Below are 209105 nucleotides of genomic sequence, written 5' to 3' on the forward strand. Positions count from 1 at the left end.
CTTGAGTGGAACGGTATAGTTGAGCAGGAAACTTGCAAAAAAACACACAAAACCCAGATGCGTTTATAGTGTAAACGTTATACAGCACTTAATAAACCTTATTTCAATTATATCTCTTGGCACGGCACACTAGGGGTATAATTGCTTTTTAAAACTCAGGTCAGACTTCACAGAAGTTCGAATTCTTTGTGAGATCAGAGAAAGAATATAATAATCTTTGCATTTGATGGCACCTCTAACATCTCAAAATGCATAGGTAATCCCAAGTTTAGGCAAACCCAGCAGTCAATTTGATACAGCAAAATCTCACAAACTGACCAATTTATCTGGAGAATTGTTGGCAAGGACACTGGGGAAAACTCCATTCTCTTTTCCAAAGTTGTCATAATATCCTTTTTTAATGTCCACCAGAAGAACCTTGGATCAACGTCTCATCTGGATCAACGTCTCAAGGTTGACACCTTGACAATGCAGCATTACCCCAGTGCTACGTGGAAATGTCATCTTAGACTAATCTAAAATACCAATTTGGAGGTTGATGAACCCACAACCTTCTGAACCAGACTGTGAGAATGCTTTCAAATGAGCCTGACTGACACAAAGCTTGACCCTTCTGCATTTTTGCATTGGTGACTTTCAGATATTATTGCAGAATTATATTGTACTTTTTAAAAAGATGTAATTGCTGATTATGCTTAAAATCCTCAACCTAACCTTCATATCCCTCTATGATTTTGACATTGCCTACCTGTAATCTCTGTTCTCCTGCCTGTATATTCCACTCTTCTAATTCCGGTTTACTGCCCCCTCCCTTACTCTCTCCATCCCACAATCAATTGTCAAGCCTTCAGTCACCATAACTGCTGCCCTCTGCAATTCCTTCAAAACTTCTTTCATTCCTCTCCCTGCTTTCAAAAACACACTTAAAACATATCTTTTCTGACTGAGTGTTTGATCGACATCCTTACCCTTTTTTTTTCCTCTCTTGGAAACACAGAGCTTGGTGTAGCTGAGGGGACTCTATTATATCTGTCCACAATTTAAGGAAAGACTTGGATCACAGTATATTGAGTTCACAAATTGATGCTTTGATGTTCAACAGTAGAAATCTGTGTATCTGCATGTTGACAATCCATGTGTCCACTTATCCTCATTGGGCTCCTTAATTGGGGCTGTAATCTTGCAAAAAAAATGTAGTCCTATCAAAGAAAGGTTGCTAGGTGTGCAATTCCTTGCTTTTCACCCAAACAATGCACAGTAAATATACTTTACAGTATATCCTGTGAAGTGCTTTGTGATGTCTCGACAACATGGTAAGCCCCTATATCAAATGATTATTATTATTATTTATCCGACCAGCAGCTTGGAAATAGGTGTTTATTTTGCACTCTCGTGCAAATCCGTATAGGGTTAAAGATGGAGAAAAGAGTCACGGAAAGAGAGAGAGAGAGAAAAAGTCAGAGGTAAAAAAACGTCACAGAAGAGGAGACTGGGGTGGGGATGGGAGGTGGGATAAAAAAAGGGCAAGAGCTGTAACCAATTTGTATTTTGTGCGATGAGCAATTATCTGCACTGTTTTCTTATTCACAATTGGTGGTCCCAATTAGTGCATTAACTGCATCTCTGTTGTATATTTTCTGTTGTACATTTTCGTACATTTTCCAGACACATTTTCACAAAGATTTCTTTTGAATAAAGTTTTTTTTTAACTGAAGCAATTCAATTCATTGCAAAAAAATAAAAATACTTCTGTCCTTCTTAGGAATCTGATAGTCTATCTGGCTGTCCGTCCGTCGTCCATCCACCCAGCCATCTGTTATGCATCACTCTGCAGTGTTGATCTGAAGGAATCAGCGTAGGAATGAATTCCAGGTTAGCCGGATTTGTTCTTCCAATGCTCTTGACAGTCGGAGTAATGTACTGGAACGTCGGAAGCTCCGGCTCCACTTTCTTGGAATCTTAAACCAAGTCTGAGGAACTGGGAATAGTTGGGAGGCTGTGCTTAAAGAAAACTTTGTGTAGTTTAGGATTTCATGTTTAGCCAGGGTTCTGGCCCATTAGCAGTGCAGATGGGAAGCGTGTGTGTTTACAAGGAATTAGAGGCAATATTCCCAGACAACCAGGCAGAGAGGTTTGCAGACTGTTGTGTGCTTTTGTGGGATATATTTTACATTTATTAGTGTCATTCTGTGCATTTCTTTATTGTCCATGACTGTGATTGTATATAAAACTGAAGGTAAGCGAGTATTTTCTTTAGCCAATTTTCATGCTCTCTCATCTAAAGGTGCTGATTCTTTTTTGGCCTGTACCTTGTGTCCATTTGCCCAAATGAAGCATTTTTCAATGTGTGAAGACCTTGAGTGTTGAGCATCGTGTGAGAGCCCCGAGCTACATTCCTTCCTCTGGAGGTCTCTGGATAGAATAATAATAATATTTCTTGCATTTAATATAGTGCCTTATCACGTCATTGAAATGTCTCAAAGTGCTTCTCAGAATATATTGTAAGGTGAATTGACTGTATATTTTGTGGGCGAAATGCGGCAGCCAATTGCACACAGCAGTTGTGGATTGTGTGACAAATTATTATTAATTCTTATGAAGGGATTATTACCCCCAGAAAGTGATCCGCCAATCGACTAACGGGGTGCTATATAAATGTAAGCTGTTGTTCCTACTTAATTCTAGGTAAACATAGACTGGATAGAAACCAGGAATCCTGATTTAGCTTTCATCTTCCCCTTCCTAGTCTGGGGAGGGTGGGGCAAAGAGAAATGTGGCTAATGGTAGTTCCTCAGCAAAAGCAGTTCATACTGAAAAGCTAACCTTGGACCTTCTGGGTTGTGTGGCTTAGTCCTGCTGTGCTTTTGTCATTTTGGGTGGCATTTGAGTAACATCCCCACCCTGTACTTTGACAAGTGGGGCCACTGCATTTTTTTTGCATGAAATGATGGAAAAAGAGCTGGTACAATATATTACATTACAAGCATCTGTCATTGTTCTGTAAAATACCAAATGCTTTGCTTTGAAGTAGATTGAAAGAGTATTCCACGATGGTCCACTAATCCTGGGATGGATGGATTTCACTCAACACAACAAACACGCAGTCAATCCATTTTACAGCATATCCTGTGAGGTGTATTGTGAAAACCTTTTGACTTGAAAGGCGCTAATTGAAATGCAAGTATTATTATCTGCAGCACCAGTGCTTCCTCAAATGGCAATGTAATGAGTGACCAATTAATCTGAATTTGGATGACATTCAGGGGAACTTTCTGGCCTTCGAACATACGAATCATCAGAACATGTAACTTCTGGATTTGGTCAATATATAATCTCAAGAAAAGTATTTTTTTGGGGGGAGTTTGCATTGTACAAATAATAATAATCCTCGTGTTTGATACAGTGCTTTATCACGTCGTTGAGACGTCTCATAGCACTCCAGAGGATATACTGTAAAGTAGAGTGACTGGGTATTTTGTGGGGGGGGAATCACGTTGGCCAGTTGTGCACAGCATTATCCCATGAACAGCCATGGAGTGAGGTGACCAATTTTATTTGGGGGATTGCTGGCCAGGACACCGGGAGAAAGAAACCCCTTTCTCTTTTTGAATTGTGCCTTGGGATCTTTAACGTCCACCGAAGGACGGCACCTCCGACAGTGCAACGCCCACCCCCAGCACTGCATTGGAGTGGCAGCTCAGACAACGTGATTCCAAATCTCGATGTGGAACTTGCACCCACAACCTTTTGACTCGGAGGCGAGAGTGCTACCACTGCGTCTAGCCGACACACACAATCCTATTTATTAAATGTCTACTTCCTGCTGTATTCTGTACAAGTCAGATTTACCAGAAATCAGATTAGTTCGCAGGAAAGGTGGAAATGGAGATTATCTTCCTGCCAGGTATTCTCTGCTTTGATTTGCTGGGCTGTCCACCAATTCAATCCACCTGCTGTTGCTGCAGTGTGCTCTCCCAGCCCTGCGCTAAGGCACAAGGTGGCGTACTTCCTGCGGTGGGGAAAGGTAAATAGAAGACAGGTTCGGTTCATGATTGGCTCCATATGGCCTATGGCAGTTATTTGGGCTCCACAGAGCTGTGGCCGACCGCACAGAACCCAGAACAGGGAAATCTCTACATTTTCTTCTGGCTTTGTCCCCGCTGTGGACAAGGCAGGCAGGCAGTCTGCTTCAGAATCTGCAGACTGTCAGTTGCACTGTTGTTAACTAACTGCCCTTGTTATGCCACTTTACTTTAACCATTGCTGGTGCCAGCCTTGGTTCTTGATGGCTGGTGATTGAGAGGTCGTGTGTGTGTGTGTGATATAGAGACTTGCACTGTTTCTGGACTTGCACTTTTACAACAACAACTTGCATTTATATAGCACCCCTCACTCAGGGTAGCGTCCCAGAGCGCTTGACACTGGTGGAGCATTATGCCGAGTGGGGGGAGGTGACTGTATGTGTGGTCGAAAAGGAAGGGCTTCAGGCATAACTTGAAGATGGGGAAGGAGGGGAGCAAGGCGGAGGGATGAAGGACGAGAGTTCCAGTGTTTTGGGGCTTAGTGCCTAAAAGCATGGCCACCAATTGTGAAATGGAGGGCGCGAGGGACAAGCAGGAGGCCAGAGCCAGTTGAGCGGAGGTAGTCGGTTGCGGACTAAGCAGGTTGGTGAGGTAGGGAGATGCCAGGGCATGAAGGAATTTGAAGACGAGTGTGAGGATCATAAAATCGATCTGTTCAGCGATTGGGAGCAAGTGGAGCCTGGGAGTACGGAGTTTAGTGCAGATAAGTATTACTTGTTACATGTGTACATAGACAGAAAAGAGTGTAAAAAGACCCAAAGGCCCCAAAACTCCACCACTGGGAAAATCCTGCACACAATATTCACCTAAATGTCTCTCCTGGAGCTAGCCTTCAAAGTGAGGTAGAAAACAACAAAAAATCCCAAATTCCTTCCTCCACTTCCAAGGGCAGTGAGGCGAACTCAAGGAGGATCGAGCCAACACCAATACGAGAGCATCACACAGTATCCCCTTTGCACGATTACACAACTGGTGACATCACTTAAAAATAATAATCAGCCTTACATTTGATATAGCTCACTTTCATGTCAGGATGATGTCTCCAAGCGCTTCCCAGCACATACTGTAAAGTGCAGTGACTGTATATTTTGTGGAGTCCTGTAGTGTAGTGGTGAGCATGCTCTCCTCGTAAGTGAGAGGACCCAGGTTTGATTTCAGGCGGGGGGGAAAACTTAGGCAAGTTTCCTTACGTCTCTGTTTACTGAGCAGCAAGGAGGAAGCCGGTTATTAGTCGATTGGCGGATCCCTTTACAGAGATAATAATCCCTTCAAAAAAAAATAATAATTTGGTCAATCTACAACTGTTTGCGGGACGCTGCTGTGCGCAATTGGCTGCTGCATTTCGCCCGCAAAATATACAGTCAATTCCCTTTACAATATATTCTGCGAAATGCTTTGAGATGTCTCAACGACGTGATAAAACGCTATATCAAATGCAAGGATTATTATTATTATGCAGGGGAGAACAGCTTAATTGAATGCATGGGGAAATAATTTTATTTGGAGTAGAGACGACAGCAAGGAACAAATTCGAAATCCTGACTTGTTCCAGTGTCTGAGAGACTGACTTCAGTCATGCAAAAGCAGAGAGTTGCTAGTTAGGACTCCGATTAAGCTCTGGCTTCTTCACTTTCATTGCAGGGAGACTTGGAATCGAGCCAGTCTGGAATAGAGAATTTTTTTTACGTACTTTTTTTATAAGCAGTTTGGAATTGGTCCACATTCAGTGGGAGGCCATTTGCTTATCCATCTAATACTCGGTTTTCAAAGGGGAAGTCTTGGCAACCTTTCCAAAGGTGCCTACTGCTATGGTAACTTTATTACTGTGTCTTACTAGTAAAAAATGGACTTTTGTGAGCTTAACTTTAATAAAGTTTTGCAAGAACTGAATCTCCAGTGAGGAAATGGAAACACAACACTTGGATTTTAATACAAGTGTTTTAATTGATACTTCACAAAGCTGTCTCACACAGCACATTGAATGCATTCACAACATCCTCGGCTGATGACATGTCATGAAGTCTTTAAGACCTGGGTCACACTGCCATTTCTTGTCTACATCGGACCTTTATGACTGAGGTTTTTATCTGTTGGGCCAATTTTCTCCCTGAGAATATTTGACTGGCTGTGTGTGGTTCCCCAGGTGCTATACTTGATGGCCATTCTCATTGTGTGCAGTCCGGCGTGGAGGGCGCTATATAAATCCAAGTTGTTGTTGTTGTGTGAGCCGGCACTGAGTATCAGCAGGTGATTCAACTGAGGGTCATCAGTGTTGGCCCGGCTCAGATGGTAACACTTTTGTCTCTGAGTCACTTCATGGGATGTTGTTGTGTACAAATTGGGTGGTTTCAGCAGCGATGGAATCCTGTAGCATACAACAACAACAACTTGGATTATATAGCACCCTCCACGCCGGACAGAGTCTCAGAGCGCTTCACGGTAACGGATCCCGGGGCTGAGCCAGGGGGAGGCAACAGGCACTGTTTTGAGGAGAGAGGTCAGAGAAGTAGGGTGCAGAGGAGTGGAGAGATTTGAAGACAAGGGTGAGGATCTAGGATATTGGTCAGAGTGCTCACCTCACAAGTGAAAGGACTTGGGACTTGATTCCTGGGCAGGGCAAAATCTTAAGCAAGTTTCCATACTTCACACTCCTCTGTTTACTGAGCAGTAAGTAGGAACCTGGTTAATAGTCGATCGGCGGATTAATTTCCGGTGTTAATAATCCATTCGTGGGTGTGTGGCTAGATAGGTAGGTAGGTAGGTAGGTGACCTAATCCACACCAGTTTGTGGGACACTGCTGTGCATAATTGGCTGCCCCTTATCGCCAACAATCCACTTTACAGTATACCCTGTGAAATGCTTTGCAATGTCTCAACGACGTGATATATCAAAAGCAAGGATTATTATTATTATACTGTTGCAACACGCCGAATGTGGTTCCCCAAGCCTTGTCTCTTACCCATCTGCACCAAATACATTTTGGGATTAGGTAAGAAGGAAACTTGGCACTCCACTCCATTTCCAAAGTGAAATCTGCAGTGCATGTGCGGAACTCTTTGTGGTTTTGTTTGGATACTCTTAAGGCATGGTAATGGATTTCCACCTACAAGTACAGTCACAATACTGTAAAGTGCTTTGAGTCATTTTGGTGGTGTGATAAAGCAATATTGCAAATGCAAGGATTATTATTTTCATCTGTGAGCCTGGGCAATGAGTGACTGTAGGTGGCATCACAGCCAAGCCCTGTACTCTCCTCACCCAATGTCCACACTTGTCCACTTACCAATGTAGGGGAGATCTCTTTATACATAAGAACGTTATAAACTTAAACATTAGACATAGACATTAGAACAAAGAGGCCTGGCAGATTTTTCCCAACCCAGGAGTGTAGAGCTCCAATTGCTGCCTTAGCTGGCATCAGCTAACTCAGCACATAGTGGGATTTGAGTCTGTGACCTGTAGGTCCTTGGGACGCCATGGGACGTCCTCCCGACGTGAAAGGCGCTCTATGAATGTAATTGTGTTTTGTCCTAATGCTGCACCGAGCAATGCTTTTATCTCCTTGGCCATCATTTTGAAACTGAATTTTGATTAATTCTTGAATTCCCTGACTCCTGCAGTCGCCTCAGGCACAAGCAACCTGTCTCATCCCAGTGACCATTCTTCAAGGGGGAGTTCACAGTGTAAAGAAGGATTTGACAATGGAGGGCATCAGTTAAAATCAGGATCACGAACCTGACGTATATATATATATATAAAATAGGGACGAAACCTTAGGCAAGTTTCCTTACTTCACATGCCTCCGTTTACCTAGCAGTAAGGAAGAACCCACTCATTTGTTGATTGGCAGATTGCTTTCTGGGGTTAATAATCCCTCAAAAAAAATTGGTCACTCAATCCAAGACGGTTTGTGGGACACTGCTGTACATAATTGGCTGCCCTGTTTTCCTCACAAAATACAGTCGATCCACTTCATAATATATTCTGTGAAGCGCTTTGAGATGTCTCAACGATGTGACAGCTTTATCAAATGCAAGGATTAATTCTTCCGTGGAGTCCTGTAGCTCAGTGGTTAGAGCACTCGCTTTGCAAGTGAGAGACCTGAGTTCAATTCCAGGCAGGTCAGGGCAAAACCTTGGACAAGTTTCCTTACTCCACACAGAGCCTAATAATAATCCCTCCAAAAAAGCAAAAAACAATAATAAATTGGTCATTTTCAATCTACGACTGTTTGTGGGACATTGCTGTGCGCAATTGGCTGCCGCGTTCGCCCACAAATATGCAGTCAATTCACTTTACAGTGTGTTCTGTGAAGCGCTTTGGGACGTCCTCCCGACGTGAAAAGCGCTATATCAAATGCAAGGATTATTATTATTATTAAGGATTTTTATTATTATTATCTGTGAGCTTTGGTGCTGCAAACTCCCAATTGCAATTATGCAGTGAGACAAAGGCTTGAGTTGGCACATTCTTTAACCACTTTAGGCATCGTAATTGTAATATGCTGCTCTCCAATTAACCCAGCATTATTTTTATTTTTGGGGTTTGCCCTCATTTTACATCAAGTTCTATGGATGTAAAGTTTTGAAACAGTCACCGTGTTTCATTTCAAAAGTTGTGGGTTCAAGCTCCACTTTGTGACATAGTTTGAGCTGTTTGGGGGACGTTTTTGAAGGTTTTGAGACTTTGGCGTGATAAAACACTACATCAAATGTGTCAAAAGGCACCTCCTGCCTCACTCTTCTTCAGAATGGAACTAGGGATGGTTCTGAGCTTTGGTTCCAGTTTTAGTTGCCTCCTTTATTCCCTTCTTCCCCCCACCACCCCATCCCAACTCTCTCCCCCACCCATCCCAACTCTCTCCCCCACCCATCCCAACTCTCTCCCCCACCCATCCCAACTCTCTCCCCCACCCATCCCAACTCTCTTCTGCCCCCCCCACCAACTCTCTTCCCCCCACCAACTCTCTTCCCCCCACCAACTCTCTTCCCCCACCAACTCTCTTCCCCCCACCAACTCTCTTCCCCCCACCAACTCTCTTCCCCGCCCCCCACCAACTCTCTTCCCCCCCCACTACCAACTCTCTTCCCCGCCCCCCACCAACTCTCTTCCCCGCCCCCCACCAACTCTCTTCCCCCCTCCCCACCAACTCTCTCCCCCACTCCCCACCAACTCTCTCCCCCCCCCACCAACTCTCTCCCCCGCCCCCCACCAACTCTCTTCCCCGCCCCCACCAACTCTCTTCCCCGCCCCCCACCAACTCTCTCCCCCGCCCCCACCAACTCTCTCCCCCCTCCCCACCAACTCTCTCCCCCCTCCCCACCAACTCTCTTCCCCGCCCCCCACCAACTCTCTTCCCCGCCCCCCACCAACTCTCTTCCCCGCCCCCCACCAACTCTCTTCCCCACTCCCCCGTACCAACTACTGTTTCCTCTCCTCACTTTTGACCTCCATCAAAAGAACCGTTGCTCCACCAGGTGGTGGTGGGTGGAGCAGAGAACTTTGGAAAATCACCCAGTCAGGGCAGGGACAATGAAAGGCAGTCCATATTGAGGACAGAGGTTGCCATTGACCTTTCTGTTTGGGATAGTCTGAGACTCTTGTATTGGGAGAGTGCAGGTGGGGCAGAATTTAACAGCTTTAAATTTTTTTTAAGAAAACTGATATTTTGGGTATTAATAATAATACTTGCATTTGATATAGTTCCTTATCACATCGTTGATGCGCCTCGAAGCGCTTCACAGGATATACTGTAAAGTGTACTGGTTGTAAAACATAAGGAAAATGTACTGGTCTTGGGGGGAGAGAGGAGGAAAGGGGAGGATGGATCAATGCAAAAGAACACACACAACATGTGGCTTTCATTTCTGGCAGCTTTTGAATGACGGGTTGTCTCCAAAGAAAGGGGGGGGAAAAAAAAGAGAGGCTCCTGTCTTTTCCCCTTAAAGTCTAGCATTAAATGGGAGAGGTTTCCTCAATTAACCTGCAGCAAAGCTTCAGGCACTACACTGCTGCGAGGTGGCTGTTTTTTGGTCCCAGCCCTTGTGTTTCCAGCCAGTGTTGTGGATCAGTAACATTGCAACTGCTCGTTCAGGTCCAATGCTTCCCCCCTGACTCCCAGTCCTTGTCGTTTAGAACAGAGTTCAAAAAGAATTTGCAGCAAGCAAGCAACCACACACACACAGACACACACACTCTCTCTCACACACACACACACACACACAAAGCCAGCTCAGAGCCTGGGAGAAGAAAGAATGGGTGGCTTTTCCTTTCCTGCACTGCTGCTGTTGGTCTAACTTGTCAATCAGGGTTAATGGAGCGATCTGCTCCCATAGTTTGCATTCACAGGTTGTAAAGTCATTAATTACTCTCCATCCAGGTTTCATCAAGCTCACTCCTTGATGTGTTTCTCATGCAGCTCTGCTGGAGAATGGCTGCCATGGACTGGGAACTGAGCAGGTCTGCTGTCCTCTTCACCTATTCTGTGCTTTTCTTCCTGTGGACAGTGCAGAGGGCAGAAACTCTCAGCTATCTGGTAAGTTTAGCTCTCCTCGTGGCCCTGAGAGCTTCTCCTATCTTTTCTTTCTTAGTGCAGCAATCCCATTTCCCCCTGCAGCCAGCACACACACACACACACACACACACAAGACAGAAAATTAAGTCTCAAAAGAAAGAGACCAATAGAAGTTTGGAGTGAGACTGTGGTCTGGTGTGGTGAGCAAATATTTATTTTCTGAAGTTAGATTTTTTTTAAAAAAACTAAAAGTGTTTAAATCTCTGATGAAATGTCTTTCCCTTGCTCTTGTGGGTGGGAAGAAGCAAAACCCATTGATAAATTTTAAGGCATTGGCTTTATTTACGTTTGCCAGGACTTGGTTAACGTTTTGGAAGATGTGATCCATGAACTTTTAGTTTAATTTTTTTTTGAAACTTCAGACTGTGTATGTTGTCCACTTTTAACAGAGAGAGAGAGAGAGAGTGTAATGTGTAATGTGTCTGTGTGTGCTTTGGATTTTAACAGCAGCCCCTCACTGCTTTGGTTAAACGGAGGCACTGGCTCTAAATTACTTTCATACACTCAAGAAAGTGCATTTCCTCTTTTATTAACCCTGTTGCTTCGGCAAGAATGCACCAAGGCAGAAACATCAGTCAACATTGTGTGTGTCTAAATTATGTTAAAAACCTGCACTCAGTCAGTGCTTCACATCTTGAGAAACTGAGAAATCCACTTAAGTTGCGCTTGTACAGTAATTTCTGTGAGTTCCATGAGATATTGACACACTTTCAGTGTTTTGCACTTACTTTCTCTTTGAAATGTGTACCACAAGGGTATATGTTAAAGCCTGCACACACACACACACACACACACACGCACACACCAAGACCCAAACCCTTCACCATCAAATCCAGATTGGGATAAATCTCCCCCCCACACACACAACAACAACAAGATTCCATTTATAGAGCGCCTTTCACGTCGGGAGGACGTCCCAAGGTACTGGACAGCTGGGTCAGGACCCTAGCAGGGGGGAACTCTCTCTCTCTAAATAGAAATGGGCTCATGCTCTCAGTCTCTTTAATGCCGGCTACTCACACGTTGAGAGAGACGAACGTGTAGATGTGAGTGTTGGAAGTACTGTACTGTGCGACCTTCTGCTTGTCTAGACGTGGAGAGGCATGTTAATGTTGCCTTCAACACAAAGCCTTTCATCTGGCCCTCATTTGGGGGCTGTGCTCAAATGCTCGCACACGTCACGACCATTTGTTTGGTCTTTGCTTTTCTTTGTAGCTGTTAAGCCCCAGGGAGAGAATATAACAATTACTGTCGGAGGAAGGGAAGGGGGTGGTGGGGGAGCAGTGGCGTGATTGATAAACTTGATTGCAGTGGCTATGCAAATGTTCTTTAACATGGGCTGTTAAAGCTACAGGATCCTGCAAACGTTTGCTTGTTGCATCACCCATTAAAAGGCGCTATTAACTGAAATTGCTACCTAAATACTCTTTGGAAAGCATGCTTGAAAGACTTACTGCAATACATTTTGTTTGTTCTATCCCAGCCTTCTTGTTGGTCGATTGACGGATCGTTTTTCCGGAGGTAATAATCCCTCTAAAAAACACTCAATCCACGACGGTTTGTGGGAAACTGCTGTATGCAATTGGCTGCTGCGTTTCGCCCACAAAATACAGCCAATCCACTTTACAATATATTCTGAAGCACTTCGAGACATCTCAATGACTTGATACGGCGCTATATCACATGCAAAGATTATTCTTATTGTTGTTGTTATTACTCGAGACAGAGCAAGCGAACAGCGTTCCTGTGGTGCTGTTGTGTTGGGCAGAATGGTGTGCGAGCAGCAGTTTTTTTTAAAAATAAATTAAAATGCGATTTCTGTGAAATGAGTGAATTACGCACTGAACTCACTAAACAGTTCAGGCTGACATTCCAGTGTGGTGGTGGGGGAACGTTGCATTGTCAGGGGTGCTACCCTTTGGATGAAACTTCAAACTGAGATGCAAGTTTAGCAGTTCAGCTGGTTGTTTAAAATATGTGTCCTCACCCACCCCAGGAGTCCCCAAGCTTTTCAGAAATACAAATAGAAGGTAGGATCACTTTGCAGCTGTTATCTGGGGATAATGCCTTATCCCAAAGTATTGCCCTCTCTGCTCGATGTATGTAAGTCAACAGGTTCATTGCATGGTTTTGAATCCACCTTTCTGATTTCCTTCTTCCCTGAGCTTTGGGAAGATGTCTGGCAAAGGCAGATATTCCAAGGCACTGTTAATAGCTGAGCTATTTTCGTTGCCTCATCAGTGAGACTTGGCGCTATATCACTGCAATGATCTTAACACTGCAAACTGAAGTCCTCATGTCTGGGATGAGAGAGTGTGTCTGTGGGGGGGGAGGAGTTGGGTGTAATATTCCCACTTCTCATTCCCCTTGCCTCCCACTGACTCTTCTCCTCTATCATGTTTTTATTATCTCTTCCCCAGAGAACAAAAAAAGCCCTTTTTAACTTTGTCTTTGTTAGTGTAATGGACACGATCATCAAATTGCCATGTGTCTTGTGTTTATCTCATTCTAAACAGACACTGGGGGTTTATCGTATGCCAGTTGCCAAAGAGAGCAATTTAATTTTTGTTTGCCTCGACTTTACAATGGAAAATTTCACTGCAACTTGTGGTCTTTTTAATATGTCTTTGTAAATGGATTTCCCATTGTAAAGACAAACAAGAAGATTGTTTTTTAGTGATTGGCATATGATAAACTGCGCTTCAAGGAGATAGAACAGTTACATGGCATTTTTCTGATGAAGGGTTTTATCCAAAATGTTAATCTCTCTCTACCTGAAGACCAACCGTGCCTACGGTCACCTTCACCCTCCCCGCTGACATTGTGCTCCGCCACTGTCAAACTTTCTGGGAATTATATCCAGTGTGAGGGGTGCTATATAACGCAAGTTGTTGTCTCTCTCTTTCTCCCCTTTGGTCTTTCAAATGGCGATCAGCCGGCTGTTTGCTTCCAATGTTTTTATTACCAATTTCCAGCATCCTTTTGTCATTTTCACTGCGAGGGTATTATTCAAGTCGTCAGTGAGATTCTCCCTCCTGACAGTGGTGCGAGTCAAACACCAGGGGCGATCGGTTGGGGGGCGAGAAGGGAATTGCTGAACACTTTTCAGTAATGGCCATGTGCATCAACAGCTGGCCCGATCTCCCGTCATCCAATGTTTGTTCTCACCCCTCCCCCACCAGACAGTAAACCATACACATCCCAGGGATGAATAATAATAATGCTTGCATTTGATAGAGCGCTTTTCACGTCTTCTAGATGTCTCAAAGCCCTTCACAGAATATACTGTAAAGTGAATTGACTGTATAATTGTGGGCGAAACGCGGCAGCCAATTGCGCACAGCAGTGTCCCACAAACGGTCGTGGATTGAAAATGACAAACTTGTTTTTGTTTTGAAGGGATTATTATTAGGTGCGTGGAGTAAGGAAACTTGCCCAAGGTTTCGCCGTGCCTGGAATTGAACCCAGGTGTCTCGCTTGCAAGGCGAGTGCTCTAACCACTGAGCTACAGGACTCCACAAAAATTTATTGATGGGGATTAGGAACCGAACCTGGGTGTTTTTTTTCTGTTTTATTCCAGCACTCCTACCCCTCACCTGTAGCTCAGGGATATGGTCCAGTTATACCCTCTCTTCTTTCAAGGTACTTCTTGAGACAGACTGCAATTTGGTCACCTTTCCCCTCCCTAACTCTAGCCCCACCCTCCCCACCTCCCACACTCTGCTCAGATGCCCCACAAGACTATCAAGCGTCTTGGAATGTCCTCTTGACGTGAAAGGCGCTACAGTATAACTCACAAGTCTTATCAGTTGGGACCATAATATTCAATATGACTTGTGCAAAGTATGAATTATGGGAAACTTATGTAAGTCATATCATATACGACTTATGTAAAGTTATGTGTAAGTCAGATTTTATGACTAGGACATAATAAATACTGTATATAAATATAAATTTGTACTGTAACATCATTGCCCACATTAACGATAGCTAACTCAGCATTGACTGGAGATTAAACTTGGGACCCTCCAGGTATAACGTGTAGGTCAGTTACTTGCTGAGTCACTAGGGAAGTAATACATGGTATAATTATTAACTTTTCAAGTGGAATGCAAGTTTATCTGTCGAGTTCCAGGATCCTATGGACGTGCTCCATATGTTGCAGGCATGTATTAATGTTTGCATTAACGTTGACACAGGGCTGTGTAACTTCCACATATAAATGGATGACGCCCAAATCTATTTTTCCACTTCCACTCTTGATTCCAGGTCCACTGATGTTCTGTCTGCCTCTCAGACATCGAGGCCTGGGTGAGCCAAAAATTCCTGCAGATAAACATGGACAAGATTGAAGCCATCCTCCTCAACTTCTGCCAACAGCTTCTCACTTCTGGCTTTGACCTCCTCAATCTCCCTGGTCCCTCTCAAACTCACTGAACTAGTGCACGACCATAGCATCTGGTTTGATTCTCAGCTCTCCTTTCTCTTACTTTTGATGAAGACTGCTTTTCTTCACCTCTGCCACATCGCCCATCTCTGTTCCTACCTCACTCTAAATGATGCCTGTGTTACCTGCCGGGTTGACATTTCAAACTCGCTTCCCATAAACTTCAACTTATATAAAGCTCTGTCACCCGCATCCTCATTCACACCAAACTCTGCTTATCCATCACCCCAGTCCTTGCCAGCTCCACTGGCTCCATGTCTCTGAACAGGGATTTTAAGATCTTCACCCTCAGCTACAAATCCCTTCATGCCCAAGTATCTCTCTACCTCTTCAATCTTTGGTCCCACACCTCTGCCAGCATCTTCTGCTCAGCTAACTCAGGCTTGCTGCACATTTCTGTCTTATCTGTGCTGCCATTGGAAGCCAGGCTTTTAGATTCTGTATAAGTGCAAGTTGTTTTGTCTTGCAGAATCTATATAAGAAAATATGTCAATATGACTGGTCAACAACCCACTCAAAATAAAATTGGTCACTCACTACATGGCTGTTTGTGGGACATTGCTGTGCACAATTGACTGCTGTGTTTCGCCACAAAATATAGTCAGTCCACGTATATTCTGTGAAGCGCTTTGAAATGTCTCAATGATGTGATGAGGCACTATATCAAATGCAAGGATTTTATTATTGTTATAATTATTACTTGGAAAAAAGGTTTATTATTATTGGAATGCAGCTCTACTCTTCAGAGTTACCAGGGAGACAAATTGTCCACCTGGTGGATGATGGATGCAAATGGAATTTTTTTTGTTGTCTCTGTCAGGACAGTAATGAAGGCACAGAGAGTGACCAAAGCCGAGAGGAGGACGTGGCTCAATGGTGGGGTGAATGGAGCTCCTGGTCCACCTGCACACGAACCTGTGGAGGAGGGATCAAGACCCAGGAGCGTCACTGTTTACAGCAAAGGTAAGCACTTTCGAAGAATTATTTTACAGATCTTAATAAAGTGGAAGTCCTGTAGTGTAGTGGTTAGAGTGTTTGCTTCGGAAGTGAGAGGACCTGGGTTTGATTCCATTGGCAGATTTGGCTTCACCACACCAAGACCTACTGCTGCGCTCTTGCCTCCGCCAAATCCTCCTACTCCAAGGTTATCTTGGAGGCAAAGGACAACTCCTGGCTTCTCTTTTCCACCACTAACCGTCTCCTTCGTCCATCTTCCCACACCTCGCCCATCCTCTCCTCAAACTCCCAACTATGAGGAGATGCTGGACTTCCTCTAATCTAAAATCAAGGGGATATGTTCAGCCACCTCAGCCCCGTACACAGCCACCCCCAGATCACCTCTCCCTCATGACCCACCCCCCCACCCATTCCCCCATACTCCTTTGACCGTATCTCTCCCTCCTCCCTCACCACGACTGTCCGCAAACTCAAACCCACCACCCGCTCCCTCAATCCCATCCCTTGTCTCCCAGCTCCACCTTCTGGCCCCTCTCCTGTCCCATGTCATCAACCTCTCCTTGTCCACCGGTTCAGTTCCTACCCCACTAAAAATAGCCGTCATCACCCCCATCTTGAAAAAACCTTCCCTGGATCCATTCCTCCTCTCCAGCTACCGCTCCATTGCTAACCTCCCATTCCTCTCCAAGGTCCTGGAATGAGTCGTCACGTCCCAGCTCTGCTCCTCTCTCTGGCAGCATCAACCTCCATGGTTGCACACTACAACTCACCAAGCCAGTCAGGAACCTAGGTGTCTTGTTCGACCCTCAACTGTCTTTTCTCCCCCACATTCAAGCCATGACCCGCTCTGCCTTCCTTCACCTCCGTAACATTGCCCAACTCCGCCACTACCTCACCCTCAGGCCGCTGAAACTCTTATTCATACCTTCATCACTTCCAGGCTTGACTATGCAAACGCCCTGTTTGTCGGCCTTCCCAATTCCTCCCTTCACAGGCCTCAGATATTCCACAACTCTGCAGCCCGTGTCCTCTCCCGCTCCAAAGTCCGTGACCCCATCTCCCCCACTCTCGCCCGACTCTACTGGCTCCCTATCCTTCAGAGGATCCAGTTCACGATCCTGGTCTTCATATGCAAAGCCCTCCATGGCTTCGCCCCACCCTACCTCTGCGACCTCCTAACCCCCTACCAACCCGCCCGTTCCCTCTGCTCAGCTGGCTCTGGCCTTCTCCATGTCCCCCGACCCACCCGGCCCACCATTGGCGGGAGATCCTTCAGCCACTCTGCCCCCAACCTCTGGAATACCATCCCCCAATCACACCCCCTTGCCCCCTCCTTATCCTCCTTCAAGTCCCGCTTCAAGATCCTCCTTTTCAACCATGCCATCGGCCACCCCCCTTCCCCCCCCACCCCCGCGACCCCAGCTTGGGTCTAAAATGCTGTACTCTGTCCAGCGCCTTGGAACGTCCTCCCGACGTGAAAGGCGCTATACAAATGTAATCTTGTTGATGTTGTTTCCTTATTCCACGAGCCTCAGTTTACCTAGCAGTGAGTAGGAACCCAATTGCTAGTATATTGGCGGATTGCTTTCTGGGGTAGTAATTCCTTAAAAAATAATAATTACTAATATATCACTCAATCCATGACTGTTTGTGGGACTCTGCTGTGTGCAATTGGCTGCCGCGTTTCACGCACAAAATACACAGTCAATTCACTTTACAATATATTCAGTGAAGCGCTTCGAGACATTTCAACGATATGATAAGGCCTCATATCAAGTGCAAGTATTATTATGATAAAGTAGCAGATAATCATTGTGTCATCATGTTGAACCTTTTATCAGCCCTCAAGCATTCTGCTTTGCTCTATGATTAATTTATCGCACAAACCTGACTGTGAAACTCTGTAAGCCAAATTCAACATAAAGTGCTTTAAGTCTGACTTATATAGTGAGCTGTGTGTCAACCTGAATCAGGGGGTAGCACTCTCCCCTCTGACTCATGTGACTGTGGGTTCAGGCCCCATGTTGGGTTTGAATTTACATAATCTAGGCTAACACTTCAAAATCGTGGTGGGAATGTACTACATTGATAGAGGTTCCACCTTTTCGACGAGATGTTAAACCAAGTTTCTGCCTGACTTTTCAGGTGAATATTATTGGCCGGGGCACTGAGAGAAACTCATTTCTTGAATACTGTCATGGGATCATGAATAATAATAATAATCCTTGTATTTGATATAGCGCCTCATCACGTCTCGAGACGCCCAAAGCACTTCACAGAAAATGCTGTGAAGTAAATTGACTTATTTTGTGGGCGAAACGCGGCAGCCAATTGCATACAGCAGTGTCCCACAAACAGTCGTGGATTGAAGTGAGCAATTGTTTTAAAAAGGGGGTTATTACCTGTCTATATTCTAGAGAGGTTGCTTTTGGTGCAAGGGGTTTATGGGGACGAGGTGATGTTGTGTAGTGAATACTATTTCATCTCTGTGAAGTGGGTTCGGATCCAGGTCAGATGAAAGTCTGGCTTGAATTTGGGGCTGACTCACATCCAGTGCTTCATGGGCACGCACTCGCAGGACAGAACTTAACTCAGCATTGAATGGTAGGCGCTATGTCGGCAATCTCATTCAGAGAAAGCACAGGATGGCTGGAGTGGGAATGGAACAAATAATTTCTTGAACAGTTTCACGGGATCTTTAATGTCCACCTGAACAGGCAGACTGGATCCAGTTTCATATTTGTTCAGAAAGATGACGCCTCTGAAATACAGCGGTCCCCCTGCCCTGCACTAGAAGGTCAGCCTGTCTATGATCTCAAAGTCCCGATGTGGGGCTTGAACCCACAACCTTCCAAACAGAAGTAAGATTCCATGACAAGATTCAACAACCGAGGGAGACAGCCAGGGTTAGAGGTTATGGATCGTTTGGAAGCACTTTTGGTCGGTTGAGTAGGGGTGCTCCTCTGGGTTTGGGGCTCAGGAACATTCACTGGGACAGAGTAGAGGGAACTTTCAGAGCATGGCTCCAATGGAAGCAGGAACACATTTTTCCCAGCGTTAACATTCCTCACCTTGATGAGTACAAAATTCGCAGACAAAACAGAGATTTATAAGAACATAAAATGATCTCACAACAGGGTCTTTGGCTGACGCAGGATTTCCCTTTTGAGGCCCAGTAGGATTTATAACTGCCTCAAATGGCTGCATAGTCTAAATAACTACATCCAGCAGAACTAGTGTATGAATATAGAATTATACATTGTAGAAATATTATGTATAACAATTAAAGTCCTGTCAATCAAATGTGTCCATTTGCTTGTGATTCTTCAATGAACGCATTTTCAAAATGGGAGAAGGTGCCTCCATTCCTTATTGCAAACCATTCTTCAGATTCTTAAGCTGAGGCCGACACTTTGCTGCTCTTTCTGCACCATCTCTCAGGAGCATGTGTAAGCAATCAGAGGCAGCCATAACAAGCCGGTGATGTGGCTCTGCTCTGTTTCTCAATCACATTCTGTCATGCGGCAGGAGAGATAACATCCCCATTGCTCTGTTTTCCTTCTACCTGGAATGGACTAGCTTGGAGATATGTCTGGGCTAAGGGTTACTGGATGCATTCCACGTGACCTATTTTAACACTGGAGGGCTGCTCTCCTTTCGCTATATTTACAGATCTTTGGAAAGGAGATGATGATGTATTGGCTTTAAACTGCCCAACTCCCAGTGCTTCAATGCACCCCATGATCTTTACTCGCTGTGCCTGTTACTCTCCAGTCGTTTTGACTTCTTTGCCCATTCTGCATCACCTCACACCAATTTCCCTGCTTGTCCTCAATCACTGTTGTCCTCACTTCCAATTCCACATCTTGGTGCGGTTGGTAATTCTAATTCAAACCCCATGTAGGGACTCAAGTTTATAGACTGCAAGTAATTTCCTTCTTTGTCCCCGATCCTGCTCTGCTGGCCTCATCCTTCTCAGGCCTCGCTGCCATCCTTGTCCCATTCATCATCACAATCCTTGCATTTGATATTGGGCTCCATCACGTTGGTGAGACGTTTCGAAGTGCTTCGCAGAATACATTGTAAAGTGAATCAACTGTATATTTTAGCACACTGCTGCCCGCAATTGACTGCCTTTGTTTGCTCACAAAATACAGTCAATCCGCTTTTTATTATGTCTACATGAGCACTGTGTATTGGAGTTCACTTGTAAGTCTTTTCAGTAGTGCATCTTCGATCGATATATAGCTTCCACAAAGTACTGAGGGTCAACTTCTGTCCTGGATGAAATCAGCCACCTCAGCCTTCTTGTCCTTGTATGACCTAGTGCACATTGGGTGATGCTTTTGCCCACTGAGCCATTGGAAGAATTGTTTCTTTGCATTTCACACTGAGATGTATGCTCCCAGATGCGAGGGAATTGACAGCTTTTACCTGTTGTGGACTGTAAGGAAAAAGTGTGTGTGAGCGAGAGGGGTGGGGGAGAGAAGGGAGAAAGAAAACACAAAAGTACTTGCGTTTTTATTGTACCTTATGTCAAACGTCTAGGTGCTTTAAATCAATTACTGTCACGTGACTATTTTTGTAGGCAAATTTGTGGCTGAAAACGTGAACCTGATTTCCTGAGCCCACCTTTTGTTGTGTCTATTCGATCTATCCTTTTAATTTGAAATAAATCCGGTGGACAGCTTCAGTCAAAATGGGCTGCATTTAAATGCCGGGAATGTAGACTTTGCTAATCTGTTTAGCTGCAGGAATGCCTCTCTGTTTCTTCCTGTGTCTGTGGCAGTCGTGTAAAGGCTCTTTGGTGTGGTTGATAAGCGTATCTCTCTCCCTCATATTTTACTTCATACTGACCTGCAGATACTCTACTGCCCACCGCACAGTGACCTGAGCCTGCAACCCGATGCCTGAAAGTTACTGCTCAGGCCACTCATTACTTTGAAGAACAGCCTAGCGATTACTGTCTCCGTCAGGTCTGCTTTTAATTTACCAGTTTGACTTGTACAAAAGCTGGAATTCTTGCTGTTGCAATTCATCTCATTTTACACTTGAGCGCAGAGATGGTAGGACTCTTTGTACAGGATGTCCACCAAGTTCTTTTACCCGCCTGTAACAAAACAATGATGTGAGACTATGGAGAAGCTGAGACAAGCTATCAGAGATGCATTTTGCCTTGTCACTCCATCCATGTTACAGAATATATCACACCGAACATGGTGATGGATCATTATCTGCCTTGAAAATGATGGCACTCACAAATATCTCTCTCTCTCTCTGAGCCATTTCGCATCTGGTCTCCACTCCACATTTACATAGTCATTTCCAGCAAGGGTACCACTGAATAAGAGGACAGGGTTCCCTGATCCACTCTTCCCTTCCTTGCTCGGGACTTTACTTTTCGACTGCGTTTTTGGCCTCCTTCCCCTTCCCACTCCCTCTTCATCCCCCCAAGCTTACTCCCAGCTCGGGCCCCAATTCAATCTTTGTGAAAAGCTTTGAGACGTTCTCCCAATGTGAAAGGCACTACAGAAGTGTAAATCGTTGATTTGTTGAACCACATTCCCTTACTCTTAATATTGATGGATGGATTTTTTTTATCACAGTCCCTTACTTTCTTCCTTCTTAAAATTCCAACAATTTACAGACTGATCGGCTGGTCAGCAAGTCTCTTTTGCAGGGGGCATGTCAGATGTTTTGGAGAAAGTTGTTATGTCCAAGTTGGAGTTGAGCAAACATTCAATCATTTAAATCGCAACTTGAAATACGGCCAAACTTGTAATGCAGCCAATGTCATACAGTTTCCCCCGCTGTTCATTAAGAGGTTCAGCTGACCTGCCAAACACTGAGTACCGGCACTCTTGAGGACATCTGAGAGTGAGCACTGCAGGCAGATGTTAGCAGAAAACACCAGAGTCAATCCAGCTGTGATTCTGGTTTTTTATCCTTCACCTTTATCTAGGGCGAGCATCTGATGGTCACATGCTCAACATCTTGCTTTGTGACGTTGAGCTTAGTGGAATTTAACTTGTGAGACTGTCCAGGTGAGGGGATGCACTAATGTGTCATATCTTGACCTAGATAAATTGTTGTGGAGTGCTGTTGTCCGTGGCAGTTCAAATGAATGACCCAAAGCAGTTTTTTCTCACCACCTGGTGGCTTCAGAACCCAATGGTTGGAGACCTGGAAAAGGATCTCAGACCAACAATCCACCAGATAAAATTGATCATGATTGTTTGCGGAATATTACTGTGTGCAAATTGGCTGCTGTGTTCTACAGCCTACAATAGATACAGTCACTACGCCTTACAGTAAACACTGTAGCATTTTGAGACATCCACCTGATGTGAAATGCTTGGATTATTATTATGCTTTTCCTTTTTTTCTGTTCTGTAGGGTAGTGGTTGAATCGCTCGCCCTACAAGCGAGAGGATCTGGGTTCGATTCCTGGGCAGGGTGAAACCTTACGCAAGTTTCCTAACTTCACACACCTATCAATATAAAAGTATTAATAATTTGGTCACTCATTCCAGGACTATTTGTGGGACAGTGACATGTGCAATTGGCTGCCGCGTTTTGCCCACAAAATATACAGTCAATTACTTTACAGTATATTCTGTGAAGCACTTCGAGACTTCTCAAAGGCGTGATAAGGCGCTTTATCAAATGCAAGAATTATTATTATTAATATTATTACCAAACTGGTATGACCCTGAATTCACACCAGGTTTTCAAACTCAATCTAAGTCAGCCTGGTTACCCTGGGAACTGCCGCCTAACATTCTATCAGTGGAAACTTACAAACTTAGAGTCTCAGCCAGTGATCACATTATTCAGCTCATTAGGTAGTACAAGTTGCTTGATGCTACCCACAAAATAATTGCCTTCAAAGCCGAGCTACTGCTGACCCGACTTCCCTTCTGATCATATGGAATATTTAGCCCAGCTGTAATCTGGCTGCATCGGGTGATATGGTGAGGATTCGTTGTCTGGAATGTCTGGGGCCCCTGTATTATGAGCACGAACTCTTAACTAATAAGCCACGTGCATGAGTACTACAGGGAACAGATGCTTGTCTCACCAATGGACAAGATTGCTGGCCTGGGCTTTTGTTCTCAGCCATCTGTATCCTCAACCTCCTTGCCCATTCCTTCCCATATTTTCTGCATCAACAACAAATAGCTATAGCGTCTTTCACATTGGGAGGAAATCCCAAGGAGCCTGATAATGAAGGGTTTGCTACCGAGCTGCGGATTGGGATCAGGGAGGGGTGGAGGGCAGGGGATTGGCGGAGGGAAGATGAGTGAAGACATTGTTCACCTAACTATCCTCTTAAAGGAAGAGTAGAGTAAATCCACCACCTCAGTACACTGAAAGTACAGTACATTGCTGTACCTTCATTGCTGGTTAAAGAGAAGGTCCCGCCACCACTTTCTCATGAATGCCAGCATCGCCCACATCCCAAGATAAGATGAAAGACCAAAATAAGTCTTTGTTCAGGAGCTCAATACAAGTTAGCTGAATCAAAAATGTGCTACTTTTGATTACCGATGTGTAACTGGGGAATATTGCTATATACAACGCTAGTCTCTTGCCGCATGCTGCAGCAGCAACACAGTCCTTGATTTGGGTTGTCCACAATAATGTCTTCAATAGTCTGGGCATTGCAGGTATGAGTGGATCAAGGTATTTTAGACACCATTACCAAACTAGGAATCCACTTTAAATATGCCCATTAAAGAGTGTTTCTTTGAAAAATGTTCTAATTTCTCCAGTCCAGTAACTTGGAATGAGATACGCCAAAATAACAACATAAGAATTTGCTAGGTAAAAGAAGACCAAGGTCCATCCAATTTGCCTTCCACCATCCTGGCAGTTGCTTGACATGTCATGTCCCAAACTATATATTGTATCCCGAGATATTATTTTCCAAAAGAAATGTAACTAATTTGCTCTTGAAAGAATCAATACTTTCTGCTTCCAATAAATGCACAAAATTAGTGCTGCACTGGACTGCTCAGGAAGATAAGGACGAGATCAGCAAAGTGTCTCTCTTTGTCTTTGTGTTGTTCTCCTTATAAACAGCAACTAGTCTCTCTGTGCTGGACTGGGAAAGAACATTAAATGTACTTCCCATCACTTTGAGGCAATGTTGGAGATGGATCGGTGGTGGGGGGGGCACCAATAATACCAACTGATCCAATAAATTTTGTCAATCCCTCATCTTGTGTGTGAAATATATGTAGCCCATTTAACACTTATTTCTACCTCAGCTCCATGTGGACTTAATTTCTTCACAGTGCGGGCACACTGTAAAGGAAATGAACACAAGATGCTCCCTTTAAAGTGGTACAAAGCAGCAGTGGGAACCTTGGAGTTGCACAGGAACAAGACTCATTCTGTTTTATCAGGTGGATGGATGCAGCAGTGAAAGAAGACTTGGCTCCATTATGTTCCAATATAATCCTGGAATTGCAGGATTATAGTGAGCATTGTTCACTCCTTTAGCATCTCTGCACATGGCCACAATGTTTCTGTTTCCTGTTTTATTATTTTTCTTGTTTATTTTGATGCGGCTTTAACCCGATCCGTTAATAGGGGGTGTTGGAACAGTGTGGTTTGAGTTGTAATTTAGTTTGTTACATATGGGTTACTGGGATGGTAGTTGAGATTAGCAGGTTAATAATAACCCTTGCTTTGATATAGCACCTTATCATGTCATCGAGCTGTCTCATGCGCTTCATGGAATACACTGTAATCACATAAGGTATATTAAATGCAAGTATTATAATAGCTTAAGTTCAATAAGTGCAGTTCTCAATAAGTTCTCCTTGCCTCTGTCCTGAGTGGGTTTACCATGTTGGTGGGAAAACAAACATTTATTGTTGTAAAAATATTACAATAATACTATAAAATAAATGATGAGCCAGTGCAACCTGGTCTTTAGGTTTAGGTAATGTTTCCTGTCGCTTCGGAACCATGAGTTTGTATTGAAGCAAATTTTTCTGCTCTTATTCTACACTTTTATTTTTGTGCAGGCGCATCATTTCACAGAGTCCGAATGGCACCTTTTGTACTGGATCAGCACGGCGTTATCACTTGTGTGAAATTCGGGTAAGGTCATCTCGCTATCTGTGTTTATCAGACTGCGGTTTAACTCTTCTCCATCCATTTTCAAGCTCAGCTTCTCACCGGTGATTGTCCACAGCAGGAATCGCTAGGTCCAGGTTGTTCACAAAGTTCTGTTAACCCCGTTTTTGGAACATAGGAACAAAAGTAGGCCATTCAGCCCTTCGAACCTGTTCCACCATTCTGTGGTTGTCAACTTGACAGTCCTGATTGGCAGATGGTGGGTGACAAAAGGGGTGGGGAGAGGAAAGATGACCCAAAGCGCGGTCAAAGAGGAATGTATATTTCTATCTCCAAACCCGGTTCATAGATGCCATCACTGTCATTTATTGCATGTAATATTTTTGTTTTTAACACACAGCCCTGTCCAAGCAATGGAATCAGCTTCAAACAGCAGCAATGTTCTGCCTTCAATGCTAAAGCATTCAGTGGTCAGTACTACCACTGGGTTCCCTTGTATCCAGGTAAGATTGACAAAATGTTTTTATCAACTTGAATATGAAAATGGAAACGTGAATATGAGGTCCTATTGTGTCGGGAGGGTGTCTCAAAGTTCTGGCATGAGATGTGGGGTTTAAACCCAGAAACTTCCCAACTCAGAGGCGATAGTGCTATCATCTAAGCCAGCCATTAAATAGCACAGAGAGTTGAATGAGGGGTAACGACTCTTTCTGATTTGCTACACAGATGACTACATCAACATTTCTAATAAGCCATGCGACTTGCAATGCACGACTACGAACGGAGAGAGACAGTTAATAGTCCCCGCACAGGATGGAACATCGTGCCGGGACAGAACCTATCAGGGTGTCTGCATCAGCGGCAGGTGTGAGGTAAGAGCCAGCTGGTGATCAGCTGCGGAGGAGGCTCACAATGATGTGGGGGGGAAGAGGGTGAGGTTTGCAGATGGCAAGGGGGAGCTTGGTGATGGTGGGAGGGATGGGGGAGGTTGGCGATGGTGGTGGGGGTGGCAATGGGAAGGTTGGTGGGGGACACACGAGATGGGTCCTGTACAGTAAATAATGTGTTTTTGCAGCCTGTGGGGTGTGATGGGTTGCTGTTCTCCTCTCAACGATTGGATAAGTGCGGACTTTGCGGAGGTGACGGCAGCACCTGCTTCCGGATCTCAGGCACCTACCGAAGGGGAAACACACACTTAGGTAGAAGCTCGGCCATTTAGTATGTTTAATCTGTTTGTTAATTGACATGACTGACGGAGACAGTGATCGCTGGTATCAACAGAAAAAAGCATTGTTTTCTGGCCTCGACCACCCTTCTTGATTATCTGATAATATTAATAATAATAATCCTTGCATTTTGTATCACATCGGAAGGGTGTCCTAAAACGCTTCACAGAATTTACTGTGAAATGGATTGACTGTTGTTTATAAGCAAAGATGGCAGCACAATTGTGCAGAAGAATGCCCACAAACAGCCATCGAATGAGTGACTAATTTTATTTAGGGGATTTATTGGCTATGGGATCTTTAACTCCACTTGAACAGGCAGATGGAACCTTGATTTATCGTCTCTTTTGAAAGACAGCACCTCTGACAATGCACCCCTAGCACTGCATTGAAGTGTAAGCTTAGACTATGTGAGTTCAAGTCCCAACATAGGATTTGAACCCGTAACTTTCTGACTCGGAGGCGAGAGTGCTATCACTGAACCAAGCTGATCCCTGCTATTCATTACCCAGAACTGTACCAAGTATTAGCAGAAGAGATTAAACGATAAAGGCAGAACAGCTCAGGACTATTATTTACTCTCAGGGAACAGCAACACCATTTATGGCTGCCTCTTTTTCTTGCTGTCTTTCTCTTCTCCGTTTCTCTTGCTCTTTCTATCTCTTGTTCTTTCTCTCTCCCATCACTTGGCTCAAGCCTGAGTCAACCTTGAGAGTCAGAGTTGTATATTCAAGCCTCACGTTGAACCCTCACACAATGTCTATGATGACACTTCAGTGCTGGAGGTGCTCCCCATTGTTGGAGGGGCAGTCCTTAAACTGAGATGTTAAATCCAGGCCCTGAGTGCTTCAGTTGGACAACAAGATCCTGTGGTGCTATTTGAGAAAAGAAGGGAGTTCTCTCAGTGCACTGGCCAACAATCCTAGCTCTGCCAGTGTGGTGCACCATACAAGAACAAATTGCAGAGAGCACCATGTCTACTGAGAACAACACGTGGAGTCCCGTAGATTATTAGTTAGAGCATTTACCTCCCAAGCGACCGGACCTGAGTTCGATTCCCGAGGGTGCCAAAACTGTAGACAAATTTCCTTACTCCACACTCCTCTGTTCACTGAGCAGTAAGTAGAAACCTGGCTGTTTGTTGATTGGTGGATCGCTTTCTGGAGGTAATAATGCCTTCAGAAAAAATAATAATAATAATTTGGTCACTCAATCCACGACTGTTTGTGGGACACTGCTGTACACAATTCGCTGCGCATTTTGTCCACAAAATATACAGTCAGTTCACTTTAGTGTGTATTCTGTGAAGCGCTTTCAGACGTCTCAATGACATAAGGTGCTGTATCAACTGCAAGTATTATTATAATACATGAGCAGGATGTGTTCTGTAAATGACTTTCGGGCTTGTTATCCTGTCCTTTTTTGAGAATGCAGTGCTTGTCAACCCCACGATACCTGCGTGTATATGTGTGTGTGTGTGTGTGTGTGTGTGGCGTATGGTGTCTGGAGTGTGGGTGGGTGGGTGGGTATGTGGGGGTGGAGTGTGTATGTGGGGGGGGGTGTATGGGGGTGTGTGTGTAAGTGAAGCCACTTGGATTTGATGTGATCCTTTCTTTGCTCTTAGGCTACTTGTTTATAACAAACATTCCTGTTGGTTCGTCTGACATCCAAATCATTGAAAGGAGGAGAACAGAAAATATCTTGGGTAACTCTCATTACCTGTTAATTCTTCTGACCTTTCCCCTGGTTGTGTTGTGCAGTGTTCACTGATCTGTTTGTCTCCAAAGCTCTGGCAGATGAAAGTGGACACTTTTTCTTCAATGGAAACCCAGTGATGGATAACCCTCGGAATTTTCGGGTGGCCGGGACTGTGTTTAAGTACCGGAGACCGACAAACCTGCTCTCTGATGGGTTTGAGTACATCATCGCACAAGGACCCACAGACCAGGGGCTGAACGTGATGGTATGTACTACAGAGGACTATGTGAGCTAAAAAGCTGGACAGTACTTGCCTGCACCACAATGTCTCTAACCCTGTGTGGATTGAGGAATAGTTACACTTACCAACTAATCTTTGTTGCACAAGCCATGGTCCACAGCGTCCAGCAGTACATGCGAAGAGATGAATGATTGCAACCTCTTTGCCATTCCGTGAAGTCATTGTTCTTGAAGGTTATTCGTTCCCATGAAACAATCAAAAGTAATGGGAAAACTGCTGAAGAATTTGTAGATTTAAGATAAGTCTGGCTTTTGAACAATTTAGAATGGTAACAATGCTGAAACCAAACAATATGAACTGCAGGTTGCTATCGTCTACAGAGCCAGTCAGGGATTTGTCATATGGGGGGTGGTGGAGGGGAAGAGGAGGGTCTATCTTTCAATGTCTCTCGACAACATTAAATTTCACTACTCAGCAATAAATCCAAGCAAGAGGACCCAGGTTCATTTCCCTGGCGGGGAGAAATCTTAGGGAAGTTTCCTTACTCCACATACCTTTGTTGACCTAGCAGTAAGTAGGAGCCCAGTTGTTAGTCGATTGGCGGATCGCTTTCCAGGGGTAATAATCCCTCAAAAAAAATTGGTCACTCCATCCATGATTGTTTGCGGGAGATTGCTGTGTGCAATTGGCTGCTGCATTTCACCCACAAAGTATACATTCAATCCACTCTACAATATATTCTGTGAAGAGCTTTGAGACTACTCAAAGATATGATAAGGCGATAATAATCCCTCCAAAAAACAAAACAATAATAAATTGTTCTTTTTCAATCCACAATTGTTTTTGGGACACTGCTGTGCGCAATTGGCTGCCGTGTTACGCCCACAAATATATGGTCAATTCACTTTACAGCATATTCTGTGAAGCACTTTGAAACGTCTAGAAGACGCGAAAAGCGCTATATCAAATGCAAGGATTATTATTATATATAAGCACTCCGGAACGCTAGCCGCGTGAATGGCGCTATATAAACGTAATTTGTTGTATATCAACTGCAAGGATAATTATATAAATCAAAATAGTTTATTTAAATCAACATCAGGTAATGTTGACCTGCATTTTAAGCCTTAGATCAAGTTTGCTCGTGATCTTCTTTTCTCTAATCAAAAGCAGTTCAGTTCTGTATTCTTGTCACTAAGTGCTTGATGTCCCAGAATCATCTATGTCGATCTTTTGTGAAGCATCGCCAGTGAATAAATGATGCCCAAACCTACACACTAGACTCTAAATGTCAAGAAAATTGCTCACCAGCAATTTCCTTGATATAATGTTGAAGACATGATAAGGCGCAATATCAAATGCAAGGATTATTATTATTATCTGGCATTCTTTGCTCCATCTGCAATTTGGTCCAAATGTCCATCAACTCATCCAAAATTATATGTGATCCTGAGATTTATTGTTTCATGTAGAGTCATAGAAATTTACAACACGGAAGAAGGCCATCAAGTCTATACTGGTTCTCAGAGCAAGTTGTTCATTCAATCCCACAGCCCTCCCCTATCTCCATACCCCTTCCAGCCAACGTTCTTCATATACCTGTCTACTTCCCTCTCAAAACCTACAATGGAAGCTTCCTCTTACTTGGAAGGCCATTCCACATCCCAACAACATAGTTCAATGGAAATAAATACTTTCAGTACTGTAGTCATGCGAACCATTTCTTCAGAAGGAGGTGAGTTCTTTATGACACAGTAGGTTATTAGTTGCATTCATTTGAAATTTGTTCCACTGCTTGTGGATCAAAGAACAGACCATTCGTGCACAGAAATACATTGGAAACCATTTCACTGTAACAGGAATGTTGCCCCATTCATTCGCACGGTAAGTGAAATGCCACATTACAATCCATTATTGTGCTGTTATGAAACACAATGAGAGTTAAGCACTTGCCGGGCTTGCCTGTTGTTTCATAGTTGATTGTGGGTAAAACGGAACATTCAAAACTTTACATTCCCGTGATGAGTCTGGTGTGGAAACCCAACTGCAGTGCTCAGTTGGTTGGAAACTAACCTCCACTTTTAAAATCAACAACAACAAAATTACATTTGTATAGCACCTTTCACGTCGGGAGGACGTCCCAAGGCGCTGGATAATCAGTGTTTCAGACCCGAGCTGGGGGTCAAATCTAATGAACGCATCCTTCATTGAAATCAAAACATTTTAAGATCAGACTTTTGAATTTATGCCTTAAATGTTGCTGCCAAATTTGTACTGTTTCTCTCTTATCACCCCACCTCCCCCCTCCCCACCACCCATATTTAACTGTCAAAGGAATTGCTCCCCTGGGCTGTTGACCTGTGAGAAATTGAAGAGATTGTTGTGAGAAGCATGGATGGGTTGTGGCAGCTTGATTAGGAGAAATTCTCATGATACTTTGATGGGAGAAAGGCGTGTATCCTTACTCCTCGTGGCTCTGTTTACCTAGCAGTAAATAGGAGTCCAGTTGTTAGTCAATTGGCGGATTGCTTTTCCGGGAGTAATAATCCTTTAAAAATGTTTTTAAAAAGAGCAGTCTCTCAATCCACAACTGCTTGTGGGACACTGCTGTGTGCAATTGGCTGCCGAGTTTCACCCACAAAATGCCCAGTCAATTCACTTCACGGTATATTTTGTGAAGCGCTTTGAGACGTCCGGAAGACGTGATAAGACACTATACTATATGCAAGGATTATTATTATTGGGGTAGTCATCTGATTTTGGATAATCTGAATAGGTCGGAAAGCTTTTTGCTGTTTAATCAGGGAGAAGTAAGAGGATGAAGCACTTTGTATTGATAGATCACTTCCCCGTCCAGTGCTCTGTCCCTTTTAAGCACGTTGAAAGCAAGCTCCAGTGCTTTTGAACTGCAGCTTTGGAAAGTTTTGAATGTCGAGTTTTAGTGATCTTTACTACTGAAGAGCTAATGTGAATGTGACTCTCCAGGAATAACACTTGGCTTGTGCTTCTGATGACCATCTGTTCATCTTATGATGTTCTAGGTCAGCAGCCCAGAGGAGCAGTTCATTTGACAGCAGGGGAGCAACATCAATTTTGGCAATAAAATTTAAGGTATATATCGAGGCTTTTGAACATTATAAAAATTTCTTATGTCTAGGTGTAAATGAATCACACAATGGTCCTTGTTGGAGATTATAATTTGGCTTTTTTTAAAAAAAAATTTGCGGGGGGAAATAGTTTAAAAAAAACTTGAAAAAAAATCAATGTGTAAGCCAGGTTCCAATTGCAGCAGATAATTATTATATTTCTGCAAGTTGGTGCTTTGCTAATAGATTTTCTGGGATGTAGTTTTGCTCAGGCACATGTTTTCTGTTGTTTTCGGTAATATGGAGTCCCGTAGTGTAGTGGTTAAAGCACTCACCTCGCTTGCGAGAGGACCGGGTTCAATTCCCGGGCAGGGAATTGAAGGCAAGATTCCTTACTCCATATGCCTCTGTTTACTTAGCAGTAAGTAGGAACCTAGTTGTTAATCGATTGGCGGATCGCTTTCCAGGGATAATAATCCCTTAAGTAAAATAATAGTAATCTGGTCATACCGTTTGTGGGACACTGCTATGGGCAATAGTCTGCCAAGTTTTGCTCACAAAATACACAGTCAATCCACTTTACAATATTCTATGTGAAGCTCTTTGAAACATCTCAACGACATGATAAGGTGCTATGTCAAATGCAAGGATTATTATAATAATATATTTCTGCCAGGTGTCAAAGGTTATATCTATTCAACATAAAGACATGTATTCTTTTTGAATACACTGTGCTCGTTATTCACTGTTGCACAAACAAATATTGTTTTTCAAGTGATTGGAAGCTTTGAATTGGTTGTGGTGGGAGTGTGTGTTTTTTTTGAGAGACAGAATGCATGGCACCGTCAAGGACTTGGATATTGAAGTGTTTAACATTTCCCCCGTCATCTAATGTAGTGAATATTTATAGTTTTTGAAAAAAATGCATTGTATACTCTTGGGAACATTCCATTCCCTGACCTGATAGCAGACTTCAACGCAACCAGCTTTGTAGGCTATTCGGCACAAGAGGGAAACTGACTGACCCTTTGATCTTCCTTTGCCTGTGCATTCCTTTTATGGCCTATCTTTCTAATCCCTGGACGTTAAATTGAAGAAAAACACGCTCAAGGGGGAACTCAACCCTGTTTTTAAAAGGAGTCAGTAGCTGAATTCTCCACCCAGTGACAACCTGCACAGCTGTTTTGCAGTGAGATCCAGATGTCCCTTGATTCCTTTCTTCCAATACATGCTTTTTGGGGTACTGTGTTTTCACGCTCCTAAAAGTGAAGGAAGTTAACTGGTGGAAAATGAAACTCTTTAGACACACTGGTATCAGTATCTCAGTGTCAGCGCTTTGGGAAGTCCACCTGACACGAAAGGCGCTATACAAATATAATTTGTTGTTATAGTTGTTGTATCTCGCAGTCCCACTTTAGATTGAAATGTTCGAATGCTGCCTCGACAACCAGGCGAACCATTGTACTGTATGCCACGGGATAGCTCCCTCTACCTCTATCGCATAGAATGTCTGTGACCCACAGTTATCCTTGTAGCCTCTCCGAGTTGCATTCCAATCACTATCTCCTTTCTGCTTATCTATAACAATAATAATAATCCTTGTGTTTGATATAGCACCTTATCTCAAAGTGCAATATCTGCTCAATTTCTTGAGGACAAGGCTGCCCAGATGACGAGCACTGGATTGAGACCTTTTTTAAGATTTTGTCACCCTGGTCTCTGATTTTATCAATATTATTGATATTTATTAACATTCTGAATATTTTGAATATATTGAATTTTTAAACATATTTTGAATATTTAAAAAAATTATTTTTAATATGTTTAATATTTTAATGTAAGATCTTTAATATGGTTAATATTTGATATTAATAATAAATTCAAATGGTGAAATAATAAAGATTGACATGCTGGAAGCAGATAAATTTCTTTTGCAGGGGCTCGACTGTGCAGCTCTGCTATAATTGTCTTCTCTTTGTCTTCTACAGTATTATAACCTGAATGGGAAGATTCCTCATGTAACCTACGAGTACACAATCCCACGTCCTCCTGTCCTCAAGCCGGCGCCCCCTGTGGTAACACCGTTTTACTTCCGCATTCCGGAGGCAGATTATGGAGACGGCGACAACAAGCTGGGGCGGGTTCAATTCCACCGAGATCCCCAGCTGCTCCACAATGAGACGGCGCTCGGGATCGCTTACAGCGACAACGAAATCACCAAAATGGAAAGTCGCCAAAATATCAGCTTCACCTCTGACCTTGGCGTGAGCGGCGAGAATGTTTCTCGCGCAGACTCGGATGATCAAGACTGGGAGCTGTACCCGTCGAACAATCTATCTGACATCGCCGGCATCATGTTTTACAAGTCACGGAATGAGTTCCATAGGAACCGGGCAATGGAGCAGCCCCGAAGAGAGGAATCCAACTCAGGTGAGGCATGTTACAGCTAATGTTATCTGGGTGATTGCATGTTACAGAGGCAATCAAGTAGGTAAGAGTTTATCACAGCTAATTCATTCAGATGAATGCAAGTTGCAGCCAACTCATTTGAATGAGAATATGTTACAGCTATTTCATCCAGATGTTAACAGCGAAATTGTCTTTCACTAACACACTCCACTACATCTACTTACAATCATTCATTCTTAGTGCTCCTAACCTACTTAGGTGATGCCAGATAGTGTTGACATTGCAATTGCCCAGAGTTCCTGAAAACTGGAATGATGGGCATTGTCATGGCAGTGCAGAGTGAAGAAAGGCATTGAGCAATGGTTCTAGAGTAAGTACCAGCAAATGCCTTGTGAAATTACAGCATTATTAAAACTCCTCACCTGCACCAAACTCTGCCTATCCATCACCCAAGTCCTTGCCATGCTTTGCTGGTTCTTTGCTCAACGATTTCAAGGTCCTCACCCTTATGAACGTGGAACTTGAACCCACACCTTTCTGACTCAGAGGCGAGTGTGCTACCAACTGAGCCAGGTTGACACACCTGAGCATCCAAGTACGACATAGCTATAATACATTATAGTGAAAGCATTAAGTTGAATAGGTGGCTCTGAGTGTTGAAATAAGATCCACCTGTGACTCTCTGTGGTCTGAGCTGCTGGTCTCAGCTGCACCGTCACAGTAAGTAATTTAAACTCTGGTTGGATGCCAGTGAGTGAGGTTTGCTGGAGTCCCAACGGATTGGCGGCAGTTTTTCCACGCTCCCCTAGAACTACTCAGGTCTCCATCTCAGCTGCACAGAAGTAGAGGCCAGGTTATACTAATCACTAGTTGTCCTTGCGGGTTATTTCCTGAAGGAAAGGAAACTGGAAAGTAAGAGGCTTTGCGGTCTACTCATGCACTTCCTATCGGCTAGTTTGGTAATGGTGCTGGACTCCTTCAGTAGGGTCGTCTTGGAGCTAAACTGACTTCCAATTCCGGCAACGGAATATCGGAATCGAGCCAGCCCTCTGTGGTGGACTCTACTCCGGAGCCAGGTGGGTCTGCAGTATTCCAGGGTACTGCTGATGACGGCACAGCCCAGCCTGGCTCATTGGCAGGACCTGGAAGGTCAGACCAGTTACTGGGGGCAGGGAGTCATCCCTCTCAGCTCCTGTTAACCCTGTGCTGAACTGAGAACACATTTCTCTCTTGCTAGTGCTTGGAGAGTGAAGGGCTGGAGGGTTTCCAAAGGTATCTTTTGTTCATGTGGAACTGCAGGGTTTTTGTCATGGGAACTCTTGACTTTCTTGGATGACAATTCTAATCATGTCCTCCTTTCTAAGGTCTTCAGTCCAATATGATCAGTCTGAGCCCCACACCCTGGAACACAACGAGCACTTTGCACCACTCACTCTTTTATAGCAACTTTCGAAGCACCGCGAAGCAGAACAGTCTGCGAGCTTTGTGTAAGAACACTTCCCTGAACGCAGCCCTGCCTGTCCTGTGCCCAGATCTGCAGGCCAACCTGACGGCCAGGCTCAGCAATGAGAACTTCACCAGCTACTCAAAGACTGGTCCAAACAGTCAGCAAGTTGAAGACTTGGATGAGGCAACTGACAAACTTGATGCGGGTTTGGATCTTGAAACCAAGACCGGAACCGAGGACAAATTCAGCTACAGCTTGCTGACGGATGCCACTTACTCACTTTCCAATTCCACTTCGTTTCACCTCTTGAACTTTGTGAATAACCACAAGGCGGAACCAGTTCAGGCTCCGGACACTGAAAGGTAAGATCAGCTAATTCACTTATCATCTTCGGTTCATTTGGATAAGCAACTTCATGAGTACCTTTTGTAGTTTAACCCAGACATGGATGTCTCCATTGCAAAAAGCAGAACATGTTTCACATGGAAATCAGAATGGAAAGCCTGGGTAAAATACTGGCACAATGGATAGATGTCTTGATTGGGGGGAATCAAAAAACAACAACAAATTGTATTTATATGGCACCTTTCATGTCAGGAGGATGTGAAAAGCGGTCAGGGGTAAGATGCAGAGCTTTTCCAGAGCCTTTACTGTGGATAGGTGTACATTTGATGTCTTGTGCTTTATGTTCTTACGGAAACTAAAGGAGATAGAGTATTGGTGGCTTTACTGTGGATAGAGCTTGAGTGAATCTGCCCATGTTAGTACAGCTCTTGTACCTCAATCGGTCTGCTTTCTCCATGTTGAAGCTTTCTGTGTGAATTGAGACTCGGAAGTATTATAGAAATGAGAAATCTCAGTGCAGAAGGAGGCATGTCAGCTCATCAAACCTATGTTGGTGCTAGCTCCTCCACTGAAGCAGCATTCTATTATATCTGAACACCCAAATTCTTGGGATTAAGATCACTGTCTTGCAAACCTAAGACTGTGCAAACCTTAGCCCTTTTTCCTTTTGCTGGTGTCCAGTTCCACAGGTAATATTTCCCCTCTATATCATACCGAAATTAATAGTTTTGCCCACAACACATACAATCTATTCACTTTACAGTATATTCTGTGAAGCGCTTTGAGACATCTCGACGACATGAAAAGGAACTATATCAAATGCAAGGATTATTATTATTCATGCCTGAGCCTTTACAATGAGTATTGGTTAGCTATTTGTTTGGGGATGAGGTGGGGCATCGCAGTCTGAGTCCCATCATGTCCTTGACATTACCTGGACAAATAGTCATTAGGAATGGGAAGAAGACATTATCTTATCAGAAGGGATATCAATGCTAGTATCTGTTTAGCAAGTGAAAAGCTCTGGTAAGATGCTGGAACCCAGATTTGCTTTCCCTCTTCCTGACTGAAATGCTTGTCTTCCACTCAGCAACTCTCCGTAGTTCATCATGTGGGGGAAATGGTTGTGCACCTGATTTCAAGCACACTGTGGTGAGAAATGTTGGAGAACTCTTTATTTGGCTCTTGGTACAGCTTGGGGTTGTGACCCTTAACAGAACATTAGCAATAGTGATTCACAGCACAGATAGTCGTAAGCTGTGAGCCTCACTGATATGGCCTGTGGATGACCCTAGTGACTACCTCTCGCAGATGGTAATAATAATCCTTGCATTTGATGTAACTTGTAATCTCGTTGAGATGTCTCAAAGTGCTTCACAGTAGATTGTAAAGTAGATTGACATTGTATTTTGTTGGCGAAATGTTGCAGCCAATTTGAGTACAGCAGTGTCCCACAAACGGTCCTTTTTTTGAGGGATTATTACCCCTGGAAAGCGATCCACCAATCAACTAACAACTGGGTTTCTATTTACTGCTCGGTAAACAGAGGCGTGTGGAGTAAGGAAACTTGCTTAAGTTTCGTTCTGACCACCAATCACTACTCCACGGAACTTCACCCTAATCGTTTGAATGTAATTTTATTGGTATCTAGGGTTTTTGGTTGATAATAATAAAAATAATAATCCTTGCATTTGATATAGAGCTTTTCACGTCTTCTCGACGTCTCAAAGCGCTTCACAGAATAGACTGTAAAGTGAATTGACCGTATATTTGTGGGCGAATGGCATGGCTTCCTGGATTGGGTGGTTTGAAGTACATTCCTCTCGTGTGTGAGTTGACTGTAAATACAGGGATTGTTCCTGTAGCTAATGCATCACTGACCTTTCCTATTCCCCTCTTTGCAGCAATGAGTTTGAAGACGGAGAGATTGATCATGACATCAGCCTGGCCGACATGTACAGATGGAAGGTATCGGCGTACGCACCCTGCAGTTCCACATGTACCACAGGTGCCTTTGGAAACCCTCCAGCCCTTCACTTTTACAAGTACAGGGCCGTTCATCTTTCACCCAAAGGGGTGGGGGAGGGGAGAGCATGGGTTTCACATATGCGAGTATCGCTGTTGGCAAAGCCTTGTAGACTTAGCCACGTACCTTGTGAAAAGATCCCCTACCTTCCTTGAATTTCAGAATTATCCTTGGAATTTTCTGCTTTTTCCCCAAACTCTCATCTTCATTAGTTTGTGCCTCTCCTTATAATCAATATATCCCCATCCCAAGTAACATTGGTCACTCATTCCATGGCTGTTTGTGGGATATTGCTGTGCGCAAACTGGCTGCCGCATTTCGCCCACAAAATAACAATGATAATATTAATCCTTGCATTTGATACAGTGCCTTATCACGTCGTTGAGACGTCTCAAAGTGCTTCACCAAATATACTGTAAAGTGAATTGACTATATTTTGTGTGCAAAAATTTACAGTATATCCTGAAGTGCGCTATATAAATACAAGTTGTTGTTGTTGGGTCTCTAAGCTTCCCTACATAACGCTGCTCAGAGTCCTGGGTCCCAGAAACCTTCGCCGAACCTTTGCTAGCCACATTTCTCAATGTGCGATGCATTGTCCCCACTATTCCAAAGTGTCCTCACTCCAGCAATGACTGAAAATAGCACAGTTCTTGTGAAACCGAAGGCCTAAAGCATTAACTAATGAGATTAATTAGAAATGGAAATGAAGTGAATGTGGAGGCAAACGCAGAAGCTAATTTACGCCTGGAACGTCTCAAAAAACAGCAGAGACGAGTAAACAATTAATCAGAATTTTGGGGGTGAATTTGAATGAGGAAGGGATATAGGAGAACATAACTGGGAGAAATACTATCAACCCGTTCAGTGTATCTCAAGGCAGACAGGACTAAATGCCCAGTGATCAATGTAAAGCTGTGATGACTTTGGTTAATTTATTAAATCCTTCGGGGATGGGGGCGGGTTGGGGTGTAGAGTTGAGTGGATCAGCTTGGAGTTGAGCTGCCAAGATAATGTGACATGCTTTTTGACGTAAGGTCGGAGTTGAGTCAATTCTCAAGTCTCAGTAGTCTGTCCGATTCCGATTGGGTCCACAGCACTCCAGGGCCTGACCCATTGGCAGGACTCGGTGTGCAGGCCAGTCACTGTAAGCAGGGATTCTTCCCACTTGTATCCTTGAAAGCCATAGCCTTAGTGAGTCAGCCCACAGTCTTGGTATAGCTCACAAATATTAAAAAATCACAAGGAATCCCGCACAATGTGTAATGAACCATGTAATCTGCAGTGCTCTGTAGAACCAAAGCGCCATAATAATAACAATAATTATCCTTGCATTTGATGTAACGCCTTCTCACGTCGTTGAGACATCTCAAAGCGCTTCATAGAATATATGAATTAAATGTATATTTTGTGGGCAAAAGGCGGCCGCCAATTACACGCGAAATAAACCATAGAAATTTATTGTACTGAAGAAGGTCTTTTGGCTAATGATGTCTGTGCTGGCTTTTTTTAAAAGAATAATTCTTTCAGTCCTATGTACCTGCCCTTTTTCCCCCATACCCGTCACTCCGACTTTGTGCATTAACCTACATACACGTGCTCCACAGCCGAAGGAAATCCTGGGCAGCCTTTATCACTTTTTTAAATTTATGTCTTGAGCTGGGAAAAAAGTTAGTGCTATAACTTTAGAAGATTAATAGGATGATTTTAATGGAAGTAATTCTCAATCATCTGAGTTCACAGAGGGCTGTCTAGGGCCTGAATCGCTCATTTGTCCAAATTCGCTCCAGCTCTCATTTGGGTAACAAGATTGTTGTTTTGTGAGATTCCCTCACGGCTGTCAGTTGGCATGTTATGTGCGCGAGCGACACGCTCTAGGTGATTGATTGTATCTCTCCCGGGAACTGATCCGCTTTGCACATAATTGAAGTGCAGACAGGAGCTTTGGTGTGATTTATGAGAACGGCTGATAGTGACCCTGCAGTTGCACAGCGACTCCATGGAAACCCTGAGGAGATCGTAGCCAGCTCCAGTACTTTGGGAAGATTGCTTGTGTCCAGGGACGATTAATAATTCATCGACGACATCAAGAACACGGTTGTTAATTTAACTGCTGAAAGACTGATGGAGCAATGTCTAGTGAACCTCGATGCTCTCGCCCGCAGGGATTACCACTTCATATGCGATGTGTGTCCGATATGACGGGGTGGAGGTGGATGAATCGCACTGCGATGCAGTGACCAGACCTGAACCAACTCATGAATTTTGTTCAGGAAGAGAATGTCCTCCAAGGTGAGATATGAATTCCTTACACTGTGAGAATGTACAGAGCTCAGAACTAATCACTGCGGTCCCTTTTGTCAGTCCCGTCACCATTTTGTAGGATGGACGTATACTATACAACATGGGAGCTGTTTGCAATTCAGCTGAAGTCCTGTGTGGTTAGCACACTCGCTTCACAAGCGAGAGGACCTGAGTTCAATTCCTGGGCGGGGCAAACCTCAGGCAAGTTTTCTTACTCCGCACACCTCCTGTTTACCTAGCAGTAACTAGGAACCCAGTTGTTAGTTGATTGGTGGATCACTTTCCGGGGGTAATAATCCTTTAAAAAAAAAATTAAAATAATAATTTGGCCACTCAATCCACGACTGTTTTGTGGGACACTGCTGTGTGGAATTGGCTGCCGTGTTTCGCCCACAAAGTATACAGTCAATCCATTTTACAGTATACTCTGTGAAGAGCTCTGAGATGACTCAATGAGATGGTAAGGCGCTATATTAAATGCTAAGATTATTATTATTATTGCCTTCACTCCATCCATTGGGCTTGGCAGATCTGCTGCTCTATGGGATTCTGAGTCTCCGCCTCTGGCATCCCAAGTCTGGGGATTTTGCCAGAGCAGCAATTCGGCACAGTTCATTCCCTTCTCCTTGATCATTGTGGTGAGAGCAAAGCCATTCCATTAAGAGTCAGGATTACTTCACCGCCTTCAGCAAAGAACTCTTCAAATCAAAGCCCTGTTGCTTTAGTGCAACGATCAGTTCTGTAGCATTTCCTTCCTGTGGGTAAGTGTTGGCTGCTAATTGTATTTGGCAAATGCACACAATCTGCATCCTGTCACTTGTGTGGATTGTTGGAGTGTTCCCTCGAACAGCCTTCAAGCAAAACTGCCCAATTTTTGATTAATGCCTTGACAAAAGTTTAGTAAGTAACACAGGATTTTGAATATTGCTGGAGCCTGAATTACGTCTCTCTTTTAGCTGTTTTTCCGGGTCCTGGAATCAATAGAGAGAAAACACTGCAGTCACAGTCTGAGGAAGATCTTCAAGTAAATCCAAACTTATAAACATCCAAGTCTCTGAGCCACAACAAAAGAGTTCACGAAGAAACGACTGGTTATTCAAAAAAAACAATAATAAACAATATACCCACTGCACATCTCAAAGCGATTCACAGAATATATTGTAAAGTGGATTGACTGGGTATTTTGTGGGCAAAAGGCGGCAGCTAATTGCGCACAACCCTCAAACACCCATGGATTGAGTGATCACATTTTATTTTTTTCTTTGGAGTAATTATTACCCCCGGAAAGTGATCCATGAATCGACTTACTTCCTATTTATTGCTTGGTAAAAAGAGGCGTGTGGAGTAAGGAAACTTGACTTAAGATTTCACCCCGCCTGGGAATTGAACCCAGGTCCTAGAAAATAAATCTTATTTTGTGCTGTGTGCAATTGGCTGCCCACAAAATCTGCTTTACAATATATTCCGTGAAATACTTCGAGATGTCTCAACAACTACAATAATTTGCATTTATATAGCGCCCTTCACGCGGGGTTAACCTCCAGGACTACTTAAATACGACTTGATGAGTCGCTATATCAAATGGAAAGATTATTATTGGGCTTGACTGGTGCTACCATTGCTGACACTCGCTGTCTAGGCTCGTGAATGCAGAATGTTCTCTTGGATGAGGTACCGGAGGCAACAAGCACCAGTAAAACCATTGCATCAGTCAGCAGCTTTGGTTGGGGAGGGGAGATCGGAGAGAAGAATAATAAAAACTTTAATAATATATTACAGTTTTTTTTTTTACTTTGAGCCGCTGTGACAATGCAAGAGCAAATTCATTTGTATGTAATAAATATTTGATGTTGAAATTTCCCTGCACTTTGTCCAGTAAGTCCCTAGAGTTAAAAGAAAGCTTTCAAAGGTGTATCTGAACTCAGGGTTGGTTAAAATCATCGATTTGAACAATGAGGGAGAAATAGCTAAAATTTGGTGCAGCGATGCAGCGTGACCGGTCCATCACGTAATTCTGTCTTTCGGATGAGAAGTTAAGCCGAGGTCCTGTCTGCCTGTACAGGGGGACGTTAAAGATCCCATGGCGCTATTCGAAAAGAGAAGGGAATTTCTTTCTCCCAGTGTCCTGGCCAACAATCCCCCAAATAAAATCAGCCAATCACTCCATGGCTGTTTGTGGCACATTGCTATGTGCAACTGGCTACCGCGTTTCACCCACAAAATACACAGTCAATCCACTTTATACTTTAGATCCTGTGAAGTGCTTTGAGATGTCTTAACTGTGTGATAAGGCACTTTAACAGGCAGTCAGGATCTCGGTTTTATTTGGAGGACGCATCTCCAACAATGCAACCCGCCCCCGCATCACACTGAAGTCTCATCTTAGATTACGTGATTCCAAGTCCCAACGTGGGGCTTGAGCCCCACAACCTTCTGACTTGGAGGCCACTGGGCCAGGCTGACACACTGATACTGTAGAAATTAATTATGATCTGCTTTTCCCTCCAAATGCCACGTAGGTGGGAGACCAGCAGATGGAGTGAGTGTTCCCGGACGTGCGGGGAGGGCTACCAGTTCAGGACGGTGCGCTGCTGGAAGATGATCGCCCCCGGTTTCGACAGCTCCGTTTACGATGAGCTGTGCGACACCACTGAGCTGACCAAGCCTGTGGAGCGCAAACTCTGCCGAAACAAGAGCTGCGGGCCGCAGTGGGAGGTGTCGGAATGGTCTGAGGTAATGCCGGTTTAAACCGCTGTTTACAGCTTATTCTCACCGGAACGGAGCAGAATATGAGCTGGGATATCAATTACATAGCAGTGCATCTGGGGAGCGTGCTTTTAAAAATGCTAATTATTAGTAATTTAATAATACATTAATAATCGAACAGCCTGTTTGCTGTCTAGGCTCGTGTGCCATTTTGTACCAAAAGGGAATCTGGTTAATTTTTGGTCGATAACATGTGGAAACACATCACCATGCTTAAGAGTATCCAATCCAAACCGAGATTTCAAACGGTGAGCAGTGCTGGAAACTGTATAATATTTACTACATTGGTGAACACGTTCTGACGTGATAAGGTATTATGGTCCCATCAGACTCACTGTCATAATGGCTATATCACAAGGTTAGTTTCTATTCCTGCTTCAAGATGTCATTTCCCCGCATGCACACACAAACACACACACACCACCATTGACAGGCGAGCTCTCAGCCACTTTTCTGAGACTTCAAACCAAGGCCCCATCTGTCCCAGATGGATATTAAAGATCCTTTGACACTGTTAGAAAATAATGTTTCTCTCTCCCAGGTTGACAATCCCCCACATATATATATATATTTTTTTTTTGAGGGGGTTGGGGGGGGTCTGCAGGGTGTTTGACACATGTGGCAATCCATTGCCATGCTTAAGAGTATTCAAACCAAACCGAGATTTCTATGCATCCCACCGACACATGGAAATCCCAGAGATAGATTTTTGGAATGGAATGCACACTCCCTCCCTGGAGGGATGCATCCTGCTTATCCAATTCCGGAGAGTTTTAGTCGCAGGTTGGCTTGGGGACCCTGGAGTGTGCGTTGGGGTAACTGCTAGAGTCTAACTGGCTAAAACTGCATAGCTTTCCATTGATATCACTGTCTGACAAGCTTTCCTGCTGCTTGTTCACCTGGGACCACCCTACCGGTTAGGGCTTTCGCTTGCAGGGTTTACAGGAGCTGAGTGGGAGGATTCCCTGTCCCCAGTGACTGATGGATAATATTTCTGTCTGAAAGCTGATAGACCTGGCAATTACTTCCTTGGCTCATCCATAATCAGATGCTCTACGGAACGTACATTTTCTTTCAGGAAACCCACCGACCCCTGAACTGATCTGTGCTGCTCGTAACACTTCGATAAATCCACGTGGGTCAAAGCATGCTCGGTTCGATCTTAATATCCCACGTGTGATATTCACAATCTTCTCTTGCTCCTCACTTGCACCCCCATCACTGTCTTGGGGTTCGATATTATTGATGGTATCGGTGTTGATAGCATGACGATGGGTTTCTGCAAGTGTGAGACGCCCGGCTGACCAAAAAAATATATATTATGCAGATTCCCTGTGTTGGACTTCGATACTAGGCAACTGCAAACCTTCCGGTTCCTCTTCCCAAGGGCCATTCTAATGATTAAGCTGAGCTGAAGAGGGTTGATTGTGAACCTCGGCTCGTGCCGACTCCACCCTCATTGCCCCCACCCGTTCCACACACACATATACACGTGTTAAACCGGTTTTCCTCTGGTACCCTCAGCGGTAATGACTGTCTCAACGCTTTAGTGTTCTGCCAGGTGTGGGAGCAGAGGAGCCATGAGACGGGAGGTCCGCTGTTCTGTGGAGCCGCGTCTGTGCGATGAGTCAACTAAGCCAAGCAACAAGAAGGAATGCCTGGGGCCCCCCTGCGACCGGCGCTGGACGGCGTCCGACTGGGGACCGGTACGTGCTCCAGCGGCTTGGTGCAGCTGAACGTCGGTCAGATTCACCCGTGTACTGCAGCCAAGTTATCTGAAGCGCAAAACTACCCTAACAAATGTCAGCCTGGCTCAGTTGGTAAACGCTCTCACCTCTTGAGTTAGAAGGTTGTGGGTTCAAGCCCATGTTTGGAAGGTGGGATCACATAGTCCAGTGTTACATTGTCGGAGGTGCCGCCCTTCGGATGAGACATTAAACCGAGATCCCGTCTGCCTGTTCAGGTGGATGTTAAAGATCCCATGGTGCTGTTCGATGTTTCACTCGTAGTCAATCCACTTTACGGTATGTTGTGTGAAGTGCTTTGAGATGTCTCGACAACATGACAAGGTGCTACATCAAATGCAAGGTTTATTATTATTAGATTTATCATTATTATAATACCTGGAGCAACTGTTAAGTCCCAGACAGGTTGGGCCCATCCTATTGCTGCATTTCACTTCTAAGCTTCTGTTTGTTTCTCCTGTTTTAAGTGCTCGGGGGCGTGTGGAGAGGGACGGATGACGCGTTACGTGGTGTGCCGGAACAACGAGGGCAAGATCTTATCGGACTCCCAATGCGACCCTGTGGCGAAGCCCCTGGCGGTGCATCCCTGTGGAGATAAAAACTGCCGCGCTCACTGGGTCTCGCAGGAGTGGGAGCAGGTGCGTCTCCAGTGTGTGAGAGACTGTCCATTCCCAATCGTGCCAGGCATCCTCCTGCTTGTGGGATGCTGGTGTGCGGAACTGGCTGCCGCGTTTCGCCCACAACATACACGATCAATCCACTTTACAATATCTTCTGTGAAGCGCTTTTGAGACGTCTCAATGGCATGATAAGGCGCTACGACGAATGAAAGGATTATTATTATATTCTAAGCAACTGTCCATCCCAGTTGCACGTGACGTGATGCATTTACTCACTCAGCCGTTGATGTGTGCTTTTATTTTGGCTACTTCGAAGAAGCTGTGGCTTTGCGATAAATAACACGGTGTCTCTCAGGCATGGCTGTTTGTGGGACACTGCTGTGTGCAAACTCCCTGCAGCGTTTCGCCCACAAAATACACGATCACTACACTTCACAGTATATTCTGTGAAACGCTTTGAGACGTCTCAAAGACGTGATAAGTTGCTTTATTATTATTTATTACTATTGTTATTGTGCATGCATTTCCTCTATAGAGCACACAACTCAAAGTTTATCAAACATTGCTTAATTTACCCCATTATGTGTTGGTTTCCACCCCCACCAATTGAACTGCTCCGTGTGTACATGTTAATAACTGTGTGACTCGCTATGATAACTGGGTGGCCTTTCTCCTGTGTCAGTGCAATGCCACCTGTGGCCGGGGTAAGAAAACTCGAAGAATCCTGTGTGCTGGCTTAGAAAACGGGGTTTATAAAGAGTACGAGGAGCCAGGGTGTGATCTCTCCAAAAAGCCAGAAGAGGAGGCAGCATGTTTCGAGAGACCCTGCTCAAAGTGGTTTACAACATCCTGGTCACAGGTAAGCACACACCAGCACTCCACATCTCACCACAAGCCAACGAGGCCCACTTGCATCTGCAGTGATGGGCTTTGTCTCATCTGAGGTGCTCTGTAGCAGTTTTGTCCCATTGTAATGCCCCGAAGGTGGCTGGAGACTGTTCTTGCTGAAGCTGGTGTATGTCAGAGTGGAACTGCCTGATAAATCCACTGAATCCGTGACTGTTTGTGGGGACGCTGCTGTGCGCAATTGGCTGCCGCGTTTTGCCCATAAAATATACAGTCAATTGACTTTACAGTATATCCTGTGAAGCGCTTTGAGACGTCTCGAAGACGTGATAAGGCACTATATCAAATGCAAGGATTATTATTATTATAAATAACTGCAGCCTTTGTCCTTCGCAGTGCAGTAAAACCTGCGGGAACGGAGTCCAGGTTCGAGAGGTCAAATGCTACCAAGGAGACGAGCTCGGGCAAGGGTGTGATCCATCCACGAAACCTGAGGCGAAACAGACATGTGAAGTCCAGCTATGTCCCACTGAGGCCCCTGGTAAGAACAATACTGCTGCCCGGATTAGCAGCAAAGAGGAATGTCCATCTTGTCACGCTCTCATACATTTGCATCACTTTCTGATGTTGCACTTGAATTTAATGTAGCCATCGACGTACCTTCATATTCAGACCACATTGTGAACAGTCTGTGCCAAAGCAATGCATAACAGAAATGTGTAGTTATATAAGTTATACAAGTATATTGTTAAACTAAACCTCACGAGACAAAATTCTTCATTTGGTGCTGGCGTGAGTTGGAATGCTAGCTTTGTTTCCTCTTAAGACCTTAGTTGAAATCTAGATGAGAGTGGGTGAGTGAAATTCCATGTTGAGAATAGAAACTGGGGGTTAGCAGATGGAATGGAGCCTCAGAGACACAAAGAGAATGCAGTGTCTCATTGGAGGCAACAAAGAATCGTAAACTCCCTTGATTACATCACAAATTGCCATTTATACAGCGCTTTTGCATCGGGAGGATGTCCCAAGGTGCTTAACAATCCCGGTTTGCCACCTGAGCTGGGGGTGTGGGCCGAAGGGGCGGGGAAGGGAAAGATAACCAGGCGCCGTCATAGAAATAGGTTTTGAGATGGACCTTGAAAGAGGTAAGGGGGGGAGGGTGACAGAGGGACTCTGGGATGGAGTTCCAGAGAGCGGGGGCTGATAGGCTGAAAGTCCGGCCACTGATGGTGGGATGGGTAGGGCAGGGGACATGAAGTAGGCCGGTGCCCTCAGAGTAAAGGGAATGGATAAAGGCTCAGTTAATGATAAATTCACTGTCACATATGAAACTGAGTCCTGCAGCCCTGGAAGGTCCCAATGCCGGAAGGTAAAGTGGTCAGGAAGTTATCTTACCAGTTTGAGACCAGCATGAATAACTTCTGAATCCGTGTTAATGTTTTGCACAGCACTGAATGATTCCCTGATCTCAGGCAAACCAGTGTGAGAGCTGAATGTATTCCAAGAGCCAGTGTAAGGCAATCTGAGATTCAGAACAGATTGTTACCTCAACAGGAAGAGGAAATTAAGATGGGACCTCATTTTGATTAACCTACAGTGTAGGCTGAATAGGAGCCAAATGGGAATCTTGACTCAACATGCAAATCAATAATGGAGCTTTGAAAATCTTGTGCATCAATTTGTAACTGGTCATTAATACAGATAGAAAACATTTTCTTTAGGTGGGTAACCATTCAGTCCTCTAAAGTTTGTTGGTCTCTCACATCCACTTTCCGTTGTTGAAACTGATATATTGGATAAAGAGGTCTATATACTTCTTCGTTCTGTCTCTGTGGCTTTATTTTCTTCCTTGAAAGGTAAGGCTATCTGTACAGAAAGCAGATGAAGGGGGTTCATACAGGGAATGTTAGGAAGGGAAGGAGCGAAGCTTAGAAGCAACCACTTGTTCTGGAGAGAAAGAGGAGTTTGGAAATAGTACGGTAGTTAGAAAAGAGAGATAGTCAAGGGAAGGTTTCTTGAGAATGGTGGTGATGGTGGCAGTTTTTAATAGGGTGAGCACGGTACCAGTGGTCAAGCAAGGGGGGGTGGGGGGAAATGACCATAATCACAGTCAAAGAGGTAGGATGCCTACGAGATAAGGAAGAGGTAGGTATTTAGGCAGGATTTTAGATGGTTAAATAGGGGGCAAGAAAGAGGACATTCTAGAATTTAGGGGCGTAGAAACTCAAGGCTGGACCAAGCCTTGGCAAGTCCTCCCGACATGAAAGGCGTTTATATAGATACAAGTTGTTGTTGAAAGGTGACTCTTCCTCTGCCCGTGCCTCGTCCTGTGTGTACTCGGGTTGTGCTTTTGCAGGTGCTCCCTCTTGTGGCCACCAAAGGAAAGAGATTGATTTAAGAGCCTATGGAACAATGAATGACCATTTGGCCATTAAAGCTGTACCTTTCACATTGCTTTTCCAATTTACCACATTGGGCTGTTGACAATTCATTAAATTTCCTGACGAGTGCCGAGACAAAGGAATATCCCTTTGACCAAACTAATCTGAGAGGCTGTCCTTTGTGAAGGGCACTATATAAATGCAAGTTGTCATTATTATAATCTAGTTAAAACGTGTCCATTGTTGCAATTGACTTTATTTGAAATAAAGGTATTTGTAGTGAAAATTGTTTTTTAAAAGAAAACACAGAAGGTCCCTATTTGTTTGTTTATAGGACACTGCCTTGCGCAATTGGCTGTCGGATTTCGACCACAAAATACGCAATCACTACACTTTACAATATATCCTGTGAAGCACTTTGAGATGTCTCAATGACATGATAAGGTGCTATATCAAATGCAAGGATTATTATTATCTTGAGGACTTCATCAATGTTCACCAAAATTCTTATTTTCTTCAACTCCTTCTTAACCAGTTATTTATTTTCTTTATAAAAGGCATTATTCAACAACAACAAAGTTACATTTGTATAACACTTTTCACGTCGGGAGGACGTCCCAAGACACTGGACAGAGAGAATTACAAATTATTCAAATAATTTTGGGACATTTCTTCCAAGTATCTTTTACTCTATTGGGAAAAAGTTTCCTGTAAAATCAAGTCTGTCTTGAGGCTTGTTAATTTAACTCTCGGGTCCTGCTCTCCATTCTCAATCCAAATTAGATAACCTGATTTCATTTCATTATCTAAGACATTTTAAAGAGCTCTTTGTAATCTTTTCTCTGCTAAAAATTTTTTTTAGTTCAGAGAATTCCTCATAATAATTTATAGCTGCAATTCCTGAATAATTTAATTCTTGAATTCAAACGTGGGATCAAGTAACCTGAATCGTAGAATTCTAGCACAGGAGGCCATTCGGGCCATCGAACCTGTGCCGGCACTTTGAAAGAGCTATCCAACTAGTCCCACTCTTTCCCCATAGCTAATGCAATTTTTTTTCTTTGCAAGCATCTATCCATCACTTTCTGTCAGTCTCTGACCTCTGGACCCCACTCTTCTGCTCACCCCCCTTGAGAAGCCAAACTTGAAAGTGCTGCATGTTCCCTGCCCCCTCCGCACCACCATTGCTGATCGAGCCTTGGCTCACTACACCCGTAACCTCTGGAATATCCGCCTCCTCGCCCCCTCTGTCTTAAATTCTGCCTAAAAATCCACCTCTTCCTTTCCTCAGAGGCAACCTACCTCTCTGACGGTGTTTAGGGTCACTTTCCCCTCCTCTCCCCTTTCTCCATTGCTCTGCGTCCAACCCTCTCTTTGTAAAAACGCTCCGTTATCCAATGCCGGGATCTCCGACCGGTTGGTCGCCACTCAGTGAACGGCCTCGCGCACGACCAAAAAGACGAGAGGAAGGAGCGATAGAACTGTGTAGTCACAAAACCCAAAGTATTTCATGCATCTCAAAATAAAAATGTAAACCGTATTGTTTAAACTGGTAAATATCGCTTTAGTGTTTGGCACTAAACACTTGTGTTGTTCTCTCTGCAGATGACAATTGCCAGGATAAGGTGACGGCTAATTGTGCACTGGTGCTGAAGGTGAAGCTGTGCACGCACTGGTACTACAGGAAGGCTTGCTGCAGATCCTGCAGAAACAGAGCGTAGTAACCCCATCACCTCTTCATACTGCAGCAACAGAAAATACTCGGTCCTTTTATTTTGGTGCGGGGTGGTGGTGGGGGAGGAGGAGGCTTGTTACGTTCAGTCATGTTCAGTATGAACCTGCTTACAACTAAAAGAAAATGCATCCCTGCCCTCAACATGTATTCGATCCTATGGGAGACTGGAATGCACTCTGCTCACTCCAGTCTCCCACACCTTTTTAGTGCGGTGCGCGGAGGACGCACTTGGGACTTAATTCACCGGAAATGCTGTGATCTAGGTATTCCTTAATGATATTCCTTTAGAATAGAGTTAAGAATTCCCGTCAACCTGTGAGAATTTTGCTTGGAAGTAGAGTTCCATCAATGAAGCGACATACTTCAGCTGACTTGTGTATTCAAATTCTTTATAATGGGATCCCGTTAAGTAATGCCATAAATTAGTGCTGCCGGGACTCTCCTGGACTGATTCAAGTCCTCCACCCGGTGAGGGGGGCCTTTGTTTTTGAGGGTATCATTTTGCCCCTTTATCTCCCCCTCTTGAATTTTGTGCCCGCCTCTTAACTCTCTGTGATGCTGACCTGCCTGCTGTCAAGCGGCATGTGATGGTATTCTGAAGACTCGTCACCCATTTCCACTCCCCCTCACTATCAATCTGTCCCCTGCCCCTGTGGGAAGCACCTCGACTTGATGGAGCAATTAAGGTGGAGGAAGTGGTGATGGAGCTCTGCCCTCCAGTGATATTCTGTGCTAAGGACACAATGGAGATGAGTTCCATAAGCATGTTTCACACTTAGGCGAACACATACACAGTTGCACAAACCCTTCTTGTATGACTTTGCCTTCTTGGACGAGGTATTTTAAACAACAACAAGAACAACCCCCTTAACACTGAGCAAAGGCTCATGTTTTTCAAGAGGACACGGTCTGCATTGATGTTCCAAATGAAAGCCAAAATAAATGTGATTGTTTTGGGGGATGTATTTTCTGATTGTACTTTGCAGCTTTAACATCTGGCAACTAGACTGTAATACGAGTGCTCTCAAACATTACTTGTACAGTGACCTGTTAGAATTATTTTACAACAGATTATCTGTGTACTGTAGCTATATTATTAGAAACCTTTTGTACAGCAATAAATAAGAATGTGACTTTTCCCACAGACTTTCTTTCTTGATTGCGGAATGCTCTTATCTAACGCTGCAGTTTCCTTTCAGAATGTTCCTCCGAGGAATCTCCATGTCTCGAGCACAGGACTTTATGGAAAGGCCATTGAGGATATCTGGTTGCTTAGAGGATATTTTCCAATTTGGCCAAATCGAGAAGAGCCTCTGAGGGGCATCATGTCAGGACTTCTGATCATAAAGTAGTTGAGCAAAATAGTTTCAGAGAGATGCATAGAATTCTTCAAAATTAAGAGGTTTAAAAGAACAAATAGCAAGTGATTTGTCCTGTTGGTTAATAACAACAATATAATACTAATAATGGAGTCCTGTAGCTTAATGGTTAGAGCATTCGCCTTGCAAGCGAGACATCTGGGTTCAATTCCAGGCAGGGTGAAACCTTGGGCAAGTTTCCTTACTCCACACGCCTAATAGTAATTTTATAATAATAATTATAACCCTAACCTTACGTCTTCGAAACATCAAAGCGCTTCACAGAATATACCTTAAAGTGAATTGACTCTATATTTTGTAGGCGAAATGGGGCAGCCAATTGCGCAAGGAAATGTCCTGAAAACAGTCGTAAATTGAGTGACCAAATTATTATTTATTTTAGTTTTTTTTTAAAGAAAGGATTATGGAAAGCAATCCACCAACAACCGGGTTCCTACTTTATGCAAGGTAAACGGAGGCGCGCGGAGTAAGGAAACTTTCCTAAGGTTTCGCCCTGTCCGGGGAGTGAACCCAGGTCCTCTTGCTTGCAAGGCGAGTGCTCTAACCAATACACTACAGGATTGCATCCCAGGATAAAGCGCTTCACAGGAATATACTATCGTAAAGTGCAGAGCCTATGTTTATGGGCGAACGTGGCAGCCAATTTTGCACACAGGAATAGCCCACAAACAGACGTGAAGTCAATGACCAATTTAATCTGGGGGATTGTTGCCCAGGACACTGGAAGAATCTTCTTTCTCTTTTTGAATAGTGCCATAGGATCTTTTAACGTTTACCTGAACAGGGGCCTGGTTTAAGATCTTCTCCGAGGAATGGCACCTCCAAAAATGCAGTGCACAGGCAACTGTCATCTTAGACTATACAAGTCCAAAGTCCCAACACAAGCTTCTGATTCAGAGGAACCTTGGCTCTTGCCAACCTGCGCCAAATACTTTCCGTAATTTGGTAAGCAGGATGCGTCCCTCCAGTGAGAGAGTGCGCATTCCATTCCAACAATCTCTCTCTGGGATTTCCATGTGTAGGTGGGGTGCGTGGCATTCTCAGTTTGGTTTGGATACTCTTAAGCACGGTGATGGGTTTCCATAGGTGTCAGACAGCTGGCTGACCAAAACAAAGGATGAGAGTGCTACTCACTAAGCGGTGCTTACACATAATACCTCATTATCTCCATCAATCTTTAAGCATTAAGGGTGGGAGACCCTATGTGTTGGGTGGTCCTTAGTATGTGTGGATGGGTGTCATGGGGGAGGTTCCCTTGTGTTACAGATTGGAGGAGCAGAAAATGGCTGTTGCGCCTCATACTTTTTTTTCTGTGTAACCATTTAATTTGCTTGTTCTTGGCTTCCTTTATTCTTGAGTTCAATATGGGAAGGATCAATTAAGTTAAACTACACAGCACACCTGAAGGCACTTATGAAGTGACCAACTATAATCGACTTTATTAGGGTGTGGCCTCAATCTGTATTGAATTAACTGATTCCTGTTGAGGAAACCCGAGGGAGTATTACAGAGAGAGAGATGAAAAGCGTGGTTGCATCTGAGTTGAATCATTCATTCTGCTGAGCATTTCTAAGGTAAACTCAGGACATTCTTTTACTCTAGCGTTCATGTTATCTCAAGCAAAATTGGATGGATAATGCAGGATTATAACCATTTCCTTTATTGAGAAATTTAGGTGAAGGGTGGAGATCCACAGTGCAGGAAACTAATGTGTAAAAGAGAAGCAGAGAAGATTAGATAAATCATAAATCATCAAAAGTGTGTGCTGTTTCTTCTGAACCATGTTCTCTGACATCTCAAGGTTGCTAGTGCGAGGCTGATCAAGACTGTTAGCATTAGAACACAGTTACTGGGACCACAGGGATATAATGTGAATGCCTTATCACTGCTGTGCTCTCCAGCTTGGGCCTTTTTATTATTTAACAGTTGCATTGCAAAGAACATCAACGTATGAGAAATTGTACCAAGGTAGGAATTTAAAAGCCTGTAGATTTTAAAGGAGGAAGCAGGAGGAATTTTAATCTGGAGGTACCAATTTGGGAGTCATTGTAGAGGAGGAGTGCATTGGACCTTGATCTCAACATTGTGAAGATGTAGGGTAATAATAATAATCCTTGCATCTGATATAGTGGCTTATGTCTGAGACTTCTCAAAACACTTCACAGAATAGACTGTGAAATAAATTGACTGTAGCAGTCAATTGCACAGCAGTATCCCACAAACAGTCATGGATTGAGTGATCATTATTATTTTTAAGGGATTATTACTCCCCAGAAAAGCGATCTGCCAATCGACTAACAACCAGGTTCCTACTTATTGCTAGGTAAACAGAGGCGTGTGGAGTAAAAACACTTGCCTAACGTTTCTCCCCACCTGGGAATTGATCCCAGGTCCTCTCACTTGCTACTCTACAGGACTCCACAGGATGCAGGCCGAGAGTAGAGGGTTTAATATTTGATGCTTAGAAAGAAAAATATAGGAAATGTCAGAGACGGTAGGAGTAATAAATCTAGAAAGATGCAAAAGATTAAGGGAAGAGAGACCTTGGAGGATGAACAAAAAAAGATTAGCCATTAAGATAACATTGGTCCACAACAAACAATAAACCAATGCTTTTACATATTTTATTATAGATAAGGCAGGCAATGACATAACCCAGTACTTATTAGCTTAACATAATATATGGAGGTACTGATACATATCACATTGGTAGGCAACTAGGCGCAGCCTTAAGTAATAATAATGCCACAAAATGGGATAGATCTTCAGTAAAAATTGGTTAATTGTGCAGTACAATGCTGACAGTATAACTCCCTTTGGAAGTACAAATTAAATAAGTGTTGGCAGAGCTCTGTTTTGAGCTCCGAGTGGGGAGTGGTACAAATGTGAGACAATGCCACTGGAGTGTCAGACAGGTCACTATTTAAATGTCTCACCAAAAAAATGTCCTGGCTTGTGAGAATTTTTCCATTACTTACCGCAAGACTCTCAGCTGTATACTGTTACAAGCGGATAATCATTGCATTTGTTGTAGCGCCTTAACACGTCGTTGAGACGTCTCTAAGCGCTTCACAGAATATACTGTAAAGTGAGTTGACTGTATACTTTGTGGGCGAAACCCGGCAGCCAGTTGTGCACAGCAGTGTCCCACAAACCCACATGGATTGAATGACCAAATTATTACGCGTTTAATTTTGTTTCATTTAACCTGGAGGCAGTTTAATTGCTTTAAATGAAATTCATTTGCTTTATATGAAATGTTAATTTTGAAACTAGGCACCTACCAGGAAAAAAATCAATCTAATGAACTTACAGTAACTGCTTGCATCTAATACCTCAATGTGCTGCTTTCTCCCTTTTTCTCGATCTCTTCCCTTGTGTTATTGTGGTAACCTCACCCTGACTGAGTCAGTGCTCACTTTCTCAGTCACTTAGGCACAACAACACTGCCTCCATTTGAGTTGGGGCTGACCGCTCCCAGCATTTCACGGTTCATTCAGCCAAAATCTCTTAAATTTGGGAAAATATGTATTTGTTTCTTTTTTTTAAAAAAAGACCCTCTTCCTATATTTTTTGTTCCTCTCCTGAAAACATTGAGTCAGGTTTGGACAAGGTTCGAAAGATCAGGCTGGCTTCTGCAGCCTCATTGCTGGTCAATTTTTTTCAAAACCCTTACCTGCTATTACTGTTTGTAGTAAAGAGAGGGAGAATATAAAAATAAATCAAAGAAAAATATATTCTATTAGAATTCCACTTAAATCTCACTGCAACAAAAGGGAGCAGGGAACTGCAAAATCTTTGAAGATATTTTGAAATCGTAATAGTCCTTGCATTTGATATAGCGCCTTATTGCATTGTTGAGGTGCCTTAAAGCTCTTCACAGAATGAACTGTAAAGTGAATTGACTTTTTTTTGTGGGCAAAACACGGCAGCCAATTGTGCCCAGCAGTATCCCACAAACAGTCGTGGATTGAATGACCAAATTTTAAAATTTATTGGAGGGATTATTATCCCCGGAAACTGATGAGGGTTCCTACTTACTGTTAGGTAAACATAGGCGTGTGGAGTAAGGAAATTTGTTTTTGAGTAAGGAAGGTTTCGCCTCATCCAGGAATTGAACCAGGGTCCTCTTGTTTGCAAGACAAATGCTCTAACCACTACGCTATGGGACTCCATGTTTTGTCACTGAATCCTACTGTGGATATTTTCGGGTGAGGAGAGAGATGGAAGGCAGACACCACAGCATTTCAACCATCTATCTCATGCTTCATGTTTTCTGCATTAATGAAATCTAGTGAATTATAGAGACAAATTAAAAGATGTTCAGTTGTTACAAACTTCAGATTCTCCACGAATTGGGCTACTGTTCCACTTGTTATAAGATTATAAGTGTACAGGTTGCAATATAGCAAATTCAAAGCAGTGTCCAAGCAGTTATGCGCACTGAGGTTTGGGTGGGTAAAGGGATATGATATCTGTATAATGGACATAACCAATTTTGCTAAACTGCTGATACTGTGCCTTCGAGTTGATAGATATTCAGTAGTTCCAGAGAGCAGAGCTCGCTCCTTATTTTGCCCTTACCAGACTTTCCAACATCATTACAACAAAACATTATGGTGCAACATTATTGAGTTAGTGACTGGAATTGAAAAATGTTGTATGATTGATAATTGATTGAGCCACAGGAAGGGAAATGGCTTGTAATGTGATGTTAGTTTAGTACTGAGAAATGCAATATAGTGGCTTCAGCGTCTTAAGAAAAGGTCAGACTGGAGTTGGAAAGTGTGGGCTTTTTCTCCTGAGGCATGTTCTCTAACATCTCAAGGCTGATCAAGCCTGTTAGCATTAAAGCATAACACTGGGACCACAGGGATGTAAAGTGAATGCCTTATCACTGCATTACCTTCCAGGTTGTGCCTTTTATATTATTTAACAGTTGCATTGCAAAGCATGTTGAAAGGTGAATCAGTACACAGTGCTACGGGGCTAATGATATTTTCATGTTCGATGTTTAAAATTGAAGAACCTAGGTGAAAGTTAAAATTCAAAGATTAATATTGAAGGACAGTAATGCAGTTCAAAAGGGTAACAAAGAAGAAATCAATCAAGTAATGGTTAGGTGACCTAAAGAAGGGAAATAAATAGGAGGCTCTATTTAGAACTGAGGAAGAACGAGGGGAAATTTCAGATTAATACTGACTGTAAAAATGGTCTACAAAGTAATAATAATCCTTGTATTCGATATAGTGCCTTCTATGTCATTAAGATGTCTCAAAGTGCTTTAGAGAATATATATTGTAAAGTGGATTGACCGTATTTTGTGGGACATCAACGTGAAATGGGACCTTCTGAGCTCTGTGAGTAAGTGAGAGACAGCACTTTTTCTTCACAGGAAATAGAATGGATTTGTTACCCAATGAGATATTCTAATTGTTCTGCAGCAATACTGTCCAGGACCTTCAGACCGGGTGTTGATACATTCAGCAGATCTCGAGCAGGCTTGACTCGCAGCTTGCTGTCAATATATCAGCGGTGCTGACTGCCAGGAAGAGTGGGAGCATAAATAGCATTTACAAACCAATGAACAATGCTGTAATATATGGAATGTCACAAGCAGAAAGTTTAGCGATCGCAGATTATGTGTCTGTTGTCTTGGTAACCTGAGAGCAAGCTCTGCAATGGACAAACTCATTGTCGATTGCAGAGCCATTTCCTTTAGAGCACAGTCTATTCCCAGGTAAAGAGAGAGACTTTTTTTCTTGCTTTGGCCCTACTGTCCTCCTCATTTGTAAGGGGGGGGGCAAAAAGTCCTCTTACTCCCTGTTGCAAAGCAGCCATATGAGACGATGGAGGAGCTGAAACAAGCTGTCAGAGATGCATTTCTCCTCCTCACTCCGTCTAGCTTATGGAAAGGATGGCACTCACTCACATCGATCCTCTGGACGTCTAAGTACAGTTAAACACATGTACTGAATATAATTAAGTACTTCTAAATACAATTATCATCATTCTTCTGCATGTTCTTGTTGTTGGTCAATGCACTGTAGAGAAAAAACACATGCAGTAACAGGACTTTGTGGTTACCCTGTAGTTCTTTTATATCTGGATGAGAGCTACGATACCTGGGCTGACAACAGACAAAGGGCTTGTACTTGTAAGGGTCAAACAATCAGAGTGAGCAAAGGTAAACTGGCTCAGGAATGTGCAACTGGGAAAAATAGAAAGAGGTGGTTAAAGGGAGAGGTACCCCTGGCAGGGTCAACTTCTCAATGACAAAGGTGCCGTATTTACAGTAGCACTGAGGAGTCAGGGAGCACAAAGTCTAATTATTAACTGGTGTTTGGCACAAGAAGACTGGACAAGGCAAATAGAGGAAAATAACGTCACCCTCAACAAGTTAGTCAAGAGAAACTGAGCCTTTCCTCTGAAATTCAAATCAACAGCTCTTGAGACATCTTTCTTCAAGGACCTGACGTAGTGACGAGATGGACCAGGTTAAATTACCAGAGTGGCTGTGGAATCTGTTGATGTGAATGTCCAACAATTAATTACATCAATCTGTGCACAACAAAGGCAAGCAGCCAGACAACCAAATGTTAGTGCTAGCCAATTCCCTTCTGTGACTGACGCTGAGAGATATGTGAGAGAGTGCCTGATGCAAGGGGATGTAATGGATATATGTGAATTACTCTAAACAAAGGCAGTTGGTGTTTTCCTTCAAATAAACTGGAATCGTATCTGCTTGGGAGTAATATTGGTGGTTTGAGGCTTAGGTTGAAACTGAGGTGAGCTGCTTTAAAGCATAGTGACATTTACTATTAGTGGAAAACACGGGAGTTGATCTACACCAGCAACGTCCCACACACAGCAATGTATATCTGAATTTAACCTGTTGAATTAAGATTAGGAAAGAATATTGTCCGGGGCACTGTGAGAACTCCCCGTTCTTCCTTGAAAGAAGAAAGAACTTTCATGTTAGAGTGCTTTTTTCACAATAAAATCTCAAAGAGCTTCACAGGTAAATACTTTCAAATGTAGTGACACTTCTTTTGAAGACAAAACCTGTCAGACACTTGTGCCAATAAGGTCCCGCAAACAGCCAGTTTTCTGGAGGATTGTTGGGCAGGACACTGGGAGAAATTCTTTTCCAGCATCCTGAGATCTTTAATGGCTACTTGAACAGGCAGTTGGGACCTCAATTTAACATTTCATTAGAAGGATGGCACCTCTGCCAGTTCAATGCTCCCTTAAGTGTTTGACTGGATTTGGAGCTTGTCTCAACATGGAGCTTGAACCCACAACCCTCAGACCTGGAAGCAAGTGAGTTAAGTAATCAGACCAGTGCCATGTGATTCACCTAAACCACTAGAACACGTACACAGGATCTCGGTTTAATATTCCCTCCAAAGGATTGAAAATTTTAGATGAGAATAATAATAATCCTTGCATTTGATATAACGCCTTATCACATCGTTGAGACGTCTCAAAGCGCTTCACAGAATATATTGTAAAGTGAATTGACTGTATATTTTTATTAATGATCTGTGAAGGGAGCAGGTGAAACTGGTTATTCCAATGTTCCCAACCAACAATTGGGGAACACTCTTCATGTGAGTCTCTGCTGTGAATAGATATTCAAATCACAAAGGCTTCAGGATTAAGCTTCCATAATCCATATCATTGTATTCTCTGCATGTTCACAAAGATGCCTGAAAAGTTAAATATGAAATTCCCAAGGTCCTCGGTGACATGATACTGTATTTTTTCTTATTCTCATTTCTATTAAAAACTGAATATTCCTATCAAAGCACTAGCACATGCTCACAGCTTCATACACTATGTGTGTGTGTGTTTGGAGAGGGAGGGGAGTTGGTTGTAATTAGTATTTGTTTAACATAGTTTGATTTAACATAGTAAAATGTCTTGTTAATCCCCCATGCTTTTAAAAACTGCCCTGGACTTCAGGAAATAATTCTTCCATTTTGGAGAAATAGTGAGGTGAATAGGGGTAGAATTTAAGCATGTTCCAGTCAGGATAATGAGTAACTTGGATCATGGTTTATATATTGTGTGTGTACTTGTGTGTGCATGGGTGCAGGTCGTGATGTCTCTTGCAGCCTATGTATTCTACAAAACCAATCATCGCCAACATTCGAGTTCTGTAGCTGTTTTTAAACAGTTCATTTTACTCAAAGGTTGCAGAGAGAGTCAGGTAAAGCCAAGCGGGTAGCTGGTTAGGCTGAGTGTATGGAGAATTCCTGAGAATTCCTGGTAATTTAGGATACCAGGGCCATTTGGATTGCACTCCCCTGTCGACTTTGAATGGAGAGGGAAAATTTCCATTTCCTTAGAAAATACCCTCCCTTCCCATGACTGTTAAAATGAAGACTTAACACTGTTAGGACCTCAATATTAATGGACATAGGGCCAAAGTTGGACATGACTCTTAAATATCACACTTTACCCACATCATTCATGTTTGTGTGATGCATGAGCCCGGTGATTTTACACATCCATCTTTCACAATCTACCCAATGGAGAGATGGTGGAGCCAGAGTGTAGCCTACCTTTCTGGGTTCAGGGGGAAATTAATAATATTAATAATCCTTGCATTTGATATAGCATCATATCACATAATTGAGACGTCTCAAGCTTCACGGAATATACTGTAAAGTGAATTGACTGCATTTTGCGGGCGAAACGCAGCAGCCAATTGCGCACAGCGGTGTCCCGCAAGCAATCATGGATTGAGAGACCAAATTATTAATTTAGATTTTTTTAAAAAACAAAATCGAGAGATTATAACTGCTGTCAAGTTATCCAAATTGGGTTTGGTTCACTGGTCGGGCATAGTTAGCACATGACATGCAGTGACTGACTACAATTTAATGAGTTAACACTGATTGACGGTGAGAGGAACAAGCCCAAAAGTCCCACACAACACTGCACTGAACTCCACGATACACTAGGATGCAATGCAACACTCCAGTTGGTACTGACTTGATGTAGCAACCACTTTGTGTTTCTGTGTGTGTGTGTGTGTGTGTCTGTGTTTTTAAAAAATGCTTAAATTCTAGCCCTGTTTGCTAACTATTTTCCTGTTTGAAAACGAACAGCGTGACATTGTTCCAAAACACAATCTGCCTTTGTCGTTGTGTTAAGAGCCCTGTACAAAGGTCATAAAATACATCAACTTTCTGAAATAGTAAAATGCTTCCCATCTTGTTATTTCTTTTGTATTGTTCTAGGACTGTAACTCCAGCTGTGTCTGGAATAGAAAGACACCCCAACCCATTGCTTCAGTCACTTCCCAACACACACACATACCAGTCTGGCTGTCATTCATACTTCAGTACTTATAGCCCTAACGTTCGCAAAGGTGTCCTGGGCAAAGCTTTGCTGGTTCATTGGGAAACTTTGAAGCGTAGACATTTTGATGCCCATCCCTGGCTGTTTGTACCGGGTCGGCGTGTAGGTGACGCGCTCGCCTCCATTGCGCATGTCGTCAGTAGTCCGTATGTAAAAAGGCGAGTGCCGGGGCGAGCAGCCGGGGCAGTGCTTTCTCGTGGCTGTCTGGCTCGGCTCCAGCGGAGAAGTGAACTCGTTGGCTGACCCGTCCACAACATGCACCCCGCACGCATTACATGGGAAGTGCGGATAATTGGGAAAATCAGAGTCTTCCTCCTCATCGTCCGATTCATCTTTCTTGCAGCAATAATACTGAAAAAGAGATGGCCGTGGGTAAGTGGGGGTTGGGGGAATAGGACAGCCTCAATCAGGTTAGCAGATAACACATGAGGTTAGCAGATAACACATCTTAATAGTTCTATCACGTTGGCACCATGGAAGGCATAATAATAATAATAATCCATACATTTGGGATATTGCCATTCATGTCGGGAGGATGTCCCAAGGCACTGTACAATATATGTAAAGTGTAGTGACTGTGTGATTTGTGGGGGAACGTGGCAGCCAATTACACACAGCAGTGTTCAACAAACAACCATGAAGTGACTGACTGATTTATTTGGCGGATTGTTGGCCAGGACACCGGGAGAGAGAGAGGAATTCCCTTCTCTTTTCGAATAGTTCTACGGGATCTTTAACGTCCACCTGAACAGGCAGACAGGCCTCGCTTTAAAATCTCATCCACAGTAAAGAACAGGCAATGTAGAAAGGGTGGAATTTATGGGTTGCATGTGCAGGCACAGGGAAGTAGTCAAATGTAGAAATTTCAGGGAATATGGATGTTCGAGGTTGCCTATATTTCTCTATCTCACCTATGCTGGTGCTCACTGGGTCAGGCTTCTTCCCACTTTGTTCCTCTTAATCCTGCCAAAGCTCTAACAGGTAGAATGGTCCTAGCTGAGCTTGCAAGGCAGTGTTCTCAATAGCAAACTAAGCAGTTTTATCTGGTTAGACTCCAGCAGTATCCCATCGCACCCTCTGGGATCCCCAAGCCTTGCTTCTCACCAACCTGCAGTTGATACTCTCTGGAATTTAATAAGCAAGAGAGAGACGGTGTGAATTCCATTCCAGTCACAGGGAAATGTGTGGGTGGCATTGCATATGTGGATATCTTCCTCCAGTTTGGATGCTCTTAAGCTTTGTGAAGGGTTTCTGATGGGTGTCTGACCAAAAAAAAAACTCACTAAGAGTACTGACCGTATAGAGGGAATTTGCCGCCGAATGTGCCTGGCTTAAATTGAGCTTAATGGTCCATTGACAGATCTGGGTGGACCTTATCAAATCCTACCGCTCCGCCTTCACCCCCGCTAAATCGTCATTCTACTCCAAGACAATCTTGGAGGCCAAGGACAACCCAGGCTCCTCTTCTCCATCACCAACCGACTCCTCCACCCACCCCATTCTCACCTCAAAGGCCAACTGCAAGGCGACACTGGACTTCCTCGAATCCAAAGTTGAGGGGATCCGCTCAGCTGCCTCTGCCCTTCTGTCTACCACACCCTCTCTATCTCCCCCTCCCACCCCGGCCCCTCCCCATCCCTCCCTCCACACCTTCGAACCTGTCGCACACTCCCACTCAGCACCACTTTTACCCGCACAAAACCAACCACCTGCTCCCTCGACTCCATCCCTACCCCTCTCCTTACCTCCCAGCTCCACCTCCTTGCCCCTCTACTCACAGACATCATAAACCTCTCCCTATCCACTGGTACTGTTCCAACCCCATTAAAAATGCCCATCATCACTCCTATCTTTTAAAAAAAACTCTCCCTGCCCCCTTCTCTGCTCTCAAACTACCGCCCCATCTCCAACCTCCCTTTCCTCTGCAAGGTCCTGGAACAAGTTGTTTTTCCCAGCTTCGCTCCTTTCTCTTCTGCAATTCCCTTCACGAACCCCTCCAATCAGGTTTTTGTGTTGCCCGCAGCACAGAAACAGCCCTGGTCAAAGTGACATCTGCGACCAGGGCTCCCTCTGCCTCCTCGTCCTCCTTGACCTCTCTGCTGCCTTCGACACCATCGACCACTCTATCCTCATCCACCGCCTTTCCTCTCACCTCAACCTTCACGGCTCTGTCCTTGATTGGTTCAAATTGTACCTTTCATACTGCCTCCACTTCACCTCCACAAACGGTTTCTCCTCTAGCCCCTGCACCATCTTGTGTGGTGTTCCTCAGGGCTCTGTCCTTGGTCCCCTCTTTAACATCTATATGCTCCCTCTTGGTGACATAATTCGCAGACATGGGGCCAACTTCCACATATATGCGAATGACAGCCAACTGTACCTTTCTGCCTCCACCCTTGACTCCAGGACCACTGCTGTCCTGACAAAATGTCTGTCAAACATCAAGTCCTAGATGAGAGCTAATTTTCTTCAGTTGAACATCAACAAGACCGAGGCTCTCCTGATTGGCTCTCGTCAGCACCTCCACACCTCAGGCGCTGACAGCATCACCATCCACGGTTGCACACTCCACCTCACTAAGCCAGTCCGGAACATTGATCCTCAACTATCTTCTCTTTGACCGAGCCTTCAGCTCCCCTCTCGACTCTCTTCCCCCTTCTCGCTCCCTCCCATCCCTCCCCTCACCCTGACCATTTCCCCCCTCCTCGCTCCCTCCCCTCACCCTGACCATTTCTCCCCTGCTCGGGTCATGACCCAACTGTGCAGCGCCTTGGGACGTCCTCCTGACGTGAAAGGCGCTTTATAAATGGAATATTGTTGTTGTTGTTGTTGTTTCTACCCCACATCCGTGCCATGACCCGCTCTGCCTTCCCCCACCTCTCCATCATCGTCCGGCCCCGCCACTCTCTCACACCGCAAGCCGCCGAAACCCTCATACATGTCCAGGCTTGACTATGCAAACTCCCTGCTTGTCAACTCCCCAACTCCTCCCTCCATAGGCTGCAGATCATCCAGAACTCTGCAGCCCTTGTCCTCTCCCGCACCAGGCTCCGTGACCCTATCACCCCCATCCTCACCCGACCTCACTGGCTTCCCATCACACAGAGGTTATAGTTCAAGATCCTGATCCTCACCTTCAAAGCCCTCCCTGGTCTTGCTCCCCCCTACTTCCGCGACCTCCTAACCCCCTACCATCCTGCCCGCTCCCTCCGCTAATTGGCGGGCGGGCCTTCTGCCCCTCTGGAACTCCATGCCGCAGTCCATCTACCTCACCCCCTCCCTTGCCTTCTCCAAGACCCATCTCAATACCCTCCTCTTTGACCGTGCTTTCGATCACCCTGATTCCTCCCCCCTGCCCTCCACCCTCCCTGATCCCGAACCCCAGCTTGGGTCCGAAACACTGACCGTCTCTTGCCATGGGACGTCCTCCCGACATGAAAGGCGCTTTTCATATGTAATTTTGTTCTTGTTGTTTGTTCTATATCGAACGTGTGGATGGAGGCCATCAGACTTAGAAAGCTCCAGGCCTCACTCCTTGTCACTCTTGGGACATAAATATATTTTACCTCAAACCAAATATCTCTCTCCAAGTCCAGCTACATCTTGTTGCTACAATACCAAGGATGCCTCCCAGCGCCAGGGAACAAAAATGTGTTTTTCGTCCAGAGCTCTGAGTATATGAATCATTGGTTGCCATCAACGACACGATGCATAGAGTAACACTGGCGTTACAGAAATAATGACAAGGCATTGAGGTCAGAGCTGAATTTTATTATTAATATTTATTATTTATTTCCTTTTCTTTACGGCATGGCTCCGGCTAATATAAAATGTTCCCTGTATGTGAGGTGACAATAATTGTAGAGTCCTGTAGCTCAGTGGTTGGAGCACTCGCCTTGCAAGCGAGACACCTGGGTTCAATTCCAGGCACGGCGAAACCTTGGGCAAGTTTCGTTACTTCACAGGCCTGATAATAATCCCTCCAAAACAATAATAAATTGGTTATTTTCAATCCACGACTGTTTGTGGGACCCTGCTGTGCTCAATTGGCCGCGGTTCGCCCACAAATATACAGTCAATTCACTTTACAGCATATTCTGTGAAGCTCTTTGAGATATCGAGAAGACGTGAAAAGCGCTATATCAAATGCAAGGATTTTTATTATTATTATATAATGGTGAGAATGCTGGCATGTTATGCCATGCTCTGACAGAATTTGAAATGTGTGACCAGCCTGCCCGAACTCCTTCCCTCCTGGAGCGCTGACCTACTGATATTACCCATGATGGGCGAAAGACGAAAGTCGTGGGAGGTGGAATTCAAGACTCTGTTCTCCTGCCCTTGCCTGGTGCTCAAAAGCAATTAGTGTTATTCAGCAATGTCCCTGTGAGAGAATGTCTTGAAGCGTTTCATTACAAATTAGAATATTTGAAAAGAAGTGAATGTATTTAGATCAAGTAATTGAGTCCTCTATGCAACAATAAGATGAGTAGTCAATGAACTAGAATTTCATGAGGTTAATTTGCATGCGGGAGGGACACTGGGAAGAATTTTCCTATTCCTTGAAATACAACACAAATTTACATTTGTATAGCACCTTTCACGTCGAGAGGACATCCCACGGATTGGCTGGGGCCGGGAGCCGAAGGTAGCGAGGAAGGGAAAGATGATCGAAAGTGCGGTCAAAGATAATAAAATACAATTAGTGGCACAGAATCTTTAAATGTCAACCTGAAGGTGGAAGGGAGTTCGATTTAATGGAAAGAGCCCTGTGGAGCAAAGTCCAGTTCTACTGAATTCCAAAGTGAAGGCAGAGGGATCATTAGAGAGATCATTAAAAGGTGAAAAGCCTTAAAACTGAATCCAAGACAGCTAGAACTGATGTCAAAAAGCATCTTGTCACACACACAGTTGTGAACATGCGGGATGCTCATCTCCAAAAAGCTGTAGAGATGGAATCATTAGGGATAATACTATTAATAATAATCCTTCCATTTGATATAGTGATATAGCGCCTTATCACTTCTTTTAGACGTCTCAAAGCGTTTCACGGAATATATTGTAAAGTGGATTGACTATGTAATTTGTGGGCGAAATGCGGCAGTCAATTGAGCACAGCAGTGTCCCACAAATATTCGTTGATTGAGTGACCAACTTTTTTCTTGAGGGATTATTGCCCCCGGAAAGCGATCTGCCAATTGACTAACAACCGGGTTCCTACTTACTGCTAGGTAAACAGAGGCGTGTGGAGTAAGGAAACTTACCTAAGGTTTTGCCTCACTCTTGACCAAATATTGTTGTTTGTTTTAAAGAGTATAGTGACACGGTTGACATTAGGATTAAAAGATCCAACAAACTGATGGAACAGGCTCAGTTGGCTGAATTCTCTTACGTTGCTATGATTCTCCCAAGTTACAGAAGACATTATCACAGATAGACCACTATCTCAATGAGGCGGAGCTGAATGCAAACTTGTCAAAATTAGGAAAAGGTTACATTATTAAAAATAGCAAAAGCTTTTCCTACATGTCACTGAGGGAACAAAGAGCCATGACCAATCCATCTGGAGAACTGTTGGTCTTTCAGAGACATCATATTCCTGAATAATCTGTGCTATCAATGACTAAATTATTCATGTCTGTGCAGAACATTGAGGGAAATCTCATAATGTAACTAATTTAAACACTCACTGCAGATCCTGTGAGTTTAGTGAGCTGACAGATTCATTCAGAAAAGACAAAATGAACTGTGGAATGTCAGATGCTTCCTTGAGAGAGACTGTTTAGAAAGCAAGTCCTGTTTTTAGACTAAGTGGGAAAGATACACAAGACAGCAGAAACTATAAAAATTCAGATGCAATGAGGTGAAAACAGAACTGCTCACTCAGTGGTCAAAGGGATTAAGAATTCATCAGATGGGAAATAAGAAATACAATCAGTCAGACAAAGAGGCGGTAATGAGACAATTGAGTGGGCTGTATGGAAAACAGCAGAGACAAAAAGATTGCCTGGCTTTTACGAAAATAAGCAAAAGATATGACAAAAATCCATTGGAAGATAGAAATCTCCAAACAGCAAAATCAATTACATGCCCCTGTCAGCCTGGCTCATTGGTAAGCACTCTTCCCTCTGGTTCAGAAGGTTGTGGGTTCAAGCCCCACATCGGGACTTGGAATCACATAGTCTAAGTTGGCACTCCAATGCAGGGCTGGGGGTGTGCTCCATCGTTGGAGGTACTGCGTTGAACACGCAGCCCAGATCTCGGTTTATCATCGCATCCAATGCAGTTCTCCCCCCAGCACTGTACTGAAGTATAAGCCAAGACTGACTGCATTACCTCGGAACAAATTTACAAAAGATTATTGCATTGAGTAAAACTTGTAACGAGTCGGAGGCAAAACGATTAAATTATCTGAAGTAGGTGGACCAGGAAGAGGAAGCTGTGTTAATGTGATACAGAAGAAAACCAACTACAAATTGTCACTCGGAGGCTGTTTTTTTTTAAAAAAAATGTTTTTAAATTGGTCACTCAATTCAGGACTTCTTTTTTGACACTGCTGAGCACAATTGGTTGCTGCCTTTTGCTGACATAATGCCCGTTACAGTATATTCTGTAGACATCTTGAAAATGTGATAAGGCATTATATCCAATACCAAATTAATATTAGTAACCAAGGGTGAATTTAGCGTTTGAATTTAATTGCTGAATAAAACTGCAGAATACTGTATTATGAATTTGCTTTACCCCAGGACTTAAACAGTGCCGTCAAATGAATACTTCATATTTCTAGTTCCAGAGGAAATGATGGTAATTTGCTCATGTAACATAATGTTAGTAAGTTTGATGTATCATCTAGCAGCTGAAACTCCATGAAGCAAATTCCAAGCTGTGCATGTTTAATGGTACAAATTATTTCCTTTGGCATTGATTCTGCCATGGAACTGGATCATATCAGCCATCCTCACCAAACCACTATGTCAACACAAAGCCTACTTTGATAGCATATTCAACAATAGATTGTATAATAGCGAGGGGGGGCTCATCCACAGGGGATTAGCACTGAATAGTTTGAAAGGTGCTTGACTTTACTAGAAGTGCTAAATTGAAAGTTAACGAGAAAATTGTAATTGAAGCTACTCAACGAATATACATCACTTCAACAACTAAAAGATTCCATTTGCATAGCACCTTTCACATCGGGAGGATGTCCCAAGGCACTGGTGAAGGTAATGAATCTCAGCTCTATCTCCATATTACAGGAAAGTCATATGGAGACTCTTAAGCATGATTAACATATGGGTAAATTCATACCAAACCTTACGGCAGACGTGTTAATGTCTCGGGTGGCTGGTGAAGCACTACTGGAATCACAAACCCGAACAACAACTTCAATGGCATCTGATATCGTTCCTCACACAGGCTAGCGCCCAGATTGCTTGACAGTAGCGGAGCACAACACCGAGCTGGGGGGAAAAGCCAAGGTGACCATAGGCACGATCGAAGAGGAAGGTTTTCAGGAGTGACGTGAAGATGGGGAAGGAGGGAGCAAGGAGGAGCGTTAGAGGAAGAGTGTTCCAGAGGTTTGGGGCATAGTGGCTGAAGGCTCGGCCACCTATGGTGGAACAGAGGGCACGAGGGACAAGCAAGAGGCTGGAACCAGTCGAGCAGAGACAGCAGGTAGGGGAGTGAGCAGGTCAGACAGGGAGATAGCAGAACATGAAGGAATTGAAGGGAAGAAACATGGGAAAAAGTTAAAAAGCTGATTCTCAGGTTTGCTGCTCCTGGGAAGCTATTTGAAATATCAGCTGATGAATTACAACAGATTACACTCGTATAGCGCCCTTCAGGTTGGAAAGACATTCCAGGGTGCTGGACAATCAGAGCTTTTGGACTCGAGCTGGGAGTTGGGGGCAGAAGGGGGGGGAGGGGTGTGATGGGCGTGGGAGAGTGGCTGAAGGCACAGTCAAACAGGAAGGTCTTCAGACCGGACTTGAGGGAGGCAAGAGAGAGGGTGAGGCAGAGGGTTTGTGGTATAGACTTCCAGAGTGTGGGGGCCAAGATGCTGAATGTCCGACTGCCAATGGTACAGCAGAAAATGCGGGGGACCTGAAGCAGGCCGGTGTCCGCCTAGTAGAGGGAGCAGACAGGGTGATATGGGGTTATGAGGTCGGAGAGGTAATGGGAGCAAGACCGTGGAGGGTTTTGAAGATGCCCAGGATTATGTTAAGATAGGGAACGTAGCTGTTGCCAAGTATGATGATGGATGGCAAGTGTTCTCTGTACATCACCGACTGACTGAGTGAGACTAATGACTCACAGATGGGAGAACAAACTGAGCATTAATGTTACTGATGAGACAGCCAATTAGTTTGTTAATGGCTACACAATGAGTGTTGAAATGGACCACAACCCACTCATCAACTGCACAACCTTTGCAATGTTTTTCCTTTGCAGTGTTTTTCCTTTGCAAATTCAAAGGACAAGCACCAGAGATGTGACCTGAGAGTATCACCTACTGCACGTCAGATTGATAGATTTCTGCGCGTCGCCATGAGCAACGGTGAACAATTATGCAAAAGCCATCAAGGACAGTCAAGACTATACTCTTGTGGTTGTTGCTGTAATGCCATCATTTCAGATCTGGAAGCCTCAGAGAGAGATGATGACAGGATGGCCACAAGTAACAGCAGATTGTTTTTGACCCTTGATTTAAGTTTTCAACAACAGAAAGAATACAGTGCTCAAAAACCGTACAACTTCAGCAAGACTTGTCTAGATGAATAGCAAATAGACTTTGAAACTGGGGTTCTGTTCTGAGCTATTTGAAGCATTAGGGTATCTTAGCCTGACCTGCATTACCTGCCCTGTTCACTCACCATTTTACCCGTGTGAAACCTGACCCATTTGGACCTATGCAACTTACGCAACGTACCTGGAGTCTACAGTAACAGAGCACAGTTATGATAGACAGCAGTATCACTGTTGCTAGTATTCCACCGGTGATAACAACGGTTCCAGCTGTCATCCGACCAATTCTCCATCAAACCCTGGAAGAAATAAGAAGAGAAATGGATGAGATCAAATTTTCCTCCAGTAAGCACTTGAGCTTTACTTTGTGCTGATGTGTTTTATTGTTTGATTTTTGCTTAATGTAATGAAATGCCATTCTCCCCTCTTCAGATCTCTCTCCTCTCTTGTAGGTGCTGACTGTATTGGGCTATCATTCCATGATAGCTGGAATCCAGTCCCTCATCCAAGTAACTGTTCTTCATATGTGAACTCAGACATGACTGTCGGCAGAGAGGGAGTGAGAGAGAACTAGCATTCTTGTAGCAACTTACCACATCAAAATGCCTCGGAGCCTCTTTCAAAGAAGATTGTCTTTAACTCTGTTATTGTTAAGCGCTCCGAAATGCTACCCTGCGTAGATGCAAGTTATTGTTGCTGCTGCTGCTGTTTCCCCCTTTGTTTTGTGGGTGAATCTTTCTAACTGAATGATAGTCACAGCAAATACAGCCAAACTTTCTATGTCACGGACTGTTCAGGCCAGTCTGACCTCTTCCAATTTTTAATGTTTCTTGATGTTAAATACAGTATTTAGCTTTAATCATTTGTTCTTGCTTTGAATCTTTATTAGAGCAGATGCCTTTCTATTACAATTTGTCTTAATCAATGCTGTTATTATAATGAGTTTGGCTTTAGATTTTCTCTCATATGAAGCGAATCTACCAACAAACTGACAGTGGCTCTCAGCCAGGGCCCAAGGTGTGCAGAATGGTAATGCCATTCTGGTGGAATGGAAGCACTTCCCTCATGTTGAGATGAAGGTAATATTGGTGGACTTGTTTATTTGGTGGGCAAGTGGTACGTCTGGTGAAGAGGGATGTAAGAAATGGATTGAGATCCAGTGCTCCGGTGGAAGTGTTTTTGATGGGGTGTGGTCAGAGTGTGACCAGGAAAGTCTGTGAGGCTAATAAACCATCAGAGGAAGTGCTGAGAATTTCTACTTTTGAACGTTGGCGAATGAGGAATTTTCTGAAGGGCTATGTTGTTTGAACAAAGCCTTCCTACTTCAGGGGCGAAGCTTGCTCATTTGACTGCAGCGGAGAGCTTGCCCACTTGTGAAATGTTTATTTGAATGTCATTTGACAATCGGCATCACAACTTGTTGATTTGTTTCAAGTCAGTGCCTCCGTCATACAACATTCTCAGTCTGTTTTTGGACGGAGGAAAGCATTTTCTGACGGCCTTTACTTGACGACTGTGATATAGATCACACAGAATTGCTGCCTTTGAATTTTTGGGATTTGTCTCTGTACACAAAGATTAGAAAAGGTACATTACCAAAGGATTGCGATGTGAGAATATAATAAATCTCATTTGAGGGATATTATTTATCAATGAATTAAGATTTTTGTCTCTTACCGTAAGACCAAACCAAGATAACAATTGCCTTGTTACTTTGTTCATAATTGGATTTACAGACACTATAAGGCAGGGAGAGAGATGATACAATTCAAGATATTGAAGTTCTTTGAGTCGTATAACGTTGGTGAGCTATGAATGGATATCCAGAAAAGGACAAAGTGAAGAAGATTTGTGACGAATGACGCTTAATTCTGTGCTAATAAATTCTAGCTTTCTATTTACGCAGCAGATTGATTTCTCTGCCACAAATAGGTTCATATCATCAGGATCCACATGATAAAAGAAAATGTGAAAAGGATAAGAGAACATCAGAAGTGGCTGAACCTTCCAAGGATTGTCAGTCACACCCAACAGGGAGAACGGGCAACATGTAGACAAGTCCACTCTAGACACTCAATGGGAAAATAAACACCTGAGACAGAAGTACAAAAAATAAATTAATTTTATTTTAAGAGCATGATATAAATGTTACAAGCAAATTTTTTATTTGTGATATGAAACCAACATAGTTACAGCATAGTCTCAATGTAGTTACAATTTTATGTAGTATATTTAGGCCATATACTACGGTGCTCATTGTTGTTCCATCAAAATATGATATTATCTCCCTATAAAATGGTGTCACTTTGTTCTATTCCCAGATTTACAAAGTGCTGATGAAGCACTGCAAATGTCCTCCATATTGCTGTCCTCTCTGGATCAGGGACTACCTCAACCACAGGAGAGTAGGTTAATCAGATCAGAACCCTGTAGAGGACTGAGGCAATTCTGACTGGCGACCTTATAGTGTTTTATGGAGATGAGTTGATGGGTTTGTACCAGTCTGATGAGATCTTGTACAAAGCCAGCCTGCTCTGCCGACTGTGCCCATCCCAGTTAGTGTCTCCACATTAAAACGACTCAAAACTCTTCACAGGTAATTTCTATCAAGTCTAGTCACATTAATACTGCATTTGATATAGTGCCTCACCATGCCGTTGAGACGACTCAAAGCGCTTTACAGAATATACTGTAAATTGGATTGACTGTGTATTTTGTGGGCGAAGCATGGCTGCCAATTACACACAGCAGTGTCTCACAGACAGTCTTTAAAATTTATAATTCTTTGTAGCCAAATGTTGCAGCCAATTTGTACACAGCCAAGGTTTCAGCAAATAGTCATGAGGTTAACAACCACACTTAATACTAACAACTTGTATTTATAGAGCACGTAAACATAAGATGTCTCAAACGCTTTACAAAATACAGTATAATTGATTAGGAATTAAGTGAATGTTGCTTTATAGGCTAACAAGACAGTTAATCTTCCAAACAGAATCCCATAAACAACAATAAAAGGAATAACCAAATCTGGAGAATAGTTGGCCAGGATACTATGAGAAACTCTTCTCTGTCAAATAACACCGAGAGGTCTTTAACGTCCATATGAACAGGCAGATGGGACCTCATTTTATTTTCATCAAAGAATAGTGCTTCCCACCAATGCAGTCCTACCTCAGTACTGCCAGCATAGACTATGAAGACTATCAAGTTCCAGCATGAGATCAATTTCCACAAGGTTCTGACCCAGAGATGAGAGTGTTACACATTAAGGCAAGCTGACTCTATGTTGAGCAGCAAGGGTACCCATCTCCTATGGTCATGAGGTTTGGTGATGGGTGTGTCAAATGCCCAGCATTCATCTCGTGTGTTGCATGACATGAATTCAACACTCGAGTTGCTGTGTTGCAGGATATCATTCAGCTCATAGTGCACCAAATATTGCCTTCTGGTGGATTTGGCAACAGATGAAGTGTCCTCCCACTGCTTGGTCGCACAGTGTAGACTTGTTTCCTGGAAATGGCACATGTGTTGGCTTTACCAGAAGATTCATTGGTCTCTTTGAGTCTCATCACCATCCTCTTCTGAGATGAGTTTTAACTCAGGATTAAGTGAAGAGGACTTGTCTGTGGAGACCTGAAAAGCGTTTTGACTTAGAGTGTATTGAAAATGCAGAAAGACTGTTGCACATACTGGGAAGGCACACAGAAGGCAGTCTGGTCGAAAACAGCAGAGGAAGATGAACACAGAAATTCCCCACGATGCCATGACTGATTGAATGATTGCAAAACGATTGAATATTTTTAGGAACAGTTGCTTTCAGAGTATTTAATAATTGCTTAAAAGCATTACAGTACACTTACCAGACGGCTCAGACTTGGAAGTGCTGTTATCGCTCGTTGAATAGATTGAAAAGGTTTGCAGCAATCCTTATTTTTATTCAGTGAGTAATTAACAAAGCAGCAAACTAGAGCAGGTTGCCAGGAAAGCCAGAAAACTGGACTCAATTGAAAAGCTTGCTGCTGTGATGGGGAAGATGGCAGGGTGGCTGTTCTAGAAGGATGAGTTTGGTAGGCCAAAAGGCCTTCTTCATCCAAATCGGTGTTGTGATGAGCACACCATATTTAATTTTCTCAGAGATTCCTGCTTTGTTTCGGAGTGAGGCAACTGATTATTACTCTCGTTTTTACTTCAACGCTCTTTGAAACCAGTGATACATTGATGGTAATAAGTGGAATATCTGCACATTACGTGGTATAATAGTACAGACCTTCTTGTGCCTATATCTGGTGTGCGTTGTGCTTCTATTGCGAGGAGAGCAACATGGTGTGTCTATTGCTTTATTCAGTAGTATAAGAGCAATAGGATCTTCTCTCCGTTCTCCATTTAGTCATCCTTTACCAATGTTCCATTCAGTAACACAGATCCCACAAATTGTGTTATTAGACACTGGTGTACATAATGTGGACATTCTGGAGATGTTCACTGATATTGCAGTTTGGTTACGCTCTAGTATAGGTTGTCTTCTCCAATACAAAGATGACCGATTTCAGGTGGATCATTGTGCATTTGATAAGGCGCTATTTCAAATGCAAGGATTATTATGTTCTCATTTGACGCCTGAGCCCTATGCTCAGTAGATTTTTTTCCCACATGAGGTTTTCTGCCAAGTGGGTGGTTAACTTTGCTTTCATAGAATCGTTAAAGTTATAGCGTTGAAGGAAACCATTCCTTCAATGTGGAGACACTGTATCCACACTAGTCCCAGCTCCCCCAATTGCAGCTATCTACTACGATCCCAATTGTCTGCATTTTTCCAATATGATATTCTTTTGCTTCAAGCATACAAGTGATCAGAAACGGGAGCTGATTTTTTTTCATTTGAAGGCACTGAGGTTAACTTTTGTATCATCTTAGGGTTTTTGCTGCCCTTGTTTCTGCCCCAGCTCACGGATGCTTAAAACCTTTCTGTAATGGATTTCTGCACCCAAGTTGGCAGACACTTGCAAGAATACAGACCACTGACTTTGGAGAGCTATGAAGTGCCTTTGAATTGTTCTCTTTTTCCTGCCGAGGCAAGAGTGCTACCAGATGAGCCAGGCTGGTGCCTAAGTAGAAGATTTTCACTTGTTTGCTGGCAACATTTGCAGAGTTATCCTGAGGTTCCTGGGATTTGCAGTATTTATGGAATCAGCAGTATTTTGCTTGCTTGTGGAGCCCACAGTGTAATGGTTAGTGAGCTTGCCTTGCAAAAGAGAGGACCCGGGTTCGATTGCTGGGCGGGCCAAAACCTTAGGCAAGTTTCCTTGACTGTTTGTGGGATACTGCTGTGCGCAATTGGCTGCCGCATTTCGCCCACAAAATACACGTTCAATCCACTTTACAGTATATTCTGTGAAGCGCTTTGAGACATCTCAGCAATGTGATAAGGCGCTATATCAAATGCAAGGATTGTTATATTGGAAGAATCCTGCAGTAACACAGAGACCTTTTGGTGGTGCTGTTGGTAATGGATTGAAACACCACCAAGCCTCAGGCATCGCTGCAGTTGTCTGTAAATATTTTGATAGAAATAAATCTCCCCCTAAAAAGGGCATCTGTCATCAATACATTTCAGGTTATAAGACAGGAATTAATATCTGTGCAAACAAAGCTCCAGCTGGGCAACACTGTTTGTTCTGCATCAGAGATACTGCTGGGAAGACCAGAGAAACGGAAAAGACAAAAGATGAGAAATAAAACTCAACAATGACCTAAATAATAACGCACTGTCAGATCTGGTTGTGCCCTGGACTGATAGTGAGGGTTGGAGTGGATATGGAGGGTGTTTCAGGTAGTGGTATTTGTATTGTAAACCTGTGGCTCTATGGTATCATGCAATCAATGAATGTTTCAGCACAGAAACAGACTATTCATCAAGTATGTGCTAGTGTTTTCTCCACATGAGGCCACCCATTCTATCCCATTTCTCATGCTTGCTCCCCAAAGACTTTCATGTGGAGTAGCGTAGTGGTTAACGCGCTTGTTTTGCAAGAGAAACGACCTAGGTTTGATTCCCCGGCGGGGTGAAACATTAGGCGAGTTTCCTTACTCCACACATTTCTGTTGCAGTAAGTAGGAACCTGGTTCTTATTCGATTTGCAGATCACTTTCAGGGGCTAATCATAACTCAATCCAACACTGTTTGTGGGATACTGCTGTGCACAATTGGCTGCCTTGTTTCACCCATAAAACACATAGTCCATCCACTTCACAATATATTCTGTGAAGAGCTTTGAGACGTCTCAATGACGTGATCAGGCATTATATCAAATGCAAGGATTATTATTACTATCTATCCAATTCCCTTTTTAAACACAATTGTTGACTCTACCTCAACAATGCTTTGTGGCAGAAAATTCCACTCTCCTCACATCCTCTGTGCAGATGCTGTTTTTCTAACCTCTTTATATAAAGTCCTGTAGCTCAGTGGTTAGAGCACTCGCCTTGCAAGCGAGACACCTGGGTTCAATTCCAGGCAGGGCGAAACCTTGGGCAAGTTTCCTTACTCCACACGCCTAATACTAATCCCTCCAAAAAACAAAACAATAATAAATTGTTCATTTTCAATCCACGACTGTTTGTGGGACACTGCTGTGTGCAATTGGCTACTGTGTTTCGCCCACAAATACCAATTTACAGTCTGTTCTGTGAAGCGCTTTGAGACGTCGAGAAGACGTGAAAAGCGCTATATCAAAATGCAAGGATTATTATTATATTTCTTGTGAATATCTCAAATGTATGTTCTCTGTTTCCATATTGTCTGAGGAAATTGAACAAATGGGACTCCAGACATTACATTTCGTGTCTTTTCTCCTCCACTAAAATGCAACTCGCTTACAGGATCATCACAATTGAAGCAAGCACAGACATGAGACCTTATTTTAAGAAGCTTGTGCAAATCATGCAATATAATATGCTTATTAGGAAACGTGTAGTTGGGTACTTGGCAGCTCAATTCCTGAGCAACTCCAACGGTTACTGATTGTACCTCATTCCTTTTCCTCCGGGATAAGAGTCGTGTAGCTCAGTGGTTAGAGCACTCGCTTTGCAAGCGAGAGACCTGAGTTCAATTCCAGGCAGAGGGCGAAACCTTGGGCAAGTTTCCTTACTCCACACGCCTAATAATAATCCCTCCAAAACCCAAAACAATAATTAAATTGGTCATTTTCAATCTATGACTGTTTGTGGGACATTGCTGTGCGCAATTGGCTGCCGCGTTCGCCCACAAATATACAGTCAACTCACTTTACAGTATATTCTGTGAAGCGCTTTGGGACGTCCTCCCGACGTGAAAAGCGCTATATCAAATGCAAGGATTATTATTATTATTATATTATTAAGAGGGAAGGAAGAGGTAAAGTGGTGTCTCTTTGGAGTTTTGCTGGCTCCAAGGTGATGTGCTTGTTAACGGAATGTCAGAATTCTGGTTCCTGGGCCAGGCTGGTCCACACGCAGTACCCCAAGGTATACTATGCGCTCCCCCAAGCTTTGGCTTTTGCCGATATTTGCCTAACACTCTGTTGTTGTTGTTGGAATTAGGTAAGCAGGGTATGTTAGTCTAGGGAGTGAGAGCGCATTCCAGACATAAGGAACTCCGTGACTGGCCACGCTGTGGCTACTGTCTTGGGTTTGGCAGTGATTTTCCCATTGCCGGTGGCAAAATATTGCAGGAAAATCTGAAACGAAGAAGCCTCGAGCAATCTGGTCCCAAGCTGGAGACTGACATTATTTGAGGGAAACTGAATTAAACAGTGCCTCAAACATTCCCTTCAAACAGACTATTATATTTAATGCAGCGACAGAAAGGCAGGAGAAAAGGTTGCGTGCTGACTTGCTACACGCTTAACCTAAAAGTCTGTCAAACCATACACTGAATTTTTAAAATGATTTTTAAACAAAATACATACTTAATACTTATTTATCTTTGTTTCATATATAATGCATGTGCTGGTGCCAGTCTAATTGCTAACTGATCTCAGATGGATTTGTGGTGTGTGGGCATGTAATCTTTCCTGTTCATTAGCATGTAAGTTATCCCCCATCCCCCCACCGAGAAATCGAGATGTGGAATGAGATGTGGGGTTAGGATCGGGTCCAGGCTCTAGTTAATCGGTTTGGATAGTGTAAGCCTACAAAGCACTGGCTAGAGGTAAGCACCATATACCCCCATGTGTGTCAGTCAGCCTGGCTCAGTGGTGGCACTCTCGCCTCTGAGTCAGAAGGTTGTGTTCCCAAGCAGGCTGCTGCGTTTCGTCCACAAAATACACAGCCAAACCACTTTACAGTATGTCCTGTGAAACGCTTTGAGATGCCTCGACAACGTGAAAAGGCGCTATATCAAATACAAGGATTATTATTATTAAATGTTACACAATGTTGCTGTTCTCTTGTATTTCTAGATCAGGATATTGATGTATTGCATCCTGACCCTGATGGAAGATGCACATATCTTACCTGTCCTGTAATGACCCACCTTAAAAGTTAATGCAAACAGTTGAAAAGTTACTAATAGGAAACTACTTACTTTCTCTCTTGCATCCCTATAGGTTGGCCGTATTTCTTGCTTGTATCTGTACACAGACAAACCTTCCTGTCACCGTACATAGATTTCGGGGCATGTGTTGAGGAAACAAGCCAAACTATTTTACAAGACAATTTTTTTTGTCCTTTGTTTGAAAGTCAGGCGGCTGTGATTCTTTGATGGCACAAAATGGCTGCCGTGTTTGCTTACAAAAACTGTCTCTGCACTTGAAAAAAAATATTTTTGAAAAGCTTTAACCATTTCAGTTCGATAGGCACTATTATATTACAAAGGAGTCCTGAGGCATATTGGTTAGAGCACTGGCCTAGCAAGTGAGAGGACCAGGTTTCGATTCCCAGGCAGGGCAAAACCTCAGGCAAGTCTCCTCACTCCACACATCTGCTTACCTAGTATTAAGTAGGAACCCAGTTGTTAGTCAATTGACGGATTACTTTTTCGGGAGTAATAATCCCTTATAAAAAAAATGTGGTCACTCAATCCACGACTGTTTGTGGGCCACTGCTGTGTGCAATTGGCTGCCATGTTTCGCCCACAAAATACAGTCAATTCACTTGACATCTCAATGAAGAATTATTATCATTAGAAGTTCTTTCCTTTTTCTGCAGCAATGGGTTGCAGGCAACCACTGTTTTGAATCATTAGGTCTTATCTGTTAAAGAAGCCTTTTATAGGTTGAGAATTGCTGTGCAGATATGGTATTAAAGGTGAATAGTGGCATTGCTAGAGGGTTGGCTGAAGGACAGGAAGCTCTGAGAGTTGGGAGTAAATAGATGTTTCTCAAATTACCAAAATGTAGCTAGTGGCGTGCCCTAGGGGATCTCTCAAAGTCTTAGAATACGGAAATAATTGGGCATTGGGGAACATTTGCAGATGATACCATCAGAGAAATGCTGGAGTTACAGAAGCATGTACACAAGTTAGGGAGTGGGCAGACACGTGGCAAATTAAGTTAAATCTAGATTACAATTTAGGGGACAGGAGCATGGTATGGAAATGTACCCTGAGCAACCACAGTAAAAGTGGTATGGAAAGTGGGTTTTAAATACAGGGTCATCGGATATGATGAGGAGATGATTTGTTCGGAGTGTTGTGTGTCCTGTTATAGAAAGGTCAGAGTCACAGAGACAGTGAAGTGTAGATTCACTGGCATGATTCTAGAGTTGAGATATAATTATGGTGAAAAAGGGGCTGTAGTCACTGAAGCAGAGCAGGTTAACTGGGGAACTAATAGAAGTAATGGATGTTTCACCCCAAAATACACAGCCAATCCACTTTACAATATATTCTGTGAAGCGCTTTCAGACGCCTCAATGACGTGATAAGGCACTATATCAAATGCAAGGATTATCATTTGGTATTCAAAGTTATGAAAGGGTTTGAGGGATAACGTATGCATGTTTGACACAGTATAGATGCACGTAGGAAATAATGTCTCGGGATGCAATATATAGTTGGGACATGACATGTGACTGCCAGGATGGTGGAAGGCAAATTGGAAGGACCTTGGTTTACTTTTTCCCAGTAAACTCTGATATGTTTTTATGTGACTGGTATGAGTTTTTGGTGTGTGTCTGGGGTGGGGGGTGCAGAATATTTCCATGTACATTTATCCATATATATGTACAGTACATGGGACTGACTGTTGCTTGTATACCTGTGCATATGTGTGTGTTTCGAAGAATAACGTCTGTAGGAGTGAGTGGGAGCCTTGTATCAGACATATAGCTTATGTAAAGCAACTTGGTATTTGCAACCCACCCCTCAAAGCCCAGAGAAACACTTACATTAGAACAGTGGATGCTGTACGTCGTCCCTGTTACATGAGGCCCTTGAGTTGTGGATCCAGACTAACAGCAGAAGGTCTGTATCCTCTCTCTTCCAGTTTCTGAAAGGTAAAAGGTTCATGGTCAATCTCAGGAGACAGTTATAAAATTGCCATGTCACGTGAACACAAAAGGTAATGTGCAGCCTAAACACATTCACATGAAGGCAAACATTCTCCCAGGCTCTAAACCATTCCCGACTGGCTTCACAATGTCCGCTTGATTGAAACAATTGGCCACAGGAAAATGTTTTCCTCCGCGTGCACATGCTGTAGCTCAGCGGCTTCTGTCTGTGGAGGAATAAATAAGTTCCGTCGGCATTTATTTTTACAGATTTGAACATTTCCTTCTCTTCACTTATCAAAGAGCCACAAATAGTGCTGGAGTTCAGGAAAGAACCCAGCAAAGGTGCTGCTTGGAACTTCTTCTCCACTTTGCGCACTGCCTTAAACGCGTAGCTCAGCCTCAAATCCCAGAGGCGCCCCTTCATTCTCACAACCTAAGCACCACATACCAGTGTCTTACAGTAGCATGACAACTGAGCCAAGTCCTTCCCTCACTTGATGTCCACTCAGGCATTCTTTACAGTGGTTCATAAGAGGATAAAGTGGATTGTGATTAGAAGCAGAGAACTAGGCTGATTTTTTTTAATGACCCAGGCCAAAACAGTGGCCCTAGGCTACAGCTACTCTGGCAGAAATAAACTAACTCACCACAATCTGGAAATCAGATTCCAAGACCTTCTTGTCTGTACAGCTCAGTTTGGGACAATTGGCTTTTTGAGGTAATTCTGGTGTAGTACCCCAGAAAAAATGGATCACTCAATCCACAACTGTTTCTGGGACACCACTGTGCAATTTGGCTGCCGCGTTTCACCCACAAACACATAGTCAATCCACTTTACAATATGTTCTGTGAAGCCCTTTGAGATGTCTCAATGACGTGATAGGGCGCTCTATCAAAATGTGAGAATTATTATACTATAAGGCTTGGTCCTGTATGTTATTCCCGTTCCCAGCCTCCTCAAATTTCGATCACGCTGATGTGATCTGAACAATGTTCCTGTAATAATGAGGAGCTAGGATGTATGTGGGGCAATCACACATTTCATTGAAAGCCTATGGTGCCCCAGGCAGGTTTTACACATTATCGTGCCTATGCGGATGTATCAGGGTTACCAATCCATCAAGACAAATTTACAGACAAAAGGACTATTTAATAGCAACACATAAACAATTCAAAAGCAGAATCTAATCTTTCAAATGTTTTCTTTGCATCTTTTCTTCAATATTCCTTTCTTGTGCCTTGATGGGCTTTTGCTCTGATTTCTCTGCCTTGCCAATTTCCATTAACTAAACTTGACCTGCTGCCTCTTCTCCAACAACAATTGTGTCCCAGAGGGCTGAAATTTCACCTGGTTTTAGCCTTGTGATTGTCTTAAAATGTCATATCAGTCAGAATTTTGACAAATTCTTAGACGCAATTTGGGAGCTGGTTCTCCTTAGCTCTTGCAACAACAACAAATTACAATTGTATAGTGCCTTTCACATTGGAAGGACATCTCAAAGCTCCCTTCATAGGATACACTGTAAAGTGCAGTGTCTATATTGTAGGTGAAACGTGGCAGCCTATTTGTGCACAGCAATATCGCACAAACAGCTTGGAAATCCTCATTAAAAGCGCACAGCACTAGGGTTAACCCACCAGTGGAGAATCAGCCTCGTAACTCCAAATAAAACCGACATGAAGAGTGTTGCTTGTAACACAGCCCTGTGTTATAACCCTCTATGAAGGACAGTGACATTTGATGTACCAATCTCGCTCATATAGACATGCCCTATAAAACAGAATTTTTATAAAACACTATCCCACTCTGAGGTACTATGACTGCTGATATAATGTGCATTATTTATGACCATCTTTCAGCTAGAAGCACCTTTTCTCTTGCAGAAATTTCATAACAATGCGTCCTGACATACGAAGATCTCTGATATAACACCCATTATTTATGTCTTTCTCAAACACTTTCTCTTATGGGGAAAGATTGAGAGCCGCTTCCCTCTAACGTGACCCTTGCTGGAACACTAATTTACTGCAGTCTCTCATATAACATGCATTATTTATACAAAATAATGAATGTAAATTCATACAAGAACCATAGAAAGCTCCCTTGCTGAAAGGCAATCCCCACAAAAACACTCCGACAAAGCTTTGATTAAAAACAAGCACTACTAGAGAAACAATGTTTACATTCTCTTTAATGAACCCTCTTCCAAGAACATCCTTTCTGTATGGCTTCTGAATACAGTATTAGAGAGGACTTGCAATGCCGAAAACACTGCAAATTATAGTATGCTGTCTTTCTGAGTCTTCTGAGCTTCTGCATCCACTAACCAGGGAACCAGCCCAACCTCAGCTGAGGCATTTTCACCTTGTGAGTTTCTGGTGATGGTCTTCGCTGGGGTCACTCATCCCATACACATTTTCTGTCAATGAACGCTAAATTAGACTGTTTCAGCATCGACCATCCTTTCGGAGCTGCTGTCCTTCAGATGAGTTGTTAAACCAAGGGTCGGTCTGCTGGCTTTTCAAGTGGACATTAAAAATTCCATGACGCTATCGGCTAAGAAAAGGAAGTTTGTCTTTGTGCCCTGACTAATAATCCTTTAAATCAATTGGTTATTCACCTCCTGACTGTTTGTTGGACTTTGCTGTGAGCAAAATGGCTGCCACATTTTCCTACAAATACAGTTGCTATATACTTGACAGTAACTACTAAAAAGTGCTTTGGAGTTATTTTTACATTGGACGAGCTACAAAAATTCAAGTTCCTTTCATTATTTAATCACTCCAATATCCAATCGATCCAATTTCAGTTATACCTAGTTTCTACCTCTTCACATTCAAATGTTAAGTCAAGGTGAAAGAAATAATGGTTAAGATCTCTGTAGTCTGGAACTCAACTCTGGTCTTATTAAGGCTGAGATACCCTCAATATCTCCAGTAATTGGTACAACTATACTTTTTAGCCTCTTTTATGGTGTGTGTGGGGGGGGAGGGGGTTCTCTGAATGCAGACGGACTGATCTAAGTCAACAGGAACCTGTGTGCTTTCTTCACATCCTGCACGTATCATTTTACTGAAGATCTGCAACATTTTATTGGCAATATTTACTTGCGCAATGGATAAGGCTTGTACATCTGCTGTGCTCTGCACACTAAAAATAGACCAGTTGCCATCCAACCTTCTCAATGTGAAGCTAATATTAGAGCTTCTTTTTACTTGCAAATTAATTTTGTACAACAATCTCTCTCTGTCTCTCTCCTTGGTCCTATTTGACCTTTTCAAAAAGGCTTAAGCACAGTATTAACATAATGAAGATCACGAGTTGCAAACTATTAGATTTCATCAGTGCAAGCGAGCAGTGGTGTGTTTCCTGTATGCGATGATCCTGTTCTGTTTTGTGCTCTGTGCAAATCAGGGGGTCGTACATAATGGTTAGAAACACCTCTCTTCCTCAATCCAGCGCTTTGAGCATCTAAGTAAGAATATCAACAACAACAACAACAAATTACATTTGTACAGTGCCTTTCGCTTCAGAAGGACTCGTGCTCGAGCTGGTGGTTGGATCAGGAATAATAATAATAATCCTTGCATTTGATATAGCGCCTTATCGCACATGTCATTGAGACGTCTCAAAACGCTTTATGGAATACACTGTGAAGTGAACTGATTGGATATTTTATGGCCGAAACACAGCAGTGTCGCACAAACAGTGGTGGATTGAGTTTTTTTTTAAGGGTTTATTAACATCGGGAAATGATCCATGATATAATAATAATTATAACCATAATCTATCATGGGGAAAAAGCTCAAAATTGGATATTAAAAACAGGAAATTTAAAAACTCAGAGATAGGTCTCAGCCGAGCAAAGTTATTAGCACTCACGCCTCTTGGTCAGAATGTTGGGGGGTTCATGTCCCATATTAAGACTCAAGCTTATCACCATTCCTGACTGGCAGTCGAATGCAGGGCTAGGAAAGTGCTGCATTGTCAGAGGTGCCATCTTTTAGATGAGACCTTACGTTGAATGGTAAGGTGGGTGTTAAAGATCCCATGGCACTATTTAAGTTTTGAAGAAGTCAACTGACTCCTCAGGAACTGCTTTTGTTTTGAGGGGCATCTGCTTTGTAGGGAGAAGGGGGAATTAATTTAACCTCTAGCTGTTAATATTGAACGTATGCTTCTCAGTTTGCACTCAAACTGACCTTCAGCAGACTCTGCTGTAATAGGGAGTCGACTGAGATTTGACAAGCGCCTGTGACTAGCTTGATTTCTTTTGTGTCCACTGATTTCCTGCCCATCTATCCTCTTTGCTGAAGAAGGGAACACTGGCAGAGTGCTGAATAAGTCCTTGTTAATAATTTAATGACTGAATCTGCACAAAAACCTTTGCTGTGTTGTGCTCTCTATATAGATGTGCAGAGGCTCTCCTGCTCTTCTCCTTGTTCCTACTTCCGATCATCTCGGTGCCTCGAGAACTTCTCTGCTTTCAATCGCAGGATCAATATGGGAGATGTACTGTCTTTGTGGAGTCTTGTAATGTATTGGATAGAGCACTTGCCTCATAAGTGAGAGGATCTGGGTTCGATTCCTGGTCAGGGTGAAACCTTAGGACAGTTTCTTTACTCCACACACCTCTGTTTAGCTAGCAGTCAGTGAGAACCCGGTTGCTAATCCATTGGCAGATCACTTTTCTGGGGATAATAATCCCTTCAAAAATAAAATAATGGAAAAAAGTGGTCACTCAATCCACAACTGTATGTGGGACACTGCTGTGTGCAATTGGCTGCTGAGTTTCGCCCAGAAACATTACAGTCAGTTCAGTATTTTTCCAATATATTCTGTAAAGTGCTTTGAAACGTCTCGAAGACGTGATAAGATGCTAGATCAAATGCAAGGATTATTATGAATATTATTTGCTGTGTCAACTCAATGAGGAGTTAAAAAGCTGCACCATCGTAAGCGAAAAGGAGGAAAGTGACCATTAATCTTGCTTACGGTTGGACCAACAGCAAACCTGCCCCAAACCTGATTGACTGACAGGAAGGAGTTAGACATTTATGAAATTGTCAGTTCCATTGTATGAGCTGCGCATACAAATCAGTGCGGTCCCCAGCAAGCTCGAGTCAAGCCAATCTCTGCAGTTCAATCTTCCTTTCTTGTTACTTTATATTTTTCAAAAGGTTTCTGAACAGCGAGCAAACCAATATACTGTCAAGGCAATTACAATTTCCATGAGCCAAACATAGATGTGGATCTCTGCAGTTTCCCAAGAGTGAACGGTTGGCTTGCTTTGGCTTACCCGTAAACTGCCAGGACAGGGGAATTGGAGCTAGGGGAAGGAGATTCAGGAGTCACAAAAGGAGAAAGTGCAGATAATAATCCTTGCATTTGATAAAGCGCCTTTTCACGTCTTCAGGATGTCTGAAAGTGTTTCACAGGATATACTGTAAAGTGAATTGACTGCATATTTTGTGGGTGAAACGTGGCAGCCAATTGCGCACAGCAGTGTCCCAAACTGTCCTTTTATCTCAGCACCAATGGGCAGCACTGGGAGAGGGGGCCTTCTTTGGGCTGTCATTTCTGTGGCGAAAAGCAACACAATGTGTACTGCACCATTTGTGAACGTGCTCCTCTGGCAGTTACATGCCCTATTTCAATAATACTGTTGAGAAGTCACAGAAACAGTCGTGGGTTGAGTGACCAATTTTTTTTAAGGGATTATTACCCTCAGAAAAGCGACCCGCCACTTGAACGGATTTCTACTTACTGCTAGGTGAACAGAGGGAGGGAAGTAAGGAAACTTGCCTAAGGTTTTCCCCTACCCGGGAATCGAACCTGGGTCCTCTTGCTTGCGAGGCAAATGCTCTACCCACTACACGACAGGACTCCAAAATCACCTCTCCAGATTCCACTGATGTAGAGGTGGTTCCAGGGCTGAAAAACAAAGCCTTGCAATCTGCTGTGTGGTGCTGGGGTACCCTCTGTATTTGAGAGAGTCGGATCTTGAAGGTGTCAACAACCAGCAGGTTATCCATAAATTGACTGGTGTCTGGAGAATTGCCCCCTTAGGGAGTAGGTGATACAGTTTTTAGACAGAAAGCAATTTTGAATTAAAAGAGAAGCCAAAACCAAGCATGAATATCCCACAGGCAACTCCCAGTATTGGATACATTTCCCCCCAGCAAAATCTGGGCGGATTTTGTCAGTTTATGCCATCTGTTCCATATGCTCCCTGAGATGCTGAGCAGGCAGTTCTCCACTTAGAAACCTTTCTTTATCTCAGCACTAGTGGGCAGTACTGGGACAGCGGCCCTTCTCTGTGCCATCATTTCTGTGGCGAAAAGCAACACAATGTGTACTGCACCATTTGCGAATCTGCTCCCCAGGCAGTTACACCCTTATTTCAATAATACTGTCCAGATGCTTCAAAAGCTGAATACTACACGTTTTTCTGATTAATGCCATGGTCATAAGATCCATTTAATAATAATAATAATTTGTTGCCACATTGTGACGTCTCAAAGCGCTTCACGGAATGTACTGTAAAGTGGACTGACTGTATATTTTGTGGAATGAGAAATCCGGCAGCCAATTGCACATAGCAGTGATCCACAAACAGTCGCGGATTGAGTGACCAAATATTTTTATTTTTGGAGAGATTATTACAATGCTTCTGCCATTGTGGGCTATGGAATGCCCTGCCGGGAGTGATGGTTGTTGAGTCAGAATCCATATCAGCTTTCAGAAAGGAACTAGCCAAGTACCTAAAAAGGAGGAAGCTACAGGGATACGGGGAAAACAACAACAAATTACATTCGTTTAGAGTCTTTCACATCAGGAGGACATCCCAAGGCCCTTGAAAGAGCCGGTAAATGGCACTGAAAAGTTTGCTCTTGAGGGAGACGGCACAGACACTATGGGCCAAATAGGCTTCTTCTGTGTCGTAAATCTCTCTGGTTCTATGAAGTTGGAGTGGTACACCCAGTTACTTGGAGGTGTCTTTAAGCTCCCCCACTCCTCTCCCACCCCAAAAAAAATAGTGATTCAAAATCACTGCTGTTGAATCCCATTCAGGAACATTGCAATCTGGATCACATTTTCTGCAGTTTAAATTGCACAAGGGATGAGGGTAGCTGAAGTGTGATGTTCCTCACTCACTTAGCAGGTGGCAGAGCCCAGTTCCAGAGCCCCAGAAGACCCTGACATTCCTTATAACTGATGAGTGGAGAGGGACGTGAGTTACTGTTGAGTGCACTTTGTGCGTGCGTGTGTGTCTTTCTCTCTGCGTCAGTGTATTTACAATCAGTAGCGAATGGTTGGAGGATTCCCTGGCTGTACACCCCAGAGGAATGGACGCCCATCCTTTCACCCCACAAGGTTATTGCAGCTTTGACACAGCAGGATGTGATCTGTTGGAAGACAGGTCGCCGAGGGCAATTGGTGGATCAGGTGCTGCTCTATTGTTACGGGGCAGTGGCACCGACTACCCCTAGGTAGCGCCTGAGTGGAATTCACTTTGAAGGATAACAACAACAACAACAAGATTCCATTTATTGAGTGCCTTTCACGTCAGGAGGACGTCCCAAGGCGCTGTACAGTTAGTTCAGGACCCGAGCAAGGGGGAAATGGTCAGAGTGAGGGGAGGGAAGGGATGGAGCGAGGAGGGGGTAGAGAGTCGAGAGGGGAGCTGAAGGCACGGTCAAAGAGAAAGGTCTTGAGACCGGCCTTGAAGGAGGAAAGGGAGGAAGCGGCGAAGGCACTGGGGGATGGAGTTCCAGAGCCCTCGGGCTGAGAGGCTGAAGGCCCGGCCACCAATGGTAGGGCGGTTGGGGCGGGGCATGTGGAGCAGACCGGAGCCAGAGGAACGGAGGGTACGGGCAGGTAGGTAGGTAACTGACTTGTGAGTGTGGACAGACAATGTAGGCATTTGCTGATTTCTTTTATTCTGACAGCGGGTTATTGGCATCGATGGACAAGTGGTTAACCAATTAATCTAACAATTAAAACAAACGGAAATGTAATCGAGCTCTTCAGCTGCTCTCCGAATTTAGTTTCAATAACTGCATATATGCACGTGTTTGTACAGGAATTCAACAGCAGCAGCATGGTGCCAGTTGAATAAAAAATGTATAAAAGATCATTGGAGTCTATATGTTGATCTTTTTTGAATATCTTCCAATATAAGTTAACTGATACTTGTGTCATCCACAATATTATAAAACTTGTGACTTGAGAACTCGCCTTGCAAACGAGAGACCTGCGGACGATGCACAGCAGTGCGAAACGTTTGGCACGTTTCCTTACTCCAAACGTATAATAGTAATCCATCCAACACAAAATAATAGTAATTTGGCCGTTTTCAATCCACGACTTTTTGTGGGATGCTGCTATGCGCAATTGGCTGCCGTGTTTCGCCCACAAATAACTAGTTAGTTGACAACACCATAATCCCTGAAGCAGTTTTCGACGTCTGGAAGACGTGATGTGTGTAACTGGCTGCCTTATTTCTCCCACAATTATACAGTCGATTCACAACAGCGAATTTTGCGAAGCGCTTTGAGGTGCCTGAAAGACGTGAGACAGGCTGTATTAAGTGAGAATTGCCGATAGGAAACACTAGGGAGTTAAAGATGCAAACTTGGAAAATCCGGGCTGGAAAAGAAAGTGAAATGGAAACTTTCTGGAAAATAAGTGCTTGTGACAAAATGTATTTGTGGGTGACGTATGATTATAAGAGTAATAATAATCCTTGCATTTGATATAGCACCATATCAAGTCATTCAGACGTTTCAAAGGCTTCACAGGATATATTGTAAAGTGAATTGACTGTGTATTTTGTGGGTGAAATGGGGCAGCATTGCGACAAACAGTCGTGGATTGAGTGACCAAACTATTATTTTTTATTATTAAAAATAATTTGGAAAGTGGTGGAGGTAAGTGTGGCCTACTTGTAAGTGGAATGTACCAAGTGACATGCTTGGCAACAGATTGTTAGAATCAAGTCAACTCTCTGGCGGCCTTGGTAGTCCCGGTCCATAAACAAGGCAGGCTCTCAGTATTCCAGGGTACTGCTGGTGACAGACTAGTTCACTTGGTTCATCGTCAGGACAGACAAGTCACTGGGGCAGCAAATCTTCCCATTCAGCTCCTGTTAACCCTGCAAGCCAAGCCTAACTGTAGTGTGGTCGCAGCTGGACAAGCAGACAAACAACACTTTCAACTCCAAACGACAGCATCTCTGTCCACGTACATTCCCCCCAGTATTGCACTGAAGAGTCAGCCTAGAAGACTATGAGCACAAAAAGAACTGGTGCATTCAATCTTCTGACCTAGAGGACAGTGTTACTAACTGAGCCAGGCTTTTTGAGAGAGAGCGAGATTGAGGGATCGAAGTTGTGTATTTTTAAATGAGATTTCTTAATAAGGAATCTGATTCCTGCTAAAAGGGACATCTTCCAGTGACCTGAAATACTGTGCATCATCATACAAGACACAATGTATATCTGGAGCAGAATTCATGCAAGCCAACAGGAATTCCTTTTGAAGGATTCCCCTTAAGAAGTAGTGTGAATTTAGACCAGTGTCAGAAGGAGGGAGATTGGTGAAGAGGTCCAGATTGACAGTGAGGGAGCAGGGAATCATATTAGAGAAAGAAACAAACAGAGAGACACAGACATACAGAAGTGGTGAATCAGACAGAGAAACGATGCTGTCTGATTTAGATCCGTTCTTTACTTTAATTCTCTGTGACATTGTAAGATATAGCTCCAGGACATGCAAGTTTGCTTGGCTTCAGCTGCAGTCTTGACAATAATGTGGAATGAATGAAACTTTATGCTCACTCTTTATGTGCGTTTCTAATCGAGCATTATTGGCAATCAACCTGGCAATGGTAATATTTATCCTGTGTTTTTTATACTCATTAAAAGGCAGGGATAACAAGGACAAGAAAAAAAGGATGTTTTTCCACTTGGCATGCAGTTTATAGGGTTGTCAGGGAAGATTTTTGGTAAATAGTAATCGGGGTGACATGTTTATTACAAGAACATATGTAGAGTGAGAGGCACTAACGTTCAGTGCAGCTGAGGCCTCTCCATCAGGCGAGCAATGACATGCTTTAAACTGTCTTTAAACATTTTCTATCATTTGAGTTCCATTAACAGAATGAGGCAGGAGTACTGAGAGCCTGCAATGTGCATACACAGATGTATATATATGAAGTCTTGTAGCATGCTGGTTAGCACGCTCACTTCGCAAGCAAGAGGACCTGGTTTTGATTCTCGGGCAGGGCAAAACCATAGGCAAGTTTCCTTACTCCACACACCACTGTTTACCAAAACCAAATTTGTTCATTCAATCCTTGATTGTTTGTGGGACATTGCTGTGCGCAATTGGCTGCTGCGTTTTGCCCACACAATACACAGTCAATCCACTTTACAATATATTCTGTGAAGCCCTTTGAGGCGTCTCAACAATGTGATAAGGTACTAAATCAAATGCAAGCCTTCTTACTATATATACACACAACAGCACAGATGCACACAGCACACAGCAGCACGTTGTAGCATGAGGATTGTAGAGATAGGATGGGGTGAGAACGTGGAGGAATTTGAACGTGTGAACTAGGATTTTGAGCTTGCTCCGCTGGGTGATAGGGAGCCAGCGGAGCCAAACAAAGTTGAGGATGATAGGCTTCTCCGAGCCTGGTATGGGAGAGTCTGCAGGTCTGTGCAGGGAAGAGCTGGGGGCTCCAGCAAGCAAAGCATTGGCATAATCGAGCCTGGACCTAATAAAGGCACGGATGAATGCCTCAGAGGCCCAGGGAGAGAGGTAGTAGTGGAAGCGTGCAAAATTGAGGAGATAAGGGAAAGGAATTGCCATTCAAAGCAATTTAAATTGCACGTGATGCTAGAGCCTCGTGCTACTCAATGTTCAGCAAGTCACACTGATTGATTTGAACAGTGCCATGGGATCTCTAACGTTTAACTGACGGGCAGAAAGGACCTTGGTTTGATATCAAAATTCTGATTTGAGGCTTGCACCCACAGGAAGGTGTTGCTGATTGAAGCAGGCTGAAGGCTGAATCGTAACTCCCTGGGGATTGACTCCCTGAGGCTGATGAGTCAGTGTTCTGGGAATGGGAAGAGGCTGTGGATACAGTTGGCCTGCATCCGGCGTAACTCACTCACACTTTCTCTGTGCCAACATAGGACATTGGCCATGGGCAGGTTGCCCGGCTCATGAACCAAGGAAACCAGCGGAAAAAACCTCCAGTCTTAAAGAAAATGTAGACATACCACAAGGCTGGGTCAAACAAATATTGTGTAGAACAGAAATGACATCGATCAGGGGTGACTAGTGAAGGTAGGAAAATGTTGACATGGTATGAATGCAGGACGTTCATAACCTCACTTCTTCTCTAAAGGGAGAATAATGTTTCAGTTGCCTTTTGAAATAGAAATACATTAATATTAAACACACCCTCATTTTCTGCTGCTAGGTGTGTGAAGCGAGTGAACACCTTTTCAAATAAAATAAAATTTTCTCACATGAGATTGATCTAGGCAGGACATCATGTAAACTTCTGACTGGGTTGAATAATGCTTTGGAAAGTGATTATATATGAATGAGGTTCAGGAGTTATCAGTGGCACAGGATTTCAATCATTTATGGGACCTGCAGCTTGGTAGCTTTTGAATGAAATTGCTACATAAATTAGTGTTTGGAAATAGATTCTCTGTCTTTTTCCCCCTCCCATCGCAGTATAGCAGTGTTTCTAACCGTGTTCTTTGCGGTCATGACACAGGGACGAGAGCAACCAAGGAAATGGGTAAATAGTTCAGCAGAAATGTCACGTCTTAGACCATCTCTGCAGTAACCTAGTATTGCCAACAAAAGGGAAACTGATTTATGTACCACTGCAATTATGATAGATGATATAAACATGATAGACTATAAGGTGGAGTGACTTTATTTTGTAGTTGAATGTGGCAGCCAATTTGCATACAACAATGTCCAACTATGTGATCTGAAGACAGGCAAGGTGAGGGGTTGTGTCAGACATTTCCCTGATTTCAGGTTGTAGTGGGCCTCTGATAGTGGAGCAGAGGGGACAAGGGACGTACAGAAGTCCAGAGCCAACTGAATGAAGGGTGCGGGCAATGGAGTGGGATGTACACAAGATAGAGATGTACTAGGGCATCAAGTGACTTGTTCTACAATAGGGAGGGGAGTCTGGCAAGATTGGGGTAGTGGTGGTGCAGAGTTTTGTACAGGTGAGGATATAGGTGCGTAGTTTTGAATTAATTGGATTTTATGAGTGATGGAGCTGGGGAGATCAAATGCAAGAACTATCATCATTATTCTTATTGAGCGAATACCAAGCAAGGCGTAGGGTATGGAGAAGGTGACTGAAGGCAGGCTTGAAGGGGTAGGTTTTTAGAAGGGCATGAAAGACAGGGAGAAGTGAAGGAATTTTAGAAGGAAGTTCCACAGATTTCCATAGAGGCTAAAAACTTGGCTGCTGATGGGGTGGGAGTATGGGAGGTTGATGTTTGTGGAATGGAGGTTGTTTGCAGGAGAGTAGGGTTGGAGGGGTGAAAGAGATTGCAGAAGTAGGTTTGGGGAAGAGCATGGAAGGATTTGAAGGTCAGGACAAGGATTATGTTGTGATTGTGCTGTAAGACAGGGAGCCATTATTCTGTGGTTTCAAATCTGTACCATTACCTCAGAAATGGAAATGTTTGCCCCATAATAATAATAATCATGCATTTGATATAGCGCCTTATCACATCATTAAGATGTCTCAAAGCGCTTCACAGAATATATTGTAGGAGGCATTACTGACTGATACATTCTCAAGCTTGGCTTCTGTTCCCAGGGGCCACGTGGTTCTGGGCGAATATTTAAATACAGACGGAGAGGTTGCTGTGTTTCATTGATGCCAATTACTTTTATAGGCTTCAGTTCTGGAACACATCCAATTGTGGCTGTTGTAAATGGAGAGAGGTTGAGCACGCACTACATTCAGTTGAGTCAAACCGGCCTTAATGCTTCTCAGTGATAAACTCAAAAGTGCTTCCTAAAGAATTACTGTTAAATGTAGTGACTGTTTTTTGTACTGAGATGGCTAGCCTGTACTCAAAAGCCCCAATAGATAGGGCCCTTGTAGCTGTACGAATACCATAAACATATCAGAGGCACGAATGCTCAGTTGGCAAGTCAAGCCCCACAATGGGAATTGAGCTCACAGTCTAGGCTGACACTCCAGTGCAACATTGGGGGAGCGCTGCATTGTTAGAGGTACCATCTTTTTGACAAAATGTTAAACTGAGGCCTGTCTCTCTGCTCAGGGACATTAAAGATACCATGACAGTGTTGACGTTTTTCATGGCTCCTAACCAATAACCCTCCACATAAATTGGTCATTCACTGCATGATTTGGTAAGACATTACTATATGCAAACTGACTGCTCACAAATACTCCAAATACCTCGCCCGGCCCATCCCACCATCGGTGATCGGGCCATCAGCCTCTCTGGCCTGACCCTTTGGAACTCCACATCACAATCCCTTTGCCTTGCTCCCTCGCTTGCCTCCTTCAAGAGACGCCTCAAGACTTTCCTCTTTGACCACATCTTCGGGCACCCTCCTACCCCTATCGTCCCTGCCTTCCACCTCTCCTGATCCCAACCCGCAGCTCAGGTCCAAATCCCGGATTGTCCAGCATCTTGGGACGTCCCCCCACCGACGTGAAATACGCTAAACAATGTAATTTGTTGTAAGTCACAACACTTGTCGGTAACTTCCTTTGAAGCAGGTCCCAATTGACCCGCTGAGCGTTCCCCTCACTTTCCTTTCTCCATAGATGCTGCCTGACCTGCTGAGTGTCCCAGCGACTTCTGTTCTTGCTTTCAGATTTCCAGCATCTGCAGTATTTTGTGCTTCCTTTGAAGCACTTTGTTGCCAATGGAGAGTTCTGCTCCTTCAACTGGCAGTTTCAAAGAATAAAATACTTAACAAGCACAGTTAATGTCAGGGAATTTTGCCTTTAGTTAATGTCAGGGTTGTACTTCAAACAGAGTTGCTGCTGTCCCAGGCGGTTTCAAATGCTTCAGTGCACCAATAGTTCAATTGGTAGGTTTCACATTGTGGAACCAAGCCACATAGATCTTAAACCCCAGGTGCAATTCCTGTTGAACCAACTTGTTGACACTAACTGTCCAGATTTACATGAAGTATATCCACTTTGTGCGAGTTAGAGATTTCAGAGGAGAAAATGAAACAGCCACACTCCACCTTCAGCAAGTGCGTTGTTGCAAGCTCATGGAATTAATGGCAAATTGGAACAACAACAAGATTATACTTTTAAAGTGCCTTTCACGTCGGGAGGACGTCCCAAGGTGCTGGACAGAGTAAGCATTTCAGACTCAACCTGGGGTTGGGAGTTAAGGAGGGGAGGGTAAGGGGGGTGGCTGATGGCATGGTCAAAGAGGAGGGTCTTGAGGCGGGACCTGAAGGAGGCTAAGGAGGGGGTGAGGCGGAGTGACTGGGGGATGGAATTCCAGAGGTTGGGGGCAGAGTGGCTGAAGGCTCTCCGCCAATGGTGGGGTGGGTGGGTCGGGGGACTTGGAGCAGGCCAGAGCCGGCTGAGCGGAGGGAATGGGTGGGTTGGTAAGGGGCGTTTGCATAGTCGAGCCTGGAGGTGATGAAGGCATGAACAAGAGTTTCAGCGGCCTGAGGGGTGAGGTAGTGGCGGAGTTGGGCGATGTTACAGAGGTGAGGGAAGCAGAGCGGGTCATGGCTTGAATGTGGGGGAGAAAAGACAGTTGAGGGTCGAACAAGACACCTAGGTTCCTGACTGGCTTGGTGAGTTGTAGTGTGCAACTATGGTGGTTGATGTTGCCAGAGCCTGAGGTGCTGAGGCGCTGGCGCGAATGTAAATAACTAATTAAAAACTGGTTTAAGAATAGATGGTAATCAATGAAAAAGCTGTGTCTGAGAGGTAATGACTAGCGCAGTTTGCCACAGGGGCCTGTTCATGCCATTTACAAATGACTTGGATGAAAGCACTTTTAGTGGTATTATAAAATATGCTAATGATAAGTGAGCTTCTGAACAAAGTAAAGATACAAGCAGCAGCATTCTGGATCGAAGAAGCCATGTGAATAAATGTTTGTGCAGATAATAAGGTAAAGCACATTAGAACAAGAAGGAGAAAACGTGTATAAAATGAAGCCACGTGTGTCGGCAGAGCTGAGTGCAGCTGCCTGTGGAAGGAGACCAGGCTTGAAGTGTGATGTTAGATGAATATTGCAGAGTTTATGCCTGATTACTGTTGGGGATGAGGAGTTTTGATATTCTGGGAGATAAATGTCTGGGGTGCACCGTTTTGATTGTGAAATATGTGATGTGCTTAATGTGCTGAAAGATCTTTTCTTGCCCTACGTCTTTTTGAATAACTGAGTACAAAACGTGCATTTCCTATCATCCGGGAACTGGCTCCGAGCATTTATCGAGCATGTCTGTCTGAGGCAGATTGATTACCCAGAACTATAATCATTGCACAAGACTAAATCAATTGGGGATCCTTGGTTAATGACTGCATTTATCGATGTTAATTCACCTCCTGCACATTGTCAAACTCAGTTACTCGAAAAAAAGAAGAGTTTCTCCTGACTGTTCTAGCCAACAATCTTGGAGAGAGTTAGCCATTCACTCGATGGCTGTTTCATGGGACATTTTTTGTGTAATATTGACTGTAGTGGTTACCTGCAAAATGCACTTTACAGTAAATCCTGTGAAGCGTTTTGAGACGTCCTCCCAAAGTGAAAGGTAATATAATAAAACATAATCCTTGCATTTGATACAACACCTATCACGTCATTGAGATGTCTCAAAGCACTTCACAGAATCTATTGTAAAGTGGATTGACTGTATTTTGTGGGCAAAACAATATCAAATGGAAGGATTATTTCATTACTCATCCCATCAGCACACAGAAGAATTTCCCAATATTACAGTGGAAACAGATTGTTTCTTTTTAGGATTGATGATAAAAATAATAAACTGATGATTCATTGCTCTAAGGGAGAAGGGCTCAGTGACGAGTTATCTGGATTGGCAAGTTAGGCATATGTATAAATACATAAATAAATGAGTCCAAAATATTAGCAATTTGAGGATTTAAGTAGTAGTGACAAGTTAAGCCAGGTCAAATTATCAGGGGTTTACTGTGCTCGGAGTAAATAAATGGATATTAAACTAGACCATAATTTTAAAAACTTTTTGGAACTATGTTGACAGATAAAACACCAGGGAAAGAACTGTCTTTTATGCTGCAGTCGATGATTGAAGAAAACTTTGTATTGAATTGCTCTGTCTCTCAATCCCTGCAGAGACTGACATTTCAGATTGGGTAGAGGTGCTCTCAGTTGATGTATGGAATCTGATTGTGGATGCTCTGGTTGGGGAACGTGGGTGTATTCTTTCCTAGGGCTGCGCTGTACGTTCTTCCGAGCTGAAGTCTGATGCATGAACCAGCTGCTCCTAGGTCAGGGGCAGTGTTAATACACGTGCTGGGTTCAGACACAGTGATGTCCCAACACGCCTCCTCTCCCAGCATTTCTACCTGACTCTTAATAATAATTATAATAATAATCATCATAAAAATAATCCTTGTATTTGATACAATGCCTTATCATGTCGATGAGACGTTTCAAAGCACTTCACGGAAAACATTGTAAAGTGCTTTGACTGAGTATTTTGTGGGCAAAACAAAAACATAACAAGTCTTACCAGTGTTCAAGCTGCTTTCACAAGCTGAAGAAACCGGGAATTAAATAATTCTAGGGAACGAGAATTTTCCATGAATGTGGAGTGAACATCAGTGATGGTCTGATATAGTGAATCTCGCACACTACCCCACCCACCCACAGACACATACACACACACACACAGCATCTAAGCTTTAGGTTGTATTGAACTGGCGCTCTGATGCAATGAATGGGCAAATGCTAATTATTGTCTTGCAAGACGGATGCTGGGGAATCTGGATGACGATGCACCTTTAATCTCTGGCTAAGCTCCAATTACCTCAGAGTCAGTGTCTGTGCTCCTTGCTGGGTCATTGACCCGTGGACAATTGATTTCTGCCATGTTGGAGAGTTTCATAAATCTGTCCGACCATTCCAGTGATTGATTGCTGTTCTTCGGTCGTCGTTAATAACCGGGACCTCCCATTGCAAGCATCAATTTTCAATCAAATAACCTTTGTGAATTCAAGGCCACAATTCCTGAGCAATTGTCAGCTCAGTGAGTTAGCTGTTCTGGTTGTGTCTCCATGTTTTATATTTGGAGTTAGCTGCACATACCATATACAGAATCTTTTCTATGAGAGGTTTAAATCATGAGCCCAAATGTATTGTTGCGGAGCCGAATGTGTCTCAGTCCTACAGATCTCTGAGGGTTAACAAGGACACAGAGCATTGACAAGCCATTCATCCCATCAAGTTTGTTCTTTCCACAGACATGTAATATATAGTAATATGTAATAATATGTAATATTTAATATGTGATACTATTATACAAATACAAGTTATTGTTGTTGTAATACCTCCCCTATTGCGGTTTCTATCCCATCCTCTGTATCTCTTGAAGCAAAGTTTTGCTTTGATGTTGCCTGATTCCCAAAGGTAAGTGAGAATGTAAAGAACTTGACTTGCTCCTCCAACTCCCCACCCTCCCCAGCCCCAGGCTACTTTTCAGCTCAAATTCGCATTCCCTAGAATTATTTAATTCCCGTATTTGACACCCTCCAGCAATAAATGTCTCAAACCAATAAATAATAATAATAAGCCTTGTATTTGATACACCACCTTATCAAGGTGTTGAGATGTCTCAAAGCGTTTCACAGAATATACTGTAAAGTGGATTGATTGTGTATTTTGTGGGCGAACCACGGTAGCCAATTGCGCATAGCAGTGTCCTACAAACAGTCATGGACTGCGTGATCAAATTATTATTTTAAAAAATTGTTTTTGAAGGGATTAATACCGCCGAAAAAACGATCCACCAATCAACTAATACCCAGGTTCCTAGTTAATGATAAGAAAGCAAAGCCATGTGGAATAAGGAAACTTGCCTAAGGTTACACCCTGCCCGGGAATTGAACTCAAATCCTCTCTCTTGCAAGGCAAGTGCTTCAACCAATACATTACAGAACTCTGCAAAGACCGGCTTCACAACAAGTTACATTTTCCACTTAGCACAGCTGATAAAATCAGTTTTCCAACATTTATATTTTCACTGTGGAAGGGCAGTGAGAGGCAGAAACTTGTTCTGAGCACATCCTGGATGGTGACTTCTGCTTTGCCTGCCTGTCACTTCCTCCCTTCGAGCTCAGATCTCACTTGTGTCACCTTGCCAAGTTCAGTCCTTTCCAAGAACAGTTTCTCTAAGTCATTTGTATTGCGGCTGTGCTCTCAAATTACCTGCCCACCGTCTAGCATTCCTTCCAAATGTCTTAACTCCATCAGTCTTTGCTTTTGGGTTTTAAAGCTGTTGGGGACCAATTCTGCCGATAGGATATTCAATCTTATACACACATACACATAATGAATATTATAAAATAATGACTACTTTTATTAGAGGATTGTTGGTCAGGACACCAGAAGAAATTCCCTTCTCTTTTTGAATTGTGCCAATGGGATCTTTAAAGTACCTGAACAGGCAGACTAAATAACCACAGTTTGTATCTAGTTAATGCTCATAGTTTCAGTCTGGCTCAGTTAGTAGCACTATTGCCTCTGAGTCAGAAAGTTCAGTATTCAAGTTCTACATAAGGACTTAAGCTTTTAGCCTAGGCTGACACTTCAATGAAATGCTGGATTATTGGAGGTGCTGTAATTCAAATGAGATGTTAAACCATTTGCCTATTCAGGTGGACGTTAGGGATCCCATGACATTATTCATAAAGTGAGGGGGATTTCTCCCGTTGACCCCAGTCAACAATGTCAGATAAAAAATTGTGCATTCGCTGACGTGAAAGGCGCTGTACAAATGTAATTTTGTTGCTGTTATGAGACATTGCTGTGTATAAATTGGCTGCCATGATTACTCAGAAATACACAATCACTTCATTTTACAGAAAACTATGTGAATTAAGTGCTACAATACCTGCCCACTCTCTCTGACCAAAACATTGTACAGCTTGAGCAACATTTCTTGGGACGTAATTTGGCAATATAGCCCAGCATCTGGTCTGCCTTGCTTATTGCTGCTTGACAATCTTTGGACATGATGAAGGTTGGTTAACTGATGCCCCTAGGTTGATTTTAACATCCCCTTGGCAATTTTTATTCATCTGTCCATGTGTGTCCTATTTTTGCTTCCTACATGCAGTAACTTTCTTCGTATTGAAGTTCACTTGTAAGTGAATCCACAGTTCCCTCTAGCTTGGTGTCATCTGTGTGTCAACCTATCTCAGTCGATAGCACATTCGCCTCTAAGTCAGAAGGTTGTGGGTTCAAGCCAGATGTCAGAACTTTGAACTCATGTAGTTTAAGCTTACACTGCAGTGCAATGCTGGGGGTGTGCTGCATTGTCAGAGGTGCCGTCCTTCGAATGAGGCATCAAACCAAGGTACTGTTAAAGATCTCTTGGCACTATTCAAAAAGCAAAGGGAGTTTCTCCCGTGTCTTGGCCTACAATTTCCAATATAATTGTTCATTCATTCACTGCATGGCTGTTTGTGGGACATTGCTGTCTTCAAATAGTTTACCACATTTGTCTGCAAAATACAGTCATTACACTTTACACTTTACTGTGAAGTGCTTTGAGATATCTTCCTGATGTGAAAGGTGCAGAATCAAATATAAGGATCATTATTATTTATCTGCAAATGCAACTACCTTGCATTAAGTTTGCAACTTCAATTCATTTAGGGAAAGGAAGAGCCCTGGTTCAGCCCTCTGAGGTACCCCACTCAATATTCCGTTCTCACCCTCCCTTTTGACATAGTTTTCTTTACGATGGCCTTTTTGTGCATATACCTCATCTTGATATTCAATGAACTCTGCGATGTAGTCTTACAGGTGATGCTTTTTCAAAGGCCTTTTTTTCACAGAGAGAAACCTTAGGAAAGTTTCCTTACTCCACATGCCTCTGTTTACCCAGCAGTAAGTAGGAACACGATAGTTAGTCGATTAGCAGATCCTTCCAAAAAAAAATCAATTAAAAAATAATAATAATTTGGTCACTCAATCCACAACTGTGTGTAGGACACTGCTGCGTACGATTGGCTGCTGTATTTCAAACACAATATACAGTCAATTCACTTTACATTATATTCAGTGAAATGCTTTGAGACGTCTCAAAGAAGTGATAAGCCCCAAAATCAAATGCAAGGGTTACTGTTATTTTGGAAGTCTGGGACAAGGTCACGGTTGAATTAGGATACCACCACCTGAGATGTCTAAGGTGATCAGAAAGGATCTACCCCTTCTAAAGCCATACTTTCTGTTATTTATTAGGTGTACTTTTATGCAGTTAATCTTCCATTTTATTTCTAATGATTGATTCCATTAGTTGAATTATCAGGGTCAGTCTAATGGATCAGGAGTTTCAAGGAATGGCTCTGTCACCTTGACAAAATAAACCACATTTACTTGCTTCCAGTCTATCTGCAACTCCCCAGTGTTCATGGACTTCATCAAAATGTCTATCAGTGATTCACAAATCGTTCGCTGTCCTGGATTCCAGCTTTGCTAGTAACCCAGTCCAGCTGTTTATTACCTTATATAGGGAAGGTGAAATCTATTCCCTATGCAATGGACATGTACTCACTGGGTTGAAACTGGGTTCAGTGTAAAGCGCTTGCTCATCTGATTACTGTACAGTTGTTTTTGATCCCCTAACTTTAGGCAAATTGTACATGAAATTAGTTGCTTTTTCTGTTAAAAAAATTGTGCTTCTCTTTAATATCGAGTATGTGTGAAATAATGTTTAAGGATGTCTGTGCTAATAGCTTCGGGTGCAATTTAAAGTGATAGTTTACTTCAATTATTCATTTTTTAAATGATGCATTTCCCAAGGAGTTATTCTTAAATTATTTCCAAAAACTAAAATTGTTCTTGTGTGGGTAATTGAAGTTGAGGTACAGAGCAACCATGATCTAATAGAGTGGCAAAACCAGCTCGAGGGGCTAAATGACCTCCTCCTGTTTCTATGTTCCTATGATACAAATACACACCTGATGTTGGGGGAGCTGATGCATCACCACATCTGGTTTACTTTAAGTTGTTGCACTCTCACTATTGATTTAGAGACCCTGATCCTCTAACCCTAGGGCACTAAAGTCAAATGCAGACCCCACAACTGCCCTGCCTTATGGTGTCGTTGAAACATTCTAAAGCGCTTCACAGAATATACTGTAAAGTGAATTGACTGTATATTTTGCCGAAACGCAGCAGCCAATTGCAGACAGGAGTGTCCCACAAACAGTCGTGGATTCAGTGACCAAATTATTATTATTTTTTTGAAAAGATTATTACCCCCGGAAAGGCAATCCCCAAATCGACTTAACAACCAGGTTCCTCTGTAGTTCAAGGTAAACAGAGCCGTCTGGAGTAAGGAAACCCTGTCCGGGAATCAAACCCAGGTCATCTCGCTTGCGAGGTGAGTGCTCTAACCACCAAGCTACGGGACACCACAACCTAGGAATTGACCTAGGAAGAGGTGTAACATTAGAGCTGTTTCTCATTGAAGAGACGGCAATACTGTGGAAGGGGAGATTAAACTCGTTCTGTAGCCTCTGAACTTCCTGCTCCACGTAACTCTTTGATTAAAGATAATCCTGCAGAAAGGCTTAGTCTTCTTATTTGAAAAAAAACAGTTTCTGGTGGCAAAGCTTCTTTAGATACTGAAGTAGGAATAACAGTATTGAACAACTGAAATACAATGCTACACTCTCAATGTGAAATCTTATTGATATTGTTGACAATTGCTCATTCCTCATCCATTTGCTGAACTCTAAATAATCTGGTATTACAGGTTGACTGCATTGTTCAGAGTGTTGAGCACAAGAAGCAGAATCCCTACACTTGATATTTATTACTGTGTGCAGTCAGTCTTTGGAGATTGTTATTGAATAAATAAACCTAGATGCGGTGCGATGCATGTGAATGCAGGGCATGTGAGTGCCAGCATATGGTCAGGAGATCTGCAATCCACCTTCAATCTGATGCTGCACCAAAATCAAATAATAATAACCCTTGCATTTGATATAGTGCCTTATCACTTTGTTGAGACGTCTCAAAGTGCTTCACAGAATACATTGTAAAGTGGTTTAACTGTGTATTCTGTGGACAAAATGTGGCAGCCAATAGCGCACAGCATTCATGGAATAAGTGACCAAATGTTAAAACATTTTTGGAGAGATTATTATCCCCAGAAAGCAATCGCCAATCAACTAACAACAACAACTTCCATTTACATAGTGCCCTTCATGCACAGCAGTGTACCTAAGCGGGTTCCTACGTACTGCTAGGTAAACAGAGGCGCATGTTGTACCTTGCCTAAAGTTTCACCCTGCCCGGGAATCGAACCTGGGTCCTCTCACTTGCGAGGCAAGCGTACTAACCATAATGATACAGGACTCCACAATTGAGAGGTTTGAGTGAAAAGGGTCCTTTGGCCCATTTGATGCCATTCCTCCCCATTATAGCATCAAGATGTTGGGAGTCCAGCATCCTTTCTTCCACCATCTTTTCTGAGGATCAAATTTAAGAGCCTCGTCCTCACTTTTAAAGCCCTCCAAAGTCTTGGCCCTCCCTACCTTTGCGACCCCCTGAATCCTTACCAACCCGCTCGGTGGACACTGGCCTGCTCCATGTCCCTCGCCTTGCCCGTTACACCATTGGCATTCGGGTCTTCAGCCTTCCTGCCCTCACCCTCTGGAACTCCATCCCGGAATCACTTCACCTCACCCCTCCCTTGCCTCCTTCAAGGCCCATCTCAAAACATTCCTCTTTGACCATGCCTTCGTCCACCCTCCCATCACCCTTCTTGACTCCAAACCCCAGCTCGGGTGTAAATCCTTAACTATTGAGCAGCTTGGAGCATCATCCCAACAAAGGTGCTATATACATGCAATCTGTTGTTTTGTTCTGCTAACTCTTTCCAGCTGTTGTTTTCTCTCTTCATGAGGAAATATTTCCTGGGTGTCTGTTATAACATTGCCCCTTTTGCTGTTGCTTTGATGTATCTGAAAGCATTATTCTCAGTTCACTTTTAGCCACCTCCTTCCCCATTTTGAGCTCGCACCTGAAGACCTTCCTCTTCGACCGTGCCTATGGTCATCTCCTCCCTTCCCCCCTGCTCAGGGTCATGCTCCGCTACTGTCAGCACTCTGGGAAGCTACCCTGAGTAATGGACACGATATAAATGTTGCTGTTGGCTCATACGTCTTCTGATTTCAGCTTTGTTTGTGTGGAGGGAAGAGGGAGGAGAAGATACTGTGCATCTCCCCCTGCAGGAGGTAGTCATCACTGGCTGCTTTTTTGGCCAGTAGCCAAGCAAGATTGGAACGGGCAGCGGAGCTTGGAGCAAGTTCTCCATGTGGTCTCTTTACTGCAGCTGGTGTGTGGCCTGTTGTGTGTGTGGAGGATTATTTTCCAGATTGTATTTAATAGGATGAGAAATCATTTTTTTTAAAAAAACCTAGATATACCTGCTGTATATTTGTTAGAAATAATTCAACTACAGTCAAACCTGTCTTCAACAATCTTTCAGGGGACTGGGCCAAAGTGGCCTTTTTATAAAGGTGGCCTCTGAGTAAGGGTTTGTTAATGTGTAGACTATCTGTCTGGGATGTTCTCGGGTAGTTGTTAACAGGGGTGGTTGCTGAATGGAGGTGGTTGCTTGAACAGCTCTGACTATTTCCTTTCGACAACAAGCTTTTTCTGCAGGAATAGTAAAGCCTGTGTGACTTGTTCTGTACTGAGATGTACTTTATTGTTTTCTGTTGGCTGGTTAGCTTATATTTAGAGCAAGAATACATTTGGTTGTTAAGGTGCAAAAGCCCCAATGACATTCTTATGGTTGAGGCAGTATTAACCCAGTTTCTAACGGGTGCCGACTATCTCCAGCATAAAGATACCTTTTGAGGAAGCTCTGTGGACACTCTTAATGATGTGTTCTGGTGATGGGGTTCAGTTGTTTAAGTGTGCATTCGTCTGTGTGGCTCAGTTTGGAACACTCTTGAGTCACAGGGCTGTGGGTTCAAAGCCCATGTTAAGAGTTTGAGCTCATAGTAGAGGCTGACACTTCAGTTACAATGCTTGGGGGAGTGCTGTGTTGTTTGAGATATTTTCTTTGAATAAGATGTTAAACCAAGTTCTTGTCTGCTTAATTGGGTGGACATTGAAGATCCCGTGCCACTATTTAAAAAGAGAAGGGAGTTTCTCCCAGTGTCTGAACAATAAATTTTTCCCAGCGCTCCGAGACCCTACGCTGCGTGGAGGGTGCTATTTTAATTCACATTGTTGTCATTCGCTTTATGGCTGTTTGTGCAAATTGGCTGCCACGTTTGCCTTTAAATCAGTCGCGACATTTGACAGTAAATATTGTTAAGTGCTTTGAGGCATTTTGTGATAAAGTACCATATCAAATGCAAGGGTTATTGTCTTGACGAAGGCGCCACTCTGAGGAAGGTGCCACCCATTGTTGAGAGTATTTTATTCCTCTGTGCTGATGCCTGTCACCTTGCAAGCCTGGGTTTAATGCCATACGAGGAGGATGGCACTTTCAGCTGTGCTGGAGCATTGGCTGAGAGTGTGGATGTGATCATATTGACTGATTGATCACTGTGTTCATATTATAATAGTTTTCCTGACTATCTTTAGTTATTTAAACCAAGTGGTGCAAAAGGCCTTTTTTTTCTTTCTTTCCCATATTAACAGTTAGGCGTGGGATACCCTGCTCGATGTTTCACAGGTTACTGCCCCCCAATCCTCTGCAGTAACTCAACATTAGCCACAGCTTGCTTGCCTGGCAGAGTAGCAAGCACGCAGCAATGCACCAGCTTTTATGAGCTGTTGATTTACTGAGCTCTCAGCTCTGTTCCATGTAATTAAATGATTTATCTGATCTGATTCAACAATGTTCCATTGCATACAAAGTACTAAAACTGCTGAACGTCACTGGACATGATCTGAGTTATTCAACCCTTTCCAACGAGCTCCCCGCCATTTGGTCACTCAATCCACGACTGTTTGTAAATTATTTTAAAACTTGTACCCTTACAACGTGTTATGTCAGAAGGTTTACATGTTCCCTTTATATTAAGGGATATGGAGACAAGATGGGCAAATGGAATGATCTAATAGATTTTTAGAGGGCACCTCATCAAGGTGTTTAAATTGTAAAAGGGTTTGATAAGGCTTGCAGAAACAGGCTGGGAAGTCCAGGGGGCACAAGTAAAATAGTGACTTGGGGATTTAAAACAGAATGTAGGAGGAACTTCTTCACAAAGAGGGCATTGAGAATGTGAAGCAGTTGTTCAAGCAGATAGTACTGATGCATTCAAGAGGAAGTAAGATAGACATAAGGGAGATAGGAATAGAAAGGTTTGGGATGGCTCGCCTTGTCAATAAGGAGTGGGTGGAGACGCATGTGGAGTTTTAACACTGGTACAGACTACTTGGGCCAAATGGCTAAATGCTTCTGGCTGTACAGTCTATACAAATCTACATAACAAATTGGCCAGATTCCCCAGGTCCTCCCTACATAAGCTGCAGACAATCCAGAACTCTGCAACTCGTGTTCTCTCCTATACCAGGCTCCGCCAGCCAGTCCTCTCCATCCTCACTCAGCTCTACTGGCTCCCCAGTCACGAACGGATCGAATTCAAGATCCTTGCGTTCAAGCCCCTTCAGGACTTTGCCCCAACTTACTTTTGTGATTTTTTTGCAACCCACTTAAAACCTCTGCATGGTTAACATTTTTTTGTCAGAGTTATATAGGAGGGCGGGATCCCGGCAGTTCTCACTCGCCAGGGTGACGGGTTCTGGGTGACGATCGGCTTGACTGAGTTGTCACTCATCTGGATGTTGGGCTCTGTAAGTATCGGGAGCCAATCACGGGGGCACTCTGCAAATTTCCCATATAGCCAGTTCGCCCGTGATTGGATCGGTCTAGGAGACCAAATTGATTGATGTTTAGAAAGGGAGATAGGCAGATGATTTGAAAGTAAGGATAAAAAGGAAAATATATGCACTCTTATCATGGTTTAACATGACTACGGGATGACATGCTCCCTCTATATCAGGCGCTACGGAGAAAGGACGGCAAACAGGATTGAGAAACATGGCCTGACTAAACCAATTAGCCGTATTGTCCCAAAAGGCTGAATGGCCTCTTGTTCCTATGTTTTAAAATGCACATCACAAGAAATGTCTCCGTCATCTAGCCTCCTTAATTACGTACGTAGAGCAAGCTGCTGCAGTGTGTGAACTCCCTCCCGTGTCAGAGGTTAATTAAACATGGCTGCAGGCATATTCATTACAAATATCTTCTAAATGTTTGGAATGATTTCAACCCAGCAGCGTAGCCTATTAAAAAAGCGTCAATCCCATCAAAAAGTCTCAAAACACTTTACATATAACTACGTGAAATGTAGTGACTGTAGTTTTTATGCTTTGCACCATCCAACAAACAGCCATGAGTGAATGGTTCAATTTATCAGAATGACTGGTTGCTAGGGAAATGACTTTTTGAATAATGTCATGGGACCTGCAATATCTACCTTAACAGGGTGCTGGGGCTTCAGCTTAACTTTGGGATGCCATCTCATAAACACCAACAAATTACATTTGTGTAGTACCTTTCACATCAGGGGGACCTCCCAAAATGCTGAACAATCAAGGATGTGCACCCGAGCTGAGGGTTGGGATCAAGAGGGGTGGAGGGCAGGGACGGTGGGGCTGGGAGGGTGACCAAGGACTCAGTTGAAGAGGAAGGTCGTGAGATAGGTCTCGAAGGAGACAAGGGAATGGGTGAGGCAAAGGGAACATCCTACGACTGTAAAGTTGCCCGTCTCAAGTCCTCGGATAGCGATCAGGAGCATAACCTGGGCCACTGAGGTCAATCTCAGTGCTAGCTCAGCTAAGGTAGCAAACCTATGAATTTCACTTCTGTATAATTTAGCTTCCTCACTGTATAAACTCCCTGAGCCATCAGAAGAGCCCGTAACAAAACTAACTAAAGTGCACAAAGAGAAAGGACCTTTTCTTGTAAAGATTAGTATTGTGGAACCGAGGTACTGCTGATGACAGCACAGCCAGTCTGGGCTCATCAGCAGGACTTGGAGGGGCAGACCAGTCACTGGGGGAAAGGACACTTCACACTCGGCTCCTGTTAGCTCTGCAAGCCAAAGCCCTGATGGGTAGAGTGGTCCTAGCTGGACAAGCAGTGGAAATGCTTGCCAGATAGTGCTTTCAATGTCAAACTATATGGTTTTAGCTCGTTAGACTCCAGCTGTCAAACTGTGCCCAATACTTTCCAGAATTAGGGAAGCAGGATGCATCCCTCCAGCGAGAGAGTGAGCATTCCATTCCAACAATCTATCTCTGAAATTTCCATATGTGGATGGGATGCACGCATCTGTTTGGTTTGGATGAACTCCCAACATGCTGTGTCAGACACCCAATTGACCAAAAGAAAATATAGAACCACAATTTTGTTCCCATTAAGCTCAATAGACCTGATGGTTAGTTTAGAAAATGTATTTGCATAGTCACTGGTACATAATATTAAGTCGAAGACCAAACATCGATGCTCTTAATATTTATTACCTTGTAAGTTGCTGATAATATTTATTACCTTGTACAAATGCTCCCTGAAGATTCTTCTAAACTATGTGAATGCAGTTTTCTGTTCACTTCCCCTGATGGCTCAGTGGGTAAATCAGTGTTTGTTAGGCTCAGTTGGCAGCACTCGGTTGATAGATTCAAACTCTACATCACAACTTCATCTCATAATCTTGCTGACAGTCCAGTCCAGTGCAGGACTGAGTTGTTTGAGGCTCTATCCTGTCTTTTGGATGAGATGTAAAATGTAGAAGGTTCAGATGGACTTTAAATATCCCTTAATATTTTGAATAAGAGCAGTGAGTTCTCCCTGTGTCCTGGCAAATACCAAACAAATCCCTTGAAGCGCTTTTAGATGTCTCGCTGACATAAGATGGAAAATCAAATACAAGGACTAAAATAATTTGCTTTTCTTTTCAACAAGTGTCATGGGAAGAAATCTCCTTCTCTGTTTGCGTATGCTGTATGTCACCTGGTCCCTCTACACCACCATCAGTAGCTGAGTTCAGTTACTATAATTTCTAACCTGTATCTCCCTGTCTCTACCCCTCTGTCTCACCTCCTCTCTATCTGTCTAATCCCTGCCCACAAATCTATCTCATTGACTGCGTCTGTAGTCACCTCATTTTCTCCCTCCCCCTGCTCAGCAATCCTATCTTTGTGAATCGCTCAGATGTTGTCCCACATAAAGAGCACTATCACAATATAAACTTGTTGAAATGTTTTGGTAAATCAAATGGAAGTATTGATGATTATTATTAATCCTTGCATTTTATTATTACAATGATTATTATGCCAATATTATTGTTAATAATTGGGTTGCATGGAAAAATACTGAATCATATAGAACAGAGAGATCCCTGGTTTCATCATTTATCTATATTGAATTAGCTGTTAACCATGTTTCTATAGATGTTACCATTTCCCTCAGTGTTCTTGATTTGAAGATCGAGAGGAGGCGAGCTAGAAGGTGGGAGTTCCCAAGCTTAAGGGCATAAAATAAGAAAGGTGATGTGGAGAGGCATGGAAAGCCTGAGTTAGACAAATGGAGGGGGTGACCAGACAAGCGGGAGAAGATCCGAGAAATAGGGAGATGCTGGGTGTGTCGGGACTCGTAGGTGAGACTGAAAACCTTGAAATTGATCTGCTGGGAGAGGAGATAGAGAAGATGGAAAAGGATGTAGGTGATGGATGTGGGGAGATTGGTGTGAGAAGCGGAGTTTTAGATAAGTTGACGTTTATGGATAGTGGAACTCGGGGGACCAGTGAGGAGTGTTGAAAAGTCCAGGTGGGAGATAACGAAGGTTAGTTAGATTGTTGGGGGTGGAATTTGGTGTGAGGTGGGGCAGAGAGTAATGTGATGTGTACTTTAGGTTTGGGAATAAATTCTTTCAGTTATGGTAAAAATAGCTTACGTGCTTGCAGGCAGAGCTTCCTTCTATTCATTAAGTTGCCCTCACAACTGGAATTGGGTCTTCCCTTTATGCCTTGAACCAAGCTGCCAATTCTTTTTTTTGAAGAAAATGTTTTTGAATAAGTCACGAACTACTAATCCCTTGTGACATTGTGCTTCTTTCAAAATTCCTGGGGGAGTCGAAACCTTAGGCAAGTTTTTTTATTCCACACACCTTTGTTTATCTAGTAATTTGCCTCACAACAAAACAGTTGACTACCCACTGGAGAGTGAATATCATTACACTGATGTAATGTCGCTTATCTTAGAATACTAGAAAAGTCATTCAAATAACATGATGCTTCCCGTGAAGTGCAATCCAATTACTGTGTCTTTTTACATTATTTTTTTTTCTTTTCTTATCTTCCCTCCAATATACCTCTTCTTGGAGATGGTGGCTTGTGCTGTCCACTTCCCTCTACCTCTTCTAAGTGGGAGTTCAAAAAACAATTTATAGTAATAATAATAATCCTTGCACTTGATATAGCGCCCTATCACATTGTTGAGACGTCTCAAAGCGCTTCGCAGAATATATTGTAAAGTGTAATGACTGTGTATTTTATGGGCGGAATGTGGCAGCCAATTGCACACAGCATTGTTCCACCAAATTATTTTTTTTTGAGGGCTAAGTACCCTGGAAAGTGATCTGCCAATCGACTAACAACTGGGATCCTACTAACTGCTAGGTAATCAGAGGCGAGGGGAGGAAGGAAACTTGCCTAAAGTTTTGTCCCACCTGGGTCCTCTCGCTTGCGAGTGCTCTCACCACTACCCTTGAGGACTCTAACTTGTATCTATATATCGCCTTTCACATAACAATGTCTCAAATGTCTCTTGAGACATCTGAGAGTCTGTAGGCCATTTGATCATGAGAAAGGGAATATCACAGCTGAGCCTGATCCTGACCCATCATCCACTCACACTGAACCAGAAGTTGCTGAATAAGGATGATTCATAACCCTGGCTGCCTGTTTCCCCCCCACCCCACAACGCATCCCCCATTCTTAACCCAGGGATCCTCAGACAAATTGTAGTTCCCCCTCCTCCTCTCCAACTCAATTTGAGAAAGAGGATGGAAAAAGGGAGACTCAAAGTGATAATAGTAAGAGGTGGGACAAAGATCCTTTTTTAAATATTTACCTGAGCTCTCAGATAAAAGTACATTTTGTATTTCTGACATAGTCTCCCTGTTTAATACTGTGGAGATGCTTGCATTAATGCTCCCTTTCTGGTCCTGAATAGGGATGTATCTTCTGAATAAAGTTCTATTAGTGGAGCCCTGTAGCGGATTGGTTACAGCACTCGCCTTGCAAACGAGAGGACCAGGTTCAATTTCCGTGCACGACAAAACCTCAGGTAAGTTTGCTTACTCCACACTCCTCTGTTTACCTACCAGTATGTAGGAACCCGGTTGTTAGTCAATTGTCGGATCCTGGGGGTAATAATCGCTTCAACAAAATAAACACATAATAATAATTTGGTCTCTCAATCAACAACTGTTTATGGGACACTGCTGTGCGCAATTGGCTTCCGCGTTTCGCCCACAAAATATACATTCAATTCAATTTATTGTACATTCTGTGAAGCACTTTGAGACATCTCAAACAATGTGTTAAGGTACTATATCAAACACAAGGAAAATTATTATTATTTCTAATGTATTATATCTCAACTAGCTGAAATGGCAAAGTGTTTAACACCGTGGAGATGCTTGCATTAATGCTCCCTTTCGGGTCCTGAATAAAGATGTATCTTTTGAATAAAGTTTATGTATTTCATAACCTCCCCGCTGAATGGAATTTCAATGTCAAACTGGGAATTAAAAAGCACTATAAAACGGTCACAAGCCCATTTCCAAAACTAGCCCCTGGTCTTTCTCACACAAACACTTTGTTACACGGGATAATTCGTTGCTTTAATGTATTTAAGGATGAGGATCCCTCAAGTACATCATTTTCAATTTAGATTCAATTGCGGACATTGAAGATTTAAAGACTGGCCAAGTGGAAATTCTCCGAGGCCTTTCCTTAACATCTAAGTATGACTCCAATCCAGGGATGTATATTTTCTTAGCAGGAAGCTTTATCTTCCAAGCACTGAGCAAATATGATTAAATGCCCCATGCATTGAGCTGAGACTTCATTCACTTGCCCTCGAGGTGTGTGTGATCTGCAAAAAGTTCTAGCTTTCCCTTGACTGCTATTTGATCACATCACCATATGTGAAGCAATATTCTGATTTGGGGACAGTCTGTCCTCCAGTCTGCAGTCTGTGTGTTGAGTAGCAAATACAGAGAAAGGCTTGTTTCCAGGCTGTCTGCACTTGTCAGCAGATTGCTGTGCCTCGTGCGGTGGGGCTCTAACAGAGAGACTGTCGACACTCACAGCTGTCCCGCTCTGAGCCAATCTGCCAAGTCCCAGTGATACTCAAGGACCACCTGCAGCCATCCTGACTGGAGATGGGATGGTCCAAGTGGAATTTGGGAATTAGTTAGGAACATAACATCAATAATACTAATAATAATCCTTGCATTTGATATAGTACCTTATCAAGTCTTCGAGACGTCTAAAAGTGCTTCACAGAATGCACTGTAAAGTGAATTAACCTATATAATAACCTTACTTTAAAGTTTTTTTTTTAAAAATTGATTTTAAAATTTTGGTGTATGGCAGCCCTGATAGTGTAGAAATAATACCTTAAAAATAATTGGAAAAAAAATAATTTGGTCATGACTGTTTGTGGGACATTGCTGTGCGCAATTTGCTGCCGCGTTTACTATGTATTATACATATATATACATATAAATCTCCTGCTTATCATTGTTAAATCCTGCAGTTTCTTTTTATGAATGAGCTAGCCCTTATGCCGGGATGTCACAACCCTGTGCTGGAAGATCAGGACCTCAATTCGCTGTCGGGCATTAGTGCGAGACAGCCCAAAGGAGCTGTAGAAACACAGCTGCTGTGGTTTGCCTGTGGTGCCAGGCAATTGAACCTTTCACATCCTTCTCTTTGGCAAAGCAGCTTTTACTTTTTGAGGTTTTCCTGACTTTGCAGCCGCAAAACCTTGCACGGCTTTTTTTTGATTAGTCAATGATCAGTACAAATGCTGAGAACAGTCAGGGCAGCAACTTATATTTATATAGCGCCCTTCATGCAAGGCGGAGTTTGACACCACAATAACTTGCATTTACATGGCGCCCTTCACGGGGAATAGTGTCTTGGAGCACTTAACTTTGACATAGACTAGACAACTTTATGAATGTGCTAAAGTGCATAAAAGTATGATAGGGCACATCGAGAAAGGAGATGAAGAGGTTGAACAAAAAACACAGTCAAAGAGATGCGATTTCAAGAGGGTTTTGAAGACAGGGAGAGAGCAAGCAAGGCAAAGAGGGTTGGGGAGAGAGTTCTAGCGGGCACTGGATGCCATTCTGTTACGTCAATGCAGTAGTAATAATCCTTGCATTTGATACAGCGCATTATCATGTCTTCAAGACATCTCAAAGCGCTTCACAGAATACACTGTAAAGTAAATTGACTATACTTGGGTGAAATAAAATGCGGCAGCCAATTGCGCACAGAATGTCCCACAAACAGTCATGGATTGAGTGACTGCATCAAAAGATAGGCTACTGCAATCACTACCAACTATTCATTATGTTTATAATGAGGTAACTCTTAAAATACCATTAATTACATCTTAAATACCACAAAGAGACCACAAAATGGGGTCTAACACATGAGTATCACTAAGAATAGAGGTAATAAATAATCCTTGTATTTGATGTAATGCCTTATCACATCTTTGAGACGTCTCAAAGCGCTTCACAGAATCTTCTATCTTCTTTATCTTTATACACTAATAAAACAACAATGTCTGCCTGCGCTTCAAGAAGGATCTCAATAACTGATTGATGTGGAAACATGATTAATACCTCATCGGAAAGGTTTTGCATCTGAGAGTGACATGGGCATATTTGTTTTCGGGTATCTCCTATCGATCACAAGTTATTTTCAGTTTTGTGTTACTGCAGTTACACCCGGTCGCTGCCGAATCAAGGTGGCGCTGTGGCATCCTGTGTCACAGAGCGTCTACATATGTACGCACACCACTACAACTACCGCGGAGCTGACCATGGCCCTGTAGCATACTGTTTCACAGAGCAGACACACATAGCCAAGCGGCGGGAACAGAATAAAGCTAAGGTGTGGCAACAACAACAAAATTACATTTTTAAAGCGCCGAGCCCTCCCAAAAGTGGTCCTCCCACAGGAGTCCTCCCAGTTGAGTACAAAGATGAAATGTCCGTCTGTCTGTGTGTCAATCTACATTTCCATATTGGATCCCTTGATTGCAAGCAAAGCTGTAACAGGTCCAGCTTGTATACAATAAAGTGAATTGACTGTATATTTTGCGAGCAAGGTGTTTCTGATGCTTGTTTTCTCATCTGATTTCCTGTTATAAACGAATATCTAAAATATCAGTGTTGATTAGGTCCTGATAGAAAGGTTATAAGATATATTTGGATGGAAAAGGCCCGAGATCTGATTTGATCTCTTCCTTCCAGAATCTCTACCTCTTCCGATAACGGCATCAAGCTAATATCCTGGCCTTGAGCATTCTTTCTGAAAACTCAATCCAGTAGTTAAATACTTTCTGTGTAATAATTTTTTTTTATTTGTGTTTGTCTTGAAATTACCCTTCATACCCAGGAACCTGTGTTCTCTTGTTTTGTAGCATTGGCATATCTGAAAGTATTGTTCTAGGTTTACTTTCTCAAACTCATTAGGCGTTTTATATACCTTAGTAAGGTTCCCTCTGACTCATTTATTTTACAGGCTGAAGCTATAATAATAATGTTCTATTGGGAGGATGTGCTAAAGTGCCTCACAGGATTTTATTGTGAAGTGAATTGATCGTATCTTGTAGGCGAACACGGCAGCCAATTTGCGTACAGCATGTCCCATAAAATGAACAGCCATGAAGTGAATGGTGAGTTTTATCTAGAGGATTGTTGGCCAGGACACCGAGGGAAGGCCCCTTTGCTTTTCTTTTAAGTCCACCTGAACAGGTAGATGGGACCTCAGTTTAACAATTTATCCACTTATATAATTCCTATCGTTCATCCCTCTAACACTGGGGATCATGGTAAAGAACAGTAAAAATGTAATGATGGAGAAGAATGTATGTAAAATAAGGTGTCTGACCTTAAATTAAACTGAAAGGAGTTCTTTGCTCTGGGGCAAAAAATAATCTTTGGGTTCTGCCTGAACATTTGTCCAGTGTAGACATGAGTATACCTGTTTTAGTCCACAACCTGGGTATTTTGTTTAAACCTAAATACGTAAATGTCCCCAAAAATGCACTGTCTTGTTGGATGGCATAAAAGGAGTTATTTGGCTCGGCCCGCAGTAATGCATGCAGTTCGTTGGATAGCAGTGTGCTCGCTGGTCTACTTTTTAAAATAAAATGCTGGTCAGAGACCTTTTCTTAAACTAAACCTATATTAGCATAATTTAGCTTTGTAATGTCTTCTGCTGCCCCCCACCCCCCATTCTTCCCTGCAAATCCCTGAGTCATCAAACCGCTAAGGCCGGTTTGACTCAGCTGAATGCAGCGCGTGCTCTATCTTTCTCCATTTACAACAGCAGCAATTGGATGCGTTCCACAACTGAAGGCTATAAAAGTAATTGGGGTCAATGAAACGCAGCCACCGCTCCGCCTGTATTTAAATATTCGCCCAGAATCACGTGGCCCCTGGGAACAGAAGCCAAGCTCGAGAATGTATCAGTCAGTCTAGCCTGCCTCCTGCAGTGCTCCTTTGCCTTGCTGTTTTACACTGTGCAGTTTCTTCTGTCCAGCAGACTTAATTGAGTCCTCGTGGTACAAAGAGATCCTTCTCTTCAGTTATAAACCGTTTAATTTCTAAGATGGCCAGCGCAGTCAGTTCCTGTTATGTCAGAAGTGTACGCTACTGAATTGTTGACTGTAAAGGGCGATATCAGAGTCCCAGAGAGTAGTGGCTAGAGCACTTGCCTCGCAAGGGAGAGGACCCGGGTTCGATTCCCGGGTGGCGTGAAACCTTAGGCAAATTTTCTTACTCCACACGCCTCTGTTTATTTAGCAGTAAGTAGGAACACGGCTGTGAGTTGACTGACAGATCGCCTTCTGGGGTATAATCCCTTAGATTGAATTTGGTCATTCAATACAGTCAATTCACTTTACAATATACCCTGTGAAGCACTTTGAGATGTCTTAATGTCGTGATAAGATGCTGTATCAAATGCAAGGATTATTGGTATTATCCATATGTTCAATGCTTTACCTCAGCTCTCAGGAAGAGATCAAGAAACCCACATGGGGGTGAGGGGTGGGGAGGAGAGAGAGGAGAAAACGATGAAGAGAGGAACAGTGAGGGATACACAGAATTGTATTGAGTGAGACTTTTTAAAAACATTCCGGATGAAGAGAAAAGTACAAATTTAGTGGCAGAGCAATTAAATACAGTCTTGCTTTTGTTGTCCTTGGTTTTTAATGTCCAGTTAACAACAACAACAAAATTACATTCGTATAGAGCCTTTCACGTCGGGAGGACGTCCCAAGGCGCTGGACAGACAGAGTTACGGATCTGAGCTGGGGGTCGGGGTGGGAGAGGGTGGAGGGCAGGTGGGGAAGCAGGGAGATCGAAAGCAGGGTTGAAGTGGAGGGTCTTGAGGTGGGTCTTGAAGGTGGCGAGGGAGGAGACAAGACAGAGGGACTGCAGGATGGAGTTCCAGAGGTTAATTTGTTAATAAGCTTTGCCTAAAATAAAGCCTAAGTTGTTAAAACATAAACTAAGAAATCATTAATGCAGCAATTACGACATGGAATGCCAAATAGCAGTTTTGTGATGGCAAATATGGTCCATGTTGATATGAAGGAACTGGTGAGCTCAATTGTTGTTCCCTCTCTCATGGTGAGTGTCCTTTCCCTCCATTCAGCAGGCTTTATGTCCCCCGCCTTGCCCGCCCCATCAATGGCGGGCGGGCTTTCAGCCACTCTGCCCCCACCGTCTGGAACTCCATCCCACAGTCTCTCAGCCTTGCCCCCCTCCCTTGTCGACCCAACTGTCCAGCGCCTTGGGACGTTCTCCCGACATGAAAGGCGCTCTATAAATGCAATCTTGTTGTTGTCTCCTTCAGGACCTGTCTCAAGATCCTACTCTTCGACCGTGTCTTGGGTCACCCTCCTACCCCTACCCTTCCCGCCCTCCATCCCTCCTGATCCCAACCACCAGCTCCCCGGGTGCGGATTCCAGACTATCCAGCGCCTTGGGACATCCTCCTGATGTGGAACGCGCCATACAGATGTAAGTTGTTGTTGAGTGTAGCTTACTGTATGGTACCTTTTTCATCAAAGGCTACATAGCAAACTGTTTATGGTATCTCCTGCGAGGTCCCAGCTGAGGGCATGGTGACCTTCACGGCTGCAGATAGTGCAGTCCCACCAATACACAGTCCCAGTACGTCTGCTTTCATGAAGCAGATGGCACAGCTCTGTCACAGTCTCCCTGGGGATGTGCAGCCTCCTCAGGCACTGCTGCTCTCATGCCCAGGTAGCTCAATAGATTGTGGCAGAGCTGATAGCTGACGCAGTGCATGCTGCGACTTAAGGATCTGATGCTCTCTTCAATCGTGGACCACCACCTTCTCTTTCCTCATCCTAAGTTTCCTCGTCTTCTCCTTTCTCCTTTCCCCTTTTTATTTGCACCTGGTAACGGCTGTTATTATTGATGCTGTACAATCCAACAGCACCTTACATTTATATAGTGCCTTTCACTCAAAGCATTTGCACCTGATCTCCCACTCGCAACTGTTACCTTTTGGTATCCTCACTTCTGCAGGTCTGATCTGAAGTGTGGCTTCAAAGCTGCAAAATGTCTCCTTATTGTTCCAACAGGCATGTTAAATTAGGTGATTTTCTCTCTGCCGCTGTTTATCCTTTGCTTCTTAAGGGGAGAAATGCTGAGAGTAGCTTTCAACACACATGGGGAGAAATTCTACCTGGGGTTAAGATTTACTCTCTCTTAGTAACATTTCAGAATGTCTAGAATTTGTCAAATTATTAAATTCCGTCTCAACTTTGATTTTGATTTTCCGTATTTCTTCAAATAATTTATAGAAAACTACAGAAAAATAGAGACTGCAAAGAATTGATCAAATTCTGGAGGCTGTGAAATGAGACGTAAATAGTGTAAATCTAGACACGGGTGGAATTTCTCTCTATTCTCTCTATTAATCTGATGTCCTGATACTGTATTGTTACTCTGCTTACTCAAGTTCAGAGTTTCACTAAATTGGCAATATCCCCCCACCATTCCCCCATTACAGGGAGTCCTGTAGCATATTGGTTAGAGCATTTGACTGACAAGCGAGAGGATCAGGGTTCAATTCCCAAGCAGGACGAAGCCTTAGACAAGTTTCCTTACTCTACACGGGTGTAAATGGGAACTCGGTCGCAGGAACCACCCCACCCTCCCTTGCCTCCTTCAAGACCCATCTCAAGACCCTCCTCTTCGACTGTGCTTTCGATCACCCTGATTCCACCCTGCCCTCCACCCTCCCCAATCCCGACCCCCAGCTCGGGTTCGAAACACTTGACTGCCCAGCGCCTTGGGACGTCCTCCTGATGTGAAAAGCGCTATACAATCCACGACTATTTGTGGGACTGCTGTGCGTAATTGGTTGCCACGTTTCGCTCACAAAATATATAGTCAATTTCACCTTACAGTATATGCCGTGAAGTTCTTTGAGATGTCTCAACGATGTGGTGAGGCACTATGTCAAATGCAAGAATTATTTATTATTATAACTATTTCTAAATGTGAAGACTAAATTCCATCTAATGCTTTGGAATATTATCCAGAGCACGTTAAAACTTTTCAGTGCCCGGAATCTGGTTATGTAGAGGGAGTGCTGCATATTGGAGTTCTGGAACTTATACTATCCTTATTATTTTTCCAAAGGCCTTGGAAACCATCAGTTAAATGTGGAGTCCAGTGAGCTGGTGTTAATCTCAGCACTCGCTCGGATGTCAACATCAGATTTGACTCTGAGTCTCGACTTGCTGGACCCAGAGGCAGCAAAACCGGAGGCTAGTTGTCTCCAGAGATAAACGAGCAACGTAAAAGCGGTATAAATTGAAGTAAAGCTAATCTGATGAGGATAGTCACAGGGGAACTGTAAAGAATCATATTATAGCACTGACATGATGCTGCAAGACCATTATTCTCTGAACGGTTTCCATCACAGCGCACATTATCAGAGCATCTGTGGTGACACTAAGCTATCGCCTGTTCATTTATTCTTTCCCATATCAAACTGAGAACATTGATGTCAAGCACCGGCTTCTTGGAAGCAGCACCTCCAACAAGCTGGTATTTAATGATCAAATTGCACCTCGGTCTCTTCACACTGTTTAGGTGTGAATTGCCCGACCATTAGCTCCGTAAACACATCAGCAGGTGTTTGAGCCTTGGTGCTGTGTTAAATTGTTAATCTGTTCACGCCTTCTCCAGTACAGTGTTTGCAACCTGTCTGTTGTGTTCTCGAGCTTGATTGACCTTGCACCAGTGCATCTGTGCCATCACATGTTCCCTTTCCCTTTGAGCTTCTGTCTGTCTTTTCCTGGTCAGAGAGGGAGAATGTGAATATTTGTGTTGATTGATTTCAGTGTTGAGGAAGCTAACATTTTATCATTCATCACCCAACACTGCCAGAGTTTTTATTTATTGAGACATTGTGGTGAAGAGACAAGAGCCCTAGTTCGAGACTATGTGCTGCCAAACTGGGTTTTGATGGAGAAAATGAAGATTGAGCTATTCAGATGTATAAGAGCCCTGGTCAGACCTCATCTGGAGTACTGTATTCAGTTTTGGGTACCGCACCTCAGGAAACATATGTTCGCTCTGGAGGGGGTGTAATGATACCATATTACGAGGACAGGTTGCATAAACTTGGTCTGTACTCCCTTGTGTTTCGGAGGTTGAGGGGTGATTTGATTGAGATGTTTAAAATAATAAAGGGATTCAATAGGATACTCTTTCCTCTGGTGAGGGAATCCAGAACAAGGGGGCATAATCTTAAAAATAGAGCTAGGCCATTTAGGAGTGAAATCAGGAAGCATTTTTTCAGGCAAAGAGTAGTGGAAATCTGGAACTCTCTCCCCCACAAGGCTGTGGATGCTGGATCCATTCAAATTTTCAAGATTTTTGTTAGGAAAGGGTATCAAGTGATATGGGGCAAAGGCGGGTAATTGGAGTTGAGGTACAGATCAGCTGTGATCTAAAAGAATGGAGGAACAGGCTGAAGACGCTGAGTGAGGTAAGAGACTCCACAGGCCTGACTCCTGGACAAGAATAAAATAGAGTTGCAGACCACGTAAGGAGTTTGCTCAGACGGGAAGGAGGAGGATGAGTAGGATGACTCATTTATAGCTTGACAGAAATGAGAGAGAAGTTCAGAATAATCGCTGAACTCTGGCTCAATATAAAAATGAAGCTTAATCAGCGCTAATTCTCTCCCCCACACCCCCGACCGAGCATTATCCTGCTAGACAGTATGTGTGTGGACGTTGGGTAAGGAATGGATTGAGCTTGGCTACTTTGACCCTGGCAGTGAAATAGACTCCGCTTGTACATGAGTCGTGGCAACTTGGACAAGATACAGGAGGTAGATCACTGTCCCCGAAAGGAAGTCAGGGGAACCTTCAGGAGAGCAGGAGAAACTTTAAAAAAAATTGAGCTTGGAGAATCTTGACGACTTTCAAAATCAGTAAAAGTCAAATCTTCTCCACGCACGAATTAAACAGTCTGCAGCAAGCAAAGAGGTAATTTAGAGCTGTGCTGTGTGCAATTAATTGGCTGCCGTGTTTCTCTCACAAAATATATGGTCAATTCACTTTACTGTATATCCTGTGAAGCACTTTGAGACGTCTCAACGACACGATAAGGCACTATATCAAATACAAGGATTATTATTATTGTAAATTTATTGCCCTTGGCAGTGAAATGCATCTAATTCTCCCCTGTTGGGTAAATTTACTGACAGCCTAACTACCCATTGACACTCGCGCATGAATAATAGCTGCCTTGGTGAGGTACCGGAGGTTGATTGCCACCTGCAGAACCATAAGCACAGAATGAAGTCTGGTACCTTTGGGCAGTGCCAGCTAATATTTTTTTAATTACATAAGAATATTACAACAAGGTGATTCATTTGCAGACAATCAGAGAATCATTCTCTTGTGACTACTTCAAATACCCCCGTATAGACATCTGCTCTGGGGAATGGTTGGAAGTTAATTGAGGAATTTCAATTCAAGTCCTGTTTGCCATTCAGCTAGTGATGTTCATACAATTCTGCCAGCACCAGGTGAACCTTTTATGTGGAGTGATGGAACCAGCATTAGCACAGAGAGCTGGGAACCTCTTTATACATAGGGTGATAAGAATGTAGTTGTGGCAGAGTTCTTGAGATTATTTTAAAAGGGACAAGTAGGTCCGTTGGTGTATTTGATAGAGTTGCAGTTTACGGCCCAGGGGCTTGCTGGTTGGGGTTCTGTTTGCCTGAGCTTTGGTCTGTGTGGTCTCGGCTTTCCCAGGAGTGGAATGCCAGCCAGAGTTACTGCTCGTGATTCCTCTCCATCACCTTATACAATTGTGCCGCTAAGGGAGAGGTCAGGCTTGGCTGTGCTGCCCACATAGTTGAGTGACCTGCTGATACACACTGCTAAGGATCTTGGGCAGGTTCCTGGATGATATCCAGTATCTGTGGAACTGTACCTCAGCAAGAGGAAGCCAGACCAGGAGCACAGAAGCATATCCCAGTGGGGAGAATTAAAAAAAAAAATTTGTACATACTATTTTTCTCTCTCCCCAAAAAGAATTCTATTTTTGAAGAGGAGAAATTATAAAAGTCTGGAGAAGCACAGGAGAGGGGATTAGATTGGCTCTTGTGGAGATAATCACCAGTCAGACTTCATCATAATCATAATAATTTTACATTCAATATAGTGTCTTATCACGTCTTCGAAATGTCTCTCAGCGCTTTACAGAATATAATGTAAAGTGAATTGACTGTATATCTTGTGGACGAAATGCACCAGCCAATTGTGCACAGCAGCGTCCCACAAACAGTCGTGGATTGAGTGATTTTTTTTTTAAAGGAATTTCATGAGCCGAATGGCCTTTTTCGTACCGGAACATTGATTCTTTAGAATAACTGAATTAATTGTCGACAAGCAGTTTCACCTGATCCATTTTCTTGGAGCTATTTAAACCCAATGGATGCCCTTTCTTCCCTGCATGGAAAATATTATTGGACAGGCTACTGCTTTTATGGGTCCCGATTAGACACATCAGGGTCCAAATGCATAATCTCTAATCCCATGTATTGTATAGACTGTGTAGAGTATTGTGCAGAAATTAAATGAAACAATACAGTACTCCCTCACTCAGGAATATTTTGTGTCAGTCACGGATATTTGGGTTTGATCACTAATCCCTGAAAACCATTTTGATATCCATGCAAATAAAAACCAGTGGCCAGGAGGATTAAGTGACCGAAAATCCACTGGACTGCCTGCTTCCTGTCTTGCCTTTACAAAAGTCAAAAGGGTTAGATATATCGCCTTCAATGCCAATAATGTTTCGGCTTCGCTTCACTCAGCCTAAAAGATTCACGCACACATGACGCGTGTCTCGGGGGCAGAGGGAGGCAGGCAGGCAGCAAGCACGACAACTGGTGAGATACAAGGAGCCTGCTGTATGCGTGCTGCGGAAATTTCATTTACTTAGGCTGGAGATTTGATTTAGTGGCAGACAGGCATCTGGTGCAGTAATTATTATTCAGGAACTGCCGGGAGGAGAAGAAAAACATGGTCATATAACACAGTGATTTCAACAGGAGCCAGGGCATTTCCAGGAGGTGTTGCTATTGGTCTTTGACCCAAACTCTGGAATCAATCATGTGGCTTTACTATAATGCTCTGCTAGTCCACCTACATCCAAGGCAGATTACCTCATAATCCTCAATTGTCAAATCCATAGTCAATACTCTGAGAGGCAGAGACTTGGCAATGGCCAAAACATAGGAGTGCAGTGGGCTCCATGCATAGGCGGTGAGTTGAGTTCTCAAGTGACTATTTCAGATCTATCCATTTGAGTGTGGTGCATCTTGTCATGAGCCTGCTGTAAGATTGTTGTTTTACTGACACTGGTGGCCACACCACCCCTTGCTGTTTTGTGCCCATTTGTCACAAGCCATTTTGATTGGGGTCCTTAAGGGGAAAAAAGATCTAGTGTCTCTCCTTGGACACCCATAGGAATGTGAGGAAAAAAAAATCGATATGTTCTAAAGTTTAGCTCATGTAAAATGTAGTTTCAGTTTTAAACTGTACCGAGACAAGTCAGAATTTTGATGCCATTTTCAATGCTGACCTCCAACAAAGCTAGAGTTGCAGCATTTGACTCCCAGGATGCTGGACTTTTGTTCACTAAAAGTTGGTACACCATTAACCAGCGATTGAAGTCCCTGAGCCTGAGGTCTTCCAGAATCCGACAGCACAGAAGGAGGCCATTCGGCCCATCGTGTCCGTGCCAGCTCTTTGAAAGAGCTACCAACTAGTCCCACTCCCCTGCTCTTTCCCCATAGCCTTGCAAACTATTCCTTTTCAAGCATATACCCAATTCCCTTTTGAAAATTATTATTGAATTTGCTTCCACTACAGTCTGCCAGTGCAATCCAGATCATAACAACTCACTGCGTAAAAACATTTCTCCTCATCTCCCCTCTGGTTCTTTTGCCAATTATCTTAAATCTCTGTCCTCTGGTTGCTTTCCCACTTGCCAGTGGAAACTGTTTTTCCTTATTTATCTTATGAAAACCCCTCATAAATTTGAACACTTCCATTAAATCTCCCCCTTACCTCCTCAGCTCCAAGAAGAAGAATCCCAGCTTGTCTGGTCTCTCCACATAACTGAAGTCCTTCATCCCTAGTATCATTCTGGTAAATTTTCCTTTGCACCCTCTCCAAGTCTCATGCCATGTTTTGTGGACATCATCATTGAGAACACCATCAGAGATGGTGCAGGGGAAGATGATATAATGGGAACGTGTGAGCCCATTTATTGTAACAAATATTTAATGCAATGCTCAGTGAACCCCACTAAGACTTAAAGGGCAGAAAAAACAATAAACATAACTGAGTAAGTCGAACAAACCACCTCCTCCTTTCCTCCCCCACCCCTCCCAAAACTGGTCATAATATTTTTTTAAATGGAGCTGAATTGATATCAAACTCAATGTGATAATCTATCTATTTTTACCTATTTAATAACCGCATCAGCAGATCAATATGTGTGTCCTCGCCTGGCCCTGAGGGACTGCTCAGTACTTACTCCGAGCAACAACTTTATTATAATAATCCTTGCACTTGGGAGCACCACACGAGGGGTGGTGTTTTAAAAGCACACTTATCCCCAACATGGCAGTAATTTAAGGAGAGAAGAGAATACTACTTCAAATTGTTAACTTGGGAGAAAGATTCAGAAATGATCATGACATTGATCGCAAAATTATAAAATACTATAAACTATTCCAGGGTCGAATTTATAGTAATAATCCTTGCATTTGATATAGTGCCTTAGCACAAGGGATTATTACCCCCAGAAACCGATCCGCCAGTCGATTAACAACCGGATTCCTACTTACTGCTAGGTAAACAAAAGCATATAGAGTAAGGAAACTTGCCTAAGGTTTTGCCCCACCTAGTAATCGCACCTGGGTCCTCTTGCTTGAGAGGCGAGCATGCTAACAACTATGCTGGGAGACTCATGCAGTGTAATTGAGATTCCTACTAATTGGAAAGTTACCATTACCACTGGGAACTGCACTCTGCGATAAGTTATTTCTGCAAAGGAGTTCCTTTGAGTCAATGGGAAATTTGATCGCATTTCTTGTTGAGCAATTCCTTAAGATATGCTACCAATTATCTCTTCTAGCCCTCGACTGCTTCCATCTGGTATCTACAACTACACAGATGTATAAATGATCATTTCCCCTCTTCTGTGCTTGAATCTCTGTGGTAGAGTTTATCAAGTCAACAATATTATCAGAGTTTTGTTTATTTATACCCCCTTGGAATTTTGACTATTTTAAAAACTGCTTGAGCTTTATTTCCTCCAGTGCAAATATTCCCAGTTGCTGTAGCCTCTCCATGTACTTTAGATCCTGATCCCTGGTACCCCCCAATGCTAGAGTGTCCCTGCTAAAGTACAGTGTCCATCCTGTTTCTATATGTGTACAAGGGTCGTTCTCTTCTTTTGAAGGTACTGAGTATTTCCAGGGTGTCAGCAGGAATCCGCTACCGATCTCAATTGACCATTCGTTCTTTGTGAACCTAGAAATGCATGTCTGTAGGCTATTTGATGATGGGGGTGGGTGGTACGGAGTAAAATATTAGCGGAGCTCGATCATGGTTTTAACAACCACAGGCTTTATCCAGCAGCGGTTAGGATCAGCATCGCTGCTTGATATGTCCTATACTCAACTCGTGTTAACCTTGGAAGCCAAAGCCTTAGTAAGTAACTGGTTGTATTCCTATAATCAGCGGGAGACTTGCTAAAAAGTGGCATCAATGCCAGGCTTTGAAGGTTTAGCTGGTTAAACTCCAGCAGTTACCACAATGCACAATCTGCGCCTAATAAGTCCTCTGACACTACCTACATAAAGGGCCTTATATAAATGCAGGTTGTTGTTGTAATGCTCTCTAATTTAGGTAAGCAGGATGTATTCCTGCAGGGAGAGAGTGCCCAATCCACAGACATACATATTGTAGAACTCTGTACATTTCTCTGGAAATATTGGAAGCTCTTAAACACTGTGATGTGTCAGACACCCGAGTGACCAACAAATTACTCAATGTCACTCAATGTTAAAGGCAACATTTTAACCAAATCAAACACCGGAGTAGTGTTATATTAGCAGTTGGTGCAAAATCAATGGCATTTGATCCCTCCTTAAAGGGTTAATTTAGATGGGCTTTGCCTTGGAAGAATGATTTTCCTGTCAGAGCAATTATCGCATTTCTTTGCCTCCTGCTACTCTCTAAGGACTCGCTGCTTTGTTTCATTTACTGTAGGCTGCCTAAATTGTGTTTGACTTCTCTATCTCTCCCTCAGTTGACCCCTGTCTTGTCACTGAAAGTGCCAGTCACAGAGGGTATAATTTACACCACGCTCCATTACAGCAATGGGCTTGCTGATCAATAACATGAGGATTCATTTGAAAAGGTGAAATGTTGGCTTACTGAGTTCATGAGGCAGAGTTGTTTGAGTCCTCCAGTCAGACTGGCTTATCGGCAGGACTTGGAAGGTCATACTAGTCACTGGGGGCAGATAATCATCCCACTCAGCCCCTGTTAACCCTGCAAGTCAAAGCCCTAGCAGGTTATGTGGGCCTAACTAGACACAGGGAGCGGGGAAGTCTGCATCGCAAAATTCTTTTTGATCTTAGCCTTAAAGTCATTAGCTGAAAACATAAGGTTTTGCCGGTTTTGTTTGGAATATTCTTGAATTCAGTTTTACTTCAAAAGCTGTGTCACCACCCCCCTCAACCCCCTTCACACCTTTCTTAAAAAGAAGCAGCTTCCAAATTAAGACTGAAAGAATCTTTAAAGATTCTGTGTGATCAATTTTAAGTCTATGATCAATTTTACGTGTGTATTTTAAGGCTACGACTGTGAGAAATGTTGGGCCTCTAGTCCCTTTACCCTCACTTAGTCGAAGGCTGTTTAACCCTAACTCCAGTCATTGCACATTACAATTACACCCGTGGACTGAAGAACGTATGCCAGAAGCAGGCATACCCTCCCATCATATGACAGTTGCTCAAATTACTAGCAAAGACATTGAATTGCGATACATTTGTACAACAACAAAGCTCTTAGTTATTTCTGTAACCTTTCTGCACTTAATGGAAGAGGAAGCGCTCCGAGACTCTATCCTCAAAGCGCTTTTTTAATTCAAGTTGTTATCCTGGAAGCCATATACGGTGCCATTTTTTATATTTCTTTCTCTCTCTTGCCCTATTCTTCAATCCTTTTTCTTTCTAGAAAGATATCTAGTTGCGTTTGCCTAAAAATACAGTCAATACACTTTGCAGTGAAATCCCGCGAAGCAATTTGAGATAATGAGAATAATAATAATCCTTGCATTTGATATAACGCCTTATCACATCTTCCAGACGTCTCAAGACACATCACAGAATACACTGTAAAGTTTGTGTGCAAAATGCAGCAGTCAATTGCGCACAGCAGTGTCTCGCAAACAGTAGTGGACTGAGTGGCCAAATTATTAATTTTTTTTAAGGGATTATTACCAGCAGAAAAGGGATCCGCCAATTGCCTAACAACCGGATTCCTAACTGCTAGATAAACAGAGGTGAGTGGAGTAAGGAAACTTGCCCAATGTTTCACACTGCCCAGGAATCGAACCCAGGTCCTCTCACTTGTGAGGCGAGTGTGCCAACCACTAAATGTTTCTTTTACAACAGTCATTTCATTATTGTTGTAATGATGGGAATATGACAAAAGGCACAGAACACGCATCTAGTCAAGAACACTAGACAACAAGTCATGATGTCCAACACAAGGGGGGAATCCCTCTCTTAGCCCTCACAGGGCCTGGAAAACAATGACTATCACCGAGAGGTTCTACCGCACAATGTATAGAAAAAGGTTATAGTCAAGTCTTAACTTATCTGAAAAGAGACGCGAGCATAATTAGCCTATCAATATCAAAAATAAGCTAAAATCTACTTTGCCTCCCTCAACCCCAACCCCAAACCCAGAACATAAAAGACTTGGCAAAGTGGGGTCCTTGGGGATTGAGCTCCGACGTACTCACTGGGAAAGTGGGCAAGACCTCTTGTTCATAACTTCCCTTTTTGCTAATACCTTCCGAGCTTTTAACTTGTGGCTCTAGTATTTGACTTCTTTATCCTATTGAAACAATTTGTCTGGATCATCTTGGTCAATTCTCCTTGTAATTTTGGAAACTTGGATCAGCACAGACCAAGGATTCACCCTGAACTTCCCTGTCTGTATGGCTCAGTTTCACACCACACTGAAGGGAGATGCCTCTTCACTGAAACATCATGAAACCTGATCATCTTTAGTCCTCTTTGCCACTGAAGAACACCAGTGCACAGTTGATGGACCAAATAGTTTGTTTCTCTGCTGTATCATTGCATGATTGTAGCTTTGCATTAGTAACAGTGGACAGTTGGGAACACTATGTGCTGTGACCTAGATCAGTTCGGCATTTAGGGGAACAAGAAGGGTTGTAATGGAAGCTATTGTGTGTATACAATCAGAAGCAATACGTCAATATATTTCAGTGCCTTGGGACATCCTCCCAACTTGAAAGGCGCTCTATAAATGTAATTTTGTTGTTGTTGTTGTTGTTTATGATGAGAGGGTGAATTGAAAGCATTTACATGGGGGGTGGGGGGGGGGTGGGGGTTGGAAGAACACCTCATTGAATTTAAGCTTAAATGGACTTGAGCGAATGTTTGTACTCCTTAGACTATCTGTTCGTTTGAATTAATTTCATTGATATACTGCTACCTCAAGAAGAGTCCCATTGTAATATGAAGAGACAGGACTAAATACATGTCTGGAATAGCTCAGCCTCAGACTAAGCTTCTTCTTGCAACCCTGCCCATCAGGACAATCCAAGGTGGCAGGAGACTGAAAGGCCGCCTCGCAGTATTTTTAGTATAGTATTTTAATCTTAACTTGCGAGCACCATCTTAAATCACAAACCTCTGCTGGAAGACCTCTTCACCCAAGCTTAAACATTGTTCAAGCTTGGGTGAAGCGACATGCTGAACTCGCTTATTGGTATAAGAGTCTTTGAAAACGCAGCTGCGACTTGGCAGAGCAGCAGTGGGCATGGTTGGCAAGAAGTAGGATTAATAATCTTGCATTTGATATAGCGTCTTTTCCACCTCGTCGAAACTTCTCAAAGCACTTCCCAGGATTTTTACTGTGAAGTGAATGATCAATGTTATAATAATCCTTGCATTTCAAATAGTGCCTTGTCACGTTGTCGAGATGTCTCAAAGCACATCACAGGATATACGGTAAAGTTTGACTGTGTATCTTGTGGGGAAAAAAGACCAAGTAGAAAAGGTATCAGGGCAAATACTGAAGATCAGCCTGGGCTCAAACTATTCTCAAATGTTACCTCATTGTCCAGTTGCTATTATTGTGGTTCAGGGCTGGAATGTGGCAAAGACAAGGATGTGATGGCGCTTAATCTGTGTTTTTTATATTATATATACATTATATTTTATATATTTATTAGAATCATAGGCAGAGGCAGATCCTAGAATGTTTTGGAACATTATTGAATTCCATTTAAACTGGAAACCATTTTCTGCAGCTTTTTATAAGAAAGAGTCAGCTTCCAAAGGTGGGAACGCAGCTCAGTCAGTAGCACTCTTGCCTCTAGATCAGAAGGTTGTGGGTTCGAGTCTGATATCGGGGACTTTGAGCTCATATTCTAGTCTGACACTTCAATCCGGTATTAGGGGACTGTTGCATTTTGGAGGTGTTTACATTCAGAGAAGAGTTAAACCTTCTGCTTGTTCAGGTGGATTTTAAACAAGATTCACAGTAAATCCTGTGAAGTGCTTTGAAATGTCCTTCTGATGTGATCAGGCGCTCTACCAAATGCAAGGATTATTATTAATATGTTTCACTCATTCACTGTCAAACAGCGGGTTGTGTGTCTGGCTATCAAGCGTTCCGGGACGCTACACCGTGTGAAGGACGCTATATAAATGCAAGTTTTTGCTGTTGTCGTGGCTGGTGCCAGACCCTCGAAGCCAGAAATTCATTTATTTTTAGCTTGTGCTACCAACATTACTTCACATTTTATTGATGGAAATTCTGCTACAGTAAAACTCGCATATCGTGGAGTCCTGTAGCTCAGTGGTTAGAGCACTCGTTTTGCAAGTGAGAGACCTGAGTTCAATTCCAGGCAGAGGGCGAAACCTTGGGCAAGTTTCCTTACTCCAGACACCTAATAATAATCCCTCCAAAACTAAAAACAATAATAAATTGGTCATTTTTAATCTACGACTGTTTGTGGGACATTGCTGTGCGCAATTGGCTGCCGCGTTCGCCCACAAATATACAGTCAATTCACTTTACAGTGTGTTCTGTGAAGCGCTTTGGGACGTCCTCCCGACGTGAAAAGCACTATGTCAAATGCAAGGATTATTATTATTATATGTCTGATCTGTATAAATCGTATCATTGTCTAAGTCTGCCCCAGTCTCGTTCAAGAGTTTATATTTTGTGCAGGTTTGACATAACTCGCACACAGATACAATGGTATCAGTCTGGCTCAGTTGGTAACACGATCGCCTCTGAGTCAGAAAGTTGTGCCTTCTATGCCCAAGGGAAAGGCAGTTGCAGAAAGCAGCTCAACGTCAATGTATCGATTAGTTGAATCCGTTTCAGGTACACTGCGCAGGGGAACACAGAAAAACACAACCCATTCTAGCTGTCAGAAGTACTTGTAGCAAGCAAAAGGAAGGTAGGAATCGATAGCTTTTCAAATTGAGATCAGCCCCACTGAACTCGATGCATTTTTGTTTTTTGAGTCACGACGACTACTGAACAAGGACAACAAGCAAGGGAGCATCCCAAAAACATGTGTGCACAATCTTTACGCACTCCCCACTAAGAGGGGAGGGATCGGGAGTGGGATACAAGACCCCATTTGTAACTGCGCCCTGCAAAGGGCGACAGAATCCCGAGGCGGGGAAGACTTGGTCCCTCCAACAAAGTGGAGTGCACAAAGGCAAACACCACACACCCCGCCATAAAGGGGCCGGGTCTGTTGCGTTCTGCAACAGGATAATAAAGTGTTGCGTCTTCTTTTCCGTAACGGGTTTGATACTGTCAGAGACGAGTAAATATATATCAACAAATAAATATATATATTTTGTTTTTTTTCCTTTGGATGAGACATTATTGGAGGTGCCATTGTTCAGATGAGAGGACACCTTTGTTTACAAATATTCAGTCACTACACATTACAGTAAAATCCTGTGAAGCGCTTTGAGACATTTTAATATGTAATTAAAAAAAAACGCCTTTCACATTAGGAGGACGTCTGTAAGTCCATATCATAGTATACTTTAAAGTTCAGTGACTGTGCATTTTGTAGGCATATGTGGCAGGAGGATTATTAGTCAGGACACATGAAGAAACTCCTTTTTCTTTTAAGGAACAATTGTTGGCCAGGGCACGAGGAGAAATAGACTATATGTGATCAGAGTTCTGGTTTTGTGAATGGTGATTATTATGTTTTGATTATTATGCTACTGCTTCATTTATCTAGTGCTCATAACCACTCAAAAAAAAGATGCATTGAGTAGAATGGACTGATCTTGAAAAGCTATTGATTACTGACTTCCTTTTGCTTGCTATGTTTAGTTCCTCTGAAAGCTAGAAAGACTGAAATGCGTAGTGTTTTGCTGTGTTCCCTTGTGCAACGCTGTCTGAAACACATTTAACTAATCGATAGAAAAACGTTGAGCTGCTTTCTGTAACTACCCCTCAGTAGGATACATCTCAGCTGCTTGTCAGTGATAGCAGTAAGCTTGTAGCTACGCTGCATTGATTTGACAGAGTATGCAATGAGGGGAGGGACAGTGAAAGCAGGTGTTACAGCAATGATGGTGGTGACGACAGGTTCTGATGGTGATGCTTACTTGTGGTTGCCATGCAGCCTTTGGTTGAATATTATTGCATGAAACAAAAGCCTAAGCTTACACAGGCTCACATCTGCACAAATCTAATGGTTTGCAGAGTATATGAGCATTTATTAATGGACCACCTGAAATTTACGCTGAGATCAAGATAATAATAATAGTAATAACAATCCTTGCATTTGATACAGCGCCTTATCAACTCTTCGAGACGTCTCAAAGCGCTTCACAGAATATACTGTAAAGTGCATTGACTGTATATTTTGCGGGCGAAATGGGACAGCCGATTGCACACAACAGAGTCACACAAACAGTCGTGGATTGAGTGGCCAAATTATTTTAAAAAGATTTTTTGAGGGGATTACTACCGGGGGTAATAAACGTGATAAGGCGCTATATCAAATGCAAGGATTGTTATGGTAGACAGGCACAGACCACAAATAGTATCTGAGATGCTGCATTTGATTATCGTTTTAAGTCCAAGTTTGTGTGCTTACAAACCCTTCTCTGAATACCAGCACTTTAAAGACAATCTTCAAACTCTGAGAGAGATATTATGCTGGTTTCTTGGTGGGCCTTTAAGAAACACATCATTGGTTTGAGACTGAACTCCTTCCATCTACAATGCTATGATGTAAACATATCCATCGTCTGGTTTTTAATTGTTTAAAAATAGCCTTTAACAACATTTTTCAGCCAGTCAAAACCCAGGTTATTTGAAAGTCACTCTCACCTCCCAAATGGAAGGAGGAAGCCTAGAGGAAGAGGGTAATACATTCAATGTTTTGAAAATTATATTTTAGGTAATGATTCATGTATTTTTGTTCGCTTTCAAATACAATGTTTATTGTAAGCGGTGAAGCACTTGGAGGCATTCTTCCCACGTGAAGGGCACTGTATCAAATGCAAGGATTATTCTTGATAATAAGCACTGGAGGAAATAGATCAGGTAGAAAAAAAGTTAGTTTTTTTTGAAAGAAAAAAAAAGTTAGATTTTTAAGAAGTTTTCACAGATTCACATAATGTTACGGCACAGAAGGAGGCCATTCGGCCCATCGAGTCTGTGCCGGCTCTTTGACAGAGCAAGTCACTTTCACTAACCCCAATCACCAGCTTTCTCCCCATAACCCTGCAAACCCGCCTTCCCTAGATACCTATCCAGTTCTCTCTTAAAAGCTGTTATCACTACCTTTCAGGCAGATCATTCCAAATTCGAACAACTTGCTGAGTGAAAAAATTTCTTCTAACCTCCTCTCTGCTTCTTAAGTCAGTTTAAAAAAATTAAAATAGGACGGCGAGAACGATATTAAAAAAAGATCATGTTTAATGTTGGCAGAATTAAAGTATTTAAATTTTTAAAACTTTAATTGAACCTCTGTTTAAAGATTATTTTAGTGATAATATTTCAGTACTAAGCTTATCCTCCTGATATTTGAATAACTTTATTGTTGTAATATCCATCATTGTTTCAGTGTCACAGCATGAGCTGAAAGCCAAGGGCAAAAGGACCTTCCTCAGCCTCTCTGGTAGCCTAAGGGTTGACAATCTCTCAGTGCCACTACTGTTGGACATGTTATGTATCCATCATGCCACCGGCTTGTCAAATCTTCTCCGACAACCTTCATATACAAGAGGTAAGAGCTTGCATTTTTATTTTACTTTAACACATAAAACATCTCCAAGTGCTTCAAAAGTAACTACTGCTCGCTAGGCAATGATGGCAGCCTTTTGTACTGGTAAAGTCAGGTAAACAGTTGAATGAGCAACTGTTGAATGAACAATTTATCTGCAGGACTGATGTTGGGAATCTCCATTCTCTTTTCCAATAGTGTCATGGGATACACCACTGCCAGGCCTCTGCTATAACTATTCTAAACAGCCACGAGTCAATTGGGGAAGAGACGTCTGGAAAAAATACAAAGATGGGCTTGGAATCACTTGTCCTTACACTTTCCTCTCTCCTTTCTTCAGGGAAATGCCAGCCTTCCTCGTATGCCTTCAAGGCGGTTGTGTTTGGGGATAGAGGAGATTTGTGGATCACTGATTTGAAAACAGTTATATCAAGGAGATGTGTGTTTGGGCTGAAGTAATAGCAATAACCAGATTTGCCAAATCCTTTCTTTCATAATATAATCCTTGCATTTGATATAGCGCCATATCATGCCATTGAGAAGTCTCCGAGCGCTTCACAGAATATATTGTAAAGTGGATTGACTCTCTATTTTGTGGACGAAATTCATCTATTAATGAATCTGTTCTCCTTTACCACAAAGAAGTTCTGTGATTCGATAACTTTCTTTGCTATAATTAATCTAAAGGTTAAATTACTCTGAAAAAATCTAGATTTCTTTTCTTTAAGCATTCTCCTGCATTGTTGTTATCTATATTCATATGCAAATCACCCGTAACATCTGTCCCTACACCCAGTGATTTTCACAGAGCCCCAAATATGAAATAAATACAGCGTGTCAATCATGACATTGTAGAGGTAATATCCATCTTCCTCAGAAGAAAATTTAATTACAGTTTTAACAGATTGGTTGTGGGTTGCTGTTCTCTCCTTCAAGTTCTCGTTCACCCTTAGACTGACTTTGATTCTTCCAAACCAGCAAACGTTCCTCCCCACCGCCCAAAAAAGCTCTTTGATAGGAGTCAATATTATTCTTTTCTCCACATATTGCTGATTAATGTATCCTTCCCCTGCCCTCCAGTTTATCCTCAGCTCCATTGGGCTGTTATTTCGCCCACAAAATATACAGTCAATTCACTTTACAGTATATTCTGTAAAGCGCTTTGAGACGTCTCAACGACATAAAACTATATCAAATGCAAGGATTATTATTATTATTTAAGTCTTCTGATTGCAGCTAGAGCTCAGGGATCACAATAACCAACACTGAGCAGGGAAAACCAAGGAGCTATCTCTCTCCCCTGTTCTTTCTCTCTCAGACTTCAGTTACTTTGCTGCCTATCTGTTTTACCGTGTGCTGCGACTGAGACCAGAAATGGTCTGTCTGTGACATGAATCACGCAACACTGTAACCCTCCAGCTCTGACGCCACTGTAATCTGCGTTTTCCCCTTTCACCAGCATTACACGGAACAACTTTCATCTTCTCTGCAGCTGCTGATTGCACTAAAATAATTCCAATCTGAATCAGCAACTCAGAACCTCACTGCTTCGATATGCAGTCTACCTTCTTATAAAGATTTTCTATTTTTTTTTAAAAAAAGGCAGGCAAGCAATGGGAAGCAAGCAATGTTGAGAAGTTAATTTTGCTAATGTGCTTTCAGCTTTCTCCCCTCCTTTCCTGAAGGACTGACTCGTGCTGGGTTAGAGTATCATGGCTGTGAGTATCATGGCTATCATATGTGGCTCATGAAAGGTCTTGGTGTGGCTCACAGCCCCACTGCAGATTCGGCAGAAAGCATGTGTCTCAGATAATTCTTGCTGACAATTTGTTTGCAGAGATGTGTGCATGGCTATTTAAACGCACTGTATGTATGCGGTAAAAAAAATTCTCTAATCAGGCTTTTTAAATATTCAACTGAAATAGACATCGTAAAAAGTACTCATCTGAATATTCAAACAAAATGCATATAGTCAATTGTGCATATTTTTTGAGTGATAATAAAATGATGTAGATTTGTACATTCATTCCTACAAATTGATTTCCATGTATTTAAATGAATATAACTTGCACCTCATAATGTCTCTACTCTTAAATGCGTGTCCATTAAATACTAGCAATTTTTTAGACTGTTGTGGCTCACACTGTAGCTCAGTACAAATCTGGGTTCGACAACACTGGTCTAGAACATGGGTATCAGTAGGCGATTCAGGGAGTATGACAATCTTGATCCTATCTGGATCTTTGCTGGACTCCTTTGCTCAGTACCACATTGCACAGTGTATTTATCCACTGACCCATCAAAGAACCCCACAGAAGAGAATGGACTCACTTAAGGAAGGTCTCACTGTTTCAAGGTGGAAAGTAACAGATCTAGTGCAACCCTATTTCAATGGAAGGATGGCATTGCATTGTATATTGAGAAAAGTATGCCTTTATATTGCTCATTATGCTATTTTATTAATTGTGATGAACGTATCCTTGGTTCCCCCTTCACTAGAACATTAGAGGGTGCTTCAAGGCACATAGAAAGTAGACGTATGTTGCTTAACATGAGAATATGTTGGCAACCACATTTGCTTCGAAACTCCTTGTGTGTGACTGCCTGAGCTGGCACTGTCATCCTCTGCACCCTTAGGTACTGGGAGACAATCTACTCAATTCAGCTCAGTCACACTCACCGTAATCCTCACTTGAAGTCTTAACCTTCAAAACCCAAAACAATAATAAATTGGTCATTTTCAATCTACGAGTGTTTGTGGGACATTGCTGTGCGCAATTGGCTGCCGCGTTCGCCCACAAATATACAGTCAATTCACTTTATAGTGTGTTCTGTGAAGCGCTTTGGGACGTCCTCCCGACGTGAAAAGCGCTATATCAAATGCAAGGATTATTATTATTATTATTAACAATTTGTTCAAGAGGATGTCAAGAAAAGCTGAACTGCACCACACTCTCTAAGGTCAGTATATCCTTCCTAAGGGTTGGGCAGTAAAACCTTAGGAAAGATATATTGGCCTTTGAGAGTGTGCAGAGTAGATTTACTAGAATGATTCCTGGTGATGAAAGGATGTAAAAATTTGGTTTGTATTCTCTCAAGTTCAGGAGACTGAGGATGATCTGATTGAGGAGTATAAAATTATGAAGGGATTTGACAGGCTGAATAGTGAGCAACTATTTCCTCTGGTGAGAACACTGAAGCCGTAGTCTTAAACGTGAGGCTAAACTGTTCCGAAATAAAATGCGGAAGTATTTTTTCACGCAGCTGGTGGTGGGAGAGCAGAACTCACTCCCCCAGAGGCCAGTCAAGCAGTCAATTGAAGAATTTAAAAAGCAAATAGATATATGCTTGATAGACAGGGGGATTGGGGGATATGGAGAGAGGGAGGGAGGTGGAGTTGAATTGTGGAATGTTCACGAACTTTGAAAGTGTTGGGACAGGCTCGATGGTTCGAATGACCTACTTCTGTTCCTATGTTCATATATTCCTATGTAACTGAGAAAAAACATTTTTTTTCCATGGCTGTGTAGAGTCCGCCCCCCACCCCACCACCTACTTTACCCTTTGAGGTACAGTTCTGCATTAATGGTCCCCTAGAGCAGTATCTTCAAAATGTACAGCCACCCTGCAACTCCATTATTAATAATAATCCTTGCATTTGATACAGCGCCTTGTCACGTCTTCGAAATGTCTCAAAGCAGTTCACAGAAAAGTGACTTGACTGTATTCACAGTCGGGGGAGGTGGAGCTCTGGCCATCGGCGGTCAGGCCTTCAGCCTCTCTGCCCCCTCCCTTTGGAACTCCATCCCACGACCCTTCGCGTTGCTCCCTCCCTTTGCCTCTTTCAAGGCACATCTCAAGACCATCCTCTTCGTCTGCACCTTCGGTTACCTTCCTACCCCTTTCCTCCCTGCCCTCCTGATCCCAATCCCCTGCTCGGGACCAAATTCCTGACGTGAAAGGCGCTACACAAATGTAATTTGTTGTTGGATTATTCAACATTAAATAGTTAAAAATCCCTTGTGGGCCATTGCTGTGTGCAATTAGCTGCCGCATTCATTCACAAGGTACTGAGTTGCTACACTTTACAGTAAATCCAGTGGAGGACTTTGATGTTCTCCTGACGTGAAAAGTGCTGTATCAAATGCAAGTATTTTTAACTCTGTTCTCCTTCCCTCCATGGAACAATAATCCAAGAGCAGTTGTGTTCTTAAATGTTTCAGCCTATTGCTATGAATTATAAACTCATTCTCAACTACCGTTTAGAATTATCAAACTCCTCTTCAAAGGAGCTGATAGACGTAGTCTATCATGAAAGTGTGACGAGTCAGAATAAAGTACAAGATACATTATTCAGACATCGGCAGTGTTTGTCTTGTGTTATGTAAGAGACGCATATTACCCTTCGGCTCTGGAGAAGCTGAAGCTGTTGCAGCTGGCTCATTTGCACTCTTAAGTCACATATGTGATGAACCACTGAGAACACATGAGGACCTCAGGCAGACCTTTAATAAATGTACTGCCATTTGGTTCCTTCAGAATTTCACAACCGCATGACATTGAGATAAAAGACCACAAGTTCAGCAGAAATAGTGAGTGTATTATGAAGATCTGCAAATATGATTATCATCATGAGCGACAAAGAATAAACGTGTTTTTTTTAAATCGAGAAGCCAGGGTGAAGGACCAAGGCTGAAACGGGAAGGAGAGAAGATGAGATTAATCAAGAATTAGTGGTTAGGTGATGCCAAGCTTGAGGTTTAAAAGCCTGGAACTTGTAGAAAAGACTGAAGGAATGAAGGAGTTTCAGACTCTTGTGGTTTGAGAAAGAATACGTTTGAGTATCTCACAGCATGGTACTGAGCTCCACTTGCTTGGTCTGTTGATTAATGTCAAGCTAACTAATGGCTAGTTGGGTGAAATACTGGTAGGCAGATGGTATCCATGCAGCTATATCTCAGGAGAAGGAAATATAAGTAAAAACAACAACTTGCATTTACTTAGCGCCTTTCATACAGGGTAGCGTTGAGAGTGCTTAATGTCATAGTTTTGTGTCGAGGGAGAAAGAGGAGGTGACCATTGGCATAATCAAAGAGAATGTCTTCAGGTGCGATTGGAAGATGGGCAAAGAGGGGGTAATGTGCAGGGATTGAGGCAGGCAGTTCCAGAGAGTTGGGACATCGAGGCGCCGATGGTGGAGCTGAAGGCCTGAGCCGGCCAAGCAAAGTAGGTGGGTCGAAGAATGGGGTATGAGCAGGTCGGAGAGGTAGAGAGATGATAGGCATGAAGTGATTTGTAGGTGAGTGTGAAGATGTTGAAATAGATCTGTTCAGCTGTTCTGACTTTGTGAATGGTAGAGCTAGGGAGAACTGATGAGGAGTGCAATGGAGAAATGCCACATTGCTCGCCTGCGACCCTATCTCATTCTAAAAGCCACTGAAACTCTCAACCAGGCTTTGTCACCTCCTTGATTTCTCAACCGCACTTCTCTCTGGTCTGCTCAGTTCATCACCCACAGATACAAAACTCTGCCACCCGTATCCTTATCTGCACCAAACTCTGCACCCCCATCACCCCAGGCCTCGCCAGGCTCTGCTGACTCTCTACGCAGAATGGACTGATTTCCAAAGCCTCACTCTCACCTATAAATCACTTCAAGCCCTGGCACCTCCCTACCTTTCCAACATGCTCACAGCCCACTCCTCTACCCATCCCTTTACTCAGTTAACACAGGACCCTCTGTAATCTCCTACCCATCAAGCCCTCTGTGCCATTATCTGAGGCCATGCCTTCAGCCATTGTGCCTCTAATCTTGCCTCACTATTTCTTGATCTAACTTTAAACCCTATCTAAAAACCTTACCTATTCGACTGTCCCTATCTTCAACTCCTCCTCCCCTTCTTTGCTAACCATGCGACTGTCCAGCTTTCAAGACAATATCCTATGTGATGGGTGCTAAATAAATGCATATCAAACACAAGTAGTGTATTGTATCAAATACAAGTAATATATCAAGCCATAGATTATTAAATTAATCTTTGCATTTTATATAGAGCATCTCAAAGAGCTTCACAGAATGTACTGTAAAATTAATTGACTATATTTTGTGGGCGTGGATTGAGTGAGCACATTTTTTTTATTTTTAATAACATCACATTCCTCTGAACAGAATTGTCTCTGCAAATGTGACTCAATATTCTAAATTTTATACAGATTATATGGATTATATACCTCAAAACCAATGGGGTCTTGCATGTTGGTGGGGGTGACGTGGCAACTAACAAAGTTCAACAGTTGGAGGACATGTGTCGGGCACTGCCTTAGAACAAATGGATGGCCTCAAAGTGTACATTTAGTTGCTCTTTGGTTTTTCCTCCTTCATCTGCTGTACGATCTTACTTGCATTATGTTCCACTGACACCGGTTACTATCTGGTTACCTACCCCCAGGTAGCCATTCTTCATTTCTGAGCCTCAAGGGCACGTATTGGCAAGATATTCAGTGATACAAACCTGATACCTCTGATACCTCTTTTCCAATGTTTTTTTCATTATTGATTGGGCCGTTCGGTATAACTAAGAATTAATAATTTTATAAATCCCATTTTTTAATGTGGCAAATGCAATCACTGATAGAATAATTGTGCCATCGAGAAATCATCTTTTCTTTGGAAAGAGTTCGTTTTATGACTGTGTCACTTTTAAGAGACCAGGTTTACAGCTCAAGGGAGTGTTCCAGTCAACCCTGATGGATGTCTTTTGTTGATGGCAGGGCTAGTAAATATGTTGTATCAGACCCACTTATTTATTTTATGAATGTTACTTTTCCCAAGAATAAAATTCATCAGAGATGACCTTTGGGCTCGCTTCCCCGCTGATGGGAAAATATTTATCACACTGCAGCAGCTTTCTGTGTAAGGTCTGACCCCAGGGGATGAGGGTGATGATTCCTGTGAGAGTAATAAATTCTCCATGTACTAATTACAAACCTTTTAAATTAACCCTTGTAAAACGCCGTCACTTCCAATCTCTCGTTGTTACTTCTGAGCACAAGTAAGTGATCACATCTAATCAAGCAAAGTATCAGGCAGCCGGGTATAGGTAAGACACACAGACAATCCCAGAACCATAAATCCAGGCAGACTGACGAATGCACAAGCTGATACGTGGACACACAGACAGCAGCAAGAAGACATACATAATGATCTATTTGGCTGTTGGAGAATAACTTACATTTTTATAGCACCCTTCATGTGTAAAGTCTTGGAGCGCTAAAATGGAGAAAATGAGCAGGTTAAGTGATTCTATGTAATAGGAAAGATATGATTCAGAGGTTACTGCAAGTTGATTGTATTCTGTTAATAATAATAATCCTTGCATTTCACATATAGCTTTGTAACACATCTTCGAGATTTTGCAAAGTGCTTCACAGAATATACTGTAAAGTGCATATTTTGTGGGTGAAATGCAGAAGCCAATTGTGCACAGCAGTGTCCCACAAACAGTCGTGGATTGAGTGACCAAATTAATATTATTTTTTAAAATTTATTTTCAGATAATGATGTCAAAATCATTATCTGAAAATTGTGTAGAAGTTTGGAAAATTCTTAAATTTGTTTCAGTTTAGAAGCTAATACTGTGCAGTTCTTCTCAAAGCCAAAATTTTGAACCATAGATATCCCCAGAAGCTCTTGACCCACTTTCTCTGTGCAGTCTGGTTAACTGCTAACTGCTCATGCTAATATTTGATGTGATCTGTAGATTTCATCTATAAGGTTGTGAAATAAAGCTGAATACATATTTAAACAGTGATAAAAAGGATTGAAATATATATCGATGCCCACCGGAAAATCGGGGTGCACATCAGCTTTCTTTGTCATTTCTGCATTCTTTGACTAAATCTGACCCAATCGAATGGGACATGTTCAGGGAACTAGGCAACACAGGATGTTTCAGGTTAGTATACCCTCTGCCACCATAGTCCAGGGGGTAATCGGTTTGGTTTGGATACTCGTAAGCACGGGGATGGGTTTCCGCATGTGTCAGACACTTGGCTGACCGCCTCCCCCCACCCCCAAAAAAAATCCATTCCCAAACCTCTGCGCCTTACGCCTCCGTCTACAACCTCTTTGAGTGTTTCTTATGCGTTCCTAATATCTGTGCCTTGTTATATCCAACCTCTCCGTCATTTCTCCTTCATCTCTAACCTCACAGTGCCTTTCCCTTCTTCCCCAACCTCTCAGAGCTTTTGTCCTCCATCTCAAACATCTGGACCATTCTCCTCCACCCTTGCAGTGATTTATTTTCCATCTCCATCCCATGCATCTTTCTCCTCTATCTCCATCCTCTCTCTCATGTCCCCAATCTCTTCCCTCTCTCCTCTCTCTCTCTTTCTCTGTCTCTCTTTTTCCCCTTAGATCAGTCACTGCGGCTCATCCACCCACCGACTGGTTCCTCTACATCAAATTGTCCACTTTTCCTCCTTTCTTTTCAGCCTGGTGGAGGTTTTCACGGCTGACAGATCAATTTAAGCGACTTCAGCCCCCCAAAATAATGTGCTGACGAAAAGCAGTCACTTTGTGTTTTTATGTATTTTTTTAAAATTATATTAAAAAAAACTATATTTCTTCCCACTCCTGGCCAACCCCACCTCTGTGCAGTGAAGTCTTGCTGTGTGTGTGCATCAGATCATCGCCTCCACCACCGCAGAGGCTGTTATCGCAAACTCGTTCGTTAATTTAGTCGATCCGCTTCGCTTCGGGGAGAGCGCGGCCGACGACTCGTGCGTTAAGTTCGTGTGGTCTCCAAATCGCTTGCGGTTTGCAAACCCAACCCAGAGCAAGTTTACAGTGAACCCAGACCCCCACCCCCAACCCCCCCCAACCACACCCAAACACACCCGTTTTAAAGCACCAGTGGTGGTGGGTGGGAGGGGTGATGTGGGCACCGGTTTTGCCCCATTAGCACAAGGAAGAGACGATGCAAAATAAAATAAAATAAAATAAATAAACCCAAACCATCCTGTGCTCCCGACCCTTTGCCCAGCAAACAAAATCATCCCTCTCTTCAATAAGCATTGGGACTCGCAAACCTGTCCATCCATCCCGTTCAGCAAAGAAAAAAAAATCAGAGGCAAGATTTGTGACAACAGATCCAGATCCTTTGCTCCTGCCTCTGCACAGATACAATCTGTCGCCACAGATTAAAAAAAAGCATTGACCGTAACCCAAATTCCAACTGGAGCAAAGTACCATTTATTTATTTTATTGAGAGAGAGAGAGAGAGAGAGAGACAGAATAAAAATAAATTAAAAAACTCCCCATCAGTGTCGCAGGGCAACAGAAACACTTGCAAAAAGCCACCTTGCAAATCTCTCCCAGGTCTCAAACCTTCAAAGCTATTTTTATTTTTTTAATATATTATTATATGCATATATATATATGTATATAGAGAGATAAAAAAAAGAACAACGCCACGCATTTTGCTGCCCAGTTTTCACATAAACATCTCAGCTGCCTGAGAAATGGAATTAAGAAATAAGTTGTTGCAACTCTGCAGCTGACTTACCTGTGTTGCTTTTTGACTCGTGGGGCGTCTGTCTCATTTGTTAATTTATCCTCTCTCTTTTTTTTCTTTTCCTTTTTTTCTTTCTCTCTCTGTCTCTTTTCCAAAGCAATGGGGTTTCAGTGCAGGGCAGTGAAATCCAGGTTTTTGGTGTCGGTGGATGAAGTGGGCGGTGATGGAGATGCTGAGGTTGTGCTCATGTAGTTAAGTTAGTCCAATCGTTCCTTGGACAGGAGCAGATTAGCGTTAGCAATTTGCAGGAGGAAAGCTTTAACGTTGTGTGTGTGTGTGCATTTCTCCCTCTCTCCCTCTCTCCCTTTTTACTCCCCCAGACCCAATCGGGGAGAGCTGCTTTGCTGGTCAGAGATGCTCATTATCTAAAGAAAAAGACAAGGGGCACACATCGAGATAAGAGAGCTGATATATATTATAATATATATATATAATATATATCCACTGAGTGAACGACTCAAACCAGATTGGCACAAATCCTTTTTATTTATATATATATATAAATATATGTATAAATATATTAGAATATATTTATATATATTAGATATATTCTAATATATTCTAATATATTAGAATATATTTATATATATAAATAAAAAGGATTTGTGCCAATATATATATATATATAGAGAGAGATATTTATAAAAAATCCCAAGCTCACCAGAATCCAACAGATTTATGGAGTTAGAAATCCAATTTCGGAGTTGAAAATAGGTTTGAAATATCACCCAACAGAGCATCCACAGAGATTAAAAAAAATACATCCCAAGATCTACTGCATCGATGCTGATGGAAAGTTCAATTGTAAACATCTCCCTCTCTCTCTCTCTCCCCCTCCTCTCTTCTCTCCCTCCTCTTTCTCTCCTCTCTTCCTCCTCTTTCTCTTCTGTCCCTCCTCTTCTGCCCCTGAGGTGTTGGCTTTGGACCAGCCTGAAAGTGAGGAGTGCTGATGCAGTCTTGAAACAGACCATAAGCTCCAGCAGCCAAGGGAAGGAACTGGAAGTGACAAGGGGAGAGAGAGAGGGTGGATGGATGGATGGATGGATTACAAACCGTGCCAGTGTCAGAGAGAGAGAGAGAGAGAAAGTAGTAGATTGAACTCGCTCTGTGTCCCACAGGAGAGAAGATGGGACTGGGAGGTCCACTTCTAAGCTGAGATCTATTTCACTCTCTCTATCTCTCCCTGTGCAGAGGGAGGTGTGTCAATGCAGCTGTTATCTGGTGAAGGGAAAACAAATGGATATTGCTTCTGCACTGTTCTGAGATTCAGCATCACAATATATATATATACATATAATATATATAAATCACTCTTTCTTCCTGGCTTCCTTCCTTTCCTCTCACCCTACTTTCTCTTTCAGGACCAGAACTGATCACCCTACTTTCTGCTACAGGACTAAAGTGTTTTGTTGTCACTGTATTCAAGCCTGACCTGGCTTTCTCCACTTGTTATTTGTCTGGTCTCTTGTTGGATGTTGGAGCTCCACGCCCCCTGCTGATGGCTTGTAACAATTAACCTCCCTCTGGTTCCAACTGCAGTAAACGTGGGGCTGAACCCAAACCATAGCAAAGATGCTTGTTCAATCCTCTGTTGGTGATCTGGGTTGTCAGGCTCCCCCACAGAGAGCCGCTGATGACAGACCACCCAGGCGGGCTCATCGGCTTGGAGGGGCAGGTGAAGGAGGCAGTCATACTTCCCACTCATCTTCTGTTAACCCATCAAGCCAAAGCCCTTAATGGCTAGAGGGGTCCTAAAGCTGGGCAAGCCACTGGAAGAATTGTCAGACAACAATTGCAAATGGCAGGCTGTATGGATTTAGATGCTTAAAGTCCAGCAGTGTCCCAATGCATACACTGGAGTCTCCAAGCCTTGCCTCTTGCCAGCCTGTGCCTAATACTCTCCAGAATTATGAAAGCAGGTGTGTCCCTCCAGTGAGACAGTTCCTGCTCCATTCCAGACATGGCGATTTCCATGCGTGGTCAACATGCATGGAACTTTCATTCCAGGTTGGAAACTCTTAAGCACCGTGTTGGGTTTCCACATGTGTCAGACCCTGGCTGACCAAAACAAAATTATTCCATCGCTTATTCTTTTTTTTCCTACTACTTTTGGAACTCCAGTGGTATTCCATGCTATGGGCATCAGCCCTTTACCTATGTTTCTCAATAATGGGAGTTCCCTTATTAATAAAGGCTAAAACAAACTGAGATGTTATGGAATACTAAGCAATACTTTAGAGAGGAAGAACTTGTATTATAAAGCCTCTTTTGAAGATCTTAAAGCACTCTTAAGTATCTTGAAGTATTAAATCCATTCCTTGCATTTGATACTTCACAAGCAATTTCTGCCAAATGTAGTGACTTTTTGTGGGCAAACATGGCAGCCAATTGAGCCAGCTGGTTCCACAGATATCCATGAAGTAAATGAATTTGTGTTTCTTTTCAAATAGTCATAGGATATTTAATGTTCAACTGAACAAGCAGATTCAACCTGTTTAATGTTCCATTCAACCTCTGCCAATGCAACACTCCTCCAGTACAGTAGTGCAATGTCAGTTTAGACTATAAGATTACGCATTTGAGTCTCGACATGGGTTTAAACCTACAACCTTCGAACACAGAGGTAAGAGTGCTACCAACTGAGCAAAACTGACATACTAAGCTGTATGTCAGTTTGACTCAATGATTAGAAAGTGAAGAGGCTTCTCTTCAAAGACTGGCTTGGATAATACCTAGCTCAAGGATCCTATAACTGTTTCTGCATCTCCCTCGCCTGGTATAAGGACTTATGCTCTGGCTCACTATAGGGTTCAGTGTACTGCTTCTAGGAGACTCAATCTACCTCAAAGGCTAGTTAGTATCCAGGAATTGTCTTAACTTCTGTACATAAAACAGTTTAAAAAATGCTTTTAAAGTTGCTCTGGAGAATAATTTACAGTTTTATTTTGGAAATAGTTTCAAAAATCTGTTTCCTTGGTTTCATTGATAAAGCGACTGCCTAATTTGGAATAGAGCTAATAGTTAGGTTAAATCCAGAAAGTCTTATTATTATATAATAATAATGATAATAATCCTTGCATTTGACATAGGGCTTTTCACGTCTTCTAGACATCTCATGTATGATCCCAGGTCTGTGTTGAGATAGTGTATGATCCCTGGTCTGAATTGAGATAGTGCACCAGGGTTACTACAAAATGCCAGAACAGACTGAAAAACTACGTACCACATTTCCTGATCACTATCTATAACATATAACGTATAATATATAACATACAACATGGATACTAAATGAGAATAGGATTAGACTGCGATGCCAGCCTAGCCATGTGTATAGTCACAGAAACGATGTCAATATGTATGGAGCCTTATTGTATCAAAACATGTTGATGCTTTAGAGATATTTGCTGTCAAGTGTGGTTACTATTTTAGTAAGCAAATAAAAAAGCCAAAAATGAAAGCCACATACCAGCAAGGTCACACAGACATCCATAAAAATAATAATAATAATAATCCTTGCATTTTATATAGCGCCTTATCACATCTTTGAGATGTCTCAAAGTGCTTCACAGAATATACTGTAACGTGAATTGACTATAGAATTTGTGGGCAAAATGTGGTAGTTAATTGCGCACAGCAATGTCTTACAAACAGTTTTTTTTCAATTAATCGATCAATTAATTGAAGACTTGTTGGCCATCACAGTATGACAAACCCCCTTCTCTTGTTGAGTAGTGTCATTGGATCTTTAACATCTGCCTGAAGAAAACACAATGAGTCTCAGTTTAACGTCACATGTGAAAGATGGCACTTCTGACAATGAAATACTCCTCCTGTAGATAATGAGCTCTCAAATACTGATGTGTTGTATGAACCCACAACATGTTCACTGCATAGATTCACATGGAAGAACAACCATTCGGGTTATGTTTAGCACCTTCGGGGTAGAAAATCTTAAAAGCTCTCACCAGTGCACTAAACTTAAAGCCAGGATACGTTCTATCTGTACATCTCCAAAGATACCTTAGTGCAAACATTGTGCTGCTGTCCTACAATTACACAACTCCACCAGTGAATTTAATTTGGCCTTTTTTTTTAAAGCACTTTGTGTTTATGGGCTGAGGTCCAGAAGATGAATCATTTATTACTATAAATCTATGCTTGTGTCTTGCTACATGAAATTCCAGTCCAATGGGACTTTTGTTTCTTCACTGCTCATCTTTGCAAGTGCTAATCTTTCATGAAAAAAATATGCGCAGTGCTTGAAATTAAGACACAAATAAGTTATTTATTTTAAATCACATTTTACCCTGGAGCAACTTCAGGTTTATTCTTTGCCTAAGTGTTGATTCTGCTAAATGTTTTTAAGATCTCAACTCTCTAGGATATGAAGCTCTCAAATGTATTATTTCACTGTAAGGAAGGATGGTTGCATTTGCCTTGCAACCTGGTTTGGACAATATTAAAAATAATAATAATCCTTGCACTTTGCAGTGTGTTCTGTGAAGCGCTTTGGGACGTCCTCTCGACGTGAAAAGCGCTATATCAAATGCAAGGATTATTATTATTATTATTATTATTGATATAGCGCCTCATCAAATCATTGAAATGTCTCAAAGTGTTTCACAAAATATACAGTAAATAAATAATAATAATAATCCTTGCATTTGATATAGCGCTTTCACGTCTTCTAGACGTCCCAAAGCGCTTCACAGAATATACTGTATAGTGAATTGACTGTATATTTGTGGGCGAACGCGGCAGCCAATTGCGCACAGCAATGTCCCACAAACAGTCATGGATTGAAAATGAGCAGTTTATTATTGTTTTTTTTTGGAGGGATCATTATTAGGCGTGTGGAGTAAGGAAACTTGCCCAAGGTTTCGCCCTCTGCCTGGAATTGAACTCAGGTCTCTCACTTGCAAAGCAAGTGCTCTAACCACTGAGCTACAGGACTCCATTGAATGCACTGTTTATTTTGTGGGCGAAACGCGGTTTACAATCGTACACCGCAGTGTCCCATAAACAGTCTGGATTGAATCACTAAATTGTTATTTTTTTTTCAAGGGATTATTACCCCTGAGACGTGTGGAGTAAGGAAATTTGCCTAAGGTTTTGCCCTGCCCGGGAATTATACCCAGATCCTCTAGCTTGCGAGGCGAGTGCTCTAACCAACAACAATAACAAGATTACATTTGTATAGCGCCTCTCACGTCGGGAGGACGTCCCTCTGCTACTTGGCAATAACTCCACATGACAAGGTGCTGTTCCTGTATGGTATTACAGTAGACTGTTACAATAGACATAGGTGTTGCGCTGAGAGCAATGGGAGAATTGAATGAACATTCTTTGCATGCAGCAGCATTGGGAACGGAGTGAGGAATATCAGCGCTAACACTGCCTCTGATTGTGTTTGCTTTGCATTTTGCTGGTCACTGCTTTTTTTCCTTGGATGTAGGAGATTGGTGGAGTTATCCAAAGCCATTCATACCATTTTGATATTGCTGACCTGAAATGGTCTTCTCCAAAAACTGTTAAAGTTCTTGCCATGAGAATTGAAGTCGCAGGTTTCAAGCAATTGTGCACAGTTTAATTTGCATCCTTGCATTTTGGCTTCAATATGGTGTAATGTTCCATAATGTAGCACTGCAATATTGCAGAGCCCTACCAGTTCAAGCAGCTTAGTGATATGAATGCAGCATTGAATGGATATCTAATTCATGTTGGTTGCTTTTGTTATCCTTTTTCCCCACTGCACTTCCAATTCCAAGTGAGAAGATGATTAGGTGACCTTCTATCCTCTGCCAAAGCTGCCCTTATAAATAAATATGCAAAAATGTCATATGCATAATTTAGTGTAATTGTATTTATAATTTAATATTACGTTAAATATGAGCAAATAAGATCAGAGTTACCAATACTGAGCAAATGTTTTATTTCAAAGAAGTTTTTTGCTGCAGCAATTTAAGCAAAAACATTTCTTTGCCCATATATTCTGAGGTCACAAAGAACACTCAAAGAAATATCAGAGACAGTTTTCTCTTCCTCCGCCCCCCACGCAAATGATAAGTCTACCATGCACACCAGAATGCCAACATTTTGCTTGATTTTTCATAATATTTGAATTCAATGTAATCACCATATTCAAGAAAAATGTCTAAGAATATTTTTTTTTATTTGGGCAAGAAGAGTCCGAATGCTATTTTGTTAATATTAGGGATGTTGCTTTCAGGATGAGTTGAATAAAAGCCTAGAAATTACCGTATGAGTGATGCCCATTTAACCCATTGCGCATAATTTGTTGATAACTCATCCAGTCGAGCAAACTGCTCTAATCCCAAAACCTTCATCTCATTTTATGTCCTTTTTTATATTCTTCTTTTTCAAACATTTACCCAGTTCTCTTTGAAATATTATTATGGTCTCAACTGCAACAAACACTTGTTGCAAAACATTCCATATTGTGATAATCATCCAACATGTGTCTACTCAATTGGTAGCACTCCAGCCTCCGAGTCAGAAGATTGTGGGTTCCAGCCCCACTTTGAACTAACATAGTCTTGGCTGACATTCCAATGCTGGTGATGCACTGTGTTATTGGAGGTGCTGTTTCTGTGATGTTAAAGCAAGGACCCATCTGCCTGTTCAGGTGGATGTTAAAAATCCCACGGCACTATTCAAAAACAGAAGACCAGTGTCCTGGTCCCCCAGATAAAATTTGTTATTTCCATCATTTCAAGTGGAGTCAGAGTTATCAGAGAGGGAGGAAGTATCAGAGGGAGAGAGATGGGGATGGGTGTGGGGTGTGTAGGTAGGTATTGTCAGAGAGAGAGAAGAGGAATGCCAGAGAGTGTCACAGAGAGAAAACAGACAGATGGGGGGAGTGTCACAAAGAGAGACACAAGAGAGGTGAGTGTCAGAGAGAGGGAGAGGGGGAGTGTCAGAGGGAGAGAGAGAGACAGGGGGAGTGTCAGAGACAGAGAGAGTGGAGTCCTGTAGCTCAGTGGTTAGAACACTCTCTTTGTAAGCGAGAGACTTGGGTTCGATTCCTGGCAGGGTGAAACCTTGGGTAAGTTTCCTTACTCCACACGCCTAATAATAATCCCTCAAAAAAAACCCAATAATAAATTGGTCACTTCATTCCACGACTGTTTGTGGGACACTGTTGTGCGCAATTGGCTGCCGCATTTTGCCCACAAATATACAATCAATTACTTTACAGTCTATTCTGTGTGGCGCTTTGAGACGTTTAGAAGACATGAAAAGCGCTATATCAAATACAAGGATTATTATTATCATGGTTGTTTGTAGGACATTGCTGTGTGCTATTTCTCTGCTGAGTTTGCCTACAAATACAACAACAACCCAACTTGCATTTATATAATGCCCTTCACGTAGGGTGGCGTCCAGGAGCGCTTAAACACACCATCACTATACATCACACAAAGTGCTGAGACTCCCCCCCCACTCCACCCCCCACCCTCCCACCCCACACATGAAAGGCATAATATGAAAAGCAAGAATTATTTATTTATACTAATTTATTTAAAATAACGTATTTATTATTTATGTGAAAAGGTTTCTTTTGTTCCCTGAATTCTTCCAGTGACAATTCCAAATGTATCCCTTCTCACACGCTTACCAAGCTTTCCAAGCGGCTGGATCACCATCTATCCTTGCAAAAACTTTCATGATTTTGAAGACCTTTGTTAGATTCCCCTCTAAATCTTCTCTGTTCCCAATTTTGGGAGTTTATTCTCATTATTATAACAGCCTCACCTGGTTTCTGATGGTCTTTCACGAATGGATGCCAGGAACTTCACACAGTACACTAGTTGTAGCCTAACCACTGTCCTATGTAAATTTAACACTTAATTGCTTTTGTGTGTGATATCTATTGTCCGCACAAATATTTAAGCGCTCCGGGACGTCACCTGTGTGAAGGCCGCTATGTAAATGCAAGTTGAAAAAATGCAAGTTGTGGTTGGATCTAAACCCCAGAATCCATTTGCCTTTTTATGATCTTTTCTATCCACACTCTCACCCTTAAAGATGCGTGTAACTGCATGTTGCAGCTTCTGCACGTGCTGATTTCAGGCCAACCTGGTCATATCGCAGGTCTGCTTATACTGTAGCAAGGTTGTGATGTGGACATGAGGTGCACCAGACGTTTGGCAGCCCATGGCTTCCGGTGTTGACTGATCAGTTTCCTGCGTGTTCCTGGAGTCTCGCAGTGGACTTGCGTTCACTGTAATTGGCCTTAAGCGCTGCAGCTGGTTTCCTGTGCTCTAAGCATGTGTGGCATGCAGGAAATGACACCAGCAGTGCTTTTTGTGTGTGAAGCGTGCGCAGAGGGTGCAGGAAGTGAAGCCCTCTCGACGTGAAAGGCTATACAAATGTAATCTATTGTTGTCAGTGGTGACCCAGAGGCACTGAAGTGTTTTATGCTTTGTTATAACACAGGGTTTTAGTTTATACAAACTACTGGTTTGTATCATGGTTGGTCTGTTGTTGGTTGACCAACAGAGAGACTAGAGAATGATGAGAATATCAGGGAAAAACAAGATGAGTGGCAGGTAAAATTAAGTGTTTTAAACACATTTTAATAGTGTAACATTAATGTTATAGTAATAAAGCTATCATCCGAACAGCACTATATTTAGTTGTTGATTTTTAAGTCTTATTGTACATAAACCCAAATCCTCTAAGAAAAACACTCTGACTCAGGGAGATTGAAACGCTCCGAAGCTGCAGATGGTCTAACAATAATCTTTGCATTTGATATAGCGCCGTATTACGCCATTGAGACGTCTCAAAGCGCTTTACAGAACACATTGCAAAGTGGATTGACTGTATTTTGTGCGTGAAATGCGGAAGCCAATTGCGCACAGCCGTGTCCCAGAGGCGTGTGGAAAAACGAAACATGCCTAAGATTTTGCCCCTCCCGAGAATTGAACCAAGGTCCTCTCACTTGCGAGGCTAGTGCTCTAACCAATACGTTACAGGACTCCACGAGGGTTAATTGTTAGCCTAGTGTGAGTTATCAATATTAGCACTAAAACTGGACTAGCCTTTCCAAAGTCAAATGCGTATCAAACCAATAAGCCCATATAAACCCGACTATTGCTGATCAAAAACTTGCTCAGTTGTCAACATTGTAGCTGGTTTCTCTTGATTTCAAATGAAAACGATTCCTTTGTAACCAACTGTGCCTATTCACATTGTATCTTGGTCTCTTGTTCTTCATCACTGCAGCTCTTTTGAAGTCGACATTTAAAAAAAAACTGCACACATTTGGAGCAGCTGTTGCTCATCCTTGGGGAATGGAAAGTCTTGCAGACGCAGCAGGGCTCTGATCTCAACATCATCTCTTAAATAGCACAGATCCTCATATACTTTTGATATTCTGGGTTTCAAAGTTGACATAATTTTTCGGTTCTGAGGGCTGAGCACAGCACTTTTTATTGTCTGTTCTGCATTTAAACCAAATTGTGATAGGCTTTGCAGTTCCTGAAAAGGGTCTAAAACACAGGGTCGAAGGATTGGGATGGAGTTGGGGTGGAGGGGAGGGACAAGGTCAGGATTTGGCCAACTTGGCTCCAACCCTCTGTCGGACGGCCAGTCAATCAGTTGGCGGGCTGAAGACGATTCTGGCCTTTGATTAGCAGTTGGTTGTCAGTAAGGGTCGGGGGGAAGGGATGAACCTGGTCAGTGGGTGGTTGGAAACAGGTGAGTCAGTACAGGTGAGTCAGATTTGGCTGACCTCAAAGTTAATGACCTCCCACTGGCTCCGTCACTGATGAAACAAATCCAAGACCATCTAACTTGTGTGTGGTTCCAGTGGGTTTGGTTTTGGACTGGACAGCCATTTTTTGTTAGGGTTCTGTAGAAGCTTCAGAAATGTGAAATGGACACCAAAAACTACCTCCTGGAGTTTTTTTGTTAACTACAACAACAACAACAAGATTCCATTTATAAAGCGCCTTTCACGTCAGGAGGACGTCCCAAGGCGCTGCACAGTTGGGTCATGACCCGAGCAGGGGGGAAATGGTCAGGGTGAGGGGAGGGAGCGAGGAGGGGGAAATGGTCAGGGTGAGGGGAGGGAAGGGAGGGAGCGAGGAGGGGGGAAATGATCAGGGTGAGGGGAGGGAAGGGAGGGAGGTTGCGAGGAGGGGGTAGAGAGTCGAGAGGGGAGCTGAAGGCTCGGTCAAAGAGAAAGGTTTTGAGACCGGCCTTGAAGGAGGAAAGGGAGGAAGCAAGGCGAAGGCACTGGGGGATGGAGTTCCAGAGCCTAGGGGCTGAGAGGCTGAAGGCCCGACCACCGATGGTAGGGCGGTTGGGTGGGGGACGTGGAGCAGACCGGAGCCGGAGGAACGGAGGGTACGGGCAAGTAGGTAGGGGGATAGTAGGTTGGAGAGGTAGGAGGGAGCAAGGCCGTGTAGGTGAGGATGAGGATCTTGAAATCAATCATCTGGGGGATGGGGAGCCAGTGGAGGCGAGCGAGGGTGGGAGTGATGTGGTCCCGAAGCCTGGTGCGGGACAGTACACGAGCTGCAGAGTTCTGAATGACTAGAACTAGCAAGAACACTGAAATATAATTTCCCAACATCTAGCGTCTCACTATTTGAGTTCCAGGACCTGCAAACCATCAAATTTTCGGGATGGATGAATTCTACCCCAGAGTACTTAGACAGACAAGGCAGGAAATTTGTGTAACACTGATAGATATTATGAGGGAATCATTCACCACTGGTGAGGTTGAATTAAATAAGTTTGTAGCTGCTTTGAGTAACTTTCTAGTTTGAGATGCTACACTTGCAGAAGACACCATTGAGCCATTAGGCCTGCAATCTCAGCATTCATGCCCATGCCGTCAAGCTGTTTACAATTCAAATACAAATTTACATTTGTATAGTGACTTTCACATCGGGAGGACGTGCCAAGGAACAGTACTGGCTTGGCACTTGTTTGTGATGGGCTCACTGAGCCTATTATGGGATAGGACAGTTAGGTGAGTGTCTGAAATAATACTGGGGGATGGAGTTGTACATCTACAGTCAGTGCAGCTTCGCTATCTGCACAACAGAGGCTATGTGGTGTGATTCGTTTATGATTAAAAAATGGTGGACTCGTGTTGTGTTAATATTGAGAATAATGGCTAACTAGCAGCGAGTGTAAGGCACATTAAGTTTCGGGTGGTTTACGAGGGGTATCTGAGCTCTGAGATGTGATATGGAGTTTTAAGATTGCTCATGTGAAGCAAATTGCTTTTATAATGTACACTGCAGCACTTCTGGGGCTTTTTCTATTCTGGTTTCATTATTTTTGCTTGCGGATGACAGAATGTCCACCACTGTTCTGTGTGCATCATCTGGCTAATGTGTGGCGACTGAAGGAGTATTGATTGAAACAATTAACAATTATAATGGTATAATTCCTGCAAATGATAAACCATTCCTTGTCTAACAATTACTGCAAATTGTTAGACAACAGCATTGTGTTTCGTTCCTTTTAAAACACAAACTTCAGATATAATATATTAATATTAATCTCTGCACTTGGATTCACTTTTAATCAACGGAGGGAAGCTGTATACTGCATTGTACAATCTAGAATTAACGTCTATTGCTTAGATGATGAATAGAATCATAGAATCGTAGAATCTTACAGCACAGAAGGAAACCATTGGCCCATCGTGCCTGTGTCAGCTCTTTGAAAGGGTTATTTGACTAGTCCCACTCCTCCGCTCTTACCCCATAGCCCTGCAAATTTTTCCTTTTCAAATACCTATCCATTTCCATTTTGAAAGCTACCATTGAATAGTTAAGACATTTTTTACGCAACACACGCAATAATATATACAAGACATGTTCTCCTGCTTGATCTAGGCATACTTACACTTTTGCCTGAATTCAACACAATAATAATAATCATAATAATAATAATCCTTGCATTTGACATAGCACCTCATCATGTCTTCGAGACGTCTCAAAGCACTTCACAGAATATACTGTAAAGTGAGTTGACTGTATATTTTGTGGGCGAAATGCGATGCCACATAAGATGCCACCAGCTCAGAGATTGGAGGATTAGCTCCTGGGAGAGCTATTTATAGTCAGGAGGGGATGTTCTAATTTTGCTAGAAAACTAAGTAATACTGTGCTGGCTATTGCCCGCAATGTGATTTTGCTCCAATAAAGATGTGTCTTGCTTTAATGAGATTGATGAAAATTGATATTTTGTGCTTCTGTTGTGAACATATGAGTCAGAGATAGATGAGCTGTATTTTAGTGCAGTATATGAGATACCACATATCGAGGACTCAACTGGCCTCCATAGGAATGGCTTAGACCAGCTTCATTGAATAATAGTCATAATTAATCAAGCTGAAGCTGATCCCTCATCTCACAATGGAATAACTCTATCTCTTAATTCTCAGCCACAGTTAATTCTATAGCCGCCAAATTACAAATTTCCACTGAAAATATATTTTGTCTGCAGTGAATGGAATTTAAGATTTCTATTTGGAATGTTTTCTTTGTAATGGAAAAAAATATAATTTTTGAGGGGGGATTGGGTGGGGGGGGATGGTGGCTGAATATTTTGTTCTTATTCATGTCAAGGATGTCGATGTTAGGAACTGGAATGTTTTCTCATTTTGGGCACCCTGTATCAGTAATTTGGAGTCCTGTAGCTCAGTGGTTAGAGTGTTCACTTACAAACGAGAGACCTCGGTTCTATTCCCATGGGGCGAAATGTTGGGCAAGTTTCCTTATTCCACATGCCTTTGTTTACCAAGCAGCAACTGCCCATTCTCCCCGTTAGATTTGTATAGCGCCTTTCATGTCGGGAGGATGTCCCAAGACGCTGGACAGTCAGTGTTTCGGACCCGAGCTGGGGGTTGGGATTGGGGAGGGTGGAGGGCAGGGGGGGGAGCAGGGCGATCAAAAGCAGGAGGGTCTTGAGATGGGTCTTGAAGGAGGCAAGGGAAGGGGCGAGGTGGAGGGACTGCGGGATGGAGTTCCAGAGGGTGGGGGCAGAGTGGCTGAAGGCCCGCCCGCCAATGGTGGGGCAAAGCAGGCCGGAGCCTGCTGAGCGGAGGAAGCGGGCAGGATGGTAGGGGGGTTAGGAGGTTGCAGAGGTGGGGGGCGGGGGCACAAGGCCATGGAGGGCTTTGAAGGTGAGGATCAGGATCTTGAACTGTATCCTCTGTGTGATGGGAAGCCAGTGGACTCAGGCGAGGATGGAGGTGATAGAGTCACGGAGTCTGGTGCAGGAGATGAAATGGGATGCAGAGTTCTGGATGATCTGCAGCCTATGAAGGGAGGAGTTGGGGAGGCTGACAAGTCAAGTAAGTAGGAGCTTGGTTGTTAGTCGATTGACGGATCGCTTTTCCAGAGATAATAATCTTTCAAAAAAAATTTGGTCACTCAATCCGCGACTGTTTGTGGGACACTGCTGTGCGCAATCGGCTGCTGCGTTTCTTCCACAAAATATTCAGTTAATTCACATTACAGTATATTCTGTGAAGCGTTTTGAGACGTCTAAAGACGTGATAAGGCGCTATATCAAATGCAAGGATTATTATTACACACTCCCAGGTCAGGTACAGTACTGTTGAATACAGAGTGAAGCTCCCTCTTCGGTGCCTTGTGACAAGTCAGAAATATGGTGACCCATTGGTTAGGCAGGTGCTTTTGTTTTAGATCAAAGAGGTGTTAGAAGTCTGAATGAATTGGAACAGCATCAGAACTGGCGTATGCTAATGAGCTAAACCATTCTTCTGAGCTTGACAAAAAGTGGTCTCTTGAAGAGAATATGTCAAAGTTACATTGAAATTGTGGGAAAATTAAAAGTAAAGACAGGTACAGTAGTCATCAAAGAGAAGCTTTTATTGCAATAGGTATCATATTTTTAGTATAAAAATACCAGCCGATTTGGGAGAAAGAGGTTTCTGCCTGTTAACTACTCAGGTTCTCCTCACCAATACTCTATTTAATTTGTCCACAGATAACCTAATTGGGAAAGACAACTTGTAAAGCTCCCTTCACGTAGAATAATGACTCAAACTCCTCACTGAGATATTGTGGAAACCCAAACAAGATAGATGGGACGTAAGCGATAGTCCAGTTGAAGACAGTAAGATTTTAGAAGGTATGATGTTGGACCCATGAAGGGAGTGGCCGGGGTGGGAGGGAATGGAGGAAGGGGTGTGGAAGAATTACAGGGGTATGGGGGTGGAAAGTGCTGCTGGAATGTGGAACAGATCTGAGTTTTTTACACAGTGAGGCTTGAGGAGATAGGGAGGGATGAGAGCATGGGGGGCAGTTGGTGTTCAGAATGAGGATTTTATTTATCTACCTATCTATTCAGGGCCTTGAGAGACATTGATGTCTGCCAAGGATGTTTTTTTTGGCATTTCATACAGCTCCCCTTTGAGCCCTTTCGTACAGGTAGGAAATGATATGGGCGGTGGAGTTCTGGATAACCTTGGCCTTTTGGAGAGTTGGGTTAGGGAGGCAGGCTAGCAAAACACTTAAGAAGGTTAGTCTGTAGGTGATGAAAGTATAAATGAGGATTTTGACTGTCCCACCTCCCAGCTCAGGTGCTTAGCCAGCAATGCGAATCTCTTTGAGACATACTCCCCACGTGAAAGCTGCTATAGAAAAGTAATCCACACTGTTCGTGGGACACTGCTGTGCACAATTGGCTGGCGAGTTTCACCCACAAATTACACAGTCAATCCACTTGACAATGTATAGTACTCTGTGAAACACTTTGAGACGTCTCAACGACACAAGGCACTATATCAAATGTAAGGATTAATATTATTTGTATTACATAACTATTCTCTTCAACCGTGCCTTCACCTCCCCTCTCGACTCCCTACCCCCTCCTCGCTCCCTCCCTTCCCTCCCCTCACCCTGACCATTTCCCCCCTGCTCGGGTCCCGACCCAACCGTCCAGCGCCTTGGGACGTCCTCCCGACGTGAAAGGTGCTCTATAAATGCAATCTTGTTATTGTTGTTGTTGTATTTTACTTGTGTACATCACATCCTGAGTGCATGGAAAGATTGTAGTAAAATGACACTGATTGTTATTACAATATTGGATGATCTGTGTTCTCGATTTGCTGTCATGTGATCATCCTCCCGTGTGCGACCTGTATCCTGTATTCAAACAAAGGCTGACCTTTACGGAATTGAAACCTTTGCATATCGGTTGCCAGCAAAATGTGTTGCATTCTGTGCAGTAAAATAGCTCATGTTCCCAAAATAGTACTAGCTCTGTTTCATATTACTTACTGTGCAATAACTGCTCATGTTGGCACCAGTAAAGCTTTGCTATCGTTCCAACTACTAGAACATCCTCAGCAGTATTTCTTTGTACCCCAAACATTTCATGAAAGTTGTCATCTTACACTTCCACATTGCATCGTTAGCTCTTTTGGTAATGGTATAAAAACATCATCATAATAATAATCCTCACATTTGATATGGTGCCTTATCGTGTCATTGAGATGTCTCAAAGCGCTTCACAGAATACTGTAATGTGAATTGACTGTATATTTTGTGGGTGTGACTAGAACTATATGCAGCACTCTAGGTGCTCTTTTCTCTTTGACCGAGCCTTCAGCTCCCCTCTCGACTCTCTTCCCCCTCCTCGCTCCCTCCCTTCCCTCCCCTCACCCTGACCATTTCCCCCATCCTCACTCCCTCCCTTCCCTCCCCTCACCCTGACCATTTCCCCCATCCTCACTCCCTCCCTTCCCTCCCCTCACCCTGACCATTTCCCCCTGCTCGGGTCCTGACCCAACTGTGCAGCGCCTTGGGACATCCTCCTGACGTGAAAGGCGCTTTATAAATGGAATCTTGTTGTTGTTGTTGTTGTAGGTGTAATAATAATAATAATAATAATAATAATAATAATTTAGTCAGGTGTAGCCTGACTAAAGCACTATGCAGCTTGAGTATTATGGCTGAGGATCTGAACTCAACTGGTTAAGCAATATAATCCAGCATTTTGTTTGCCTTGTTCATTGCTACCTCACACTGTTTTGAAGATGAGTCAACGGATGCCCCTAAATCTCTTCCATCTTCCCTGGGCCACTTCTATCCCATCAATGGAGTACGTGTTTCCTATAGTTACGTTCCAGATGTACAGTGGTATCTTGCATTCATCTGTATTAAAGTTCATTTGTCAGGTATTAGACCCGGTACATTCCCTGGCTCTTTGAGAGACTTTTGCTGCCTCCTCCAATAGCAGTTTTCTCCAACCTATAAAAGGTTATTACCTTATCCAGAATCTATGAATACAAGTCCTTCATATATTCAAGATGACTACTATATGATTTAATAAGAGCGAATGGCTGAAGGTAATATACTTCTGTCAGCAAATATACTTGCTTACTCCCCTCAAAGCTTTGTCTTGTTGTCAGTCTACATTCCCCCTATTCCTTTGAGATAAGGAAACATCATGTAATATTTAGAGATGAGGTGTGTTGGGTTCATCAGACCATTCCCTTAGACAGATGGATCGGCCCCTGATGGATGCCTGGTCTCTGACTGCCTGTTACATGCTGAAAAGTGCTTTGTGATGTTTGATGATTGCTTACTGGTAAGTTGTACTGTAGCAGTTGCAAGTTCCAGCTAAAACCAGATAGAAGAGCCTAATGACAACTCTGACAAAAAATTCACTTAAGTGAACTCTTGATAAGTGAATATTTCTGGTCAGTGAATACAATTTGAAAGGAAAGAAAAATGCTCACTTCTACTGCAGCTCGGTAGTGATTGTGCTAATCTTGTATCTGGACCAGTCAAGATGAATGCAGTCTCCCAGGGTTCATACTGCACACTAGGTAAAAGCTGACTGTTGATCCCTGACAGATTTATGTCTCAATGTGGATTTCTGTGTGTGTGTGTAACCACGTACTTTGCAACAGACATTTCTGTTTACATTTGATGTTCTGCCATTGTTGAGCTTCTGAAATTGTTGGAATTATACCTCCAATAAGAAGCAGCCTGAGAAATGCGCAATCTGATTGTGGGTGTGCTAACATGTTCATGGACCATCATAGAAAGTTAGTGGACAATTAAAACAACAACAACTTGCATTTATATAGCACCCTTCAGGTAGGGTAACATCTTGGAAGCCTTTTTAAGGGCTGTGTTGGACGAAGAGCAAGGGAAAGGGGGAGGAAGGGTTTATAAATGAAGGAGCTAGGGAGTCCATTAGAAAACTTTAAGGTAAATAAGGCTTGAATAAGTGTTTTGGCAGCATTGGGTGTGAGATGAGGGCAATGTGGTGCAGGTGAAGGAAAATGGTCTCGCTCAAGGACAAGAGGGAGAAAAGAGTGCTTGAAACGGATTGAACCAGTTGCAAAAGTTGCACATTGGTTCAGTGAGTTTGAGAGAGAGTTTGTGGAAGTTGAAGAGATCTGAGCTGGAAGATAGGAGATGTTGGTAGAAGCCGACAAGAGGATGATTTCTGTCTTATTCGTGTTGAGTTGCAAGAATGTATGGCTCACCCAAGCCTTGATGGACTGAAAGACAAGCAGACAGAACATCAGTGGACCTGGAATCAAGACTAGAAGTGTAAAAGTAGATTTTGGTGTCATGTGCATCATGTGGAAGTTGACCTGGTGTCTGCAGATCATATTGCCAAAAGGGAGCATGTAGATGAGGAAAAGGAGGGGTCCTAGGAGCCATGATTACTTTGTAGGTGATTGTGCAAGGGCGGGAGGAGATACCGTGAGTGACGACAACATAGAGGCAGTGGAACAAAAACAGAGAGAGCTGGGAAAAGCATGGCGGTCAGGCATGGAGTAAGGAAAGTGAGTCAATGTTTCGGGTCCACGACCCTTCGTCAGTTCTGAGTTTTTCCAGCTCTCTCTGTTTTTGTTTCAGATTTCCAGCATCTGCAGTATTTTGTGTTTTGTTCATGGAGGCAGTGGGTCAGGCATGATTCAACCAGTAGAGAGTGGTCTCATGGATGAGGAAAGAAAGACCATGAAATCGGATTCAGTCATCATTGGTGTGGAGAGCAGAGAGGTCAAGGTGTACAAGGAGGAGAAGAAGCCTTGGTTCCAGAGCGAGTACATTGTCAGTAACTTTCACCAGGGCTGTGAGCGGTGCAGCACCCGGACTGGAGGGGCTAGGACAGGGAGTTGAGGGAAAGGTGGGTATGGAGTTGAGTGAGACAGTGTGTTCCAAATAGGTTTGTTTTGACTTGAGATTTTAACCTCTGTACCCTTCAGGTGACACGTTTGTATCTGTAAGCTGTCTGCTTTGGAGATGGTCCAAGGCTAAATGAATTGCTAATAAGGTCCCAATGGGTTTTCATATACAGAATTTGAAAATTATGAAAACTGACAACCTGTTTCTATCTCCACTGAACATTTCAGTATTTTTTAAGCTCCAGAATATTAAAAGATTAAAAACACCCAGTTCCAAATTATGACATTTTCAAGTATGCAAGTATGAGGGTGATTAGTTTTTTGGGGGTTCATTTGGAAGCAGTCAGAATGTTGTGGGTCCAAATTCCTAACTAGGAATTGAGCTCATAATCTAGGCCATTACTTCAAGTGCGATATTGAGGGAGTACTGCACCAATTCAGGTGACTAACATAGAGTTTGACAAGGAGAGAGGACATTTTAGGACATTGTTTTGAAATGATGCTGGCATTTCACAATGGACTGTGATTCTAATGTGATGCTAATGTGGTCTAGCAGTGGTGTGAAGGAAACAAATCTAGCTCTCTGCCTTTGGTTTGATACAGGAGACAAAAGGTAATAATAAACAATAGATAATCCTCGCATTTTATATAATGCCTTATCACATCTTCGAGATGCCTCATGTCAACAAGCAATGTCCTACAATTGAATTGACTGTATACCTTGTGGGGTGAAATAGGGCAGCCAAGTGTGCGCAGCAGTGTCCCACAAACGGTCGTGGATTGAGTGACCAAATTATTATTATTTTTTATTTTTTTGAAGGGTTTATTACCCCCAGAAAACGATCCACCAATCGACTAACAACCAGGTTACTATTTACTGCTGGGTAAACAGAAGTGTGCATGTGGAGTAAGGAAACTTGCCTAATGTTTCACTCTGCCTGGAAATCGAACCTGGGTCCTCTCACTTGCAAGGCAAATGCTCTAACCAATATGCTACAGGACATCAGGTTTAGGTTTCCAACACGTAAGCAGAGATGATTGGATTGCTCTTGCTGAGAGAAGACGCTGGCTTTGCTCCCAGACTGTCTGCAAAGACACTAATGCTCAAAAAAATCAAGTTTGAGTTCTCTATAATTGGATTAAGACAGTCCAGTCAATCACTAAATATTGTTGAACATGGCTTTCAATATGGAATGCTGCAAAACTTTGTTTTAGTTTGATGGATTGGTGGTGAATAAATGTAGTGTATACTGGTAGAGTATTGGCATAATAAGACCTTGAACGATCACATTTAGGATAATTCATTATCTAAAAAAAACATAATTCTGTGGGCATCTTAGACCACAATTTTCTAATAGCTGGTTCGAAGATATACTGATAGAAATAGTATTGCTAGACATAAGCCAACTGCAAACTCCATGATTTGCTACTCGTTAGATACTTCTTCTCCAGGGGCCATACCGATTAGTATATAAAACGCTAATTGATACAGGAGCAAATGGAGTATTTAATTCCTGGTAGTCTATGACGAATGATCAAATGAAAACCCGACTGGAGATAGCCCCTAAATGAGGGGCAGAAATTCCAATAGACAAGCGTTCAACAAATTAATGTGAGTTAGTGTTTTGTTTTGCAATTGCACCGAGATACTCCAGGGGAGTCATATATCTGCCTGAGAAACTTGCAGCAAGTGGGAAGCGGTGCAGCCTCTCGTGATACTCCAGCATATTTAGTGTGTTTCACAAGGTCACATCATTTAGCGACCACGAAAGGGGAGGTAGTTAAATCACTCTGGAATTGAATAAAAATGTAATAATCCAGCATTTGATAGTGTGCCGTTCATGTCACAAAGATGTCTCAAGGAAGCTTCACGGGATTTACCATAAAGTGTAGTGACTGTGTATTTGTAGGCGAACATGGCAGTCAGTTCTTGCACAGCAATAGCTCACCAACAGCTATAAAGGAGTTTGACGCAGACGCACTTCTCGTACACCTTCCACCACTTTGCTCCCATCCTCTGGAACTCCATCCAGCAGTCCCTCCGCCTTGCTCCCCCCTTCCTTGCCTCCTTCAAGACCTGCCTCAAGACTCTCCTCTTCAATCGTGCATTTGGTCACCCTCCAACCTCCCCGATCTCGACCTCCAACTCGCGTCCGAAACTCTGACTGTCCAGCGCCTTGGGACGTCCTTCCGACGTGAAAGGCGCTATACACACATAATTTTGTGGTTGTACACAAATTTGAATCATGCAGTACAGCAGTGGTGGCCAGCCTGTAGCAGGCAGAAAGCGGCCTGCGGGTCTGTCCAGAAGCAGTTCCCTGAACATTCTCACGAGTCTAGGTAAGTCCATGTTCGATCAGTAGTGTGTTTTCAGTTTTTTCTCTTGATTGAATATTTCTTGATTCATGGCATCAATCAAGAAATATTCAGTCAAGAAAATCTAATTTGTTGGTTGTCCATAGAGAGAGCGACAGTAGTTGGATTTATATGGATCATTTCTTATTCAAGACTTACAATATGAAATATGTCTTATTCAAGTCTTATTGTAGCAGTTCCTTTTCACCTGATGAGCACCTAATGGCTGTTATGCACCATGAACTTTGATGGATTGGGCAATCAGTGGCATTTTCAAGGCTAAGCACACATAATTAAAGTGTGGTAAATATAATGCCATCTATCACCTATGTACCATCTAAGCACCAATACTGAGACTGGCGACTTCTATGAGCGCATGGTATCAGATGCAAGCAAATCGATTATCTTTGTATAATAATAATAATCCTTGCATTTGATATAGCGCCTTATCACATCATTGAGACTTCTCAAAGGGCTTCACAGCATGTACCGTAAAGCAAATTGTAAAGAATATATTGTGAAGCGAATTGACTGTATAATTGTGGGCAAATATTTGTAGTGCAGTCAACTTTCAGGTTTCAGAAGTGAAAGGGTTGTCTGTCCAAAACAAAACCTGAGGCTGGCAGAAACTTTGGCAGCTCGAAGCCTAAGTCTGTTGAATTTTGGCTTTGATAAAATGTCTGTCTGAATGGAGAAATAGACACTTATTAGAACTGAGTGAAGATTTCACTGAGGGAAAGGAAATCGTGATTTGGTCCAATTGCACTTGGCCAACCTTAGTCCCAGTCAGGATGCGAATCAATATTTTTGCTGGGGTGGTGGTTGGGTCAGGGAAAGCACTGAATTAATTTATGAAATCTCCTTACTTCTACCAGCAGTAAAGATCACTGGTACAGGCTGCATGCAATTGCTGTATAATTTCATACTTCAGTGACTGTGCTAGACTGGAGGAAAACTAGAGATGGTAGTGAGCTGCTGGGGATAGTACTAAAGGCTTTGACATTACTCCATGTTCAAGACGCCTCATCCACAAAACAAAGGCAGAGAAACACACCGTCCATTGATAATTTGTAGCTGTTCATTCCTCAGGAAGAAGTCTGCAAGCCATTATGAGCGATTTACTCACAATGACGTGTACCATCATTACATTTAAGTGACACATGATTGATTGTGGGTTATTTTAGTGTGCTGGCAAGATCCCAGCAAGCTTCCTGCTTGTAGCTCACCCAATCTGATATCAAATCAACCAAGGACAAATGTGAGATGTAAAGCACAACATTGCAACAAAAGTGCCTGTGAAGGCAGCAAACTGAGAGCTTTTTGGTTGATAAATAGATAAATTAGCTGGAGACACAGAGCATATGCACATTAATTTCTGCTGAATTAAAAATACGCTACTCATTCCCATAACAATTAACATAAAATTTTGACACTGAGGGACATATTTATTTTAATGATTCAAATTACTAGCAAGTGATGATTTAAGTGGTAAATGTACCTATTCCTATTATTCTGTGCTCGCCAACAATAATAATAATCCTTGCATTTGATATAGCGCCTTATCACGTCTTTGAGATGTCTCAAGGCGCTTCACAGAATATACTGTAAAGTGTACTGCATATTTTGTGGGTGAAACGCAACAGCCAATCGCGCACAGCAGTGTCCTACAAACAGTGGATCGAGTGATCAAATTGTTATTATGAAGGGATTATTATCTCGAGAAAGCGATCCACCAATCGACTAACAACCAGATTCCTACTTACTACTTGGTAAACTGAGGCAGAAAGGAAATTTGCCTAATGTTTTCTCTGCCCGGGAATCAAACTCAGGTCCTCTCTTGCAAGGCGAGTGCTCTAACCAACACCCTACCAGACTCCACTCAATGTGGATTTATTCAGGTGGTAAGTACTTGCCTCTAGAATTTAAAATGGCAATTTATCCAGTCAGGGCAGATCCGATTAATTTTAGCCTGTTATCTCCTAAAAGTTTAAACTGCATGAACCAACTCCATGAGTTACAAAGCTGAGGCTTATTACCTCTACAACCTTTTAAATCCATGATTAATTTTTAAAAAAATCTGGCAGAGTTTGCAACATTAAACGAATGCTAAATCCTCGTAGATGCAATTTGGATTGTATCTCTTCCTCTCCCTGAATACCTCTATAGTCTGATATGTGTAATGAACCTGTTAATGTTAAATTATTTTGCTGTGTGATTCTGAATGACTGCTTAGAAAAAATGTGTGATCGCAATAGTTGTCAGCAAAATTCCCATAAGGTGACAGGAGCCTTTTTTCAATATCAACAATTATTTCCTGCTTGTTTAGGTACTTAGATTTAATTGTGCAGTAATTGGGCGCCTGCAAAGTGAAGATACTGTGTATGAAAATGTGATGCTAATAGCCAAATGTTAAGTGTACACATTTGCCATAAAATTAGTGTGAAATAATAATAATAATCCTTATATTTGGTACAGCGCCTTTCACATTAGGAGGATGTCTCGAAGCATTTTACAGGGTAAACTATGAAGTGTTGTGATTGTGTTTTATGGGTGAATACTCATTCATGGTCATAATTCAAAAATGGGCCACTATTCTTCATATCAATCATAGGCTCTGTTATTCTTCACTTAGCGAGTTCACTAAAGTATAATTCCAATCTCATTCTTTTATGTAACATAAGGGAAGTGATTTTCCACTCTTTAGTGTATTTACTAGCTTGGTGGTGTTATCTTAAGTAGAAAATCCTGCATACTTTGGTTGCGGTATCCTGTAGCGCAGTGGTTAGAGCAAGTGGGAGGACCAGGGTTCAATTCTCAGGCAGGACGAAATGTTAGGCAGGTTTCCTTACTCCACGCACCCTGTTTACCTAGGAACCTGGTTGTTAGTCGATTGACGGATCGCTTTCTGGGGGTAATAATCCCTTCAAAAAAAGGTTTAAAAATAGATAAATTGGTCTTTCAATCCATGAGTGTTGCTGTGCACAATTGGCTGCCGCGTTTTGTCCATAAAATGGACAATCAATTCACTTTACAGTATATTCTGGGAAGAGCTTTGAGACGTCTCAACAATGTGATAAGGCACTATTTGAAATGCAAGGATTATTATTATTAACATTTATATAGTGCCTTTCACATCAGGAGGACATCCCAAAGTGAGTAACACTGCTGGCTGGGCAACTGAGCTAGGCGTGGGAGTCAAGGGGGATGGGGAGGGGAAAGGTGACCAAAACGCAGTCAAAGAGGGACGTTTTAATGCACGAACAGAATTTGGCATGATGAGGAGAAAATGGAAATAAGTCTTACGAACCCTTTATGTAATATAAGAACATAAAAAGAAACTTTGAGATGATGCTGCGTGTGGTCCATGGTGCGCTCTTTGACCTTGGTGCATGCGGTTAATGGAAAATCCTATAAGAAGGATTGTCAAAGTGCAATAAATACCGAGGTATATACCGAACATCACTCCTAGATTACATTGAAATTAATCCGTTTGATTAAATGCATTGCTTTTTCTCCCTAATTTGAATATAAATTAACAAGCTGCCAGAGAGGTTGAATAATTTTATCTTTGCTTTTTAAAAGATTTGCAAATTAAGACATCTGTTGTATGGTTTGCTGAGTGCTGGTGCCAGGCAGACATGGTGGCATGTGCATTTGGTTCTATTGATGTGACAGGTGCAACACACTGTTAACCCTCCAGGCAATGCACAGGAATCAGACGCTTTAAAGATCTAAGAGCTGGTTCCGTTTAATTCAGTAGGATTGGATAATCAGTTTGTGAATTATTTTGGGGTTGCAAAATATTAACCTGTGTCTCTCTTTCAGATGCTGATTAACCTGCTAGCATTTCTTATTTTTATCTTACATGAGGTAATAATAATTCTTGCGTTTGATAAAGTGCCTTATCACGCAGCCTTTAGTTGAATAATATTGCATGAAGCAAAGGCCTGAGTTTACACAGGCTGACATCTGCATAAGTCTAATGGCTTGCAGGATATATGAGCATTAATGGACCACCTGAAATTTATGCTGAGATCAAGATAATAATAATAATGATAGTAATAATAATTCTTGCATTTGATACAGCGCCTTATCACATCTTCGAGACATCTCAAAGCGCTTCACAGAATATAATGTAAAGTGAATTAACTGTACATTTTGTGGGCGAAGCCCAGCAGCCAATTGCGCACAGCAGCGTCCCACAAATAGTCGTGGAATCAAACCCAGGTCCTCTCGCTTGCGAGGTGAATACTCTAACCACTGTGTGCAAAACTCCACATACTCCAAGGTATTAAGCAGAGTTCAGTAGGAGGTCAGTATTTGAATCCATTTCTTATGTTCATTAACAATAATTTGCATTAATCAGCACTTTTCACAGAAACAAAATGTCTCAAAGCGCTTTACAGAACAAGTTTAATTAGGAATGAAGTGATCGTTATTATGGAGGAAAAAACATCAGCTAATTTGTTCTCGCAATGTCTTACAAACAACACTGAGGTGAGTTTTCAATTAATTAGAATTTTTATGGCAACCTTTCAATTATAAATAATCCTTCCTTGCATTTGATATAGCGATTTTCACGCCTTCGAGCCATCTCAAAGCGCTTCGCAGAATATACTGTAAAGTGAATTGGCTGTATATTTGTGGACGAAACGTGGCAGCCAGTTGCGCACAGCAGTGTCCCACAAACAGTCGTGGATTGAGTGACCAACTTGTTAGTTATTTCCTTGAGGATTTATTATCAGGCATGTGGAGTAAGGAAACTTGGTCAAGGTTTCGCCCTTCTGGGAATTGAACCCAGGTCTCTCGCTTGCTCTAACCACTGAGCTACAGGACTCCAATGTATCATTTACTGTTCTAAATGGGAATTAACACATCAGGGAACGTTGAGCTCAGAGTCGAGGCTGACACTCCAGTGAAGTTCTAGGGGAGTATTGCATTGTCATTGATGCCGTCCTTCAAGGAAACGCTGAATTGAGCTCTCGTCCGCCTGATTAGGTTACCAGTAATGATCCCATAACAATATGAAGGAAATTATGTGAAGAGTGCTGTACAAATTCAAGTTGTTATTCTCCCTACGTCCTAGCCAGCAATTCTCTAGCTAAAATTTCACTGGCTTGTGGGACATTGCTGTGTGGAAATTGACTGCCATGTTTGCCTACAAGTAGACAGTCACTACACTTTTACAAAAAAGTTGTGAAGCATTTTGAGATAATCCATGTTATAGGAGCTACCCTAAATGCAAGGATTGTTATTTAATTATAAATGTTTGATGAAAATAGTGTTAGTGACTGCTGCGTAATAGATTAAACCATGTGGTGAATGATTTATTGATTTGTATTGGTTATGCAATAATCCTTACATTTGATATATCATGTTGTTGAGATGTCTGAAAGTGCTTCACAGGATAAACTGTAAATTGGTGTGACTGTATTTTGTAAGCGAACGAGGAAGCCAATTAGCACGCAGCATATCCCACAAAAAGCCATGGAATTAATGACCAATTTTCATTTATCGAATTGTTGGCTAAGACAATGGGAGAAACCCTTCAAAAGGCATAAACAAATGGGATATGAATTTAACACTGATAAATGTAAGGTATTGTGCATGAAAAAAACAGTTGTACAACAAATGGCAGTGAATTAGTAGAAGAACATCTCACTCTCACTGATTGTCTCTTTAGCAACATTCAAAGACTTAACGCCTGAAATTCCGTCCAGCTTCATCCTAAAAGATTATTTTCGTCTTAAAATATAACATTATTCAAAATTGAGGAAAATGTTTAATTTTATTGTTAATTTGAAAAGCAGATTCTGCATTTTGGAGATCTGCAGTCACAAACCTGCAGTGTGTCAGTGTGTCAGCCCAGTGCAGTGATAGCACTCTCACCTCCAAGTCAGAAGGTTGTGGGTTCAAGCCCCATTTCAGGATTTGGAATCGCATAGTCTAAGCTGACATTCAAAGGCACCACTGGGGGAGTGTTGCATTGTTGGAGGTACTGTCCTCTGGCTGAGACGTTAAACCTCGGTCCCGTCTGCCTGTTCATATAGAAGTTAAAGTTCCAATGGCACCATTCAAAAAGAGAAGGGAGTTTCTCCTGATGTTCTGGCCAACAAATCCCCCAAATAAAATTGGTCGCTCACTCCATGGTTGTTTGTGAGACATTGCTGTGCCTAAACTGGCTGCCGCATTTTTCCCACAAAATAGTTACTGTACTTTACAGTATATCCAGTGAACTGCTTTGAGACATCTCGGTGGTGTGATAAGGTACTATATCAAATGCAAGGATTATTATATTTCTTAAAACGAGCTGGCTTTCAAATTAAGACTAAATTTAAGATTTTTCACACATTTAGGTATTTTATTTTCTAACACAAAATGCTTTTTCAGGCTAAGACTAGGTGGAATTTCAGGCTTTTAATGTTAGTATAACTATATGTAGTATAATGTATCACTCTCCTCAGTCCAGGATGAATGGATAGGAAATGAGAAATAGAAATCCTACTCCCTACTGACAGATTGTCAGAATGTCTCATGGTGGTGAGACTTTAATAATATTTCTCCTAAAATATCAATTTACTTAATTGAATACTAGTATTCAAATTGATGAGTTTAAATTCAAAATCACGGACATTTCCAATACAAAGGCAGCAGATGGTAAGATTGCTGCAAATGAACAAATTACTCTGAAGAGGGCTCGTTCAAATATAATTTATCTCATCGTTTTATTGCAGAATCTAGTTGGAACATAAATTGATGCATTTTAAAAGGCTTGGATCAGAATTATTACATGCAATTTAAGCAAAATTTGCATGGGCACTTTTAACAAACCTCAGGATAATTACATTTACATTTGTTAAATGTATTCATGGATTGCCATTACTCGTGATTATTCTTGATGTATTTTTCTCTGCCTTGCTTAATTACAGTGTTGCTGTGTAGGTGCATCATTCCAATTGGAGTATTTTTAAAAAAATATATATTTATTGATAGAATATATACTTACACTTTCATCAAAGAAATACCTGTGACAGAAAAAAAATCCGTAACTCGTTAATATTCAATTACAGTAAGCAATAGACCCTTTACGGAGGAGCGGGGGGTGGAGAGCTAGTGTTGGTTGCCTCCACTCTGGTGGAGGGACCAAGACTTCAGGGTTCTGCTGCTGGTGGGACATTTACAAGGTGGGTTATTTCCATACATTTGTGGGACGCTCTTTACTTACAGTTCGATCTTCCCTGTGTGCACTACATACATGTCCCTGTGTCCATTACATGCATGTGCACATGCATCACATACACCTTGTTAAGGCATTCTTGCTAACCACGGCTGGTGCCCCGGTGTATACTACATGCACGCATGTTTACAACAATTGCACATCATGATGCAAAATACGCAATATTATACAAAGCAACCCAGCCCCCATAGTGGAGCGATATCAAATGCAAATTTGTAGGTTTATTATTGTAATGCAGCACGATCTCCACCCTCATTAGTCTAGCTTGCCGGGATAAGTGTATATAAAGGCAATGGGCTGGAAATTCCTTTACTTGTAAGGAATGAAACATTGGGACTTATCTGCAAATTCTCTTGATTAAATGGAAATATTATTACATCAGTCATATGGAAGGATGATAACTAGCAGCAGGACTCGATACGTTGCCAATAGAGAAGGTAAAGTCCATTTCTTTCCTTTTTCAAAATAGTAAAACAGCGTTGCATGTCATACAGCTCTCGTAAGAGGGAAATATATTTGTGCAAACCTCCCTTATGTTACATGTGGGATACACATTGGATCTCCATGTCAGTGCAGTGTTCAACAACACCAGTATACAACATCCGGGCTTAAGGGTATGAATGTGATTTGTAATAACATTCAAATCTATAGAACAGATATTCCACTCCATGACAACTTGTGTCATTGGAGAAGACAACTCATTGCCTTCCCTCTTTGTCAGAAAATCATCCGTCTGTCGAATGATTTGCATCATCATTGTGGTGGAGTCCTGTAGCTTAGTTTAGAGCACTCGCCTCACAAGCAAAAGGACGTTGGTTCGATTACTGGGCAGGGTGAATGTTAGGCAAGTTTCCTTCTCCAAACGCTTCTGTTCACCAAGCAGTAAGTAGGAACCCGGTGGTTAATTGATTGGCAGATTGTAACAACTGTAGCCTTTATTTAATACAAATTGTAGGGAGAGATTGTCAGATTAAAGGATGGCTGCTGAAACCAGAGGAATAAATACAGCAATTGAGTCCTATCAATTTTATGCAGGTTGACACAAAATCCCTATATAATGTGTCCCAGTTTACTCCTCGTGGCATTCAGGAGTTTAGTAAGAATTATTCACTGCCTTGACTAGAAAAGATCGACAGCAAGAGACAGTAATCAATAGCTGGAATGGGTTACCAGAATGGTCATAGAGACACTGGATTTATTTAAGAATCAGCTTGATGCTTTCAATGGGAAGAAGGTAGGGTAGGTATTCTAGAAGGATTACATCATTAAATGGGCTGTTCATCTGAGCCTCTCATGTTAATTGGGGTAACTGTGGTGAATTACTTCTTTGTGCAGTGATGACCCAGGGAGCTGAATGCAATGTAATTGGAGGCTGGCCCGGTTTCTGGATTGTAATGCACCCAATGCAGGGAACTTTACCACAGAAACTCTGAATATGCCTCTCATTGAATATTTTTTACTTGGCTTTACTTCATTTCCAACTGAGCCCAATGAAAACATTGTTTTTTTGGGGGGAATGAACCACAAATATCACTTTGACGTAGCTGACATTTAATTCAACTATTAAAGGGCCTTGATCGATCCCTGGGCAGGGCGAAACATTAGGCAAGTTTCATTTAGGAAACTTGCCTAATGTTTACCTAGCAGTAAGTAGAAACCCGCTTGTTAGTCGATTGGTAGATTGCTTTTCTAGGGGGTAATAATCCCTTACAAAAAGAGGCTGTGATAAGACTCCATATCAAATGCAAGGATTATTATTATAACTATTTAACTTTGATATGAATTGCATTTTCTCTGAATGCCCATAATAACGGCAGCAGTTTAGCAATACAGACCACAATTACTTTGATTCCTGGGGTTAGATGGGGGTCAAAAGAAAGCAAGAATTGCAGAGGCAATACGCTGTCTCTCAGAAGCTCAGCTAGATGCAGTTCACTGCTGAATGAATAACAGAGTTTGCAGTCCTTTTGTTATATATACCCTATTTTTTACAATGTAGATTGACTTAGATCAAGACCTATCATGATCTAGCCGTCAGCATAAACAATGGATAGCCCATAGTGGTAGATCACGAATAGCCCTTATGATGACCAGTGTCAGTCCTGGGAAGGGTCGGGGGAAGGTGTTATGAACAGCTGCTAAGATCGATGAGGAGCAAAGGGCAAGGGTGGACTTTCATTGCTGGGGTAAGCAGGGAATCAATGGTGCCAGAAAAATGGCAGCAGACACTACAATTGCTATGTCTGGAAAATACCCAGAAACTATTTCAAACTGTCCCATAGAGATAACAGCACTGATAATGAAGTTGGCAATTTTTACAGGTGGGTGTGCTCTAAAGTAAAGATGCAGTAATGATACCAGCTAGTGCCCAGATATCTCTTAAGAGACTCAGGGGAATTCAATATAATACTTGTCCTATTTCATAAGCGTCTGAGAGAGAAAAGGAAACAGATGGACAGACATTATATTATTTCATTAAGGCTCGAGCAGGCTAAAAAGTTATCTCTTTAGCCTTTAGGGTAATTATTTCAGTTTAGCAATTTCATTATCAGCTTCATGGATGCTTGGTCATCAGTAGTATCCCCGAATTGAATGGGAAATTCACAATTAATTCTGAGCCAACGAATTAATGCAGCATTTCACCACAGTCGACTGCTCAAATTAAGGGATGATGAATTGACAAAACCTGGATTAATGAGTCATTAAAGTGACAAGTTTTGATTTATATCTAATGCCCCCCATAATTTTCTGCCTCATTATTTCTTCATTTTGTACACAAAGACATCAACATTTGTACATCGTAAGGACTTAATCAGGTTTTGTAAAACTTCATTTGCTTTGAATCCCTATTTCAATCAGGAAGTTGCTATAAAACATTTCCCTCACCAATAAAGAGATGCCAGCATGTGGCTGAAGTTATCTGACTCACTCCCTTTTTTAACATTTGCTAATTAAAGACCAAATTGCTTTCTGGCTTCCATTAGTCACTATAATAGATTCAGAGCAGGCCATAAACAGACAGACCACAGAAACCTCATTTCAGCTTCAACTACTGCAGCCTAGATTAATTCCAACATGCACTCATTAATCAGAGCCAGCAGTGAACTGGTAAAGTGCTGACATAGCTACTGTTTGTACCCCCAGGAAATAATGCAATGAAACATCTGCATGAATTTCAAAAGCCCCATTAAAATAGGGAGCGTCTTTACAGATTTACATTTCAATTGGTATGTGATCCCAAATCCCAGTGAAGTGATTTGTTCTGCACCTGTATATCCTGGTTCATCATTTGAATGACCTGCTCACAGTTGAAATTATATAGAGCATGAGAAAGCCACACACATTTGATATTAATTTTTCACATAATTCTTGAAGATTGCAAACAAATTGCATATGTAGTTGTTTCAGCTCACAATTTAAACAATATCAAATTTGGTGCTTGCATTTTATAAGATTGCATATTTAATTGAAGAGATCTTACACAGGCGAGTTTCTTCGATGAGATCAGATACTATATGATAAGCATCTGAGTCATTAGGACCTGTAGTTTCACTAGCATCGGGATATAAAGATGAGTTTTAACTTGATCTTAATTTGACTGATTTGAGTAGTCATTCTTTGGAATGTTCACTATTTTACCTTGAATTTCGGGAAGGGTGTGCAGTATCTCTTAACTCAAATTATTTTTTGGTCAGCCTGGTGAACAACACATGCGGTAAACCATCACCATACTTAAGAGTATTCAAACCAAACTGAGAGTTCCATGAATCCTACCTATACATGGAAATTCCAGAAATGTTTATTAGACTGGGATGTGCATTCTCACCCTGGAAGGACGCATCCTGTTTACCTAATTACCAGAAAGTATGAGGCACAGGTTGGCAAAAGGCTTGGGGACCCCAAAGTTTACGTTGGGGAACTGGAGTCTAACCAGCTAAAACTGTAGAGCTTGCTTTTGAAAGCATTGTCTGGCAAGCTTTTCTGTTGCTTGTTTACCCTACACATTAGGGCTTTGGTTTGCAGGGTTAACAACAGCTGAGTGGGAAGAGTCCTTGACCCCAGTGACCGGTCTGCCTTTCCAAATCCTGCTGTTGAGCCAGGCTGGCTCAAGAACTGGACAACCAAGACTGTAGTGAACTAAGACCTGACCAACTCAGGTCCGAAATACTGATTGTCCATCTCCTTGGGACGTCCTCCCGATGTGAAAGGCGTTATACAAATGTAATTTTGTAGTTGGTTTTTCATTACTTTGAAATTGATCTCTACTTTGTAGCTCAGTGACCTGATTGCAGCATTTTTAATATTTATCCCTGGAATGAAGAAAGGGTTTCTCGATCATTGGTTATATTTGACATTTAGAATGCTTTTTGTTTCAATCGAGCTCAGTTGGTAGTACTCTTGCCTCTGAGTCAAAAAGTTGTGGGTTTATGGCAATTGGGAAAGTTAGGAGAATTGTGTTTCACACAGAGTAATTAGGAAATGGCATGCCCTACCAGAGCAGTGGTTGAGGCAGAATATATATTAGCTTTAAATAGGAAACTAGATATATATCTAAAAAGGAGTAAGCTATAGTGGTATAGGGAAAGAGCAGGTAAAATCAACTGAAAAATTGCTTGGAAAAGAGCCAGCACAGACATCATGGGGCAAATAATAATAATAATCGTTGCATTTGATTTAGCACCTTATCACGTCTTCGAGATGTCTCAAAGCGCTTCACAGAATATACTGTAAAGTGAATTGACTGTATAGTTTGTGGCTGTTGGTCTTCTTCTGTGCTCACAAATGTAATAATAATAATAATCCTAATCCTTACATTTGATATAGCACCTTATCACGTCATTGAGCCATCTCAAAGAGCTTAACAGAATATATTGTAAAGTGCAGTGGCTGTATATTTTGTTTGTATGCCCCATGGTATTATTTATCAAAATAACTAGTTTGGGTTTCCAATCCCGTACCAGAGACTAATTGCTGGTGTGTTTATTATCTTGTAGATGAGTTGGGTAAATAGATCACACGATTAGTTTGACTATTGTGTTATTGGAGATGACATGATCTTTATATTGAAACTGAAATCTATTGTAAATAGCCTCATTTAATAATAATAATGATAATCTTTGCATTTGATATAGTGCCAAATCACGTCATTGAGACGTCTCAAAGCGCTTCACAGCATATTTTACTGTGTATTTTGTGTATAACATTTGGTAGGTAGTGAACAACTCCATGGTGAATTATTGTATAAGTAGAGATTTGTATTGTGAAGGGCTTTGAGTCCACTGTAACAAGAATGGATAGATGAACTGAATCGATTTGAACTTTTTCCCTTTGGAATCTGATTGAATATGCCTCTGAATAAGCTAGATGAATGCTCCATCAGGCTTCACTCCGGGCTTGTTCAAGTCAACAGAGTGAACTGAAGATGAAGTCCCTTAACAAAAAAAAAAGAAACTTCTTGAGAGCAGGATACATAAAGCATTTATAGGGCTGCTGCATTAGAGATTTATAGGAGAATGGGCAGATTTTCCCATTCAACCATTAATCTCTTGCAAAAAATATCAGCAGTGTTGCAGGTCCTTGCTAAGGTTGGGAGCAGCAACAACTGCAACAACAAATTAGATTTGTGCAGCGCCTTCCTTACAGGTCGGAAGGACATCCCAAGGCGCTGGACAGGCAGAGATTTGGACCCAAGCAGGGGATTAGGATCGGGAGGTGTGGAGGGCAGGGAGGGTAGGGGAAGGTGGGTGACCGAAGGTACGATTGAAGAGGAGGGTCTTAAGACATGCCTTGAAGGAGGCAGGGGAGGGAGCAAGGTGAAGGAACTGTGGGATGGAATTCCAAAGGGTAGGGGCAGAGAGGCTGAAGGCCCGACCACCGATGGTGGGGCGGGCCAGGCCAGGCGGGGGACACGGAGAAAACCGGAGCTTGTTGAGCGGAGTGAGTAGCTAAACAGGGTTCTTTATGAGGTGTTGTGTGCAGGCTCTGAATAATTCAAGTAACAGTAGCTGTCCAGTAATCTTTTCCTTACAACATGAACTTATCTGTACTGATTTTCTAGTTTGGCTTATATGGAACTTGGTGAGGATTCAGCTTGTTTTTTGTCTATATTTAGGTGGATGGAGCAGGCTGCTGTCAGTTGAATAAATGTCTTGTGTATTCTGGGCCAATAAGCAAGCTCACCTATCCGATTTTTTTTATTACTCCTTGCCCATACATCCTTCTGAATCCCACGGAACATTTCTTTGTGTACTTTTTGGCATTAGTCTTATTTCATTTATACACTGCTCCATCCATTTATTCGTATTCATCTCTACAGTTCCAGTATGCTTAAATAATATGGAGTACAATCTTGTTTTGCTTGTTGTGCCATCCTATAGTTGTCTCTGAGGATCCCAAAGGACAAATCTCTTGTCTTATATTTGATTCAAGCAGCAGGAAGCTTGCAAGTGTAACTCGCGCTTTTAGCTGGTTCAATTGCATTGCACACTTTGGAGTCTGATAGAGAACTTGCTTTTTTAAATTATTTTAACTGTCGTGATATATTCAAAGGTCACTATTCTTGCAATCCTAACTGCCTTATTTGAAGTACGTTTATAGACCACAAAATAATTTGCAAGAAATAGAAGACGAACTTTGCAGGCAATCTAGACACATTTGCATCAATAGAGGTTTAATAGTGAGAGACTTCATCTCAAGGTTGATTAGAATAAGGCTTTTAGCTGGTTCAATTGCATTGCTGTTTGGAGATTTCCATCTTCCAGCGTATTTTTTGATATCTTTTGCATATTCCAAGCACTCTGGGATGTTGCCCTGCATGACGTGCGCTATATAACGCAATTAAATTAAATTGTTGTCGTCGTTATTTTCCTAAAAAACAGGCAATCTATGTGTGTCTGCTGTTTTCCACTCCGCCCACCCAATTGTCTCTATGTCTGATTGTATTTCCTATTTCCCATTTGATGGGTTCTTAATCCCTTTGACCACTGAGTGAATAGTTCTTTTTATCCTCAGTGTATCTGAGTTTTTTAAATAATTTCTGCTGTCTTGTGCAACTTGTTAGTCTAAAACCTGGGCTTGCTTTTTAAATATGGTTTCATCCAAGGGAAGCATCTGATATTCCACAATTTATTCTGTCCTTTCTGAGTGAATCTTGTCAGCTCTTTGAATGCACAGGATCTGCTGCGATAGGATGGGCGCTCTGGAAAGTTACCCTGCATAAGGGCGTTATATAAATACAAGCTATTGTTGTTGCAAGAGTTAATTTAGATAAATACTGTGGTTTCTACATACTGGTTTAAAAAAAATTGCGTTGGGATTTATTATCGATGGATTTTTACCTTGCTCTAATGCAAAATTAAAATAACTGCCTAATGCCTAGTCCCTAGTGACGTGTAGGACAGTGGAGATTTTCATTCTCATTTTGTTCATCTGCTCCAGTAGAAATATAGGGGAATAGGAGGAGGAGAATGCCATTTAACCTATCACACTTGATACACTAATTACTGATCTTGCAGATTTTTTATTCCTTAATACCTCTACTGTCCTAGTACCTGTCTATCTCTCTTTTAAATATTCCGCATCCACAGCTTTCCTGGGTAGAGCATTTCACGACTTCAAAACTTTCTGTGTGAAGAAATAATAATAATTCTTGCATTTGATATAGTGCCTTATCACTTCTTCGAGACGTCTTAAAGAGTATTGAATGTATATTATGTGGCAAAACGGGGCAAAATGCTTCCTGACCTCAGTTCCAACTGTTTTGGTTCTGACTTTAAAGCTGTACCCTTTGTAATGGATACTTCTAGCAACTGGAATAGTCGTCCATTATCTAATCTGTCAATTCTTGTCACTATTTTAAATATCTCAATCAAGTCATTCTTGAACCTGCTCAGCTTTAAGGAATTTAACCCTGTTTACCCAACCTCTTAGATATTAATCTTGTGAACCATCACTGGACACTCTCTAAGGTTAATTTATTTTCAAAAGATTGGGTAACCAAATTGGGTGTACATAATATTTGAGATGAGGTCTGACCAGCACTATAATAACAATAATAATCCTTGCATTTGATGTAGAGCTTTTCACGTCTTCTAGACGTCTCAAAGCGCTTCACAGAATAGACTGTAAAGAATTTAATAATAATAATCCATGCAGTTGATATAGCTATATATATAGTTTTGTTTTCAGTTTGTTCTTAATTGAATATTTCTTGATTTGTGGCATTCAATGCAGAAAATGTGTTTTGTTGGCTGACCAAAAAAGGTTGGCCATCATTGATCCAAGCTATGTTCAAGTCGGTTTTCTTCCATTTATGTAACAGCACTCATTCCATCCCTTACCTCACTCCCAAGGTAGAGGAAACCCTCATCCATGTCTTTGTCATCTCAAGACATAGATGTTCTAATGCCCTGCTCACCAGACTCCCCAGCTCCACAAAAACTCCAAACAGTACAGAACTCCATGCTATATATCCTCTCCTGCACTAGGTTTTGTGAATGCATCATTCCCACCCTTGCCTGGCTCTAATGTCTCTACTATGTCATCACATTTCAAATACTTCTATGGCCTTGCATCCCTCCCCTCTTAATAACAATAATAATAATCCTTGCATTTGATATAGCGCTTTTCATGTCTTCTAGACGTCCCAAAGCACTTCACAGAATATACTGTAAAGTGAATTGACTGTCTATTTGTGGGCGAACGCAGCAATGTCCCACAAACATGGATTGAAAATGACCAATTTATTATTGTTTTTTCTTGGAGGGATTATTATTAGGCGTGTGGAGTAAGGAAACTTGCCCAAGGTTTCGCCCTGCCTGGAATTGAACTCAGGTCTCTCGCTTGCAAAGCGAGTGCTCTAACTACTGAGCTACAGGAATCCACCCACTGAGCTACAGGACTCCACGGTCATCTACAGGACTTCCCTGGTCCTTACCTCGCCTCCACTAATTTTGACCTGGTTCATACCACTCGCTTGCTCTGCCCCATCATCAATGGGAAAGCTTTCAGTCATTGTGTGCCCATTTTCTGGAACTCGCTCCTAAACTTCCCCATTTGCCTCATCATGTTTGTGCCATTCTCTCAAAAGCAAATCTTTCAGCCCCACATCTCTGCCCATTCCCCAGTACCCCTATAGCTGACTGTTTTTAAGGTGTATATCTGATTTCTTCTTGAAGGCCAATATTGATTTTGCCTCAACCTCCACCCCTAACTATTCTGTGCATGAAAAAATTATCTTAACCTCTCCAGTCGACTACCTCTTTGAATGCTTTTGACTTCCTCCCCTTCTTCCCAGCAGGACCTCCCACTAAGTCTTTGAGTATTTTACGAACATAAGAATTTGCTAGGCAAAAGAAGACCAAAGTCCACCTAGTCCACCTAACCTGGCAGTCGCTTGACATGTCATGTCCCAAACTACATACTGTATCCTGAGATATTATTTTCTAGCAGAAATCTATCTAATTTGTTCCTGAAACAAATGACATTTTCTGCTTCCACTGTCTCCCTAGAGAGCCTGTTCCATAAGTTTACTACTCGTTTTGAGAAGTTCTGCTGAAGTGAAAGGTGCCATATTAAGTGTAAATTGTTGTAATATTAGTAGAAAGAAAAAGCATTCTAACACATTAGGAGAGGAGAAAGAGAATGTAAACAGTGAAGGATGACACTTGGTAAAATAACTTGGATTTACTGGATTTTAATTCACTCTGTGTCAATTTCAATATCAGCCAAATGCACATTGTGTCTATTAGAAACAAACCTCTAGTTGAGCGTGTAACAAGATATAAGGACTTCGAAATATCTCACACATTGCTGGCACTGACTGGAGTAAATATCAAACACACACTGCACAGCACGCGGATTTAGGGCTCCTGTTGAGTTATGGATCATGGCTCATTGTTTCACCAATTTAATAGGATATGGACACAGACAGCTGGGAATAAATAATTTATCTCTTTAATTTCAAATGTGCTGAGGGAGAGGTCTGGTCAGAGGTAAAGCCCCAAAAGACAGCAGATTGAATCAGTCCAAACTCATATTTTCCTTCTTTCTCAGTCATTCTGTGAAGCAGCACCACCACTCGTGGAGTCCTGTAGCTCAGTGGTTAGAGCACTCGCTTTGCAAGTGAGAGACCTGGGTTCAATTCCAGGCAGGGCGAAACCTTGGGCAAGTTTCCTTACTCCACACGCCTAATAATAAACCCTCCAAAACAAAACAATAATAAATTGTTCATTTTCAATGTACGACTGTTTGTGGGACATTGCTGTGCGCAATTGGCTGCCGCGTTCGCCCACAAATATACAGTCAATTCACTTTACAGTGTGTTCTGTGAAGCGCTTTGGGACGTCCTCCCGATTGAACTTGTGCACTTTGCTCTACAAGTAGATGGAAACTGGTTCTAGTCACATTGGGAAAACTTTGGCCATTCCATTTCTGCTATTAGCAAGATGCCCATTGGATACGTATCCCAAATTTGGATTGTTTTAAAGGAAAAGTTGAAATGCATAAAATAACAATGTTAGTGTGTCCTTCATCTGACCTGTTGGTTGCATATAATCTGATCCTTGAGGACTGTATAAGGCTGTTTAATAGGTCATTTTTATGCACTGCAGTACTTTCAGGGGGTCTGACATATCCTAAGTATGTTAGTAATTTGGGAAGGTCTCTGGAGAAGTACACTGTTGGATCAAGTGTAAGAATTTTTTGTAAGAAAAAGGCAACTGAAAAGAGATATTTTGGATTTTAGCAGTGCCCTGGAGAGAGAAGCTTGAGTGGTTTATGACTATCATCTGTTCTCTAAAATGAGATTACGGTCTTGAAATTATTCCCCCAGGATATGTTATTATGTATAATGTATAGCTTTTCGGTTCTTCACTCTCCTAGTAGTCAGTTTTGTACTAACTTCTCAATGAAATTGGTCATTGGTGCGCTTTGTTCATGTTGGATGTTAGTACAGGAGGATGAATATAGAAAAAGTATTAGGAGGAGGAAAAGGCTATTAAAGCCAAACCTGCTATAGCCGTCGTCCCCATTCTTCCAGAATCCAATCCCACAGCATCAAGCTCTTTTTAAATAGTCCAGTATCCTAACCTCAACCAGTCTTCCTTGAAACACATTCCAGGCTATTGCTCCCCCATCTCTTCCCCTCCCACCATGCCATGTAAGTCAGTACTTCCTGATTTGTCCTAACCTTAATCTGAAAAAAATATGAATCCAATTCTCTCTCCAGGAAAACATCAATTTGTCTCTTCTTAAACCTGTTCATAAAACTATTTGCTTTGTACTACTTTCCTGTTAATGTACTGAAAAATCCTATTTACCTTTGTGTTGAAGGATTAAGGATGCAACATTATGGCCCACAAAATATAGTCAATTCACTTTACAGTATATTCTGTGAAGCGCTTTGAGATATCTTGAAGACGTGATAAGCCGCTATATTAAATGCAAGGATTATTATTATTATTATCGCCTTCTCGTGTTATTTGAGATATCTCAAAACTCTTCATAGAATTTTACTGTGAAGTGTAGTGACTGTATTTGTAGATGCACATTGCAATCAGTTTGTCCACAGCAATGTCCCACAACAACAACTTACATTAATATAGTGCCCTTCACATTGGGTCGTGTCTTGGACTGCTTAACAGTGAGAGAGGGTGACACCAAGCCAAGCCACAACCAGCCACGGAATGAATGATCAATTTTATTTGGGGGATTGTTGGCTAGAACACCGAGAGAGAGAAACTCCTTTCCCTTTGCAAATAATATAATAATAATACATAATATAATATACATGAATTGTGTCATGAGATCTTTAACATCCACCTTAACAGGCATTCAGGACCTTGGTTTAACGTCTCATTCAAAGGACAGCTGATCTTTGGCGTTGAAGCACATCCCCAGCACTGTGTTTGTGTGTCAGCCTAGATTGTGAGTTCAAGGTCCCGATATAGCAAGGATACGCAACTTGTTCTGTGCAGAAAAACCACACAGCGTCAGAACCCAGGTGCAGTGTAATGGTAGATTTTAAACTGAATCTTTTCAGCTCTTGGTCAATTGAAACGTTTGAAAGCACTTCACAACTAATTACTTTCAAAATATTTTCAGTGTTGGGTTGAGTAAGGATGCATTTGGTTGTCTTATCGTAAACCATGTGCACTGAATGGAGGCCTGATAAGGTGCAGCACTTTTCTTCGCATGGCTGGCAACACCCGAGTAGGTGGGTGATCCTCTACTTCTGTGAATTAACCTGCTTCCTGTGTGTTTTAAACAATGTATCTATGTGGGTCTGTGTCCTGCGTTCCCATCAAGGGTCAGTACAGGAGAAATGGTTCAAGCCAAATAGACCCAAATGGTGTGCTACCATGTGCTACATTTTCATCTCTTAAAAGAATAAATGTTTCGTAAACCTGTGATCGAACCCCTCCTCCCATGAGACTAAGAACAAAGTGAAGAAAACTAAGGCCCAAGGCTGAAACCATGTACATTAATCAGTTGTGACAGTCAGTACTCCGACATTTTTAAAGAAAGAATAAAGAGCGGCCACATTTTGTAATAGTTTTGAGGTTCACTTGCTCTTTTATCAAATAGCAAATTTAATCAGTAAAAACAAAAGTTCACTGAAGCCGACCGGAAGGGAAAAAAAGCAGTCTGGAAGCACTTTTTTTTCCAAAAAGTCATCTCATGTCATAGATTTATATCAATGCTGCTGTGCTGTTCAAAAGGCAAACGGTAATGACCAATATAATTTATCCTGTCATAGTCCGCAGGTTAACACATCCAGATATCAACAAGGGAAGCTAAGTGAGAAGACAGTTGGCATCTGGTCATTGGAGCGTCAATGTATGAAGGGGCTTGTTAGATTTCATTTAGCATCAGTCTGGACTCCATTACCCTCTGCATATGTACCACAGCTGATTCATTGGTCCAAACATTGAGGATCTGATTTGACTTTTAAGTTCAACATTTTCTCTTTAACCATCTCCCATTGAGCACAGACTAAAACTGCAATTGTATTATTTCCCCTCAAGTGACTGCAAATCGCTTCCAGCCATCCAGATTTGATTTCATTCTTTTTCTCTTTTGAAAGCAGTGTTTATGTTGGGATACAAATAAGCTCTGGCAATTCACCCAAATGTGTAAGCCCAAGCATGAATGCCTTTGTCCCTTTTCTCCTTAAACTCACTAACAATAATATTTTTTGCATTTGACAGTGTCTCTCTGGAATGCTACTCCGCATGAAGGGCGTTATATAAAATCAAGTTGTTGTTGTTATCACATCATTGAGACATCTCAAAGCGCTTCACAGAATATATTGTAAAGTGGATTAACTGTATTTTGTGAGCGAAATGTGGCAGCAATGAACCACAAACAGTTGTGGATTGAGTGACCACAGTTTTTTTTAGAGGGATTATTATCCCGGAAAGTGATCCACCAATCGACTAACAACCAGGTTCCCACTTACTGCTAGGTAACAGGCATGTGGAGTAAGAAACTTGCCTAAGGTTTCGTCCTGCAAGGAATCAAACTTGGGAATTGTCCTCTCGCTTGTGAGGCGAGCACTCTGAACACTATGCTACAGGACTCCACACTGAGAACAATTATTACACCCTCGCCCTAGCAGAGATCAGCTAACCGAGCGGCGAATCAGGGATCAAACCCGAAACCTTTTCGGTCTTTATCAAACCCTGTGTCAAAAAATACTTTGCATGTACTTATGGACCATCAGATACTTTTATCTTGCTGCTCTTCCCCCAAAAATCTCTTTAATGCACAGAGGACAAGTTAAAAGTAAGTCAGATCAATACTTTAGGATGCACCAAGACAGTAGAACAAGGGAACGCAGACTTAAAGTTGTAAAGGACAATTTCAGGATTGATACCAGGAAGTTTTTGTTACTCTGAGGATAATCAATGACTGGAACATGTTGCCTAGAAAAGTGGTTGAGGCCAGGTGACTTAACGCATTGATGACGTGATGTGGGATGGAGGCTAGGATGGCAGTTCTGGAAAGATGAGAACGGATGGGACAAAAGACCTTCTTCATCCAAACCAACCTTGTTCATCTTGTGATCTTGTCAAACTTTCTTCTAAATATAGAATTCAGGAGGCCTGGCACGAGTTTAACTGAATGAAAGATGGTTATTGTATTATAGACCCATTCTTTAAAATATATACTGTATAATTAATGTTTAGTTTGTATTGCTATTCTGTAGTCATTAGGTCAGTGAACAATGTGTGGGAAGGGCAAGGAAACATTAAAGTGAGCTAGTAGATGAAGGCATGTGAAATCATTCCTGCTAATACTCAGATGATCCAGAGATATGCTGTGTACACCAGAACATGTCATAGAATTTAACCTTTACAGTTTATGTATGATTTGCTCAATTCTGTTCAAACCGTACCCATAGTTATACGTGCAACACATTATATGCACAGCTCAATGCTGTGCATAACATGAATGTACACTATATAATCAAACTACAGCTTATGAATACCTTATGTGAATACTGAATATCGCTGTATATGTTTGCTATCTTAACAAATCATACACTATGTTATATAATCCTATATACAACAACAGCAAAATGACATTTGTATCGCGCCTTTTATGTCGGGAGGATGTCCCAAGGCACTGGACAATCAGTGTTTCGAACCCAAGCTGGGGATTGGGATCGATGAAGATTGAGGCCAGGAGAAAGGCATGGTTGAAGAGGAGAGTCTTGAGACAGGTCTTGAAGGAGGCAAGGGAAGGGGGTGAGGTGGAGGGACTGTGGGATGGAGTTCCAGAGGGTGGGTGCAGAGTGGCTGAAGGTCTGCCCGCCAATGGTGAGTTGAGCGAGGCAAGGGACGTGAAGCAGGCCAGAGCCGCTGAGCGGAGGGAGCGGGCAGATTGTTAAGGGGTTAGAAGGTCAAAGAGATAGTGGGGAGCAAAACCATGGGGAGGCAGTGGCAGTCCTGGTCCCAGATGGACAAAATGTAATCTGTGCTGTGGGCGGCACAGAAACCCAATTGGAGGGGTTCGTGAAGGGAGTGGTGGGAGAGGAAGTATTGAAGCTGGTATATACAAACCATATATTAGTTGTGTGAATGCAGAAATGTATTCCATATATTATTTATTGCAAATTCAGATTACTTCAATCACACAGTTTGAGATAGGTGTCTTGGGACAATTAGTGGTTAATTGCCTAGCCGTGTAGGAGAGAGCAAAGCGCTCTCACACTCACAGAGTGTAAAATATCAAGAATTGCATTGCATGGCAATAACACATCAGTGGGTTCACATTAGGTAGATGAGCTGTTTCATCATTCCATTATATGATGGGGGGCACACTCATTGGTACCAAATTGGTGCACGTGGTTAAGTGTCAATTAAAATTGGCAACAAAACATCAGGGCAGTAATCTTTCTGTTGTGAACCCAACTACTTGTAATAATAATGGTGCACTTCACCAAACAATTTCATAACATCATTTGTGGTTTTGTTATCCGGCACATGCGGAAACCCATATCCAGACTGAGAATTCCATATCTGCAGGCCAACTGCATGGAAATTTTGCTGCATTTGGAATGGAGTGCACACTCTCTCTCCTCAGAGGGATGCACCCTGCTTACCTAGTTCCCAAACGTACTGGGTGCAGGTTGGTGCTGGGGACCCCAGAATTTAAGCAGCTAAAACCGCGTGGTTTGCCGTTGCGAGCACTGCCTGATACTTGTGATCCGCAGCCTTAGCACTTGCTAATCAGGTATTTGACAGACAGCTGCCTTTGCCACAGTGGAGTTGCTTTGCAGAATAGCTGTGACAATGTATCAGCCACCTTGAAGTTCTAGAGGTTTAAGTCCAATGGTTACTCAACACTAACAACTTAATCTAGGTCCTTGGGTGAGGAGCTTTCTCAAATAGATGTGGTTGCTGTGAAGCTGCCTCCATCTCCAGGGTACTGATTGACAGGCCAGTTTAGGCCAGAGTTTTCCTTCCTGGTAGACTCTTCCCTTTTTTCCAGAAATTCACCTTACTGCTTGGTCCTAGACTTCGTAATTGAGCTCAAGCAAACCCTTTCGCTGAATGCCCAGGAGTTAGGAAGGAGAACACATCATATTTGCCAGAAGCGTAATCTTCTATCATTGGTCTCTGCTATCATTGAAGAGAGATAAGAATGCCCAGCATACCTTTCAGTCTTCCAGAGTGGTCCCAAAGGGCAGTGTTCAAAAATAGGTGTCCACCTCAACCCCCAATACTGATACGTGTCAATAATTGTGACAAGTAGCCCTTGATACCTTCAAGGTAACCTCTTGAACCATGCAGAAACATGCACTACACTTGGGGGCACTCACCATCATCCCCCACTGAGTGCCCTGTGGGAGGCGAATGTATTAGGCACCAGTTGGTGCTGGGAACCCCACAGTGTTGATAGCCTATTGATGGTGGGAGCAGCACACATTAGAGCCCTGGGTAAGATGGCCAACTTCACAACATCATCTGCATACAGAAGCTCTGCAGTTTAGTTAGAAACACCTAGAACAGATACTCTCTCCTTATGCCCTTCAATTTATAACCATATTTCTGTGGAAATTAAATCCACATAAATATTATACATTAAAATATTACAAAGCTTTTCCAATACTGGTTAGGACTCTCAATAACTTATCGTTAGAGCAGAAGCATTTTGGTTTAACTTACTACTGTTAAACATAGCTTTTCCCTTCTCCTTTACCTCGTTTCTTTCTGTGTCATGAATTATTTCTTAATATTAAGTAATAAAAGTGGGAATTATGCTTTTAGGTTATCTTGCTGCCTGGACTGCCACTAGGCTCGCAGTGAACCAATATCCCAGGATGGTCCAGCCTTTCGGCTGCTGAGGGCTGGATGCCCTATTTGTGAAATGACCGCGGGCTGCACAAGCAATATTTTTATGTTTCCCTTCCAGAAACATAACATTTCCGGGTTGTGGGGGAAACGGGTGAGCCAGATGAAATGGAGGGAAGATGGGGGCTGGGTGAAATCAGGGAGTTGGACCATTCTTTTTGTTAACAGTAAAAGCCAGTTGGACCTGAGCATGCAACTGTCTGACACATGCAGAAACTGAAGAATATCCAAACCAAACTGAGAATTACATACAACCCACTACACATGGAAATTCCAAAGAGAGATTGTTGGAAAGGAATGCGCACTCTCTCCCCAGAGGGATGCATTTTGCTTACCTGATTCCGGAAAGTATGAGGCACAGGTTGGCAAACAAACTGAGCAATTTATGCTTCACAGCACATTATCCAGGAGAAGGATCTGTGGGTACTGGCAGTGGCTCTTTTGAAACCTTGAGCACAGTGTGAAGCCATAGTAAAAAGAGAATCAGAGTACATAGATAGAGATATACAACTTGCATCACAGGATGTGCCTGGGTAGTGCAAGGTATAGGTCCTCAGGGAGAAGATAAGTGGGGTCTCCTTGGAGCTGAGCTGGCTCCAAGGTGATGGGCTTGGCAATGTAAAGTTGGAATTGAGTCAATACTCTGTGCCTGAGCAAGGCAGGTCTTCAGTACTCCAGGGCACTGCTGATGGAAAACCATTGCAGATAATTGCTGGTGCAATGCAAAATAAAACATTGGAGTCATTAAATGTCTGGTGGTAGAATAATATGAAAGGAGAAGCTTAGTTTACAGTTGCGATGGACTGCTTCTGTCTGATCTTGATTGAAAGAATAATGCTGGAGTATATGGCCATTATTTACTGGAGCCAGATCGATTTCTGTTAGCAAGCTGATGCTGAGTGAGCCCGTTTATCGCTGACTCAAACCTAGTAGGGAGATTCATGTCAGGTCTGTGAGTTCCCTCTCCCACTCGGCACACATCATGTCTCTTCCCAGTGTAGAACTCGGTGTGTGTTTGTATGTCTCCGTACTCTGGACTCTGAGGACCTTAATGCAGTAGAACAGTTGTGGTAGACAGCTGTGAAGATTTAGTATTAGCGGCTGAATGACACCAGGTATGTATTCCAAAGATGTATGATAGGCTTGGCAGACTACTTAGTGAAATGTTTGTATCAGACAGTCAATAATAACCAATAACATTGGGGCTGGTGAGTAAGATCCTCTGATAGCTCACCTCAAGTCTAAAACACATCTGTTACCATGTTCATGGGAGACTGCTATCAGCTCCCCGCGGAAATTCAATTAGTCCTTTTAACATTTCTGTATGAATCAGTTTTGCTTGCTAATTCTCCTGAGGATGATATACTTGCTTGCAATATGTATGTCTTACAGATGCCTCTCTGTCCTTCCAGTTGTAACACAACTGGAGGTGCATCTAGAAGGTTGAAGCTCAAATGATTTGAGATATGTTAACTGAAAATAAAATGTACAGAAGAAAATAATATGTATGGAAAATGACTAGGACCTGGGGGTCCTGATTGACAATAAATTGAAGCTATCGCAACAATGCTTGGTGGCAGTGAGTAAGGCAAACCAGATGCTGGGTTGCATTAAAAGGGCAATATTTAGCCAAAATAGTAGGGTAATCCTGTTTCTTTATAAGTCATTGGTGTGACCGGACTTGAAATGCTGCGTGCAGTTCTGGTCGCCGGAGTACAAAAAGGATATTACAGCGATTGAGAGAACACCAAAGAGGGCAACCAGAATGATTGCCCTCTTGAGGAGATGTCGGAACTATGAGGAGCGATTAAGTAACTGGGCATGTTCAAGCTGGAAAAGAGAAGGTTGAGAGGCGACATGAATTACGTTTTTTTAAGATTCAAAAGGGACTAGATAATAAGCTGTTTTATCTTGTGCAGAATAGTAGAACCAGAGGACATGGCCTGCGATTGAAGTGGTGGTAAATTCAAAACAAATATTCGGAAACACTTTCAGTGAGCGAGCAGTAAATGTATGGAACAGGCTCCCTAGGGAGATGGTTGAAGCAGAAAGTGTTGATTATTTCAAAAGCAAATTCGATAGATTTCTGTTAGGAAATAATATCTTGGGATACAGAGTATATAATTTGGAACATGACATGTGCATACGACTGCCAGGATGGTCGAAGGCCAACTGGATTGACCTTGGTATTTTTTCATCTAGCAATTCTTATGTTCTTACAAGTATATAAATGCAATGATTTAAACTTCTTTCCTAGTTATTGAAGATTTTGAGCCTGAATTATGAATGGAAAGGTTGTGATTAAGTGGCGCATTTACAGTGTTGGCTAATTCCCTGCTCCACCCTTCTCCCCCGAGGATGGTTTCACATTCTTACCTGTAAGTGAAGAGCAAGATGTCGAGAGCTCATGAGAAAGTGAAAAAATAGTCTCAGTTTTAAATGGAAAATTCCTTGGATAAGCTGGAAGTTGCCTTTTGTACTTTCTTTTTTACGTTTGACCCACAAAATACACAGTCAATCTATTTTACAATATATTCTGTGAAGCGTTTTGAGACATTAGGAGTCCTGTAGCTCAATGGTTAGAGCACTCAACAAGACAACAACAAGATTCCATTTATAAAGCGCCTTTCACGTCAGGAGGACGTCCCAAGGCGCTGCACAGTTGGGTCATGACCCGAGCAGGGGGGAAATGGTCAGGGTGAGGGGAGGGAAGGGAGGGAGCGAGGAGGGGGGAAATGGTCAGGGTAAGGGGAGGGAAGGGAGGGAGCGAGGAGGGGGAAGAGAGTCGAGAGGGGAGCTGAAGGCTCGGTCAAAGAGAAACAAGCCTCACAAGCGAGAGACCTGGGTTTGATTCCCGGCAGAGTGAAACCTTGTGCAAGTTTCCTTACTCCACACGCCCATAATAATCCCTCAAAAAAAACCAAGAATAAATTGGTCACTTCAATCCACAACTGTTTGTGGGACACTGCTGTGCGCAATTGGCTGCTGTGTTTTGCCCACAAATATAGTCAATTCACATTACAGTATATTCTGTGAAGGGCTTTGAGACGTCTAGAAAACGTGAAAAGCACTATATCAAATGCAAGGATTTGTTTTTATTATTATCTCAACGACATGACAAGGTCTACATCAAACGCAAGGATTATTACCATTACCTTCTAAAATCTAAATGTTCCAATTGTCAGCTCCTAATGTGAAAAGCACTACATAAATGGAAATTTGTAATTGTATTGACTCACTTTGGACTAGTTTGAACTAGTAGATCAAGTTCAATTAGTTTGAGGGGTTAGTTTTTGAATTTTTTCAAAAGAGCCTTGTAACGGCTGAGAACAGCTAATGAATTCAGGAGAATGGCGTTCAGAATCTAATTTTTCTGACATGCTGCCCTTCCTTTTGGGTGTATTGGCCTCTTCCTGCTTGTCTCAATTTCTGTATTAATGGGGAGTGCACCCTTCACTCTGAACCCTTTTACGGATCCAGAGTGGCTGTTTCGGGGCTAAGTTGAGTTAAGACCGTAAATACTTGAGACTGGCCCAAAAAATAGCGAGCGTCAGTCATAAGCAGATGGGCAAAATGCCCTTTGGCACATTTGTGTCTCCATTTCTCCTGGCTTTTCAGGTTCCTGTTATTGTGACAGGTGATGGGTTTATGGTTGGCATCTGTGCCAACTTGCAATTTTCCTCCAACTGTTGGAGACAATAACAACATTCTTGTTTTATTACCTTTCTTTACAATTATTTAATTATTGGGACCGGGATTGAGTCTTGTTGGCGACAATGATTCATTTGATATTTTTTGGAGTTGAGGTACAGATCAGACATGATCTAATACAATTGCGGAACAGGCTCAAGGGGGCTGAATGGCCTACTCCTGTTCCTATGTTCCTATGACGTTCATGAGGAAGAAAGCTTCTGGTGGCTTACTGAAAAGGTACAACCTAATTCCTCGTTATTGAACAAGGGATCCAATTTCATGACTCAGCAGCTAAGGTATGCTGTTTTTGACCTGTAAGTGATTAATTTGCACTGAGTGCAAAAGTGGAAAAGTGTCCTGTTCCTTAGCATCGACACTGCTGACTTTGAGCTAGGCTGTTAAGCTTTGAGATAGGTTGACCTCTAGTTAAGTATTTGGGGAATACTATGTTGTCAGAGGTGCTATCCTTCCAATGAGATGTTATGACTGATGCTATTTTCCTATTTTATAACTCTGTAACACTATTTGAAAAGAGAAGAAAATTTCTCCCAGTTTCCTCAACAAAAATTCTTTAGTAAAATTGGCCACTGGACCTCCTGGATGTTTGTGGAACATGATGTGGGCAAATTGGCTGCAGCATTATCCCTTACAAATAGAGAGTCACTACACTTAACAGTAATTGTTGAGAAGCATATTTATCACTCTAGGAGAAGGCAGTGTGACTCTTACAACTGCATTGCGACTGAGTTGTTCGTTATAATTGAAATGTGATGTCTATTGAGCAATGTGTAGCCATAAACTCCCGAGGATACAGTTTGTTTAATTAGTAACTTTAACGCTTTTAATTTTTACTGATATTTAAAATTTATCGCCGTTTGCATTTAACAAGTTCATTGAAAATATATGAAGCAGCTCTGTCTATAAAGCTCCCATTGGTACTCTATAAAGGAGGATCAAAGATTGTAAGTTTGGAAATAGACTGGGGAATAGGTCTTGTTTATAAGAGGAAATAGAATTCTCTAACTATGGGTGAGGAACAGCTAAATTTGGTAAAAAAACCATTGAAATGTTGTGATGCATTTCAGGAGGGGAAAAAATAATAATAATAATAATATAATAATCAATCCACGACTGGTTGTGGGACATGGCTGTGCGTAACTGGTTGTTGCGTTTCGCCCATAAAGTACACAGTCAATTCACTTCACAGTATATTCCTTGAAGCGCTTTGGGACGTCTCAATGATGTGATAAGGCGCTATATCGAATGCAAGGATTATTATTATTATTAATACTCTCTTTCCAGCTTCTCACGGACTGCACAATTCCATTAAGGATGTGTAACGTAGCTCGTTGCTGCCCCTATGTGGCAAGTTCCCTTCCTTACATCCATTGATTTTAACATGGGTGAGTGAACCACCATTATTTTCAGTTTGGTTATTTAGTAATTCGGCAATTACGAATTGTGTTCATTCACGTTCGAATGTTGTGGGTTTAATTCCTGAGTGAATTACTTAGGTGTTCAGATCTCTCACGTTTACTTCGATAAATGCTTCGATGTTCCATCAAAGCAGGATGTACTCAGGCTGGCTGCAAGCTTCACAAGAGTACCACAGCTTTTGTTTACCAGGGAATCTTGCATTTGTTAACAAAAATGGAGCCAGTGATGGAACATTTCTTCTTGTCTTCAACGTAGTGGAGGCTTCATGATCTGACCATTTAAACTGTAATCGGAAATCTCGTTATAAATTTATGACCAGAAGTAATTGATAATAATAATACTTGCATTTGATATAGTGCCTTATCATGTCGTTGAAACGTTTCAAAGTGCTTCATAGGATATATTGTAAAGTGTAGTGACTGTGTATTTTGTGGGCGAAACCCGGCAGCCAATTGCGCACTGCAGTATCACACAAACACACAAAATTATTACCCCTGTAAAAGCGATCTATCATTTGACTAACAACTGGATTCCTACTTACTGCTGGGTAAACAGAGGCGTGTTTATGTGGAGTAAGGAAACTTGCTTAAGGTTTTGCCCTGCCCGGGAATCAAACCCGGGTCCTCTCGCTTACGAGGCGAGCGTGCTAACAACTACTCTACAGGACCCCACGCTGGCCTGAATGTACCTCAGTTCAAAGGCCCGATCAAGCCTAGGGTCACGGTATCAAGGGATATGGCGCAAATGCGGGTAAATGGAGTTGAGGTACAGATCAGCCGTGATGTAGTGGAATGGCAGAACAGGCTTGAGGGGCTGAATGGCCTATTCATGTTCCTATGTTCGTATCATCCCAATGAAATGCTTACCAAAGTCGGAGTGATCCCGCTTGTCAAAGAAAAGCTTGGAGCCGTGCTGCATGATGATATCCCAGGAATAGACAGACCTGGTGCAGCACATCAGGATGGTCAAAATGGCATCCGTGGCAAAACATTTTCCCTTGAGACTTGGCCAATTTACGGATGATGGCATTTATGATCGAAGAGGAGAGTCTTGAGACATGCCTTGAAGGAGGCAAGGGAGAGAGCAAAGCGAAAGGACTGTGGGATGGAGTTATAAAGGATAGGGGTAGAGAGGCTGAAGTCCTGACCGCAGATGGTAGTGTGGGTAGGGCGGGGGATGTGGAGCAGGCTGGAGCCTGCTGAGTGGAGGGAGCGAACAGGTCAATATGGAGTTAGCAGGTCACAGCGGTTCGGAGGAGCAAGGCTGGGGAGGACTTTCAAGGTGAAAAGCAGTTACATATCTTAGTCTGTTTCTTGTGGAGGTGAACATACCTTAGTATCAATGAGTGAATCTGGTCTGGGAGGCTGATCATTTTCTTTATTATGAATTAATTCTGAAACAAATTATATTTATCATTTTTAGCAAACCAGCAAAAATTTGGAATGTTTCTATGCTCTGCTGCTAATGACAGAACACAGAAAAGCTTTTAACGTGACACTAATAAATTTTGGTGAAATTACAAATCAAAAAAGGGCCACGTTTAGTTCACCTGCATTGTCTCTCTTCGGTTTGTTTTGAGTGTCCCGGCATAATATTCAGTTTGTTTACCTACTCCCTTGTAGGTTTGCAAGTCAGTTCGCTGTATGAGTATTTCACGTACAATAGCAAATATTGCTTTATGCTTAATTTGGCATTGAGAGCAACTTCTGACTTGCATAGCTGAGCAGCATTTCATTTAGCATCTTCAAATAGGGAAGATTTCAAACGCTCAGAAAACTGTAAAGGCACAATCAATAGGGAAGAGAGATAAGCAGATGTAGCGGCAGCCGCTTTAGCCGGACACCGGTTAACCCCAGAATGCCAGGTAAATCGGACAAAAGTCCGTTGAGTTCTTACCTGTTTTAAATACGCCTGTTAATTCGGACAAAAATCCAGGTAATCTGTAGAAAATACCACACAGATCGCTGCTCCGCCTCCTCACTCTGTGTCTCAAGCGGCTCCGGGATAGAGATGGGAAGAGTCAAATTACGATTGATGGCAGTTTTGGGCTGTCAATCAGCTTGTCGTCTCATCAGCGAGAAGTTCTTTAAGCATGAATGTATTATTGAAAGGATACTCTCTAAAAATGGAGCCAAGAACCTTATAACCTTCTTACAGATCATTCACTTCTGTTTGGTATAAAATATGGATATACTGATATTTTCTCAGGAATTAAATATTTATTCAGACTAAATACAATAAAGGAAACACAAGCACACTCACGCAATACTTAGAGCAGAATTGTACTATTTATTTTGAACATGTGCTATCGTCACAGCATTTGTGGTTCAAACCTTCCAACCCATTTTCTTTTGGTCAGCCTGGTGTCTGAAACATGCGGAAACCCATCGCCATGCTTAAGACCTAACTGAGAATTCCATGCACTCCCACCTGGATTATTGGAATGGAACGCACACTCTCTCCCTGGAGGGACGCCTCTTGCTTACCTAATTCTGGAAAGTATTTAGGTGCAGGATTGAATCAAGAGGTTCCACCAAGAACTGGTGCTGAATGGCCTCATCCTGCACCCTACATTTTGATGATTCTATGAGTGTCGTTCATGTCTTGTTATTGATTGCTCTTAGTTATGAAAGGTCTAGAGTTTTGAGAGAATATAATCAAGATCTTATTGAGAGACTGATTGCTCTGTGGTATGTACAGTTAAACCATCTCTTCAGAGAAAGGCAATTCCAAATCACAAACCATGATAGATGCCATCTCATGACAACAACGCACGGAGGCGTGGAAAAATGGTGTGTCTTTCCATTTTACTCTCGAACACTGGAGTCATCATAAGTACTCGAGTCCAATTTAGCACATGAATGTATGTGATGGGATTCAGCTTATGTGCCAGCTGCACAGGCTTGTACCTCTTTTGTCATTCTGTCATCAGCATATGACAGTCTTACTGGGAAGCCAGCCAATCTTAGCTGGGAGTCAGCATCCAATACATTAATTCACTCAACTCTTCCCGACTGCTGCCAAGTCAATCCTGTCATCGACTTCTTTCCAGTAGCTACCGGAAACATAGCACATTTATCAGAGCAGTAGCTCAACAGCACTCTACTCCATTTATTGTGACATTTTTTTTTCATCTCGATTGGCTCTGCCAATAGAAGTATGATGCCTAACCAACAATAACAGCTTGCATTTGCATTGCACCCTTCATGTAGAGTCTTTGTGAGACAGGGTTAGTCACCAGGTATGTGGGTGGAGGGTGGTGATTGTAGACATGGTTGAAGAGGTAGGTTTTTAGGCATATTTTGAAGTCAGATACAGAGAGGAGGTGATGGAAGACTTGAGACAAAGTTCCAGAAGGTGGGCTTAAAGGCTGAAGACACAGATGTTGATAATGGGTGGTGGTTGGGGGTGTGCGTATATGCATGAGCTCCATGGGTGGTGAGGAGGACTTGGGGCAGAGGCTAAGTGACAAATATGCAAATAGAATATGGAGAGAAGAGAATAATGGAGATACGGGCCAGATGCCAGCCTCTCTCACCTCTGCATCAAAAGATTGTGGGTTCAAGCCCCACTTTTGGTCTTTAAACTCACAGTCTAGGCTGACACTCCAAGGCAGTGCTAGGATGTGCTGCATTGACAATAATCCGATGCCCCGCCTACCTGTTCAGGTGGATATTAAGTGAAGATCCGATGGCTACTCAAAAAGAGAAGAGACTTTCTCCCAGCAATCCCCCAGATATAATCGCCAATTCACTTAATGGCTGTTTGTGAGTCATTGGTTTGTGGAAATTGGCAGCTGCATTCATATACAAATACACAGTCGCTACACTTTACAGTATATCCTGTTAAGTGTTTTGAGGTTTTCACTTTGAGACTTTCAACACAATAATGAAACGATTATTTTTATATATATTCCTCATTATGTTAGAATTCAGTGAATATCTTCACCAAAGTTTGCCACAGAATATAGAACAGGTAGGGATAAGTTTATGGTAGGATAGGATTTACATGGATTATTGAAGATTTGGGCTTGAAGAACTGAATGCCCTTTTCTCGTCTATGCTTTTTAATGTTCTTATAGCAACAGACCCTTATTGGCGGGTCATTATTATCATATCCTGGGTATCGGCACAAAGATGCAATTAAATATTATTACTAATAATTTCACTTCACTCCTGAAAATTATCGGAATTGATTGTCACACGTGGGACATGGAATAGCATTGGCAGTGAAATGAGCAATCACCACTTGAAGGAAATCGACTGAAACAACCAGCTAAAGAGTCACAATGCAACCGATATATAACAAAACTTGAGACAATTAGTCATTTTCTGAATCCTGTGATTAAGCTACTGCTTTAACCTCTGCAACCTCTTATCTCTCTACTAACTTTATACTTTGTTTACCTACAATATACACAGTCACAACACTTTCAGTATATCTTGTGAGACATTCTTCAAATGCAAGGATTAATTTACTACAGTGGCCTGTACATCGAAGAAAAACAGTAACTTTCTAATTCTAAATAACTTTATAATAATATTAATCCCGGCATTTGATACCTCAAAGTGCTTCACAGCATTTTACTGCAAAGTTTAGTGTCTGTATTTTGTAGGTGAATGTGGCAGCCAATTTACACACAGCAATGTCCTAAAACAGCCATGAAGCAATAGGAGTATTAGCCTGCGCCTAATACTCTCTGGAATTAGTTAAACAGGATGCATCCCTCCAGGGAGAGAGTGCACATTCCATTCCAATTCCTATGGGAATTTCTATATGTAGATGGGATTCATATAATGATCAGTTTAGTCTACATACCGTTAAGCACGGTGATGGGTTTCCGCATTTGTCAGACAACTTCTCCCCCAAAAAGCATTGTGAGGATTGAGCCAATTAAGGGGTCGCTTTCAAGTCCTTGTAAGCAAAAGATGGGGGTAAAAAGAGCTTTCTCTTTCTAAAACTGCAGTATTTGGATGAAGGTTCACAACAGCAGCAACAAACCGTTTCATTGAAACATGGAGACCCTCAATTAAACCTGATGTATAATTTTGAATATAATGCATGTAGTCTGCCACCAGGGGGCGCCACAGTACACAGTACAGCCTGTGTTTGGAACCTGTTTGGTTCAAATGTTTGGCATGTGTTAACGCACGAATGCAGCCAAAAATGAGCAGTTGATGTTCTATTTCAGTAGTCAAACCTTGCCTACTTTCATTATTTATGGTTACCCTTGAGATCGAGACTGAAGTAAACTAGTCAGTTGATCAGTTTGCTCTGATACCTAATAGCTGTGACCCCATCATGAATGTTTAGTTGAACTGAATGTTCTCTTTTGTGGTTGACAGTTGGCTCTCAGTTTGGCCGGTTTAACACAGAGAAGGAAAATTTACTTTCAATTGTGATCTTTTTGGCTACACCGTTGTGAACCAGGTGAGCTGAGAAATGGAACAATTTCCCACATTTTGGCCCCTAGTGTTAGCATTAAGTATTTGAAGGTCAGCCTGAGTTTGAATAAGAGAAAACATGTCCTAGCAACTTACCTCAGCCATACCTCCGAAGAGCAACCTCTCCTGTCCTCCATTTCTCATTCCCATCGTTCAGTGTCTTCTCTCAATAAAACAATCTGGCTTATTACTAAGTGTGCTGTGAACTCTTTGAGACCTGGGTTGAGGCTTTTGCGATTCAATTTACTAACAATTGTTGCGTGAGTTTTTGTTGTGTTCTTCCCTAGAGGTGAAGGAATTGATTGACCATTCACTTTGTCACTCAGTTCTGATATAAACAAAATCTTCTTAAAGCATCATTCAAGCTCATTACTTGTAAATGTTAAACGTCTTGGACAATGGGAGACATGTTTTACCTTTAGCGGTGCTATTAATGGTTATTTGCAATAAAATAAGCTCTGCTTAGAATGAAAGCTATCTGGAAAGACCTAATTTGAGGCTGATTGGGGGGAAAGAAGCGCAAAGAGTTTTCTCAAGTAGGTAAATTACAATTGCATGTCATAGTTTTTGACGTCAGATGGTCAAAGACAGGTCAACCATCTTTCTATGCAGTGAACATAAGAGAGAGACACACTTGAGTTCCTTATTTTATTATTGGGTTTTGTGTCTCTATCTGCCAGCTTGTTTCAGTTGGTAGAACTATTGTGTCTGGATTAGAAGGTTATGGTTTCAAGTTCCTAGGACTTGAGCCTATAGTCTAGTTGCAGTAAAGTACAAGTGGAGTTGTCAAAAAGTGCTGCCTTTTAGATAAGATGTTTATCAGAGGTCTTGTGCTTACAGGTGGACGTTAAAGATCCCATGAAATTATTTTGGTATTATGGCCAGCAGTCGTCTAGCAACAACAACTCGCATTTAGATAGCACCCCTCACGTAGGGCAGCATCCCAGAGTATCCAGACAAGTTGCTCAATCAAAATAATAATTTAATACATAATTTAGGAACCTGGATGTTAGTTGATTGGCGGATCGCTTTTCTGAGGGTAATAATACATTGAAAAGAATAATAAAAAATAAATCATAATTTGGTCACTCAATCCACGACTGTTTCTGGGACACTGCTGTGCACAATTGGCTGCTGGGTTTCACCCACAAAATATACAGTCAATTCACTTTACAGTATATTCTGCGAAGCACTTTGAGACGTCTCAAAGATGTGATAAGGTGCTCTATCAAATGCAAGGATTATTATTGTTTCATTACATTCATCTCATAGCTGTTTGTGAAACCTTGCTGGTGGCAATGACTGCCAAAGTTGCCTACAAAATGGTCACTATTCTTACTGTAATTACTGAAGAACTGACATTATAAGTTGCTATAAAAAGTGTTTCTTCTTGTATTGTTTCTATTTTTAAAATTATTGTGAATTTTCTTCCCTGCCCTGTGGATGCATATGTGCTGCCTGCTCTCTGGTACCTCACTCAACTGGCAATTCTTCATGCGTAAACTCTACAACCATGGAGATCAATGCTCTCCTCACCCAATAGTCACATGCATTGTCTGAGTGGTTTAATGTCTAAGGGCAGGTGCTTGGAATGTTGGTCGATTTATAACTTACCGTTAGTCTAATCAATAAGAGCACTTTGGAATCGCTGAATCATAGAGAATCATAGAATTTTACAGCATAGAAGGAGGCCATTCGGCCCATTGTGTCTGTGCCGGCTCTTTGAAAAGAGCTATCCAATTCAATCCCACTCTTCTGCTCTCTTCCCATAGGCCTGCAAACTTGTCCTCCCCAAATAATTATCAATTGGGTACTGTTCACAACAGCTTATAATGTCTAATGAAGGTTAAGTGAATGAGTCCTGCCTGTGAACTGACACTGCAAAATATTGGAGTGGCAATCCTCTTTGAGAGGTAAGTGGGGTCTCCTTTGAGTCAAACTGGCTCCAAGGTGACATGCTTGGCAACAGAATGTTGGAATTAAGACAGGAGAGCAGTTGCCTCGCTTTGTTGGAGGAGAATTGAGGAAGTTTAGGATCACCAAGGAGATGATTGCATAAGTTTTGTGTAATTTTGACTCCAGATTTATAGGGATGTTCAGCGACTCCATTTACATAGAATTATATAGATCTTTACAACAGGGAAACAGGACATTCAGCCTCCGAGTCGGAAGTTTGGGGCTTAAGACTCACATGAGTACTTTGAGCTCACAGACTAGGCTGGCATTCCAGTGCAATTCCTGTGCATTCCTTCAGATGAGACATTAAACTGAGGTCCCGTCTGCCTGTTCGAGTGGATGTTAAAGATCCCATGGCACTTTTTGAAAAGTGAAGGGAGTTTTTTTTCAAGTAAAATTTACCTCATTTACTTCATGGCTCTTTGTGAGACATTGCTGTTTGCAAATTGTCTAGCGTATTTGTCTACAAACGAGTCACTACATTTACAACTAATCCTTTAAGGCATCTCGACAATGTGATAAGTAAGGTGCTATAACAAGTGGAAGGATTATTATCAATTAGGTTCATGCTTTCTACCTCAACCATAGTTTTCGGGTTGAGTTCCACATTGTCACTACCCTCTATGTGAAGAGGTTCCTCCTAAATTCCCTTTTAGATCTGCTATTGGTTATCTTAGATTTATGCTCCTTAATTTGGACTTGACAACAAGTGAAAACAGCCTGTTAATGTCCACCTTATTGAAACCTTTCATAATTTTAAACACCTCTATCAGATCATAGAAACATGGAAATCTACAGGCAGAAAGAGGCCATTTGGCCCATCGAATCCACACCGCATCATAGATCAAGGAGATCACTTCAATCTCACTGTCTCGCCTTACCCTCATACCTCTTCAGTTTTTCTGAACCAAGATATATCCATTCATCCCTTGTAACATGCTAATAAGTGTTCACTGCACTCTCCAATGCTATAACATCCTTCCTGTAGTATGGCACAGTACACCACATGTGGTCTAACCAACTTTGTATAAATTTAACATTACTTTGGACTCTGTTCCTCTGGACATAAAGCCAAGCACTCTCTCTGTAATTTTTATGGCCTATTCACTTATGCTTCTATTTTTAGTCTCGTGAAACTGAATCCCTAGATCTCTTTACTCCTCTAACCCTTGTAGGTTTTTACAGTCCAGGGATAGCTGAATTCAGGGATTCATTGTTCTGCTTCAGTTGTTTAAAGTGCCAGAAACCATCTTTTATTTTGACCTGTAGGTGGTTGCAGGCACCAGAGTGGTTACAATTCATGACCCCATCTGAATTCAGGAGGTGACCAACGTACTTTTCCATACAGCTGACAAGTTCAGTCAAGGCTCGGTTTCTTTTTGGTCAGCTGGGTGTCTGACACTTTGGAACTCCATCCCACAGTCCCTTTGCCTCGTCCCTCGCTTGCCTCCTTCAAGACCCGTCTCAAGACCTTCCTCTTCGACCGCACTTTCGATCACCCTCCTACCGTGCTGATCCAAACCCCCATCTCAAAACTGTCACTGTCCAACGTTTTGGGACATCATTATAATTTTTGGGGGGAGGACAAGTTTGCAGGGGGAGTGGGATTGATTTGGATAGCTCTTTTCAAAGAGCCGGCACAGACACAATGGGCCAAATCTCCACCTTCTGTGATGTGTAATTCTATGATTCTATGATCCTCCTGATGTAAAAGGAGCTATAGAAATGTGATTTGTTGTTGTTTTTGTTGAATCAGCTGTCTGAAAGAGCTCTACATTTAGGCCCACTTTCCTAACCTTTCTCCATACCACTTTATATTTTTGGTTTTGAATACTTGTCTAATTCCCTTTTAAAAGCTATTCTGCTTTAACCACTGTTTTTGGTAATGCACCTAATGCCTTCAGAGAATGACTCACTGACCAGTAGAAATGAATTTTTCCCTTCTTACTTTATCACCCTCCCCCACTTCATAATTTTCAATAACTCTCTCAGCTCTTCTCCCAATCCCTGTTTAGTGAAGATGGCTTCAAAGCCTCCGGTCTATCCTCATAAGTAAACCCTCACATATGATCCATGATGAGGCATTTGTTGTCACCATTGCATCCTTTGGGAACCTTCAAATATACCAGGAACTGATTGGCATATTTGGCCATGGTACCATTGCACTGGGAACAGCACGTACTTTTGTGCTCCTTCGCCGATATGCAGTGGTCCATTTGGCCTTTATGATGGTGATTCAGTGAAGAATTTGCATTGAAAAGCTGTAAAGCTACATAGCTGTTGCATTTACGGGACAAAGTACACTCAAATAATAGTCCGCAGTACGCAATAAAATACGTCTATGCGCTCACGTTTCTTTCAGGAGTAACTTATCTGCCCCTGAAGTCGAGTGAACTTGCGTGTAATGCATTCAATTGTACAGCAATATACACACAGCCTCTAAAGGCCTCTTCTCTCTCTAGGCTAAATTGGGGGATAACAATTGCACCAGAAGAACAGAAGCCCTTTCTTTGATAAAGCCCTGATAATGCCTGAGGAAAGCTTGGTGACTCTATTTCATAAGGAAAATTCATTGACTTCTGTCTCAGAATCCTCAGCGACTGACAAGCTGAACTCAGTTGGCGTTATTAACAATGGGATTTGGCTGCTGTTAGGCCACAGACGCTCCAGAAGCAAATCAAATCTTCTAATGCATCGCACTGCTCAGGAAACACAAGGTAAGTGCGTTGTTGCTAACCATTGGATACCATTTTGTATGAGAAACTGAATGCACTTAGTATGCATTAAACTTAGTATGGCTGGCATTTAAAAAAATAAATGTAATCAACTAATTGAAATGCATTTTCCAAACATATAATGATGACATCACCTTGTGAAAACAGGTTCTAGTTTAGGTTTATTATTGATAGTGGGGTCAAGACATCTTGTGAAAAAAGTGACCATCCATTCACTTTACACAGTGCAACTAAAGCTTGATATTGCTGTTCATCACCAGTATTTGTCAATGGCTCAACCTTTCGGCATATTGTGCAAAATGTATTATATGATTATATGTTAATTATTTAATGTCTCGGGGAGTAGTGACCGAAGGCACAGCAACTGAGGGTGGAGCGGATGGGATGAGGGGCGAACAGGAGGCTGGAGCCAGCCGAGTGAGTGGGGGATTGGGATGTAAGCAGGTCGGATAGGTAGGGAGTTATGATGGCATGAAGGGATTTGAAAACGAATGTGAGGATCTTGAAATTGATCCGTTGAGTAATTGGGAGCCAGAGGAGCCTGGCAAGGACTGGTATGATGGGGGTACGGAGCTTTGTGTGGGTAAGAATCCAGGCGGCGGAGTTCTGAATTAGTTATATTCTGCGTATTGTTAACTCCAACTAGATCATCTGCAAGACTTTGAATTGATAAAAGATCAGGGCCATGGTGAAACCTAATTTAAGAGACATAATAATAATAATAATAATAATAATCCTTGCATTTGATATAGCGCTTTTCATGTCGGGAGGACGTCCCAAAGCGCTTCACAGAACACACTGACTGTATGAATTGTGAATTGACTGTATATTTGTGGGCGAACGCGGCAGCCAATTGCGCACAGCAATGTCCCACAAACAGTTGTAGATCGAAAATGACCAATTTATTATTGTTTTGGGTTTTGGAGGGATTATTATTAGGCTCTGTGTGGAGTAAGGAAACTTGCCCAAGGTTTCGCCCTCTGCCTGGAATTGAACTCAGGTCTCTCGCTTGCAAAGCGAGTGCTCTAACCACTGAGCTACAGGACATGGCTGTTTACAGTACTGAGTGCTTCAAGTTCATTGTGGATAAAATCATAAAGGTCAGTAAAGACCTCCTTAGTTACTCCAAACATCTTAAACATTGTCTATGGGTTAAATAACATGACCCTTCTATAACTCCTACCCCCTTCAGTTGTCGTTGTGTAACTTCTTCCCTATTTACTTGTTGCTTCTCCTGCTGCTTCCCATTTCTTCCAACAGCATGTGGAATTCTGTAGCATATTGGTTAGAACATTCGCACTGCCAGCGAGACTACCTGGGTTTGATTACTGGGCAGGGTGAAACATTAAGCAGGTTTCCTTACTCCATACGCCTCTGTTTACATAGCAGTAAGTAGGAACCCAGTTGTTAGTCGATTGGCGGATCGATTTTCCGTGGCTAATAATCCCCTTTTTTAAAAAAATGGGGTCACTCAATCCATGACTGTTTATGGGACACTGCCGTGCGCAATTGGCTACTGTGATTTGCCCACAAAATATACAGTCAATTCATTTCACAGTTTATTCTGTGAAGCGCTTTCAGACATGAAGACGTGATAAAGCGCTATATCAAATGCAAGGATTATTATTATTTTAACATGCACAGCACACACAACTTAAACCGTTAAACTGGAACAAAACAATTGCAGGAACAAACTATCAATTCTGCAGCTTAATTGGTCTTTAGCCTCATGGTTGTTTGTGAGGGCTTCCTGTCCATATAGCTATTTAGGTTGCCTACGAAAAGAATAGTCACCGACCGTGATGTAATCGCCTATGAAACACTTTGAAATGTTTCAACATTCTAACATACTATAGAAGTGCAAGTTTGTTATTAGTTTTCAAATTGATAATTAAGACTTTTAGATAACAATGCCAAAATCCTAGCTGGTAGGATGGTCGTAACTGGACACGCAGTAGGAAAGCTTGGCGGACAGCAATATCAATAGCAAGCTGTGTGGGTTTAGCTGGTTGGCCTCCAGCAGTTACCCCAACGCACACTCTGGGGTCCCCAAGCTTTGGCTCTTGCCAACCTGTGCCTAATAGTTTCCGGAATTAGGTAAGCAGGAATTTGTCCCTTTGATTATAGAGTGCACAATCCATTCCAACAATCATCAACAATCTACATGTGTAAGTGGGATGCATGGATTTCTCAGCTTGGTTGGGATACTCTTAAGCATGGTGATGGGTTTCTGAATGTGTCAGTCACCCGGCGGATCACGAAAAGGAAAAAATTGATTGCACGTTGTCCACGTACACTTAGACAAAAATGGCTTTTAAGTTTTCAAATGAAATACGTAACACAGAGTTGGCCCATTCCTATTTCACATCCCTATTCGCTGCTCTTCATTCTTTGGGTACAGTTGTGCAGCTCTTTGAAGTATTAACCAACATTTTGGGAAATAGCCTAATGTCTGTGCCTAGGAATGTTCATTTTTGTGAGGGAAAAGGAGAGCAGCATCATTGTAGGGCCCAATGATATGGTCTATGTTCTGTTCAACCCATTTATCAATAGGACTACTTGCTTCAGACTCACATCAGGAAACCGAGTTGCAAATTCCCGAATAATGGCATTGTTTTGGAGCCAGGACTCTCTACTTAATGATTAATGGGTAGCACAGTAAGTACCCATTTTCTATAAAAACATCCCGTGCTTATTGACTGCGGGATAGTACATTAAGTACTCACTTTCTGTATTCATTGATCACTGGTAAGTACAGTAATTTCTCTTAACTACTGGATAGTATGATAAATACCATTATTATGAAAACATCTTTGAAATATTACTCAATGGTTAGTATAGTTATATTAGTTTTATACAGCCAAACTTCAAACAGATATTGATGCTTTCGAGTGGAAATCAGAGAAAAAAATGAGAATGATTCTGGGACCCAGAGCTCCAAACTACGATAAATAGCAACCTGTTAAGATGGACGACAAATAGATTGGATCCATCCCACAGTCCCTTTCCCTTGCTCCCTTCCTTTCCTCCATCAAGGCACGTCTCAAGACTCTTCTCTTCGACCCTGCCTTTAGTCACCCTCCTAGCCCTACCCTACCTTTCCTCCATTCCTCCTGATCTCAATACTAATTAATCTCAAAAATAATAAATTGGTCACTTCAATCCACGACTGTTTGTGGGACACTGCTGTGCACAATTGGCTGCCGCGTTTCGCCCACAAATATACAGTCAATTCACTTCACAGTATATTCTGTGAAGCGCTTTGAGATGTCTAGAAGACATGAAAAGCGCTACATCAAATGCAAGGATTATTATTATTATTATCATTATTATAATACCCAGCTCGCATTAAAATCCTTGACTGTCCAGTGCCTTGGGATGTCCTCCCCACATGAAAGGTGCTGCACAAATTAAAGTCGTTGTTGTTATTGGAAGAGGGGCATATCGAAGGATGAGGTGGATGTAAGCAAGCTCTTTACTGAATAGAGAACTGAAATGTAAATGCCCCTCAAAACCTTGAGCAGCTCAGGCAAGGGATTGGAAGAATGTTTTTTTTTACCTCCACAGAGCTGTGGATATGCGGATTAATCTTTGCATCAAAAGCAGTTTGTGCCGCTCCAGTTAACCCCTTCAAAAAGGAGCTGGGCAAATAACTAGGGAATTGAAGGTTAGAAGGTTAAGTATTGACACAGATGATCAAATATTTTGTGGAATTCTGTGGCTGCAATACTGTTGGGATCATGGGAATGTCATCTGTGGAATGCAAAGAGCAAGGCTAAATAATGTTAGACTGCAGGAATTTGCTTGATTGCCTTCAGGGATCAAGAATTGTCACAGTTGGAAGTTTGACCTGTGGTTATTCACATATCTCAAGAAATTAATGTGATTGGGGAGAAAGCAACAAAGGAAAAATATTGCATAGTCTTAAGTCTATTTGTTTTCAACAGAGCCCTGGGAGTTGCTGAGGCAAATAAGACTGGGTGGCTTTTTCTTTCTCCATGTCTTGTATTGTCTTATTATCTATTAATTAATAGATAGTTGAATAATGACACATTATCTGTTACAAAAAAACGCTTCCTATCATTCATTACAAGGTTGCACAGTACAGGTTTTCCTCAGATCTGGCTCCCTACATATTGATTACTAGCGAGCTATTTTATGCACCTACATTTTTCTGTTTACTATACATTCTCATTATCTACAGAAACTTTACCTATTTATTGATTCCCGCAAATGCAATATGCATTTTTTCAACATAAATGCTCTCTAACTATTAATCACTGGAAGAGTTAATAACTAGGAAGCATTTATATAGAAAAATAGGAGTTTTATATGGAACTACTTCCTACTTATTTATTACTGAGCACAGAACAAGTATTACCAATTAACTGTTTACCACACTATCTGTGGCTTTCCCAGTGGATTTGCGGACAGTTTGATACTGAGCGGTTAAAATGAAAAAGACTGACATTGAATCTTTGGTCTATGCTGAGTTACTTTATCTCAGCTTGAGCAGTCAGGGTAAAATATAATTGCTGAGTCAAAGAGAAGGAGAAAGCAATCAGAGTTCCCATTCCTGATCACTGTCCAGTAAACCTTACTGTAAGTTCTAAGTGTAGAGGTTCACAGGATCACAAGAGAGTTGTGGGACTTTTGATCTTGTCAACAATTTGCATTTAATACAGCATCTTTCACTTAAAGAGAACATCTCAAAACGCTTTACAGTGATGGAGTGCGATAAAGGGGTGAAGGTAGATACGAGATGGTCATAAGTGCAGTCAAAGAGAGAGATATTTATAATAATATCCTTGCATTTCATAGAGTGCCTTAGCCTATGCTCCAAACATATCAAAGTACTTCACGGGATTTTTGCTGTAAAATGCAAAATTTGTAGGCAAATTAAACAGGTTTAAAAGCAGAGAGTGAGGGTCCAAAGGTGATGGGTTAAGGGAGAGAGGTCCAAAGAGGGGGAGCAACATGACTGCAACCAATACCGCTGTGTAGCTTGAGAATGGCTTCTGCTTATTGAATATATATATATCTTTATTATTTTTATTTCCTATATACACTATGTTGCACTTATCAGCATTGAACGTCACTTTTTGTTTGATGGCAGATGAGCCTGGGCTGTGATACTTCCTACAGTTAATTGCTTTTACTGACATGTAACCTCACAATGAAGGTTGGTCAATTGAGTGATGTACTAGCTGGTTGCCAACTCAGTTGCACTATCAGACCTATTACTTTCCTTATAATTCACAATCCGCTTTTCTCAATATAAAAACTCTTTTATCTAGAATTAACTACTTTTCTTTGAGTCTGTTCCATAGAGCAGCTATTCTGTGCCAAAAAAAATCTTCTGATATTCCACAGATATTTTGTTTGAGTTCTGTAGTCCTATGCTCACACATAGCCTGTTTACTTCATACTTAAGTACAGCTTTCAGATCTCTGAATACCAATATCATGCAAATTCATCATTGAGCTCATCAAAGTGCTGGTGAATAGAACATTTTTACATGTTTTTACCCATCAAACACTCCCAGTTGGGGGTTAAAAAGGCCAATTTCTGACTTGCAGCTGTGTGACATTCCCAATTCTCCATATTCATCATTAATCTTCCAAAGAAGACAATCAATGTAATACCTATTTTATGTTCTGTTACAGACAGTTGTGTAGTATGGATCCCACTGCTTGGCAATTGGTTTGATTGCACATCTCATTTGGTTTGCAGACACCCAGAGAGAGAGGGGACTTTTATCTTTCTAATCTATACTCTCCATATAAGAATAGATACAGATGAAAATAATAATAATAATCCTTGCATTTGATGCAGTGCCTTATCACATCGTTGAGACGTCTCAAAGTGAAGAATTTCACAGAATAAATTGAATTGACTGTATATTTTTGAGACGAGTGGCAGCGAATTGTGGACAGCAGTGTCCACCAAACAGTCATGGGTTGAATGACCTAATTATTATTTGTTTGATTATATTTTTTGAGGAATTATTACCCCAGGAAAACAATCCACTAATTGACTAACAAGTGGGATCCTACTAACTGCTAGGTAAACAGAGACATGTGGAGTGAGGAAACTTGCCTAAAGTTTTGCCCCACACGGGAATCGAACCAAGGTCCTCTCGCTTATGAGACAAGTGTTTTAATCAATATGCTACAGGACTCTACGAGGCTACTAGTTAGTTTAGATTGGGGTGACCAACCTTTTGGCTGCCGCGGGCTGGATTCCCTATTTGGGAAACAAAAGCCATTTTGATCTGAATTTCTTACTACCTTTATTATTATATTAATAATAACTTTCAAAAGGGAATTGGATATTTACTTAAAGAGAAAAAAACTTGCAAGGCTATGCAGAAAGAGCGGAGAAGTGGGACTAGTTTGGACAGCTCTTTCAAAGAGCTGGCACAGGCACGAAGAGCCGAATGGCCTCCATCTGTGCTGTAGGATTCTATGATTCTATTCTATGATTATATCTCTTTTACTTTAGTTGAGTTGTTTCCTCTCGATCGATTTGGTAATGATTTAAGGAATGTCTGAATGTGAGCCAACACAATATGCAGTCTCCATAGTGAGGAGCAGATATGGAGGCACTGAATATAGCTCCAGTAATTCTAGCAATTGTGCTTGCGAAGGATTAAATGAAGGCTAAATTAATTTGTCTAGAAGTGCACAGTTTCTCCCTCTATTCAGAAACTCTCCTAAAATATATATCTGTTTAGCCATGACTTTGGTTACCATCCTTAACTATCCCTTCCCTTTCCATCTTGCTGGTGATTCACATCTTTTCTATGCAGTGCTTTGAAAATGTATCCTACGTGAAAGGCGGTGAATGAGTACAGGTTGTTA

At 42.3% G+C, this 209105-nt stretch overlaps 2 protein-coding genes across 4 annotated transcripts; one reads left to right on the forward strand and one right to left on the reverse strand.

The window, feature by feature from the left end:
- The first annotated feature begins 10509 nt into the window (after window positions 1-10509).
- Window positions 10510-51164, forward strand: si:ch211-267e7.3 (ADAMTS-like protein 2). 2 transcript variants are annotated; one of them, XM_007903003.2, is made up of 18 exons: window positions 10510-10618; window positions 15925-16067; window positions 25100-25175; window positions 25552-25654; window positions 25878-26023; window positions 26227-26350; window positions 28002-28082; window positions 28165-28340; window positions 33391-33832; window positions 35176-35620; window positions 37508-37611; window positions 39795-39921; window positions 42453-42666; window positions 44250-44405; window positions 44912-45082; window positions 45747-45923; window positions 46307-46451; window positions 49897-51164. In XM_007903003.2, the coding sequence occupies exons 1-18, from the start codon at window positions 10514-10516 to the stop codon at window positions 50010-50012; spliced, it is 3051 nt and encodes a 1016-aa protein (XP_007901194.1). In that variant the 5' UTR covers window positions 10510-10513; the 3' UTR covers window positions 50013-51164. The 2 variants fall into 2 exon arrangements, with proteins under 2 accessions (XP_007901194.1, XP_007901195.1); XM_007903004.2 differs by lacking the exon at window positions 49897-51164 and having other exon boundaries at window positions 46312-46376.
- Window positions 51165-60627: 9463 nt separating this feature from the next.
- On the reverse strand, window positions 60628-143199 carry fam163aa (family with sequence similarity 163 member Aa). 2 transcript variants are annotated; one of them, XM_042335716.1, is made up of 5 exons: window positions 143016-143199; window positions 142346-142566; window positions 79894-79994; window positions 69710-69824; window positions 60628-61128 (listed from the first exon to the last, which is right to left on the reverse strand). In XM_042335716.1, the coding sequence occupies exons 4-5, from the start codon at window positions 69800-69802 to the stop codon at window positions 60751-60753; spliced, it is 471 nt and encodes a 156-aa protein (XP_042191650.1). In that variant the 5' UTR covers window positions 69803-69824; window positions 79894-79994; window positions 142346-142566; window positions 143016-143199; the 3' UTR covers window positions 60628-60750. The 2 variants fall into 2 exon arrangements, with proteins under 2 accessions (XP_042191650.1, XP_007901197.1); XM_007903006.2 differs by having other exon boundaries at window positions 142346-142719.
- Between the last annotated feature and the right edge of the window lie 65906 nt (window positions 143200-209105).

The sequence above is a fragment of the Callorhinchus milii genome, unplaced genomic scaffold (genome assembly GCF_018977255.1).
Source record: "Callorhinchus milii isolate IMCB2004 unplaced genomic scaffold, IMCB_Cmil_1.0 Scaffold5, whole genome shotgun sequence".
In the NCBI taxonomy this organism is placed as follows: Eukaryota; Metazoa; Chordata; class Chondrichthyes; order Chimaeriformes; family Callorhinchidae; genus Callorhinchus; species Callorhinchus milii.

What these genes read in the sequence shown, in the direction of transcription:
- si:ch211-267e7.3 (XM_007903003.2), top strand. Translation starts at nt 10,514, where the DNA reads ATGGCTGCCATGGACTGGGAACTGAGCAGGTCTGCTGTCCTCTTCACC. An exon ending in AAGAGAGGAATCCAACTCAG is followed by an intron (nt 33,833 to 35,175) that starts GTGAGGCATGTT and finishes CTCCTTTCTAAG; the next exon opens with GTCTTCAGTCCAATATGATC. An exon ending in ATGTCCCACTGAGGCCCCTG is followed by an intron (nt 46,452 to 49,896) that starts GTAAGAACAATA and finishes TTCTCTCTGCAG; the next exon opens with ATGACAATTGCCAGGATAAG.
- fam163aa (XM_042335716.1), bottom strand. Translation starts at nt 69,802, where the DNA reads ATGACAGCTGGAACCGTTGTTATCACCGGTGGAATACTAGCAACAGTG. An exon ending in TCTGTTACTGTAGACTCCAG is followed by an intron (nt 61,129 to 69,709) that starts GTACGTTGCGTA and finishes TCTCTTTTTCAG; the next exon opens with TATTATTGCTGCAAGAAAGA.